Source organism: Myotis daubentonii, chromosome 11 (assembly GCF_963259705.1).
Source record: "Myotis daubentonii chromosome 11, mMyoDau2.1, whole genome shotgun sequence".
NCBI classification, from domain to species: Eukaryota; Metazoa; Chordata; class Mammalia; order Chiroptera; family Vespertilionidae; genus Myotis; species Myotis daubentonii.
In genome coordinates this window covers 64,057,798-64,268,824 of record NC_081850.1, presented here as the reverse complement: position 1 = coordinate 64,268,824, position 211,027 = coordinate 64,057,798, and the positions used below count along the sequence as shown (strand labels likewise).

The following is a 211,027-nucleotide window of genomic DNA, read 5'->3' as shown; positions in this document are numbered from 1 at the left end:
CTTTGGGAAGACAACAAACCTTTCCTGCTAAACTGACAATACTGTATAGCTAGCATTTGATTATAACTTAACCTTATCTTAGAAAACTGAGAAGTTTTGGTTGTTCTTTTGTTTATTTGTTTGTTGTTGTTTTTCTTTCTTGAGTTCTGAATCTTTCACTTAGTGCCTTGTTCATTGAAAGCCCTGGCAAAGAGAAAAAAAGGAATCCTATTCCCAATGACACATGATTGGTTAGGTAACCAAGACCTAAGTTTTTCCATTGTTAATTGGCAAGAGATTGGTTTAGAAACAATCCAATCAATGAGAGGTAGGGGACTTTTGCTAGGAACTTGGGGACATGGGTATTTTTCTCTCTTAGGTTAGTAGAGTGGTTGCAGCCATTCGGTCTCCATGAGGACAGCAAGCCTTAAGATTATGCTGATGTAACCAATGGACATAGGACACTGAGGGATAGGAGAGGCTAGGGGACTGTCTAGGGCGGGGGGATAAAATGGACACATATGTAATACCCTTTGTAATACTTTAAGCAATAAATAAAAAAAGAAAAGAAAAGAAAAAAAAGATTATGCTGATGCCTGGAAAGCAGTGAATCAGGATGGAATATGCCAGGTCATGATTGAGAGCAACCCTGAAGCGCATCTTACCTCTGGGCTTTCCTGTCACATAAGCCGAGAAATCTGCCTTATTTTTTAACCCAGTGTGAGTGTTGTGTAACTTGCAAGAAAAAAAATATCCTAGCCGAAACCGGTTTGGCTCAGTGGATAGAGCGTCGGCCTGCGGACTGAAAGGTCCCAGGTTCGATTCCGGTCAAGGGCATGTACCTGGGTTGCAGGCATATCCCCAGTGGGAGATGTGCAGGAGGCAGCTGATCGATGTTTCTCTCTCATCGATGTTTCTGGCTCTCTGTCTCTCTCCCTTCCTCTCTGTTAAAAATCAATAAAATATATTTTAAAAAAATATCCTAAATGATACAGGTAGGTGCAAGGGTTCAAATGTGAATGTCAGATCTAAGCTCTAGGTCTCAGCAACACTGCCCTGGTAACATGGGTTTTCTTACAGAGAGGGAAATGGAGGAAATGAAGGGGAAGTTCGAAAGTTCTCTGAAGGTTTATCTTCTCCATTGTTTCATTTGCATGACATGGCTGATAAGGATTGGGTCAGTGAAATTGAATGAGACTTGGTGTGGCTGGCCTGGCACTGACTTAGGGTCAGTGGGAGGTCAAAAGATTGCTGCTACTAGGTGCTAGCGTTCATCGAGGGTTACCACTGGCCTGTACTAGACTAAGCATTTTATATTTATTAACACATTTTATTCATTAAAAAGATATTTAATGTTCACTATAAAAAAATAGAAAAATCGGGGGCTTCCCTTTGCGTATCCCCCTCCCCCCCTTAGAACGCATCTGGAGTCTGAGAGAGGTCCTGTCACAGGCTGGGTGCGGTGGGGCCCTCAGTGGCAGGAATGCTCATTGCCACCTGAAAGCGTCTACAAAGGACACACAGAGGAGGGGGCCCTTGAATTGGCTCATCAGAGGTTAGCAAGTGTTCATCAGGCAAACCGGGACTGGCGGGCAGGGCACCTGGACGCGGGCGCCCACGGGGGTGGAAGCGTGGATGCTAGATAAGCTGCAGGGGTGAGGAGGAGCCTGGGGACCAGGCCAGCACTGGTCCAGACCCGGACTGTGGCCGCTCGGGACCCTGTCTTCGCACCTCCTTGCCCGAGGCCACGGCTCTTCCCACTTTCTGCCGCATCATTCTGCCACGTCCCCAGTTAGGGCACTGGTGCGGGTACAGCACGATCCGGGCAGGGCTCCAAAGGGAGGCGTTTACACACACACACACACACACACACACACACACACACACACACACCCTGTCACGATCGCCCCGCCCTGGGGCAGCCCCGCCCTCCCTCGAATGCTCTTTAAACCCAGGCGGGAGTGCTCTGTTGCGCAGTCACAGTCGCTGTCTCCGGGTAGTGGAACGTGCGGACTCTAGTAAGTAAAGACCCCCCCCCCGCGCCCCCATTCCGGCCGCGCTTTTTCCTCCTTTCCCCCCCTTTTTTCCTCCTGCTGAGTTTCTAGACACCCTGGGCGGAGCGTTTGCGCGTGGCTCTCCCCCTCCTTTGGCTGAATAACCTCCGGCCTTGCGCTCGGAGGAAGCGATGCAAGCTGTTCCGACGCCTCTGCGCCCTGCAAGTTCTTGGAGAGGGCGGAAAGGGGTGTTGGCTGGAGAGAGTTTCGGCTGCACCGCGTAGCTGCCTGCGACGGGTGTGGAAGGAGAGGAAAGGCAGGGGTCGGAGTTCCATTCCCGGGCACGGGTCTGAGCGGGGCGGGAGGTGGGAGCCTGGGGCGGGTGGGCCAGGCGCTCCCCTGGCCCCTCGGCTTGGGTCGGTGGGATGCTCGCTGAACTGCGCCGCGCCTCTGCGGCCAGGCCCTTTGCAAGGGAGGGGCTCCTGGACGGCGGCGAATTCAGAATTCTCAGCTGCTGCCGCCTGGGGAAAAGAAACCAGCAGGCACAGCAGGGCTGCGGATGGGGCGGGTCCGACCGCTGCTCTTGCAATGTGTCCCCTCCAGGCCACATGTGTCCCCGACCGGTGCTGGGGACAGCATGAAATCCCCAGCGGCTGCGGGCGGTTAGCGGCTGAGTCACAGATGCGGAAGGCGCGGTTCCCACGTGATGCAGGGCAAGTCCGAGCGGTGAAAACTATCTCTCGGTTTTGGATGGGAGCAAATTTAAATCCCAACAAATCCTTGATTTCCCGCTCGGTTTGCCCAAGAAAACTCGCGCCTGCAAATGGGGCGGAGCAGCAGCGCCGGCCGGTGCCGTTCAAATGTTCCTGAGCCTGTCTGAGAACGTGTTGCTCCATCTCTGAGATTTTCAACTGCTGTGCCGCAGGAATTTTTTTTAAAAAATGCAATACCTGACTATTGAGTCAAGGGCACTCACCTCTTTTCCCTTAGACTGTCAAATTTAAAAATGACAACAGCCAGGCCAGTGTGGTCCAGTGGTTGAGCTTGGACCTATGAGCCAGGAGGTCCTGGTTGGATTCCAGGTCAAAGTGCATGCCCAGTTGGGGGGGTTTGGGGGGGGGTTGTGTAGGAAGCAGCCGATTAATGATCTTCTCTTATTATTGACCTTTTTCTTTCTCTCTCCCTCTCCCTTGCTCTCTGAAGTCAATTTTTAAAAAAATGACAAACGCCATCCAGTGTGAATTGATCAAAATTATACCTCAGATCATCAAAAAATACATTTTTTTTTTGCTGTGTGCCACAGAGTTTGAACAATTAGTTTGTGTGCCAGGAGTTGAAAATCACTGCTCTATCCATTTGAAAGATGTGCATGGGCTTCTAGTCTGTTCTTTGTGTTTGACGATATTTCTTAGAATTCATTTCATGTGGGGCAAGAAACAGAGTATTTGCACACCAGGTAGGTGTTCCGTTCCCTGGCGGTGGCTGGGAAGCATTTCTGTGCCGGATTACATTTTTCCTGGCCTTGACAGTTTCCTGAGGAAGCCTCAGTTTGCTCTTCTGTACACTGTATGCTGTGAATGATAACAATGCCCATTCTCTAGGGAAGTTATGAAGATAAAATGAAATGATGAGTATGAAGTGCTGAGCACAGCAACAAAAACATAGTGAATACTAAAGAAGGGTGGTTGATACTCTATGATAATGATGAGAAGTAAGTGATGGGTAGACCCTGTTGTCTGGCCCCAGTGCAATGACTAGTGAACTACAATAATCCAGTCACTTTGTGACATTTGACTACTATGTTCTAGGAGTTTCAGGATGGTTCGTGCTAAGAGCTGGACCCTGAAGAAGCACTTTGAAGGCAACCCTACAAATAGTAACTTTGAGATGAAGACAGTAGAACTCCCACCCTTAAAAAATGGAGGTAAGTCATAGCGTATGATTTGAATGGAAAGAGACTGTATCAATCAAACTTTGCTGCATAACAAAATACCCCAAAACTTAGTAACTTCATACAACAGTCATTTATTAGCACACAATTCTGTGGCTTCAGTTCTCCCCTGTGTGGCCTTCCTAGCAAGCTAGTTTGAGCTCTTTATTTCCACGGTGGTCTCCTGAATCTAGAGCAGCAAGAATCAGCAAGCTGCAAGTACTTTTCAAACCTCTACTTGTGCCATGTTTGCTAATAAAGCTGTCAAAGCAAGTCACAGCCAAGCCCAGGTCAAGGAGAGGGAACAGACTTCTGATGAGGGGATTGGCAGAGAGGCCCTCACACAGAGATGGGAGGTATTCTCGGCCATTCTCAGTCTGCCACAGAGACTTTTTCAAAGTCCTCTGTGTGAAGCCTCCATCGATGTCATGTCGGAGGATCTCTCCCTCATCTTTCTTGGTAATTGACACGTGAGCTTGGGTGCATTATTCTTCATGACTTTGATCGATGGGAGGATTTCCTCTCTGGCCTGGTGAACCCTATGATGACAGTGGGGTCGACAGTCTGTGTGCAGAGCTCAGACTATCCCTGTGAGGAGACAAGGAGGTGAAAAAATCCTCATCCTTCATTGAGGAGCGTCCTGTCCACTTGGGGGAACTGAATGGTCAAGTCAAACCTAAGGGTATCTATGGGAGAGAAATGGCAACACACTTCATAACATGTTTGGAAATGAGCTTTGTAGAGCAGACTTTAAGGAGGGTCTTAATCGGTGTGTACAGGTAGGTAAGCTATGTGAAAAGGGCATGCAATCAAATAGTATGACAAAGTTATCTGTCCCATATAAATCGGGATAGCCAGGACTCAGCTTCAAAATTCCAGAGAATGTGTACCTAAGAGTCAGGCTAGCAACATACACATTCATATATACTAGTATATTGTTGTTGTTTATTTTTTTATTGATTTCAGAAAGGAAGGGAGAGTGAGAGAGAAATAGAAACATCAATGATGAGAAAGAATCATTGATTGGCTGCCTCCTGCATGCCCTACATTGGGGATCGAGAGTGCAACCCAGTCATGTGCCCTGACCGGGAATTGAACCGTGCCCTCCTAGTTCATAGGTGGACGCTCAACCACCTAGCCATGTTGGCTGGGCACAACATGCATATCTATATGAATAAAAGGGTAGTATGCTAATTAGACTGGGAGACCTTCCGGACAAAGCCATGGTGGTGGGGCCAAGGCAGAGGCAGTTAGGGGCAATCAGGCCAGGAGGGGAGGGCAGTTGGGGGTGATTAGGCCAGTGGGGGGGCAGTTGGAGGCGATCAGGCCGGCAGGGGGGGCAGTTGGGGGCGAGCAGGCTAGCAGGCAGAGTGGTTAGGGGCAATCAAGCAGGCAGGCAGGTGAGTGGTTAGGAGCCAGCAGTCCCAGATTTCAAGAAGGTGGGCTGAGGAACAACCCCCTCCCCCCCCACACACACAAATTTCGTGCACCAGGCCACTAGTTCTTTAATACTAACTGGAACTGGTAATGAAACCTTAGGTGAGTACTGCAACATAGTGGTTACAAATATGGCCCTGGGCAAGTTACTGAATCTAAACTTAAATAAAGTAGAAACAATAATTGTTGAGAATATCCTATGAAATAATACATGAAAAGCATGGAGTGCTGTGCAAATATCATGATGATGATGATGATGGTGATGATGACCACCACCATCGTCATCATCAACAACAACAACAATAGGCTGGGCCAAATGTGAGTCCTTCTTGGCTCTTCAATAGGAAGTACTTTAGAGAGGGCAGCCCTGAAGCTGAAATACGATCTGTGTTTATTTAGAATGTCAGAGACAACAAAGGCACCAAGCCTTTAGTTCTAATTGCCTATGGGATGCTTTCTTTTGTAGAGGTCCTGCTGGAAGCTTTGTTCCTCACTGTGGATCCTTACATGAGGTATTATTTTCCTCTTAAAAATCCTTATATTGTATGTTAGTCTCTATGCTAAAGTAGCTCATCTTGTAAAACAGCCAACTGATTTCAAAATAGTCATTTCCCCCTGATTCTCCTCGCGCAGTAAGAGTGATGGGATTTGTGGCGGGCAAAGGCCAGAGAAGCTTGGTGAGGAATTACCCTGGCCCCTTCATTTTACAGTTGCCTCCTATCTTAGTGTCCACAGTTTGCCTCTCATTGCTCGCCAGAGTTGCTTCCAGAAAAATTAAAAAAACAAAACAAAAACCAATCTCCAATTTGTCCATTTCACTACTGGCAAACAATTTGAGTAGAGGAAGATGCTAAGACTAAAATTGGATTTTCTTGCCTTCTATTTCCCTATGTTCTTGTAATTTGGGTAATCTGCAGCTGACTCAAACTGAGTACTCAGTAAATTCTCTGGGAGGGAAGAGAATAAAAGCCTTCATAGGTCACACCCTCCTCCATAATTTTTTGCCTAGGTAATCCATATAGTCATCTTTCCTTTAAATAATTTTTCTCCTAGTTGATGGATAGAGATGCAAAGCTAAGACACCAGCTGTGTGCTTGCAATTCAACTTGATTCCGACACTACCTACCGGAAGATAGTGTCAGATCCCACAGGTTAAAGGTTCAGTCCCACACGTCTGCCCATCCCCCTTTAGGCACCAATTGCAAGTCCAGGTTTCTGCGCACACTTCCCCAGTGGTTTTCCATTTGCCTTAAACTCGAGACAGTTTTTCCCAGATGCTCTTATGTATTAAGCATGGATTATTTTTTTCCAGATTGGCGGCCAAACAATTAAAGGAGGGTGATACGATGATGGGGCAGCAGGTGGCCAGGTAGATATTTCCATTATCCCAGTGTTTGGAAAATATGTCTCCCCTTTACCTTCTGCTAGGCCCTGTCTCTGTCCATTGCTCTCACAATTTCTTCAACTGTGTACCGGTAGTTCACTCATTGTTTGATCTTCAAAGCAACATGGGAATTGTTCTTTTCCTGACTAATGGGAAAGGAAGACAGGCTGTGAAATTGTCATCATTTCAACTTCACTTTGCTATACTTACTTTTATTTACTAAAAAAAAATTGTATTTGTCCAGTTCATAATTATTTTGTAGAAATTCAAATAAAACAAAAAATTTGTATCTTGGAAACTGACAGTTCCCCCATCATCCTCAGAGACGACTGTTGTGAATGTATTATTATTTCAAAATTTTTTTTGAGTACACATACTAATATCTATACTTTTTAAAAATGGGATTAAATGCCTTTCAGCAAATTGCCTTTCTCAATATGTTATCGATGTCCTTTGTTGGTAGTATATACATATACTACCCATCTTTTAATGGCTGTAATTTATGCCATTGTTATTTGCCAATGAACTAATCCACTACTGACAACCATTCCCAAATACAAGTAGTTCTGCAAGGAATAGGTATATGTGTGTCTGTGTATTCTTTGCCCACTTTGATGAATATTGTTTTACATTAAATTTCCAGAAGTGTAAGTTCTAGGTCAAAGGAGGTACGCATTTTTAATTTGAAGAGATGATGATAAATTGCTCTTCCAAATGATTGTATGAATATCCACTCCTATCAATATCATATTAATCACCCTGTGTCCTACATAACTATATGCCTATTGCTTACCATCAATCGTGGCAATTTGAGAAGAATATGTTGATAGTTCATGCCCAGTTTAATTTGCATTTCTTTCGTTATTAGTGATGTTGACATTCTTTTTGTAAATTAACGTAAATTTCTTCTGTGAATTATCTGTTTATATCCTTTGCCCTTCAGGTCTTTTCATCTCATCTGTTAGGAATATTACTTTTGCAAGTAGTTGGGTCTTTGTTTTTCTTTATCTTTCTTCTATATCCAATCATAGTTTAAACATTTTATGAGATACCATTATTGATATTTGTAATTATGGCTTCTTGGTTTTATTGCATGATGATAAAGGCATTCTTCTCACCAAATGGCTAAAAGATTTATCTTCTAGTATGTTATACTTTAATTTTTCACATTTAAATCTTTGAATTATTTTATTTTTATTTTGGAATAAGGACTGAAGTGTTTGCTTTATGTCCAAATGACTAGCCAGTTATACCATTTATTAAAATTTTATTTGGATTTTTATCGGGACTTCAGTAACTATAGATTTATTTAGTGAGAACTGCTATATTTATAATATTTCTCTCCAAGTACAAGTTATATCTCTTCATTTATCTATTTTTGTGTTATGGCTTATTAACAGTTTTCTTCATGTAGGTCTTACTCATTTCTTTCTAACAATCAAAGGAATGAACATGTACTTGTGTTTGCTGAGTTGCCAAAGTCTTTTCTTTTTTTTTTTACATAATACCCAGTAATGGAAATGTTGTTATAATACTCTCATACATTAAGTGTAAAAGCAAAAGTTGGCATAACCTTCTCAAAAGGAATTTGGCAATATCCAGCAACAGTTAATGTTTTAATACTCTTTACCCTAGTAATTCCATCTAGAGAAATACTGTCTAAGGAAATAACAAATTCTTATTTATGGATAGAAATTGAAATGTAATTTACATTAGGAAAAATACTGGAAATAGTCTAAATGTCTAATAATGGGGAAATAATTAAATTCATTATAGTTTTTGAAGGATTCTGACTAACATGAGAAAAAGTATAAGTTATATAGACTAATATAATGTTGAAAGAGAAAATTAGATTACAAAACACATAAAGTCACTTCAGTTATGTAAACACACATAATATATGCACATTAAAAAATATATCAAGATTGCCATAAAATACACCAAAATATTACAAGTTATCTTTGTTTCATAGGCTTAGAACTGATATTTTTATATGTTTTGAATTTTCTAAAAATAAATGTATGTTATATAACTTTATAATCTTGGGAGAGGGACAATAAAGAATGGTAGGAGTGGGAGATGATGGAAGAAAGGGAATCAACAAATCAGATAAAAAAAGGAGCGGCTTAGAGAGAGAGAGGTAAAAAGCCTGAGGACACCCTGGAAACCAATGGGGAAGAGTTTGAGGTGGCACAGTGTGAATACAGTAGAACGGTCTCATCACATAATGAATGAAGAGTGTCCACTGGATTTTGCCATCAGGGGGTTGCTGTGACCTTAGTGGCATAGTGGGGGTGTTGCATTGGGTTATCAAGTGAAAGGGAAGCAAAGAAGACAGAGGGAGGAGGTAGGGAGAAAATGGGATTGTAAAATAGCAGAGTTGAGCAGGCTTTTACGCGGAGGGCAAGGGACAGTAGGGAGGAAAGTGTTCAGATTCAGGAGAGAGGAAGGGCTCAGAAATGGAGGGTGACCCCTGAAGAACATAAGCAGCTGGTGTCCAGGGCACCGCGAGACAGAGGATGGACACCTCTTGCTTAGATAGAAGAGAAGTGGGTTAGGACAGGGACAGATGCTGGGCCAACTGAGAGCATCCATGTCTGATGGCCCCTATATTTTGTCCAGAAGAAGGAGAGACCAAAGGCTAAGAATTAAGCTGGAGACATGTGGGCGGAGTATTCATTCGTGGAATATCAACCTCCGTGCTCATCGTGTAGAGCCACACGGCATCCCCATCCTCTTCGAAGGCAAGAGGTTTCACATGTCCTGATGTGCTTTATCTTTCAGAGTTGTGGAAAGTAAAAACTCAGCCTTTCCCACAGGAACTGTAGTACTGGCTTCTTCAGGCTGGACGTCACACTCCATTTCTGATGGAAAAGACCTAGAGAAGATGCCGGAAGCGTGGCCAAGCACATTACCTCTGTCTTTGATGCTGGGAACACTCGGCATGACGGGGTGAGCTTTGTGCCTGTATGCCATTTGTCTGAGTGCCTGACACTCCGTATTTCCAAATGTTTTGTCCAGAACTTGGTCAATAAGAAGAGGCAAGGCATTAGAGCACTGGTTCTCAACCTTCTGTCCCTTTAAATACAGTTCCTCATGTTGTGACCCAACCATAAAATTATTTTCGTTGCTACTTCATAACTGTAATGTTGCTACTGTTACGAATCGTAATGGAAATATCTGATATGCAGGATGGTCTTAGGCGACCCCTGTGAAAGGGTCGTTCAACTGCCAAAGGGGTCGCGACCCACAGGTTGAGAACCGCTGCATTATCGGTTCACCTTTCTCCCTTCCTTCCTGCCTTTCTTCCTCTTCATTTCCCCTCATTTGCCCTCCCTCTTTCTTTTGAAAAACACTGGATTAAGGGAATATTAGTTAGATATTTGGGTCCTTGGATAAAGTGCTGCTTATGCCTTTCACTGCCTTCACTTCAGTGCTCAACTCTCATGGACATTAGAGTCAAGGCCGAGGAAGCTTAAGTTATGCCAAAATATAGTTTCTGGTTTGTTTGTTTTTTAAATAAATCACATTTTTAAATATTTTATTGATTTTTTTACAGAGAGGAAGGGAGAGGGATAGAGTTAGAAATTTTGATGAGAGAGAAACATCGATCAGCTGCCTTCTGCACACCCCCTACTGGGGATGTGCCCGCAATCAAGGTACATGCCCTTGACTGGAATTGAACGTGGGACCCTTCAGTCTGCAGGCTGACACTCTATTCACTGAGCCAAACCAGTTAGGGCTGTAGTTTCTGTTTTATATAGAAAAAACTTTACATGAATTTGTCTGAAATTTTGAAAGTGGCTTAACAGTCACCATAATGGGTATGGATTTCCTTGGCTCAGACTCAGGGGTGCAAAACATAACTCAAACTGTTTCTACTATTGCACTTTATTTCTATTTCAAGCCCTTATTTTGGCTGGTGTAGTAAAAGAAAACCTCAGTAAATTCAGTGATTTCTCTGGTCATTTCAGGTTTCAAGCTCAGCATTTCCTTTATCTTCTCCCTAGGGTTGATGCAAAGCTCCAAGGGCGAGTGCAAGTTCAGTGTCAGTAGAAGGGGGACAACAACTTCTTGAGCTTGATCTTTCTTAGTCTGAGGCTAGTCTCCTGCTCAAAGCGTAACTTTTCCCATTGTGTCTTCAACCACGTCTTCTTCCAAGCCAGCAATCCACGGAGGTGTGGTGGTTTCTTCACCTGCTCCCCATCAGTACTGCCTGAGCTGTATCTTTGCAAGCCTGGTGTTCTTTTCCTGCAAGCTAACTTTGACATCCTACTTGGGGTGAGATGAAGAAGTTTCAGAAGTTCTCCCATACTGCTTTGGAGCCATGGGAAACTCCAGGTGTTTCTCTCTGACCCTGTCATGCCTAGACACCTCATACCATTATATCTGCTCTGTGGCTATGGCACCGGGATGCCATGGAGACTTTCCCCATGAAGCTCTCCATCTCCCTAGGACTTAGATGCGAATGAGGCACAAGCTCTCTATACTTGGGTCACCAAAGTTTAAGGGGGACCTATCTTCTTTCACCCCCAAGACTTAACCTGGTGATAGACAGGATGCAGTCCCCCTTCCAGCCAACTCTCCATTCCCACCCTAGTCCCCTCATCTTTATTCCTGTTTGGAGTAAGGGGTAAGGAAAGAGGAGGTGGACCATTAGTGGATGGTAATATTCATTTCCTATTGTTTTATTTTACCTAGACCCCTGGCAGTCTAAGAAAGTCTTTGGGATATATCTGAAAATGAATTATATGGGAAAGCAACAAATTTATCCACATATCCTTAATTTTCTTTCCTCAGCCTAACAGCCTACTTTGGCCTACTCGACATCTGTAGTGCAAAAAGTGGAGAAACAGTCTTGGTTAATGCAGCAGCAGGAGCCGTGGGCTCTGTTGTGGGGCAGATAGCTAAGATCAAGGTAAGTGGCTTCCTCTAGGAGCAAATGCTCAGCACCCACAATGTGCACTGGGAATGCAGCAGTGAACACAACAGACCTTCCCTAGTCTCGGAGATGCAGTGGTTCTCAACCTTCCTAATGCTGCGACCCTTTAATACAGTTTCTCGTGTTGTGGTGACCCCCAACCATAAAATTATTTTCGTTGCTACTTCATAACTGTAATTTTGCTACTGTTATGAATCGTAATGTAAATATCTGATATGTAGGATGTATTTTTCAGGGGTCGCGACCCACAGGTTGAGAACCGCTGGTAGTGGATCTTGTTTAGAAGTTGAAGATTGGGAGTGAATGAGAAATGGGAGAATGAGGAAAAAATGAACATTATTACTTTTTTAAAATATATTTTTATTGATTTCAGAGAAGAGAGAGAGAGAAAAAAAATAAATGATGAAAGAGACCCACTGATTGGCTGCCTCCTGCATGCCCCCTACTGGGGATTGAGCCTGAAACCTGGGCATGTGCCCTGACCGGGAAATCTCCGGTGCAAGGGAAGATGCTCAACCAACTGAGCCACACCAGCCAGGCTTCTTTCATAGTGGCTGCTGAACATTTCTTGTTACAGCCTTACCTTCTCTCCTTATGATTGTCCCCAACAATAAAGGAGGATCGTGAGGTTAGCCAATCAAGATAGCCCACATGGCCCCATGGTGAAAGCTACTGCAGTCAGCCCAGAGCGGTGGGGCCAACTCCTAGGAGGTAGCTAGGGCATGGAAACATTGCTCTGATTTAGGCAGGAGTCTGTGTTCAAGAGATCTGAGGTGATGGTGGGCAGCAGGCAGCTCAGACATGGTCAGGATGTGTCACATGGAGGAATGTTGCAAGCTGATTTGGCTTAGCTGATCCTTTGCCAGAGGCTGGGGTGCAGAATCAGGACCTAGTTCCTGGGGAAAGAGTGAAGTAAAATACAGATGAATACAGGACTCTAACCAATAGCCAAGGATTCAGGGTGGTCCCCAGTGTTAATGGGAGCTTGGGCTACAAATAAGAAATGAAGCTACCTTAGAGGTTACAGGGAGAATTTATTTACAAGTAAGTAAAGACATAGGAATAGATACTGAATTTTATCAAATGTTATTTCAGCATTATCAGGTTAACTTAGCAGTTAATGAATTACATTAGTATTCCAGTATTGAATCATTCTAGCATTCCTGGAATAAGCTTTATTTACCTATGGAAATTATGGATTTGTACCTTGGAATTTTATTTGATCGCATTTTAAACAATTTTTGCATCTATCTTTATAGACGAGTTTGGTTTGAAGTTTTTTTGTTTTGTTCTGAACTTATCAATATTCAGCTTGGGTTATGCTAGACTTACAAAACAAATTAGTAATATTTCCAATAGTCAAATGTTAAATGTTTTCTTTAAACTGTAAGGCATGTTTATTTCAAAAATTTGATAGGACTTATCCCTAAACCTGTTCTTTTAGAAACCTCACTGGACACTGCCGTACTAAAAAGCTTAATCCTTAAAGGTGAGACAGAATTAGTTCTGCATTTTAGAGAAGTTACATTGCCTTGGTTCATAGTTTCCAGGGGCAAAGTACTAGAGACAAGAAGTCTAATTAGGAGGCCCTTACAAGAATTCAGATGGAAACTGTGATGCTATCAAAGGTAGAGATTAGAAGTCAGAGCCAGCTTTTAGGATATTTGGGGAAAAAGAATAAAACCTGGTGATTGGATGTGGATAGAAAGGATGAGAAACATCTGCATGAAAGAGGCATTGAGGTCATAAGTGTTGGTGAGATCATCCTGTGAGTTTAGAAGGCTAGGACAAAAGATAGAGGGTGGAGCTTTTGCAAGAGTTTTTGTCTTGAATCATGAAAAAATGGGAAAAGTATGTAGACAGCAGTCATTGTTTGTACAGATACATGTATGAACCCAAAGGTCTTTCCCTAACTGAAAGTGCATAATGGCTCATCTTCTGGTCTTCACGATCCATTCAGAATGTAAGAGAGCTTTCTGAAGAGCTACTCTCTATGTGCCAATATAGTATCCAGTCTCAGCCCAAATGTGCTTTGCAGATTAAGCAGCATCTAATCCAATGCTTTGGGCCAAATCAAACAATAAGGGGACAGTTACCAGGAGGGATACCTATGAAATGAGCGTCCGAGAACTGAGCCAAAATAATAGTTAAAGGACAACTGCACCAAGAGATAGCATGCAAGTCATTGCAAGGGAAGAGAAGCTTCAAAATAAAGAAACAAGAGAGGGCCTGGCCGGGATATCTCAGTGGTTGGGCATCGACCTATGACCAGGAGGTCATAGTTCAATTCCAAGCCAGGGCACATGCCCGGGTTTTAGGCTAGCTCTCAGTGTGGGGTATGCAGGAGGCAGCCGAATGATGATTCACTCTGATCATTGATGTTTCTATCTCCCTCTTCTTTCCTCTCCCTGGAATCAATAAAAAACATTAATTTTTAAAAAAAACCCACAAGAGAGACAAATGAATCTGTTGTCAAGCCGGCAGGTTGAAATGAACTGCAAACCACATAAACATAGAATCTATTGGGCAATCAGAGGCAAGCTGAAGTTATTCTTGGGTTGTAGGATGGTTCAGGGACTAATTTTACTTATAGGGCCTTTTGGCCCATCGTGGTATTCTCATATACATGGCTCAGCACCTCAGAAGGTGTTCTTGGGGAACCTGACCTTACTGGACTAGGAGGGAGGGTGGAGTTGGTCTGTGCTTGTGACTTATAAGTGATTTCCTTCCCCCGCCCCACCCCTACTTAGGGCTGCAAAGTTGTTGGAGCAGCAGGGTCTGATGATAAGGTTGCCTACATTAAAAAGCTTGGATTTGACGTTGCCTTTAACTACAAGACAATAAAGTCTTTGGAAGAAACGTTGAAAAAAGCTTCTCCTGACGGTTATGATTGTTATTTTGATAATGTAAGTACAAATTAGACTTAAAATCCAATTTACTAACAAAGTAACTATACAGGGAATATACTTCTGGAGTTTCCATCTAAAATTTATGACTAAAGCACGTATGACTTTTTAAACAAACAAACAAAACAAAAATAGCTTTATTGTGATATAATTCACCCACTTAAAATGTAGAATTTAATGGTTTTTAGTATATCCACAGAATTGTACAACTGTCACCACAATCAATTTTAGAACATTTTTATCACACTAAAAAAGAAATGCTGTACTTATTAACACTTCCACTTTCCCTCAAAAGTGGTCTTCTGTGACTGGCTTCTTACACTTAGCATGTTTTCTAGGTTCATCCATGTTGTAGCATGTATCAGTGATTCATTCCTTCTTATGGCCAAATAATATTCTATAGTATTGATATATCACATTTTATTTATCCATTCATCAGTTGATGGACATTTGTTATTTACACTTTTTGGCAGTTATATAAAGCCACTATGACCATTCATGTACAAGTTTTTGTGTGGATATGTTTTCATTTCTCTTGGATATACACCTACGAATGGAATTGCTGGGTCGTATGGTAACTTCATGCTTAACATTTTGAGGTACTGCACAATGGCTGCACTATTTTACATTCTTGCTAGCACCATATGAGGGTTCCAACATCCTCACCAACACTTATGATACATCATTTTGATTAGGGCTAATCTGGTGGGTCTGAAGTGATAATTTCATTGTGGTTTTGATTTGCATTTCTTTCATAGCTAACATTGATCATCTTTTCATGTGCTTATTAGCCATTTGTATATCTTCTTTGGAGAAATGTCTGTTCAAATCCTTTGCCCATTTTTCAATTGGGCTATTCGTTGAGGTGTAAGGCTTCTTTATACATTCTGGATATAAATCCCTGTATCAGATATAGTCAGTTCTTGGTATTTCTGGTAGTTATGGTCTATAAAGTCACCACAAACACTGAACCATTCATTGCTCCTGGAAAAGTATGTACATATATGCGCGTATCTCACATAGATTACAATCTTATTTCCTAAAAACAACTCTTCCAATAGCTTCCATTTTCTTTATTTTACAATAGGGAATAGGAGATTCAGAGAAATGTTAAGTAACTTGCCTGAGGCTGCCCCACTAATCCTCCCAAAGTTGGAGTTCATACCCCATCCAAACGGCTCAGGAGCAGAGCTTCTTGAATTGAACTGCACTGCCCCCTACTGTCTTCACCCGCAGATGATCTCTGTAAGAGAGCTGAGAAAAGAAGGCAGAGAGAGCCATGGCCTTGCTTGACCTTAGCTGGTAACTTTGCATCTCTTTCTCTGCTCTGCACGTGTCTGCAAATGACCAGGGCAAGCCCTGTGACTATTGAGTTGGAGGTTATAAATAAATTTTAGCAAGCAGTCCAGTTCACAAATATGGAATCCAGTTATAACGAGGATCCACTGTATATAGTTTGCAAATATTTTCTCCTATTCTGTTTATAAGTTGTTTTTCACTTTCTTTTTTTTTTTTTTAAATATATTTTATTGATTTTTTACAGAGCGGAAGGGAGAGAGATAGAGAGTTAGAAACATCGATGAGAGAGAAACATCGATCAGCTGCCTCCCGCACATCTCCTACTGGGGATGTGCCCACAACCCAGGTACATGCCCTTGACCGGAATCGAACCTGGGACCCTTCAGTCCGCAAGCTGAAGCTCTATCCACTGAGCCAAACCGGTTTCGGCGTTTTTCACTTTCTTGATGGTGTCTTTTAAAGCACAAAAGCTTTCCATTATTTTTTCTTTTGTCCCTTGGTGTCACGTCTAATGCTTTACCCTACCCAAGATCATGAACATTTACTCTTTTTGTTTGCTTCTAAGAGATGTATCGTTTTAGCTCTTACATTCAGGTCTAGGATGCATTTTAAGTTAATTTTTGAGTATGGTGTAAAGAAGGAGTCCAATTTCATTCTCTTCCATGGGGATATCCAGTTGTTCTACACCATTTGTTGAAAAGACTGTCTTGTCCCTCTGGAGTTGTTTTGGCACTCCTATCACGACCAATGGACCATAAATGTAAGGGTTTATTTTTTGGGCTTCAATTTAGTTCTATTGATCTACATTTCTTTTCTCATATTGTTTTGGTTAATATAGCTCTGTGGTAAGTTTTGAAAGTGAAAAATGTGAGTCTTCCCACATTGTTCTTTATATGGCATTTGAGTACTTTTCCAAACTTTTAGGTAGGGCAATGAGATTATTGAACTGAGCAGAGAACCTCACAATATAGAAGAATGCAATTTATAAGTTATATAATGTATGTTCCTTTAATAAAATGGAAATGCCCAGTTCCTATTGTCTTTTTCCAAATGCAGTTTTCTTCGCTACTGTGCTAATTCAGTCAGTTTCGTTATTGTTAAACAAGTGATGTGAAATGATGATTTTAAATGAATGATTTTCCTGAATCTTCTAGTGTTTAGATTAAGGTTGTTATTTTTTGTTTCTTTGTTTTTGTCCTGTTTAGGTAGGTGGAGAATTTTCAAACATTGTTATCCCCCAAATGAAGAAATTTGGAAGAATTGCTATATGTGGGGCCATCTCTACATACAATAGTACTCGCCCACTTCCCCCAGGTAATGAGCTTATGCACATGGTCAAAGCTGTAGGAAGACTAGACAAGGAGAAGATTCACATATATGGCATCGGATATTAATAAGATGTTAGTGACTATCAAAATATTTAAAAGACTTTGTGGTATTCTTGATGAAATAGTATTTATCAGCTAACATAGAGAAATAACAGGATCTGAACATATGGAACAAACATTATTATTATTATTATTATTATTGTTAAATATATTTTTATTGATTTCAGAGAGGAAGGTAGAAGGAGAGATAGAAGCATCAATGATGAGAGAGAATCATTGATTGGCTGCCTCCTGCACACCCTCTACTGGGGATGGAGCCGGCAACCCGGGCATATGTTCTGACCAGGAATTGACCGTGACCTCCTTGTTCATAGATTGACAGTCACTGAACCACGCCAGCCGGGCCAAACACATGTTATTAAAAGTTTTAGTTTTTACCTACTTCCTGAAAAAATGTAAAAAGACAGCTATGATTTTGGGTGGTAAAATGTCAGGGTTCTTCAGGATCTTCAGGATATTGCTGGAGGTGTGGGTATGGGTAGAAGGTGACTTGAGGTGGGTGAAGGGGAAAACAGGTTGCCATTTCCTTCAGACAGTCGTGGGCAGTGCTTCCTAGAGCAGCCGGCCACCCTGGCCTCACCAAACTGACAATTTCCTCTAAAAGGCAAAGGAGCATGCATGTCCCTCCCTCCATTCCTTGATGGTCCACGTTTAGTTTCTCCTGTGCCCTGCCATGCCTTCCGTCCCCCACTTCCTCACTCTCTTATGCTGAGAGAGCCCCTCCCACCTCCATGCCTATAAAGGTCTACAAATAGTGTCAATTAGAGAACTGGATTCATTAGGTCCCCATCTCTGAGAGACGTTGTACAGGCCTCCCATTTTACGCATGGGGAGATAAATGGCTGAGAGGACCAGAGACTCCTCAAATCCTATTATCAACACACTCAAAACAAAGACAGGTTTTCTGAACAATGCATATACAGCATCCTTTTCTGCTACAACAATTCTGTGTTGTTGGTGAGATTACAGGTTTACTGTGGTCAAAACAAAAGGAGAAAGAACAAGAAAGAATCTTCTAGATTATCATCATGATCTACGCAACCATACATAAACATTCTATGATAGGCTTGACTCCTTCCTGGGAATGAAACCTTACAGCTTTGCTAGTTAACAACATGCAACTTGCCCTGAGACAGGTGGGCGAGAGTGAAAGGGGCCGTGGAAGGACAACCTATATATTCCCTCTTGAGCTGTGAAAAATCAAAGACACTACCTTCTCCAAGAAGGAAACTCCAGGTTCACTTGGCAGTCTTATTGGTAGGGACCTTTCCCCCCCTATATTTTCCTAATTGATGCTTAGCTAGAATCATGAGACATCTGCCCGCCAACTGAGCAAAGCTTCAGGATGTCTTTCTTGACCACAGTCCAGATTGTCCAATTAGGACTCACAGGTGGGGAATGTCCAGCCTGAGAAATCATTTGGTCTGGCCCTGCCAAGGCATTAGGGATGAGTTAATTAAATGTTTGCCCAAAGATAGCAGGCTAATTTTTAAATTGGCAATTGTTTATGGCCCACAGATGATGTTATAAATATCCAAATGGCCCTTGGCAGAAAAGAGTTTCCCCACCTTGATAGGTGTAGCCAAATATTTTGGATAGAGTAACTTGATTTAGTTCTTTTTTGCAATTACTCTTTGGAAGTTCAGCTGTTCAAATAGGTCTTTGAGATGTTAGCTGGCCTTGTCCATTCCATTTTAATCAGATGGGATTCTGCCCTGCTTCTGATTTTCAGAAATTCTAACCTATTTCACTATTAAGATAGCTCAGAGGCAAGTAACTGTTTCCCCTAACTTTAAACTTTTTTTTTTTATCATTACCCAAGGATATTTTTTTCCCATTGATTTTTTAGAAAGTGAGTGGAAGGAAGAGAGGGGAGGGGAGGAGAGAGATAAATATCGATGTGAGAGAAACACATCAATTGGTTGCCTCCTGCTTGCACCCCAACCAGAGCCAGGAATGGAACCTGCAACCAAGGTACATGCCCAGAATCAAACCCAAGACCCTTTGGTCTACGGCTGACATTCTCACCACTGAGCAAACCAGCCAGGGCTATTTTCCGCCAACTTTAATGCCACATTTGTTGCCACATTTATTTTTTGTTCTCAATAAAGAAACCCACATTCCCACCAGAGTGGACAAGCTCAGAAATGGTATTTCATCCTCTTCCAAATGAGGATGCCAATCCATAACCCAAAAAGAATTATAGTTGGTGTGGGTCTTTTGAAGAAGCACCCTTTCTGTGACATCAATCTAGAATTTGGGTGTATCACTCTCTTATGTCACCCTGGTGTCTCGCTCATTTTGCATCTGTTTCTTTTAGTTCAGGATGAAGCCTTATTTTTTCTGACTGCTAATATTACTTTCTTCAAAGTAGTAAGTGGGAACTTTTAAGCTTGAGTAATGGCAGTTATCAAAGATGCTGAAATAGACTGTCGCTTCTAACTGAACCTGACTTCCTGGAACTTGTAAGACTATACTCAGGTGTCATTCCCTCAGTGTCTGGTCACTTAAGATCCTTGGGAAAAGAAACCAGGCAATCATACAACCTTTGCTCTCTCACACAGAACAGTACTATCTTACAGGCAGCAGGGTAGCCTTGTGCTTTTTCTAGACCAGTGGTCGGCAAACTCATTTGTCAACAGAGCCAAATATCAACAGTACAACGATTGAATTTCTTTTGAGAGCCAAATTTTTTTAAACTTAAACTATATAGGTAGGTACATTGTTATTAACTTAATTAGGGTACTCCTAAGGCTTAGGAAGAGCCACACTCAAGGGGCCAAAGAGCCGCATGTGGCTCGCGAGCCGCAGTTTGCCGGCCACAGTTCTAGACTGGTGGTTCTCAAAGTGTGAGCCCAGGACCAGCAGCATCACCGTCTCCTGGGAACGTATTAGAAATACAAATTCTTGGCGCCTACTCCATAGCCACAATCAGAAGTTGGGGGAGGGACCCAGCAATTTGACAAGCCCTGCACCTGATTCTGATACACACCGAAGTGTGAGACCCCACTGTTCAGGCTAACTCTTGGTTCCTGAAATGGCGGGGACAAAGGCAGGCATGGGAGCTGTTGAGCCTCTCTATCTCTTTTGTTGGCTCTTAGTCCAGGGGTGGACACTAGTTGTTTTGCATCTCCTCTGAGTACAGAACAGAAGGAGATGGCTTTATGCCATAGAATGACTGCATTAAGCCACCAAGAAGAACCGCTAAGTACTGGGAATGTGAGGGTATTCATTCTTGAGTGGTGCAGAAATGTGTCCATCTTCAGGACCTCTTTCTATTCTATAGAACTGTTTGGGAAGTTTGAGGTGGGCCTTGCTTCTGGCACGTCCAGAATGACCATTCTCTGGCTTCGTGACCTGTGCGAGGACTCCACGTGTGTTTCCTATTGCTGCTGTAACAAATGACCACAAACTTGGTGGCTTAAACCAACACACATTTATTGTCTTATAGTTCTGGAGGTCAGAAGTCTAACATGAGTCAGCAGGGCTGTGTTCCCTCTGAAGGCTCCAGAAGAGAGTCTGTTTCTTTGCCTTTTCTAGCTCTAGAGGCTGCCTGCATTTCCTGGCTCCTGGCCCCTTCCTCCATCTTCAAAGCCAACAGCCTAAAATCATCACAATCTCTCTTTCTCTCTGATCTCTGCTTCCATCATCACATTTTTTCCAGGACTTTGACTTTTTTTCATCCTCCTTTCCCTTATAAGGACCCTTGTGCTTATTCTGGGCCCACCTATATGCTACCCCAAAATTCCCCCACCTCAAGTTCTTAATCAGATCTGCAAAGTCCCTTTTGCTCTGTAAGGTAACATCTTCACAGGGTTCTGGGAATTAGGATGTGGACATCTCGGGGCCATTATTCTGCCTACCACAGAGTTGACTGGTGGGCAGCCCTGTGGATCAGAAAAGAGTGAAGGCAATGGAAGGGGGATCAGTAAGATAACAGTCAGTACTTGTTTTCACCATGGCCACCTCCCTGGACCCTGTCGCCCCAATGTGCCCTTTTCTTCACAGGTCCCTCCCCAGGGGCCATTATCTATCAGGAACTCCGCATGGAAGGGTTCCTCGTCAGCCGCTGGAAAAATGACCACCAGAAGGCTCTGAACGAATTGATGAAATGGGTCTCAGAGGTAAGGGGCTCCAGAGCCACTCCCTCCAATTGTACACCAGATCCCATTCCCCTGTGATGCTGTGGATACATCTTCACATACATCTCACTGCTCCCTATTTCATAGCAAAATACCCACAAGTGTTGTCTGCAGTTCCTCTCTTTCCGTTCTTTCTTAGATCCACACATCAGGCTTTTGCACTGCTCACTGGGCCTCTTTTCTTCTCTGTCCATCCCTTAGTTAGCTCATCCAGGCTCGTGGTTTTTTGTTTGTTTGTTTTTTGTGGGTTTTTGTTGTTGTTGTTAATCATTACCTGAGGATATTTTCCCATTGATTTTCCCATTGAGGATATTTTCCCGTCTCCCACCATGAGAATATAACCTCTATGCAGAGAGTGGAAGGGAGAGAAAGAGACAGAGAGAGAAACATCAATGTGAGAGAGACACAGGACTGGTTGCCTTTGTCTTCACACATGCCCCAACTAGAGCCAGGGATGGAGCCTGCAACTAAGGTATATGCCCTTGACCAGAATCGACGCTTTCCTCCAAGCCAAACCGGCTAGAGCCAGGCTCACGGTTTTACATGTAGGTAGGCTGACAGTTCCTGAATGTCTGTCTCCTACCTGCACCTCTCCCAAGCTCTAGACTGCTTGACAGCTGCACTTGAATGTGGGATACACACCTTCGACTTAACATGTCGAAAACGAGCTATGTTTTGATCTTTCCTGCCAAACCTGCCCCCTTGATAGACCTCACCATCTCAGTTATGGCAGTTTTACCCTGCCAGTTGCTCAGTCCAAAAACCTTGAAATCATCTTTGATTCCTTTCTTTCTCTCATTCATATCCATGTCTAACCTGTTGGAAAATTCTGGTGGCTCACCAGAATGCATACATACAGAATCTGACCACACCTCCCACCTCCTTTGCTACCGCCCTGGTCCAGGCCACCACTTGTCTAGGATGTTGTGTCAGCTTCCATCTGGTGTCCCACCTTTGTGCCCTTACAGACAATTCCCAACACAGCAGCCAGAGTGATCTTTTAAAGCACAAATCAAGCCATGTCATTCTTATGCTCAAACCTTTGCAGAAGGCCCCATTTCACTTAGAATAAAACTTACAAGGCTATCAGCCATCTAGCCCCCATTACCTCTCTAATTTCATTTCTTAGTGTTTCCTCACTTTGCTCATCTACGCAATCCCTCCCCTTACCTCTCTAACCCTCTGTAACTGCTCAATTCTCGCACCTCCTTTAAGTCTTTGCTAAAAACTGCCTTCTGAATGAACTTTTACAGTGACCCTATTTTAAATTGTAATCCCCCTTCATTCTTGCGCCTCCTTTTCGTTTACCCATACAATTATCATCTTTCAATGTGACTTATATTACAATTCACTTCTTTAATTATTGCCCGTCTCCCACCATGAGAATATAACCTCTATGCAGGCAGCATTGTTCATGCATTTTGTTTGCTGATGTATCCTTAGCACCTAGAGTGTCTGCATCAATGTAGGCATTAGATGAATATTGCCGAATGGACGAGGGGCATATATTTGTGCCATAGCTCTCCAGGTCCTACAGTAGAGCCTTCTGACAGCCATGCCTTTAGACGAGGAAGAAGCCAGCCAATCCTTGTCCTGTGCTGTGATCATTTTCCCGCCATGTAGAATGTTAGTCAATAGAGATCTGAATAAACAAGGTACATTATTTTACTTTTTAGAGGGAGACAGTGCTATCACACTTTCTAATTCCTGGCTTTACGATCATCTCCCAATTCAAAGAAGTAAACTGCTTCTCTGGCAACCATTGGAGGTTGGCATTTTTCCCAGCTAACACTTGTAGTGCTGGGCTGGGCTCATTCCAGGAAGCTGGGAAGTGTGGAATTATTTTTAAGTTCCCCGTGTGTAGCCGCTTTATCCCTGTTGGTGAAATTGAATCTAGCGCTACCTCAGTCACAGCTGACAGCAAGAAACCACCGTGCTGATGCCCCTAATGCAACCCTCTAACAAAGTGAACCTAATTATAGTTTTAAGTAACTAGTGAATTAGCCTAATTTCTCATCTACATTTTTTCCTCATCCCCTTTTTAAAATATTTTATTTTAGAATAATTTTAGATTTACAGAAAAATCAGAGTTCCCATATAACCTATTATTAACATTTAATATTAGTATTCATCCTCTACTTTTAACATTTATTTATTTATTTAAATATATTTCCATCTGTTTCAGAGAGGGAGAGGGAGAGAGAACCATCGATCAGCTGCCTCCTGCACACCCCCTACCGGGGATCGAGCCGCAACCCAGGCATATGTCCCTGACCAGAATCAAACCCGTGACCCCTCAGTCCGCAGGCTGACGCTCTCTCCACCGAGCCAAGCCGGCCAGGGCTACTTTCAACCTTTAAACCAGATTATAGCTTTCAACTCTTTCCAGGTTCTTTGCCTCTTCAAGAGCAGGAATGAGCTTGGACTTTCTAGTCAAGGGTGCAATTCCCAGTTTTCCTACTTAATAGTTGAGTGACCTCAAGCAAATGGTCCCTCCGTAAGTCCATAAAGGGTGCTACACTATCACTGGAATACATTAGGGTAAAAATGGTATCAGTAACTCAGGTCTCTACATAAGACCCCTTAAAAAATCTTAAAAATGTGAATTAATCCCACTCAGTAACCTGTGTCTTGTAGGAGAAAGAATGAAAATCCTTCCTCACTAAATGAACCCTTCCCTCCCAGATTCCTAAATGAATGTTAAGCACACATTAACAGAACCTTGGCTTGAAGAGAAGACAGATCATCAAGGTGCCATGGTACTTACATTTCCTGAACAGGCTCTGCCTCCTCAGGGTTCAAAGAAAAGCATTGAGGCTATGTCCTAGGAAGGATGAGCGCAGATCACACCCTAAAGGGTGCGCCTTTCTCCAGCTACTTTCACCTCTTCTGAGATCATTACATTATAAAACTTTTCATATAACTTACTTAGAGATTGCTTAAGCACTTCCTTGTGACATTTCTCCTATTGCTGGGCTGTGATCTGGTGCCTGTTATGAAGTTCCTATTGTACTTTGCAATCTGTCACATGCACTGTGTGTGTGGATCGTGCCCCAAGGGGACGCAAGTTCACAGAGCGGAGGGGTTTCCAGCTGTCGTTCCCAGGGTCCTGTGATGTACCTGATAAATCTGTTGCTACAATGAGAAGAGTATATCATTTAGAATATGATATTAACCTATTACATTTGTTGTTGTTTTGATGCAGGGTAAAATCCAGTACGAGGAATACGTCACTGAAGGATTTGAGAACATGCCAGCTGCATTTATGGGAATGCTGAAAGGAGATAATTTGGGGAAAACAATAGTGAAAGCATGAAAAAAAATGACACATAGAACCTAGGAATCATTTGATTACATAATTTCTTTTTAACCATTTAGTAAAAATGTATGCTGCCCTCTTTAATAAATAGTGGTTGTTGCCCTAACTGGTTTGGCTTGGTGGATAGAGCGTCGGCCTGCCGACTCAAGGGTCCCAGGTTCGATTCTGGTCAAGGGCATGTACCTTGGTTGCGGGCACATACCCAGTAGGGAGTGTGCAGGAGGCAGCTGATCGATGTTTCTCTCATTGGTGTTTCTAACTCTCTATCCCTCTCCCTTCCTCTCTGTAAAAAAATCAATAAAATATATATATAAAAAAAGTGTTGTGATGAGTTTGATCTACCTAATAAAGTACATGTAAATAGTATGTGATTAGCAATAGAGAATGGACATTTCATAGTGAACAGCAGCCAGTCACCTCACATCAGATAATGCTCCAGTTCTTGCTTTCCCTGCTTCAGGGACCTTGGAGGTGATATGTTCGAGATGGCCTCGCTACAAATATTGGAAAGCAATAAATGTTGGAAGGCTGCCAAGGAAATAAGCTTTTATTGAATTAAGCTACTTTGATTTTGAGGATCTCTGTGGCTAGCATTGCTTACCCGAACTCTGTACTGTCCAATATGGTAGCCATTTAAGACTACTGAGAACTGGAAATACGGATAGCACTACATTTCAAGATTTTAAAAAACAACAACAAAGCACAGTTAATATTTCTCCATTAAACACAACTTTATTGTTTTGGTAGAACTACAATTCATTGTAACTTGTGTAGCATAGGACATGACTGTTGTATTGTAATACTTGTACAGGAATGTGCATTATTTCTAGCATTACAGATAAACACTTCACCATCTAGTCAGTAGTCACAGACAGATTCAGTTCAGATAACTGTTTTCTATGCACTGAAGTAACATCACAATGTCTTTACGTGCGTATTTTACGTACACAGCACAAGTTAAGGTACACCTATGCAGACAGCACAAGTTTTAGCAATACTGATGTAAATCATAATTGTAAACTGAGACACTTACTACTTTAATTATAATTGTTTTCTAGGTTAAAAATACAGAAAAATATTTAATTTTTAAATGAAGGCAGATTACTAGGCAGAATTCAGTGCAATACAGAAGCTAGTACTACAACTAGTACAGTAAAAAAAGAGTGGAAGAGGGCATAGTACACATTCAATGATGAAAGGCAACTGCAATTTACTGCAGGCATAGCAAATGGAAAAGCTATTTGTTGTATACCAAAGTGCTAAAGATACCACACTAGACAATATTTAAGACAATACCTAATATTAGTCACTTTTCAGCAACAATCTAGTGAGTTCGATAAGTACACTCCTAAGTCAAAAAAGAAGCCAAGAAATTAGTCATAGGAGATGAGAACTAAATTTCCAACAAAATATTAAACAAATTTTTAACAGGATTTGAGTTTGTAAATTTAGCCAGCTCTAAAATAATATCAATTTTCACACACAAACAAAAAGAATCTTAGATGGAGAGATGATGAAAAGAAATTATTTTAGGTTGATTTAGTCAGAAGTTTATGAGGAAGAGACTTAAAAAGATATTTATAAATACTGAAAACTTCAATCCTTTAAATAATTTTGCTCATAGAATACAAGAAGTTTCTGATGATATCAAAGACCAATTGATTCAAAATTTGAAAAATTACAAGAATTTATCTTCAGCTTTAAATGAGTTTTGTATCAAAAGACAGCCCCATGAAAACTTTGGGTATATTCCATCTCAAAGAACATCCAAATTTACAAAGAAATGTCAATTCACTACCTAAAAATTCACTCAGGACAGAAATTTTTGACAATTTTCCATCTATCAAAGAAGAATTTCAGCTAGAGATAGAAAAATTTGTTTCCATTGTAAGAGGAACTCTAGCTATATAAAGTCAAAAGACCAGCCATATTGGCATTTTAAAGCAAGAGAATGGTGTTTACCTCTTTGCTTTGTTCCACTGTCTCATACTGACTATATTTGTGCTCAGTTTTTTGAAGCAGACTCCAAAAAAGGAGTTATAATGCTAAGATTCTTCAGTATATTGGTGGAAATGCTATACAATAATAATTGCCCATTTATGGGACTGTACTGAAACTATGGAACTCCGAAAAGAAAACACGGGGGTGGGGGATGGAGATTTCATGACATTGGATTTGAGAATGATTTCTTGGACATGACACCAAAAGCACAGGAGAAAAATAAGCAAAAATAGGCAAATGGGACTACATCAAACTTAAAACCTTCTGTGCAACAAAGGAAATAGCGCCAAGAAAATGCAAAATGTTCCAATGGAACCAATGGAATGGCAGAAGACACTCAAAAATCATAAATAAGGGGATAATATCTAGAATAAATAAAAACAGCTGAAATTCAAAAACAAAAGCTTGATTAAATAATGGGCAAAGGACTTAGACAATTCCCTTAAGATATACACATGGTTAACAAGCATATAAAAAGATTTTCAACATCACTAATCATCAGGGAAGTGCAAATCAAGAACACATCTGTTAGAATGGCCACTATCAAAAATATAGAAAATAATATGGGTTGCTAGGATGCAAAGAAACCCTTCTGCATTGTTGGTAAGAATGTAAAATGGTGCAGCTGCTATGGAAAACAGCATGGAGGTTCCTCAAAAAGTTAAAAATTGAATTACCAAATAATTCAGCAATCCCACTTCTGGGAATATATCCAAAAGACTGATAATAGATTTTGAAGAGATATTTGCACACCCATATTCATAGTAGCATTATTTACAATAGCCAAGAGGTAGATGCAACCTAAATGTGTACTGATGGATGAATGCATAAAAAAAAATGTAGTGTAGCCCTAGTCGGTTTAGCTCAGTGGATAGAGTGTCAACCTGCCGACTGAAGGGTCCCAGGTCCGGGTTGCAGACTCAATCCCTGGTGGGGGGGCCTGCAGGAGGCAGCCGATCAATGATTCTCTCTCATCATTGATATTTCTACCTCTCCCTCCCTCTCCCTTCTTCTCTGAAATCAATAAAAATGTTTTTTTTTAAGTGGTTGAAACATACAATGGAATATTACTCAGCCTTAAAAAAGGAAATGCTATCATACACTACAAGGATTAAACTTGAGGACATCCAGCCAATTCCACTTCAAGAACTGAAAGCAGGGATTCAAATAGGTATTTGTACACCACTGTTCATATCAGTGTTATTAAAAATAGCCAAAATAGTAGAAATAACTAAATGTCTACCAACAGAAGAATGGGTGAACAAAAAGCAGTATATACATACAATGGAATCTTATTCAGCCTTAAAAAGGAATGAAATTCTGATACATATTACATGAACCTTAAAAACATGTGAAGTGCAACAAGCCAGGCACAAAAGAACAAATATTGATGAATCTATTTATATGAGGTACCTAGAAGAGTCAAATTCATAAGAAACAGAAAGCAGGATAGTGGTTACTGGGGGCTTGGGAGAGGGAAGAGTGGGGAGTTACTGGTAAATGAGTAGAGTTTCAGTTTGGGATGATGGAAAATTTCTGGAGATGAATATGACGACTGCACAACAATGTGAATGTATTTAATGCCACTGAATAGTACACCCAGAAAGGATTAAAAAGGTCTTTTTCACATTCTGTATTTTGACCACATTAAAAACAATTCTAAAATAAGTTAAGAAAGGAAACTCGTTGACAGGAGAAGCCTCGTCTTGTGGTGTGACTTTAAAGAAATGTCTTCAATAGAAACCCATTAAAACCTTTTTTAAAGCAAGGTCGTCATTTTAAAGTACTTTACACATTTAATTCTTTCTATACTTTTTTTTTTTTTTTTTTACAGAAAAACAAGCTAGGGTTTAGATAAACTAGGTTTTATATCACCTAAAAGAAAAACTAACAAGGGTTTATATCTTTTCAGAGAAAAACAAACCAGGGTTTTTATCTTTAAAAAAAACACCCAAATAAACAAACAAACAAACAAAAACCCAACCACCCTAAACCAGGTAAATGATGCTCATAAGCCATAGTCCTTTAGGGCTAAATGTCACTGGTTGGTCTCTTTAGCAATAAGTATGCAGATCAATTTATCACACAGCAGTATCTGAACTACAAGCTTTGGGGGAGGGCACAAGGAAGAAACCAAACATTATCCAGAGGTAGCAATGCACACCTAAACCCACTAAATCACAGCAAATACTGCTGCATCTCAGATGATCATGTGGATCTCTTTGCTTTGATAAATTGAAAGTTTTTTGCTTTAGCTCTGTTTTTATACACACTGCCTCCAATTTCAACTTTAGCAGCTCTGCACCACTGTTGAGTCAGTGGGGCTCCTCTAGAACCTTATGACCTGAGACCCAAATCTAACCGACTTAGGGTTTTTATTTCCCGGTTAACCCATTGTACGCCACAAGCATCTGTAGACACAAGTGGTGGACCTTCCCCTACACGCCACCTACGTCTATAAAAAAAAAAAGAAAAAAATGTTTTCCCTAAGTGGCAGCCCTGACCAACTTTAAAATCATTTTTTGTGAGAATTTTCACCTGAAAATATTCAAGAACACCCGAATTGTGAGTAACATATTTATTTTTATAATATTCATTGCAAATTTATTCTTTAAATTAAATTTAAAACATCGTGGCATGTGGGGATGGTTTCCGTTTTGGACACATGGTAGTTAACTGGCTAAGTTAGGAACTATTATTCAGACTCCACCAATGAAATTAGTAAGGAATAATCCACTAATATCTGTATTCTTCATTCCTTTCAGGTCTAATTTCACAACAGAAAACTTAAGTGAAAATTTGTTATAATTTCTACATTCCTTTCCTCAATTTTATTTACTATCAATGGAGTCTCTTTCGATGATAGAATATGTATTCTCCAAATGGTAGGAAATCGGAATATCAAATTCCTACTGTGGGCAAGTCAGGTTGCATGACTGAGAGAACTTGGCAAGTAGAAGAATAGATTCCCTATCTAAAGGTGGAAGCGGCTGCCCCAACCAACCTTTCTTATGAAATAAGGCCTTAGTGTTGTCATCCCTTACATTCTTCAAGACTAGCCTTTTTAAGTATGAAATTTCCTATTTTAAATAATGATGGCAACTAATCACACACACACACACACACACACACACACACACGCGCGCTTACCATGCAGACCAACTATGACATCTCAAGGGCCCAACTTTAGCTTGTGACCTTTGCCATACAGAATATTTATACTCTACTGACAGGAAGCTGTACTCAGTACAGGCAAAAATTAAAAAAATAAAACTATTTTGCAAAAGGCAACCCGTTCAGAATAGCTGTTTCCAGCACCCGTTTCCTCTCACCCTCACCACCCCCAATCTATTTTCCTAAGACTGTAACTCTCATGTCTGAGATGGCTCAGGTGCATGTCCCTAGACCCCAATCCTCTCAGCCAATGCTCAAAGGAAAAACAAGTTAGGTGTTTTGTTCAATTAAAACATTCCCTGAAGGCAACCTTGTTTCAGCTTCACTGACTTGTTCCTGTTTACAGTGTTCTAGCATCAAGTATTCAAGGCATCCCGTATTCAAAAAGGGTACTATATTCTCACTGCCAGAAGTTTAGTATCCTAAATCATTTTCTACGACAGAAACTTGAAAATTCCAATGAATCAAAAACATTTAACTTATGCCCTAGCTGGTATGGCTCAGTGGATAGAGTGTTGGTCTGCGGACCAAAGGGTTCTGGGTTCAATTCCCATCAAGAGCACGTACTTAGGTTGCAGGCTCCTCCACGGCCTGAGCCCTGGTCAGGGCACATGCAGGAGGCAACCAGTTGATGTGTTTCTCTCACATCGATGTTTCTCTCTGTTTTTCCCTCTCTCTTCCACTCTCCCTAAAAATCAATGGAAAAATATCCTCGGGTGAGGATTAACAAAATAAATAAATAAATAATTTTAACTTATGTCTACAGCTTCAGAAAATTTAAGGTACAAAAAACAACAACCCCAACTTAGAAATTATTAGTTCCAACCCTTCATTCCATCAGTTCAAAAACAAATTCAGAAAGGTTATATAGTAGATTGGTTGGAAACTGGGACAGAACCCAGGTTATCTGACTCCAACCAAGTTTTCTATTACACTACATGGGAGTGGAGGGGGAAAGCAGAAGAGAGGGAAATCTTCTGAAATGGTTAAAAAGGTAGGTTCTGGGTACCCCCTCCCCTGCTATTTAAATTCATATTTGACCTTTTACAATAATTTCACATCTCGTACTATTTTCACTTTCCACATGACTTTTCCAGCCCTAACTACTATCTCCCAAAAATTAACATTCTTACAAAGAAGGATGAATGGGGGAAAGTCTATTTTTCCTAGCTGCCAACCCATCAAAGTTGCAGCTACTAATCAATGTGGTGGCAATTTATATCCAGATTTCTAATAAGGAACAGTTTTGATTAACTTTCCTCCCACCTTGCTATAGTTCAAGAATTACTCTCCAGAGTGAAATCCCCGATGTCTGATGAGGCCTGAATTACTTTTGAATGTCTTCTTACATTCCTTACATTCATATTCTTTCCTTCCAGTATGAATTTTTAGGTGCTCTACAAGGATTGAGCTTCTACTAAAGGTTGCTCCACAATAGTCACATTCATAGGGTTTCTCTCCAGTATGAGTGCGATAATGTTCATTAAGTGATGAGCTCTGACTGAAGGATTTTCCACATTCTTTACATTTATAAGGTTTCACACCAGTATGAATTCGCTGATGACGACTAAGGAGAGAATGGGTAGGGAAGGCTTTCTCACACTGACTACATTTGTAGGGTTTTTCTCCTGAATGAAGTCGCTGATGATAAATTACAGATGTAAAATGGCTGAAAGTCATTCCACAATCATTACACAGGTATGGTTTTTCTCCAGTATGAATTCTCTGATGTCGGGTAAGGCAAGAATTCTGTCTAAAGGCTTTTCCACATTCAGTACATTTATAGGGTTTCTCTCCAGTATGAATTCTCTGATGCTTGGAAAGGGATGAGCTATGACTAAAGGATTTGCCACAGTCATTACATGTATAGGGTTTTTCTCCAGTATGAATTCGCTGATGTTGAATAAGAGATGAATTGTCACTAAAGGGTCTCCCACATTCTTTACATTTATAGGGTTTTTCTCCAGTATGAATTCGCTGATGTTTAATGAGGTGGGCAGTTAGGGTGAAACCTTTTCCACAATCATCACATTTGAAGGGTTTCTCTCCACTATGAGCTCTACGACGGGGTGTGAAGGATACACTCTTACTGAAAGCTTTCCCACAATCATAGCACATAGAGGGTTTTCCACCAAGGTAAAGTTTCTGCTGTTTGCTCAATGTGGTACTATAATCAAAGGATTTTCCACATCTGCTACATTTAGGGGATTTTTCTCCAGTCTCTGTTCCCTCATCTTTATTCGAGGTTGTATCCTGATATTTACTTTTCCGACATTTCTCACATATAGGGGTTTTTCGTCTCTTAACAAGGGATAAGCTTTGAGTGAAGTCTATCCCACAGTTACTGCACTTCTGGGGCTTGGTACCCATATAAATTTTCGGATGTTTCTGATGTTTAGTAAGAGATGAAGAGTGACTTAAGACTTTCCTGCCTTCCTTACGTTTCCGTGGCTTCTCTCCAGTGTGCTCTTTGCGGTTCATAACAAGGTCTGAATGAAAACTAAAGCGTTTCTTGCATTCATTATACTTCCGAGATTTCTTCCGTAAGTAGACTCTCAGATGCTTAACTAAATCCGAAGTTTCCTTGGCATTACTTGCAGAGGGGCCCTTTTCTGAGTCAAATTCCTCACCCTTACTGCCTCTCCCATGAGTTTTCTTTTGTGTGCCTGCTACTTTCGAACATTCCTTATTGCTACGGCCCTTCTCTAATCTGCCGCGTTTGGAGGATTCTCCCATCAAGCCATAATCACCACACATGAAGTAGCTATCTATTGTTTTTTCTAAAGTCGATTCGTCCATAAGAACATCTTGATTTTGAACAGATTTCTCCAATTCACCTCTAGGTTCACACTCTAAAAGAAATAACACAGAATATTTCCTGTGTGCAATAAAGGAAGGTGCTGTATTTGGGACTAAAATAGGAATAGGGGCAGTAATGACTATGAGGATTCTGACTTGGACAATTCTCAAGTACACTCTATAAAACAAGGAAGGGGAAGTGATATAAAGAAAATAGGTAAACATAGGGGTTAGGAAAAATATTGAGGAAGATGAAAAGTTTGTGCTTTATCGTTAGAAATGCAAGTTTTAACCTCCATTTCAAATTTTGAAAACAGGCTCAAACTTATTCTTCCTGTACCCAACATTCCTTTTTCAAACAATATTAATATTAGTGCAAACATTTATTGAATACTTACCAAATGCCAGGCCAAATATCAAATACTTTACTTGTATTTCACTTAATCTTCACAACAGCTCTATGAAATAAACCCTATTATTATCTCTGTCTTGTGAATGTGACAAGTAGGTACATAGAATATAAGTAGCTTGCCCAAGGCCACATGTATTATAAGTGGCAGTGTCAGATTTTTAACCTAGTCTGACACTAAAGCCCAGGCTTTTGATCCCTATACTATATTGTTTCTTCTCAAAGCAGTCAAATAGTACTAAGTTTATAGGTATGCTATGCAATAACACCTATGCTAGACTTTCAAAGGTAACCACAATCTGGCCCTATCAACCTATGGATACTTTAATCAGGCATCCATTTACTGTTCCTAATATACTACAGCATTTTCAATCCTATTCTTTTATTTTTTTAAAGAAATTTTACTGATTTTTAAAGAGAGAGGAAAGAAGAAGAAGAGAAAGAGAGAGAGAAACATCGATGTGAGAGGGAAACAATGATCAGCTGCCTCCTGCACACTCCCTACCAGGGATGGAGCCACAACAGAGGCATGTATCCTGATCGGAAATTGAACAGGTAACCTTTTATGCATGGGATGATGCCCAGCCAACTGAACCACACCAGCTAGGGCTCAATTCTATTCTTTTAGTGTTAACACTTCACACTACTTAGAACAGGGGAGTGCAAACTTTTTGACTCGAGGGCCACAATGGGTTCTTAAACTGGACCGGAGGGCTGGAACAAAAGCATGGATGGAGTGTTTGTGTGAACTAATATAAATTCAAAGTAAACATCATTACATAAAAGGGTACGGTCTTTTTTTTTTTTTAGTTTTATTCATTTCAAACGGGTCGGATCTGGCCCGCGGGCTGTAGTTCGCCCACAGCTGACTTAGAATGTAATTCCACAGTACCTTTACTCTCACAAATACATAAATTTGACAGGGTCTAGGGTTCAAGTCGCACAATCTCCACAGGGCCTTTTCTAGTACTATACTCTTTATACCCTTCTCCAAACTTTGAATTCATTTACTAACCATATCATCATCCTGACTCTTTTATATATATATATATATATATATATATATATATATATATATATATATATATTATTGATTTTTTACAGAGAGGAAGGGAGAGAGATAGAGAGTTAGAAACATCGATGAGAGAGAAACATCGATCAGCTGCCTCCTGCACATCTCCTACTGGGGATGTGCCCGCAACCCAGGTACATGCCCTTGACCAGAATAGAACCTGGGACCTTTCAGTCCACAGGCCGACGCTCTATCCACTGAGCCAAACCGGTTTCGGCATCATCCTGACTCTTAATTATGAGATTACACTGTCACTTTTATAAAACTGTAAACAGAAAACTAACTATAAAACACAAAATTCTACTACCCAAAAATTAACAATTATTAATAACTGTGTATTTTCTTCTAGAAATTGCTCTATATTTTAGATAGAAAAATATGCATAATATATAGGCTTACTTTCCTTGTTCAAAATTTTTTCCCATCTCACTGGTCAGTCTTCATAAAAATAATTTTAATCAGTTACATAACAACTAATTCTATATTATTATATTTATGTGTTAATATAACATATATTAGCTTATTAACTTTGAATGTTTATCAGATGATTAATATTTCCTCAAAAGAGGAATCATAAAAATAGAATTATTGAACTAAAGGGTAGAAAAGTTATACTATCACATGAAGTATGACGAGCAGAAGTACCTGAGTACTCATATCCAGTCAAATGATCTTTCTTTAAATCTTTGTGAATATGATTTATAAAAAATAGTATTGCTGCTTTAAATGTGTATTTCATCATTGCTCAGTTGGTTGGGCATTGTACTGTGCAGAGGGGTTAAAGGTTTATTCCGTCAGGTCACATGCCCAGGTTGGTGGCTTGATCTCAGGTAGGGGGTGTGCAGGAGGCAGCCAATTGATGTTTTGCTCTCACATTGATGTTTTTCTCTCTCTCTCTCCCTTCCTCTCTCTCCAAAAATCAATTTTAAAAAATCTTAAAAAGAAAAATATGGAGGAGAACCAAGATGGCGGCATAGGTTAATGCCGGAGTTTGCTGCTTTGAACAACTACTTCAAAAGTGAAACTAAAAGACTGAACAGACATCACCCAGAACCACAGGAACGCTGGCTGAGTGGAAGTCCTACAACTAGGAGGAAAGAGAAACGCATACGGACACTCAGAGGAGGCGCAGTACTGAAGTCAAATTCTGAGGTGTGGAGTGCGCGGAGCGGGCTGGCGGCGGAGGGCGCGGTTGTTGTTTTCAATCGGGAGGGAGTCACAGACTCTGAGCTCCAGATACAGGCGAGTCTTTAGGGACCCAGACTCAAACGGGACTGTCTGGCTTCGGTCAGAGCGAGTGCAGCTATCTCTCTGAGCTTTGCAGCGGGTGCTGGGACTCAGAGAGGCAGAGCCCCTACGGACAGGACTGAGAGCCGCCATAACTGCTCTCTCCGGCCCACCGTGTTGATCCTGTGCGACCCGCCCCGCCCAAGCCCTGCACAGAGGCACTTGCCGGATAGCCTCAGGCAAAGGCTAGATTAGCACCTCCCTAGAGGACAGAAGTTCTCTCACTGCTGACACAGCTGATTCTCATAGCCACTTGGCCTGGAGGTCAAACCCTCCCTGGAATTAGCTACAACAATCAAGATTTAACTATAAGACTGCGAACAAAGACCACTAGGGGGTGCACCAAGGAAGCATAACAAAATGCGGAGACAAAGAAACAGGACAAAATTGTCAAAGGAAGATATAGAGTTCAGAACCACGCTTTTAAGGTCTCTCAAGAACTGTTTAGAAGCTGCCGATAAACTTAATGAGATCTACATGAAAACTAATAAGACCCTCGATCTTATATTGGGGAACCAACTAGAAATTAAGCATACACGGACTGAAATAACGAATATTATACAGACGCCCGACAGCAGACCAGAGGAGCGCAAGAATCAAGTCAATGATTTGAAATGCGAGGAAGCAAAAAACATCCAACCGGAAAAGCAAAATGAAAAAAGAATCCAAAAATGCGAGGATAGTGTAAGGAGCCTCTGGGACAGCTTCAAGCGTACCAACATCAGAATTATAGGGGTGCCAGAAGACGAGAGAGACCAAGATATTGAAAACCTATTTGAAGAAATCATGACAGAAAACTTCCCCCACCTGGTGAAAGAAATGGACTTACAGGTCCAAGAAGCGCGGAGAACCCCAAACAAAAGGAATCCAAAGAGGACCACACCAAGACACATCATAATTAAAATGCCAAGAGCAAAAGATAAAGAGAGAATCTTAAAAACAGCAAGAGAAAGAAACTCAGTTACCTACAAGGGAATACCCATACGACTGTCAGCTGATTTCTCAACAGAAACTTTGCAGGCCAGAAGGGAGTGGCAAGAAATATTCAAAGTGATGAATACCAAGAACCTACAACCAAGATTACTTTATCCAGCAAAGCTATCATTCAGAATTGAAGGTCAGATAAAGAGCTTCACAGATAAGGAAAAGCTAAAGGAGTTCATCACCACCAAACCAGGATTATATGAAATGCTGAAAGGTATCCTTTAAGAAGAGGAAGAGGAAGAAAAAGGTAAAGATACAAATTATGAACAACAAATATGCATCTATCAACAAGTGAATCTAAGAATCAAGTGAATAAATAATCTGATGAACAGAATGAACTGTTGATTATAACAGAATCAGGGACATAGAAAGGGAATGGACTGACTATTCTTGGGGGGGAAAGGGGTGTGGGAGATGTGGGAAGAGACTGGACAAAAATCGTGCACCTATGGATGAGGACAGTGGGTGGGGAGTGAGGGCGGAGGGTGGGGCGGGAACTGGGAGGAGGGGAGTTATGGGGGGAAAAAAAAAGAGGAACAAATGTAATAATCTGAACAATAAAGATTTAATTAAAAAAAATCAAAAAAGAAAAAGAAAAATATGCATATTTCATTCTTGACCAGTGACTTAGAGCATTATTTTCATGTCTATAGCTATTTAAATTTTAATTTTCTCGGTTATTTTTAATTTTATCAGCTATCTGCTCAAATTCTTTGCCTATGTTTCTAATAGACTCAGTGTTTCTTATTGTTTTACATGAGCTTTTAATAAATTATGGCTATTGACTCTGCTTTGCTTGTCAAAAACTTTTTTCCTCCAGTCTGTTATAAAATGACTTTTAGACAAGTTGTACATATAAATGATGCTTCTTTTATATAAGAGGGAATGACATATATTTGTACCAATATAGACTTTTACCTGCTAGATTTTTAGAATACAAAACATTTTTAGAATCCATTTTTGGAATTACTCTCCCAAATGCTACTTAAACATAAGGCAATTGCTGTCCTTATGGAAATAGCCAATAGGTTGTCTAAAATGAATGGTTAAGAAGATGGAATAGTGCAAAGTAAATCTTTTTTTTCTTTAAAATAAACTAAGGTATTGATATATAAGTAATTATTTTTTAAATGTAAAATGGAATTATACTATACATGATGTCCTCTGGATAAATGCACATTGATCCTTCAAGATTCAATTCAGCCCTAACCGGTTTGGCTCAGTGGATAGAGCGTTTGCCTGCGGACTGAAGAGTCCCAGGTTCGATTCCGGTCAGGGGCATGTACCTTGGTTGCGGGCACGTCCCCAGTGGGGAGTGTGCAGGAGGCGGCTGGTCGATGTTTCTCTCTCATCGATGTTTCTAACTCTTTATCTCTCTCCTTTCCTCTCTGTAAAAACTCAATAAAATATATATATTTTTTTAAAAATGCCCTTTTCAGATCTTTTCTGTGGCACTTAACTGGCAGCTAACAACAGCTGCTGCTGCTCTATGAATCCACCATGGCATTCATGCCTCGGCCACTTTCCCACAGCTGGTCACAGTCGATGACAAGTAGAGCAGGGATACTCAGGCCCATTTCTGTGAGACACAGGACTCTGAGAGGAGACTTGCCAAAACCTCCTTAAACTGCATTTCGTCTCAGATTCTTCCTACCCACCCTTCCTTCCCTCTCCTTCCCAGGCGTTATACCTACATCACACTCTGACCTCACTCCCAGCCTCTTCCAGAGCCTGCCCCGTTTTTCACTGCAATTCTTCCTAATAAGTCTCTGGCAAGGCTAATCATGTCTTGGCATCTACTTCTCAGAGAACCCAAACTAACAGTCTGTTAAAATGAACATTCCAGGAAGACAACGTGTATATTCTAAGCGTCATTCTATTTTAATTTAGCAAGATGGCCCACCCAACATTCCAAAAGGTCTTCCCAAATGACTTGGCAAGCAACTGGTTTAATTTCCTCGTCTACTTTTCACCAACTCACCTGGTATGGAGCCTTTTGGGACTTCTTTTTCCAGAAGCCCTGGTTCAACCCACGGTAGCTGGGAAATCACATCTAATTTGGTAACTGGAAAGCCTGCTCATAGAGAAAAAACAAACAAACACGAAAAATGTCTGTTTTCCATAGAACTAAGTCAGTCAGCATCCACACATAGAGTCTGGTTCTCCAGGGAAGAGAAGATACTGTCAAATACAGACAGCAATACTGAAATTTGAAGAGAACATGGGGGAGGTTTGGTCTTGATGAGGGCAAAATGATTCTCAACATTTCCAATTCAATGAAGCAAAGACTCTTTTTTGGAGAAAACTCGGCGGAAAAGTACATTTTCAGGACCCATTTTTAGGATTAATCATATCATTCCTGCATGCCCAGCCAAAACAGTAGCAATTGTCTTTTTTCAAAAATCGTGGCCAAAAAGATACCCAGGTTTGATGCTAAATCATAAAGAGAAGGTGTCTTTACCCAGAAATTCTAGGTGCCTACAGGTCTCCAGTAGCACTTCCTTATAGATCTCCTTTTGAAAAGGTTCCAGCTTCTTCCACTCTCCTCTGGAAAAATTCACAGCTATATCCTTGAATGTCATGGGTTCCTAGAACACCAAACACAGTCTTTTTGCATTGGATTATTCCTAAATAGATCCTAAGATTTCAGAAAAAAAAAACTATAGTTTTGGTAGTATTTAAATTTCTAAGGATTCCAAAGCAAGCTATCAATACTTACCTATTTCTTTCATATCGTACTACACTGGCTAACATATTCAGAAAATACTCATTAATAGCAGTAAGTTTAAAACATCCTTATCTTTTTGTGGGTATTATAAGAGCTGCTTTTGATTTTCCAGCTGGGGAAGTTTTTTATCATGTTAGGAAATGCATTTCTATTTTCACCTGGCTAATTGTATCAGGACTAACTGTTAAATTTTAGCCAATATTTGTTTTTATTAGAGTCAACCTTGTGACAAATTCTCCAGACTAAAAAAAAAAAAAAATAGAATGTGAAGAATAACTTTGAAGAATGACAACAGGAGACTGTCTTACTTACTCTATCTAGTATTTTTATACCACTCAGTAGGAGGTCAGTAAGTATTCACTTAAGAATGAAAACCAGTGAAAGGAAACTTACCCCGGACTCAGTATTTGGAAGGACAGAAACCGTTGTATCTTCTTTAAGGTTCTCCTCTTGGGAAATAACAGAATCTTGAGAAACTGGAAGGGAAGAAAAAAATACAGTCCAGACTTTCAAATGAATTCCTCAGACTAGAAATTCCTATATATGTCTCTGGAGAAAAAGGTCATAAGAAACAGAAAAAGTTTTCTCCTACTCTTTAAAACAGAAAGGAGAGCCATAGATATAGATTCCCATTAAAACCCAAGCTTACCCCCTTAGCCTGTAAGATGTCCTTTCAATTCCTAAGATCACAAAAAACTGATTTCATTCATTCTATACACCCACACTTTAATGTATTCAGTTTGCATAATTTAAAATATTTATAAGATGCATTAAGGCAAAACCACATATTATGTATTAATTTGTTTTCTTCATAGTCCTTCCCTTGCACAAGAGTCACTCATTAAATGAAAGCACCAAGCTGGTCTCAAGAACTGACTCTAGCTCTGAAATCACCATCAGATTCCTGCAGACAGAATCAGGAATTTCTTTTCTTTTTTTTTTTTTTAATTAAATCTTTATTGTTCAGATTATTACATTTGTTCCTCTTTTTCCCCCCCATAACTCCCCTCCTCCCAGTTCCCGCCCCACCCTCCGCCCTCACTCCCCACCCACTGTCCTCATCCATAGGTGCACGATTTTTGTCCAGTCTCTTTCCACATCTCCCACACCCCTCTCCCCGCCAAGAATAGTCAGTCCATTCCCTTTCTAGGACCCTGATTCTATTATGATCACCAGATTATTTATTCACTTGAGAATCAGGAATTTGAACCTATGAACTGAATGTGTTAAATACCCCAAGATGTAGCCCTAGTTTGGCTCTGTAGATAGAGTGTCAGCCTGCGGACTGAAGTGTCCTGGGCTCTATTATGGCCAAGGGAATATGCCCAGCGCTGTGGGCTCGCTTCCCAGTAGGGGGTATGCAGGAGGCAGCTGATCAATGATTCTCACTCATCATTGATGTTTCTAGCTCTCTCCCTCTCCCTTCCTCTCTGAAATCAATAAAAATATTAAATACCCCCAAGATATTAACAGCTTCTAATAAGGGCAAAGTGGCTTTTCTCTTAAATCATATTTTACTTTCTTATGAAAAGTATTTTAGGCAGTTTAATGATTAGATAATCAATGGAAGTTAGGAATCAGAATTATGCAATCGAAGAGAAAAAAGGGATTGTTGTAAGGAAACTGCTCATTTCATGAATTGAATGCTAGAGCAATCAATTCATGAACTTCTTGATTGCAGGGGCTCCACACAGAGGCCCCAGTTTTGTGGAAGCACCGGCTGCAGTGACAGACAAGTCGGAGAGGAGTCAGGAAGCCCAAATTTTGGATACACCAATGAGCTGTGTGACCACAAATTAAGTCTGTGGAGATAAACACCCATCTATCTCAGAACTCCTGGTAGAATACAAACTGTCACCCATATGTACTGAGAGCCTTATGGTAAATAATATACATACATAAATATTTGGAATATTTGTAGCATATAGAGGGATTTTATACAAGTTGAACCACATGCTCTCAAAAGGGCTAGCCACCCTAGAAGTCTTTTCATCAATATTTTACAATGATGTAATCATGTTGTAATTCATAGTGTACATTGTATACACTAGTATATAATGTGTAATAATGTAATTATGAAAATGTCAGCTGTTCCCGAAGGCTATGGAATTGTACTATCCAACAGGGTAGTTGCTGGCCACATATGGCTATTTAAGTTTAAATTTAATTAAAAACTCAATTCCTTATTTGCACCAGCTTGAAGTGCAAAAACAGTATAGAACACACTTCCATCATCACAGATACTGGGCAGCACCATTCTAGGAACATGCTGCTGCACACACTGGAGTTAGAAGTTAAGGCCTGGCTGGCTGATATGGTTGTGGCTCCAAACATTTCCAGGTAAAGTTTTTCTCTCCTGCGTTCTAAAGTCCCCTCTTGCTCAAGGGAAAGAACTTACTGTTTCTTGAGCATCCACCATGTACTATACTTGCCCTATTTATTCCTCACAACACTATAGATAAGATGGGATCCCCTTGTTACAGCTAAAAGAATTTAAAGTTCTGAGAGGTTATGTAGCTTCCCCAAGATCACACAGTAAAAGACAGGGAATTCAAACCCAATCCCACCTCCAAACTTAGTCTTATATTAGCCTCCTCTCTAGCAATATATTGCTATCTTTTGGGGAGTTCACTCTCATACGCTAAGGAGAGCTTTCCCACTTCCTCCCTCCATCTATAAATCTCACCTTCCTTTCCTTCAAGCGTTTGGGTCAAATCCTCTATTAAGGTCACCACTTTCTCACTATTCTCAGGACGTTGTGATTTTACCCAAATCCTGATCTCCCCGGGCAAAATGGACAGGAATTGCTCAAACACCAAAAGCTCTAAAATCTGTTCTTTCGTGTGGATGTCTGGCCTCAGCCACTGAAGGCAGAGCTCCCAGAGCCGATTCAGGGCTTTTCTGGGTCCAGCCTCTTCTGAGTAACAAAACCACCGGAACCTCTGTCTGAGAGACTCCGGGTCAGGAGTGTTTCCTCCCAGGACAGCGTCTTCCTCCCCAGGTGTATCCATTCTCAGGTCCTTGTTTTGTTCATCTGAAGCCAGAGTGTGAGGCTCTGAGGAGACGGCCGTCATCTTGTTCACGGGTATTACTGCTTGCAGTCTGTGTCACCAGCAGAACTCAGTCCCCTTAGACTCCAATTGGATATCAGTACAGTCCACCAACAAGCACTACAAATAGCAAATATCAAGGGTTCAGATTATGGTCTTGTAGGAACTGTCAAGAAATATAAAATATTAAATAAGTGAAACGAATCATTAATCCTAAAAACATTGTTCTTGGTTTGGTTCATAGATATAGATATATAGATATAGTTATACAGACATATAGTCTCAGAGGCCTAAGACAGCCTTGCCCAGCTACTATATGAAAAGCATAATTTTCTTTGTAGGTGAAAAGCCGAGGAGTTACTTAAGGGTAATTAAAGGTCCCCTCGAGAAAAACAGTTTCTTCAGACTCAATACTCCTCATAAGCAAAAGTGATCAGAAAAAGGCTCAGGACTACAGGAAGAAACAGTCGCAAACCTATTCATCAACTCCCGCCCTCTCTCAGGGAATGGCCACACCTTTCCACCAGTTGCTCAACTCAGAAGCCTGATTTCATACTTGCCTAACAAATTTCTCACCTAATCAATATCCCAATTCTGGCAGCTTTAATTCCTAAGAACCTCACCGTTCTATCCTACTGAAACTCCCTAAGGAGAAGCTTCTCCAATCCAGTATCACACTGTAGCCTGAGCAAAATAAGATCCCTCCCCAACTGTCTCCAGATAAAATAGAAACGCAGAGGTCAGGCATGATCTAGAGACCCTGTCCGCATGACCTCGCCTCTTGAGCTCTACCTAGTGCCCTGGATGGACACTGCAAGAAAAAAAAAAAAAAAAAGTATCTCCTCCCACCAAAAAAAAAAAAAAAAGCATCTCCCCATTCCCTTCTATCCTTTGCACTAGCGCCATTCCTTCTCCTTGGAATGCTCTCTTCTTTCCCTCTGCAAGCAAAGGTTTTCTATTCTTTAAAACTGTCACCTTTCTATCCTTTCATCTGTCCCCTCTGGGCGAAGCTTTCTCTAAACCACAGGTGCTTTTCTGCAGAGCCTGTCCTGTGCGGCATGCATTCTTTTCCTTCTACAAAGAACGGATCGTCAATGAGCTGGGAACGGGGCGCCCGGGAGGCAGGCAGGATAGGTCACACAGGGTCCCCACCCCCACAGAGCACCCAGCCTGAGATGCGCTACCGGCGCAGCCAGTGCCAGAACACTCTCCTCCTACTGCAACTATGGTACCAGCAGTTACCCACCTCCGAGCACACAACCCGGCACACGGTACGTATGACGTCACTTATCCCTCGGCCAAATATTAGGTGCCTACTACGAACCCGGCGCCTTGCTGGGCATCTGGGGGCTCTGCGGCGACTAAGACACTCCTCTAGGTCTCCAGGGAGCTTACAACAGAAGCACCGAGAAAATGTGACGCAGGCAGAAATAAGTTCTCCAATGGGGGTGGTGGTGGGAGGGGGAACAGGTGGGGATTTGCCTCATCGGGAGCCTTGGCAACGCTGAAGACATTTTGGTTGGCACGACTGGGAGGAGGGATGCTACAGGTACCTAGCGGGTAGAGCCAGGGATGCTGCTAAACATCCTGCCATACAAGGGACAGCCGTCCTCCCGCCACGCACACATAACAAGGACTCTGCCCGCTGAAAATGCAAAAGTACCTCAATTGCTAGACCCCGGGAGCAGGGAGGGGATGGGGGAGAGCTCGGTCTTTTAGGAGGGTGGCCACCTCCCACCGGAGCTGCGGGATTGGGAGCGCAATATCCCAATATCCCTCGGCACCCACCCCTACCCAAGTGCATCCTCGGAGCCGGCGACCTGGTGGTGGCCCCCAAATGAGGGGCCCTGGGCAAGCACTACCTGCATCAGGACCAGCAGCCAGGACCAGCGCTACCGCAATGAGCTTCCAGAAGCTGGTCCTGCAGTAGCTGCGCGCGCAAGCCGGCGGGGGACCACTGCGCCTGCGCACGGGCGCAGAACTACGACTCCCGGGGTGCGCTCCTCTCGCTGTGCGAAGTCCTGCGCTTTCCATAGGCTCCCACCCGGGCCTGTTGCGCGCGATCATTGGGAAGCGGCCGGTGGGCTCGGCCACAGAATTATTGCTGCGCCAGAGGCCTAAAGGCCTAGAACATTCTGAGGTTTTCAGATCTATGATGTTCTATCTCCTTGGTAACCTCAAACCGTGTCGCCCCCCTCCCCTCCCTATCCATCCCAAATCGAGGCTGGGAAAACCCACCGCAGAAGCGTATTAGTGATGCATTCAATGCAAGCCATGATTCATGCTGCAACTTGAATTAAACAAACATTAATTTTATGACTTTCAACCTGCCGCCATGGTCCAAAACACCATCCTGCTTCGCCTGAATTATTGCAATAGCTTCTTGATTTCACTCTTCTTCACAGCACAGCCAAAGAGATGCTTAAAAAACGCCCCTCTTCTGCCTGAAACCCTGAAAAAGGCTTCCCATTTCACTCAGAGAAAAAAAATCATATTTTTACGGAGGCCTATAAGGCCCATGGAATCCGGCCACCCATGACTTCCCTGACATCTTCCACCACTTCCCTGCTCCAGTCACAATGGCCTCCTCACTCTCCTCTCCCTCCAACCTGCCTGGCACTCCTGGCTCACATGCTCCTCACAGAGGTAGCAGTATGTTTCACACTGCTGATCCTTCCTATCTTCTCTCAGTGACGCTCTCCCATCACTATCCCTATATGGCAACCCCACCCCTTCCCACTCCTGTTTCCCCTTCTAACAGATCATATACTAGTAATTGTCTTATTTGTTTACTACTCATTGTCTGTCTTCTTCACTAGAATATCAGTTCTACAAGATAAGGATTTTTTTATCTGGTTTGTTCCATGGAAGTACAAGCCCCCAAGTCCTAGAACAGTGCCTGACACATAGTAGGTGCTGAATAAATATTTGGTGACTTTCTGGGCACTTGTATGGATTACTAAGGGCACAGCAAAATTACTAAGGGCTGAGGAACTCTAGAGCAGCGGTTCTCAACCTGTGGGTCGCGACCCCTTTGGGGGTCGAACGACCCTTTCACAGGGGTCGCCTAAGATCATTGGAAAACACATATATAATTACATATTGTTTTTGTGATTAATCACTATGCTTTAATGATGTTCAATTTGTAACAATGAAAATACATCCTGCATATCAGATATTTACATTATGATTCATAACAGTAGCAAAATTACAGTTATGAAGTAGCAACGAAAATAATTTTATGGTTGGGGGTCACCACAACATGAGGAACTGTATTAAAGGGTCGAGGCATTAGGAAGGTTGAGAACCACTGCTCTAGAGGATTATTTGGAGGGTCCTAATAACTAGATGGCTTTTGGAGAGGTGGAATGAGGAGAAAAAGATTGAAGGAGCAGGATGGGACAGACCAAGCTCAACTAACTGAAGCCGCTGGGTTTGTCTCAAGCTGCGGAGACAGGGCTGCCTCAGTCAAGAAGCAGCTACACCAGTCCCAGGTCTGAATGCATATTCTTCTCCACCTACCTCTGCTTGGGTGGCTGAAAATGGAGAGACATCAGCGAGTAGCTGGGGAAAGTAGAGGAACATGAAATGAAATCGGCTCATTAGTTTAACTGGGCAGGTCAGAGAAACAGTCGTGGTTCTCAAACTTCAGTGTACCTTACAATTACATGGTATTCTTCATTTGAATACAAATTTTGAGACCCTCCTCCCATACAACCTGTTGCAGGTGATCCTTGACTACACTTTGAGACACACTGCATTAGTAGAAATATTCTGTATTAAATGATGTGCCATATATGAATAAATTACCAGGAAAGAATGAACCCTTCTTGGAACTGGTGGCCAAACTGTACATTTTTATTCAAAGCAACCATCATGGTAAAGAGTGGTGGATAGTGCATCAGTAAGGAACGAGCAAACGACAAACAAATTAATAAGCTGGTGGGATCTCTAACCAGGATAAATAGACTTAGAAATACTTTAAGCAAATAAATGGGCTTCTTGCTTGTTTGTTGTTGGGTTTTTGTTTTTGTTTTTTTTTAGCGGTTTTGGCTGGCTTCAGTACGGAAAATAGATTGGAAAGAGGTAAGGCTGGAGACAAAGTTGATGCACTACGTGGCAAATTATATTTTGTAAAGATAGCTGCACCGGTATATCCATATCCCATCTGGATATATATTCTTACAATGTGATGTTAAAGTCCTTCCACTGAGAGGAGGTGTTGATGTTTCCTCCCCCTTGATCCTGGGCTGACCTCTGTAACTACCTGAGCCAATGGAATGCAATAGAAGTGACACTGCCTGGCTTTTAAGATTGGGGACATCCATGTAACTAGCATCCAGCATCCCAGAAGCCCCACTTGCTCTTTACTCTCTTTCAGTCACCTCCCAAGGGTGGCTGAAACAGAGCAGAATGGTTTTGTTTTCATACCCTAGAATTTAGAGTCTACATAACGCGAATCATATATCTCCTCTTTGTATATAGCTTCTTTCATTCACATTATATCTGTGAGATTTATCAGTATTGTTGCATGTGGTTATAAATCAATGAAAATCATTTTTGTTTTCATTGCTACACAGTATTCCCCTGTGGCCTGTTATTTCTATTAAAATATCTCTTATTCACAATTCCTTGCCCAGTCTCTGTTCCCCTATACACAGGTGGGGAGGAAGTGTGTGTATGTGTTTGTATGTGTGTGTGTCTGTGTGTGTGTGTGTGTGTGTGTGTGTGTGAAGGGGCCAATCTGTCTAGTTTTCCTGCCTTTCTTCAAGAATCACCCACTTTAGCCCTAACTGGTTTGGCTCAGTGGATAGAGCATCAGCCTCCAGACTGAAGGGTCCCAGGTTCGATTCCAGTCAAGGTCATGTACCTTGGTTGCGGGCACATCCCCAGTGGGGGGTGTGCAAGAGGCAGCTGATCGATGTTTCTCTCTCATCGATGTTTCTAACTCTCTATTCCTCTCCCTTCTTCTCTGTAAAAAATCAATAATATATATATATATATTTTTAAAAAGAAGGGTCACCCACTTTAAAACAAACTGAAGAGCCAAGGTCCTGCCTGCTCCTCCTCACCCATGTTGTACAGAAATGACAGGCAGGGCAGGGAAGGGTCCTGCCCAAGGTCACTTGGCAGGTAAATTGGCAGCGAACTAGCTTTGAGGAGAAGCCTTCTAGGAGGGAGAAGCACATCTTCCCCCATAGTCGGAGGGAGGAGGACAGCCTAGGAGTTCAGGAGAGGAGTTTTAAAAGTTGTTGTTTAAATGCCAAACTCTATCCAAAAGAAATATTACAGATGAAAGAGGAGTTTTCCTGACTGAAGCCCTGTGTTTCCCACCAGGCAGCCTTGGAGATGTCTCCTTAGGACCCTGAAGGCTTCTGAACTCCTACAGTTTGAATTGCCTCAAGGACACCAAGTCCCCACCTCCTAGTGCCTCTAGCCCTGGCTCAGCTGAGACCACCAAGTATATAATGAGGGGGTAGGGATGGGCAAAAATGGGTGAAGGTGGTCAAAAGGCACAAACTCCCATTTATGAGATACTAGAGACCTAGTGCATGAAATTTGTGTGGGGGGAGGGGGTGTCCCTCAGCCCAGCCTGCACCCTCTCCAATCCAGGACTCCTTGGAGGATGTCTGACTGCCAGGATAGGGCCTAAACTGGCAGTCGGTCATCCCTCTCACAATCCGGGACCGCTACCTTCTAACCACTCACCTGCCTGCCTGCCTGCCTGATTGCCCCTAACTTCCCCTGCTTGCTGGCCTGGGCGCCCCCTCACCGCCCCCCTGCCTACCTGGTCATCCCCTAACTGCTCCCTGCCGGCCTGATTGCCCCTAACCGCCTCTGTCTTGGCCCCCGCCACCGTGACTTTGTCTGGAAGGAAGTAAGATATCCAGAAGATGTCTGGTAAACCCAGTCTAATTAGCGTATTACCCTTTTATTAGTATAGATTACTATAATCTATAACAGCCGTGGGCAAACTACGGCCCGCGGGCCGAATCCGGCCCATTTGAAATGAATAAAACTAAAAAAAAAAAAAAGACTGTACCCTTTTATGCAATGATGTTTACTTTGAATTTATATTAGTTCACACAAACACTCCATCCATGCTTTTGTTCCGGCCCTCCGGTCCAGTTGAAGAACCCATTGTGGCCCTCGAGTCAAAAAGTTTGCCCACCCCTGATCTATAACCTGGGGATGTAATGGACAGCATGGTGACTATAGTTAGTACTGGATTATATGAAAGTTACTAATGTTACTGGAAAAGAGACCTGGCCCTTAGCGGGTCTGCCTAGGGCCAGCTGGTAGTGTGTGGGTTTTTGACTTCATGCAGGGAATATTTCACAACATAAGTGCAGGTGAATTTTAGAGGATGTTTTTAAAGCTGAGACAGTAAAACAAGAAAGGGCTGGGGAAATGAGCCTGGCTGGTCTGCTTTGGCTCACTGAGCCAGAGAAAAGGGGCCTTGGGGACAGGTTCAGGGGGTTTGTCTGGGGAGAACTGCCACTGCCCATTGCTGCCCTGGCTGCAAGCCTGGTTGGCAAATGGCACTAATTGAATTTCTGCCATCTGTCTCCCTGAGTAGGGCGATTTAAGCTATTACCTGTTGGATGGGGAGAAGTGCAAATTATTTACTCTGAAATGTCCCCGGTTTAGGGAAGATAGGATTCACGAGGTGGCTGCAAACTGCTTGGCATTTAGAATTTCTAGATGGCTGCAAACTGCTGTTTAACTATCTGTCTGAGTTTCTGTATCCTGCTTGTCCTGGCTTACATCACAAGAAAAATCAAATTGTTAACTATGTGGTGATGGATATTAATTAAACTTATTGTAACTATTCTGCAACACACACATATATAGTATACCTAAAACTTATACAATAGTATACATCAATTATGTTTCCATTAAAAAACATATATATATATACTAGAGGCCCGGTGCACAAAAATTTGTGCACTCGGTGGGGAAGGGGGTCCCTTAGCCCGGCCTGTGCCCTCTCGCAGTCTGGGACCCCTTGGGAAATAACGACCTGCTGGCTTAGGCCTGCTCCCGGGTGGCAGAGGGCAGGCCCAATCCCTAGGTGCAGCCCCTGGTCGGGCTCAGAGCAGGGCTGATTGGGGAGTTGGGGCGCCGCCCCCTGTCATGCACAGAGCAGGGCGATCTGGAGGTTGTGATGCCAACCTCAGTCACGCTCAGGGTAGGGCCAATTGGGGGGTTGGGGCACCGTCCCCTGTCTCACTCAAGGCAGGGTCGATGGGGAGGTTGCAGCGCCACCCCCTGTCGCGCACAGAGCAGGGCCAATCAGGGGGTTGGGGCACTGCCCCCCTGTCACGCACAGAGCAGGGCCAATCAGGGGGTTGGGGCGCTGCCCCCCTGTCACGCACAGAGCAGGGCCAATCAGGGGGTTGGGGCACTGCCCCCCTGTCACGCACAGAGCAGGACCGATCAGGGGGTTGAGGAGCTCCCCCCTGTCACGCACAGAGCAGGGCCCATCAGGGGGTTGAGGAGCTCCCCCCTGTCACGCACAGAGCAGGGCCCATCAGGGGGTTGGGACGCTGCCACTGTCACACTCAGGGCAGGGCCGATGGGGAGGTTATGGCTTTACCCTGTCACACACAGAGCAGGGCCCATGGGGGTAGAGGGGTTGGGGCGCCGCCCTCTATCACCCACAGAGCAGGGCCGATCAGGGGGTTAGGGCGTTGCACCCTGTCACACACAGAGCCGCAGGGCAATCAGGGGGTTTGGGAGCTGCCCCCTGTCACGCTGATCCTGGTGCCGGGAGGTCTCTCGGCTCCGCTGAGCCTGGTGCCGGGAGGCATATTACCCTTTTACTATATAGAATAGAGGCCTGGTGCATGGGTGGGGCTGGCTGGTTTGCCCTGAAGGGTGTCCTGGATCAGGGTGGGAGTCCCCACTGGGGTGCCTGGCCAGTCTGGCTGAGGGGCTGAGGGCCGTTTTCAGGCTGGCTGACGGGTGACTGAAGCTCCCAACCGCTCCTTTTTTTCTTTTTTATTCTGGGCCAGCTTTAGCTCTGAGGCCTCAGCTGCTGAAAACAGGTTTCTGGCCTTTGTTTACCATCTGTATTTGATACAATGTTGCAGTCCGGCTGGCTGAAGCCCAGCTGAGTAAAGCAAGTTTCTGGGTTTTTTTTAGCTTCTAAATTTGCAACATAGTTGCTTAGAGTTGCAGCTGAGAGGCCGGCAAGTCAGGCGGGGAACGTTGGAGTCCTCTGTCACTGAAGCAAGCAAGCCTCCCTGTTCGCATCAGCTGCCTGGCTGCCGGCTGCCATCTTGGCTGGCAGTTAATTTGCATATCTCCCTGATTAGCCAATGGGAAGGGTAGCGGTCGTACGCTAATTACCATCTTTCTCTTTTATTAGATAGGATCTCACTGGTAAACTTTGAGAGTAACACTTGAGCTTTATCAGGATAAAGTAAGAAGCCAGAATGCAAAGGATTAAAGACTGTTTACCGTAAGATTCCTTAAAGAAAATAGACTAAGGCAAGGTAAGAGGGGAAGTGACAGAACAGAGCCATTTTAAGGAGAATGAACATTTGCTATTTAGACTAGTGGGATGGGGTTGCGATTGTCTTATTGTTTGTCTTATTGTCCAACTTTCCCTTCCCCCCATTTCTATTAATAGTCCCAACTCCCCACTGCAAGGTGGACAAGTGATCCAAAGTAAATCAATCTACTCTTCAGTCCCGGGATTTGAATCTTGACATTGCCAAAGAAATCCAACCTGGTTTTGTGTTTGGATCAGAGATATCAGAGGTGACTTTAATCTCTACAGCTATGGGAGAGTCATTCCAAATACTTTTGATCTGACAAAAGGAACTGGGGGGTGGGGGGCGGAGAACAAACTTTCCTCTACCTTCAAGGTTCTTCTGGCTGGGCTAATAATCATACAGATGTGAGGCAGATTAGCAAGAGAAAAGAACCAAATTTAATACCCGTACATATGGGAACCTCACATACAAGAGAGACTCAGAGATTCTTCATGCAGAAGAGGCTCAGAGACAGAAAGGGAACACGGGTACATAAGACACCGTGAGCTAGGGAAGACGTGAGGTGCCTTGGGGGTTTTAAAAGGTCATTGTAATGCAGGGTGATAAGAAGAGCAGACCTTTCATCAATAGAAATTTGCCTTGCCCTATACATAGATCAAAGGAAGGTACCTCTGATAATCTCTTGTGGACAAGGCCTCTAATTAAAATTCTTCTAGGTAGTTAAGGGGGTGGGGTGAGATGGACACAGAAGCTTCTCTTGAGCCTGCAGCTAGAGTTGCCTTTAGCGCAAAACAATCTGCATACCACAGAGGCACATCTCAGGGAGACTCATTCTGGCCCCTCACAGAACCCATACACTATATATTGTGAATTCATTTCTTGCATAAATAAGATAATTTAATTACTTAAGACAGGGGTCTCTTATTCCTTATTAAAATTAAATAAGCTATAATTTTAATCACAAGAAATAGAACATGCAAATATTTGAGATTTAATCATGACCTTTGCCCCTTAAGAATTCATTGATTCATTGTGCTCCTCTGGTCATCAGAGGGTAAAATTTTTCTCATCATCTCTTTTCATTGTTATTGAGAATGGTAGACCAACAGAGTACTTTGGATTTCCAGAGAATTTGTGTCAACAAGATGGTTTACCTCTCACCTACCATTTCAACCTATAGTTTCTTTTAATTTTAACCAAGTGTAAATCAAAGTTTGGAGCTTATAATTCTTATTCTACAACATTCAGAAATGAAAGACTCTATTGTTGCGGAATCATCTGTTGCAATTCCCTGGGGAATCTTTAAGTTCCTGGTGCTGAGCTCTTGGAAGCTGCTCGCTTCCTATCCTTCCAGAAACCTACTTGTTTCATTTTTCTTGTTTCTGTGAACTACTCCAGTACTCTTCTATAAATATTTTTGCACTTACATGAGTTGATTTCTGTGCTAGGAACCAGAGAAACCCTAACTGATACAACTTAGTGATGATCTACAATAGTGAGTGAAAGTGAGGGAGAAAGAAGATAGAATTACAGACTACTCCCAGGTCTCTGATTTGGTCAACTGGATGTTGGTTCACATACTCTGAGGGATGCAGGAAGTGGATTTGAGAAGGAAGATAAGTTCAGTTGGGGATACATTGAGCTTGAAGCTCATGTAGGACATCTAGGTGGAGATGTCCAAGAGACTTGACTGGAGAGAGAAATTACAGCCATTTAGTAATTGAAGATGAGGGAGTGGGATTGCAAAGCAAGAACAGGTAGAGTGAGAAGTGGTGTGAGGCTAAAAAACCCAAAGGACTTAAAGGGGTGGCAGAAAAAGACAAGGCAGTGAAGGTAACTGATAAGCAGAAAAGAATTCGGAGAAAGTGGCATAAGGAAAACCAAAGGAAAAGAGAGAGTTTTGAAAGGGAGGATTGAGTTAATTGTTCAAACAAGACTGAGATGAAAAAGTGTTTACCAGAGTTTGCAGTTGGTTGTTCCTCACCTGATTAGTTTCAGGGGAGTCCAGTAGGTTGAGGAAAGAATTAAGGTGCCCCTTAAATATGAGAGTAAAAGAGGACTTGGGTAGGTTTTTGTTTGTTTGTTTGTTTTAATGACAAACTCGGTACAGAATAGGATAAGGAGGAAGAACATGAAGACGAACTGTTCTGGAGCAAGGGTCCTCTGGGACACGTGGAAATTTTTTAGGATACATGGGCATGGATAGTATTATTAAGAGAATCAATCTCTAGATCATTCATATTCTTTCTTCAGATTGCTTTGGCTAAGGACACCTCCTATTTCACAATGTTCCTCTCACTTTACGAAGGCAAGCCTGTCTCTCAGCCATCTCCAGCCCAGCTGTGGTTGATCGCCTCCAGGGGAAGAATGCCAGGACAAGGGGACAATTTGATAGGTTACATTAGGTAACAAGGAAGTGAATTTCAATTGGGTATCTTTTTTATTTTTATGCAAAAAAAAACCCCTGTCCCTTTCATTAAGGAGATACACTGCCAATAAAATTTTACTTTTTATGTTAATACCTCTCAAAAATTGTAACATAAAAATATGCTAATCATTAGTAGTTGAAGCCTTCAAAGAAGTTGTAATATATTTATGTTGTTTTGATAAATTGTGTATTTTTAATTATGATTACTCAATCATAATAATTTTAAAAGAACCATGCAAAAATTTATAAATATTCTAATACGTATACATATATTTTGAAGAAAAGAATAAAGTAAGAGGTAAGACTTTCAAGGTTAAAACTATATTGCATTGGTACAAAATTATTATGGGGGATGGAAAGATTGCCTCATCCTCTGAAATGCAAGGTGGAGTAATATATTGTACCAGGTCAGCTTTTTGCTTTGTTCCAGTGATATTTGGGAGTGAAAAATAAAGTGAATAGTGAGGTTCGCCTAAGGTTGGGAATTGATTGGCACTGTCTGTGAGAACCCAAGGAAAGAAGGTGCCAGTAAGAATTCATTGCTGCCCTGGCCAGTTTGGCTCAGTGGATGGAGCATTGGCCTGCAGACTGAAGGGTCCTGGGTTTGATTCTGGCCAAGGGCACATTTCCGGGTTGTGGGCTCGATCTCCAGTGGGGGTCATGCAGGAGGCAGCCGATCAATGATTCTCTCTCATCATTGATGTTTCTATCTCTCTCTCCCTCTTCTTTGGGATTTTGGCTAAAAATGGAGTAAGTGGCATCAGAAGAGGACACACAGGCCAGGAAGCAGTCAAATGGTTGAGGTGATGATAATGAAATGCACTCTAAATCCACAAGAATGAGGGCACAATGGAAGGATTCTATATATTGTGATCAGAGACTGATGTTTCTGAGTCTGATATTTAGAATGTTTTGAGTCATAATATGATTTTACTAGAGGCCCAGTGCACAGATTGGTGTATTGGTGGGGTCCCTTGGCTTGGCCTGTGGGGAATCAGGATCCCAGATTGTGAGAGGAAGGTTCTCAGGTGATGCACCCCAGAATCGGGCTCCCTCCTTTCTGGTTCCTGGTGCATCACGGAGAACTGCAGCTTCCAAGTCACCGCAGCTGCCAAGTCACCGCAGCTTGGTAGCTCCTGTGTTGAGCGTCTGCCCCCTGGAGGTCATTGTGCATCATAGCTACAGGTTGGATGGTCGCTTAGGCTTATGTATATATAGATGTGCAGTGATATATTCTTTAATCAATAACTGACTGAAAAGAGCAAAGATGAACCATTATTGTTGTGAACTCTGTTGGTAGACTGGACCCAGTCTCTAACTCTTTCAGCAACCAACATAAATACCATACCAGGCTTATTTATATAGAATTTTGGCTTGTTTGGAACTTTTTGGGAATGGATAATTGAATCATTTGGGATAGCTGGATTTTCTAGATAGAATTGTTTATTATAACCATTTTAGATGAAAAGTTTGGTAAAATATACTTCATACTCCTTTGTTTTCTGATGCTGATATACTAAACATAATTTTACTATTTCTTGATGTCACGACTAAAGCCATGAACATCAGTTATTCAAGTGAAATAATTTCAGGGCCTATGGGGTGGACAGTGCTTTTTGTACTTTCTAAATAACCCTAGCATGCTTTGCTTTTTGAATTCGTACAGTTTCTTTTCGTAGTTTTCCTGTTTCTTATTTCTTAGGGTGTCTGTTAGCACTTCTGTCATCCAATGGTATCTGCCCAGAAGAGCACTCTTTGATATTCTGCTTCTAATCTCCTTAGATTATGGAAAGATTATTTACCGTATTAGAACTGTGCATACATTAAGTGTGATGAGGGCCTACAAAAGGGGAAAGGGGGCTTTTAAGGAGTAAAAGGCACATTTTTAGTTCTTTGATTTTGTGATATCTTATTTTGGTTTCTCAATGGTCTCTTCTCTGTCCCCTGTTCTTTCCCTCCCTTCCTCCAATGCCTTCTTGTCTGTTTTTGAAAGTTGAAGTAAATTCTAGATGGGAAGGATCTCAAGGCCACTACTCCAAACAAAAGTGTGTATGTAGTAAGAAGATGAAGCTATGCCCAGCTGGTGTGGCTCAGTGGTTGACTGTCGACCTATGAACCAGGAGGTCATGGTTTGATTCCCAGTCAGGGCATATCCTGGATTGTGGGCTCAATCCCCAGTGTGGGGCGTGTAGGGGGCAGCTGATCAATGATTCTCTCTCATCACTGATGTTTCTATCTCTCTCTCCCTCTCCCGTCTTCTCTAAAATCAATAAAAATAAAGATGAAGCTATGTAATGGGAAAAATAAACTATAGTTTGAAGGGAGAAGCAACCATTAAAAAAAGCTAGAAGTATAGTAAAGCCACTGGAATTTAAACCAACATTGTAAGCTGCTATTAACGATGATATATAGTAAGTTGTTTTTGCCTGACATTTCACGTATACACATAGAAATGTATGACTTCATAAAGATATATGTCTAAGAAAGTTTTACAGTAGCCTTGCTTGCAATAGTAAAAAATTGTAGACAACCTAAATACTCATTTGTAGGGGAACAATTAAGTAAATTAGGTTATGTATTTATTATGCAGCCATTTAAAAGGAGGTAGCTCTGACATTCAGATCATAGTGGTTAAGAGTGGACTCTGGATCCACACTGCCAGGGTTCAAATACTCTCTCCACCACTTTCCAGCTGTGGCACTTTTTTTTTTTTTAACTGATTTCAGAGAGGAAGAGAGAGATAGAAACATTAAAGATGAGAATCATTAATCGGCTGCCTCCTGCAGGCCCCTTACTGAGGACTGAGCAGGCAACCTGGCAACCCAGGCTTGACTGGGAATCTAAATGAACTGTGACCTCCTGGTTCATAGGTTGACACTCAACTATTGAGCCACACCAGCCGGGCATCCAGTTGTGGCGCTTTCGATATGTTCTTCGACCAGCTGTGTCATAAAAATCCCTACTTCATACGATTGTTATGAAGATTAAATGAATTCATCCAAGTAAAACACTTTAAACAGCGCCTGGCACATTAATATTAGCTACTGTTACCATTACTGATAGGAAAGGACAACTGTGATATATCGTTTGGTGAAAAGATAAAGTTTCATAATATGTATAGTATGATTTCATTTTTGTCAAAAGAAAAATCTGTGTACACACATACATAATTTGCACACACATGGTCTCTGGAATTTCTATGTAGGAGGAACTTATGAGTTGCTAGCTGGTTTTGTCTGGAAGTAAACTTGCCTAACTTTTTTTTTTTTTTAAAACATAGTTTCCCTATTTTTTTTAAAATGACTTTAGAAGGATCTATTGGAGGTTATGGAAAGTCAAAGTCTCCCCCAACCAGTCCTTGGTGCAGCCACTTTATATATTCATAGAAATGGTCAGAAAAGGTTGTGTACACTACTTTTAATAGGAATTATTTCTAGGGATGAGGGGATGGTGGGCAGGGAGGTAGGGGACAACCTTTACTTTATACACCTCAATACTGTATTCTTTGAAAATAGTTCATTGTGTATTGACTGTCAACAACAAACGAAAGCGCCAAAATATCCTCAAAAAAAAAAAAAAAGAAGGAACTGGTTAATGTAATGTACTATGAAGTCATGAACAAAAAGTGTGGTGGTGCACAGCTCTTTGAATTAACATGGAAGAATGTGTACGGGGGGAAATAGTGATGCAGAACTTCATAGTGATTGTGAATCCCCTCCCCACCCAAGGCGTATTTGGGGCTGCACATACCTGTGTGCAGAGACAAGCCCTTGCAGGCTGTGCACGCAACTGTACCTGCTGACTATAGTTTCCTCTGCGAAGTGGGGCGAGGGAAAGGGCTTTCACGTTTTTTATGATATTCCAACTTTCTGGACATTCACTAGGGCTGTATCGATGTCCCCCCTTAGGAACAACTGCAATGTTACCCCATTTACAATCTTGATTTCTCACTCTTATTAAAAAAATGTATCTGATCTTGTACCTAATTTGTTACGACAGTACCATCTACTTAAAAGCACTGCAATTATGCAACCCCTTAATTTGAATTCCATTTTGCAAGCGTTTTTTTTTGTTTTTTTTTTCCAAGTACATGACCTCACAGACAAACTGAAGGGATACAGTGAAAATCAGTAGATCAAAAGTAAACCACTCGGGTCACCAAAAGGAACGTAGGTATGACAATAAACACATTTTAGAACACAGCTCATAGAGGCATCTATACACTTGAATTTGAACTTTAACAAATCGGTTCACTGAGCTCTCAGTAGGGCTCAGTGATTTCCCTTCTCTCGGTGGCCCTCGCTCCCAAGAGCACCCGAAACCTACACCCGATCGCGCCCAAGGGGGGAAGGGGCCCGGGGCGCCCGGTCCGGGGCGGCTGGCGGCGCCGGGCTCGCTCGGGACTGAGTCAGCGCCCGGCGCCGGGGCCGAGAAGTTCGGCGGGAGGCGCAGGGCGGGGCTTCCTCCCGCCGACTCCGAGCCCGGCTCCCCTTGCCCGAGTCCGTCCACGTCTCTTGCTCGGACAGGCGTGTTTCTCCGGGTCGGGGCCCGCAACGTGACAGCCGCCGCGCTCTCGGAAGGCAGCTTCGGCCCCGCGGCGAGGAGCTGCCCCCGCCCGAGCCCCGGGCCCGCGCTCGGAGGGGCCCCTCGCGGGTGGGCAGCGAGCGGTCCTCCTCGGGCCGAGCCGGCCGAACGCCTCGCTCCGGGGGCCGAGCGCCGCATCCCCGGCATGGAGACCGGCTCGGACTCAGGTCAGAGGCCCGCGCGTCCGGCCCCGCTGCAGGCTGCGCGGGGCGGCGGGGACAGGCCGCCGCGTGCCGGGTCCGCGCGGGGAGCGCTCCCGGGCCGGCTCCGGCGCGCGGGGCGGGCGGCGGCAGGTGGGCAGGACGAGCCGCGAGCGAGCGAGCGAGGGCGGGCGGCGCGCGGCGGGCCCGGCGGGGGGGCCGCTGGGAGGATGGCTCAGCTCTTTCTAAATATAAAACCGGCGTGAGTTGGGCGAGCGCGGCGCGAGCCTCCGAGCCGCCGCGCGGGCCGGGCGCACCGGACTCGGCCGACGGACGGCGGCGGCTCCGCAGGGGCGCGAGGCGGCGAGAGCGCCCGAGTCGCGACCTCGCGGGGGACGGCGAGAGCGCCGCGCGCGGGCAGGAGGAGGGCGCAGGCGGCGGGCGGGCCTCGTGGGCGCCGCGCGGCCCGCACCGAGCGACCTGAGGCGGCTCCGGGTCGCTGCCGCCCCGCGAGCCGCGAGCCCCCCGCGCCTCCGGGCCGCGCGCTCCCCCTCCGGCCCCTCCCTCCCGCCGCGGCGCAACATGGCTGCGGCCGCCGCCTCCGCCTCCCAGGACGAGCTGAGTAAGTGCCACGGCGAGCCTGCGGCCGCGAGCCGGGGCCGCGCAGGGCCGGAGGCCGGAGGGCGGGCGGGCGGGCGAGGGCTGGGGCTCGGGCCCGTGGGCAGGCGGGCGGATCGGCGGGCAGGGGGCTGGGGTGCCCGGGCCTGGGCGGGCGGGGCGCCGGACGCGGCCGCCGGCGTTTGTAGGCCTCAGGTTTGCACCGTCACGTTGCGAAATTGAAACCGGAGCCCCAGGCGGAGCCACCTCTGCCCGCGATCCGCCCCGGCTCGGGGGTTGGGGGAGCCAGCCCCCTGCCCGCGGTCACCTGGGCCGGCGGACCGGCCCGAGCCCCGGGTTGACGGGTGGCGTCCGCCCGTCCCGTCTGACCCCGCTGTGCCCCGCTCCCCGACCCCAACTGTGGAGCGAGTCTTAGCCATCGCGCTTTCAGATGGGGGAGAAGATGCCTTTCTGTGAAACCCCCGGAACCCGCGGAGAGGCCCGGGGCCGGCGGTGACCCTCAGGCGGAGCAGGAAGGACGGGAGAGCGGCGAGGGCGGCGGCGCCGGCCGCCCGAGAGACGGCGGGGTGACAGCGCCTGCAGAGGGGAGCGCCAGTGCACACGCGACCTTAAACGTTGCCGTTTTCCAGGGGACGGCGGTCGCGGTTCCGGAGAGCGGTGGTCACCCTGAACCCCAGGCCGCCACGCCCGCCGCCCGGGCTCGCCCCGATGCCTTGTGGGAAGTGTAGTCCCGGGCCGTGCAGGCCCACGCGGGGGGCTTACACATGGACGGTGTCTAGGACGTGTCAGATCATTTCTGACGGCATCGGGGGTGGTGAGATGAGTGCTTTCGGTTTGTTTGCCTCCTCAGTGCCGCCCTTCAGTGAATGACAAAAACGAGGTGTTATGTAGGGGGATGCCTGTGAGTGTTACCTGGAATGAAGCCCGGGGGGATGGTGTCCCCAGCTTTGCGAAGTTCCTGCTGTTTTAGCCCCTTCTGGATTTTCCACGTGTTTCTTTGGTGCCTGGCAGGGTAAAGGTACTTTTACGTGCACGATCTCATTTTTGCTCTCGGAACGAGCTGATTGAAGCAGGGAGGTAGGAACTATCCTTATTTTAAAAAGGAGGCAGGTTTAGAGAGGTTACGTTCCTTGGTGTTTTAACACAGAACTGGTGTAGCAAGGAGTAGGGTTTGCTCATTTGGAAGCTGAGATAAACGGTCGGTGTGACCCTGGGCAGGACGGAGAGGCTGCGGGGACAAGGTCTCACGCTTAGAGGTGGACCAGCGGCTGAGAGCCACGGAGTTGCTTGCTTGTCTGTCAGTTCCGAGCTGGAGCACCTCCAGGCCTTCTGGGGAGATTAGTTCCCTGATTTTTTTCTTCCATTTTTTGTTATTGTGGTAAAATACACATAACAGAATTTACCATCATAACCATTAAGTATACAATTCAGTAATAGTAAGTACATTCATGTTGTTCTGCAAACATCACCAGACTCTTCAGAACTCTCTTTATCTTGCAAAACTGAAATTCCATATACATTAGACCCTAACTCGGTGGTTCTCAACCTTGGCTGCACATTAGAATCACCTGGGAATCTTGTTAAAATCCTGATTTCTGGGCCTCATCATTAGTAACAAAGAAATAATTTCCGGAGAATGAGGCCCAGAAATCAGGATTTTAACAAGATTCGCAAGTGATTCTAATGTGCAGCCAAGGTTGAGAACCACTTGGCTGCACATTAGGGCCTAATTCCTCTCAGCCCCTGGCAACCACCATTCTACTTTTTGTCTCTGATTTTGACTACCCTATGTATCTCGTAAGTGGAGTCAGACAGGATTTGCCTTTCTGTGACTTGCTTATTTCACTTAGCATAAAGTCCTCAAGGTTCATCCATGTGATGGCATGTGACAGAATTTTCTTCCCTTTTAAGGCTGAATGATATTCCTCTGTATGTATACGTCACATTTTCTCATCCATTTCATGTCAGTGGAAACTTGGGTTGCTTGTATGTTTAATGAATAATGCTGCTATGGACATAGGTATACAAATAACTCTGAAATCCTGTTTTCAATTCTTTTGGGTATTTACCCCAAAGTGGGGTTGTTGGATCATATGGTAATTCTATTTTAAAAAATACATATATTTTTTATTTCAGAGAGGAATAGAGAGAGAGAGAGAGAGAGAGAGAGAGAGAGAGAGAGAGAGAGAGAAAGAAAGAAACATCTATCGGTTGCCTATCATAAGCACCCTACCCGGGATTGAAACTGCAACCTGGGTATGTGCCCTGACCGGGAAACAAATCGGAGACCTTGCTGTGCATGGGACAGTGCTCAATCAACCACAGAGCAGGCCAGGTCTCTGTATTTTTTATGGGTATGAGGGGTCTGACATTAAAAATTTTGATATTGCATGATATTTATTACTATTGCACCAATAAACACGTTAAAATCTGGAGTACTAGTTGGAATGGGGAACAAAATTAGAAGAAGTGGATATCATTTTAGTCTTTAAAAAATTTTTTGATTTTAAAGGGAGGAAGGGGGAGAAAGAGAGAGAAACATCAATGTGAGAAACATCTGCACATGCCCCGCTCAGGGATGAAACCCGAAACCTGGGTATGTGCCCTGACTGGTAGCAGAAACTTCCACCTTTCCGTGTACCAGATGATGCTCTCCAACCACTGAACCACACTGGCCAGGGCAGAGTGGATATCATTTTAAAGTGGCTGATGTGTTTGTACTTTAGGTACCTGTTAAAGTGCTGATAGTACTTCTAGTTAAGGAATTTTTTGGCTTTAGCAGCAGCTACTGGAAAAGTTAAGAACAAACAGTTCCAATCCTGCTTTTCCAGTGTTTTGTTTGGTTGAATTATCAATCATCGACCACAGATGTCTGTTGACTTGATTTCTGTATTTCTTCAGGAAAGATTAAACACTTGGCAGTTGGCACCTTAGAATAATTTAACTTGAAGTCACACACATATATACTGTCTAAGAAGTTTCAAATAAACTTTCAGTTTCAGAATGGCTATAATAAAAGGATAGATGGCTGGCACAAAGGTGCTTTTTAAAATCCTGCCATAAAAAAGGAGCTAAGTATCTGAATATTTACTGGCTATTGTTTCTGACTAGTAGATGATGATAAAAGCAAACTACAACATGCCAGCATTGTTTTCCCCTAATAGCTTATTGTAAAAATCTTCAAATATACAGAAAAGTTGAAAATGAGCATTCATATACCCCTGCTTAGATTCTGCATTTGATATTATACTAGCCTTATCCCATGTCTGTCTGTCCATCTTTCAATCTGTGTTTTACAATTTTATTTTAATTTTTTTTTTTACTAAAAAAGGTTGTGGTAAGATACACATACCATAAAATTAGTCATCTTAACTATTTTTTTAGTGTACAGTTTCAGTGGCATTATGAATCCATTTTTTGATGCATTTCAATGTAAATTGGAGGCATCAGTACACTTCCTCCTAAATATTTCAGCACTAGCATTGTTGTGCTTTGTATATATTCTTTCAGTTGTCAAAATAATCTTAAGAGGTAGGTAAACATTATCGCTGTTTTATGGAATGGAAAACAGGCTTTAGGTTCCCAAGCTCCCACAGCTAGTTAGCGGTAGAGTTGGATCTCAGGTGTGTCAGACGCCAGTTGCGCTCATAACCAGCCTTCAGGCTGAATTACTTCTGTGCACCACAGTTAGAGTGTTTGTGTTGATGAAAAGATCAAGGCAGATGCTTTGCTAAATTCTCTGCGAAATGTTACTTTAATTCAACTATTTGACTGCTATTTAACATTGCTGTGAGGGTACAAAAGAGTTATAATACTGTTGAGAAGAAAGGAGGAATCCATATAAATGATATAACTAAGCACCCAAATGTATTATAATGCTAAACAGATCTGTAGTTCCCAGGTCTGTTATTTAGAGATGTACAGCTGATAACACAATTTCCATTTTTTATCTTTACATTTGAAGTGATATGCCATAAGTTTAAATTAAATCTACCCCTGCTTTCAAATGTTTTTGCCACCACACTTTTCAGGATCTCCGGGGAAGCAGAATTAGGGTTGTCTTATTTTACTTTATTTTTTGGAGCAGTATCATTGATGTTATGAGGGTTGGCAAAAGATATGATCCTGAGTTGTGATTTGTTAGAATTTGTTTTCACAAATATCATTAATTGTCACTTTGAGTCAGGTATTGTAATAGAATAATAGTAAAGCTGATGTTTGAAGGCTTACCCATGTGTTCTGATCACTTTGTACATGTGAACTGATAGAAGCGTGCAGCAGTGTTCCCTGTGAATTTGGTGCTGTTATTTTCTCAGTGGTGGAGCTTCCCTCATTTTACAGAGTTATGGCTTGAACTCAGATTCTCCGATTCCTACGTTTGTTATTTCTGCTCTACCGCTGTATTTACTCTATCCAAAAGGGAAAATATACAGTTTATAACAAGATCAACATGGCTCTCCCTTCCGTATCTTGCTAGCTTCTGGAATAAATCTGTAGTGTGTAAAATGTGGAAACATTCTGATGTATATTGAATAGAACATAGATTTTGAGGTAAGATGCCAAAATAAAGAGAACAGTTAGTTCTGACAAAGGCAGTTCTGAAATCTAGTTTGTGAATTACTTAAGGTTATTGTCTGTAGTTTTCTTTCTCTATGTAACTATTTTGAATGAAATGAAATTCAGCGCAGGGCATGTGGGCTAGTTGTTCTCGTATATGCCAGTTCATGGAAAAGTTGACAATGTAGTTATGTTTTAGTAGTGGGTATGGAGATTTCTGACAGAGAAGGAAGCACTTGAGACTTTTCACCTGGTCAACTTTCAGTGATTTCATATTCTGGGCTTTATAATTATAAGGCATCCTCAGTATCTTAAGACACACTGATACTACTAGTATTCAATTTGACCATTTGACACAGCCATGGGAAACTTCAGTTGCAAAAGTTGGTCAGATAATCAACATGTCAAATACCTTCTGAGAGAGTCTCTCTGCCAGTGCCAGGAATCCTAGTGCCTTTTAGAGGATGAGCCATGGTAAGCTGTGTAGGTGAATGGGATTCTGTGGGCATACTGAGATGGTACCTTTAATGACGGCCATACATGCAATTGAACTGATCTTTGGCAAAAGCTAAAGCAAGCTTGTATCATTTAAATTTTGGTTACTTAACCAAATAGGAATGTTAAAATGGAAAACAATATTTCTGTGTTTTTTTTTTTTTTTTTTTTACCAACTTCTAATCTTTCAATTTCATCCTATTGTTTTTCTTTATGCTTTCAGTAAAATGTAGTTCTATATAATAAAAAGGCTAATATCCAAATTATCCCCTCAACTGGGAGTTCAACCACCGGGCAGGGCGGCCAGCCAACCACACTTAGCTGCTCCACACCCCCCCCCTTCCCTCCTCCCCCTTTTTACCCCCTCCTCCCCCGAGATAGGGGGCAGGGTCGGCCTGCCAACTGCCCATAGCCCCTCCCCTGGCCAGCTCACCTGATCGCCCTGATTGGGGCAGGCCAGCCGGATCCCACCCATGCAGGAATTCATGCACCAGGTCTCTAGTATTTAATAAAGGCCAATGTCTGTGAGAATTGTTGCCATTAGGGCATTCGACCTTGTTCAGAAGATGTTAAAATTGTAGTCACTGCCAGTAGCTCAGATGGTCTGATCCATTTTGCTACAGATTAGTGATTGCCAACCTTTCAGACCTCACAGACTACCAGTGGTCCATGGACCACAGGTTGGCGACCGCTGCTCCAAAGGTTTTCTTAAACCAGCAGTTGCTAACCTTTTTGGATCTCACTGACCACCAGTGGTCTGCCGATCATCGGTTGGCGACAGCTGTTCCAGATGGTCTGATCCAATCTCTGGTTTCAGGTCTGACCAGTCTCTGCCATGATACTTGCCATCTTATATGGCTTGTTTTCCCTACATGTTTATCAGTTCAGTTAGCAGACTTTAAAACTGAGTGACAAACTTAATGGTCCTTGCCCTAGTCGGCTTGGCTCAGTGGATAGAGCAGGGGTGGGCAGACTTTTTGACTCGAGGGCCACAATGGGTCCTTAGACTGGACTCAGAAGAAGGAGCTGCGGCCGTGTTTCCCGACGTTGCCATGTTAACACTGCTGCTGGTGAAGGAGCGAGGGGAGAGCAAGAGAACCCTCCGCTCTTTCGGCTCCGCGGGCCGGGTAGAACAGCCGAACGGGCCGGATCCTGCCCGCGGGCCGTAGTTTGCCCACGGCTGGGATAGAGTGTCGGCCTGCGGACTGAAGGGTCCCAGGTTCGATTCCGGCCAAAGGCACATGCCTGGGTTTCAGGCTCAATCCCCAGTGGGGGTGTGCAGGAGGCAGCCAATCAATGATTCTCTCTCATCATTGATGTTTCTATCTCTCTCTCCTTCTCCCTTCCTCTCTGAAACCAATAAAGAAAAAACAAACAAAAAATAACCTTAATGGTCCTGTCTTCAGAGGCCTTAGAATTCAATGTAGAGATAGATTTATATGTAAATATAAATAATGTGAAGTATGATATGAAAAATGCCTAACAGTTCTTTGGAAACGGCAAAAAGTGATACTAGTATTCCATCCTAAGGGAACAGTAGTTTGAGCTAAGACAGAGGTTGGAAAATAATGTGTCTTTTCGAGAAAGTTTGAGTAAGTCTGATATGCTGGAATGGGGGCACTGTGGCTGCATGAAGGGGAAGGAAATACGATTTGGAGTTTGAGACTTGGCCCTTTCTGCCTTTTACAATTTGGGATGTTGGGCAAATTATCTTACCTTTGTAAGTCTCAGTTTCTTTAAAATTGGGATAATAAGAAATACTAGTCTCATAGTGCTGTTAGGATTAATGTATGTCAAAATGCACTGTATAAACAATTAAGCTCTGTATAAATTATTGCTATTTTTAGGGGGGGAACAGTAGGAGATGAAGCTGGGAAGATAGGTTGAGGCCAGTTCATATAGGAATGCCGACGCAACTGGTTTGGACTTTGTTCTGTAGACAGTAGAGAACCATCAAAGGCTTTTAAGCAGGGGTTGTAACATGAGTAGATTTGTTTTATAAGGATAACAGGTGGCAGTGGTGTAACATTGATTACAAAGATCCAGAGAACAGGAGCAGCAAAGACTAATTAATTAGGAGGATATCACAGTGGCCAAGGAAAAGAAATTTATGGTTTGAATGGGCAAGGAGGTAATATAATCTAGAATCTCTAAAATAGGCAGAAATTACTGGCTAAGTAGATGAGGGTTATTCAGGAGAGGAAGGAGTTAGAGATAATTCCAAGAATCTACCTGAGAGGTGAGAGAGATGGGGAGAGTGTAGTCTCTAGACCAGGGGTGGGCAAACTTTTTGACTCGAGGGCCACAATGGGTTCTTAAACTGGACCGGAGGGCCGGAACAAAAGCATGGATGGAGTGTTTGTGTGAACTAATATAAATTCAAAGTAAACATCATTACATAAAAGGGTACGGTCTTTTTTTTTTTTTTTTTTTTTTTAGTTTTATTCATTTCAAACGGGCCGGATCCAGCCCGTGGGCCGTAGTTTGCCCACGGCTGCTCTAGACAGATGTAGGGAGGTGGGAGTAGAAAATAGAACAGGTTTGTGTCCAACAAATGAATTATTTGTTAAATTAATGATTGAATAATTGAGGCACCCATGTTGAGTTGTTTAGGGAGACTGTTTTGGATAGAGGCTAATACTGTCGGGCATTGAAGTCAGAGCTGGCTTTGAAACCTGGCTCTGCCACTTTGTAGTTAATATCCTAAATAAGGTACTTAACTTCTGGGTCTTGGTTTCCTCATCTGTAAAATGGGAAAATAACAAAACCTATTTTACAGGATTGTTATAAGAATGGTAAGAGAACTTGGCACAGTGCTAGGCAAGTGGATTGTAAATGTGTAAGAACTTTAGTTTTGAAGCTTGGGGAAGAGTAGGGATGATGGTGGAGTCATGGGAAAGGACAGATTGTCCAAAGGACAGCTAGCTGTCTGGGGGCTATGTATATGTAGGGGTGAGAAAAAGACAAAGAAGAACCAGGGAAGGGGATTAGGAGTGCTGAGAGAGGGCAAAGGTTCCCATAGTTATGACTGTTACATTCTCAGTTAAAATGTGCTACTAACATGTGTGCCTACATACTAATATTTTTCTTACAAAATTATTGTATATTTCAGATACTTTTAATTTTAATGCAAGGTTTTGTATGTTTATAATATACACATATGCACATATATGATAAAATATATGTTGCATTGATATTAGAGTTTTTAGTCTTCAGTGAATAATTACCAGTGTATTTTTAAATTATTAGCATATCCTACATAGTAAATTTTATTTATAGAGTATATTTCTTATTCTTTCTCCAATTTGGTAATCACCGTGGGGCATCAGTTAGGGGATCTTAGCATAGAAATGAAAAGTACTTTTAAAAAAAGAATGGTATCTATGTCCTGGTTGGGTAGCTCAGTTGGTTAGAGCATCATCCTGATATGCCAAGGTTGCCGGTTCTATCCCAGGTTAGGGCACATACAAGAATCAACCAATGAATGCATAAATAAGTGGAACAACAAATCCATGTTTCTCTTTCCCTCCCTCCCTCCCTCTCTCCTTTCTTCTCTCTTTAAAATCAATAAATAAAAATCAAAATAAAAAAAAATGGTAGCTGTGAGTATAAATCTTTTAATTGTTTTTTTTTCTGGTGTTCTAAATAATAGATTCTTTATACAATTGCATATGTACGAGTGGATGAACATACCCTTGGTGATCCAGAGGATTTTTGTCAAGACTGGATAAACCATGTATCACATTGATTGTAGAGGTTAGTAGATTTAGTTCTTTAGGATGTATGCATTTTTTTTGTAGCAGAATTTAAAAATGCATTGGTTATCAAGCAACAGTTACCCTTCTAGGTCTTCATGGGCTTTTCTCCTTTTCTAGCTATCCTGAGAGAATCAATTTAGTTCATGTTAGTTTCTGAGGACCTGAAATTCTATTCTCTGCTTTCACGTAAACATAAATTCGAAAAGTTAGCAAGAAAGAGAAAAAGATAAAACTTCAAGATGTTACTTAGGAGCGTGCACAAGGAAAAGACTGAGTGTTAAGTTTACAAGTAGCATTGTCTGCCACAACCACAAAAAATGATTTTACTTGCTCCAGGAATGTCATCATGGAATTAATTGTTTTGTTTGTGAAAAGAGGTATTGACTGAGGTATTGACAGAGGTATTATTCTGGTAATTGGATAGTGCTAATTCTGCCATTTTGACATGCACTGTGATGGAAAAACCACTTGATTCTACTTCATCCTGAGACTGAACAAGAGTATGGTATTAGTTTCACTCTTGGATGATATTGGATGGTCCTTTGATTGAAACTCTGTAAGTTCAGATTGTAATTCTCAGATGTCATGGGCTGAATATACTATGAGTGTCTGGGATTTTGTAGCTTCAATCCAAAGGTGCATTTTGTTGCTATCTTTTAATTTAACTATTGGGTTCCTCCTCCTCCAGTACATTCTGTTTTTCAGTATGTATATTGCTGATGGTGATGTATGATGCCTTAATTCATTTAGGTAGAATTTTGAGGGATGCAATGAATGGAATATTTTATAAACCAAAGTTCAGCATTGAAACAACTTTTGTTATTTTACATATCTTCATTCCATCACAGAAAAATGGAAAATTGGGCTGTTGAAGGAATTGTTTAGAATTGAATTGTTTAGAAGATAAATGAGGAGGACATTGTTTATTCGCTCTTAGATTCTTTCTTTCTTAAAAGAACATTCTAGAGTTTACACATCAAAATGAGCATTGTCCTAAGTAATTAGCTGGATCTTAACTATCATATTTGACTTTTATGCAGGCTGAACTCTTGCATAGTATATATTACCTCCTCTGAGCCAGCTTTCATAGCTAATCTCTCTGCTCATCAGTTTACTAACACTGATTTCTAACTGGGTATCTGCCAGCTACTGTCTCTGAGGGAAAGGGCCTCCTTGGGAGGTGGGAATGTTTGTGGACCTCAGTGCATCTGGGGTCTGGCACTTACTCATTAAACTTAGGATACAGATGTGGGCTGCTGTCTCCTCACTTGGCCCAACCCTGCCTCGCTAGCCCTATGACTTCTTCCCTTCCTCTGTGTGTGTGTGTTAGGGGAGGAGGGGCCAGTACAGGATGGGGTGTGTGAGCAGGGAGGAGTGGCCTTGCTGTGGGCTATGCTGGGTTGGTTGGGAGGAGGCTTAAAGTAGCCTGACGTCATATGTAGATGGTTAGGATTTCTGAAGTGGCAGGAGAAGCAAGGCTCCCCTTCCTTGCTTAGAATAGTCACTAGTGTATCCTGATGCAGGGGTTCATATTGGAGTATCTGCCTGGGCACAGGAGGATGGCCTGTCGATTGCCATATTTCTGGATGATGGGTGCCAGCAGGGACTGTGTTAGGAATCTCTTGCTCAGGACTTCATTGCCTGCAAGGGTTATTTGCCACCCCCTTGGACTGCCCTGGCTAGAAGGAGGCAACTCCCTCAGAAACTGTGATTGGTTGTCTCTTTCTTGGAATGGATCCTCTCCCGACCTCTGACTGAATATATTTGTTAGTGCTAGACTTCCTGACATTCCCCTTTATAAGTTCATTTGCTTTTACGGAGTTCCTTTTAAAAAGGTGGGGGAGGGAGCAATCCTGTATTTAAGAAGGAAGGAGTAGCCCTGGCTGGTAGGGCTCAGTTGCATGTCTACTGTATACCACCAAAAGGGGTAGTGGTTTCAGGGCACATACCCAGATTGTGGGTTTAATTTCTGGTTGGGGTGTGTAAAGGAGGCAACCGATTGATGTTTCTCACATTGATGTTTCTCTCTCTAAAATCAATAAAAATATATTCCTGGTGAGGATTAAAAACAACAACAACAACAAAAATCTTAAAAAACAACAACAAAACTAAGGAGTAGAGATTACAATTCTAAGCATTAATTCCTCAAGAAGTATCTGTTGACCTCATTTGGATTTTTCTAAGTATTAGAGTGGCATTTAGTAAATTGAAATGGTAGAGGAATCAATAGATATGTGGATTTTAACTTTTTCAGTTAGTACCTAGTTAGGTTTATAATTCACAGGATTTATTTACCAGTAAAGTTTGAGTATTACATACAAAACCTAGATGCCAGCTAGAACTTCCTTATTCTTCATAGTTTCAGCCTCAAACTCATAATTGCAGAATATTGTCAAAATTCAGAGGTATTTATCCTTCTTCCATCACATCTAATTTTTATGAATTTCCTATAATTTACTTTACTTTATGCTTTTCTTACCTTCTGGGCTTCCTTCTAAAATTGGTGTTTTGGATCCACCCAGGTCAGCTTGGACAGGAAACTCCCTGTCTCACTAGTATGCACACACGATCACCTTTTCCAAGCATTTCAGGAATTTAGTTAACTCTCAGAGATGTGGTGAGTCATGGGGCAAGGCCTTGCTGTGGAGCCTTGATTTTTCCTCCCGTTCACTGATCCTCTTCCCTCCATCTCTTTTTCTTTTCTTATCTCCGCTGTGCAGTAACTATCGCACCTTTCCTGATTTGGAGCAGAACAGTTCTGCCACACAATTGGACCTTCTGGAATTTTTCTCATTATCCTGTTTCTCCTTCCCTTCATCTTCTTTCTATAAAAAGAATCCTAAGCACTTGTCATAGGAATAAAAAACATACAATCCCTTTTCTAAGAGGTTCTGATGTCAGGTATTATAAATTATGTCAATGTAAGAAATATTCAAACCAGTGGAGAATTTTTGTGAGTTTGAGCTAAACTGACGACACTTGCCAGGAAGAAAATCTCAACAGATTGAGAAAATGCTCCAGAAAATGGCAGTTTTGCATCTTATTTTATATATTACAATTAGAAGATGTTAATGGGTTACATGAAATTCATTGGTGATTCGCCCAGTCCTGCTCTACCGGCCACCTTCTAATTAATTACTTTCAATGTGCACTAATCGGTGCACCGGCCTCTAGTGTTGTGGGCAAAAAGACAATAAACAGGCTTAATTAAGGTGAAAGTTGACATTTGCCAGGGAAGATTCTAGCCTAGGACATTAAATACCCACCATAAATTGCTTTAAGTTAAGTTTTAATTTTAGACCATGCTACGTTATTTTAGGTCTCTGAGTTTGTAAGTCCGCCATACAGCCTTCCCTGAGCTTGTCAGGTTTAGTATGTGGCCCCTTTTCGTCCAGTTGCCTTGCTGTAGATGTTAACTGTATAAACTTCTTTTTTTTTTTTCTTTATGCCTGTATAAACTTCTAAGTAGCTTTTCTAATGCAGAGGAAGTAAGATTTCATGTATTCAACAGGTGTTTGAGCAACTACTCTCTGCAAGACACTGAGTTAAATGCTGGGATACCAAGAAATTTATGTCACTGTTTCTCAACCCGGCAACTCTAGAGATGGATGGAGGGAGTCAGGTGGAGTCAGATTCAAGTCACACCTCAAAGAGTTGTTATGGCTAGTGAAGGGCAAATTGGGCAGTTACATGATGTACACATAAGTGGCAGGAGAGATGTAGAAAGGTCTGGGGGAGTATATAGTGCCAGAATGGAATGTGTAAGTGTGGAACATTTTGGATTTGAGCTGGACTTTGAATAGGGAGGATTTGGATGTGTGGAGATGAAGAGATGGTTGGGAGAGTATTCCCAGTTGAGGGACTGGTTAACAAAAAGAATTGGGCTGGGAGAACATACAGTGCTCTTAATAAGCTGTTGCAATTTGGATGACAGTTGGGGAATGAAAGGGATGAGTGGTTGAGAAAGTCCCTTGAGGCTAGAATCTTAGAACGGACTTCCTTTCTGATCCTAGGCATGTGTTGACTGCTTAATTTTTAATGTATTTTTATGGAAGTACATTTCTTGCCCAGCTGATGTGGCTTAGTGGTTGAGCATCTACCCATGAACCAGGAGGTCATGGTTTGATTCCTAGACAGGGCACATGCCCAGGTTGCAGGCTCCATCCCCAGTAGGGTGTGTGCAGGAGGCTGGTGATTGACGATTCTCTCTCATTGATGTTTCTATCTCTCTGTCCCTCTCCCTTCCTCTCTCTGGAATCAATTTTTTAAAAATTTTATTTTTCCCCCCGGTCAAGTCCTCCCATTTGTACTTGGACCCAGTTGTGAGCTGGCTTAAGCAAAAATGGGGCATTTACTACAAAGGAATCAAGGAGTCTATGGAAACAGAGGAGCCTTTTCCAAACAAGAGAGGTTTGGAATGAAGGACTGAAAGTCATCCAGTTCTGCCAACTTCTCTCTGCACCTCCATGCCATTATTTCTGCAGACCAGCTTCTCCGATTTTGTGCTCCATCGGGTAGGCTGAGGATGCCCATGTCGTTTCTTTCCTGGCATACTCTTATTAAGTACAGGCACTCAGGGAGGCTTGACTCTTTGGTCCCAATTCTGAACCTGAGGAATGGATGAATTGAGTGAGGGACCCGTTCTGGCAACATTGGCTGTGGCCAGGGTACAAAGTCATGCGGTACATAGTTGTCTAGTAAAGCTTAGAATCTCTCCCATATTCTCTATCCCAACCTTACTATAATCAGAATCCTAGAAAGAACATTGGGTTTGGAGTTGGACTGCTTGAAGTTTGAATCCTAGCCCTGCCACTTACTAACCTTGTAATCTTGGTCAACATTCTTAATGAATCCTAAGCTCTCTTTCCTCATCTGTTAAGTTGGAGCTAGTATTACCTACTTCAAAAATAGTACTTTAGAGGTAGATAGGTGCTGTGTATTTGGAGGGTAAAGACCTCTTTTTAAGTTTAACTTACAAGTCTGTGTCTTGTTAGCTTGGACACCTTTGGCAAGTCAGATCCGGAGCCCCAGTTTTTCATGCATAAATTCAGACAATAGCTGCCCACTTCACGTTTTTTTTTTTTGTTTTTTTTTTTGAGACTTAAAAGGCCATGTGAAACTGCCTTGTGAGGGTAAATACATTATACATTATGTGTGAGTCAGAGGAAAATAAATACCATTGGGGAGAATATTTCTTTGTGGAATTGTTCTATTATAGTCTAGTGTAATTCTGTGGTAACTTGACAGATCTTCCTCAAAATAATCCTGTAGGTTTAGGCTATTAATTGCTTTATGATGCAGTAGGCAGTGGTCTAGGCATTTTCAGCTTTCCCTTTTAATCTCAGCTTACAATTAAGGCTTCTAACTTGATTTGTAATTTAAAATTTATTTTCATAATTCAGAAAAAATGTTCTTTGTAGAAGATTTAAAAAAAATCTGAAACCTGTTGTTATCAGTGGAAGTGGAGTTCTTGGGGTGCTGTGAGGATAAGAATTTCCTGAGGCCCCCACGAGAGAATGGGGTTTCATGGAAAGCTTTATTGATGATGTAAAATTAAAGGGGTTCTCCTAAGGTCCTATCTCTGTCCATCTTGCCATGGAAGAAATCCCATCCTATCTTCAGCAGGGCCAGAATTAAGGCCACTGCTATAGTTTCTGCTCCAAGTTCAAGTCCAATTCAGTTCAGCATCCTGTGTATGAAGTCTCCATGTCCCATGTCCCATGTCCCATGGCCATGTGACTATTTAAGGCCACATGGCTATACGCCCATGTGCTTGCCTGTTCTCTCTCCATAGCCATGTGGCCTTAAGCAGCAAGAGAGAGCAAGAACAAGAGTGCGGACAAGAACAAGAGAGAGCACAAGAAAGATGTAACTCTTGGGGGTTCTTAACCAGGAGCTTAGATTTTGTGCCCTTCTGATGGGTCCACTCTCTAGCCAGTCCATTGTTTCTGAGACTAGACTGACAGGCAAGCACCTTCCCTACATCACCTTGACTTCACTGCACATGCATCCACCTCCCCTTTTGTTCAGTCCCTTCTTTCAGTGGTTTGCAGGGAATGGACCAGTGGTTGGTTCCCTGAGGAGTGTGAAGCTGTAGCTTCCTGATGAAGCTTCTGAGATGACCATCTATATATATAAAAGCATAAGCGACCATTGTGATCGGAACAACCGGTCCACCAGTCACTACGATGCACACTGACCACCAGGGGGCAGATGCTCAATGCAGGAGCTGCCCCCTGGTGGTCAGTGCGCTCCCACAGCCAACCTCCTGTGGCCCCTCCCCCAGGGCCCCGATCGGGGCAGCAGTAGGCCAACCTCCTGCAGTCCCTCTCTCTGGCCGGCTAGACCCCTCTCTCCCCGCTGATGGCCCCGATCACCGGCCAGGCTGAGGGATCCCACCCATGCACAAATTCATGCACCGGGCCTTTAGTGCTTAATAATGTTGGGCCCCCTCTTTGCTCTCTTTCTATTATTAATATTAACTGGCTAATTAGGATGATAACACTGTCACCCTGAAATATAACTGCTTTCTCTTTTTAAATCACACAAGTTATTAATGTTCATGAAGTAAATTAGTGATGACATAGAATAAAACAAATAAGCAAAAAAAAACAACAAAAAGAATCCTGAAATTCCACCATATGGGGATATTCAATACCTTATAGTCCTTTTCCTATTCTTTTTGACAGTGTATGCTTTTCTTGCATACTTCCCAAGGAGTGTTTTGATGTTCAGGTTGTCATGAAAAGGTGACATCTCTAAAAAAACTGATTTATTGCTTTTACTTTATGTTGTTTTTTTCCCCCCTTAAGTGATGATGTGAATGAAATACTAGTATTTGCCTTTTATAATCCTGTGAGAAAATAGCCTTTCCTCCTTAACTTGGAAGTCAAAGTTATATATTTTTTGGAGAGATCTGGAGAGTGAGCGATTTCTGTGGATAGTTTTAATTCTCAGGAATAATTTTCAGAAAAATCAGTGGCTAATCCTTAACCTTGGTTGGTTGGTTGTTTCTTCTTTGGGAGGGTAGAAGAAGAAGGTTTCTTTTTTTTTTTTTTTAAATATATTTTATTGATTTTTTACAGAGAGGAAGGGAGAGAGATAGAGAGTTAGAAACATTTATGAGAGAGAAACATCCATCAGCTGCCGCCTGCACACTCCCTACTGGGGATGTGCCCGCAACCAAGGTACATGCCCTTGACCGGAATCGAACCCGGGACCCTTGAGTCCGCAGGCCGATGCTCTATCCACTGAGCCAAATCGGCTAGGGCATTCTTCTTTCACTTTAGATAGGGAAACTAAAGAGGTGAACAATATGAGTTAGAGAATTATGTAATGAAATTAAATGAGTATACTTATTTTTAGTAGTTTTTTTGCTACATGAATGTAGTAGTTGACATAATCTAATCTGGATTTTGTTGTTGTTTTGGAATTTAAGAATCTCAGTGGTTTAAAAAAAATTTTTTTTTTTTATTGACTTCGGAAAGGAAGGGAGAGGGAGAGAGAGAAACAAATGATGAAAGAGAATCATTGATCAGCTGCCTCCTGCATGCCCTCTCTAGGGGATCGAGCCCACAACCCCAGGCATGTGCCTTGACTGAGAATAGAACTGTGACCTCCTGGTTCATGGGTCGATGTTCAGCATAAACCATATTGTTTGTATAAACAGTTTAGACACAGTGAGTCACTCTTATCAGTTCTGGAAATGGTGGGAACTGTCCTGAAATCCAAGTTTCCAGATGCCAGCTGAGGGCCAGCCTTGGCAAGTGAAGACTTCATAGCAGTCTCATGCTTGCTATGTTAATTCCTTTCTGCAGAATATAGCATTTTTTTATAATCCTGGAGTGAAAGGGCATTAAAATTTTTTGAAGTATGTTTTTATTGATTTTTAGAGGGAGGGGGGATAGGGAGATAGAAACATTGATAAGAGAGAAACACAAGGATCAGCTGACTCCTGCATGTCCCACACTGGGAATCAAGCCCAAAACCTGGGCATGTGCCCTCAATGGGAATCAAACTGGTGACCTCCTGGTTCACGGGTTGACACTTAATCACTGAGCCACACCATCCAGGCGAAAAAGGCATTTTTAAGCATGATTAGAAACTCAGAAGCCATAAAAGGAAGGAATGGTAAATTTATATTTTAAGAACTTAGAAATGAAAAGAAAGAGCTATGGAGTCAAAAGGCATTGTAGGAGGAAATAATTTGTAATGTATGGGATAAAAGGGGGAGATTTTCCAATATACAGTGTAGTGGGAGCTGGGAGGCCTGACCAATGTAGTCAGCTCTCTGCTGGGGGTGCTGAGGCCAGCCAGACATGGCAGGAAGAAGAAAAAAAAGTCTCAAAAGCAGATGAAGGAAGCTTTTGTCAGTAGCCACAATGGAACCAGCGTGCTGGAAGCTACCCTGGGCTTGTGCTTGCCTATGCTCTGTATCCTGTGCAGAGGGCTCCTGCTCTTTCTCTCACAGCACTTGTGGTCTTCGCTTACCTAGAGAACTGGTTTCTTCAGTGACTTTGTCTGCCTAATGGTTTCCCAGTGACCACTTTGACCATTTGTCTTCATTTATCTTCCTTGAGCACCTTGCTGTAATTATCTCTGGGGTAGGGCTATTCTATCAAATATACTGCTGGAGAACTTGCTATGCCAGAATGCCTCCCCAGAAAATCCTTAAAAAATTCTTAAAAATTAGTCTAGAATCAGAATACATTTCAGCCACCTCTTATTTCTGTGTAACTAACAGTGCATTTACTGCTGTTGCCATTTTGGTTGTGGACTTTCCACTTTTTCCCAGAAGATTTGTCAAAACTGAGCTCTCTGGGAAGGAACAATGGATTTTAGAGTAGGAGGCTTTGTTTTCGGGACTACAATGGATTTTCCAGAGATTAGGAGAAAATGTATGGAAGGATCCAGATTTTCTTTATTTACAAAGTGATTGTACTCTAGTCACTAGTCTTCCTAGGAATAGGACTATTAATCATTATAAAATCTACTAGAGGCCTGGTGCATGATCTTTGTGCACTTGGGTGGGGGAAGTCCCTCAGCCTGGCTTGTGCCCTCTTACAGTCTGGCACCCCTTGCTCCTTAGCGCCAGGTTCGCTGCTCCTTAGCACCAGGTTTGCCTGGTTCTCTGCTCCTTAGCAATGCTGCGGAGGTGGGAGAGGCTCCCGCCAGCCGTGAGCCTGGCTTCTGGCTGAGCGGCGCTCCCCCTGTGGGAGCACACTGACTACCAGGAGGCAGCTCCTGCATTGAGCATCTACCCCCTGGTGGTCAGTGCGTGTCATAGTGACTGGTCATTCTGGTCGTTCTGCCATAACGGTCACTTAGGCTTTTATTATTTAGAAGAAGATAGGCTACCAGGAATATTTAACTGAGTATGAAGTTCACTGGAACTTTTTCTTTACCTTATTAGTTGTGAAATTGATAACATCACTGCTTTTGATTCTGCCCCCCCCAAAAATAAATCCTGGATTGTGGCCATCAACATTACTGTATTATATCAGCTAGCCCTTGAGTGTACCCCATTGAAAAGGTTAATTAAAAAAAAAATCTTTATTGTTGAAAATATTACATATGTCCCCCCTTTTTTCCCAGTGACCTCTTCTAACCTGCCTCCACCTCCCACCCCAGGCCTTCACCACCTTATTGTCTGTGTCCATGGGTTATGCATATATGCATACAAGTTCAAAAGGTTAATTTTGTATGACACTGATGGCAGTGGTACAAGGGTTGGTTTATTAAATGCCAACCGAGAGTGAATAATATCTACCTTGGGATGTGACAGTACACATGGCTGGTGTGCAAACAGGGTCATGTGTGCTTAAAAAAGATCACATGTCAAAGACTGGATAAAAGTAGCATATTGTATTCTACTAACAGCTGTTGACCTTTTTGTATCTCTAAAAAATTCAGGTATACATGTAAAAGTAGCATCTCGAAGAATGGCTTTTTGTATTTGGATAGTTGCTTCTAGCCTGGTCCTTCTTAGTAGTTTATTACTGGGTGATACAATTTTGAGTTTTGTCAAATTTTAATTCAAGGGGCTCTAGTACTGTGTGATTAGAAACATATCTAGTCTTTTGCAACAAATAAAAAGTTTTTAGAATCTCTAGTCTCTGAAGCTGAAAGAAAGAAACCCAGTCTTCGTTTAATCACAATTATAAACAGAAACCAGTTGATTTTTTTTTTTTTTGCTATCAAATATAACAACTGGCCTAATTAACCTGTTGGTACATACATTGCATGGCAGTACCTCTGGGCCTTATTTGTGCTCAATCTCTGTGTGTTTACCAACTATTTAATTATATATATGTGCTACATTTGCAAGATAAGACTAAAATGTTGGTGATCAGTAGGGGTTGGATGTGTGTATTTGAACTATTAATGAGGAAGAATAAACATTAAATGTGAAGAAAATGGGCTTTTGGCAATCCAGTGTTAATTCTATTTTATTATGAAATTAAGAGTTTCAACTTTTCTATAACTGTAGTGGGGCTTCATATTTTAATGTATCTTTGCACTTTGTAAAACAAAGCAATGGAAAAGAAACAAAGCCTTGTGTCTTGTTAGAATATTAAATTTCAGTATTTTAAAGAAACGTGTTTATAGTTATGACCCTGGAAGATTGGAGGGTGGGGAGGAGGGTTTTTACTTTCTATTTTATATCACCTTATACCATTCTCTTTTTTTATGTATATGTTTTATAATATTACATTAAAAAATAATGTGAGTTGTGGGGAAAAAAATGTTATTACCCAATATACTTGGTATATTGTGCTGGTATCTGATTAAAGTTCTGCCTTGCTCTGCTAGGTAGGACTAGAAGATTTCTTTAAAAAATTTCAAAATTTTGATTAGGCCAGCTGTTATACCCTATTTGATGGCAAAAAAATTCTTTCTATATCAAAATTCTTTAGGAAAATGGAATAACTTTGTATGTAGGAGATAATTTTGTTATTCCTGGCTTTGTTTTCCTTTCTTCTAGATGTTAAATGACTGGGAAAGTTGTAAGAGTATAACTAGCTAGTAGCCCTTTTCAGTGTCATTCCATAGCTGTGTCAAAATCATCTACATATAAGGCTAGCTGTGTTAAAGTTCTGACTGAAGGTTCTGTAGTACAATAAAGGATTAAGCCATAAGAACAATTACTCTTGGTTGTGTTTGACTTGCTAAATTCTCCTTTTTTTACTTTTTATATTATAGATCAGCTTGAACGGGTCTTTTTACGACTTGGCCATGCTGAAACAGATGAACAGTTACAGAATATTATATCTAAATTCCTTCCTCCTGTTTTGCTCAAGCTGTCTAGCACGCAAGAAGGAGTACGCAAAAAGGTAAGCATGTTGGGACAGTTGGGGGAATTAAATGGTGAATAAATAGATATATATTATGAAGTATATTTTCCTTTCCCATTATTGAAATCTAGGTTCATGATTCTAATTATGGTCTTTCAAAATGGAGACCACCTTACAAGATTTAAAAATAGCTTTTGTATGCTTAGCACAGCTGCATTTAGCACCAACTATATACAGTTGGCATCAGTGCCAGATGAGATAATTATTCTGAAATGTATGGAGGCTTGATCTAAAATTCATGCCTTTGGGTTTTTTTTGTTTTTTGTTTTTTAATCCTCACCCGAGGATATTTTTTCCATTGATTTTTAGAGAGAGTGGAGGAGAGAGGGAAAGACAGAGAGAAATATTGATGTGAGAGAAACACATCGATTGGTTGCCTCCTGCTTGAGCTCCACCCAGGGCCCAGCTGGAAGGAGCCTGCAACTGAGGTACGAGGTATATGCCCTTGACCAGAATCAAACCTGGGACCCTTCCGTCTGCAGGCCAATGCTCTATCCACTAAGCCAAACTGGCTAGGGCTCATGCCTTTGATTCCAGTATGAAAGTTGATGGTTGCAGGGCAAAAATATTCTTTAATCATTGGCTGAGTGTGAATATAATCTTAATTAAAAATTAGCAAAATAAAAATTTTGAAAGCGTGATGTTGTATAGCTTGTTTTAAGATTCTGTAAAGTCCTGTTACCAAAAGTTGGATAACTGTCACATAAAGATTTTCTTTTTTTTTACATCTTTGCCTGAGGATATGTTTATTTGTTTTGAGGGAGAGAGAAAACATCAACGTGTACATGCCCTGACCAGGAATTGAATCTTCAACTTTTTGGTGTAGGACATTTCAATCAACTGAGCCACTTGGCCAGGGCCAGAATTTTCTTTTTTAACCTGAAGGGGGGGAACATTTACCCCCTTCATTTTTAAATATTTCATTCGTCTTCTGGTTGTACTAGACCTTCGAGCCTTTGATCTGGTTTCATCTCTTGGGCTACTCTGATTGATTGGCAATGGCAATTGGCAATGCCTGCCCTAAGAGGGAATCTGAGCTCTGTCCTGACTTGGGTTCATTGGAGAAAGAGTATCTTTAAGAATGTCTGTTATGTTTGCAGGAAGGAGTAGGGCATTCTTGTTATATATTTGACATGCCTGTTGTTAATAGGGTCTTGCTGAGATAAATATGTATTTGATAATGTCACTATTCTATTTAAAACTCTTCTATGGCATTCTATTACACTCAGGATAGCAAAGTATAAAAAGACCTACATGAATTGGTTTGTGCTTACTTATTTAGCCTCATTAGTTTTGTCATTCATTTGGCAGATATTTACTGAATGCCTTCTGTATGGCAGGTGGTAAGGATATGTTAGTGAATGAAAGAAACATCTAGTTGGGGATACCGGTATTAAATAATCAGGCATAGAGTCTCTAGTTGTAAACTGTAGTAAATGTTAAGATGGAATAGGATTCTATGCAAGAATATATTTGGGGCATAAGGCACACCTCCGTAGGTGTGTGTGTGGGCAGTAGCCAGGCAGAGAGATGAGGGAGGCCAGTAAGACAGAGACGGCCTGTGCAGGGGCTCTGAGCTAAAGCAGAGTGGGAAGCCTTCAGGGGGCTGAGGAAAGCCACACCGATGCACACAGTGCACATGAAGGCAGGCGCCCGGGAAAGGAAACAGGTGCCAGTGGCAGCGATTGGAAAGGTCATGGATAAGTAGTTTTAATGTGTGAAATTTTGAAATCAGTGAAACTAACAATTAATTTGTATTGCCTCTCAATTATGTAATTTTGGGGTTTTTAATCAATTGCATAATGCATATTAGATTTAACCAGGATATCCTGTAAGGTAGCTGGGAATTTGTGGATAAATTGAGTGAAAGAGAAATTGAAGTGTTTTTTTGTTTGTTTGTTTTGTTTTTAAATATATTTTATTGATTTTTCACAGAGAGGAAGGGAGAGAGATAGAGAGTTGGAAACATCGACGAGAGAGAAACATCAATCAGCTGCCTCCTGCACACCCGCCACTGGGGATGTGTCTGCAACCAAGGCACATGCCCTTAGTTGGAATCAAACCTGGGACCTTTCAGTCCGCAGGCTGATGCTCTATCCACTGAGCCAGACCGGTCAGGGCAAAAGAGAAATTGAAGTTTTAGATTTCTACTGACCTATCATTAGAGTACATTTCCTATTTTAAGGAAAATGAAGTTTGTTATGTAGAATTCTACTTTACACCTAACTTTGTATATTCAGACTCATTGGGATAGCTAAAAATTAAAGACTGACTGTAGCAAGTGTTGACAAGAATGTGAGCAACTGGAAATCTTAGACTGTTGGTAGGAGTGTAAATTAATATTATTATCACTTTGGAAAATTGTTTGGAGTGTTCTAAAGTTTATCATATGCGTATTCCATGACTAAGCATTTTCAAGCCTGAATTAATATACAACGTGTGTGTACATAGGTGTACCAAAAGGCATATGTAACAATGTTCATAGCAGCATTATTCATGATAGCCCAAACTGGAAAATAACCTAATGTCAATCAATAGGAAAATAGATAAATTGTGCTATTTTTCCACTAGAGCAATGTAAGTGAACTAAAGATATGAGCAACATCATGGATGAATCTCAAATACAGTGTAGAATGAAAAATGTTCAGACACATGAGTTCATTTTATATGTTTCATTTATATGTAGTAAATTAAGAAATGGTGGTAGAGTGGTGTTGTGGTTCTGGTAGTTACATAGGTGTGTTTATTTTGTGAAAATTTATTGAGCCTTATATTGGCAGTTGTGTACTTTAGCTGTATGTTATACTTCAATTAAAAAGTTGGCCCCTGGCCCTGGTTGGGTGGCTCAGTTGGTGGGAGCATTGTCCCGTACACCAAGTGTTGCAGGTTCAATTCCTAGTCAGGGCACATACCTATGCTGAGGGTTTGATCACTGGTCGGGGAGCGTGCCGAAGGCAACTGATTGACATTTCTCTCTCTCCTTTCCTCTCTCTAAAAAAAAATAAAATAAAAAATCAATAAAAATAAGTTGGCCCTGGCAGGGTAGTTCAGTGGGTGGCTAGAGCTTCGTCCCGATATGCCAAAGTTGTGGGTTCGATCCCCCAGTCAGGGCATTTACAGAAACCAACCAATGAATGCATAAATCAGTGTAACAACAAATCGATGTCTCTCCCTCCTCTCCCTTTTCCCCCTCCCCTCCCTCCTTCCCTCCATCCTTCCCCTCTCCCCCCTTCCTCAAAAAAAGCAAGTTTGTTAATAAATAAATAAATAAAAATTAATGTGTCGTGAGGAGAACTGATATGGCCAAAATAATATATACCTGAGGTTTGTAATTCTATAGACTTACTGCAGAAGTTAATTATCGATTTAGCCCAAACTGATTCAGCTGATTTCTTGATTTTTTAAAATCTATTTATTGATTTTTTTTTACAGAGAGGAAGGGAGAGGGCTAGAGAGTTAGAAACATCGATGAGAGAGAAACATCGATCAGCTGCCTCCTGCACATCCCCCACAGGGGTTGTGCCTGCAACCAAGGCACATGCTCTTGGCTGGAATTGAACCCGGGACCATTCAGTCTGCAGGCCGACGCTCTATCCACTGAGCCAAACCGGTCAGGGCTGATTTCTTGATTTTTTTTTATGGGTTTATAGAGAACTCTAGACTGTAGACAACCAAATTATGAAATTAATATTTAAGGAGATAAAATTGGTTGAAGAAAAATAAGTAGTTAATTCATTTAAAACAAAAAGTCCTGCCCTATCCGGTTTGGCTCAGTGGATAGAGTGTCGGCTTGCAAACTGAAAGGTCCCAGGTTCGATTCCAGTCAAGGGCACATGCCCGGGTTGTGGGCTTGATGCCTGGGTTGTGGGTTTGATCCCCTGTGGGGGACTTGCAGGAGGCAGCCACTCCATGATTCTCTCTCATCATGGATGTTTCTCTCTCTCTCTCCCTCTTCCTTCCTCTCTGAAATCAATAAAAAATATATTTAAAAAAAAGTCCTTAAAAATAAAGCATGTAACTGTGCACACAATTGTTTATCACTATCAACAATAATTTTCCAAACATTTTTCTAAGAATCAACTTAGATTCATCAGATTGTCAGAAGAGGGCTATTTCCTTTGTATCCTTATGATTCTTTTCCCCGTCATCAGCTGTATCCATAGATCTGGACCAGGTAAGAAGTTTGGAGGGAGTGTGCATGGTAATGCACACTTCTAGGTTTCTTTAGGGTATCAGCAGTCCTAAGGATGTCTCATCCTGACAGGCTCATTAGTTTAGATGAATTGAACTCAATTATCAGCATTTGAAGAAGTTAAATATATGGACCTTGGAGTCAAATCTTGACTATGTCACTTGCTGGTTCATATCCTTGGATAAGTTACTTCTTCCCTGAGCCTCAGTTTCCTCACCTGTAAAATGGGAATGACAGTATCACATCTCTGGTTATTGTAAGAATCAGATGAGATAAGGAATGCAAAATGCTTTGCACAAGTTTTTCTGTGCTCCTCTCTTAGTAAGATAGTCTCACTTTTATGGTAAGGTTGGGGCCATTTGGCATGAGCCTCTGTTATCTTTTTTTCTGTCATTGGAAATTGACGAACTCTTTTTCTCCTGTCTTTCCCACTTAAGGGAGAGGAAGCTGGTCATTATTTAAAACTCTTCAGTAGAATCAGATGATCTTCAGAATAAAGTAAAAATTCCTCAGAATTTTACCCAATACCTTATATAATTCGGGCCCTTATCTTACCACTCTGTGTTTCAGTCAGATGCAGCGTGTAATGTCATTTTCAACCTGTGTGCCTCCTAATAACTGATTCTGTGCTTGGAAATTTATCTAATCTTAGGAGTGGTGTTCTTGTCCTTTTTCTCTGAGGTGCTTGACCTGGCAGGTACTTTCTCTTCTGGAAACCCAATGTGTATTTCTCGTGTACATTTCTCTTTTTTTGTAGTATTCGTGGTGTGTCTTAGTCAGCTTGGGTAACAATACCATAGGCTAGGTGACTTACACAACAAACATTTGTTCCTCACAATTCTGGAGGATAGAAGTCTGAGATCAGGATGCCAGCATGTCAGTTTCTTCGTGCATGAACTCTCCATGATTTATAGAAGGTGGCCTTCTTGCTGTATCCTCATGTGGCAAAGAGAGAGAGGACTCTAATTTCTTTATCCGTTTATTACGATATCAACCCCAACATGGAGGCCCAAGCCCATGATTCCATCCAAACCTAATCACCTCCCCAGATCATCACACTGGGGTTTAGGCCTCAACATGTGAATTTTGGGGAGACAGACATTCAGTCCATGGCATTGTGTGTCTCACTCATTTGTTCACAGGTGTTCTGGGGCACTGTGCCTCAGTAGAGGCCCATCTCAACTTTGATTAACCAAAGCGCAGTGTAAAAATAAATTCATTAGTAAAATTCTGGTGCATGGAGCCCTGGCTTGTGTGGCTCAGTTGGTTGGAGCATCATTCTGTACACTAAAAGGTTATGGGTTTGGTTCTTGGTCAGAGCACATACCCAGGTTTCAGGTTTGCTCTCCAGTCAGGACAGATGTGAGAGGTGGCCAATCGATGTTTCTCTCGCACATAGATGTTTTTCTCTCTCTCTTTCTCTCTCTCTCTCAATCTCTCTCTCTCTCTCTCTCTCTCATTCTCTCTTGCTCTCTCGCTCTCTGTCTCTATCCCCCTTCCTCTCTCTAAAATCAATAAAAAGGAAAAAAAAATAAAGCTAATGAAACTACTATTGTAAAAAATTCTGATGCATGGATTCTTGGGGGCATATTTTATACTCCCTTTCTGGGATGTAAAATTTAATTTTAAAGACAACAAAGTAGCCACTATTTATCAAATAAGTACTATCTGAGAAATTAATTTGTTTTGTATTTCTCAGATAAGTCTGAGAAATGAATTATGATCAGTAATTTCAATTTATATCTCTCTGTATTTTAGGTAATGGAACTGTTGGTCCATTTGAATAAGCGTATTAAAAGCCGCCCCAAAATACAACTCCCCATAGAGACACTGTTGGTTCAATACCAGGACCCTGCTGCAGTTTCCTTTGTCACAGTGAGTGTTATCTTGGAATATTTTCTGACTTACTGTAATTTTCTTTCATAAAATTTATTAGATGTCATCAATATATTGGCAACTTAGAATTTTACTGTAGACTATTTCTAAATGAAGCATGGGATGTTTCCTTGAAATGACACAGTCTTACCACTGAGTATTGATCTAGAGGAACCATTACCAGGATCGTGCATGGGCTTTTACATTGGGCAAAGGAATGTTGGTGAAATGACTTGTCAGATATTTTGATCTATAAAATAATGATTTGATTCATAGTAAAAGATTATATGAGGCCAATCTGAATAGAGAGAAGGGTTATGTAGCATAGGCATGAATAAAGAAGAAGAAAAAAGGATAAAATGGTAAGAAGAGATACAAAGGCTGAGTTTTAAAAACATCTATGTTTCTGATATCTATAATAAAAGCATAATATGTTAATTAGACTGGATGTCTTTTGGACGATCTTCCGGACGAAGCCAGGGCTGAAGCCCTAGGATCCAGGCAGCCGCTGTGCTTTCGAGGGAGGGATGGAGGCGGCTGTGAAGGCCTACTCTTGCACGAATTTTGTGCATCTGGCCTCTAGTCTATATATATAAAGAGGTAATATGCTTGTTGGTCCTAATGGTGTCCCAGTCGTGACTGTTCAACAGGCAGCGCGTGCATAGGAGTTGGTGGGCGGGGACAGGGACAGGGACTTGCGCCACTGGGACATGAGGCTGTTGCTGGGGGCGCCCCCCGCCCCCCCCCCCCCCCAGGGTGGAGGTGTGCGCAGGCCTGCTGTGCCACCTGGCCTGGAGGGGGGGATCAGGACGGGGGCTGCCCCCCGGTTTGAGGTGTGTTCAGGCCTGCTGCACCGTCTGGCCAGCAGGGGGCGGTGTCAGGACGGGGGCGGGGCCTCGGCGGAGAGCTCTCAGCACTCCTATGCTGGGGTCTGAAGGCGTGGAGAGGAAGGGAGAGCAGATAGGCAGTTAGGGGGATCAGGCCAGGAGGGGAAAGCAGATAGGCAGTTAGTTGGATCAGGCCGGGAGGGGAGAGCATATAGGCAGTTAGGGGGATCAGACAAAGAGGGGAGAGCAGTTAGGGGGATCAGCCACGGGGAGAGCAGTTTGGCAGTTAGGGGGATTAGGCCAGGAGGGGAGAGCAGTTAGGGCCATCAGGCCGGCAGGGGAGTAGTTAGGGGCATCAGGCAGGCAGGCAGGTGAGCACTTAGGAGCCAGTGGTTCTGGATTGCAAGAGGGATCCCAGATTGGAGAGCGTGCAGGCCAGGCTGAGGGACAGCCCCCTCACCCCCCCATGCACGAATTTTGTGCATCAGTCTTCTAGTCTAATCTAATAATAGACAAACATGGTAATTGACCATACCTCTGCTACGCTTCCCATTGGCTAATCAGCAGGATATGCAAATTAACCCAACCAAGATGGCGGCCGGCAGCCACGCAGCTAAGTGAGCAGGAGGCTTGCTTGCTCCAGTGATGGAGGAAGCCAAGGTTCCCCGCCTGCCGTGGCCCGGTTCTGAGCTCCACTCTAAGCAACAAAGTTGCAATTATAGAAGCTAAACAAACCCAAGATGCCTGCTTTCAGTAGGCCGTGGCTTGGGAGCTGGAGTGGCAACAAAGTTTCAATTATAGAAGGTAGGTAAATCCCATAATAAAAAAAAAAAAAAAAGGAGAGGTTGGGAGCTTTAGTCGCCAGCTTGGCCAGCCTGAAAACATCCCTCAGTCCCTCATCCAGACTGGCCAGGCACCCCAGTGGGGACCCCCACCCTGAAGGGGGTGCGGGCAGCCTGAAAATAGCCATCAGCCCCTCATCCAGGCTGGCCAGGCACCCCAGTGGGGACCCCCACCCTGAAGGGGCTGTGACCAGCTGCAAACAGCCATCAGCCCCTCATCCAGGCTGGCCAGGCACCCAAGCAGGATCCCCACCCTGATACGGGACACCCTTCAGGGCAAACCAGCCGGCCCCCACCTGTGCACCAGGCCTCTATCCTATATAGTAAAAGGGTAATATGCAAACTGACCCTAACAGCAGAATGACTGGGAATGACTGGTCACTATGACACACACTGACCACCAGGGGGCAGATGCTCAATGCAGGAGCTGCCCTCTGGTGGTCAGGGCACTCTCACACGGGAGGAGCTCTGCTCAGCCACAAGCCAGGCTGATGGCTGCCAGTACAGCGGTGGTGGCGGGAGCCTCTCCTTCCTCCTCAGCAGCGCTAAGGATGTCCGACTGCAGTTTAGGCCTGCTCCCCGCTGGCATGTGGACATCCCCCGAGGGCTGCCGGGCTGCCAGAGGGATGTCTGATTGCCATCTTAGGCCCAATCCCCTGGGGAGCCTAGTCATCCCCTGAGGGGTCCCAGACTGCTAGAGGGCACAGGCCTGGCTGAGGGACCCCCCCCCCACCCGAGTACACAAATTTTTGTGCACTGGGCCTCTAGTATATATATATAAAAGCCTAAGCAACCGTTACAACCGAATGACCAGAACAACCGGTTGACCCAAGCGCACTGACCACCAGGGGGCAGATGCTCAACGCAGAAGTTGCCCCCTGGTGGTCAGTGTGCTCCCACAGCGGGAATACTGTTTAGCCAGAAGCCAGGCTCATGGATGGCGAGCGTACCTGTGGCAGTGGGAGTCTCTCCCACGTCTGTGGCAGTGCTACCGAGCAGCAGCAGCAGTGGCAGCAGGTGCAGCAGGACTGGGATGAGCGGCAGTGGAGCTGTGTCTGGCCCCGGCTGGGGCTCCTTCCTGGCCGCCTGCCACTACGGCACTGCTGCATCTCTCGGGAGGATGTCAGACTGCCGGTTTTGGCCCGAAACCAGAAGTACGACATTCCCCTGAGGGGTCCTGGATTGTGAGAGGGTGCAGGCCAGGCTGAGGGACCCCACCTGTGCACGAATCTGTGCACTGGGCCTCTAGTATAATATATTCAGAAAGGTATCCTTTTAAAATGATTAAACTGAGGTTGGTAAGAAATACTCCTCTTGAATTGTTGTCTTCATGAAAATTAAATATAAAACAATATTGTGTGATGAAAGGTGATGTTTTTTCATAGGCCCTTGTAGTTTCTAGCATTGAGGCAGAATCTAACATCTGGATTTCAGACCTTTGGAGCCACTTACTGGTCTAGACCTCTTGTCTGTGCCTGCTCTGGACATACAGCTCCATTACAGATGTTCCTGTTTTTAAGCACAAAGGAACATTTTGAGCCAATAAAATTGCCAAATAGGAATGGCTTTAAGGGAAAGGGATAACCTTATTGAAGGGATTAAGAACTAGAAGTTGGCAATTATAAAATAGTCACGGGAATATAGTCAATAATATTGTAATTATTGTGTATGTTGCCAAGTGGGTACTTGAAATATTAGGGGGACCACTTTGTAAAGTATATGATTGTCTAGCCACTATGCTACACCTGAAACTAATACAAAAATCTTGAATGTAAACTAAAATTGAAAAAAAAAGGGATAACCTTAAGAAGTCAGTTTTAAAGTGAAGAATCCTTCAAAAAAGCAGATCTTTATATTATGTGTAAATCCAGATATGCATTTATGGGTTTGCTTAAAATGAGGCATTCACACGGATTCTAGTGATGAGGCATACTGACAGCACTAGCTTCCCTTGGTTCATCACCATTGGTTAGTTGTGAATGAGGAACTAGAGTACTGCAATATACTAACGTTGGTTTAGTAATAGAGCAGTTGAGAAAGGGCAGCCTAGTTTAACACGTGGCCTCTTCTTAGCCTGAAGGGAGATCTGATGCTAATGTGTAGGATGTAGGTTTAGATAGGTCAAATGTTACTTTATTCTTTTCAGTGGAAGTAATTGCTTATATGAGTACTCCCCCCACCCCCAGCTTTATTTAGGCATACTTAACAAATAAAATTGTATATATTTATAATATACAAGGTGATAATTTGATATATATATTTCATTGGTTAGGTGTTGCTCTCTCACATGAGGCCCATCTTAAAGCAAGCATTTTGAATATGTGGGGCTGCCATCATCCTGAAATACAATAGTTGGTTAAGCTGAAATAAACATGTGATAACATATGGAAGGAGGATGCAATTTCTTTGTTATAACTCCCTAAGTTATCAATATGTTTATGTTGAAATCCTAGATTATTTCCTTTGCACTCACTTGCTTTTCTCACGTTGCTTTAGAATTTTACTATAATTTATGTTAAGATGGGCTATCCTCGCCTACCAGTGGAAAAACAATGTGAACTGGCCCCTACGCTTCTTACTGCAATGGAAGGGAAGCCTCAGCCACAGCAGGATAGGTATGCTTTCCTCAATTATGTTACCTCAACTCACCATTATTGTTCTGTTGATACTATTATAAAACTTCTTAATGTGAGCATATTGAAAAATGTGCAGAGCAAACAACATTTTTCCCAATCTAAATTTTTCCCAATTTTTTTGGTCAGTGATTTTGAAGCAACTAATTTTCTGTGATTGAAAAAATTAGTTATAAAATACTTTTCATCAAAACATATCTATCTTGGAGGATATAAAGTTTGAGAGCAGTTTTCTTAAGGGACAGATCACTTGTTTGTATTAATATAGGAATTGGAGATGTGAAAAGGTTTAGACAACATCCTTCATTTCTAGGCTTAGCCCAGAGTTCTGTATTGTAGTCGTGTAGTGGTGAGACTCATCATGAAATTGTGGAGGGAAGAGGGAGTTAAATAATGCTTTCAGCTCATTTTTCATGTGTTTTAAGAATAGCAATAGGTGTTGTGAAAGAAGGAATTATTGAAGTTGTGTTACTTAAATTCACACTGGAAATTTTATTATATTTCAAATATTGACATGATGGATTTTTAATTTCTTTAGCTTTAGAATAACTTTATTTTAATTAACTGTGGAAAGGAAAAAAATTTATCAAAAGGACATGTCATAAGTTAAACTTTACCTAAGGTTTAATATAAAATCTCTTGTGCTGACAGATACTAGCACTGAGCCCATATTGTGTACATTTTTTTCAGAGACCACGTGCTTCTGGTGATGAGCCAGATGGGCTGGCTAAATGCCAATTAACACTCAATATACTGAACTTTCAGTAAGAAGGAAATCTAGGCCAGTCCCTAGATTAGGACTTTGTACGCTAGTGGTATTGAAATGAGTGGCCCTTGCTACAATTGCCACTTTTTGTTATGGGATATTTGTTTTGTCTATTATTTCATGTATAAAAACCATGTTTTTTAAGTAGTTGCATTAAATGTGATTGTTTTTTCAGCTTAATGCATCTTTTAATACCAACCCTTTTTCACATGAAATACCCTGTTGAATCATCAAAATCAGCTTCTCCGTTTAATCTTGCTGAGAAACCAAAGACTGTGCAGCTGCTTTTGGACTTCATGCTAGATGTCCTTCTGATGCCTTATGGGTAAGTTAAAGAAATGAAAACAAAACACAGCAACCTTGCTCATGACTGCTTTTACCTGTGTGGAGGTAACTATTCGCCTTCACTTGAAAATGGATAAATCTCAGTGTTTTGCTGTAGCCCTGACCTCTCTGAATTCCAGCCCCACTGCTTATTGACCTTAGAGGTGTGGAATTGCTGTTGTGATTTCAGATTCAGCCTGTTCAAGCTGAAATCAGTCTTTCCCCATAAAATAGTTCCTCTTCTTTACTGCCTGTGATGACTATGTGATACGCTGTGATGGTTCTCTTAGCCATGTAGGCATACAATTAGGAATTGCCTCCAGCTTTTCTCTTCCTGGTTGCTACAATGTCAGTACCTCCTCCCTCTCCTTGATGTACCCTGGGACCATTCCCCCTAGCAGCCATCTAGTATTGGCTCTTTCCAACTCTTGTCATCACTTTCTCACCAGCTACTCTTCAAAACTTTCTATACTGCCATAGTTTCCTGATGTTTAAAACACACCTTAAATTCCTTGGGCTGTGTTTTCCAGTCATACATGCACTCATGTATTCATACACTCTTTTCTCTTTTTAATTCTCACCTGAGGACATGTTTTTATTTATGAGAGAGAGAGAGAGAGAGAGAGAGAGAGAGAGAGAGAGAGAGAGAGAGAGAAAAAGAAACATCGATGTGAGAGAGAAACATTGATTGCCTCCCTTACACGCCTGACCAGGGATTGAACTCCCATCCTTTTGGTGTACGGGGTGACACTGTAATCAACTAAGCCACCCAGCCAAGGCTTCATGCACTCTTATGTGTCCAGGCCTTTCTATGATTTAAGAGAATACGGTTCTTTGCTTAGAATGCTTCCCCATGAACAAAGGAAGAAAAGAAGAAGGAAATGCTGAAAGAAACAGCAGCCAAAAATCTACTTTGAAAAAGCATCTCAAAGTAGCTGAGATGTCAACTATGTTTATCAGTAATCAACCGTCTATACGCATTGCCATTTTGTGTTCTTATTGCATAGTTGACATGTCCATTTTCTCTAATAGATTGGGAGCTCCTCAAAGTCAAGAGCTGGTCCCTCGCCTGGTCTGGTCCCTGGCTTAGTGCCCTAGTTATGATCTGCTTCAGCTTATTTTCTAGGTTGTCCTGCTGCCAGATAATTTTCTCAAATACTGGTTTCATTATGTTTCTTTCCTGATTAAAACTACAATATACACTCTAAGCTTGACATGTGGGTCTAGACATAAGAGTGCATGCTGTATGGCTTCTTTCCTCTCCAGTTTGCTCTCCTCCTACCCCTCTAGTTTAGTGGCTTTATTTTCTGGACCTTCAGACACTTATACTAACCTCTACCTGTCACTTCCATTACCTCTGTCATATCATTTCCTATGTCATCTGACAACATGTCAGATTGTGACATTTGTTGTCTTATTGTCTCAACTTGCTACAGATGGCAGAGATTCAATCTTACCCCTCCTGTTATTCCTCTCTCTTGTATTTAGGATGATGTTTTGTACAACGTTAGCTGTTCTGTAATTATTCATTGATTTACTTGCTGCCACCAGTCTTGCTATAATTTAGAAATAAATGAAAATTTCCTTTTATATTTGTTATATCAGGAGGCAGTCAGATTTGGCAGGTGATGATGGCTTTGGTAAATAAACTGTGAAATCCAAATTTAACTTAGTTACATAATGTACCAAGCCAGTGATTCCTCACATTTTTCTTACCATTGAGAGTTTGCCTAGTTTGTGTAAAAATAGTGATTCCTTAACAGTTTTTTTTTTTAATTTAAAAAGATGAATTTAGGAATTGAATGAATATGGCATGTAAGTAATATAGTATAATTTACTATGCCATCAAGCTCTGAATGTTTTCTTTAGTTTTTATTGTAATAGGTATTTTATTTAGTATTCGGTCTGATGATTTGTCAGCATATATTTTTAGAGTCAGATGGAACTTGAATTAATTTTCACATAGAAATTTTGTAGATGAGGTATACCAATTCAATTGGATCAAAAGGAATTTACCAGAAATCTCATTTTTAATCTATAGAAGCTAAAAATGAAATAGGATGATAAATTAAATAAATAATAGCCGTGACGGGCTTTGAATATACAGTGGAAAAGCTGATTCTCTTTTCCTCTTTGAGCTTTTTGATCTTTTTTATTTTGGGAACATTATGTGCTTGTGAGCTAAGTGGTTTTTGTAATGCAGGGACATAAGGAGTTCAAGGAGAATTGAAGGTGAATTGCAACTTAACAGCAATAGAAATGACTGTTAAAATATTCTCTGCTTTGAGTATAGAGCAATATTATCACCCCCCCCCCCCCTCCAAAGTCAACAAACATTTCTCTGTATTTGTCAACTAAAAACTCAAAATGCAGTGGGTCCACAGTGGCTCTTAGAATAATAGTTTATAGATTGAGAATGAACAAAATATATTTATTGTTGGTAACTACTATAGTTTATTTGTAACTAAGTTGAACAGATGTACTCTTCTGGTCAATTTGCTGAAGATGTAGTACCTTTTTTAGATACCTTTAACATTTTTCTTAATGATGAAATTTTACTTTTAAGTGTTTATTCTTCTAGCAGAATTCTGTGAGAGGAAGGTATATAAGTGAGTGTATTATATATGCATTGTTTGTATGTGTTTTAATAGAGAGGGGTAAAATTTCTATTTCCTTTCCAGATATGTGTTAAATGAATCCCAGAGCCGCCAAAATTCATCTTCAGCACAGGGTTCTTCTTCAAATAGTGGGGGAAGTTCTGGCATACCACAGCCTCCCCCAGGAATGAGCTTTTATGCAGCTAAACGAGTTATTGGTGATAACCCATGGACACCTGAACAGTTGGAACAGGTATCACTTACTGTTTATTCATAAAGCAGCTTACCCCTGAACATGCGCCCCTGTGAAGTCCATGAAGGCATGTGCCACACAGTGTGTTCAGGCTCTCTATTGAAACGTGTTTGAAGGAGTAGTTGATGTGATTTGTTCTCTTCATCATGTTAGTTACTTGTTAAAGCCCCAGGGAAAGGGAGGAGTGGGATTTCTTCAGCGTTTCTAATATTGCTTACATATTTCAAGTATGAAATACAGCCCACTTATGAATTGAGTATATTTAACTTCTTTTACTGTAGTTTTAAATTATGAGTTTAATAATTATTTAGCTGCTTTGCTGCAGTTAAAATACAAATTATCCTACATTATTTAGTGTTTTTAGGGCTGTACATTTTGTGTAAAGTGAGGAACCTGTACTCAGAAGTAACAATATGGGAGAAAGCATGACTCGCTTTTATATTTCTTCTGGGAATTTAAAAAAATGGCATTAAGAATTTTATTCTGGATTTAAACAGGACACAGATGTTCTCTGAGCAGCTTTTTAAAAAGATGGTGCTCTACAGAGAAGGTGCCTCACTGTGTCTGTGTCATCAGGCACCTCAGGGAAGAACAGATGAGATCAGTATGTAATTATTTTGGAATTCAAGCAATCTGGGTTCGTCTTCCAAGCCTTTCTCTATCTCCATGGCAGTCTAAGTGATTTGATCCTTTTCTTTTTGGGGGATGTGAGTGACCACTGGTCAAAACAGTGTTCCAATGAGAAGGGAAAAGGCAAGTGGGACATTCTTGCCACTCAAATTTATAGAATGATTTGTTCAGTGAGGGCTATGCTAAATTAGACTTACTTCCTCATGTTTTATGGATTTTTTTTGTTCTCCTTAAGCCATGATGTAAGTAAGAAATAAAGGTAAATACTAACAGAAGCTACTCTTTATTGAGTGTGAACTATGTGACAGGCACTATACTGATGAGTACTTTGAATTTATTATTTCATTTAATCCTCACAGCAACCCAACGAGGTATAAAATTTATTACTTCCATTGGTAAAAGGTTTTGAGATTCACCACAGTTTCACTTCTAGGACTAGGCTTTGAATCTAGGTCTGTGTGAGGGCTAAAGCTGTAAGTGGTGGAGAACAATTGTTAATGTTAAGTTGCAGTCTGATGTTAGTCATTCTTTGCTCATTTCTAAGGTTTTCTGTATGCCTTTTGTCAACTTCATAATCTAGGGTTGAAAGGAACAGTTTAGATGCAAGGATGAAAGCTGTTTTCCTCTAATTTTTAAATCTCTTTTGTTTTACATATTTTCTTCCAGATAAACAGCTTTTATTTTGATAAAAATAATGATAATCTAAAGATTCAGTTAGTCCAGAACATAATAAAGAGAAATTAAAAATTACCTGGAATCCTGCCACCGACTTTGTCATGCTCTGTGTGTATGTGTGTGTACACACAAATACAGTTTTACACTATACATTGTTACATACCATATAATACAGTATTTGTAGTTCATATTTTTTATTTAAAACTATATCAAGTTGTTTAAAAATGCCATCCCTTTTATTCTCTGTATACAATTTAATTACATGTAAGCCATGTGGTCTTCTATTGATGGACATTAGTATTGTTTCTAGTTTCCTTTAAACATTTTTTGTGTGCTTGACTCTCATACCTGTCCTTTTTATGGCTTAAGTAAATGTTTGACTCTTCTGTTGTAGCTCTTATTACAAGTAAGTTATATTGAACAGGAGGCGGGAAGGCAGGCATTTTTATGATGTTTATATACCTTTTTAAATTGCATCCTTTGTCATTTAATACTTTTAAATTGTATCAATCCTATTTAATATGCATAAGAACTATTATGTAACTGATTTCTTCAGGTAAAGATAAAGTTTTACTTACCAGGTATATTTATTTTTAATGAGACTCATAGCTATTTTACATTACATGAAGTTCTAAGCAGAATCTCTTTAGTCTGGGTTTCATTTTAGCCAGTTATTTACATTGAATACTGTTTGAATAGAAATTCACTTGCATTGACTAGAGTACATTTCAAATCAGATTGTTTTCAGGATGTCAGTATATTGAGGACATGAATTAATATTTTTAACAATACAGTGGAACTCAAGGAATGTGAGTTTAGTTCCTTTTGAAATGTCATATCCATGAAGAACTGTATTTCTAATAAACCACCATACTTACCTGGAGGCTCAGAATTTGGACTTCAGTTCAAGGTTTTGTCATTTTAGAGAGGCTGTGTATCCTAGTAGGAAGGCTTTGTATCATAATTGTCTTGGAATCTGAGAGACTTGGGTTTGAATCCTGCCTTCATCACTCCCTAACTGTGTGTCTTAATCTCTTAAGCCTTGCCTCACTTTCCTCATCTGAAATATGGGTTTAATAATGCCTCATAGATTGTGAGGATTAAATGAAATCATGACTATATATGGTTTAGTACTGTCCCTGGCTAAATAGGAGCTGCTACTGTTGTTACTATTAATCCTTGGTTTATGACCATACTGATAATGTTAAACAGTATTTTTGGTTGGTGTTTTTTGTTTCTCTGATCACTGTTTCTCCTTCCCTCCATTTATCCACAGTGCAAATTGGGTATAGTGAAATTCATAGAAGCTGAGCAGGTGCCTGAACTCGAGGCTGTTCTCCACCTGGTGATTGCTTCTAGTGACACTCGCCACAGTGTGGCAACGGCAGCAGACCTAGAATTGAAAAGCAAGCAAAGGTAAACTACATCTCTTTTATTTTTTAATTTAATTTTTATTTTTTAAAATATATTTTTACTGATTTCAGAGAGAAAGGGAGAGGGAAAGAGAGAAACATCAATGATGAGAAAGAATCATTGATTGGCTGCCTCCTGCATGCCCTTTACTGGGGACTAAGCCCGCAACCCAGGCATATGCCCTTGATTAGAATCGAACCCGGGATCCTTCATTCTGCAGGCTGATGCTCTGTCCACTGAGCAAAACAAGCCAGGGCTAAACTACATCTCTTTTAAACTCTCAGAATTGGGAAGAGGCTAGATTTCTAAATTGCTCAGCATGTATTTGTTCTTTTAGGACTTTATGTAATGAAACATTCAGTTTATGAGATTGTGAAATACAACTAATTTGTAATAAGGACAGCTTGCTTATGAGCAGAATTCTGTACCAGACAAAGAAAAAAAGCTGTTTGGAGAAGCAGTTTAAAACCGGAAGGGGTTAGGAATATTATGATAAGAAGGGAGATCTTTGGCTAGGTAATGAATTTAAAGAACTGGTGTGTATCTATATGGAATATTATATATCTGCCAGGTAATTATCTATAACTAGAGGCCCGGTGCACAAACTTTGTGCATGGGGTGGGGGTGTCCCTCAGCCTGGCCTTCACCCTCTCGCAATCCGGGATGCCCTTCCGGACACAGCTGTGGCGGCTGTGAGGGCCGAGGGCAGGCAGCTGCGGTGGCCAGCAGCGGCAGCAGTGGTGGGGTGATGGGAGCAGTGCCTTCTCCTGATTGGCTGGGTCGCCTCCTGCAGAGGGAGGCCAGACTGCGGCTTAGGCCCACTCCCAGGAGCTGGCCTAAACTGTCAGTCGGACATTCCCTGAGGGCTCACCGACTGTGAGAGGGGGCAGGCCAGGCTGATGGACACCCCCCCTTCCTCCCGCCCAGTGCATGAATTTTCATGCACCAGGCCTCTATAAAAATAATAAAGCAGCATGGAAATTGCCTCCAAGTACTGGCAAATTAATAAAGCAGAATACAAAATGTTATATGCACTGATTTTAAAAATGACATGTGCAAAGAAAAAAAATTGAAGATGGTTGAAAAAAATCAAATTATGAAATAGTTCTTTTCTAAATTTATTTTTGTGCTTAGTATAATAACATGCTAAAAAGACAGTTGAATGTGGATAAGGGAATAAAGCTTTATAAAGGTTCCATGCATTGTAGTTTTCTCTTTCCTAAGAAACCAGACAAGTAGGTGTAACAGGATAAGGAAATTAACTTCATTGTGTCTATAGTTTGTTGAAATATAAGCTAACTATGTCTGTGTGGTGGTGGTGGTTGGGAATGGCTTACCACTAAGGGGCATGTGAAGTAGGATACAGGAGGAGTGCCTCTTGGTTGATTCTCTGAATTTGGAAGGCTCACTTAACCTTGCCAGGCCTTGGACTCTGTGAAATAAGAAAGTTGGACTAGAATGTTCTTCACATTCTCCCCAAGTCTAAAATTCCTTCATGCTGCTTATAACTATATCTTCCTGATATCTCTTTGAAGAAATTTATTTGATTTCGAATTATCAAAATACTTTCCTTTAAAACTTTCCATTGTGTTTGAACTGGCTCCATTCTTTACACCATATGGTAGATTGGATTGTTGGAAATACAGATGTATTAAATATTAGTTTTGGTTTTATCTATTAAGTGTATGCATTTTTCCATAAAATAATATAACATTGTTAAGAAGTAACAAGTAAGATGAGAACATTATGTAGATATTATTTCATTTTGTTTAACAAATATTCCAAAGTATCTCTTCAAGTGATGCATCTATTGACCTATTTTTTAAAATCTACCTATGTGCCATACCCACCCACCTATTTTACATGCATAGTAAAGAAGTCTAGAAAAAGATACGTAGCAAAGTTAGTGGTTACTGAAAAGGAGTAGAGGAGGGATGTGGTGCAGATTGTAAGGAATTTTATTTTCTATGTTTCTGAATTTTTACAACAAACATTTACTCAGGAAACTAAAGCTAGAAAGATGCCAAGAGGAAAAGTAAAAGAAATAGTGAAAATTATCCCTAATAGTTAACCATTGTTAAGTTTTTACTTTCTTTTTTTTAGTATTTTGTCAAAAATCTCTAAACCTACAGTATTATAAAAGGGAAACAACAGTGGAGCTTGAGGATTAGTTAGTAGTCATCAGCTGAGGAAAGATGTAGATAAACAATAATTAAGTTATAATTACAGAATGAGTTTGAAGAAGTGGAATTGTGGCTATCCAAAGAAGAGGCAGACTGACAAATTATGACAGAAGAGATGGATTAGAAAAACGTTCAAAGCAGCTGGATAATTTGTGTTTGCACAAATAGAGCATATCTTGAAAGCAGAACCAATAACCAAAGGCGGAAGATAGTGTAGTTAAATCTTGCTAATCAAGTGGAATGCAAGATTGCATTATTAATTAGGTTTATAAAATGAGTGGGAGCTGCTGCAGAGGGTGGGTGCCAATCACTAATCACATGATACTCTAATGCACCTTATTGTGGGGCCCAAGTAGGAATTTGTCTTTGTGCCTAAAGGATTAGATGCTAAACCTGCAAGTGTGTGCTGGTAAATAAAGAAGAGGATGCTGGAAATTACAGTGGCACAATATTTGAGAAATGCAATGGGCTGCAAGCTTCCTAGGATTGTGTCTTGGAATGGGTAAAAATTTTTTGGTCACCTCTCCATTACTTTTGAATTTCCTTGTGAGGAATTTCCAAGTGGTTAAAAGAAATGCATGCCCCGGGGCTCTGTGAACAAGGATAGTATAGCTCTGCTGTGTTGGAACTGCTCCACGGCACGGTCCCTGAGCGTGAACACAGCTTAGTGTTTTGTGCTGCAGTACCAGATCGGACCATTGGAACTGATCTGCTGATCAAAGTGGAAAAAGTGAATTTTTTTCTTCTGTTTAAAAACTTCGATGAAATTAATCCCCTTCCTTTTCTTCTTTTATAATGTCAGTTGCCCATTTCATTTGAGTGTTTTTAACTTTTTGTTTTTGGTAATAAATATTGGGGCTATCATTTTTTGAAATCATTGAAGTAGGAGAAAAATAATAATTTTAACAAGTTGTGTTGAAACTTTCTGTAGCTTGATTGACTGGAATAATCCTGCCATCATTAATAAGATGTACAAGGTATACCTTGGCGATATACCACTGAAGACAAAAGAGGTGAGTTGTTTTTATGTTTCCTCACATCCTCATAAAAAGTACTTTGTTACATGAGCTCTATGTAGTTGAACATTTTTTCCTATTTTTATTTAAGCTGAACCTGTGCTGTAGGAAATAATAGTTTTAAGCCATGCTACTCTAGGTAGAGTAAAATCTCCTGGAGACTTAGTTTACCTGATCTGGTGTTTTCAATTCAAGTGCTTAAATAATGTCTGGATTAGGAGTCAATAAACTTTTCTTTGTCAGTATTTTAGGCTTTGCTGGCCATGTGGTTGTGAGGCTGCCACTACTCATCTCGGACATAGGTGAAAGCAGTCGTAGGCCACACACAACTTAAGGAGCATGACTGTGTGCCAATAAAACTTTAGGGACACTGAAATTGGATTTCATGTAATTCTTACATATTATGAAATATTATTTTGATTTTAAAACATCACTTGAAAATGTAAAAACTACTCTGAGCTCACAGGCCTTATTAAGACAGATGGTGGCCGATTTGGCCAAGGGCTGTACTTTGTTGAACCCTGGTCTAGAATCTAGAGCAATAGGCAGGTTCTTTTGAACCTTTGAAGTAAAATGTTTGCTTAATAACATAAGTTATGTCTGAAAGTTTTCCAAGTCCAAACCCAGACAGGGATTATTTGTTTGCTTATTTTTAAACTATAAAGAGTTGTTTTAAAAATTAGCTCTAGTTAGATTCAGTTGAGTATGATGTCGCAAAAAGAACAATTAATTAGGAGTTGGGATGGGCCCCTCTACCCCCAGTGGCTGCCATAATAAATGTACTGTAGAGGAGAGATTTGACTAATTACAGAACTTCTCTGGGCCTCATGTTCTTTGTGTAAAAATGAAGGGGTTGGATTAGATCAGTGATTCTCAGAGTTTGGTCCATGTACCCTTATTGGGTTACAGAGAGATTTTTAGGGGCCCACGAAGGCAAGCATTTACTGCTTTTTAAAAATTTTACTGTGTTGATATTTGAACTGATGCTGCAAAAGCAATGGTAGGTGCAATTGCTGGCGTCCTAGCATGAATCAAACTATGTCACTAAATAATATTAGCAGACATTCTATTCTTCACTGTCAGTATGCATATAAAAAAATAAAAAGAGAATAAATCTCAGCTATACTTAAGAATATCTTGATGAAGCAGTAAATATTATTTTACCTGAAGAGTAGATGAGAAAAGTGTGGGTGTTGAAACACATGCTTGTCAGATATTTCTCTAAAATGAAAAAAAAAAAAAAAAAAAGAGACTTCAAGAAAAACAACATGATTTATTGGCACTGATAAAAATTGAGCTTTTAAGCAAAAACTGAATTTTGGAAAATGTGTATCCATTAGAATGAGCTTGACAGTTTGTCAGAACTTCCTGACTTTTCTGATGAGATTGGTGGTGGTGTTTTCCTTTCTGGATGTCTTATAATGCAACATACGCTTACAGTAAGTGAGCCAGTATTTTCCAGATGACCTCTGATGTTACAGAAGCATACAAGGGTGCTTAGATAGACCACAGAGGCTTAGTATAACAGTATGCAAAAGTTCAAGGATTTCAAGTCCAAATGGCAGCTCACCTTTAACAAGTGATTACTTATCAGGTTTTGGTGTTGGATCAGAGTATCCACAATTACCTGAAAAGTCTAAAATTATCCCCACTTTTCCATCCACATTTGTGTGAAGCTGTTTTTTAAAATATTATTTAAAACAACATATCACAACAGATTTAATGAAGAAGATCAAAGAATCCAGCCCTCTTCTGTTAAGGTAGACAGTGAAGAAATTTATAAAAAATGTTAAATAATGCCACTCTCAGTATAGTCTTTTGTTTTGGAAAATACATTTTTCTTAAAAATGTTATTTATGAAAATATATACTAGTAATAGATTTATTAATACTATTTTTAAGTGAATAAGTATTTAAAATATCTCAATTTTAACATTAATATATTAAATATTGATAGGCATTCCAATATAAACAAAGGCTCTTTGATGACTTCAGTAATTTTTTGAGTGTAAAAGGCATTTTGAAACAAGATTGAGATCACTGATTTAGATGCTCTCTCATGATTTTTTTTCAGTACAGTAATTTTGAAATGGTGATTTATAATCCAACATATTTTTGACAGGGAGCAGTTCTGAAGCCAGAGCTGAAAAGGGACCCTGTCAGTACGAGAGTCAAGTTAAAGATTGTCCCCCATCTTCTTCGTTCCAGACAAGCTGCAGAAACGTTCCCAGCTAACATTCAGGTAATTTGTTCTTTCCAGAGAAAACAGCCTGTTTACAACTTTTATGTCTCTTTACTTAGAGAAAGAAGCGCATTAATGAATCTTCAGGAGGTAGGTTGATGTAGACTTCTTAGAGTCTCTCCTTCGGAAGGCTTATTTGTTTAAGTGGCTACTACTTCCTTCTAGATGATAAAACTTTTGTTCCCAGTATCCCTAATATTTGACTAATTTCAAGTACCTGTTGTATGTCTCCAGAGAAACATAAAATTACCAGAGCTGCTTCCATTTCACTTTCCAAGTACTGTTTCCCAGACAGTGTCTTGATAATTTTGGTTTCAGAAAATTTGGTTATGGTAACACTACATTGTATAATAAGCAGCAAGAATTTTGTGCCAAAATATTCATAGCCATCCTGTAGGTATACACTTTATTTGTAGTTTTTTTATGTCTTTAAAATAAAATAGGTCCTAAATTTTTGTACATTCAAAGACAAACTCATTGTCCATCACCTGTAAACAGTCTTCCTTTTTTCAATATTCCCATTCCTAATGATGGGTTACTATTCTCCTGCATAGTTGGCCCTACCCCTTTCTTCTCCATCTGTCAATCACAGAATCCTTTAAAGGTAGCTTCCTCTTACCAGACACCAATAGTTTTAACTAGACACGTTACCTTATCTTGATTTTGAACATATGAAAGAAACTTGCACAATTCTTTGCATATGTGTGCAGCATGAATTTTCTTTTTCTTTTTTTTTTAAAATATATTTTATTGATTTTTTACAGAGAGGAAGGGAGAGGCATAGAGAGTTACAAACATCAATGAGAGAGAAACATTGATCAGCTGCCTCCTGCACATCCCCCACTGGGGATATGCTGGCAACCAAGGTACATGCCCTTTACCGGAATCAAACCTGGGACCCTTTAGTCCCTAGGCCGACGCTCTATCCACTGAGCCAAACCAGTCAGGGCATGAATTTTATTTTTCCCCACAAAACCTTAGTGTTCTAATTAATCCGTGTGGAGTGGCAGGGTGCTGGCCCACGGCAGCGTGAACTCTGTGTGACTTCCTAGTGGTAGACCCCAAAGTTTTTCAGACTTGTCAGATCAGCCATCATGTTTGTCACTCCACAGACTATTGATTGGAATTACCGATTAGCTTCCTAATAAGTCTATCAGCTAAAACGTGTGCATATATTAAAAAAAACTGCATTCATTTTGGAAGAGCAAGGTGTAGTGCAAAAGATGTGCTGTTGGATCCTAATAGTTGAGAATAGTCAATTACTATTCTTATTAATTGTTCTTGACCACTAGTTTCTTTCTCATAGGTGGTGTATGATGGACTCTTTGGTACAAATACAAATTCAAAATTAAGAACGTTATCTCTGCAATTTGTGCATCACATTTGTATAACGTAAGTTTTTCAAACTATTTGACTATAAAGTTTTTAAACTGTTGGAGTGATCAAATGATTAAAGTATATCTTATCTAGAAAGAAATCATGTTTGCTAATCTTTTAAAAATTTCAGATTTTATTAGATTATTTTAATTTATTTCAGTTGTTTCTAATTATTTTAAGTATCTGAAAAGATATGTAATTATGAGAGTCTTATCTTGCTTTGTGTATGTGTGCTATTTTTTTTTAAAGTTGCCCAGAAATCAAGATTAAGCCATTAGGCCCAATGCTTTTGAATGGCCTCACCAAGCTAATCAATGAGTATAAAGAAGTAAGTAACTTATCTCAAATTTTGTTAACATTTTATATTTTAAAATATTTTCTATTATAAACTTTCCTGGTCTTCTACATGTTGGTTTAGTTAGTTATAGGCTGATATTATTCCATCGTTTCTTAACATTTTTACTTGAAGTGGTGCAAATTTTAGAAATTACTGGAATCTTTTTATTTTTATTTTGGAAATAAGTGTTAAAAACTGATATGAATCAGTTTTTATGAAAAAAGTCATCACTTTTATAAATAACATTTAAACAAATAAAGACATTTTATTCTGTTTTTAGGCACTGTAAAAATGGAGTGAAAAGAATTAAATTTTATTATTTATTTATTTTAAAAATATATATTTATTGACTTTTTACAGAGAGGAAGGGAGAGGGATAGAGAGTTAGAAACATCAATGAGAGAGAAACATTGATCAGCTACCTCCTGCACACTCCCTACTGGGGATGTGCCCGCAACCAAGGTACATGCCCTTGACCTGAATCAAACCCGGGACCCTTGAGTCCACAGGCCGACGCTCTATCCACTGAGCCAAACCAGTTAGGGCTAAACTTTATTTTATGATTAATTTCTATATGGTTGTTTTGGATTTGCTTATATATTGAGAAACAGTGTTAATTCTTAGGGTCTGAGATATTACTGATTCAGAATTCTGTTAAAACATGCATTCAGTAAATTTTTGATTCCTTAAGCTAAGTCAGATGAGGACTCTTTGGATTGTAGCATTTTGAATCCCATTATTATTAGTCCATGCAATATCACTCTTATCATCTCCAGTATTTCAGGGGAATTTACTTAAAAAATAAAGTCTCAAGAACTCCGGTTAGCATTATCTTTCTAAGGCTTAGTTAAACATGAATGCATGTTTGCAATAGTATAGTGATTGAGATTTTGCCACTTGGAGTCAGAATTGAGTTCAAATCCTACTTTTGTTTTTTGGTGAGTTACTTGCTTTTGGACCTTTGATTTTTATTAGAAAAATGAAAATAATACCATTTAGTTGGGTTATTGTGAACATTAAATGAAATATGCACATAAATTATTCAGCACAATGAAGGCACCTTAGTAGATGTTATTATTAGCTAAAAGCTGTTAGTTGTGCAGTTATATCGCAGTTGAGCTTTGGGGACAGTGTTGGGCCTGGCTGTCCTGTCTGCTATTGAAAGTGCTTGTGTGTATTTTAAGGCCTAGGAACCAGATTATTTTTATGGCATACATAGTCAGATGCTTTGGATGGTTGGTAGATATAAAAATGCTTTGGGGCTTTTTAGGAGAATTTGTATATTTAAAAATAGATTAGAGAGGCCAGATAAACCACAGGGCCCTAATCTCCTTACTTGCAGGTGACACCTGCATGTCTTCCCAATGATGAATCCATAAAGTTGAATCCATGAGAGTGGTCGTGTAGGTGTAGGAGAGTGAATCTTATGTTAAATGTACAAACTTCAGCTCACACAAATGTTATTTTTTCTTAGTAATCAGACAGACAATTGGTTTCCATTAAACCATGTAAAATATTTTTGAGGAGGCAACCTCACTAACTTACTTGATGACTATGATTCCTTTAATTTTTTTATAGTAGAAGACATGAAAAGTGCAGATTTTAAAGGAATCGCTCACTGCAATTTTGGGTGAAAAAGGGAGGATCTTAGCTTGTTTGATCAGTGGTGAATTTTCTAATAAGTTAATAAACTTTTTCTAACGTGTTAAAGATGAATTTTGGTGTTTGCAGGTTACATAGTGTTGAAAAGATCCTAAACTTAGCACTAGCTAAGAAACCTTTTTATATATGACCACTGCATTTTCTTTTGGGAGTGAGTTGGGGATAAAAGGTTTTATTTGTTTTTCCCTTTAATTAGTGTGATGAATTCTGGGTTTAGACTTGTTCTGTTTGTTTTGTTTGGATGCTAATATCATGCAGTTAGGCAGAGTGAGACCAGGTTTACCAAGGAATAAAGTAATGCATGTAATTGCAGCAAAAGGTTTTGCCGTTTACTGTGTTGTTGTTTTTTTTTGTGTCTGTTTTTGTTCTTTTTTTCTTCTTAATTTCAAGGACCCTAAGCTACTGTCAATGGCATATTCAGCTGTTGGAAAACTCTCCAGGTGAGTAAACTCTTTTTCAGTGAGAGATATCCTGTTGTATACTAAGAAAAGTTATGTGGCATTTAATAATGGATGGAGAGTAAGTTTGTGTGATTCTGAAAGGAAATGCATTTAATGGCCATAGGTTGTTTAGAAATGTCTTCCTTGTAGCAGGAAAATTATATGAGAAATTTTAATTTGCACTTAAAGATATGTTACCATGTTAAATAGTAGTCTTGAAATGAATTTTGAACTGGATTGTGTCATGATGGGTTACATTTTCTTGTATGCTAGAAACATTCGACCTCAGGTGTTCTTGTTGCTATGTACTATTAGTCTTTATAATCCCCATAAACAAGGTTTGCTAGTGATTTTCTTTTCTGATAGTGTTATATTAGGATTCCGAGTGGCCTGGTTTCCAAAGATGGATTTTTTTCTTCTGCTTAGTATGCTTTCCTCCTCCTAATTCCTCCTGGTTTCCTTTCCTTCACTATATTTCAAAGCAGGGAGGTAGAGGTCAGCATCCTCAGTGGCACCAGGTGCTACTTTTAGTCCTAATGCATGTTCTGCTTTGGCCTGTGTAGACTAGGTCTTGCTTTTCTTTCTATGCAGGGAAGGGAACTTCAGGGCTCAGAAAACCACCTGAGATCAGCTGATACAGCGCAGGCTTGTCAGCACACCTTGTCCATTGTCTGTTGGCATGAAGTAACAAAGCCCCTTATCACACTAGCCTTTAGTTTAAATAGCAATTTAGTCTTAATTATCTATTTTCTTTATATTAAAATCAGAAATATTAACTGAATGCATGGAATATAATGAAGAAAATATCTGGATAATGTGTCTATTCATCAAGGGTTACTTGGATTAGACAGCTGAAGTATTAAATTTTTATTTAAAAAAATATTTGGCTCTGTGGGTAGGTAACCTAATGATGCTGACATGATGTCCAGAGATGAAATTGCAGGCTCAGGAAAATTTGTATTTAATTTTGTTTTCTTCCATGTCATGGAAATTTATGGTAGTGAAGGTAGTCTTGTATTCTCTTACAGTCGAATGCCCCATTTGTTCACTAAGGATATAGCTCTCGTGCAGCAGCTCTTTGAGGCCTTGTGCAAGGTAGGGAAACACCTGGTCAGTAATGCTTCCTGCTTAGATGCTCACCTGGAAACCCAATAAGGAGGGGAACACTTTTCATTATCGTTTAGGAAGAGCCCGAGACTCGACTTGCTATTCAAGAAGCATTATCTATGATGGTTGGAGCTTACAGTACTTTGGAAGGAGCACAGAGAACTCTCATGGAGGCACTTGTGGCTTCATACTTGATAAAGGTAGGTCCAACTATGTGAACTCTAATGGCTGGTAGTATATGCATCTTACTTTTAAAAAAAGAAATATGTTTATTGATTTCAGAGAGTAAGGGAGAGGGAGAGATAGAAACATCAATAGATGAGAGAGACAAAATTGGTTGGCTGGGGGTTGAGCCAGCGTCCTGGGCATGTGCCCTGACCAGGAATCGAACCATGACCTCCCGTTTCATAGGTCGATGTTCAACTACTGAGCCACACCAGCTGAGTTAGATTCTGCTTTTCTGGTTGAACTTTGTATTCATAGATTATTAGTCTATTTAAGTTAACTTAATATACTTATGTAATTGAAACTTTGCTTTGGAGCCAGTTTTAACTTTAGAACTAATCTGAAAAAGCATGAGATATTTTGCTTCAAATTTGTAGGGATTCCAAGTAAACTCTATATTCCCTGCAAAATATCTAAATTTGACTCATGTGACTTTGAGTTTGAGAGTTGGGGAAACAGGTTGTGGCCAGAAACTCACGGTGACCTTGGTCCCAAGGTTGGGCTGAGAACGTGCATCTATAGAGAGAAAGTCTCTGGCTGTGGTCTTTGTAGGTTTTCCTGTTTTATTTGGAAGGTCCTCTTAGATCATAGAAGTACTTTTTAAGTAATATCACTGTCTAAAGGCTTTTAAGCAACATGGTCAAAGATTTTGCACAATTGCTTTGTCTTGATTTTATTTATTTAGACATTTATTGAAATAGCAAATCAACTTTTGATTATATATAATTAATATGACTTATCTTGACTAGAATGAGTTGTTGGTAATTATTTTTAATCTGTGGGTGTTTTTGCGTGTGTTTGTATGTCATATAGCCTGAAGTTCAAGTTCGACAGGTGGCTGTGAAATTTGCCAGCACAGTGTTTCCCTCAGATCATATACCCTCCAGATATTTGCTCTTACTAGCTGCAGGAGATCCGTAAGTTTTTAAAGGTGTTAATTTTGAATTTGGGTTCATTTTAAATTTATTTAAGCATTACTAAAATTATGTTTAAAATGTTGGTCTATGGAATTTAGAAGCAATTTATTAAAGAGTTAAAAGTATGTCCCTTGGTATGATATAAATCTGTAGTCATAGCCTGTCTCTTTTTTTTATTTTTGTGTGGGTAAAATTCAAAGATGCAAGCCACATGACTCTTCAAATCTCAAGAAATTGCCCTAAAGAAGTAATTTCTTATAATGTATCTTATGACCCTGCTTAGATAGCCAAGAATATATTTAAGGCATTTTCTCAAAACCTCAGCTGCCACATATAATTGCTGTTCTTTGTCTTCAAATTATTATTCTGCAATTGGTAAGATTGATTTTTTATTCTTATTTGTCTGAAAGACGGGAAGAAGTTCATGGAGAAGCACAACGAGTATTAAGGTGTCTTCCTGGTAAAAACAGAAAAGAAAGTGCTTCTAAGCAGATGCCTTCTTTCCCAGAAATGGTATATTATATCCAAGAAAAGGTAAGGCATTGGACTTCAGATAATTAGTTTGAGTTATATAATGGATGATGAAATTAAACATACATATTTTAGTGACACCTTTAAAATGTTATCACTAAGTGTTGAATAGTAGTAACAGTTCTAACAGTGTCAATATTTACAATAAGAGGAAGGTACAAAATGAAGAGAAAAAAATTTATTTTCAAATGTAATTGATCTCTTTTGACCAAATCTACATTGGTTGCAATTTCTTTTATCTTCTTCAACACTTTGGCTGTATTTGAAATTTGTTCCCTTGGTATGATATGCTTCAAAATACATCTCCTTTTTATTTTTAATGACATTACTTGAGGCATCATAAGTTTAAGAATGATGCAGGGAGCAGTTCAGATTTTTTCCACTGTGATCATAAGAGAACATCACATCTACTTTTGCAAGTCACCTGTTTTGGCAGTGTTCTCTGTTGATAGATCAGAGAGTGTTGGCAGTCCTGACCCCCAGCCCTTATCCTATTCCACTGTTTATATCAGTGTTTCTTTGAGTATGATGAGGAGGGGTGGGGGAGGGGGTGTACTCCAGCATACTCTGCCTCTACTGGTGGTCCTAGCTTTGTGCTCAGATAGTCATCTGAAGGGAATTGGAGGGTCAGTACTAAGCATCCATGATTTGTTTCTCCATCGCACAGTCCTATTTGGGGTCAGAAGATGCTCTTGTGTGCATATTTTCTTCCTGCTTCAATTGTTAACAAAGAGCTGGCATGCAGTGGCCTGGGGTGGCTGTGTCAGTAGATGCCTGGAGTAGGTTTATTCTTTTTATTATTTATTTATTTATTTTTTAAAAAATATGTTTTATTGATTTTTTTTACAGAGAGGAAGGGAGAGGGATAGAAAGTTAGAAACATCAATGAGAGAGAAACATCTATCAGCTGCCTCCTGCACACTCCCTACTGGGGATGTGCCCGCAACCAAGGTACATGCCCTTGACTGGAATCGAACCTGGGACCCTTGAGTCCGCAGGCTGACGCTCTAGCCACTGAACCAAACCGGTTAGGGCAGGTTTATTCTTTTTAAAACAAACCAGTAAAAACATGAAGAAAATGCAACACACCTGTTACTTAGAGTGAGGGACATGAATAGTCAGCATGATTAATGGAAAAATGTTTTGACTAGAAAGAACCAGTTTCAAACAGTAATGCAGCTTGAAGTACAGTTATTTTCAAACTGAGGAAGGACATGTGCTCCATTTTTCAGTAATTTTTCAGTGTTTGTTTTGGACTTATTTTGTTAGGCTTCCCATCGAATGAAAACTCCAGCCAAGTACATGACTGGGACCACTGTCCTTCCATTTAATCCAGCAGCCTTTGGAGAGGTAGGATTGGCATATATTTCTATTTTGTGTTCTCTGAATATTCTAAAAGATAACGTCACGCCCAAAGAGATATCTGCAAATATTTTGTGTTCTAGATAAATTCATATTGTGGTGTCATTGTTCTTAATAGTTGTTTATTAGAAAAACAGTAATGGTAATTGGAATTATTTTAATTCATAGTGGAGTTGATAAATATATTTATCTCAGCTGAGATTCTCTTTGTGAAAGAACTGGATGCTCCACATTGATTACTCTTAAGATTTTACAGCAAATAGATTTGAATTTTAAAGCCAACAATATGTTGAAGTTGTTTGGATTATCTAGTTTTGAAGATTGGAGAGTGAGATTCACTTGTCATATTTACTAAGGGAAATCCTGTTGTTTAGGTCACTGACTTGCATTAATTAAATGACGAGAATAAGATTCCTCACAATGAAATTGCTGCCTGTCCTATCTTAGCTGTCAAGGAACGAGCTTCCAGAGGACTCCCGAGCAGCCAGTTTATATCAGAGGTTTTTATGGTGTCGTATTTGCTCTTCTGGAGATGATTGGAACCCGTTTTCTCAAATTCTTGTGTTAGTGGAGATTAAACACAACTTGACTTCCACAGGATTAGGTTATTTACCCCAGGTTTCTGCTCATTCTCTCTCTCTGTCTCTCTCTCTGTCTCTCTTTCCCCCTCTCCCCCCTCTCTCTTGTTCCTCCTCCCTCCCTGTCCCTCCCTCTCTCCCTCCCTCCCGCACGTACACACAAACACATACACAGAGTATTGTAATTTTTTTAGACTTTAGGAGTTGAGTTTGCATTTCAACTATGTTAAATGCCACTAAAGAACACTCTTTGGATTTATAAAAGCTTATTAGGTAAATTTTACTCCATTATGGTAATTTCAGTTAACATATTGGGTCATGTTTTTCAGTTTCTGTGGGCATTTTTGAATGGCTTTATGAAGAAGGTAGAGGAGTCCAATCTGTCACTTGAAGAATATCCTCCCACGTTGATTTTTGGAGAAACTTACCTGGTATTCTTCTTTCTTCTGTTTTAGATAGTTCTGTACTTACGAATGTGCCTAGCTCACAGTGCGGGAGTGGTGCCCACCTCTCAGAGTTTGGCAGATATGCAAGATCATGCCCCAGCCATTGGACGCTATATAAGAACTTTAATGTCAGGCAACCAGGCAACATCCTCATCGTCTTCTTCCAAGAGCGGAGAAACCAACCCTGTTCAAATCTACATCGGCCTGCTTCAGCAGCTGCTAGCGGGTGTTGGAGGTAGGAGGTTGTGGTGCTGAGGACAGAGATTATAGCACTTGAGAAAAAAAATCGAATTTTAAGCTCAGCTAAGAATTTATAGCAAAATTACTTTTTCTCTTCACTACTGTGACTGAACATTAGTCTTTGTTTCTTTTTCTAAACTTATCTGATTCATCCTTGATGCATTGTTTCTCTTTTCAGAAGTAAATGGTGATAATAGATAATATTTTTACTTTGGAAGTGGGTGTGAAAAACAGGCCAGCTTAGTATAGATAACCAGTCTGTGAATATGCTGTATTGTCACACGCTATTTAGGTTAATTTTTCTTTTGTAGAACTAGGGACTGCCTCCTAAAGGAATTTAGTGATTCCTGATGTTTATCACTTCTCTTGAAATTAAAATGGCTCTGAATTCTTACTTAGGTTTGCCAGTCATGTACTGTCTCCTGGAAGCTGTCTCAGTGTATCCAGAAAAGCTGGCTACCAAGTTTGTAGACAAAACAGAATGGATAAAGGTATACCCTGTGCATGTATCTTTCTCTTTGAGTCTGCATATTTTAAGACCCATGATTTTATCTTCATGTCTGTGTTCCTATGACCAGTTCTGTCTTTAGGTCATTTTGAAAACTCTCTCATCGTCAGACACTTACTGAGAAACATGTAGGTTGTTGTATCTCAATGATCCATCTGGTGAGAGTGATAGATGAATTGAGAGTCATATCAGTACAAAATAATGATTTTTCTGCCTTTTAAAGTTTAACAGATTTATCTAGTTTAAGAAAAAATATGTAAAATGTCTCCCACCTACCCAAATCCTCCAACTTCCTGTCCCTTCCTCTCTCACTGACAAATATACATGGTCATCACTTATTTATAGGTGGTGTACCTTCTAGAGTTTACTTAGGCATATATACACCAATAAAAATAAGCATTTTTAATTTTTATTCCTTCTTTTACACAAGGTAGCGCAGTTGTCACTTGGTTTTATACCTTACTTGTTTTACCTTCCACTGAAACATGGAGGTTTTCCTACGTAACTACAGAGAAAGCATCCTCTTTAACAGCTCATTGTTTTCCCCTGTATGAATGTACCATAATTCATATTAAATCCTTACTGATGGCCATTTAAGGTACTTCCAGTCTGCTGCAATGAACAGTTGCCATTTTGAAAATGAGGAAGTATGTTTTTTAATGGGTCCTGCAGAAGTGGAGTTGTGTACATGCATTTTAACAATTTTGACAGTGCACATCCATATGAGTGGTACCAATTTACACTCTCACCAGCTGTGTTGGAGAATGTTTTCATCCCATCATTACAATAAAAGAATTGCCAGGTTTAGAAATAAATACAAGATGCTCAGGTAAATTTGAATTTCAGTTAAACAATGAATAATTTTCTTAGTATGGGTATGACCCATAGAGTTTTTGTGCTACATAATTTCAACTTGAGTTATGGTTAAATGTACAGATTATCTTTTTCTGTGTGAAAGCATGAATGGAATTGACCAAGAGGTATGAGTTTTATACTTCTGGAAAATCTGCTCTCATGAAATTTCTTCTCGTTTAAAAGGTTTTTATTCTTTGTGAATATTTGCTGATTTTAAAATGATGTTAGTGTTTTTGACATTTGATCTTGTAGATCAGGGGTCATCAAGCTCTAGTCCATGTGCCAAATCTGGTGTGTTTTTATATGGCCTACAGGCTAAGAATGGTTTTTACATTTTTAAATGGTTAAAAAACAGACACACAGAAACAAATAACACTTCCTGACATGAGACTTGGCATGTCCATAAAGCTGATTTGAAACACAGATACCCCTGTTGATTGTCTGTGGCTGCTTTTGCACTGCACTGGCAGGATGGGGTTATGACAGAGACCACATGGCCCACAAAGCCTGTTTGGCCCTTTACAGAAAACATTTATTGACCTCTGTTTTAGATCATATGTGTATTAGTTCCACCTGTTTATACTGTCTATCTTTGATGAAAATGCATAGATTTTGGTATATAATTCAACTTTCATTTCACTTTGAAATACCTTGTGTTTTTATGTCCAATAGATTGAACAATTTAATGTAGCACTTATTTTAATCTTAAATGTTAGATGTTGTCAGCAGGAAGATAAATATAAAAATATTTATTTTTCTATACCACTTAGAGTCTGATGAACAGCAGTAAAGAAGAGATGCGTGAACTGGCAGCGTTGTTTTATTCTGTGGTGGTATCCACAGTGTCGGGAAACGAGTTGAAGTTGATGATAGAACAGCTTATAAAGACTACAAAAAATAATCATGTATGTTACCAGTATGGTCTTCATTCTTTTTTGGTGGGAGATAGTGGAATTTTACAAAACATATCTAGTATATTTTTAGTTCTTGCATTCTCATTTGTAAAATGAACTTTTATGATTGTAAAGTTTAAATGAGATAATTGAATCAGTTCATTCAACAAACGAGTGCTTTGTGTCTGATTGGCACTGTTTTAGGTGCTAGGAATGTAATGGGGAGTAAATACATATGCTGCTGCCTATCATTGTGCCTCTTCTATCAGTAAATACCACATGCTTTCAAATATTATATTGCTTACTTTGTGTTTGGAGGTTTGAGCAATTAGAAGTAGGATCTGTTTATTGTATTTGGTTGGCAATAGGAAGAAATTATGCTTGAAAATTATGATAGTGTAGTTGCATAAGTTACCTAAGTGCTGTAAGCTAGAAGAAAGTTTGGGAGCTATAGGAACATGCAAGAGAGTCATCTCACCCAGAGTTGGAGTGGGAGTGGGATTAGGGAATCTAAATCTTGAAGTTAATCAAGACTTCGCTTAACTTCTTGGAATTTATCTGTGTTAGAAACTCAAGGTTTCTCTTGTTCCTAAACCTGATTCTTTAGCATCCAGTAGAACCTCAAAGATCACTTTATTCTTTGGCCTTATGTTTTGTTGGGGAGATGACTAATAAACACACAGTTATTTCAATGTATTCTTGCACATGTAGAGAGAGACAGAGACATATGCTATTGTGTTGTTAAACTCAGAGCCCAGAGATACAGCACGGATCCGTGCTCGCATTGGGATTCACCATAGGAAGATATTTGGCTAAAAAGAAAATGAGAATGGCAGAGCAACAAGACCTGGAGACAAATGCTGATTTCCTGCCTGAACAAGAGGAACTCATTCAGAGCGCCACAGAGACAATAGGTAGTTAATGTGTTTATGCTGATTGGGATGTCACAATTTTTGCATTAGGTTAAAATTAAATATAGCATTTTAATTTCTTTTTTTAAAAATATATTTTTATTGATTTCAGAGAGAGGAAGGGAGAGGGAGAGAGAGAGATTGAAACATCAATGATGAGAGAGAATCATTGATTGGCTACCTCCTGCACACCCCCTACTGGGGATCGAGCCCACAACCCAGGCATGTGCCCCCTGACCCGAATCAGACCCGAGACCCTTCAATCCACAGGTGGACGTTCTATCCATTGAGTCAAACTGGATAGGACCATTTTTATTTCTTTTTACAGTAGTGAACTGTAAAGGCACAAGCCTTTGTATAAACCTTACTCGATGCTAAATAAACTCTGTGTTTTAATAACAAAACTACCTTCTTTTGTCTTTACTGTATGTTTTACAACATGATTCTATTATGGGAAAAACTTCAAACATTAAAAAAAGACACTGCTTTATGCCCTGTTCCTACTGTTTTTTATCTGTTTATATACTTATATGTACAGCCCCTTTCTGTGTTTTCTAAGTAAACATTAATGAATTAAATAGAAGATACTACAGACTTTGATTTTGTTTTACTGTCTTTAAAAAAATCTTGAATACATTTCTTTGGTTTACAAGGATAATAGTATTTTCTTCTCAGTTTTGTCTAAATGTGTTTACAGGATCATTTTTGGACAGTACATCGCCCCTCCTGGCAATTGCTGCTTGTACAGCCCTGGGTGAAATTGGCAGAAATGGTCCTCTCCCAATCCCCAGTGAGGGATCTGGCTTTACCAAGCAACATCTTGTGGAAAGCTTACTAAATAGAATACCCTCCAGTAAAGAAACAAATAAGGTAAGTCTCTTCCTTTATTCCTTCCTTTCTGAAATTTACATATGAATTGTAATTAGGATGGCATTGCAGCTGGAAGAGGATTTAATATGAAAAGGAATGAGAGGAAAGTCTAGGTGAGTTAGGGATGATTTGTGCGTAACCTTCGTGTGTGCACCATCTGACCCAGTTATTCCAATGTAGGCAATAACTATTAAGATTTAGATACAGTGTTAAGTGCATCAGTTCTTTTGTCAGACAAAAGGTGGATAATAAAGTATTAAATAATTTGATGATTTTTGTTATTTCAGACCAAATCTAAGTCTTAACCACTTGTAGTGAGTTTGGTTTAACACTAGAAAGACTGAAACTTAGTATATACCTATATTGCCCAAAAGCAGTCAAAATGACTGCATTGTGAAAGAATAATATCGGAGTACTCTTCACTTATGTTCCTTAGCTTTTCCAATAACGCACTTCTATTGGGACATTTCTTTCATGAATTTAGGGCGCAAAAGAAATAAAATAAACAACTTATTAGAACAAGTATCACTGCATAAAAGATTCGAATAACAAGTACTAGTTTAGCCTCTTGAGCAACTGCAACTTATCAAGTATCGACAATTTATCATGTACTTGTATGTTATCATGTGACTGTAATCGAAAAAAAATGAAAATTGTTATTTCAATACAGAGCTGAACTGGTCATATAAGAAATTTACTCAATTCAATAATAAGAGTCATTTGATTATTTAAAATTTCCCAAGCAGTCAAAATGACTGCTTTTGGGCAATATAGGTATAATATATATATATACCGGAAATGAAGGAGGGGGGAGGTAACTATAAACGCATTTATATGTTGTACAAAAAGTCACAACATTCTAAGAAATTGTGTCATTATATACATCATTGTTTTTCTAATTGAAATTAAAAAGCAGTCAAAATGACTTCCTTGGGCAATCTAGTGTTAAAGAAGACTGGGCATTAGTAAGCAGTGCGAGTAATCTGTGAGGGAAAGGACATTTATAGTTTCTTAGTTTTAGGTAAAAATTTTCATGGACTTTAAGACATTTCCTTTGTGGTCAAAGCACCTCAGTGTTGAAGTATGAGATGATTTAACGGGCAGAAGAATCAGTTTACTATAAGTTTAATAAATATGTAATCTTATTCTTGGTGTAGCTACTGGTTAAATCTTTGGGAAGATTACACAGTGTAGTTTTTTAAAATATATTTTTATTGATTTCAGAGAGGAAGGGAGAGGGAGAGAGAGATAGAAACATCAATGATGAGAAAAAATCATTGATCGGCTGCCTCCTGCACCTACTAGAGATTGAGCCTGCAACCCAGGCATGTGCCCTTGACCGGAATTGAACCTGGGACTCTTCAGTCCTCAGGCCGATGCTCTATCCACTGAGCCAACCAGCTAGGGCCACAATGTAGTTTTTACTTGTCATTATTAACTAGAGGCCTGGTGCACAAAATTTGTGCACTTTGGGGGGGGGGTGTCCCTGAGCCCAGCCTGCGTGTTCTTGCAGTCCAGGAGCTCTCAGGCAATGTCCGACTGAAGGCTTAGGCCTGGCAGTCAGACATCCTTAGTGCTGCGGTGGAGGCAGGAGAGGGTCCCGCCACCGCTGCTGCGCTCGCCCTCCATGAGCCTGGCTTCTGGCTGAGTGGTGCTCCCCCTGTGGGAGCACATTGACCACCAGGGGGCAGCTCCTGTGTTGAGCGTCTGCCCCCTGGTGGTCAGTGCACGTAATAGTGACCGGTCATTCTGTTGTTTGGTTGATTTGCATATTCAGCTTTTATTATATAGGATTACCAACCACTGTTGAGCACTTGTAATGTGCCAGGTATTTGCTAAGTGCTTTGCATACATTAATTAATTGAATCCTCCAAAAGGTCTAGTGAAGTAGGTACAGTTGTCATCTGTGTTTTCCAGATGAAGAAACAGAGTCATAGAGAGATGAAGTGACTTGCCTAAGGTCACATACCTGTAAAGGCTAAAGAAATATTCAGGATGTATGATTTGGTCTTAGGTCCTTTTTAAAAAAAAAACAAAAACAAAAAAAACTTTTTTTATTTTTGAAACTATTACAGATATCTCCCCCTCCCCTTTACCCCACTCCTCCCAGTCCCTACTCACTCCCCCATGTCTTCACTGCCGTATTGCTTGTGTCCATGGGCTATGTATATAAGTATATATAAGTTCTTTGGTTTATCTCTTTGGGCCCAGAACCTACATTTATAACTGTTATGGTTTGAAGGATGATAATCCTAGTTAAAGGCTTTCTTTTTTCTTCTTTTGCACCTATGGACCCTTAATGGACTCAGTTTGGTGTTTTTTTCCCCTCCAATGTCTTACAGATATAATTCTGTAAAATTGGAGACTATAAAAACACCCAAATATGCACTGTTGCATTATTATTTAGACAGACTGCCCCCTTCCTGCCATCTCATTTTGGAAACATTCTTCTGGGATAAAGCTGTTAAATGCTTTAAAAAATAATTCTCTTTTATTCTAGATGAAAGAACGAGCAATCCAAACACTGGGATATTTTCCAGTTGGGGATGGAGATTTTCCTCATCAGAAACTCCTCTTGCAAGGTCTGATGGATTCTGTGGAGGTATTTATATTGCTTTCTGATTATTAGTCATTCAAGCACAAGGCATGCTGTGAGATTTTAAATTAAACTTGTATTTATTTATTCACCAAGTACTTATTGAGTGCCAGTCTTGGGCTCATCACGATGATTGGCATAGCATTGACTAAATCACTTATGTGGGAAAGTCCTTTTCTCATAATTTTTGAGTAAAGCATGGTGCAGTGTGGGTAGGAGGGAAATCTACCCAGTTGCTTAGATGTGGGGAGTGGGTGCTGCTATTCCAGTTGCTCTTGCGTCTGATGACTTAGCTCTGTCCTCCAGTGTAGTGAGGACCTGCCATTTGACAGCTGCTGGCCCAGTGTGATGAGGGTCTAAGTGCAGCCCTATCTGGCCCCTGATCCAGCCTCAATTCTTGTCACTCACTCACATTTGTATACACTAGCCTCTGCTTCCTTTGCCCTTAGCTTTTGAAAGGCCCATACTTCTTTCTTGGGTTGTTGCTGTGCCCCTTGAAAAGCCTGACCTGACCCTTCAAGCTAGAGTACATAGGTTCTTCAGTTATCTATGCTGTCATGACCCTCCATTCTTCTTCACAGCATTTATCACTGTCTCTAATTGCTCACTAGACTGAAGGCAAAGTCTGTTTTGCTCCTCATTATAAAACAACACAAAAGTAAAGAGATAATATAATGAGTCCCCATGTGCCTATTTTTACTTCTTTTATTTATTTCTTTATTTCTGGACTACTTAAGGCATAATAGATAGCGTATCATTCATAAATGGAGTTAAGGGTTTTGTTTTTGTTTGTAATGCCAACTTTGTTGTTACTAACAATCGGAAACATGTAGAAAATAGGCACATTAAACGAACCCCTAATATAGGATTCTCTGTGTTGAAATACCTTTTTCTCAGGGATGGAAGCCCTTAAATCCTTTTTTCTCAGAATAGGAATCATGTGATACCAGCATTTGACACCTCATTTGGTTGATTGAGCTTAGGAATGGCTAAACTGTTGTCGTAGGTATGCCTTGTAAAGCTCTCCACAAAGGTTAATATTCCCATATCACTCCTACTTTCTGTTCTTTATTATCTTATTTCTTCATTTTTCCATTTCTTTCAATTCATGGTATACAATGCCAAAAGGAACTGAGATCCAGTTTTGTGCTAAGTCAGTGCTCGTAATTGTGCCAAAATTTCAAAATCAAATTAAAAAATTCCTGAAAAGAATTTTTCTAACATTTGATTTTTGAAATAATTTCAAACTAACAGGATAGGTATAGTATGAAGAACTTCTTTATACCCTTTATCCAGGGTTACCAATTTTAACATTTTACCACATATATTTTATTATTCTATATTTTTTTAAGAAACCATTTAGAATAACTTGTAGATATCATATAACTTATGATTGAAAAGAGTTGTTAGTAAATTATAGTGGTTGCTATTTTAGTGCAGTTATTACAAATCAGGTATCCACCAGAAGTTTTCTGTACATTCACCTCATGTAATCCTTCCAGCCTGATGAGGTGGGTGTTGTGCTCATCTATATATATAAAAGCCTAAGCGACTGAATGACCGGTCGACCAGTCGCTATGACGCACACTGACCACCAGGGGGCAGACACTCAATGCAGGAGCTGCCCCCTGGTGGTCAGTGCACTCCAACAGTGGGAGTGCTGCTCAGCTGACCCACCCATCCTGGCAGCCCACCTGGCGGCAGCCACTCCCTCCCTCAGTAGTCCTGCAGGTCCAATCTCTGGAGAATGGGCCAGGCACCAATGGACTGGCGCCACCAGCATGATCCTGACAGCTCTGCTGGCTTCCTGGAAGTCGGCCTTGGGCACCAAGGTCGCTTCCCCTCCCTAGACTCAGCAAGGAAAAAACGATGTAAAAGTGGCCGCCAGGTGGTTCCCAACAACTGGTGCAAGTGTCAGCAGGACAGATTTGGATCCCGTGCTGGCAAGGGTATCCCGTCGCCCACTCGGAGGGCTGAGCGTGTCCCAGCCCATCCCCCCCCCTGCCAACCCTGTGATGGGTGCCAGATGCAGGGCTCATGGCTGGCGAGTGCTGCCTCTCCCAATCAGGACTAATGGCGTGACCCCGAGGCAGATGGAGGGGGGCCAGGATGAACAGGAGCTGCAGGCAGGAGTGGCAGGCGGTGTTGGACTGCCAGTTTTGGCCCAATCCCTGCAGGCCATGCCGAGGGACCCCACCCATGCACGAATTTGTGCATCGGGCCTCTAGTATTACATATAACCAGTTGAGGCTCAATTTAAATAAGAGTAGGAAGCTGGTGAGAGACAGAGCTAGAATTTGCACTGAGGTCTGTGTGGCTTCTAAGTCCATGCCCTTCCCCCCAGGTTAATGGTATCGTGCTTCCAAAGATTAAAAATCATTGTCGCCCTGGCCAGTTTGGCTCGGTGGATAGAGCGTCGGCCTGCGGACTGAAGGGTCTCAGGTTCGATTCCAGTTAAGGTCATGTACCTTGGTTGCCAGCACATCCCCAGTGGGGAGTGTGCAAGAGGCAGCTGATCGATGTTTCTCTCTCATCGATGTTTCTAACTCTCTATTCCTCTCCCTTCCTCTCTGTAAAACATCAATAAAATATATTTTTAAAAAAATTGTGTCATGGTTCCCTACGGAGGGTGAGGAGAGGAGTGCAACATGGACTTGGAAAAAGATCTCTAAGTCATCTTACCTTCTCCATTCCTTCGCTTTACCTCACTTTTGAACCACCTGTGTTAGCTGAAAGCAGTCCAGGCTAAAGAGAGAAATGGTATTCCGTAGCCTTTCCATAAAATGAATGCTACTGGGAAATGTTCTCTCTGCTTCATGGCATTTGTTTCCTTCATTGCAGGCCAAGCAGATTGAACTTCAGTTCACTATCGGTGAGGCCATTACCAGTGCTGCAGTAGGAACCAGCTCCGTGGCTGCCCGGGATGCCTGGCTGGTGACTGAGGAAGAGTACTCCCCTCCTGCTGGTACCAAATATTCAGCAAATTGATCTGTAATCCCCAAGTAACCCTTTTCTATTCTCTTTATCCACATTTGAAGCTAAAGAAAAATGTATACATTCTATTTTAACTCTTCTTTACATACTTATATCTGTCTTAGTTTGGTTTAGTAAAGAGATATAGTTGGTTAAAGGAGAGTGAGCATGTCATGAATGAGAACTCCTTTTTTAGCCTTTCGGCAAGCAAGCAGGGAGTTAGGTGTGGGTACCTTGTGCTCTTTTCATGAGGATTGGTGTATTTTGCCAATTTTATAAGTGTAGGCATAGCAGTTTCCCAATGATGTATCCCCTAACCCTTTATCACATAACTAGAGGCCCGGTGCATGAATTTTTGTGCATGGGTAGGGTCCCTAGGCCTGGACAGTGATCAGGGCCGATCAGGGGGGCTGGGCGGCCCAGGGGAAGGGACCATGGGAGGTTGGCTGGCCACGGGGAGGGAACATAGGAGGTTGGTCAGCTGGAGGGAGGGACTGCAAGAGGTTGGCCGGCAGGGGGAGGGACTGTGGGAGGTTGGCTTTTGGAGTGCACTGACCACCAGGGGGCAGCTCCTGTGTTGAGTGTCTTCCCCCTGGTGGTCAGTGCACATCATAGCAACCGGTTGGCTGGTTGTTTGGTCGTTTGGTCATTTGGTCGTTAGGTCGTTAGGTCGTTGGGTCGCTTAGGTTTTTATATATATAGATGAGGCTTCAGTGTCTTCTGCTCACCCTCCAGCTGCCTCTGTGCTAGAAGAAGGGAGTTATTACTTACGCTGGGGAAGGCTGTGGGAGATACATTTTTGTAGAGTGATGGTGGGAGGGAGCAGGGAAAATTGCCTCACTGGCTCTTGTTCCTCCACACTCCTCCTGGTCTGTGTTGGAATGCCCCAAGTCACTTGCAGGTGAGCTGGGGCTAATGACTTCATGGACAGACCTAGAAGACAATTGTATGTATGAGTGTGGAATGTTGAAGAGTTCCAGGTTGGAAATCTGGGAGGGTCGTGTAGAGATAGTAGTTGAGGCCATGAACTTCGACATGATCACCAAGGGAGTGAGTAGAAAAGAGTTCAACAAAAGAGCTCTGGGTTCCCCAGAGTTTCAGGTTTTGGTAGTTTAGAATAAGCCAGGGAAGGACAGGTGAAAAGGAGCACTCTGAAAAGGCGTCCTGGAAGTGAAGTGAAGAAAATCTATGAACAGGCGTGTGGTGGGGTGGGGTGGGGTGGGGATCAACTGGGGCATATATACTGCTGGTAGATCAGTTAAGCTGAGAAGCAAAAAGTCATCATTGAAGTTAGCAACAGGACGGTTATTGTTGACTTTTACGAGTAATTTCTGTGGAGTGGAGAAGGTAAAAGCCTCATTTTTGAGTGGGTTCAGAAAAAAAACTAAGAGGAGAGAAATATAGAGCATGAGTACAGATAACTATTTTGAAATGTTTTGATGGAAAGCAGTGGTTCTCGACTAGGAGAGGGAGCTTTTGCCCCACAAGGGACATTTGGAAATGTCCGGGCACTGGAGAGCGTCAGTGCGCTGGTCTCCAGTAGGTGGAGGCCCCGGATGCTGCTAAACGTTACAGTGCACAGGACCGCGCCCGCAACAAACTGTCCCGCCCCCAGTGGCAGTGGTGTTGAGGGTGAGGGACCCTGAGGAAGTAAGGAAAGGAGAAAAGTAGTAGAACAGCTGGAGAGGAAAGTGAAGTCAAAAGAGGTTGGTTTGTGTGTTAGTTTCTAGATGGGGGATGGGAACGATATAATAGAGAAAGAAAAAGGGCTGAGACAGGAGAGTGGGGATAATTTTTTTCTAAATATTTTTTTTTAAAGAGAAGTTTTAGGTTCACAACAAAATTAATAGGAAGGTAAGGATGTTTCCTGTATACCCACTGCCTCTACACATGCAGAATTTCCTCCATTATGGGGATACTTTCTCATTCTAAGGGACTAAACCTGAGTACCTTTGAAAAGTTATTTAGCTTATGCTAGGTTTTGACATGAATGATTATCAGTTCCTTCAGCAATTTATTTAAACACCTTAGTCATGTAAATTTTAATATTACAGGATTATTATATTGAGTAAATTGATTAAAATCTAACTTTTTCAGGGAACTCTTTGGTTATTTTAATTTCTTTTCATCATTCTTTGTTTCCCCCACAGGAGCCAAAGTGAATGATGTGGTTCCCTGGGTGTTGGATGTGATTTTAAATAAACATATCACCAGCCCTAATCCACACGTGAGGCAGGCAGCCTGCATCTGGCTCCTTTCCCTTGTGAGGAAGCTGAGTACCCATAGAGAAGTGAAGGTAAGCCATGCTGTAAATGCGATCAGCTCTACTGGGGAAGCCGCTATGAAATCTTAATAATTGAAGGGTGGTAGGAAGGAAAGTGTAAGAAGGTGAGGCAATCTGAGGTAAGGGCCATTAACCGATAACAGATATTTTGACATAAACTGTACGTGAAGGAATGAAGGATGGCAGCTGATACCTGTTGGCTGGAAGATGATTCTAAACGGGAAGGCACACAACCAGAATGGTGAGGATGCGGAGGCTCAGACTGTGTGCATTAGACTACCTGTAGGCGGTCCCACCTTCAGTAGTTTGGCCACCCTCCTAGAGGACAGCATTGCAGGGCTCGCGACTGCCGTGGGTCCTCAGATCTTACAGGTGTTGTGTATCCTGAGAGGAAGATTCTTATTCTCCTGTAGAGGAGGAGTTTCACTTTTCTCAGTGCCTCTTTTCTTCTTTCAGTCTCATCTTAAAGAAATTCAGAGCGCATTTGTGTCCGTTTTGTCAGAAAATGATGGTAGGTTATTGGTAAATATTTGATTTCCAAACATCATTAAACTTATATTTCAAATTTTGAAAAAAAATCTATTAGTGAAATAGGGGTACAGGAAACTTGATTCTTATTTACTTATTTTCTAATTAAATCATGTTCTTCAGTTTTGCATTTAAAAATGGAGCTGATGCCGTCTTTAACATTAGCCCTTCTACTAAATAATAGCGTTCTTCTACTTCTGATTCCTTTCCTCTTTATGATCTAGGCCAGGAGAGAGCGAATGTATATGTGATAGGCATTTAAATAGTAGCTTCACTTTATAACTTGTTTTAAACATATGGTCTTGCGTTGACTTTTCATTAAAAACAATTGGATGTGGGAATACTGGAATTCCGCGAGGTGTCAGCCTCTCACGTGTGTGACTTGGGTCCATTGATCCTCTGAGGCCCAGCAGTCTTGACTTGGTTTGTGGGTTGGACTTACTGTGAATGTAGTCCTCAGTTACAGGGACTTTTTGGGGCCATGTCCACTGAGGTGGTTTAGTACATGTTTAATAAAATAGGCAGATTGATTCTAGTCTCATATCTTTACTTTGATATCCCTTTGGATTAATGCTACAAGTTTTTAAAAATTTCAACTTCATGGCCAGTAGACAAATTTTTCTTAAAGTAATATTATTTTGTCTGATTTTTGTGTAGAACTTAGTCAAGATGTTGCTTCAAAAGGCCTTGGGTTGGTGTATGAACTGGGCAATGAACAAGATCAACAGGAATTGGTTTCTACACTCGTAGAAACACTTATGACTGGCAAAAGGTACAGTGAACTTGAAAATTTCAGGTTTGAACGCATAAGACAAGTTTTGCACATACTAAGAACATGCTTGGAAAAAGGAAAATTCAACTTTTTATATTCCTGTTTGTTAAGTCTTTTCTAAATGGAAAGTCAATGATTGCTATGCTGTGGATAGCAGCTTAATTACTGTCTAGAAAGTTAACTAAACTACTATTTGGAAGCATGCCAGTAGGTCAGATTTTGAAAACTGAATGATCTCAGGATAGTTAAAGCATTGGGTTACAAAAACACTATAATTACTGTTGGCTAAATGAAAACGATGACATGGCAAGGATGCTTGCACATCACTCAGAGTCTGATCTGTGAAGAGTATGAGAGAGGATATCCTTCTTGTAATTTAATTGGTTGCTGCTTTATATTTTTTCCTTGTAGGAAGGATAGTTTTTAATATAAGACAGCATTTAATTCAGTGTATTTATATGGGATGCTCTTTTATATTGGAGTCTATTTATTTATTCTAGACTTCATTTTATAAAACTCTCAGGCTGATGGAAAGGAATAGTCAACTGTTACATCTTGTACTTGGTAGCTATTTGACAGAATTTTATCAGTTTGGGAATAAAATGTATCACTTAGTTGAATGCTGGTATGAAAAATTTGAGTCTGATATAAATTTTTAATGTTGTTTTGGTTTAGAATTAAACATGAAGTTTCTGGAGAGACAGTGGTATTTCAAGGGGGAGGTCTTGGCAAAACACCTGATGGGTAAGTGTGTCCAATCCATGGATCAGTCCTGTAGACATCTTCAGTTTGGTAAATAGAGCACTCATGAAATTTATTTCCACCCTCTTAGACAATGTGTGTTAGTGGAAGGAGAAAACTTCTATGGAGAAAAACCTAATGTTGTAGGTTGGGTTTCCTGGGAAACCGCCTCTGAGATGGAGATTTGTATGCTGGAGGTTTATTGAAGAACATCTGGGGTCATCACCCGGGGAGCCGGGGGTGGGGGCGGAGCGTGAGGAAGCAGGATAGGGCCAGCACTGAAGCAGATACTGACCTCGCCAGGAGCTCTGGAGCTGGCCTTGGGTGGCCCTTTAGACTTTTCCCGCTTTGAGGATCCAGGCTTTACAACCCTTCATTCAGCCTGACCTTGAATTGAAGGAAGTTCTGTCAGCTCCCAGCCAGTGAATCCTGCAGGGGGAGGAAAATCTGGCTGCATAGTTGGGGATCCACTGCACTTGGTTTGGGGGGTTGGGGGGTGGGACTGGGAGGACTCGACTTGGTCGGTGTCTTAAAGCTCACCAATTTAGCATTTCAAATAATTCCTAGAGCCCTCCCTCTTTTATCTTGTATTATTCCATTGTGGCTACACTGTTGCTTTTCCTCTAAAAATGCTCAGGGAAAATGGCAGATTTGGCTGTGTGCTGCCTGCAGCATTAGAAAGCAGCATTGGCTCTTGCTGAGGTGCTCCCTTACCTCATTGCTTTCAGTGGAGAGTTGTTTCCATTTACTTACTCTCCCTGGTTATTAAAAAGTACTTGCTTTTCACAAAGCAACTAACCCAAGTGATCAGGTATTTGAGCAAATATTATTTGTTCAGAGGAAAATTAACAGGATTCAAGGTGTTATTACCAAGCTGTGTGCTCTAGCTGGAAAAGTCTTCGGGAAGACGGAAGTTATCTTCCAGTCAGTCTCATGATGGTGAGAGAGATTCATGCACAATATAATGAAGGGTCACCGACCTGCCTCCCAAACTGGTGAGAGCTCTAACTCCGTGAGAATTGCAGGGGTGTTGAGGTCATTTACCAGGCATTGGTGATATTGGATTATGTGACTCTTTATATTCTTTTCCGTCTGGTTCTCTGCCCTCTGCAGTGATGAGGTAATGCAATATTGGAAATTTAGTAAAAACATAATTTTAAGATGTCCTAGTAATATTGGTAATGTAATTTTCATTAGGTCAGAGATAGAGCAATACATTATTATATACTTTCTGTTTGTTTTCAAGACAGGGCCTTTCTACTTATAAGGAGCTTTGTTCTCTGGCCAGTGATCTTAGTCAGCCAGACCTGGTATATAAATTTATGAATTTGGCAAACCATCATGCAATGTGGAACTCAAGGAAGGTAAGTTACTATCACTGGACAGTTTATTTTTTCCCCCCTGCAATGCGAAATCTGTTAAATTGGTGGGCAGTGACAATTGATATGCAGTATGTTTTATAAAAGTCTATGATTAGAAAGAGCCAGACCACCACATGGCTGCTGTTATTGATTGGTAAAGCTGGGACACCCAATAAAATCAGGCTCAATTCAGGGGCAAGTTTGGGAGGGAGAATTTTGTGATCTTCATATATTGAATATGTTAATATTTTACTGCAGCAGATGTATCTGATCCACTTCATCGTATCTTTTCAGGGTGCTGCTTTTGGTTTTAATGTAATTGCTACCAAAGCTGGAGAACAGCTGGCTCCTTTTCTGCCTCAGCTCGTTCCTCGTCTCTATCGTTACCAGTTTGATCCCAACCTTGGCATCAGACAGGCCATGACAAGTATTTGGAACGCATTGGTCACTGACAAAACAACGGCAAGTATCTCTGACTTCTTGTCTAAGATTATGTACAGGATTTGAACCCAGTGCCCATCTTCCTTTCTTACTTTTTATACTTATTTATTTAAACAAATACAAATTCTTTTATTTCTTGTTTGCTTTCTTCTTTCAAAGTATCGAATATACTCATGACAACATTTATTTAAGTTGCAAAAATGGAAATAATCTAAATGTCCACTGGGTGGCCGGGTAAAAAAAGGACGGTATATTCATACAAGTGGAATACTACATATCCATAGGTTCTGTTGATGCAATGGAGAACAGGCCATGGTTCCCACATTCAGGGAGTTGACTTAGTTGAGGAGATAGACAAGGAAGCAGGCAATTACTGTGTGTGGTCTTTCTCTCTCAGTTTTCTGTCATCTGGCTGCTTCTCATATTCTGTTCCACTCCTAGATATTAGGACTTCTCCACTCCAGGCTTGCCTCTGAGTACCTTTTACTCTCTCAGCTTTATCATTCTAGATGAGCTCATCACTTCAAGGGCATTTATTGTGATGATTCCCAATCTTATATTTTTGGCCCAGACAAGACTTGTGCTCCTGACTTGCATATCTTATTGCTGCTTGACATCTTAAGTTGGGTGTTATTTCACAATACCTTAGACATAGCATGTCTAGAATAGGGCTTGGAGAAAAACAGTGTTCCGCCCTGGCTGGTGTGGCTCAGTTGGGAAAGGTTGCCGGTTCGATTTCCTGTCAGGGCACATACCCAGGTTTCAGGTTTGATCCCTGGTCAGGGTGCTAATGGGAGGCAACCAGTCGATTTTTTTCTTTCTCCCTCTCCCTTCCTCTCTTTATAAAAATCAATAAAAACATATTTTAAAACAACCTTCCCTATCTGTTCTCAATGTTCATCCATTTACCCAAGCCAGGAAACTTGCTGTCATCCTTAATTTTGTCTGTCTTACCCCCATCCCCATTTGAATCCAGTGGCACATTCTGTTGATTCTGCTTCTAGAGTGTTCCTTGAATCCATTCTCTTCCTTTCTTTATTATTTCCTTGTGAACAGGTTGTCATCTTTCTCTTTGCCTTCCTTCATTTAATTATCATTAGTAAAAGTGATTTTTAAAAAAATGCAAACTGGTTTGTGCCGTTTTGGGTTAAAATCCTTTCGTGACTTCATAGTTCACTTTAAATAAATTCCATGATCCTTATTACAGTCCCTGCACATGATGTGGCCCTTTCCTCTCCCTTCAGTCTGATAATAGGTTGAGTGTGTTCCTTTCATGGTGGTAGGTACTTAGGGGTCAGCTCGAAGGATTGATGAGTTTCCTTTGCTCTATGAGATTATTTGGTACCATTGGGCAGTCAAGATCTAATAGGCCAGCTGGCTTTATAGATCTGAGTTCAGGGCATGAGGCCTAAGCTCTGAGTGAGTATCATCTTTGTATGAGTGAAAGTGAAGCCACAAGTGTGGGTGAGATCCTTGTGGAGAATGTTTAGAGAAGTGGACATTGAAAGACATCCTTTTGTTAAATCTTAGGTGAACTATTTACTTCTCTTGGTTTTCTTACATATAAGCGAGGTTAAAAAACCTCTACAAGAGTGGAGGTGGAGAAGCTGTAAGTTTTGAGGTTCTCTGGATCAGCACAGGATCAGTCTGGCATCAGTTTGTATTACCAAATTGATGTGTATATCAAAACAAAACAGGCTTAAGAGATTAAATGCATCTTTGATTCTGAGTATTTATAGCACTTCTTTCTGTGCTAGACTCTGTGCAAAGTACCAGGGACGCAAAGACAACTGAGACACTGTCCCTGCCCTCAAGGTCTCAGTGTGATGGAGCAGTACAGCTAGGAGGACTGATAGGTGCTTGAGAAGGTACTGTGGGAACAGAGGTAGAGTAGGCCAGTCTTTTCTGTGAAGGTGTTGCCTGATTTGAATCTTGAAGGACAAGTGTGAGTTAGTTAAGCAAGTAGCGGATGGAAGGTAGAGTAGTATGTGCCAAGAACTGGAGGTGAGATGGAATATGAGACGTTTGGCATTAGATGGATCACAGAGGGTTTTATATTTATGTCCAGGTGATTGGACTTTATTCTCATGCACTAAGGAAATAAGAGGATCAAGTTTGCATTTTAAAATGCTCAGTCCAGCAGCTTTTAGTAACTGAAGTGGGGAAAGAATTGTAGGCTAAGAGGCCTAGAGACATACTTACTAGGCTGGTACATACAGAAACATGGTCAGGCCTGAAAGGTCTGGTTCAGTAGTTGAGCATCGACCTATGAATCTGGAGGTCATGGTTCCATTTCTAGTCAGCGTACATACCTGGGTTGCGGGCTTAATCTCCAGTAGGGGGGTGCAGGAGGCAGCTGATCCATTATTCTCTCTCATCATTGATGTTTCTCTCCCTCTCTCCCTCTCTCCCTCTCTCCCTCTCTCCCTCTCTCCCTCTCTCCCTCTCTCCCTCTCTCCCTCTCTCCCTCTCTCCCTCTCTCCCTCTCTCCCTCTCCCTCTCCCTCTCCCTCTCCCTCTCCCTCTCCCTCTCCCCCTCCCCCTCCCCCTCTCCTCCCCCTCCCCCTCCCCCTCCCCTCCCCTCCCCCTCCCCCTCCCTCTCTGAAATAAAAAATATATATTTAAAAAAAAAACCATGGTCAGGTGGTTAGAGATGAATAATTTGATTATTGATAGAATTCACATTTTTTATTTTATCCTTTTGCTTTCCCTAGGTGGATAAGTACTTGAAGGAAATTCTTCAAGATTTGATAAAGAACCTTACCAGCAGTATGTGGCGAGTTCGAGAATCCAGGTACAATTTTTGGAAATAACAAGACTAGTTAAATGCAACTGAATTTTTCTCTTGACGTTTTTAAGTTTTATACTTTGGGCCAAAGGAGTAAATTAAAGCTTCTTTAAAAATGTATTTCTGATTGGGTTAGGCAGTTATTGATATTTAACTATTTAACTCTGGTCAGTGGTTTTCTTAAGATGTCTTAGTTTTTATAAGTATGAAATTAAAGAAGTAGTAGATCATTTGTTAAATTGGTAGACATCAAGATATATTTATATACTCTCATGACTTTGTTAGGGGAGGATTTATGTACACATGTTAATTTATATTTATTAAGTGCCTGCTATATGCTTGGCAGAGTGCTAAGTACACTGGTAAGTAAAAAATGATGTATCATCTCGAAGAGATTGTATTGTTTTGTGGGAAACAGACATTGGATGACTGTAAATGCCATATGTCTGTGGTATATTTGAGTCACCAAAGAGAAACTGGTCATTGCTGTCTTGAGGTGGGGTAGAGTAAGGACTAGAAATACAGGCAGAATGCATATTCTTTTTTGATACGAATGTTTCAGAGTAAAATTTTGAGCATTCTTGATCATGTATTTGAAACCAAATTGTTTATTTTCAGCTGTTTAGCTCTGAATGACTTACTGAGAGGAAGACCCCTAGATGACATCATTGATAAACTTCCAGAAATTTGGGAAACTCTTTTTAGAGTACAAGATGACATAAAGGTAAAATCTGCCTTTATTTATAGAATAGCTTAAACTGAAATTGTTAAAATATGTATAATTATATATTTAAAAATTCAATATCCAGACTATTTTTAAAGACTGCAAGTTCTTCCCATATTTCCTGGGAAATCTAAATTTTAGATATTTTGATATTTTACCATTAAAATTAGGCATTTCAGCCTGGCTTGTGTGGCTCAGTAGTGGAGCATCGACCCATGACCCAGATATAAACTGAATTGACTTTTTAAAAAAGATGGCCATTGCTTGAGCTTCTTTTAATAGAGATCTCATGATGCTATTGATTAGGGACAAATAAGAGTTTAGAAGTGATCCAGAATAACTCTACTTTGATAAGTTTCATAAATTGGATCAGCCATTCCCAAATGGCATGACCAGTTCCTCTGCATTTTTCCTGGGAAATCTAAATTTTAGATATTTTGATATTTTACCATTAAAATTAGGCATTTCAGCCTGGCTTGTGTGGCTCAGTAGTGGAGCATCGACACATGACCCAGGAGGTCACTGTTCAACTCCTGGTCACATGCCTGGGTTATGGGCTCAATCCCCAGTAGAGGGCATGCAGGAGATAGCCAATCAGTGATCCTCTTTCATCATTGATGTTTAATTCTTCTCCTCCTCTCCCTTTCTTTCTTTTAAATCAATAAAAACATGTTTACTTTTAAAAAAGGCATTTCAGTTTTGCCTTTCTTTCTGTCTATTCATTAGAGATATTTTAAAAGTTTTTTAGAATCCTCATAGAGATCTTTATGTTTGTTTTTATAATATATTTAGTTTCTAAACTGTTTTATTTAATAGCCATATTGTTATAAGGTTAAAATAGATCATACCTAATTTTTTAAAAAAGTATATATGGCATGGAAATATGTTTCTTGATGGGCAAAGAGCCTAAAGAGGCACTGTTCTTTGCCTAGAATTGAAGTAGGACTTTTCACACTAACCTGTGTAGACCTAGAGGCAGTTATTATGCATTGTGGAAGGAAACTAACTTTTATGATGCTAAACTTTTCTCTTTTTTAGGAATCTGTACGAAAAGCAGCAGAGCTAGCTCTGAAAACCCTGAGCAAGGTAAGAATTCTTATCTTATATGGGGGGGGGGGGCGTGAAATGGGGCAGGGTTCTAGTGACTTAGCAGAACCATAATAATGACTTATTTTTTATCAGATAAAATGACATTTAATTGCAGTGTAATTGGTATCATGTTATAGTTCACTGTTCTTACAATGAATGTGAAGCTGGGTGCTATTACACTAGAACACCTATTAGTATATCTCGCTGGTCTTTTTAAATGGTGAGCTTTTTTTGGTCTTTATATAAAGTCTGACTTTTATTTGACCGTGAAGAGCATGTTACTCATTTAGATTAAGCAACATCTGTCTTTTCTCTTTACTATTGCTGTGTTTATATGTTAATCTGCCTTTCATTTTTATGAGGTTGGCAAGCTCTTTGAAACTAGTTTCCCACTTGAACTTGATTTTATGGTATATCAGAGATTAATACATTCTGGGTCATGTTGTTAAATATTTTCTTAGAAATTTTCTCATTTTATCTTTAGTGGTTTCCTATTTCACAAATTGGAAGGCCAAAGCTTAGAAAATAAAGTACATTACCAAATTTTCCATTTAGTTATTGCAGACATAGCACTCAATCCCAGTTCTCCTTCTTCTGTTTCTTTCTGTAGTGTCATAGACAGTGGATTCACTCATCCTTTTCTATGGATGTGGGAAGTAGGAAGTGTTGGGTGAGAGGTCAGTTTCACTAATTTCCATACTCTTTGTGTGTGAGGTTTGTGTGAAAATGTGTGACCCTGCCAAAGGAGCAGCTGGCCAGAGAACCATCGCTGCCCTTCTGCCTTGCCTTCTGGACAAAGGAATGATGAGTCCTGTGACAGAAGTTCGAGCCCTCAGGTGTGACTCAGTTGATGAAATGAATATACTGGATTTACTTAGTTCTGTGAATGTTTCAATTTGAAAGTGTGGAAAATGAGATGAGGAAAACCCAAGGTAACCCAAGAAAGGGCATTTATTAAAAAGCCTAGAATATATTTGCAAAAACATTCTCTTGGGAACCTTGCTTTTGACCAGCATTTTGCCATTTGGCCTCACCCTTGAGAAGAGTGTTTTTTAAAAAATTTCCATTGGCCTCTGTGCCCAGCAAGCACATTTTCCTGTTAGGCCATGAGTCCTTGGGAGCTTGCTTGCTGGTTGTACCATCTAGTAATATTGCAGAGCTTATTAGTTTTAAAATAAACTTTACCACTTACAGTAATTAAATATTAAAAGAATACACTCACATTTAGATACATATGGCCATTTTAAGTTGAAATTAACAGAATGATTCTAGTTTGTATTTTTTGGTTTATTTTTAAACTAGAATACTATTTAGGAACTTTATTCCATTTTTATTTCACTCTTAAAATTGGACCAAATTGATAGTACCGGCACTATTTCATACTTGATAAGGCAAAGTTCTTTTAGGAGTGATAAAATTAGGATGTCATCATTTTGCTGTCCTCGGTGAAATAATCTAGGTATTGATTTTTTGTGGCTTCCAAATCCACTGGTAAAAGGCTGATGGGGAACTTTATAATGGATGGTTCAGTCTAACCAAACTGGAATTCACCATCACTCTTAACAGCACAAACAAGGAGCAGACATGTGCCTGTGATGTGCTGGGACAGGACACATAAACAACACCTATGAAAGATTCTGCTTTTAAAAAATTGAACCTGAACTTGATTGAGCCTGCAGATCTATGTAAGAGACAGAGGAACATGTTAAGTGACACCACCAGGATATAGTCAATGCGGACAAATAAATTATTTAGAAACAGAGAAGGGAAGTCACTATTAAAAAGATTCAAGAACTGTAGCAAATTGCCACGTGTGAGTGGGCCCTGGGTTCGATTTCAACAAACTTAAACACAGTTGTGAAACAGGGGAGTTTGGATATTAGGTGATATGAAAAAAATTATTAATATTTTTGAGTGTGAATTGCTGTTTTGATTAAGATTAAAGTATCCTTGCCTGTTTGTGATACATACTGAAGTTTAGTTAGAGAATATGCTTCAAAATAATACAGTGGCAGGGGAAAGAGTATGTCTGTGTGTATTATGGTAGAGATGTAAATGAAGTAAAGTTGGCCAGATTGCCAATTGTTGATCTGGGTGGAGAATACATAGAATTTAACTTACAATTTTCTCTACTTTCATATATGTGTGAAAATATGTATAATACAAAGTAAAAGCAAAAAATAGTGTAAGACCAGGATCTATAACCAACTGAGTGTATTCTTAAATGCAATACACTGCAAGACATCCCCATGATTAGATTTGTAGGGCTTATTATTAGTATTGTTAACAGGACTGTGTTTTCTGTGTGTCTGTAGCATTAACACTCTTGTGAAGATCAGCAAAAGTGCAGGAGCCATGTTGAAACCACATGCACCAAAACTCATCCCAGCTCTGCTAGAATCCTTAAGTGTATTGGAACCCCAGGTTCTCAATTATTTGAGTCTCCGGGCTACAGACCAAGAAAAGGTGAGTTGACAACACAGGTGTTTAGGTAAGTGTCGTGAAAGAGGAGCCCTGTGAAGGTCTGGGGCCCATCTGAACAGTCCTTCCATTGTCCTTAGACAAACTGCATGCCTTGAATGGTACTTTCACCACTCTTGATACAGCTCAGTCACTGTAACCACAGGGATGCCCTTTTTCAGGGTGGGTAGGGAAAGGGCTCATATGCTGTTCTGTGAGTCAGATGAAAATGACACTTCCATCCAAAAAATGCATTAACATTTATTTAACACAGTTTTTGTCCATTTTTTTTTAGGGGTTGGGCCTATACTCTCAGAATCCTTTTATGGGTCACTCACTCCTATCCTACAAGTAAAGAGAATTTGTATCTAGACTTTAGCATAGTCTAAAATTACTCTGCTTTTTAGATATACTGAGCTTTTAAAAAATTAGAGTTTCTAAATATTACAGATGAAACATTTATTATGAAAAATGAAAACTATACAAAGTATAAAGTAATTCCCTGGGAGTCTTCTTTCCCCTACGAGCACAGTATTATTTCCTGAGGAGTACCCACTGTTGACAGTTTCCTGTGTCTTAAAATTCTTTTGTAGTCATAGGCTATAAAACCAAACATACTAATCTTAAAATAGAATCAGACTATGAATGTTGTTCTGCAGCTTGCTTTTTGTAATTAACAAGATACCATGTTTGTAGATATCGATCTATTACATTCTTTTTAATTCATGCCTAGTATTCCACAATGAGACGATTTTGAATTTTTGTAGGAGAGATTTTGTGGCATCAAACATTATGAATGTTCTATTTCCTCCATATCTTAAAGCCAACATTGAATGATATCAATCTGATAAGCAAGAATCATTGTTCTAATTTACACTTTCTGATTATTAGTGTTGTCCATTTTCTTTTCATACTATATTAGCTATTTTTATTTTTTCTATGAATTGTGTGTTTCTATTCCTTGCCTGTTTTTGTACTTGACTTACTTATGTTTTTCCATTTGTCTTTATTTATTAGGACAGAGTGCCATGTAGATTGTAAATGTTTTTTCTCAGTTGACTATTTGATTTTTAACTTGCCTATGCTATGTAATAACTTACTGTCTTTTCCCTGGATCTCTAATATTGTTGTTTCTTCTCCATTCTTTTAGCAGTAGTCTTGCCCCTTCCCAACCTTCTAGGTGTTGTGTTGAGAATTAGAAAATATAAATTCTATTCCAGACTTTTCAGCTTTGGACAAGTCACTGCCTTATTTTTCTTATTTATTATGTCCAGATAGTGTTAACCTCTCCTACAGCATAGCTATTAGACTAAAATGCCACTGTAAATGAGAAGGCCCTTTACAAAGTTCAAGCAATAAATATATGAATTTTCTTGTTGCTTAGACACATTTTTAAAAAACCTTAGGTGGAAATTTACTTAGTCTATTCCTTTACTTAGGGGATGGAGAACCTGAGGCTCAAGTAGGCTGGATGACTTGTTCAGAGCCTTACATGTTAATTTCTGAGGGCCGTTAATTTCTAAATATTGTCTGAGTTTCTCACCTGTAGTGAGATGCTGCCTCTACAGGTAAATGGTTGAATGTAGGTCAAAAGGAATTAGAATTGGACTTATGTTTGACTTTGTTATATATATTATCTTTCAAAAGAGTCTTCAGTTTGGCATAAAGCCCTTTTATGCGAGTGTGTGGAGGTTCTTCTTTGTTAATTGAATGTGCTGAGTGACTTCAGTTTCTGTTCTCAGGCTGCAATGGATAGTGCTCGACTCAGTGCTGCCAAATCCTCTCCCATGATGGAAACAATCAACATGGTCAGTGCCTAATGTAATGAGAGAGTTTAAGTGTGTTTGCTTACCTTAGAGTGTAATTGTTCAAAGTTTCTAGGTTACATTAAATGAAATAGGAATTTAAGGGAGAGTCAAACAGCTATTGTGACTTCAGTTTTTTCTTAGTATAGTTCTTTCTTCTTTTGTATTACTAAATGGAATAAATGATTTTTCAAATACTAGAATCCATTAGTCCAGAGTTGTATTATAGGAGAACAATATTATTAAAATATTTCTGTATAGATCTAGGTATCCTTTGGCCTACTTAGCAAGATTCAGATTTTTGTTGCTGCCAGAGCATTGTCTTTGGGAAGACCTGGGGCGGTGTAGGCGGGACATATTCAGTGAAGCAGGCAGCATAAAGGCAGGGGAAGAGACCTGAGCAGTATTGATAGGTTTTTTTTTTAGTCATAGGAAGGGATTTGCAAAAAAGAACTGCTTAGCACCGAAGTTCTAAGTTCCTGGATTCTTAGATTAGGAGTCGCTAAAGTCACTAAAGTTGTCTCTGTTGTGCATACCCTGGAGTGGTTAATCCAGAGCTCATGAGCGACTGGAAATAATTTTGCTAAGCAGATCACAAGCCTGGACAGAAGGAGATATTTTTTACGGTTTACTGAGAGACGGGCCAAAGTTTGGTCTAAGGATGTTACTTCTTAATTGGATTATTGGGAGGAAAAGAAAACTTAAATAGGAATAGTTAGCAAACACCTTATAGATGTGCTCTTTAGTAACAGAATATACTTAATTGCATTGTAAAAAATATAGTGAAGCAAATCTGCTAAGACATCAACTTTAATAAGATGGATTGGTAGGGCAGACCCACTGAAGACCAGTTTTAATGTAGGTCCTTATACTAAACATGGACTGACAGAGGAAGTAGGTCCAGCAAAATCCTTTTTTGTTGGATAATCATTATTAATTTTCTCCTTTAGAAAGTCAGTGTTTTTCATTATTTCTGTTTTGTTTATAATGCTGAACCACCGATGAATGGTTTTTGTTTACAGTACAATGATGGTTTTTACATTGAAATTGGAGCAAAATCATACTAGTGATTTTTCAACTTCATGTCAAATTTAGTGGGTACATATTTGATTGACATGGGCAGTTTTTAATTGAAGGTATGGTATGGGCTTTATTGTCTAAGGTTAACTTTATATTTATTCTTTTCCAAAAGTGCCTGCAGTATCTTGATGTGTCGGTGCTGGGTGAGCTAGTTCCTAGATTATGTGAACTGATCAGAAGTGGTGTAGGTCTTGGAACTAAGGTAAGTGTATTTTTCACAAGAGTAATTCTCATTTGTTTAGGCCACAAAAATATAATAGCCACATGTTTGAAATTCATTTATTTTTTTAAAAAACCCAATATTCTAGGTTAACCAGTTTGTTTTTATGGTTGCATTAATAAATTAAGACATGTAACTAATTTAGGAAATGACATGTGACTTAATATTGTCCTTTTTAGTGGAGTCATTTCTGTCCCCTAGGTGCTGTGTATATGCCCTCTGGGTTCTCATTCATTATCACTTATTAATGGGAATGCTCATCCATTAATAAGTTATCAGGTGTGGTTGTTTTTAGGTGGGGATTAGCATTTTCACAGCACTCAGCAGGTGTTTGGATAGGAAAACGTCTTTCCAAGATTTTTCAAAGATCAGACCCTACCCGCACACTCTAAAAACAAGCAAGTCACATTTTTTTTTCCTCCTGACAAAATTAACACTTGTTTGCCTTTTAAAACTTTAGCATTTATATATAGATCATGGGGGCAAGTTAAAATTTGTCCTAAGCTTACCACCCAGAGATCATTGCTGTTAATATTTCCAAGTGTTTCCTTCCAGCTGCTTATTCTTGCATGTGTCTTCCACAGCGTCCTCTTTAATGGTCATCTGATATTCTGCTGTGTGGCTGTCACATCATTTCTTTCTTTCTTTATTTGTACATCATTTCTTTTAATCCTTCAAGGAACATCTGATTTGTTTTCAGCTTTTTTGATATTAAACAAAGCATGTTATGAATGTCTTGGGACGACACATGTGAAGCTATTTCTTATGGTTAAATTTCTAGAACTGGAAATGTTAGAACAAGGATGGATAAGATGACATATGTTGCCCTCCCAAAATATTGAATCAGTTTTCTTTCTTTTTTGGAAAAAACAATTTTTTTGTTATTGATTTTTAGAGAGAGAGGAAGGGAAAGGGGAAGAGAGATAGAAACATCGATGAGAGAGAAACATCGATCGGCTACCTCCTGCACACCTCCTACGGGGATTGAGCTCGCAACCTGGGCATATGCCTTGACCGGGAATCGAACTGGCGACCTCCTGGTAGATGATGTTCAAACAACTGAGCCACACTGGCCAGGGCCAGTTGCAGTGTATGAGAGCACCCATTTTCCTCCTGGAGGTTTTGAAAAAAAATCTCTGCATGGCTAATTTAAAATAAGAGTTTTCCTCTTTCCAGATTGATTCATGGAGGGGCTGTTAGACTTTGTATATTTTATTTTTAAATCTTCGAAACCCACCTAAAACAAAGGGTTTCAGAGCGCTGTGACCATCAAATTTAGACCTTTGCCTTTGTAACCCTGTAGGGAGGCTGTGCCAGTGTCATTGTGTCATTAACTACTCAGTGTCCCCAGGACCTAACACCCTACTCAGGTGAGTTTGTCAAAACTGTGCGTAGTGATATTTTTCTATGGTCATGTCTTGTGTGACAAGATTTAAAAAAAATAATTATTATTATCATTCTGACATGCTTGTGATCCTGTGTACTTTTTCTCCCTCTTCCTTTATCTCTTTGTTTGCAGGAGTAAAGGATGATCAATTTTAGCAAGTTTTATAAGTGTTTGATTATTTCTCAGTGGTATAAGAAGGTGAAAGTATCTGTCATCCTGTAGGGTTTGTTTACTATATAGCTCATTATACATCAGCAATTTTCTCATCTTACATTGGCCCCTAGGGGGGCCTAATGAACTTTGTGTACCTAGCTTTCATTTTTTCAACTTCCTTCACAATATTTTAGACACAGATGAATTTTAAATTTTATATCAGGCAAATGGACATTACAAATATAATATACAAGGGCTCTAAACTACCCTGGAATAAATCAGGTATTAATTCCAGGGTTAGGTTTGTTTTGGTTCTGGGGACAGAGCAAACCATTTGGTCAACCAAGTGCCAGATTTTTCTCCTTTATTTCTGATAGGTAAACTTATGAGTGCTTTACTTAGTGGCCTGACAGATCGAAACAGTGTAATTCAGAAATCCTGTGCATTTGCTATGGGCCATTTAGTTCGGGTGAGTTGAATTTCTTACCTAGTTAAGTAATTATACTTAGATAATTATACAGAAATGACAGTATTGTTTCTTTTTCAGACCTCACGGGATAGCAGCACCGAGAAACTCCTGCAGAAGCTCAATAGCTGGTATATGGAGAAAGATGGTACCTTTTAAATATTTATATTATTTTAAATTCAGATGTTAACAACCTAATCTGATTTTATGTGCTTTGCTAAGAACATTTCTAATTGATTTTACTGTGGTCCAGATTGAGCAATAGTCTATTTAGTTACCCTTAAAAACAGTATCATAAGGATTGTGTTTTTTTCTGCTTCTCTTCAGAACCCATCTACAAGACCGCTTGTGCTTTGACTATTCATGCTATTGGACGCTACAGCCCTGACGTATTGAAGAACCATGCCAAAGAAGTTCTGCCTTTGGCATTTCTAGGCATGCATGAGATTTCTGACGAGGAGAAATCAGAAAAGGAAGAATGTAACTTATGGACTGAAGTGTGGCAGGAGAATGTACCTGGTTAGTAAACAGTACCTATGAGTTAAACCTATTTCTTAAGAATCACAGCTGGAGTTTTTACTCATATTTTTCATTCATAAACTCCTGTAGCTCCTTTCCCAGGACCTTAATAGCATGTGTCTTGTTTGCTTTTGAGCCTCTATCCCAGTTGCTGAGTTCTCAAGGTTGGCACTCAGAGCTCTTCTCTTTCCTCTCTCATTGCTGCCCCCATGCAGTAGGAACGCTGCCCCAGAAGAGTAGAGTTTTACTTTGAGAGTGAAGAGTGATTTTATGTTGCCTTAGAGCAGTATTTAGAGTAGTGCTTCTCAAACCACCCTCCCTTTTTTTTTTTACCTGGACACACGCACATCAGTGGAGTGAGGACTATTGGCATGATGCCCTCATGTACATACCCAAGTACATGAAGTCCTGCGGTTGTAGAGATAGAACACAACACCACCTGCTTTCTCTCCCTATTACGGAGTGGCATAATGTAACCATTAAGAATCACTGCTTTAGACTGTGGTTACTGACTTTTTCAGACTTAGGAAAGAAAAAGCAGTAATTTATTTTAATTTTAATTTTTTTGTCACTTAAAAGTTGCTTTAATTTTACCGTTTGTAACCTAGGTTCCTTTGGTGGCATTCGGTTATACCTGCAGGAGTTGATTGCTATTACCCAGAAGGCTTTACAGTCTCAGTCCTGGAAAATGAAAGCCCAGGGTGCAATTGCCATGGCATCAATTGCAAAACAAACCAGCTCCCTAGTACCTCCATATCTGGGAATGATACTGACCGCATTACTGCAAGGCCTCGCTGGAAGAACATGGGCAGGAAAGGTAAAGGAACCACTCACGCCCCGTTAAATCTAACGTATCCTTAAAGGGTGATGACTTTGTCTTTCATTTCTTACAAAAATTAGAATCTGGTTTTGTGAGATATCAGATGGATTGTTTTTGTGAACCAGATTTTCAAAGTGCAACCCATGTGTCCTGAATACTGCATAGTAATGCTGGAGATTGATTTTTTACTTATCATGTTTAGCTTTTTAAGATAAGTCTTAAACCAGTGACCTCATGCACAGATCAGGATTGGGCATATGTGAAATTGAATAGCAAGGCAGGCTGTCCAAACCTGGACCTGAGGATGCTCATCTCTGGGCCTATGAATGAGTAACAGTCATTTTTTATACTAGGGCAGTAGTAGTATACTTACAGTGAGCACCCAGCAGGGAAAATGAGATTGTGGCAGCATGAAACAGTCTATTTGATGCTGTAAACGTCAGTGTTGGCCAGTGCAGTACCAGAGAAGAAGAGCTGGGCTAGAAGCAGATTAGTTCTAACTCCATTGTCCACACTTCTGCCTGTGTGACCTTGGGCAAGTCAGCTCTCTAGGCTTTATGAAATGGAGAGAAAGGCAGTTGTTCTGCATCTATGGGTGTACTTATTAAACAGTAAGAGCCTAAAGATAAGATGACTCTGGTTGATTTTTATTGTTGTAGTTATGAAATTGTAGTCATAGTGCAAAGAATGTAAATGATAAATATGTGTGTAATAGCATTCTCTCATTTTTCAACCCTTTAGGAAGAACTGCTGAAAGCCATTGCCTGTGTGGTGACAGCTTGCAGGTAAATGTTCTGTTTGTGAAGATGCCATTTCTTAAACTGAACCCGAGAGTGGCGGCCTTTATTAACTGTTGTGACGCTTTTGTATGGGTCCTGTAGTGAAGAGCTGGAAAAGCCTGTGCCAAATCAACCCAGCACAAATGAAATTCTCCAAGCTGTTCTCAAGGAGTGCTGCAAAGAGAACCCCAAATACAAAATTGTAGCAATCAGCTGTGCAGGAGATGTCTTGAAGGCCACCAAAGAAGACAGATTCCAGGAGTTTTCTGACATTGTCATACCTCTCATCAAGAAGGTAATGACCACCTGTATCCTCTCAGGTCTGGTTTCTACTTCAAAAATGAAAAAGAAAAGATTTTTCTGTGTTCTGTTTGCATATCTTATTATAGGATTAGTGTAGCTGCAAATAGTAAAAAATCATTGTCCTCATGGTCCACAGTGTAGCTACATTCCAGACAGGTGATGGCAAAGCTGAAGAAAGAATGAAGGATCAAAGTAGGCATGTCAGTGCTTTCTTAAGGAGAGTTCCTGGAAATGCTGCCTGGCATTTTCACTTCTATCCCGTTGGCCAGTACTTAGCTGAAATCTGGCTGCAGATGCATTCTTGGTGTCCATTAGTCCTTCATGGTAGAAGGGGACAGTGGTTAGCTTTATTTTATTTATTTACTAGAGGCCCGGTGCACAAAAATTTGTGCACTTGCAGGGGGAGGGGGTTCCCCTCAGCGTGGCCTGTGCCCTCTCGCAGTCTGGGACCCCTCAGGGGATGACCACCTGCTGGCTTAGGCCCACTCCCCGGGGGGGATTGAGCCTAAGCTGGCAATCAGACATCCCTCTGGCAGCCCGGCAGCCCTCGGAGGATGTCCACTTACCAGCAGGGAGCAGACCTAAGCTGCAGTCGGACATCCTTAGCGCTGCTGAGGAGGCAGGAGAGGCTCCCACCACCACCGCTGTACTGGCAGCCATCAGCCTGGCTTGTGGCTGAGCAGAGCTCCTCCCATGTGAGAGTGCCCTGACCACCAGAGGGCAGCTCCTGCATTGAGCGTCTGCCCCCTGGTGGTCAGTGTGTGTCATAGTGACCAGTCATTCCCAGTCTTTCTACTGTTAGGGTCAGTTTGCATATTACCCTTTTACTATATAGGATAGAGGTCTGGTGCACTGGTGGGGGCCAGCTGGTTTGCCCTGAAGGGTGATCCGGATCAGGGTGGGGGTCTCGCTTGGATGCCTGGCCAGCCTGGATGAGGGGCTGATGGCTGTTTTCAGGCTGGCCACACCCCCTTTAGGGTGGGGGTCCCCACTGGGGTGCCTGGCCAGTCTGGGTGAGGGGCTGAGGGCCGTTTTCAGGCTGGCCTGCAACTGAAGCTCCCAGCCTCTCCTTTTTTTCCTTTTTGTTTTTTATTCTGGGATTTATTTACCTTCTGTAATTGAAACTCTGTTGCCTTCACTGACGCTCCCAGCTCTGAGGCCGCAGCTGGCTGAAAGCAGGTATCTGGGGTTTGTTTCACTTCTATAATTGAAACTTTGTTGCTTTTGGAGCTGTTGCTTTCGGAGCTCAGAGCCAGGCTGCGGCAGGAGGGGAACCTTGGCTTCCTCCATCACTGGAGCAAGCAAACCTCCTGCTCGCTTTAGCTACGTGGCTGCCGGCCGCCATCTTTGTTGGCAGTTAATTTGCATATCTCACTGATTAGCCAATGGGAAGTGTAGCGGAGGTACGGTTAATTACCCTTTTTGTCTTTTATTAGATAGGACTTTAAATATATTTTTATTTATTTCAGAGAGAAGGGAGAGGGAGAGGGAGAGATAGAAACATCAATGATGAGAGAGAATCATTGATTGGCTGCCTCCTGACTGCCCCCACTGGAGATTGAGCCAGCAACCTAGGCATATGCCCTGGCCTGGAATTGAACCTGTGACCTTTCAGTCCACAGGCCGACACTCTGTCCACTGAGCCAAACCAGCCAGGGCTGGTTAGCTTTATTTTTAAAACAAAGCAGAAGGATGAGTTTATTACACGGGTTTCGACCTGCAAGCCAAGAAACTCTAGGCTACAGGAGTGGACATTAGAATGAATGGTCTCTGTCATACAGGGTGGGGCAAGACTGGGTTTACAGTTGTTCATATGGGAAGTAATACAATAATTAATAGGTGCTAATATAAGAATAACCTCTATGTTTTGCATACTCACAATTGTAAACACACTTTTGCCCCACCCTGTAGTTACAATAAGCTTTGCCTTTGAGCTTGTGCAGAAGTCACCCCAGCCTCCTAGTGTGAAGACAGGAAGCTCAGTATGTCACCATTAATGGCCTCTGCCATTTAATGGGGGGCACAGGGTTTGATCCAAAACAGACTTCAGTTTCATTTGGAAAATGAAATACTTGTTTTTAAAGAAATAAGGGTATAGTTTCACTATTTTTTGTGACACATGAAATTGTTTAAATAGCATTCTTATTTCTTGTGTGGCTGCTAATTTATAGTTGTTTTCTTTGAGTAAAAAGGCTATTTAAATAATATTACCTACATAATAGATTTGGAAGACTTATATTTCAAGTTGACGATATTTCGAGCTAGCTGGATGAGTCACTTCCAACCTGTTTCCTTCTTATAGGAGTTTGGATTTAGGTCATTACCAAGTTCTTTCATCTTTAATTCCATGATTCTAATGCAAGTATTTTTATGTGGTGCTCAAAATACTACATATACAGTGTTTATTTTCCACTTTGCCTCAGATTTCCTTGAAACGATTTCCCATATTTATTAGAAGATGTAGTATCCTGTTACAAATTCTTTTTAGAAATAGGAAAACTCAGGCTAGAGAATTTAGCATTTAATTCTTGGTTAACATCTCCTACTTTGGCACCCTGATTGTTTTAATAGTAAACCTGTAACTTCGAAAAAAATTACATTTTGCTTTCCTTTTTTCTTGTTTTTTGGGGGCATGTTCTAGAACTCGCCTGAAAGCATTGGAGTCCGGACAACCAAAAATGAAGACGAGAATGAGAAGGAAAAGGAGCTGCAGCTGGAATCTCTGCTAGGAGCCTTTGAGAGCCTGGGCAAAGCCTGGCCCCGAAATATGGAGACTCAGCGTAAGCACCAGAACCTGCACTTGAAGAAGTGCTGTAACCAGAGGTTACTTATTGAGAGCAGAGATGTTCTGAGTGATAAGTTATTGTTTCTTGTACCTTCTGACTGATTAATAGAATTATCCAACACAAATTTTACTCCTACATTAGCACATAATCCTATTGTATCAGTTTGTTAGGGTTGCTATAACAAAGTTCCACAGACTAGGTGGCTTAACCAACAGAAATTCATTTTCTCACAATTCTATTTGAGATCAGGGAGTCAACAGTGTTGCTTTCTTCTGAAACCTCTCTTGGCTTGTAAATAACGATCTACAATGCTTCCTAATCTCTTCTTATGAGAACACCAGCAATACTGGATTAAGGTCCACCCCCATGACCTCTTTAAAGATGCTGTCTCTCAGTACAGTCGTTCTGAGGTTCTTAGGATTAGGACTTAGTTATGAATTTGGGGGAACGCAATTCAGCCCTTAACACCCATGATTTACTATATATATAGTTTGACTGTAAAAAGAATTCTCTTACTCTTCTTTGTGATACTATTTGCTGAGCAATCCACAGAATATATTAGTGGGGTCTCTTCATCTTGAAAATTAATGGCCTTGTAAGTAAACAAATCTTTAATTAGCAAGTGAAATCTCTGTTTCACTGAGAACCTTGAGACTTTTTGAGAGATTTTTAGAATTGGACGTGTATTTCCAAAGGGTTAAGTAGATGAGCAAACAGTAAACCTTTTTTTGTTGGATTAGGTTGCAGTTAGGAGTCTTTTGACTGGGCCTTGAACTTGGGAATCAGGCTCCTCTGAAGTTTGCCTTCTGTTAGTTTCTGCAGTGTTTCCCCCCCAGACATCTTAATATGCTTGAATGTTATTTAAAAAGTATGTTGATTATTTGTAATTGGATATGTCTGAAATCAGATTTAAGATTGTCTCTGAGCCTTGTCATTCTTTTGTGAACTTTAAAAAGTAGATTTTCCATGTATAGGAAGGATTTTCCAAAAGATAAGTATTTATAAATGGTCTTATGTCTTGGCATTATGTTATGGACTGCAGTGGAAGTCTACTTTTTTTTGACGCCATCAGGGCTACTGATTTTTTCTTGAATAGGGTAGGAAAAGTAGGGAATTTATATAAAAACTAGTGGCCCAGTGCACAGATTCGTGCACATTGAAAGGAAATTAATTAGAAGAAAGATTCGTGCGGTAATTACGTTACTGCAAAAAATTACATGTCAAAATAGTATATATAATATAGTATAAAATTAAAACGTGTGTGATAGGCAGCAGCGAGAGCTTTACATGTATCGCGCATGCACGAGACGTTTATTTTTAAATGGCCGGTGCACATCGGTCAGACAGACGGATGGTTGGTCTCTTGGCCTTTTATATATATAGAAGATGATACCTACCCAAAGCAGTTTATTTAAGTGTAAGGCATAGAAATGTATATTCATTTGCCAGTTATTGAGGAGAAGGCCAAGCCTTTGATAATTGAACTGTTACACATTGACTTCTTGTACATCTTACTCACAAGGTATCATCTACAATTTCTGAGTTCTGTTTCTTTATTGTAGAAAAAGAGGCTAAAATCTCTTATGCAGCAATTCCAGTGCAGAATTCTTGTAGATTTTTACTGTTATCTATCTTTACATATGTGAATCAAACTAAAAATAATGACTTTATTGCGTTTTATACACCTATTTCATCAGTTAGTGTACTATCCTATATAATAATAGACAAACATGGTAATTAACCGTACCTCCGACATGCTTCCCATTGGCTAATCAGGGCAATATGCAAATTAACTGCCAACCAAGATGGCGGCCGGCAGCCAGGCAGCTGAAGGGAACAGGAGGCTTGGTTGCCCCGGCGATGGAGGAAGCCAAGGTTCCCCACCTGCCGCTACAGGCTTCTGAGCTGCACTCTAAGAAACAATGTTGCAATTATAGAAGCTAACAAACCCCAGAAACCTGCTTTCAGCCAGCCGGGCCTCAGAGCTGGAGCTGCAACAGTGTTTCAATTATAGAAGCCAAACAAACCCAGATACCTGCTTTCAGCAGCCAAGGTCTCAGAGCTGGAGCCAAGCTTCAGAGCTAAAGCCGGCTCTCAGTTCCAGTGACAGCCATAGAAGGTAAATAAATCCCAGAATAAAAAAAAGAAAAGAAAAAAAGGAGAGGTTGGGAGTTTCAGTCACCTGCCAGCCTGAAAACGGCCCTCAGCCCCTCACCCAGACTGGCCAGGCACCCCAGTGGGGACCCCCACCCTGAAGGGGGTGTGACCAGCTGCAAACAGCCATCAGCCCCTCATCCAGGCTGGCCAGGCACCCAAGCAGGACCCCCACCCTGATCCAGGACACCCTACAGGGCAAACCAGCCGGCCCCCACCCATGCACCAGACCTCTATCCTATATAGTAAAAGGGTAATATGCAAACTGACCCTAACAGCAGAAGGACTGGGAATGACTGGTCACTATGACACACACTGACCACCAGGGGGCAGACGCTCAATGCAGGAGCTGCCTTCTGGTGGTCAGGGTGCTCTCACATGGAAGGAGCTCTGCTCAGCCACAAGCCAGACTGATGGCCGCCAGTACAGAGGTGGTGGTGGGAGCCTCTCCTGCCTCCTCAGCAGCACTAAGGATGTCCGACTGCAGTTTAGGTCTGCTCCCTGCTGGCAAGTGGACATCCCCCGAGGGCTGCCGGGCTGCCAGAGGGATGTCTGACTGCCATCTTAGGCCCAATCCCCCTGGGGAGCGGGCCTAAGCCAGCAGGTGGTCATCCCCTGAGGGGTCCCAGACTCAGAGAGGGCTTAGGCCGCGCTGAGGGGATTCACCCCCACCCCCCCAAGTGCACAAATTTTTGTGCACCGGGCTTCTAATAATTATATAATTGTAATTGCCAAGTGCAGTTGGCATGACTGGTTTGGGATAGAGCTGCTGTCTGTTGGTAAGCCCACAGGAGCTCCCGCCTGCAGAGTTCTGCTTTCTTATCATTCAGGATGTTCTACAGGGAAATGGAGTGTGGTTAAGATTCAGTGTCAGTTCCTTGGAGAAGGATACTGCTTTGAAAATGAACATTTATAAACAGACATACAGGACCTTCATGGGGGAAGTTCTGATCAGGATAGTTTGTTTGGGAATTGGACACAAAGTCAGCCTGAAGTTCTGTTTGGTTTTTTTGAAATTTCATGGCTTTAACTTAAGGCATTTGTTGTTTTATTTTTTCTTCCTTTTCCCTCTTTTTTTCTGTCTCCCTATCTCCCACCCATCTCTGCCCCTCTGTCCCTCTCCATTTTTGTCTCTGTCCCTCACTTGCTTTGTTTTTTGCTCCTTCACACTCCCTGTACTGCTCTGTCCCATTCTGTCTTTCTTCCCAGGTTGTTATCGGCAGGAGCTATGCAAATTGATGTGTGACCGGCTAAAACTCAGCACATGGAAAGTGCAGCTAGGAGTCCTACAGTCAATGAATGCCTTTTTTCAGGGGTAATTTGCTTCATAGTTTATTTATTTCGTCCTTTTCCCCTTAGCATTTTATATGTAATCAATGAAATTCTTTTAAGTTTTAAAACTAAATGACATCATAAAGTGATAATGCAGATAGAAATTATTTGTGCCAGAAAGGTTTTGGAATATTTCTTAAAACTGGCATCTGTATCTTGTTTTCTGATTTTTATAGATTAATGCTTTTGGAAGAAGAACATGCAGATCCTGAGGCTTTGACTGAAATTCTCCTTGAAACTTGTAAATCAATCACATATTCTTTAGGTGAGTGTGATAAACTGACATTGATAAGGGGTCCTGATTTTAAAGGTCAGGGAGCTGAGCTTCAAATATTTTCCAGCTTGTGCTAGGAACTAAGTTTATGGAAGTATTAAACTATCCTATTTAATATACTCTGTATGCCCAGACTGAAATATATTAACCTGGAACTATAATTTAGGACTTTCACTCCTAGATTAGAAAAACCTTTGTGATAAGTATTTTTAAAAAAACTTCTACTTGGAAATAATTTTAAACTTACAGAAAAGTTGCAATAATAGTACATATATCCCACATATGAAATCATATGGTTCTCGACTTTTGCTGTAGGACTTATTTTGCTAGGCATTCTCAAGATTCATCCATGTTGTCTCAATGGCAGTATTTCATCTTTTTTTATGGCTGAGTAGTATTCCATTATAATATGTACTACATCTTTATCGAGTCATCTGTCGAGGGATATTTCAATTATTTCCATGTGTTCACCACTATGAATAATGTTGCAGTGAACATAAGGATACACATGTCTTTGCGAATAAATGTTCTCAAATTTTTCAAGTACATACCCAGAAGAGGGGTTGCTAGGTCATATGGTAACTCTATTCTTATTTTTTTGAGGAATCTCCATAGTAGCTGTACCAGTTTACATTCCCATCAGCAGTGAATGAGGGTTTCTTTTTCTCCACAACCTTTCCAACACTTATTTTACTTGTCTTGTTGATAACAGCCATTCTAACAGGTGTGACATGTAATTAATGAAGCTAAGCATATTTCCATATATCGGTAGGCCATTTGTATGTCTTCTTGGGAGAAGTGTCTTTGGATTGTTTGTTTTGTTGTTGTTGAGTTCTATGATATAAAACTGAAAGCACCAAATGAACAAACAAGACAAGTAAAAACTCATAGCTCCGGCCAGGTGGGTCATTTCGTTAGAGCATCGTTTCCATATGCCAAGGTTGTGGGTTTGATCCCTAATCAGGGCACATGCAAGAATCAGCCAATGAATATATATGTGAAACAACAAATTGATGTTCCCCCACCCCCTCTAAATCAATGCAAGAAAAAATAACCACGCGAAAAAACCCTTATAGATACAGACAACAGGATGGTGGTTACCAGAGGGAAAGGAATGTGGGGGAGAGATAGTAGAGGGTAAAGGGAGTCCAATATATGGTGACTGAAGGAGATTTTACTTTGGGCGGTAAATACAATACAATATAGAGATGATGTATTATAGAATTGTATACTTGAAAGCCTATATAATTTTGTTAACCAAAGTCACCCCAATAAATTTAATTTTAAAAAGCTAGCAAAAACAAACAGAAACCTGAGCTCAATGACTTGCCAGGCTTAGCTCTCAGACATGGATGACACTGCCCCTGGGGTGGGAAGGTTGGGCTGCCATGAAGAGGGGTGACTTTTCCATCAGCCTGTGCCTCGGTTTCCCTCCTGTCCCATGCTGAGGGGCCCAGTCAAGATATTAAATAAAAATAGTTCATATAATACCTATATATCTTTTAACCAAAGTTGCCTGTTAACATTTTGCCCCATTTACTTAATCATTACTTCTATGTACATATTTTTCTTGAACCATTTGAAAGTATATTGTTTATGTCACACCCCTCTTACCTCTAAATTTTTCAGTGCCTGTTCTCTTACATCACCTCAGTACAATTACCAACTTTAGGCAGTATAATGATGCAGTTTTAAAAATCAAATTCTTTATTGTTCATGTTCTAGGTTTTCCGTTGACTCAGAATGTTTTTTATAGAATTTCCCCCCTCCCCTCCATTAAGGAATTTCAGTCCAGGATCATTTATTGAATTTAGTTGTTATATCTTTTTATTCTTCTTTAATTTGGAACACTTTCTCAGCCTTTCTCTGGCCTATATGACATTGACAATTTTGAAGAAAAGTCTCCCCCTATCTTTTTTAACTGGAAGGTTTCTCATGGTGTTTGTCTCATGTTTCCTCCTGATTAGATGCAGGTCATGACTTCCCAGTTGGGATACTCCCTCCGTAAGTGACGTGCCTCACATCAAGAGGCACACAGTGTCCATCTGCCCTCACTGGCGATGTTAATTTTGATTACATGGTCAAGGTATATTCAGTTTTCTCTACCTTCTAGTTAATATTCCACCTCACCCCCCTCGTGTCTAATAAGCAGCCTGTGGGAAATACTTTAAGACCATTTAGACAACCTGCTCTTCTTCACAACTGTTTGAGGAAGCAGTGTGGGGAGGACACTTCAGGCCATGCAGGCATGCTGCTCCTCTCCAGAAGGCCTAGACCTAGCACGCCTCAAGGTTTCTTCCTGAACCCGTTCTCACTGAGACGGCTTTCTAACTCCAGCCTCCCTCACATTTACCTATTGACAGTTGGCATCCTCATAAGCAAGACCCCACCCTCTCCCTATCTCTATTATCGATACTGATTCATGGATTCCTTTTCCCCCAGTTGGTTTATAATTAATTATTTTTCTTAATTTGTTGCTCATATGGTCGCAGATTTGGCCAGTGGAGGCTCCTTCAAGCTGACTCCTGTGTCCTGTTGACAGGTCACCGTCATTCTTATAGGCCCTCTTGTACTTTGTAACGAACAGGATGTTATAAACTCATCTTGTGCTTTCCTTGCTGTGAGTTTGGTTGGGTTAATTTTTTCGGTAGACAATTTCACTGTGAACTAGATGCTGATCGAGAGCAGTGGTCGCCAACTGGTGGTCCATGAGGTCTGAAAGGTTGGCAACAGCTGATCTAGAGTAGACACTAAGGAAGTATGTTTTAGCTGTATAGCGTGCTTTCGGATAAAGAACTGGCAGTTAAGAAACTGGTCTCTACAGGGTCCCAGGCAGGTGTCTCTGATTTTGCCCTCACCCTGGGTTGTGTAATGTTCTTTGTTAATTTGAGGTCATGCAAACCTAAAGACCCTTCTTAGGTATTATGAGGAGATGCATATGTGCTTAAGTAGTGTCTTTTGAATTCCCACTGCTAAATTGGGTCCTTTAAATATTGCCATTTAGTGTGGTGATTGATATATTTGGCTGACATTTTTTTTTTAAGCAAGGAATGTGGGCACATAGCACATTTCAAGTATTTAATGATAGATAACCCGGAAAGGGAAGCTTACTTCAGAAAAGGTGTGTCTTTCCCTGAATTTGTCATTTCTTAACATCTTTCAGTAACATTAACTTAATCTTGGAGCTTTTGTTTCGAAGGCATATAAAACAAGTAATGTGCATTATGTGATTTTTTTTTCCTTAGAAAATAAGACGTACTCGTCTGTGAGAACAGAAGCTTTATCTGTGATAGAATTACTGCTTAAAAGGCTTGAAGGTGAGTTCCTGATAGTTCTGATTGAAAAACCGGAAAGCCAGGATATTTTATGGCATATGTTTTAGAAATTATTTTCTGTTTTTAATAAGCATATGCTCTAAATTACAAATTTATGGACATCCAAGTGGGACAGACAAAGATAAAACCCTTAAATTTTATTAAAGTGTTTAAATTTTATGAAGTTGTAGTTATCTTAGAATAACAGTTTTTGTTTCCAGTGTGAATCCTGACTTAATCTTGTTTATTATGGCATGTGGTTGACAGTGCATAGTATAGCTCACTGTCCACATGTAAATAAACAGAATGACACACTGAAAAGTGGAATTGGGAAAGCATTTTAACAATTATCCACCCGAGTCATCTAATGTGATAGCATTTTCTTAATCCTATTTTTTCCTGTTTTTCTTTTTTTAACCTTCTTATAAAGAAGATTTCTTCTAGTGGCTGTGGTAAAAGAAAACATTTTCTCCAGTGGTGTATCTGTTACTAATTTTAAAAGGAGGCCCCTTTTTTCCTTTTCTCTTCTTTTTTTTCCCATTATTTTAACCCCAGGGAATAGGGAAGAAGAAGCAGTTTTCTCCAGATCCTGTATATTTGAAATTTTTGCTTATTTATTTTTGCTTAACATTTAAAGGACCTCTCGTAGGTCTCCATAAAACAGGCTTTTTAGACTTAGTAACACTACACACCTTGTAATCCTTTTTTTCTTTGTTGAAATGCAAGAGCAAGGCCCCTTATCAGATCACTGAATTTGCACTGTTTGCCAAATATGCATGAATGTATTCTAGGTGAGTAAAATGAGGCTAAATGGTGAGGTAACATGCCAAAACCACATCACTAGAAAGTGGCAGAACCTCACAAATAAGACTTAGGATCTTTACTTTGAGTTTCTCTGATGCTCCCCTTAAAGAAAGGAATAATAAATTATCATCTGTTGAAACTGACTGTGCAATTTTGAAATTTGTTCAATATTTTTTTAACTGAACAAACATCTATACTAATAAAAGGGTAATATGCTAATTAGACCGGACATCCTTCCAGACAAAGCCACAGTGGCGGGGGCTGAGGGGCGATCAGGCCAGCAGGGGAAGGCAGTTAGGGGCGATCAGGCCAGCAGGGGAAGGCAGTTAGGGGCGATCAGGCTGGCAGGGGAGGGCAGTTAGGGGGCGATCAGCCGGCAGGGGAGCAGTTAGGGGCATCAGGCTGGCAGGCAGAGGTGCTTAGGGGCGATCAGGCAGGCAGGCAGGTGAGCAGTTAGGAGCCAGCAGTCCCAGATTGAGCCTACACCAGCAGTCGGACATACCCCGAGGGGTCCTGGATTTGAGAGGGTGCAGGCTGACTGAGGGACCCCCTCCCCCCCCTTGCACGAATTTCGTGTACTGGGGCTCTAATCTACACTAATAAAAGAGAAAAATGGTAATTGGCGTACAGCGCTACCCTTTTCATTGGCTAATCAGGGCTATATGCAAATTAACTGCCAACTAAGATGGCAGTTAACTGCCAACAAAGATGGCGGCTAATTTGCATATGTAGGCACAATGCAGGGCGGCGAAAGGGAAAGCAGGAAGAAGACCCCTGCCACTGACAGTGATCAGAAACCCAGGGGGGAGCTAAGAGCCGGGGGGCAGGGCAAAGGCGGCCCTGGGGCCGCCTTTGCCCTGCCCCCCAGCCATGATCAGAGAATCAGGCGCCTTTGCTGCCCTGGCCAATGATAGCAGGAAGTAGGGGTGGAGCCAGCGATGGGAGCTGGGCACGGTCGAAGCTGGCAGTGCCAGGAGCTAGGGGTCCCTTGCCTGGGCCTAAAGCGGAGCCCACGATCATGGGGCCGCTGCAGCTGCGGGTCCCCACTGCCCGAGCCGGACGCCTCAGTCAGAGGCGTCCTGCAGGGGCGTAGCCCGCGCGATTGCGGCGCACCCTGCTGCCACTGCGGGTCCCCGCTGCCCGGGCCGGACGCCTAGGCCAGAGGCGTTAGGCCTGGGCAGGGGCAGAGCCTGCAACTGCGGGGAGCTGGGGGTCCCCTGCCCAGGCCTAATGCTTCGGCCAGAGGTGTTAGGCCTGGGCAGGGGCAGAGCGGGAGATTGCGGCGCTGCTGCCGCTGTGGGTCCCCGCTGCCCGGGCCGGACGCCTCGGCCAGAGGCGTTAGGCCTGGGCAGGGGCGGAGCCTGCAACCGCGGGGAGCTGGGGGTCCCCTGCCCAGGCCTAACACCTCGGCCAGAGGCGTTAGGCCTGGGCAGGGGCAGAGTGGGAGATCGCGGGGAGCTGGGAGTCCCCTGCCCAGGCCTGACACCTCTTGCCGGAGGCCTCAGGCCTGGTCAAGGGGCCGATCCGGTGATTGGTGATCGGAGGGTGATAAGGGTCAACTCCTCTGGCCAAGGCATCAGGCCTGGGTGGGGGGCGGAGCCGGGGATTGGAGGGATATGATGGTCCCCTTGCCCAGGCCTGAAGCCTGGGTCAGAGGCGTCAGGCTTGGGCGGGGGGTGGAGCAAGCGATCAGAGGGAGATGGGGGTCCCCTGCCCAGGCATGATTCCTGGGCCAGAGGCCTCAGGCCTGGGCGGGGGTCAGAGCCAGTGATCGGGGGGAGATGGGGGTCCCCTGTCCAAGCCTGACACCTCTGGCAGAGGCGTCAGGCCTGGGCAAGGGGCCGATCAAGCGATCGGAGGGTGATGGGGGTCTACGCCTCTGGCCGAGGCATCAGGCCTGGGCAAAGGGCAGAGCCAGCAATCGGAGGGGTCTGGGGGTCCCCTGCCCAGGCCTGATGCCTGGGCCAGAGGCATCAGGCCTGGGCTGGGGGCAGAACCAGTGATGGGGGGAAATGAGGGTCCCCTGCCTAGGCCTGACACCTCTGTCAGAGGCATCAGGCCCGGGCAAGGGGCCGATCCTGTGATTGGAGGGTGATGGGGGTCAACGCCTGAGGGCTCCCAGTATGTGAGAGGGGGCAGGCTGGGCTGAGGGACACCCCCCCCCACACACACACACACCCAGTGCACGAATTTCGTGCACCGGGCCCCTAGTATCTTATAAAGAGGCTTTTTGTGTTGTTGATGATGGCCTTTTGGTCACTTTGTACTTTGCCTTGATACTTCCTACTTATCACTTTGTTTCAGCATCCCTAGATGCTTTTCATCCCACTAATACTGGGGGCAAAGGATGGGACTCCCTGATATTGTCTCAGGTTATTGTCAATAATTAGGGTTTGAGACAACTATTGAACCCGTGATCATTATATCCCAAGTTGTTATCAAGTGGTTGCTTTGCATTTATTTTGGGGATATGATATATGGAGGAAAAGCAGAACGACTAGTTTGGTTTTTTATGCTTGCTTGTTCTATGAGGAATCTTTTTTTTCTTCTTTCTCTTTCCATTCAGAGTCTAAACAGTGGGAAAGTTTGACATCTGAGTGCAGAACGCTCCTGATTGAATCTTTAGCAACTATGGAGACAGATAACCGACCTGAGCTAAAGGAGAAAGCATCATTGCTGAAGAAAACACTTGAAAATTTGGAATAATTTAGAAGTGGAAGAAACAAACAAGTGCCATGTTCATTGTGATGAATTGGTGGTATTCTTTGAAAAACCAAGTGGGAAAAGTAAAGATTAAACTGTAGCATGCATCATTCCTTGGCTGAAATAAAAACAAAAAAAATGCCTTAAATTTTGTTCCTTATTAGCTTTATTTTATTTGATGTTTAAAAGTATCTGGGCTGAGTGAGCTTAATGAAACATGGATGTTTGAGGGGTGGTTGTTGGTAAAACTGATGGAAATAGTTATTAGAAGATTAAAGCTGTTACTAAAGGGATAAACAGCGTTGTAGAGAACCTGGATAACAGTCCTAGAACCGCATGTACATTGAGTGAAGTTACTTCAGGAAGGGGCTCTGTCATCACATAGGTGAACCCCCTTGCTTCACACCCAGAGACATAGGCTCTGTGCTCACGGCTTCCTTTCTGCGGCCTGTGCTAAGGCCAGGACCCCGGTGTTGGGTGACCTGCCCGGGAAATTTTCTTTTTTTTTAAAAAAAAAAATATATTTTATTGATATTTTACAGAGAGGAAGGGAGAGAGATAGTTAGAAACATCGATGGGAGAGAAACATCGATCAGCCGCCTCCTGCACATCTCCTACTAGGGATGTGCCCGCAACCCAGGTACATGCCCTTGACCGGAATCGAACCTGGGACCCTTCAGTCCGCAGGCCGACGCTCTATCCACTGAGCCAAACCGGTTTCGGCGGGAAATTTTCCTTTACAACCTTCTGCCAATCAGTGCTAACCCTGACCTAACAGAGAAACAAGAACTAAACTGACATCACTGGGTTCTTGACATTCATAAGCTGAATGTTGTCATTTGTTAGATTATTGGTTTTTAGAAAGTAATTGTTTAGCATCTTTCATTATGGGCTGAGAGGGAGAATTTGGTCCCCATGTGATTTCTGATTGTCCTTTAAAAAAAAAAAGAATCCTTACCTGAGGACATGTTTTTTATTGATTTTTTTAAAGAGAGGAAGGAAGAGAGAGAGAGAGAAACATCGATTGGTTGCCTCCTGTACACACCCCGACTGAGTATTGAACCCCAAACCTCAGTATGCGGCCTGACTGGGGATTGAACCCAGGACCTTTCAGTGTACAGGACGATGCTCCTACCGGGCCACACTGGCCAGGGCTGATTGTCCTCCTTTCATGGGCAGGTGCAGGTAGGTTAGGGCAAGACTGATCATTCTGTCCGTCTATGGTTGCGTAATTTGCAAAACCCAAACCAATAATGATATCATGACTGTTGACTTAGACCATTTATAATCTCAAAACCATAAAAGCACTGTAAAATTTTATACTCACTTTTATGCTATGAGTATGACTTTAGGATAGAAAGGCAAGCATTTTAATTTGCCACCTGGGAATAACTTGGTACTGTTCAAAGCAAATAATTACAGCTAGAGTTTCTCCCTTTCCTTCTGCTGCTCATGCCCCTGCCTAAGGATGTAGGGTAAGGGGAAAAACAAGTGTGACGAAGGTGTTTAAGGTAAACTGAGAACACTAGCTCACCTTGGATTCCAAGCACAAAATTGGCTTATACTCAGTATTGCCCTTTACTGACATTAACACCAGGGTTAAAATTTCAGGTTTATTTTTTTTGTGGTTCCTATTGAGCAATGTATTTCAAACTTTATTGACTGTGACCAAGAATAAAAATAACTTTTTACATTTGACCCAGAACTGTGTGTGTGTGTGTGTGTGTGTGTGTGTGTGTGTGTGTGAGAGAGAGAGAATATAAAATCGTTAACTGAAATATTTTGTGAAATAATTCAGACTCTTACTATGTGTGATATACTTTGATCCCTCCTCCACTTCTACTGTTTTAAATGCTCACTAAATTTATTTCCTGACACATAAATGGGTTGCTATTCACAGTTTGAAAAACAGTGCATAGGTAGTACCTAACCTTGGCTGTATATGCTGTGTTCTGGGGTTGCTTCTGATTGGGAAAAGGGTTTACAAAGAAAACTTAAAAGTGTTTATTTCTGAAACATGTTCTTGGCTGACACTGACTATAATTGTGAGCTTTAGTAGCATCATGAGTTTTAAGGACCCTTTCGTGGACTTCCACTTGAGAAGACTTTTGCTTTAGGGAAAATCAACTTTGGATGTTTTTCAGAGAGCTTATGCCGCCCAGTGTTTTCCTGATCAGCACTCCTCCTCCACCAAGTGCCCTCTGACTTGCATGTTCAGTCCCTGGGACGTGTTCCTAGGCAAGAATGCAGGGGAGGCCAGGTGTTACCAGAAACTAAGAGTGTAAGGGCAAGAACTGTGCTCTAGGCCCATATGAAATGTTAAGGCCTCATCAAATTTTATGCTTTTAAACATTTTGTTATTTAATATTGGGAATTTCCCATGGTGCTGAGAGAGGTGCTAAGATACTTGAACCTTAGTGCTAGTGAATTAATTTCTTTTAGCTTTCTAAGCACATTTCTAATTTACCAGCCAAGTCATCTGCACAAGGAGTAATGCTGAGTCATGGTCTCCCGGTGCAGCTCGTGTGTATGTGTGTGTACATATTTATGTAAAAGGGTGAAGAACAGAGTGTGTGATTGTGGAGTGTTGATACTGGTGAACAAATGGAAGAAGGACCCGTGTGTGTTTGTCTTCTGCCTTCATTTTCCAAAGCTATCTGGAACAGGTTTTTATAATCTAACCTCCCCCCCAACCCCCCCCCCCCCGAAATATTGTGCCACTAGTCATACAAGTGACTGATTGAGAGTCTAATGACTAAATTCCTTATTCCTGGAATAAGTACACTAGATACATCTTCATAAATCTATCGATAGATGGAAAGGAGGTACCTGAAGTTTGGCGGTTGGTCAAAACAATGAAAGTAGTATAACATTGTCTTTTTGGTGACAAAGAGCAGCAGTTTCTTTAATGTTTGTGTCCAGTTTCTAATTGCCGGTGTGTCTGCCTGTGATCCAGTTTACCTGCACAATAAAGCGGACTGCCACCAACCCCCATGGCTTTCCCCTGCCATCTTTTCCTTGTGTATTTACTAAGAAGAAAAAGAGAAGAAAAAAGGTGTGCCCATGTTGATCTAGAAGCAATTGCACTGTGTGAACACTGTCTGCCCCTGGCGGGAGTTTCTGCCGGCCGCCGCCACAATGTCTCCATGCTGCTTGTGAAGTACAGGGACTTACTTTGACCTTGGCGCTCATTGTAATGTACAAACTGTTGTTAATGGATGTATATGTAACAGATTTTTGTATTTTATATGCAAAGTCTTCATAGAATCCTCTGCAACATGTACTGGGCTAGCTAAGCATGTGATAGTCTTATTTGAGAGGAAAATCCTACCCATGCCCAGAAGGTATGAAGTAAATAAAGCTGCATGACCAGTTCTTCTGAAGTAGTGCATTGATTTTTACTGGGTCTCTAGGAAAAGAGTTTAGCTTCCGAGGTATTTGGCTAGTTATACTGGAAAAAACAAAAAAGGCCCAGCAGCCTGCCTCTGCTTAGCTACCTCTGCTGATGCACCATTAATTCCAGAGTGTGCTTGGAGTCTTTTTTGAGTCATCTTGGGAGAAGCCTTTATGGGCCCCTCTATATGTTTGTACTCAATTCCATCATAAAATGTATAAAATCAGGGCTTTTAAAAAAAAAATTAAAATTTACATTTTTATAGATTTCAGAGAGGAAGAAGAGAGAAACATCAACAATGAGAGAGAATCACTGATCGGCAGCCTCCTGCACACCCCACACTGGGGATTGAGCTAACAACCCAGGCATGTGCCCTGACTGGGAATCGAACCGTGACTTCCTGGTTCATAGGTCCATGCTCAGCCATCTGAGGCACACCAACGGGTGACCCTTCTATCATTAAATATGGGCCATACTTTACTGTTTAATATGTGACAAATCTAGAAATCCTATTCCCCTCCCATTCCAGAATTGCTGTTATCTTTTTTTACTTCCTGAACTGATTGTGTAAAGTCTCAATTCTTTATTGTATGTGCCCCTGAAGCCTCTGCTCAGCTTAGTGATCAGGTAATGATTCGACAGATTTCCTTAAGTTTCCTGTACCCATAAGTTCTCCATTCTGATAACTACTGTTCCTCTAAAATCCAAAGCTCCATTGTCCAAGATTGTTGTGTTTATATGATTTTAATTGCATTTTGGGGAGTAATAGTGGGAGTAGAGAATAGCTAAGGCCAGCCAACAACCTCAAATTCCATGAGATATCACTATTTTTATAGATCCTTAGCCTTTCCTGCTATTAGGTATTTCTCATTGGCTAGTTTCTCTATTCTTTTTAGTCCTCAAGATTTCTGGGCCTTCTCCTGTCTTTCTTATACCCTCTTCACGCTCCTCTCTCCCAGTGTTCCAAGCCCTTCTAAAGGAGCCAGCAGTGAACTTTAAAATTTTATAACTTCATTAGTAAATAGAATAATTGAGTTATCTCTGTTAAAATCTTTTCCCATTTGAATGAGCCCAGGCCCTGCTTTCACAATAGAACAAACCTCTTGAGGTGTTTTTCTAAATAAAAGCCACATAACCAGGAGATGAGATGCCACTCTTTTGAAAGGTGAAGTGGCTGAGGTTAGGTGATTTTGTTTGGTTTGGGGAGAAATGATTCTGAAAACCTTCATCTCTACCATCTTTACAAGAATTAAAATTTTTTGTGTATTGATCAAAATAATACATGTTTAGAGGTGCACTTGTTACAGAAGACCGAAGAAATACAAGCACGCTTCCTCGAGAAAGGGAGGGACCCAGTTTATTAACACCAGTGGACTCCTGGAATAATTTCCAAATCAGAGTGAAGAAACACACGGAGAGCCTGTCTATATATATCCCGCTGGGGTCTTTGTCTTGCAGGTATGCCCCCTGCCCACTTCGTGGCCCTGCAGGAAGGCCCCCAGGTGTCAGGCCACATGGATGGTCTGTCCTGGCACCAGCATAACCGCCCCCCACCCCGCCCCCGCCCCAGGGCAGTGCACTGTTCACAGTTCCATGGCCTCTGCATTTAGATAATAAGTTCTGCAAGACCAGTGGCCTCCTCCTCACACTGTAAGTTTTACATTTGGATTCATTTCATTAATTGGTTATTACATTGCTGCTATAAAATTATTGTTCCCTTCATATCTGCACTATTCTTGTTAGAATCATTCTATTACCTCCAAATTTTCATGTAACTGATAATGGAATCTTTTTCGGGTCACCTAGCTGTTAGAAAATTATTGAATTTTGTTCATCTTTTTATTAGGCAACTTTACTAAACTCTTGCTGTGAAACAGTTTTAATTTATTCCCTTGGGATGTAAAATCATCTAGTTTGCAAGTGATAATTTTATTTCCTTTTCTCCCATATCACTGCCTGTAGTTTCTATTTAATGTCTTAGTGTCAATCTTCTAGCAAAATTCTTGTTGCCTAGGGATGGGAGAGATTTATTGTGAGCACTGAGCTTTAGGACGAGAATGGCGAGAAGAGAGCGGTGCGGGCTGGTCTGGACCAGGCGCCTGGGGGTCTGTCTGCCACACTTTGCCGAGCAGCTTCACCACCTCATCATAGATGAGGAACATGATGGCCACGTCCCAGGGGACCGGCCGGGCTGGGGAAGTGCCCGTGCAGACCCGTGAGGCCCTCATTCCCCAGGGTCTGCCAGACAGCCCACGTGCTCCGCCTTCGAGCACCCCCAGGCCCCGCAGCCGGTCCAGACCACGCGTGGAGTTGATTCCTGCAGCTGCGCCCTCGATAGTTCCCAGCACCGTGATGAGCGGCATCGGCGGCCGGTCCCCGCGGCACCAGCTCTACAGGGAGGTCACGACAAAGAAGCGTGAGGCCCTGGTACGTCCCCTTCACCCCTGTCCCCGCACAATCGCCCCGACTCGGTAGAAGAGACCTCACTCAGTCCTTTGCGCTGGGGGAGGTGCGGTGGTGGGTGAGTGTCACCCTGATGGTCTCCTCAGGGCGCATGACCACCGCGGCCTCGGGCCATGCAGGCGCCCGCGCGGCCCAGCAGCTTTTGGACGTGTTGCTGCTGGAAACCCGATGATCACCTGCGGGACGGAGCGGAGCGGCGGGAAGCCGAGGCCTCGCATGGCCCTGGACGCCCGGGTACCGCGGCGGGTGCGGGTTCGCGTGCTGGGGCGGAGGGGAAGGTGGCGCACATGGCACAGCCGCCCCAGGACGCCTGGGGGCCGGTCTGGGTCCCCAGGCCTCACTCCCCGTGTCCCGGAGAGGCGCGGAGGGGCGACGCACAGGGCGAGCCCCCACGTGCAAGTCGGCTGCCCTCTCCCCTCCGTGAAGTTTTAGAAAATGTATTTCTTATGAACGATTGGAGGGTAAGTTGGAGACATTCTGCCCCGTTAGCACTAAACACTTGGATATTCAAGAACAGGGACTTTGTCTTACATAGCATGGCCGGACAAGTATGAAGCTCAGGAAACGCCATGGTCCAGTATTATCGCCCAACCCACAGCCCGTATTCAGGTTTGGTCTGTTTTCCTAAAGTATTTGCTTTTTGTCTTTTGTCCTCATGTCCTCTCTAGAGCTGTTTTCCTGGCTTAATAATACTCAGTGCTGGGTCATTGCTTGTAGCTGTGTCTTCAATCTCCTGGAACATTTCCTTACTTTGTTTGTCTTGTTGGTTTGTTTCCTGATTTTGACTTTTGGGGGGAGGGGGCAAGGAGAGCTATAGGTTGGTTATTTTGCACAAAATTCCTCAATTAATTTTGTCTGGTTTTCCCAGACAAAAGATCAGATTCAGGTAATGTGGTTTTGTTGCTGTTGTTTCTTTTCTTTTTTGTTTGTTTGGTTTTTATTAATCCTCACCCAGAGGATTTTTTTCCCCATTGATTTTTTTTTTTACAGACAGTGGTAGGAAGGGAAGGGGGAGAGGGAAACATCATTTGAGAGAGAGACATGGATTGGTTGCCTCCCACACCGCCCCCCCCCCCCCACTGGAATCAGGGATGGAACCGACCCTTGGGTGTGGGGGCGGAGCTCTAACCACTGAGCAGCGGGCCAGGGCAGGAAATGTCCTTTTGATAGGAACACCGCAGAAGTGATGTTGTGTCCTCAGGGCATCTTATCAGAAGGCAGCTGGAGTCCATATGTATTATTGGTAAAGTTGAAGTGGTTGTCCTCTAGGTTTCCCCGCTTAAAGCTATTACCCTGTTTTGGAAATTAGTAAGTAGTTTGGGGTGAGATACTTTGACATCATGGAATATCCTGTTTCTCAGTCAGCTTTTACCTGTGATAACTATGATACTTATATTTACCTACTATAACATTTTACCTTTGATAAGCTAGTACTACAACAACTTTTAACCTCGACTGATGCTTTTCTATACCAATTTCTATATTTTTTGGCATCCTGCTGTAAGGAAGACTTTCCTTCTCCCTTCCCTCCTTCCATGAACTCATGCATTCTTATTTTATTTAATGGATTATAATCCACTTTTACCGTTATTGATTTTGATACTCCAAGTAATCAGTCCCAGATTTGGCCAATGGGAGCCTCACCCAGGGGGCATCTATGGCTTCTGAAGTATCCCTGTCATTCTTTGAATACTTCTTACGTTCTAGTGTGGCAAGGTGCTCCAAGCCTTGGTAATGGCCATTTCTCGAAGGAACTGGGTTTCCTTTTTTAAAATTTTTTAAATTATTATTTTTCTTTATTGATTAAGGTATTACATATGTGTCCTTATCCCCTATTGCCACCCCCCCCCCACACTCATGCCCTCAATCCCCTGGTGTTGTGTCCATTGATTAGGCTTATGTGGATGCATATAAGCCCTTTGGTTGATCTCTCCCCTTACCCCCACCCTCCCCTACCTTCCCTCTGAGGTTTGACGGTCTGATCGATGCTTCTCTGACTCTGTCTCTGTTTTTGTTCATCAGTTTATGTTGTTCATTATATTCCATAAATAAGTGGGATCATGTGATATTTTTCTTTCTCTGTCTTATTTCGCTTAGCATAATGATCTCCAGTTCCATTCATGCTGTTGCAAATGGTAAGAATTCCTTTTTTACAGCAGCATAGTATTCCATTGTGTAGATATACCACAGTTTTTTTAATCCACTCATCTGCTGATGGGCACTTAGGCTGTTTCCAAATCTTAGCTATGGTATATTGTGCTGCTGTGAACCTAGGGGTGCATATATCCTTTCTAATTGGTGTTTCTAGTTTCTTAGGATATATTCCTTGAAGTGGGATCACGGGGTCAAATGGGAGTTCCATTTTTAGTTTTTTGAGGAAACGCCATACTGTTCTCCACAGTGGCTGCACCAATCTGCATACCCACCAGCAGTGCACAAGTGTTCCTTTTTCTCCACATCCTCTCCAGCACTTGTCGTTTGTTGATTTGTTGATGATAGCCATTCTGACAGGTGTAAGATGGTACCTCATTGTCATTTTGATTTGCATCTCTCAGATGATTAGTGACTTTGAGCATGTTTGCATCTGTCTCTTGGCCTTCCTTATGTCCTCTTTCGAAAAGTGTCTATTTAGGTCCATTGCTCATTTTTTTATTGGGTTGTTGATCTCTGGGTTTTCTTTGACTTGAGAATTATATTAGAACCAGTATGTGGCCCTAGCTGATTAGCTCAGTGGATAGAACCTTGGCCTGTGGACTGAAGAGTCCCAGGTTTGATTCCTGTCAAGGGCACATGCCCAGATTGCGGGCTTGATCCCCAGTAGGGGGTGTGCAGGAGGCAGCTATCAATGATTCTCTGTCATCATTGATGTTTCTTTCTCTCTCTCCCTCTCACTTCCTCTCTGAAATCAATAAAAATATATTTAAAGAAAGAAAAAAGAACCCAGTATCTGGATATTAGGTGTCCGTTGCTACTGAGGGTTCATTGCTTTAAGGCCGTCTCCATAGGTGCATATTGGATAAAATTTCTGGTTACTTGTTGGGGCAAGTAGTTTAAAGAGTAAATTTTCTTCCTGTAATCTCTGAAAACTAAGGAGTCAGTATCAAAAATGAAACAGTATATATGTTAGAATTCTAGGGATATCTATTCTCTATATACTGTTAAATATTCTATAGTGCAATCATTGAAGGAGAAAAATCTTGATATAGCTGGGGTGGATAGGAAGGAAAGAACACTTTATTTTTATGGGTTCTTTATTTTGACATAAATCTTTTGGGATAACTCGTTCCCTCTCTGTCTCAACTTTTTTTTTTTTTCTGTCTCAACTTTAAAAAGTTTGATATAATTGGATCTTTGGGACATTATCCCTGAAGGACCTGAAGTTTCAAACTGCCGCAATATAGCTGCTGAACTTTAAATTGTTTAGGGACAGTAGGTATTCCCCCAAACAACAGAGGATTTAAATTTATACAGTATTTCAGTTGCTCTCCTTTGACATTTTTAGTTAGGGAGGCAACGGTCAATACTTTAGAAAGAAATGAATTGCCCTGATGACTTTTACATAATACGTTTAACATTTTTAACGAGGGTGCACTTATTTATTCTCTCTTGCACTTAGCTAACTTTATGAAGTGCATCTTAAAACAAGATTTGGAGTTGGTGACAGGGAATTCAGGTCAGAGGACCCATTTTTCTTGGCTACTATTTTTAAACAATAGAAAAGATCAAGTCCCAGACAACTGGGCTGATTTTTCATTCTAAAATAAATAAATAAATTGTGTTTTCTTTTTTTTAATCCTCACCCAAGGATATGTTTTTATTGATTTTTAGAGAGAGAGAAAGGAAGAAGGAGAGAGTATGTTGCCTCCTATACACACCCAACCAGGAATCGAACCTACAACCTTTTGGTGTATGGGGCAGTGCTCCCACTAACTGAGCCACCTGGCCAGGGCAAATTACGTTTTCTTTGCTAGTTTTAAGAGCAGCACAAAACATTTTTAAAGTTTCTTTAATAAAATAATCTCTTACAGTAATATAATAAGACTTTTATAGAGAATTTGTTAAATATAAAATTTGGCAGAGAAATCCTTAAAAATAATCTAACAAATGAATAAGAAGTAACTACTCTGATGTAGAAAAATGAAGCTTTTAGGAAGAAAAGCAAAAACTCTGCTGCCCAAGTACCACAGAAGGCGCTAACACGGACAAGTATTCCCTGGACGCTAAACAAGGTATCAGTGTTACTGATATAGTGTGTGGACCTGCAGTGTAAGCTGCTTAGGGACTGATGACTACAACAAACACACCAACTAAGATGAAAGGACTGGCTAATAGGCTAGATGAGATTCCATGGAACAGAAGTCAAAGATAATAATGGAATGTAAGTCAAAAGAATTCTGTAATATATGAACTGTTTGAAAAATATTGTGCCCCATCTACGGTACTTTTAAAATTTGGAGAACTGGGAGACAAATGATAACATTGATTGAAATTGAGAAACGGGGGGAAAATGTCAGTGATGAGAAAGTGGAGCCTGAAGTATTAAGATAAACCATGTAATGGAGGAGTTTGTCTATGAAAGGGAGAGCAAAAATAGGGTGGCAGTTAACACATGTAGCATGACAATGAAGGGAACTTTTAAGAACAAGTGTATTTGAAACTAGCCAGGAAAGAACTAGTGGGGAAAGGAAAAAGGTCGAAGGTGATAAAGGGCAACGCCATTGCAAAAGCAAGGGAAGTTTTAGCAATTATTTTTGTTAATAATGTGAAATGTCAAAATAAATAAAACCTCAAGTGTCGTGTTTATAATCAGGTCATCTATAACCTTTTCAAAGAGATTTTAAGATAATTTGAGCAGGGAGTTTAATTTCTGCATTCCCTGAATCTTCGTGAGTGTTAATACGAGCATTGCCTGGGTGTAATTTTTAGATCTGTTTACATGCTCACAAAGGTATAGGTCTCAATAATGAATGAACCTATACAGGGGCTGTATCAGTTTTTAAATGAGGTGGGTTATTTTGTGGGACTTGTGAACTGGCTCTTAATATAATCAAGACAGATATCTGCAATGCTTCAAACAGGATCATTATTTTTGGAACAAGTATATAGACCTCCAAACTGTTAGTTGGAAAGGACAGAGGTAACTTAGACCTGGAACTTCATAGGTGTTAGTTTGAAATTCATTGATTTGTTTCTTTCAACATTCCTCCTCGTCCAGTGAAGATCATTACTGGTTTTTATTGTGCAAATGTGCTTTATTTGCCTCATTTTCTGGCTTACTTTTCTAATTTGTGCTCAATAACTTACTCAGTGCCGATTCATATTTCCACCAAAACTTTACTGAAAACCTCCTGTGGGTCAAGCATAGGATTATGAGTTGAGGTTAAGTAGTAAATATGTTGATTCCTGTTTTCAAACTCACTCTTTTCTAAATTTTGTTGTGGAAGCATCAACCGTTTATGTAGATCATCTTGTTCTTCCTTTAGAACAGCGGTTCTCAACCTGTGGGTCGCGACCCCTTTGGCAGTCGAACGACCCTTTCACAGGGGTCGCCTAAGACCATCCTGCATATCACATATTTTACATTACGATTCATAACAGTAGCAACATTACAGTTATGAAGTAGCAACGAAAATAATTTTATCGTTGGCTCACAACATGAGGAGCTGTATTAAAGGGCCAGAAGATTGAGAACCACTGCTTTGGAACAATAGATCCACTCTCCTTTGATTTCTTTGCAGTAAAATTGTGTTTATTATAGTGAAGATAAGTTTGAAAGTGTTTTCCTAACTAAAAGAACATTCTACTTGATCCACCTCTTTATGTTCCCAGATGAAATGAAGAGAATAATCCTAGAGTAACTACAGGTGCAAAAAAGGAGATGCCAGGAGAAAACCTCACCACTTGGAGCTTTTTCTTCCTGGAGGGTTTGTCTAAATATCCAAAGTTGGAGATCGTTCTCTTCGTCTTCAGCCTTGTGATGTATCTGGTCACCCTCTTGGGAAACAGCACTCTTATTTTAATCACCATCCTGGATTCCCGCCTTCAAACCCCCATGTACTTTTTCCTTGGGAACCTCTCTTTCATGGATATCTGTTACACATCTGCTTCTATTCCCACTTTGCTGGTGAACCTGCTGTCCTCCCAGAAAACCATTGTCTTTTCTGGGTGTGCTGTACAGATGTATCTGTCCCTTGCCATGGGCTCCACGGAGTGCGTGCTCCTGGCCGTGATGGCGTATGACCGTTATGTGGCCATTTGCAGCCCACTGAGATACCCCCTCCTCATGAACAGGCAGGTCTGTGTGCAGTTGGCCACCGTGTCCTGGATGACCGGCTGCCTGACCGCCCTGCTGGAAACCAGTTTTGCTCTGCGGATGCCCCTGTGCGGGAATCTCATCGACCACTTCACCTGCGAGATCCTGGCGGTGCTGAAGTTGGCCTGCGCCAGTTCCCTGCTCATGGACATGACCATGCTGGCGGTCAGTGTACTTCTCCTGCCCATCCCAATGCTCTTAATTTGCATCTCTTATGTCTTCATCCTGTCCACGATTCTGAGAATCAGCTCCGCAGAGGGGAGAAACAAGGCGTTTTCTACCTGTGGGGCCCACTTGACTGTGGTGGTCATGTTTTACGGGGCCGCCCTCTCCATGTACCTAAACCCTTCTTCATCCGGCTCCCGACAGATAGACAAAATCATCTCTTTGCTGTATGGCGTGCTCACCCCTATGTTGAACCCCATAATTTACAGTTTAAGAAACAAGGAAGTCAAAGATGCTATGAAAAAGCTGCAGGACAAAATATCGCATCAAACACATGAAAGGATCTGACTGGGGTCCTTCCATTTGTACCAGGAGCTCACCCCTGGCAGGGCTCCCAGGGAAGTTCTAGACCAAACACTCACCCTCAGAACACTGACTTGTCGCTCGCTCCATAATCTTGCAGCTGCGAGATATGTGTGCGCAGAGTCATGGCCTGTGGGCCACAGTAGATTCCAGCTTGCATTTAGTACTATTTTCTGTATTTGTGTTTCATGGCTGCGAGAGGTTTTGGGCTGCAGGCATCACACATTCGTTCCAGAAGGAAACTTGAATAAACTCAGAATCAGTGAATGTTGGAGCCAGAAGAAAGTTGGACGTCTTCTCTGCCCTCAATCCTTTCTCAGATGAGGTGGGAGCCTAAGGAAACAAAGAAATAACAGGTGATGCGAAGGAGAAAACACAGTCAAAGACAGATTAAGAGACTTGCTCTGTGTCACGCAGGTGCCGAACTGGAAGCGCAGCCCTCCTCCTCCTGTCCTCCTCCCTAGAGCTTGTCCTGCCAAACAGTGGTGGCTCCCTCATTCGCCCTTCTTTCCCCAAACTCCTGGTTAACACTCCCTGACTTCCTGAGTAAGGCATCCGACGCCTGCTGGATTTACCCACCCCCAACCTTGCTTTTCTAAGCACACAGATACTATGCCAGTGTACCACCCATAGGCCAGTTGAGACTTTATGTGTTGGTGTGCTTTTCTTCATTGGATGATTGACTTCACAAGGGCAAGGATTCCTATAATTTGGGGGTTTATAGTAGGGATTCAGTGACCTAATAAATCTATCAGCTTCACACTAGTCATTTATTTGAGAAGCACCACTTGTGAAGATTATGAAGAAGAAACAACATGAGCATTGAGGTATATTGCTTTATAAATACCTAACAATCGCAGAGACATTTTATACTAGTTGTTTTAAGTCTTTAACTTGTATAAAAACACTGCTTGTTTAAAAGGCAGAGTGGGGCCTCCATTCCCAGGGCCAGTAGCTCTGGGTGGGATCCTGACAGTGCATTTATAATAGATCCCCAAGAAGTCCTGAAAAAGGCTGTAGGATGACCATACTTTGGGAGACATTGTTTTCAGGGAAAATCAAATCCCAAAAGAAAAGTAGGATTAGTTCTTATTTTTCCTTTTAATTTATTTTTTCTTCCTTTCCTCCTGCCTCTGTTTACACCTTCTCACTTGCCTATCTCCACTTCTAGAGCAGGGAAGAGGAGAGGGTTTTGAATAGAGAAGGTTAACTCATTTGACAAATTTCAAAATATGAAAGACCTGCTCAGCCGGTGTGACTTAGTGGTTGAACATCAACCTATGCACCAGGAGGTGATGGTTGGATTCCCAGTCAGGGCACATGCCCGGGTTGCAGGCTTGATCCCCAGTGTGGGGCATGCAGGAGGCAGCCATCAGTGGTTCTCTTTCATCACTGATGTTTCTTTCTCTCCCTCTTCCTTTATCTTTGAAATAAATAAAAATACATTTAAAAACAACCACAAAATCAAAAACAAAATACGTAAGTTCTAAGAAGGTTTAGTATTGGATGTTGAATTCTAGGTGCTTTAACTCAAACTATTCCCTTAGATCAGTGATGGCGAACCTTTTGAGCTCAGCGTGTCAGCGTTTTGAAAAACCCTAACTTAACTCTGGTGCCGTGTCACATATAGAAATTTTCTGATATTTGCAACCATAGTAAAACAAAGACTTATATTTTTGATATTTATTTTATATATTTAAATGCCATTTAACAAAGAAAAATCAACCAAAAAAACGAGTTCGCGTGTCACCTCTGACACGTGTGTCATAGGTTCGCCATCACTGCCTTAGATCTTGGGCTCCTATCTGTGCTCCTGGATGTGTAACCTACATTTAAAGAGACTAACAGTAATCACACACCAAAATTCTGGTGATGGAGCAAGGGGACAACTTGATGCCAGGTGTTACTGCCAAGAGGTGTTTGATAGTGGGGGGTGGAGACAAGCCCTGAGTTTTGGGGGAGCAGGGGAGAGCTGACCAGGAAGCTTTCTTAGCAGCTAGAAGTAATTATTTTTCTACTTAGATACCTCAACCTTCCCAACCCAAATACCACATTCATTTCCTGGTGATTTCAGAGTCATTTTGAAGTGACATTTTATAGTAGGCTTTTATTAGAGTAGAGCTGGATTTTTTGTGAGAGTAGAACTATTTATCTGCCTCCTTGACTTAGCTATGATATGTGTGGTACCAAATATAAACAGGAATAACCAGAGTTATGGAAATAGCTGAGATCTTTACTTCAAAGAGTGAACTGGGAGGACTTGCAGGGTCTGAACACACTCTGTAATTAGCATATCAGCTTTGACACAAGGAACTGAGCCAATGGTTTCAGGATGAGACATGGACCAGACTGGGGCACTGAAAAAGATTAGAAATGACCCAGATGTCAGGAAAAGGCCCAAGATGGGACCTGGGCAGAAATCTCCCTCGCAGCAGAATAAGAGTTACAGTAGTTACGGCGATATCTAAAATAATAAAAGCATAACATACTAATTAGACTGAACTACCTTCTGGACGTCCTTCTGGACAACCTTCCGGACAAAGCTGGGGCTGCGAGGGCTGAGCCCCTTGCACGAATTTTGTGCATCGGGCCGCTAGCGTTATATAAAGTTTCTGTGAAAAACAATGAGCAAATGTACATATAAATGTGTTTTGTTTTTTTAAAAAATATATTTTATTGATTTTTTACAGAGAGGAGGGGAAAGGGATAGAGAGTTAGAAACATCGATGAGAGAGAAACATCAATCAGCTGCCTCCTGCACGCCCCCCACTGGGGATGTGCCCGCAACCAAGGTACATGCCCTTGACCGGAATCGAACCTGGGACCCTTGAGTCCACAGGCTGACGCTTTATCCACTCAGCCAAACCGGTTAGGGCAATATAAATGTGTTTTATATAAAATAGGCAATACTAAAGTTAGTTATTTGTGAATGGAATATTCTTCCATGTGAATTAGCTTCTATCTCAGCCAGTTCTAATTACAATCATTACTTTGATAGAGTCTCGGGCAAGGGATCCTTTTCTGGTATTGTTAAAAAGAGGAATATATTAGCCCTGCCAGCGTGGCTCAGTGGTTGAACATCGACCTATGAACCAGGAAGTCATGGTTTGATTCACGGTCAGGGCACATGTCTAGGTTGCAGGCTCAATCCCCAGTGTGGGGTGTGCAGGAGGCAGCTGATCAATGATTCTTTCTCATCATTGATGTTTTTCTCTCTCTCCCTTCCTCTCTGAAATCAATAAAAAAATATTTTTTAAAAAAGAGGAATATATTTGACAGAGAAGGTAAAACCACCTCTGACACAGCCAATTCCTGAATGAATGATTACATGACCAGATTTATGCTTTAGGAAAATCTGATCATGTTAAAATCCTTTAGTGGCTTTTTATTACCCTGAAGTACAAGTCTTTACAGTAACATGCAAGGACTTTTATAATCTTATTGCTCACCATTTATATTTTTTTTACTCTAGGAACACAAGATTTCTTTTAGTTCTATAAAGATGTTGTGCTCTGTCTTGCTGGTTCTTTTATTAAGAGCATATATCACAATTTGTAATCATAGTAATTTGTGGCTTTACTTGTTTAATGTCGCTCACTAGTCTGTGGGCTCATTGAGGCCAGGACTGTATCAGTTTCATTTACCACTGTCTCCCCACGGCTTAGCTCAAGGTCTGGCACAGAAAGGACATTTGACGCATACTGTTGTGAAGGACCAAGTGCTCATCCATCATCTGCTGAATAAAAATACTCATGTAATAAACTTGATGGCTATTCAATTAGTACTTGACCATTCCTATGGTGAGAGAGTTGAAGATGTCAAAGGTGACTTTTAAATGCCAAAGAAGGCTGCTAGTGTCATTAATTGACACAGGTATTACCTGAAAAGGACCAAGTTTGGGGGTTGAAGGGTAAATCATGAGTTGTGTTGTGCCGGGGTCCAACCCCAGCGGGTCCAGGGGTCCCCAAAGGCGTGGACGGAGTCGGCGAAGAAGGAAGGACACGGAGACAGTGTTCAGTTGATCAGCACCCTAGCCAGGATCTCCAGCCCGGATCTCCAGCCAAGTTTTGGTCTCGATCTCCAGAGAGGTTCTGCTTCGGATCTCCAGCGAGGTTCTGTAGCCATGTTCCCTCGCTAGGTTCTCCAGCCAGGTTCTGTCCAGGCTCTCCAGTCAGGTTCAGTGTCCAGGTTCCAGTCAGGTTCTCCTGCCAATCTCTGTAGTCAGGTTCAGTCCAGGATCCCTTGCCATGTTCTCCCGCTAGGCTCTGTCTCTAGGCTCCGAGGCCAGTCCCTCTCCAGGATCCTCCGGCATGCTCTCTCCAGCGAAGTTCTTCTGTCTCTAGGCTCCGTGTAGGTTCTGTCTTCTTGATTCTGTTCTAAGTTCTGAGTGTTTCTGTCTTGTTACAACTGTATTTATACCAGTTGATTCAATCCTATCAATCTCTATTACAAAGGTTAGGGCGTTTCTTATCTCCATTCCAGGGAGAAAAGATTATGTAGTTTAAGCATGATTGTTCATAGTTAAAGGGATTAATTACCCGCCTGGCACTTAGTTGAGGGGTTTTATTCCCTCCCTAACTTCAGGGGAAAATCCCTACCTGGGGATTCAACCTTTCTCGGAGAGGTGACTTTGGTTAAAACACAGCGCCAAGAAGGTGAGCAAACATATTAAGAACCGTATGCCATATATGCCAGGTCCCTTGAAACAGCAAGGATGGACCGGCTCCCGGCAGTGTTGTAGACAAGTTGAACTTATCATGCCTTTGAGATATATAAGTAGAAATACCAAGGAGTCAGTTGGATTTGCTAGTTTGGAATTAATGAGAAAGATCAGGCTGGAGATAGAAACTTGTGACATATTTGCATATGTTGAATCATTTAAGTAATGAACATGGTTGGCATTAAGTAGAGAGTGAGAATAGAGTGAGGGAATTACCCAGGATGAAACCAGAGGAACGCTAATATTTAAAGTCCATCAATCAGGAAAAGCCAATAAAGGGGTATCGAAAAGGAGCAACCTCTAAAGAAGGGAGAGAGCGAAAGTCAGGAGACAGATTCCTGTCGAGGTCAAGATGAAGTAAACACACACCTTCCTGTTTCGCCCACTGAATGCAATGAAAAACTCTAGCTAGAAGGCAAGGAGCAGCTCTCTGAGGATCCTGAAAGCTAAGTGGTAGCAGGTAGCAGGGGGAAGGAAACTAGAATGCAAAGTACCAACAAACTCTTGATGAATTTTCTGTTTCTTCCCCCTCTCTCCAATATCTCTTGGCCTGGACTTGAGGACCCTGAAACCCAAACCTATACACTAGGTTCAGACAGAAAGACAGACACAAAGAGCTCCCAGGGAAGTGCTCTGGTCGTCTAAAAAGAGAGAAAGGCATCATCAAGAGTGAGGTGAATTCCCTGATTTTTTTTTCCTATTATCACCTGCCGAACCTCCTACACAATCCTGTGGGGACATTGGCAGCACGCAGTGGTGGCTGGGCAGGCACCTACAATTTTTAGGCAAGAGGGCCCTTCTTCCTGACCAGAGGAGCTGTGGTTCCCAGAGCACTGGAGGAGTATCTACTGCCTTTTCTTTATCCTCTTAGCATGGGGTACCTGAGGCAGAGACTATCACCCTCCAGAACCGTGAGAAATAAGTTCCTGTTGTTTTAGCCACCCAGTCTGTGGATTCTTTGATAGCAGCAGGAGCAGACCAATCCCTGGCCCCTTCCTTCTTCCATCTCCCAAGCCAGCAAAGATGAGTCAAGTCTTTCTCACATCACATCACTCTGACCCTGCTTCTGTCCCATCTCTTTCTCTAACTCTCTCTTCTCTCTCCTCTTCCACTTTTAATGACCCTTGTGATTACACTGGCCAAGACAGATAATCTCTCTATTTTAAGGTCAGCTGATTAGCTACCTTAATTTCATCTGTAACCTTAATCCCTTTGCTATATAATCCTATATAATAAAAGCGTAATATGCTAAGTGTCTGGTCATCTGGTAGTTCGTTCAACCAATCAAAGCATAATATGCTAATGATATGCCAAGGCCGCTCAACCACTTGCTATGATGTGCACTGGCCACCAGGGGGCAGACAGTCGACTGGTCGATCAGTTGCTATGACGTGCACTTACCACAGGGGGCAGATGCTCTGATAAGTAGGTTAGCTTGCTGCTGGGGTCCAGCCGATTGGGACTGAATGAGATGGGCCGGACATGCCCTGGAGCCCTCCCGCGGTCTCTCCCCGGCTGGCCAACCTCCTGTATCCCTCCCCGGCCCTGATGGTGCACCAGTTGGGTCCCTCGGCCTGGCCTGCACCCTCTTGCAATCTGGGACCCCTCAAGGGATGTCGGAGAGCCAGTTTCAGCCCTATCCTGCAGGCCAGGCCGAGGGACCCCACTGGTGCATGAATTCATGCACCAAGCCTCTAGTTTAACATAATCATGGCTCTGTGGAATAGGATGTGAACATATTTTGGGCCAAATGCTGGCTTCAGAAATACTTAGGAAGTGTTTCCTCCTCTTCTATTTTTTTGGAGTATATGAGAGGACTGGTGTTAATTCTTCTTTAAATATTTAGCAGAATTTAGTAAAGTTATCTGGTCCTAGGCTCTTCTTTGATGTGAGATTACAGATTCAATATTCTTAGTAGTTATAAACTGGTTCAATTTTCTATTTCTTCTGAGTAAGATTTGGTAGTTTGTGTGTTTCCAAATTGGAAAGGAGGAAGTAAATGACCATTGCTTGTGGATAACATGATCTTGCATATAGAAAATCCTAAACAAATGACAAAAATGGCCCACTGTTACAGCTAATAAACAAACTCAGCAGTTTCAGGATACAAGAAACTAAGGAAACAATTCCATGAAAATCGCATCAAAAAGAATAAAACACTTAGGAATAAATTTGACTTAAGAATTTCAAGACTAAAAACTACAAAATTGTTGAAAGAAAATAAAGAAGATCTAAATAAATGGGAAGATACCCATGTTCATGGATTGGAAGACTTAATGTTATTATTCATTTTTAATTAAATTAAAAATTTATTGTAGTTGAAAACACATAACATGAAATTTACTGCTTTAACCATTTTTAAAAAAAATATATTTTATTGATTTTTTACAGAGAGGAAGGGAGAGAGATAGAGAGCTAGAAACATTGATGAGAGAGAAACATTGATCAGCTGCCTCCTGCACACCCCCAACTGGGGATGTGCTCGCAACCAAGGTACATGCCCTTGACCGGAATCGAACCTGGGACCCTTGAGTCCGCAGGCCTACGCTCTATCCACTGAGCCAAAACGATTAGGGCTGCTTTAACCATTTTTAAGTGCACCATACCATAGTGTTAAGTATATTCACATTGTTGTGCAACACATCTCCAGGACTGTTTTATCTTGCAAAACCGAAACTCTACACACATTGAACAACATCTCCCCATTTCTCCTCCCCCCTAGCTCCTGGCAACCAACATTCTGCTTTCTGTTTGTATGAGTTTTGACTACTTTTGATGCCTCATAAATGTGGAATCAGACAGTGTTTGTCTATTTGTGACTGGCTTATTTCACATAGCAGAATGATCTCAAGGATCATCCATGTTATAGCATGTGATAGAATTTCTTTTCTTATAAAGCAGAATAATATTTCATTGTATGTATAGACCACGTTTTCTCTAACCATTCATCCATTAATGGGCATTTGGATTGCTTCCACCTCTTGGCTATAGTGAATAATGTTGCAATGAACATGAGTGTGCAGATAGCTCTTGGGGATCCTGCTTTCAGTTCTTTTGCATATATATATATATATATATATATATATATATATATACACACACACACACACACACACACACACATATATATATATATATATATATATATATATACACACACAAAAGTAAGATTTATTGGATCATATTGTAATTTTATTTTTAATATTTTGAGGTCTCTTCTAGTAATGAGACCATAACTAGAAAAGTTCTGCAATTGGAAAGTTCTCCAATATTAATAAACTGTTTTCCATAGTGGCTGTACCATATTACATTCCCACCAACAGTGAATGACGGTTCCAATTTCTCTACACCCTCACCAACACTTTAAAACCAGCCCTAGCTGGTTTGGCTCAGTGGATAGAGCGTCGGCCTGCAGACCAAAGGGTCCTGGGTTCAATTTCAGTCAAGGGCACATGTCTTGGTTTCAGGCTCCTCCCTGGCCTGGGCCCTGGTCAGAGCTCGTGCAGGAGGCAACCAATTGATATGTTTCTCTCACATTGATGTTTCTCTCTGTCTTTCCCTCTCTCTTCTGCTCTCCCTAAAAATCAATAGAAAAATATTCTCAGGTCAGGATGAACAAGAAAACAGAAACAAAACAATTTTAACCATTCTAATGGATGTGAGGTGATCTCATTGTGGTTTTGACTTGTGTTTCTCTAATGATTAGGGAAGTTGAGCTCTTCTTTCAAATGCTTTTTGGACATTTGCATATCTTCTTTATAGAAATGTCTAAGTTTTTTGCCCATTTTATTTTATGGTCTCTATTAAGTCCTTGATTAAATGGTAAATTCTTTATATGTGTATTGTGGCTCTCTTTTAATTTTTTTTTTATTGACTTTTTTAAGAGCAGTTTTAGGTTCACAGCCAAATTGAGGGGAAGATACAGAGATTTCCCATAAAATTCCCTGCTCCTGTCCCCACTGCTTCCACCATTATCAACACCCCCACCAGAGTGGTATGTTTCTTACAATTGATGAACCTGTAATGACACATCACAATTGGCCCAAATCCATAGTTTACATTATGGGTCACTCTAGTTGTTGTATATTCTATGAGTTTGGACAAAATTATAATAGCCTGTATCTGTCATTATGGCATCATACAGAATGTGAAACTTCACTGTATTCATAGTATATAAAGTAGAGTAATATTTAAACAAATATTTTTATTGATTTCAGACAGGAATAGAGAGAGGGAGAGAGAGAGAGAAACATCAATAATGAAAGAGAATCATTGATCGGCTGTCTCCTGCATGCCTCCTACTGTGGACTGAGCCTGCAACCCAGGCATGTGCCCTGACAGGAATCAAACCATGACCCCAGGTTCATAGGTCAATGCTCAACTACTGAGCCATGCCATCTGGGCTAGAGTAAATTTCTTAAACTTGTGAGTGATACTACTCCTTGGTCCCTTTATGACTACTTTGAACCACCCCTATCTCTCAATATTTCACTGTTACTCATAAATAGAGATCATTTTACTTTGAATGCACTTTGAATTCCCCTTAGAAAACTTCTGAGAAGAAAAGTTCTAGCCTGGCTGGTGTGGCTCAGTGGTTGAGCATTGACCTATGAACCAGGACGTCACAGTTCGATTCTGGTCAGGTCACATGCTGGTGCTGCATGCTCAATCCCCAGTGGGGGGTGTGCAGGAGGCAGCTGATCAATGAATCTCATCATTAATGTTTCTATCTCTCTCTTCCTCTCTGAAATAAAATATTTTTAAAAAAAGAAAGAAAAGGAAAGTTCTTTTCCTAATAAGTCTCAGTTGGATTTTCCCAAGCTTGTTTCTACCCTATTGCTTACCACAGGACTGAGTCCCACGGTGTCTTATTTAACCTGTGTGCACTCCAGGGCAGCAGCGCCCCTGGGGTTCTAGACTATAATGAAGCCCAGTGGAGCCAGCTCCCTCCAGGACAGTGAGAACTAGTCTGTGACTTGTCCTTGTGCGGTGCGGATGGTGTCATAATGAAGAGCCCAGGTGCTGTGGAGCAAGAAAAGCGTGACTGTCTTGGTGAGGTCTGTTTTGTCAACAAAGGCATGCTCTTGTGCTCTTTGGAGAGGACAAAAGTAGCTGCTCCTCTCAAAGGACCATGGGTGGGTCTTCCCAGAGGGCTGGTGGAGCATCTGGAACGAGGGACTAGGTGGCTGTGCATGATTTTACTGCTCCCTGAGCGAAGAAGCACCTTCCCACCGTGACTCTTGCCTCATCTTCCCCTTTTCCTGTCCCATGGGCCTGCAGATGAACCGGTCCATTTCCCTACATCTTTATCCTCTTGAACTATCTTAAGGGCAGAACGTTTCCTGAGCATCATGTTAATAGCAGCACAGTGCTCAGAACAAATGGAGGGCTAGTCCCATTTTACTCCTCAAGGGTCAGAGCTGTGTCTGCAATGTCTGATTTCAGATGGAATGTCCCACTTACGTCAGCAATTATTCTGAGCATTCCTGGTCCATAGGAGGCCGCTTCCTTTATCAGATCGCCTCCCAGCTAGCTGTGCTTCAAGAAAACTTAAGTAGCTCATTAAAATTCTTTTGAATTTCTGTTTAGCATTTGTTGTCTTTCAGCAATAGGCGAAAGTTAGCACTGGATAGAATCTACATCTGGAGAAAGCATTCTTGTTTAAGAGAGACATTGATGAATAGTGGCTGTGTCAGATTTTATGCAAGTATCTCCTAACTACATTATTCTTGAAAAAGTTATTTTACCTTCTGTTTTATTATTTTAAATTGCACAATGGATAAATATATACTTTTGTTTTGTTAATCCTCACTGGAGGATATTTTTTCTATTGATTCTTAGAGAGGGTGGAAGGGAGGGAGGAAGAGAGAGAGAGAGAGAGAGAGAGAGAGAGAGAGAGAGAGAGAAACATCTATGTATTTATTTCTGAAAGAGAAGTGAGAAAGTCTCCTATGATTGCATATTTAATAGTTTCTCTCTTAGTTCTATTAGATTTTGATTTATATATTTCAAAGCTACTCAGTTAAGTTTATAAAAATTGATGACTATTGTGTTTTCAGTATTGATACCAAGTATATACTTAAAAATAAGAATGAATTCTGTTATGACAGATCGATCTGATTACCTGCTCCCCTCCCCCATTTTGTAAAATGGAATGTTGAATGTAACAATAAAATGTGACTGACCTCATCAAAATATATTTCCAAAGCAGTATAGGGAGAGCATCTTTATTTTGAACCCTCTGAAAACACCAAAATGGGAAAAGGAGTATACATAATCTTCCAACTAGTCAATTTTGGGAGAATTATATACAATCAACATATACATATAGAGTGGGGCTCTGGTATTAATTTATAACTGATTTGTAACTATGAGAGTTTTCCTTATTTTGCCAGGCCTAGATTTCTCAAGTAATTTCAGTTCTGTTGATGTCCCATAGAGTAGTCATTATGCAATTAATTTGCATCACCTTTCAAAGATCTTGAGATCAAGTACCAGGCAAAACACTGTTCACTCCCCAAGTGAAGAGAATGCTGAGGACAGTAGGATTCAGACAAATAGGGGACAAGACCTGTACATAAATTCTTGGTGAAATAAGAAGAGAATGAAGATAGAGTAGAAATGCCTGAGGGATGCTCCATCTTGGGACATCAGTTGGGCCCCGCAAAGGGGAAGTCTTCTGAGCATGACATTCTAGGGTTGTTAGCCAAATACCTTTGACTCAGCTAAGTACCTTCTTGCTGGATTCCATAGCATTACTTTTTTTTTTTTTTAATGATCAAAAACTGTTGTAAACCCTCAGAGAGCAGAGACTTCTGAAAAGAGCTGTGTTTATTTAAACAGAGAAAACAAATTTCCAACTTCAGGGGCATTGGTAGAAAACAGCACCAATAATGGCTTGGAAGTGTGAAGAGGACAGGTGGCCAGTGGTCACCAATGCTAGCAGGTGGGCAAGAAGGACCTTGGTAATTTGAGTTCTCTTAGGAGGAAACTAACAAAACTGGGTGTTGGCTCAGAGCAAAATGCCTTATTATCCTTACCCAAGTTTTTGATATTCCTTCTAGCTGGTTTGCTCTGTGGGCAGTAAAAGTCTATTTGTGCTTCTATTATTCCTCCTCTTTCTCCACACTTTCCCCCCTTCGTACCTCTCTTTCTTTCAAGTGGCTTATTTCTATTTCTGTTCTCTTTCCACATTTCCTCCCACTTGAATCTGATTTCTTAATGTCCTATTATTAGTTGAAAGTGATATATGTATATTGTTAAAGTAAAAAGGTTCACCAATAAAAACAAGTTCCTTGATAGTTTTAAAGGAGCGGTTCTCAACCTGTGGGTCGCGACCCCTTTGGGGTTCGAAAGACCCTTTCACAGGGGCTGCCTAAGACCATCGGAAAACACATATATAATTACATATTGTTTTTGTGATTAATCACTATGCTTTAATTATGTTCAATTTGTAACAATGAAAATACATCCTGCATATCAGGTATTTACATTACGATTCATAACAGTAGCAACATTACAGTTATGAAGGAGCAACGAAAATAATTTTATGGTTGGGGGGTCACCACAACATGAGGAACTGTATTAAAGGTTCACGGCATTAGGAAGGTTGAGAACCACTGTTTTAAAGGATACATTCATTAATGTTTTCTCATTTCCTTTTTCAACTTGATTTATTTAGGCTCTTGGGCTCATGCTAATTTTTATAGTAGCACCAGGGGGCACTGTTGAGTTATAAACATCCCAATAGTGTGGGCCTGGTTTATATTAGTGCTGAACTTGCAACTCCTTTCACTTAAGTCAGTATTTCACCTTCAGTGCTAACAGTAGGATATGAAAAATACTTGTGGATTTGCTTCCAGCGCAGAAAAAAATAATGTTACTTAAAACAGTGTCTGTTGAAAGCTGGGGGGGGATGCATATTTGTAAAGGAGTACTGATTTTTTTCTTTGGGTTATAAATTCACATTAGTGATACAGCCAATATACAAACCACAGTTGTAGCAACCAGAGAAAGAAACAGGATATGGCCCCCTTGGTAAGATGCTCATAATATTCCCAAGGAGGCCGGAGAAAAGTCCATTCATTTGCAGTTTATTCAGAATGTTCTTTTCTTTTGCTTGTCATTTTGGAATGGATTTAACTGTTGCTAAAAAGTTACAGGAACAACAGCCTCATAACTAGAAATCGTCTGTTTCTTCACAAAACAAGTTTGCCCCAGATCAGCCATTGTGACCTGCCCAGCACTCCGACCCGAGTCTTGCGGGAACAGCCTCTCTTTGGGGCCCCGGAAAGAATTCACGTGCTAAGTCCTTCCTTCTAGGCCTGCCGTAATGCCGAGTCCTTTTTCCTTTTAAACCAGATACTGAAAAGTAAACCTAAAAACCCAACTCCACGCAGCAGAGAATGCAATGTGCAGATTTGGGATAAAATAAGCCACAAATATTTGACCAGTACCATGATATTCCATTACACAATTTAAAACATTTTTGTTCAGTTGATTTGGGTTTTCTCATTGGTAAAGCTAGGATAGCTGTGTGAGCATTTAAACCGTTTTCAATATTGTTCAAGCCGAACCTCAAAAGATTCTTTTAAATTTTTTTTTTATTTTAGTTTTTTCATCACCATTTGTCTCTCTCTGCCCTCTTCCACTTTCACCCACCCCGTCCACCTGCAATCACCAACAAAAGAGTCTTAAATTGTTTGATTTTTTGTGTCAATAGACTCAGATCTAAGTCTGTTTTATTGCCATCTATACTTAATACAAGTTACAAGTCAGTTATACTTAACTACAGGCAAACTATCACTTTATAAATATTTTAGGGATGATATGCCATCATTAATTTCCATTAAAGGCATTTATTAAAACACACACACCTGTTTCTGTAGTTACTATGCACAACTAGTTATTTGTGGTTCTTGTTCACCGCATGTCCGCCCTCCACGGAGGAACCGGATATACCTGGGTTTGCCTCTCAGCGCAGCAGGCTGCTAGGCCTTAGGCCCTCTTGGGCACCTTATTTGATTCTCTGAGTCTCGGACTGATGAATACTTTCACCAGAATGACTTTGTAAGGATTAAAGGGCACACTAATGTGAAGTTGTTAAGGGCAAAGTATTCAGTAGAGTCTAGTGTGCTTCCCTCAGTATCCACTTGAGTCCAGAAATGATGTAATGGAAACGGCAAAAGTCCAAGACCGAGAAAATTCTGCAAAGGGGGATGAAGATTTCATTCAGAATGTGTCACAGGACAAGCATATCTACTGCCCAACGCCTAGAAAAGATGTGTGATTTATGTTATCTGCTGCACTCCAGAGTATTTGATTCAGTCTTGAGAATGATTTTGCATCAACGAAATGAATCTAATAATCTATAATCAATAATCAATAGAAATCCAGTCTATTTCCTCAGTGTCTCATGTTCTTGTTTAGAATGTTTTAAGACATTATATTAAAAAAGGATTAAAGTCCAATCAGTGCAAATGAGTATAAATGGATAGAAATGAAATAGTCTTCCTTATGATCCACTATCCATTGCACTTCCTGAAGGCAGCCTCTGCTGCATTTTTGAGTATCTTTTTATTGAGAGTAGATAGATGGATGGATGGATATGTGTCTAGATACAGATGTAGGTATGTTTTTTCACACATGTGGGATGTGTTTTTAGGATTACAAAAAGGATTGATGAATCAAATCCTTTATCCTTGTTATTCTGCCAAATTGCCCTCCATAGTGTGTGTGTGTGTGTGTGTGTGTGTGTGTGTGTGTGTGTGTGTGTACTAGAGGCCCAATGCACGAAATTCGTGCAAGAGTAGGCCTTTTCTTCCCCTGGCTGCCGGCACCGGCTTCCCTCTGGCCATCGCAGGCACCTGGGACCTGGGCTTCCCTCGCAGGCCCAGCTTTGATCCCTGCAGGCCAGGCTGAGGGATCCCACCGGTTCATGAATCCATGTCCCGGGCCTCTAGTATATAATACTATCTCTAAATCATTATATATATTCTCCAGCAGCACGATTAATTGCTTTTTATCATGACTTAATACATAAAAATATTTCAGCGTACTTTCAATGAGTACTTTTATTCTGAGTGATATTAGTCACTTTTTTGGAACCATTTAATTTTTTTTCTGTGAAATATCTTTTCATATTTTTTACCCATTTTTAATTGTACTCAGTTTTTTTATTAAGATATTTAAACATTAGGAAAATAAGAACTTTGTAATCTGAGCTGTGAATTTTCTTTTCTTTTTTTTTTTTAATATATTTTATTGATTTTTTACAGAGAGGAAGGGAGAGAGATAGCGAGTTAGAAACATCGATGAGAGAGAAACATCCATCAGCTGCCTCCTGCACATCTACTGGGGATGCGCCCACAACCCAGGTACATGCCCTTGACCAGAATCGAACCTGGGACCTTTCAGTCCGCAGGCTGATGCTCTATCCACTGAGCCAAACCGGTTTCGGCTGAGCTGTGAATTTTCTTCCAGTTTTCTATTTATCTTTTGGCTTTTCTTATGTGAGTTTTAAATTGTAGACCTTTTTTTTTTTTTTTTTGAACCAAATCACTCCAAGATTGTAAAAGCATAGAATTTGCTGTATGTTGAATTTCTATGTACATTTGATGTGTTTAGTGTTTATACCATTACATTTCAAGAGAATTTTTCTTTTTCCTCTAAAGAAATATAATAGCCCCAGCTGGTTTGGCTCAGTGGATAGAGCGTCAGCCTGTGGACTGAAAGGTCCCAGGTTCAATTCTGGTCAAGGGCATGTACCTTGGTTGCGGGCACATCCCTAGTAGTGGGTGTGCAGGAGGCAGCTGATTGATATTTCTCTCTCATCGATGTTTCTAACTTTCTATCCCTCTCCTTTTCTCTCTGTAAAAAATCAATAAAATATATTCAAAAAAGAAATATAATAAAATATTTCTGAAAGAGTCGGAGGGGACCAACGTGGGCTGTAGAAATGGATTGCATTAAAGACCACTCAGTATCTTAGACTAGAATAAGGCATCCTAACTCATTTGATACCCTCAGAGACCTTGCTTGGTGAACAGAGATGAATGATTTTAGTTAACACATTAATTGTATGACTATAAATGGAGGCTTCTGAATAGCCTGAAACTAGTCCCTTTCTTAATTGGTTCTTTTAAGATTTTATTTTTTAAAGGTTTTTTAAAATATATTTCTAATTGACGTTAGAGAGGAAGGGAGAGGGAGAGAGAGATAGAAACATCAATGATGAGAGAGAATCATTGATGGGCTGCCTCCTGCATGCCCGCTACTGGGGATAAGCCCACAACCCTGGGCATGTGCCCTGACAGGGAATTGAGCCATGACCTTCTGGCTCATAGGTCGACGCTCAATCACTGAGCCACAGGGGCTGGGCTAAGACTACTTTAGTTTAGAGGGAACTTCTGTGAGGTACTCTGGCAACTGGCTTTAGGAATCTCCCTTTGCAAGGCCAATTACTTTTTAACATTACTGGGCATGTCTGTCATATATGACAGGCCTATTTTGCCCTGTCCAATAGCACAAAATTACCCTTTTAATATAAGGTTAGAGAAATGTTTATTAAATATTTTGTTTATATTATTGATATATATGTGGGTGTGTATATGTGTTTTTATCCCCTTATAAAGGACAATGATGAACCTCAGCATAATATTTCTAAAATATTTCTCATAAACCAGTAGAGCCCAATATGGGTGAGGGCTCTATATTTCTTGCCGAACTTCAGACCAGTATGCAGTTGTAAATATTTAAACAATGTCAATGACAGAAATTTTTGTTTATAAAAAGTTATTATACAAAGGTGCTTGAAAACCATTTATAGAACTATAAAAAATGTCTCAATGATTAAAAATGGCTCAAGAAAGTCCTGGCTTCTGTTAACTGGTTTCTTTTCAGCCCCTCTCAGAAGTCTCTGGCTGGTATTACTAATGGCTACCTATGGCTTTGTCCAACAGTTGTAACTTAAGACTGTCAGGGCTGGTTTCTTTGAGTGAAGGCTGCTGGATTGCTCTTTTCCCAACAAATATAGAATCTTTTTTTTTTCATGTTGGGCAGACAAAGATTCCCTTTGAAACATGTAGTCTGAGGGCCAAACACTGGACCCATTGTCTCTGAAACAATAAGCGCCACATTCAGTCTTTGGAAATGGTGAGTGATTTGCTTGTCTTCTAGAACCAAAGACATTTTGCACATCTAGAAGAGCGATGCACAGCTGAGTTGTGAATAATGCTAATAGTGTATGTATGATGTGACTGACCACTGTGACATGTACAGTGTCGTACCCTGGTGAGTGCCACGAATGGATCAGCTCTGGACGGCTCATGACGGATTATTTACTGTGGATACCGTTAGAACCCAATCACATTACGTGAATGTGGAGAGGATTCCTGTGCATGTTTTGTTTTGCATGTAGAGGATTAGACTACTGTTTGTCATACACATTCTGGACGTATTATGGAATTCAAAATTAGGCATTGCCTTATGTTAGGTTCTTCAGAAGCCAACCCTGAGTAAAGGGTTTATGTGCAAATAAGTTATTAGGGAATTGCTCCCAGGAGAAACAGGTGAGGGAGTAGGGGAAATAGATCCGTGAAATCCAAGCTAGAGTTTCTTCTGTTGCTTTTGTTTGAGAAAGAAAAGTTGACTAATTTTAGGATTTTGGTTTACTATGTCCTCCCCACCCCCTTAAAATCTTACAGACACACCTCCATTTTCTTCTGGAATTTATACATGTGGTGAAGATGGAGGCAAGCTTGAAGTTTTTCCTTTCTAGGTAAACTTCTCTCATTTTTTACATTTTGTAGTATTTTTAAAATTTTATATTTTATAGTATTTTTCTTTATCCACATAATTAAAATGATTTCTCCCTTTGTGTCTAGGAATGGTTCTTATTTCAGTAATTTTTCCTGGAACACGATGAACCCTGTTTTTTTTAGGCTAAGGACTCATTTTATTAATCCAGAAGAATTTCTTCCTCTCTTCCTTTTTGTTTGTTTGTTTTGGGGTCCTAGAACTTCCGATTTCTTTCTTCAAAACATTAGAATTCTAATTCTTAGGATGAATATCTATTTCCTGTTCTTAAAATGAATTATTTTTCTTTTTAGCCTAGCTACCATGACTCAGTGGTTGAGCATCAACCAGGAGGTCACAGTTCAATTCCCAGTCAGGGCATATGCCTGGGTTGTTGGATAGATCCCCATTGTAGGGCATGCAGGAGGCAGCCGATCAATGATTCTCTCTCATTATTGATGTTTCTACCTTTTTCTCCCTCTCCCTTCCTCTCTTATATCAATAAAATATATATATAAATAGTTGGCTCCCTTCTTAATTGCAGTATTTTTTATTCATTCTATGCTGATTTATTTGTTAATTTAATTTTAATATATTGATCTTTCTAAGCATGGCATAGTCTATAGATCAGGAAAGAATATATATATATATATATATATATATATATATATATATATATATATACTATATATATATATTCTATATATGTATATACTAGAGGCCCGGTGCACAAAAATTTGTGCACTCGGGGGGGAGGGGGGGGGGTCCCTCAGCCTGGCCTGTGCCCTCTCGCAGTCTGGGACCCCTCGGGAGATAACGACCTGCTGGCTTAGGCCTGCTCCCAGGTGGCAGAGGGCAGGCCCAATCCCTAGGTGCAGCCCCTGGTTGGGCTCAGAGCAGGGCCAATTGGGGAGCTGGGGCGCCGCCCCGTCATGCACAGAGCAGGGCAGATTGGGAGGTTGTGATGCCACCCTCAGTCACGCTCAGGATAGGGCCAATTGGGTGGTTGGGGCTCCGTCCCCTGTCACACTCAAGGCAGGGTCGATGGGGAGGTTGTGGCGCCACCCCCTGTCATGCACAGAGCAGGGCCAATCAGGGGGTTGGGGTGCTGCCCCCATCACACACAGAGCAGGACCCATCAGGGGGTTGGGGCACCGCCCTCTATCACCCACAGAGCAGGGCCGATCAGGGGGTTGGGGCGCTGCCACTCTCACACTCAGGGCAGGGCCGATGGGGAGGTTATGGCTCTACCCCGTCACACACAGAGCAGGGCCCATGGGGGGGGGGGTTGGGGAGCTCCCCCCTATCAGGCACAGAGCAGGGCTGCTCAGGGGGTTGGGGCCCCGCCCCCTGTCACACACAGAGCCGCAGGGCAATCAGGGAGTTTGGGCGCTGCCCCCTGTCACGCTGATCGCGGTGCCGGGAGGCATATTACCCTTTTACTATATAGGGTAGAGGCCTGGTGCATGGGTGGGGCTGGCTGTTTTGCCCTAAAGGGTGTCCTGGATCAGGGTGGGGGTCCCCACTGGGGTGCCTGGCCAGTCTGGGTGAGGGGCTGAGGGCTGTTTTCAGGCTGGGGGTGACTGAAGTTCTCAACCGCTCCTTTTTTTCTTTTTTCTTTTTTTTTTATTCTGGGCCAGCTTTACCTTGAGGCTTGGCTCCAGCTCTTAGGCCTCCGCGGCTAAAAGTAGGTTTCTGGCCTTTGCTTACAATGTTGCGAATCTGCTGGCTGAAGTCCGGCGGTATTTGTTACAATGTTTCTTAAACTGCCCGCTCAGAGGCCTGCAGCCGCAGGAGGGGAACGTTGGTTTCCTCCAACGATCCTCCATCACTGAGGCAAGCAAGCCTCATGTTAGTTTCAAGCTGCCTGGCTGCCGGCCACCATCTTGGCTGATAGTTAATTTGCATATCTCGCTGATTAGCCAATGAAAAGTGTAGCGGTTGTACACCAATTACCATGTTTCTCTTTTATTAGTATGTATATATATATATATATATATAATTTAAAGAATTCAGATCCTTTAGCACATGTGTTTTTGAAATGTGGTCTACAGATTCCTAGATTTTGGGGAAGGTCCTCTGGGCAGCCTCAGGGGTCAGCATTGAGCTTAAGCCCATCTATCGGGGTTCTCTCACCCATGCTCCACCTTTCCTGACTTATACACCAAGTATCTGCACTGGAATTCATTGAAGGAAGACCCTAGTTGTTTAAGACATTTCTGAAAACTACCTTTTTGATGTATGAGTAATCTCCTAGGTTAAGTTAGTTGCTTTAGGAAGCTTTACCATTTCAGGATATTAGGATACTCAAGAGTATGAAAGCTAAAGAAATTAGGTCCTAAGAGGAAACAATGGATTGATAACTTCCTCAAAGGACTTATGGGAAGGGCAAATGACCTAATAAGAGGAAATGTATGTAAATTACTTTAACAAAAATTAGCCAGCTACCCTGAAGAAATGCTTTACTAAAATGAAATATGGCTTGCATATAAACTTTGAGATCATAAATGAGTCAGTTTAGGGGCTGATAAAATGTCAGTTCCTTTTTTTTTTTAATACATTTTTATTGATTTCAGAGAGGAAGGGAGAGGGAGAGAGAGACTGAAACATCAATGATGAGAGAGAATCATTGATTGGCTGCCTTCTGCATGCACCCTACTGGAGATCGAGCTCGAAACCTGGGCATGTACCCTGACCAGAACTGAACCTGGGACCCTTCAGTCTGCAGGCCGAGGCTCTATACACTGAACCAAACTGGATAGGGCATCAGTTTCTTTCTTTCTTTCTTTCTTTTTTTTTTGACGGTGTCTAAACTATAACTGCTTTCTACTGCATGCACAAGGATGCTGATAATTTATAAAAACAAGGGCACTGATTGGCTGTGGGGAGTGCCAATGATTTGAGAATGTCCATGGTAGGGACATCAGCAGACATCACAGGGATTGATGTCTCAAGATGGAAGACTAAAAACTTAAGAAACATCTAGACACTAAGAAAGTAAGTTTTCATATCAGAGTACTTAGTATGTAATGGCAATTGAGTAAAGTGAAAATACAAGATTCAAACTTTGAGGAAGGGCCTGGAATGAACATTAGTATAAAGTTTGGAAACAAGGTTGAAGATGTAGACGGGAGTGTAGTTCTGGAAGCTTGATCATTTCCTGTTTGGCTTTCATAATTAGCTTCTGCTGGGATCAGTTTTATATGTGGGAGTAAAAAGTTCATATTGCTTCTCCTTCCCCTTCTGTTTTATTCTAACTTCCCATATTTTATCTGGTAGGAATAATCACATGCTTTTGTTTAAAAGCCTTCTCTTTCTATGCAAAGGGCTGATTTTTTAAATAAAAGGAATGAATAATTTATCACAAGACTTATTTTTAAAAATTTATCTTTATTGTTGAAAGTACTACAGATGTCCTCTTTTCCCTCCCTCATTGGCCCCTCTGCTCTGCTCCTGTCCCCTCCGCAGGCCTTTCCCTCACTATTGTCTGTCCATGACATAAGACTTTTATTTTATTTATTTATTTTTTTTTAATATATTTTATTGATTTTTTACAGAGAGGAAGGGAGAGAGATAGAGAGAGTTAGAAACATCGATGAGAGAGAAACATCGATCAGCTGCCTCCTGCACATCTCCTACTGGGGATATGCCCGCAACCCAGGTACGTGCCCTTGACCGGAATCGAACCCGGGACCCTTCAGTCCGCAGGCCGACGCTCTATCCACCGAGCCAAACCGGTTTCGGCAAGACTTTTAGACTATATACTATATACTAGAAGCCCAATGCACAAAAATTCGTGTAAGAGCAGGCCTTCCTCCCCCCACCCGGCTGCTGGCACCAGCTTCCCTCCGGCACCCAGGCCCCGGGCTGGCTTCCCTCCGGCCCCAGCTTCATCAGAAAGGACGTTTGGAATGACGTCAGGAAGACGTCCAGTCTAATGAACATATTACCCTTTTATTATTATAGATATATGTCAACATAAGATATATCCAAACCTATAGACAATTTTTATGAGTTTATTTGAGCCAAACTGATGACAATTGCTGGGAAGCAAAATCTCAACAGATGAGAATATGCCCCAGAAAATGCAGCTTATTATATACATTACAATCAAAGGAGATGTAAAGGGGAGGGGTTACATGAAATTCATTGGTGGTAGATTAGTCCCATCTTCCCCATTTTAAAATGGGGCAAGTAATACTTTACCTACTGCATAGGCTTTATGAAGATCAAATTCAATGATGCATGTAGTGAAAGTACTTTAAGATTGGAAACCACGTTGATGCTGCTATGATTTCTAGAATGAGAACATGATAGTTGCAGAAGGTCTTAGAGTTATGTAGTCCAATCCTTCGCTTTAACAATGAGGAAATCAAACCCCCAAAATGTCACTCAAGGCCATAAAGACAGGTGGAAGCCCAATTGGGTTAGAGTCAGGGTTCCCAAGAGTAGAGGCTAGAGTTAGAATGCGTTTTTCAGTGGTTCAAAAATGAGACAACCACAAATTGATCCGTTGGCTGTCAGTGTTGGAAGCAATGCTAGCAGATCAAGGATGTAAGGGAAGGACAGAGTCAGAGGCGTTACTGATGGTGGACAACAGGGAAAACAATGTCAAACAGGGTGTAGGACAGAGTGATGAGTTGTCACAAGAGGGTGGCTGTGGACTTGAAGGGAGTTAGTACCAGTTTTTATTTTACCTCTCCTAAAATGCTCCATTAAGATATGCAGGGTTATTTTTTAGTATCTATTTTTTTAATGATTAATGATAAATTATTCACTCAAATGGAACGGCATAACTCCCAACCTTAATTATTGCTATACAGCTGTGGATATATGTCAGAAGTTCATTTACTGGAATGAGAAAATTTCCCTTACCCGTGAGAATGAGCGTCTTGAGAATCTTTTTGCCCTTGGAGTTTTATTTTGATGGATCCAGTGATTAAGCAATGGTTATTTGGTTCATGATGTCCAGATTCTCACACTCTGCCTCCAAGTGTTGTTTCTCTTTTAGCCTTGGGTTCTCTGTCACTGGGGGAATAAACCTCAGATGAGGCAGATGGTCAGATGTGCTTTCCGTGTAACGAGCAACGTCGTGCGAGGCCTGATGACCAGATAGTTGCTAGGTAAGGAGCTGGCAGTCTCTAGACAGAAGTGTTGGGAATAAAGTTAGCTGGTTTACTCCTCTGTCCTTTATTTGGTGTTTGTTTTTGTAATTTAAATGTCACATGGCGTGTATTCCAAAAGCTTATTCTATTATCATGTCACCATTTTTCTTAAGCAGTTTCTTCAAGGGAAGTTTCATTACCTCTTTCTTTGGAACGATGCTGTCCACATGTTTTTGTTGGCAACACGAGGAACGGTTTCCAGTACCCAAGCAAAGCTGTGCAGGCTGACTTTCATTAATATGTCACTAAACATTTCTAACTATTGTGTATTATTTACTTAGAGAATAAAAAATTCAAGGTCCCTTGGTAGTCGCTTTCTGAACTTTCCAGAATTTACATGTGTTCTGAGGGCCCTGCTTTTTTCCTGTTATGGAGAGAACAGTGTTCAATGTGAGAGACCAATCCTGGATGAGCTCCGTGTTTAACAGGTGAGAGTAATAAGTTCCTTCAGGTTCTTGCCTGAATGAATATAAGTAGATGGCTATGGTTACCGGGTGTAACTTTATTGATTTTTTTTTTAAGAGAGAGAGAGAAATGGAGAGGGATAGAGAGATAGAAATATCGATGAGAGGGAAACATTGATCCATTGATTGGCTGCCTCCTGAACATCCCCCACTGAGGACTGAACCGAAAACCAGGCATGTGGCCTAATGGGGAAATCAAACCAGTGACCTCTTGGTTCCTGGGTTGATGCTCAACTGCTGAGCCCACCACCGGGCAAAGTGTGTAACTTTAATATACATTCATGGTTTAGACTCTCTTCTTGTACAAGTTTGAAATCCTCATGTTTCAAAGAATATTTTCTCATCACATCTCAAACTCTTGGCCCTATGCTCAGGATGGACTGAAGCACAGGATGAATTTATCTGCTCATTACTGGATTCACAGCCCAGCACAATTTAATTAGAAACAAAACAGACTCTGAAAGGGACCTTGTAAATGATAACATGGTTGGATTTTTCCTGGAAAATTGCCCCTCACGAACGAGTTCTGTAGAAAAAGGGACAGATTTTGGAATGATGTGTTCTGCTCTCAGGCAAGAGGGATTTGGGGAAGAAAGAGAGAGAGAGAGAGAGAGAGAGAGAGAGAGAGAGAGAGAGAGAGAGGGAGAGTTAGAGGTAGAGGTGGAGGAGTGAAAGCAGGGAGAGGGAGAAAGGGAGAGAAAATATAAATCTTAGGCAGCAGGTGCTAAGATCAGAAATCTCCTTGGATTCATCATCCTGGTACTGGCTGTGTCTCGGGGAAAGGGACTGATTGTAGGTATGGATAAGGCCAGAATAACTAAGAAGCAGAGTTGAATTTGGGCTATTGGTTGAAGCATGTGAGTCCAGGAGGCAGGGACCAAGACAGTATAGATGTGGCTGTTTCCCTTTTGATATTTTTGCCCCTGGAGTTTTATTTTAATGAAGCCAGTGATTGAGCAACTGGTGAGTGGTTCATGATGTCTAGTTTCTCACAGTCTCCCTACATGTGTTGCTCATCTTTAAGTCTTGGATCCTCTACTAGTTGGTTGAGGATCCCCTACTAGTTGGGGGGGGGGGGTGGTGGTGGTGTGGGAGGCAACCAATTGATGTTTCTCTCTCTGTGTCCCCCTTCCTTCCACTCTCTCTAAAAATCAATGGAAAATATCCTCAGGTGAGGATTAACAGCAACAACAAAAACAATTTGTTTTTCAGTGTGACTTTTAGGCTCAATTTCCTTATCTCTAAAATCTACTTTGTCATAAGGATAGGCCTCTTAAATAAAATTCCTGGTACCTAGTACTTGCTCATTTAATGATAACTATTATTAATGTGTATATTTTTTGTTCATGAATTGTACTATTATGTGTGTACATTCAGGTTATAATTAAAAAAAGATTCTTACATATTTTGCCATCTTTTCCAGATATAGTATGCATTATATTAGAAGCATTGGCAATTGGTTATATCAGGAACAAAAACCTTTCTGTCCACTTAAAGAGTATAAGGTTATAAAAACTATAACTTATGCATTGTTTATATAGGTATCATTTTACATTCACTTACAACCTGCATATGATTTCTAGTTAGGTACAGGGTCTAAATATTAAAATCAGAGTTATCTAAAACCTATGAAAAATTATTAGACTTTTAATTGGCAAAGGAAATGAAAAATAATTTAGAAAGATAATGAAGTTAAATAAATGTGGAAAAAATCTCCACTGGAAATGAAAGAAAAGGAAATAAGATACCAATTCCTATTTAATGAAATAGCAAAGGAAAGAAGGAAAATAGTCAACAAGAATTAAAAAGTTTTCAAGTGACAGAGAGAGTAATGAGAATTTTTTTTGTGTTTGGTGAGAGTAGATTTTTCAGGAAAAAAGTCAAATTGAACAGCTAATTTAATTATATATAAATCTATTAAAAATCAAAATTGTTTTTTCACTTTGACCCAATATGCAACTCCTGAGAATTAGAATTCTTTGAGTCAGGAAAAGGCTATTGACTGAATATGTCCCATACAATATTAGAGACAGCTTAAATGTTTAAATCTTAGGGACAGTTCATTACATTTTGTGTTCAACAAATATTCTGAAGCCAGTAAAAAAATCATGAAGACTATGAGGCATATGAAAAACTGCTAATGATAAACTTCTTTTTTAATCCTCACCCAGTGGCATACTGAGAGAGGAACATCAATGTGAGAGAGAGACACCATTGATCCGTTGCCTTCTGTATGTGCCCCAACTGAGGATGAAACCCACAACCCAGATAGGTGTTGCCATGTGACAAAGGGGTGGGCTTTTAAATGAAAATCTTTTTGTTGTTGTTTCTTGAGACCCTAACTGAAACAGAACAGGAAGAGAGAGCCCGAGTCAACATGCTGGACAACAGGAGGGAGGAGGGAATGTTGGCAACGCAAGGCCCTGTACAGTTTGGCCTGATGCCGCCAACTTTCACATTTAAATTACTTTTATTCAACGTTCTTAGTTCTTTTTCCAACCACCAGGTTGGGAGGGTCTTACATTTATAGGGTTCCATAATTCCTATTTAATCAAGAGCAGTGCCCTTTTGTATGAAACATTTTTTTTTAATGTAACTGTCATTTACATTGAGCTATTTTAGGGAAAGAATTCTAGCCTTCGTGTGTTTCTGCAGTTAGGGAGGGGACCGTTTCCACCACTACACTGTGAGTCTTCAGATCCGTATCGAATTTATTCATCTTGGTACCTTACATCTGTCATGTGGTGGGTTCTGTATAAATGTATCTCGAAATGCAGCACTTTCACCTGGTCGGACTGGCAACTCTCCTGTCTTATCTTTTTCCTCTTTCCACCTCAGTTGCTATCACATGTCCATTTGTGCGGCACAAGGCAAAATGGAGATATTTAAAAGACCGAGAGAGAGAGCAGAAAGCTGCTTAAGAATTGCTTTGAGTCCGCAGGAGGGAAGCATAACAGGAGGTGAGATAATGGATTTTAAACACTGCATAGTAAGTGTAATAAACTCCAAGCTGGGAGGACAGCAAGGGTGCTCCATGTGGGTTAATTGGTGCCCTGCCTACACTTGAGAGGAAAATAAAATCTCAACCACATCAAAGTCTCCTCCAGAAGGAAAAATGCTCATTAAAAATGCCATTTCCAGGAACCCTGGCAGCCAGACAATAAGAAGGCTGAAAAATCACCTCTGTTTGGCCTGCTGTTCCCTCAAACTTTAAACTGTTTGCTTTGAGAAGAACAAAGAAAGTATGTAGGTAATATATTTAAATCCAACTTCTTAGAAGGTGGAGTGATTAAGCTAGAGTCGGCTTCTATCAATTCAAGGTCTCCCAAAGCGTCAAAATTTATTACCAGGAATGTGTAAAAATTCCCTCTTGGATATGCCTCCGTTCCACGCTCATAAAATGCTACAGCGTGGTGCATGGATGCATCCAAATCATACTACCCGGGATGGGGAAAATGTGAGAAAAGCAGATTGGTTTCTCTATTGAATCTTTTTTTTTTTTTTTTTTTTTTGCTGCAAAAAGCTTTATCGTGTCATTTGGTGCCATGCATGGGAGAGGGCTTCAGGGTGGTTAAAGAATGGCTAGCAGTTTGGGGAGAGGCTCAGGAAACAGCCAGGCACCAGGGGGTCCAGAGGGGCCCCTCAAAGGCCTCGGGCTCCAGAGGCTCCTCGTCGTGCTGGAGGGGGAGCCTTGGAAGAGATACTCGCCCAGCCCAGCCTGGGGCCCGCAGCCTGCGGAGGTGCCAGGTGTCGCCCATCTTCTTGATGACTTTCACCTCCTCACCCGGAGGTGGTTCTCCAGGAAGTCACAGGGATGGGGTAGAACCAGGGCCGGCAGCTCCGACAGGGCCTGGCTCAGGCTCCTCTCCAAGGCCAGGGCGGCCCCCATGGCCCTGAGTTTTGCCCGCTCATCTGGGGCTTCAGCACGCCCTGGAAGAGGATGCGGCCACCGCGCTGGTTTTGCAACTTTAAGAGCCGCTCAGCGCCCTCAGCTTCTTCTCCACCAACTCGCAGAAGCGGCCCAGCCCCCAAGACCACATCCTCACAGAGGAAATAGCAGCCCCGAGAGAGGTAGGTGTGCGAGGCCAGCAGAGGCGGCTGGCCAGGCGGTGACTGCAGTCTCCATCTCGGTGGAGTCATTCTGACGAATTTGGGAGCTGGTGGCTGTTGGGCAATAAGGAGTGAAGGTAGAAAAAACCGGTGTGTTGGCTGGTCCCGGAGGTGGTTCTGAAGGTGGTGACTGGATGAGACGCAGGAGAGGCCGGAGGCTGGAAGAAGGGGTGTCCCTGGGTCTGTTCTGTCCAAACACTGTTGAAGCAAGAGACAGATCGGGGACCGCCGAGGGCACTCTCTCTTTTGAATCTTGATGGAAGATTCTGTGGTTCATAGATTTTTCTATAATATACCTCCTTCATCCTAGGACTGTGGATCATTTTAAGAATGCCGAGGGCAGGGAACATTATAGTATTCCCTTTAAAAAGGTTTTTATTTTGGAATAGTTTTAGATTTATAGAAAAGTTGCAAAGATATTATAGAAAATTCCCATAAATCCTTTACTTGGCTTCCACTAACATTCTAATTTTACATAACTGTGGTTCTTTTATTTTTAAAAATCTAGAAAATAACATTATTCAATACTATGAACTAAACTACAGACTTTATTCAGATTTTATCAGGTTTTCCACTAATGTCCTCTCACTAGTCCCTAATTTACTAGTAGTCAAGGATGCCACACTGCACTAAGATCGTCTTCACATTTATTTGCTGGTACCCAGGATTGTGCTCAATATCTGTTTGCTGCGAGAACAAACTGGAGAAAACGAGAATCGAGCAGGCAGATACTTAGGAGGAATCGAGAGTGGGCACCAGGGAGGTGGCCGCTGCACAAAATTCAAGTTGGAAAATGATTGAGCTGGGAGCCCTGGGCCCGGCAGCTGGCCAGGCATCGCAGACTTCTGTCTCCGTAGCTGCAATAGACCGGTGGGGGCTGAAGAGCCAGTGGGAAGGGGAGAGGGTGAGTGCAGAGGACTGCTTAAGCAGTTTGCCAGTGAAAGGAAAGGCAGACAAAGTTCAGTGATTGAAGGAGCTAAGGGTCATGAGAACAGTTTTAAGAAGAGGAACAGGGAGCTGGTTTGTAGTCAGAGAAAAGGGAAACTTAAGAAGGTGAGGAGGAATTAAGACCCAAGAAAGAAAGGATGATTACCCAGGCCAAAGCAGGGGGAGTAGGATTTGGCATCTAGGTGGAAAAGCTAGCCTTAGGAAAGGAAGAGAAAAACTACTTTTTGCTGAAACAGGAAGAAAGGGGGAAGTGGAAGCAGGAATGGATGGTGACAGAGGTGCTCAGAGACTGATAAACATGGCCAGAGTATCTGCCCTGGGGTCCAGAGAATGAAATCAGCTGAGAATGTGAGGAGAGAATGAGAGAGATCATCAGGCTGCTTTCCATTTGGGTCTGGAACTAATGACACATTGGTGCCACTCATAGGCTGCCAGCTCCCCTGAGGACATGCTAAATTTTTAAAATTCACTTTTCCCTTTCATAATTTTATTACATCGTTGGTCAAATTATTCACTTTGTTCTGGAATTCAGTAACAGACTTTGTTGAATGAATAATGAATAAGTATTGTGGTGTTTGTTTTTTTAATCCTCACTGGAGGATATATATATTTTTTAATTTAGAGAGAGAGAGAGAGAGACAGAGAGAAACACAAACATCAATGTGAGAAACATCGACTAGTTGCCTCCCATACATACCCCATCTGGGGATCAAACTTACAATCGGGGCATGAGCCCGGACTGGGAATCGAACCCAAAACCTTTTGGTGTATGGGAAAATGCCCCAACCAACCGAGCCACCTGGTCAGGGCAGGAATAACCATTATTTTGTGTAGTCGTTTGACAGCAGAACCTGCCATTTCTACTTTGTTTATAGCAAATAACTGTAGCAATATTTATCCTAATAAAAACAATACTATAATCAGAATTTACTATAGCACTGTAGCAGACATTTCACATACATCTATAAGACATCTCAGTTTCAAATTTGGAAACTGAATCTTGAGATTTATTCTTTCAACAAATATTTATTAAGCATCTTCCATCTGTCAGGTTTCATTTGAGGCAGTTGAGATATATCAGTGAGTAAACTAAAGATCCCTGACCTGTGAAGTCACATTTTAGCAGAAACTCCAATGGGTAAGTGTCTTAGACAGTTCAGGCCGCTGTTAACAGAATACCAGAGCCTGGGTGGCTTATATACAACAGAAATTTATATCTCACAGTTCATGATGAAGGCACTGGCAGATTTGACATCTGGTGCAGGGCTGCTTCCTGGTTTATAGACAGCTGTCCTCACATGGCTGAAAGGGAGAGGGGCTTCTTTGGGTAAGCTTTCTGGGGTCTCTTTTAAAAAGTCACGAATTCCATTCAGGAAGGCTCTACCCTTATGACCTAATCACCTCCCCAAAACCCCACCTCCAAATACCACCATATTGGGCATTAGGTTAGAACATATAAATTTTGGAGACACAAATATTCAGTGTACAGCAGTAAGTGATTTACTTAAATTCACACAGATAGTAAGTAGTTGCAGTAACCTTGGCTTATTTTTGGCTGCCTTGTGTCCATTGCATCTTCCTTTGGTCATCTTTTGGGGAGATTTTTTTCTATCTGATAGAGTTTTTTTAGGACTGTTTTACACAACAGCTAAAGACTCTTCACTACTCTTTACCCTTGCCTCCCTGCCTCCTGGGCCTGCCTCTCCTAGCTTGCGCTGTCGAGAGCGCCACTAAAGACCTGGCTCCTTAACAGCTCTCTGTAGTGTGAGGGCAAGCCCAGTGCTCAAACTGACTGAGCTCAGTGCAGAGATACAAATGAGTGCCCACATATTATCTAGTTTAAATATTTACAATTTACACTTCAAGGCAACGCACTGTTACAGATCTTCTGTCCACCTACCTTGACTAATATGCCATCAGAATGACTTACAAGGTCAACTTTCACTCCTGAACATGGCAAAATGGGGGAACCTGCACCCCGGTCCATACGTTGGCTCCTTCTTCTCTCATTCTGGCTCTGTCCAGGACAGCATGGGACTGATGTGCATGTGTCTGGCTACCCCAGCCTGTATGTTGTATAAGCACCACCCTTATCCCCACAAATAGGCCTCTCTTGGCTACTACTTGGACCTAGGGATGCTCTCTTCATTGGTGTGGTCTACTCTTGGGAGGGAGGGCCAGGAAAGAGGTCTGCTCTGGGAGAGGAAGTGACTCAGGGTAATTTTGGCAGGGAATTTGAGGGTTCAGGTACAAGATATGTGGTCTTGTAGGAGAAATGCTGGCTGTGGGGTAAGATGTACCCTTGACTCCAGGAAAGCCTTGCTCCAGGAGAAGGGACATGGTCAGAGAAGGTCAGGGATCCACCCCCTGAGTTTTAGGATGTGATGGTAAATGATTGAGACAGTCTCATTCTCCTGTAATGCTGGCGATGTATTTCAGTGTAGCAATAGTTTTCATCTTTATAGGAAATATTTAGAGCAACATGGTGGTAATGGTCATCTATGTATTCAAGATGGGGAAAGAGTACGAAATATGATGTTTCTAATCTATTTCTCGGGAGATGATGAACATGAAGGGAATCCCATTGTCTCTGGCTCTTGAGATACTTCTATAAGTGATTTGACAAACTGATTACAAATAGCAGTATGGACTAAAGTGGCAAGCACAAATGGAAAACCATTCAACCAGCAAATACATGGGAGAAAGCTCCATGCAGCCCAAAACATCTGGATTTTTCACGCTTAATTCCATGCAAGAATTAATGACAAGTTGCCTTCTAGCTACTCCATCTTTATTTCATTCAGCAAACATTTGTCATATATCCATTATGTTTTGAATTCTGAGTGGATGTCCAGAGAGCAAGGAGGTAAAATGTGAGCTGCACCTTGACGAGGGATAAGTAAGTTATTACTGTATGAGCGCATTGGAATGCTGTTCTATAAAAGGCAAGTTTTCTTGACTGTAACATGGGGATAATGGTAGTGTTTACCTCACGGGGATTGTATGAAGAGTAACAAAGGCCAGGCACATAGATCATAGCTCAATAAATGTTAGCTATTCCTATTATTTTTTTCCGGGTAGAACAACAAGACAAAGATGAACATGATAACTTTGAAGAACTGGGAACAGGTTTTTACACAAGAACAGTGTGCACAAGAGGAGTGGCTGGAGATTAGTTTAAAGAGCTAATTGAGACCATATTGTGTTTTAAGGGGTTTACATATTGTGCCATAGGCAAGGGCGTCTTGATGAGAGGATCAACTATTGAAGAAAGTTTACTCTTACGGTGTCATAGAGCAGCGGTTCTCAACCTGTGGGTCGCGACCCTTTGGGGGTCGAACGACCCTTTCACATGGGTCGCCTAAGACCATCGGAAAACACATATATAATTACATATTGTTTTTGTGATTAATCACTATGCTTTAATTATGTTCAATTTGTAACAATGAAATTGGGGGTCACCACAACATGAGGAACTGTATTAAAGGGTCGTGGCATTAGGAAGGTTGAGAACCACTGTATAGAGGATTATTTGGAGATGCAAGAGACGAAGCAGGATGATCTACAGTAATTCAGATAATGCATGAAAAGGACTCAAAGGAGGTTTTGGATCGTGGAATGCATAAGAGAGGACAAAGGTTAAAGTCAGTGGTAGTTGATATGAATGAAGTGTTAGGAAAATTAAGTGACAAAAATACTTGAAGGTATCCAGCTGGCGTGGCTCAGTGGTTGAGCGTTGACCTATGAACTAGGAGATCACGGTTTGATTTCCCAGTAAAGGCACATGCCCGGGCTGTGGGCTCAACCCCAAGTGTTTGAGGCAGCTGATCAATGATTCCGTCTCATCTTAGATGTTTCTATCTCTCTCTTCCTCTCTGAAATCAATAAAGATATGTTTAAAAAAATACTTGCAGGTTTCTGGTTATCGCACTAGCATGGTTGGAGAGACTGTCAGTTGAGATAGGGCATGACAGACTAGAGAAATATTTGTGGGAAAAACCTAGAGTTTGAGACTCTGAGCCATCCAGCAGAGATACCCCATTGGCCGCTGATAACAGAGGGATCAAGGTGGAAATACTAATTTGGTGTTGGATATGTCAGTGAGATTATAGAGTGAGGGAGAAGAGGCCTTAAACATGCAATAGAAAGGAAGAGGAGAAACGAAGGAAAAAGTGAAGGAATCATGAGAATAGAAGAGATGATGCAGAAAGAGTTAAAAGAGCTACAAGAAGGAGGGGTTAAGGTCAGAAAGTGCCAAAGATGAGATGCTAAAAGGAGATAAATATTGAATAATGGCTAGTGGGCTTGCCAAGTTGGGAGGTCATTGGTGATCTTAGTGAGGTTGAGAATTGAATAAGTAGCAACAAGAGGAAACAGCTCATTAGATCTTTTTAATTGTGATTTTTTTGGCATCTATTTTTTAAGATATACTTTTATTGTTTTCAGAGAAGAAGGGAGAGAAGAGAGAGATAGAAATATCAGTGATGAGAGGATCATTGATTGGCTGCCTCCTGCACGCCCCCTACTAGGGATCGAACCTGCAACCCGGGCATGTGCCCTTGACTGGAATCGAACCCGGGACCTTTCAGTCTACAGGCCAATGCTCCATCCTCTGAGCCAAACCAGCTAGGGCTTTTTTTTTTTTTTTTTTTTTTACCAGATTTGGGTATATATGATACTGGTTTTACAAAAACAAAATAAAAATCATATGTGTGAATATATTTGTATGTCTATTTCTCATGGAGATATATAAAGTAGTACTTTGTGGTTAATAGTGTTCACCTCAAGGTTATGAGAATGAAAGCGTGGAGGAGAGATATTAGTAATATTTTCTTCATAAACTTTGTATGGTTTCTTATGAGTATTTCTTTTGTAACAAAAATTTTTAAAATATGAACATACTAATAGTTGGTAACTTGAAAAATTAGGCTTGTGCCTCCCCAAAATAAGATGCAAATTAGTAGTAGTAATAATAAATGAAACCACTGAGCATAGATAAACCACACAAGAAAATGGAGCGACGGTGTATCAAAACTCTGAAGTGAAGACGACTTTCGAAGCCCAGAAAAAGGTAAACAGATCTCAAAGGAACATATTTTTTTAACTTGGTAAATATCACAAAACTTTAGGAACTGATTATAAAAAACCTCGTAACTAAACCTAGACGAGGCAGACTGCAGCAAATACGGCAGAAAGTCTAGTATTTTTCTTACACAGACTCAGGAACACACACGCTGTTATCAGATGGGTACGGGCTTCCAGCAAGTTTTGGTCCGATTTTCTGCAGCCTCGCGGTTTTCTCTCCCCTTTGAAAGCTGATCGGGCAGGCGAGTGTGAGAAGTGACCCCTGCGTAAGCTTCCTGTGCGGCAGCTTTTAGCACAAGAGAGCGATTGTCTTTTCTTACTGGACTCACCCTCCTTCAGAACCAAGAGGGTTTTTTGGTTTTTTTTTGCCTCGCAGAGTGCCAGGTTGGTCTCGCTTCCTCTCTGGACCTCGCAGCATTTCAAAATAAAATGACTGTGCTCAGAATCATCTCGACTCCCCCAACCCTCTTGACTGCAAAACATTGAAACAAAAGCCTCGTTTCACCGAACCACCTCAGATCACCCTGGAGGAGAGCTTGACAGAGAGGCTCTGCTGTCCTCTGGCTTAGGATGCACCTTTTTAGCTAAGTACTAGATAAAAGTAGTATTTTATCCTGGTCTCCGAAATCATGCTCAGGAAGTTCTGAAACATTTTAAAAAGCAGAAAAACCACAGACAATGATTTCAAGGCTCAATGTCTAAAGCATTCCTGGGCGGAGCAAGATTCACTCACTTAAAGTGTCTAATAGATAAGATTTGCCTATTTTGGAAATTTGCCTTTTCTGGACATTTCCTAGAAATGGAATCACACAATGAGTGGCCTTTTGCGGCTGCTTTCTTTCACCGCCATCGTGTTCCCCAGGCTCACGAACGTGGGAGCACGTGTCACTGCTTCATTTCCTTTTTGTGCCAAATGCTGTTCGGTTTTCTGGATGTGTCACATGTCACCTATCTGTTCGTTAGTTGGTGGGCATTTGGATGGTTTCCACTTGTTGGCTGTTATGAATAATGCTGCTATGAGCATTCCCATGCAAGTTTCTCTTGGGTACATGTATACCTAGGGGTGGCTGGCTCATATGGTAACCCTATGTTTAACTTGATGTTGAGAAACTACCAAACTGTTATCCAAAGTGGCTGCGTCACCTGACTTTCCCACCGGCGATGGATGAAGTTTCTAATTTCTCTGTCTCCTTGCCAGAATGTGTTATTATCTGTCTTTTTGATTCTAGACACCCTAGATCAGGGGTGGGCAACCTTTTTGTGAGTGCCTGCCCAAACCAGCAAAATCTCTGACTCAAAATTCTTCTGCGTGCCAACCCTAATTTTTTGAGAACATGTTACGCCTACTTGATATCTCTTAAGGTGAAGAACCTTGAAGAAATAATAAAATTCATTCGAGCGACAAAAACACAGTATATGATGATGAAAAATACATTTATTTTTTAATGTATACATGTACACTGATAGTCTGACAGAAAACTATGACTCCATTTGATATTATCAGTGGGACTTTTGCTGCTGCATCACTGATGACAGAGATTTTGCATCAGGTTTATATTTCGTGACCTTCAGAGATATGCACGAGCTACTACTTTCATCCGTCAGGCTATTCCTGTTGTGAGACTTAACAAAATTCATCACTGAGAACAAAGATTCACAAGTGTATGTGGTTGAAACCAAAACACTGGTCAGATCTAGGAAGGCAGGGAGAGTTAAGGCAGAGGCATAGAAATTGCTCTTCCCCTCTCTCGTCAATCCATGTCTATGGTCTTTAAGACAACTTGTTATGTAAAATTATTTATTTACACTGAATTTATCTGAAAAATAAAAAAGTCTATATTAAGAAAAAAATTGTAAATGGAAGATTATAAGAGAGGGTTTCGAGTCCCAGCAAAAGTTACTGGCGTGCCATGTTTGGCATGCGTGCCAGGGGTTGCCCACCCCTACCCTAGATTGTGCTACTTTTAATGGCCAGTGTAAGGTGTTTACAACCCTTTGGGTTTTTATAATTGGGCTTGACTAGTAATGGCATGGAAAATTGTCTACTTTGGAATGAGGCTGTTTCCATGGAAGTTTTACCTTATGATGTTTTAGTTTCTACAAAAATAAAATGCCATATGAGAATCTTTGCAGCAAAACAAAGCCGACTGTGTCAGATGTATCAACTCTGAATGAACTCCATGAATGAAAATGAATGCGGACACGAACGAGAAACCTCTGGCACGGCGAACTCTCTGCATTCCGAGACCCGGGGCTGTGGGTGAAGCATGAGCCAGATCCTTGAGGTTGTTTGCCTGATCCCCCTGGGAGATGACAAGAAGTCAGCACAACCTCTCTCAAGCCTTCCTCTTGAAAAGTGAAAAAGATGAGTGTCAGGAGCGAGGAGGAGAAGCGCCAAGACAGAGAGCAATTCGGCTCCTGGTTCTGAGACCGAATCCCGACCTTTGCATTCGGACACGAGAACAGGAGAGCTCTGTGTGGCCAGGGTTGGATGTAACGGGCATGTTCTGTCCTAGGCTGACAGTCTTGCGCTGCAGGTAACATCTGGAGGAAGGAGCGGGAGACACACCTGCTGACCTCAACAGCTGCTTCTTGTCAGCTTGCCCAGAGTCACTGACAACGGAGTTCTAATCCGACCAGGACTCACAGCCTTACCAACGTGGCCACCCCTCAAAATAATAAGTCTTTTTGGCCTAGCCAGCATGGCTCAGTGATTGAGCGTCGACCTATCAAACCAGAAGGTCGTCGTTTAATTCCTGGTCAAGGCACATGCCTGGGTTGCAAGCTAGATCCCCAGTGGGGGACGTGCAGGAGGCAGCCGATCAATGATTCTCTCTCATCATTGACTTTCCTCTCTCTCTCTTTCCCACTCCCTCTCCCTTCCTCTCTGAAATCAATAAAAACATATTAAAAAATATATGTAAGCCTTTCTTGTCACTTTATTGTTCCCATACTTTTCTGCATTCTGATAATGTTGTATAGCCCTCTTGCTTGACCCAAGTCCACACTACTCCTCTCCCTTCCCTAACCTTTCCTGTGCGCGCTCCGGAACGTTTATTCCTTACTAAACAAACGCTGTTACCTTCCGTCTTTTTTCTGAATGATCCTTCCACCTCTGGCCTTAACTGGAACGGGGTTCTCTCTTGAGGACCCACCCCTTTCCCTTGTCGCTCTCTCAGGGGGAGGCTGCTCATTCACGCAGTCTCAGGGGCCACACAGATCAACATCCTCCCGATCCTGTGCACTTAGACCCCATTCCGGAGGAGGGGTCCCACCGGACACTTTCCCTCGTGTGAAGTCATCCTAGCCAGCGAAGCCATCCTCCAACTCCAGCTCCGTCATGTCATCCCTGACTGCTGTTCCTGCGACCATCCGTCGACTGGTCCTTGGCTCAGTCCTTCTAAATACTTAGACATTTTAAACTTGAATGACTCTCTGCCACCCACTTCCAGGGCTACACCTTGGCCTCATCCTCACACCAAACCTACCCATCTCAAATCGTATATTCCAGTAACTCACTGTTTGCCACAATCTCCTATTCAGCCTGCCCTCCCTCTTATTTGTTCTTTGGCCTCATTGTTGGACCTACTTCCTCACAACCAAAATGTGTAATTGTGGGGAAAAGTGAGGGTTTGGTTAAATTTCCCTGGGCTTCAACCTATGCTTATTATCCATTAGCTGTCTTTATTTTTCTCATCCCTTAGTTGTTTCGAATTCTTCTTTGAGTAATTTATTTCAGGAGAGATCCGTTTTTGGGCTCTTGCATACATGAGAATGTATTCTGTTACTTTCACACGTCATGATTCCTATACGCAGATTTTTAAAAAAATGGTGTGTGTGCTTTCCCCAAAGTCAGAAAATCATCGCCGCATGGCACTTACTGTGGAGAAGTGTCTGGGGCCAGACTGAGTTTTCTCTCTTTGTATGGAGTGGACTGTGGTAGTCAGTGTTTCCCCTCCCAGTTCTTATGGTTCCGTTGGGCAAGTCCACATGGTTCTGTTGAGCCTGTGAATCCCCACTCTCTGCACAATGCAGGCTGATCAGTCAGAGTCACAATCACTGGAGACAGTGATTGCTTCTCAGATGGGATCCTGACTCAACCAGGGCCAATCTGAACTCCTCTGGGGTTGATCTAAGGAGCTGGAGAAATTATTGTTTCTGCTAGGGTTGGTAACTAAGTAATGTGAGTCTGGGGTTACTGGGGTTACTAGTAGCTCTTATCTATCTATCTATCTATCTATCTATCTATCTATCTATCTATCTATCTATCTATCATCTTTTCAATCTACCTACCTTCCTGGATAGATATGTAGATAGATAGATATAGGTAAATAGATAGATATAGATAGGTGCAGGTATTGGTAGAGGTACAGATAGATAGAATTAAATACGAAGACAAGCAGGGGCACACAGAACTGAGAATTAGAAAGAGAGAGAGCCCTGAAGATATCATCTGGAGCCCAGAATCAGCTGATGCTGAAACCAAATTCATCCTGGACTTCCCCAAATCTCCCAGATTCTGTGGATCAAAATAAATGTTTTTTCTTAAGCTGTTATTATTATTATTATTATTATTATTTTTTAAGATAACTTAACTTTCTTTCTCTGGCAGTGGAGGGAGTTGTGGCCAGTAATAATGAAACCATGTTTCCCCTTTGAATATTTGTAGGATTCTTTTTCTTATCCACGAAGTTAAAAAATGAATGGTTAAGTGGAGGTATCTTCTCAGTGGACTTGCCTGAATCTGTAAAGTCAGAGTCAGAAAAGCTTTTTTAAATTATATTTCTGAATACTGCTTTTGTTCTGTTTGTTCTTTTATCCATACCATATGTTGAATATATAAGGCCGATGATCTATACTTGTTACCTTTCTTGACATTTCGTCTTCGTGATATTTTTCTCTGGAGTCTTGAGAGAACTTCCAATGTTTGTTCTCCATATCGCTAATGTGGTAGTCCATATTGTATATTTTGGTCTTGACCTCTTCCAATGAAATTTTTGCCTCCTATTGTATTGGTTTTTTCCTCTCACATTATTTCTGTATCAAATTCTGTTAAAATTTAAAATTTCTGCCTATTTCTCAGCCTCTGCATTGAGTCTCTAACTTTAATGCAACCATATCTTCTCAAATTTGTAGAAAGCACCAAGAAATTTACCTAAAGTTTTTCTTTCTGTTACGAATCTTTTTCAAATGCATATGACTCCTCTGCAGAGTATTTTCATAGATTCCTCCCCCACCCCTGTTTATATCTTGTTGAATAAAGAGAGCTCTGTTTGCCTTTGGTGTTTACCTGTTTAGCCATAGGGAGGGTGGCTGAATTATCCTTGGATCTCCTCCCTATATACCTGATTACTTTTAGAAAAATCATGAGCTGGAGGACTTATGGCAGGTATTTACATTTCCAGCCCATTAAAGTGAGGGGAGAAGGAACTCCTGGAGCCTGGGCTATCACATGGGCAAGAACTTACTGTTTATTTATCTTCTTTCTGTGACGCTGTTGTGCTGGATGCTAACTATTAGTGCACAGCTCTCTGTGTGGCATGGCTATGTCTGTCCTCCAGTCTTGTTCTGCTGCCCAGTGTCTCAAAAAGAAGGCTCGCCTCCCCGGGAAGTCTCACCACACCGCTGCGCCCTGCTTGGTGGAAAACAGCAGGATCCTGGGATCACTGGACAGAGCTGCTTTTGAATGGTGCTGGCTCACAGCTATAAACACAGTTCTAAGGAGTGCTTTTCTTCCCTTCCCTTCCCTTCCCTTCCCTTCCCTTCCCTTCCCTTCCCTTCCCTTCCCTTCCCTTCCCTTCCCTTCCCTTCCCTTCCCTTCCCTTCCCTTCCCTTCCCTTCCCTTCCCTTCCCTTCCCTTCCCTTCCCTTCCCTTCCCTTCCCTTCCCTTCCCTTCCCTTCTCCCCTCCCCTTCCCTTCTCCCCTCCCCTCCTCTCCTCTCCTCCCTCCCTCCCTCCCTCCCTCCCTCCCTCCCTCCCTCCCTCCCTTCCTTCCTTCCTTTTCAATCCTCACCCAAGAGGCTTTTCCATTGATTTTTAGATAGAGTGGACGGGAGGGGAGGAGGGAGAGAGAAAAACATCGATGTGATAGATTGGTTGTCTCCTATACACTCCCTGACTGAGGCTGGGGATCGACCTGCAACCAAGGTATGTGCCCCTGATTGGAAATCAAGCCCACAACCCTTTGGTGCCTGGGCTGACGCTCTCACCACTAAGCCACACTGGCCAGGGCAGGAATGCTTCTCTTTTATTTACCGCTACCCTCCCAGCCCTTGCTCCTCTGGATTAATGAATATTAATTAATAATTAATTAGTTAATTATTACACATAATCACTTAAGTTCACTGATGAAGATGCTGAAGGAAGTGACTCCTGACCAGTCCAACACAGAAAACTGATCTAGAACCAGAGCTTGAGTATCAGGGTCAGGCCTTACTGCCATCTTCAAAGACAGGTGCTGTTTGATCATTTCTTGAGAAAGATCAACTTCAAGAATGGACAGGAAATGTGGTTTATTATGTTTACATCTAGGCTGATTTTCCAAATGATTTGTGAAGCTGTTTATAGAAGATGAGAAATTAAGGAGCTCTGTGGCCAAGATTCATATCTATTTGACTTCAGAAATTATTTTAGCTCTCTTATCAGTTTCCTAGTCATTTCTGAAAACACCTTTAACTGCATATTTAGGGACTAAGGGGCAATGTGCCATGAATGATCTTATCTTAAGAAATATATGGTAATAAAGTTTCCATAATAAAATATATGGAAATATGTGGTAATAAAGTTGTACTTAATGTTGACTATTGTGATTCCTACATGGAGCAGTTATATGAATAGTTGTAACCAAGAATTAACATTTCAGTTAAGCAATAAAGGTTTTATATTCTGCATTTTCTCAAGAAAAAAACAAAAACAAAAACAAACCAAAATGTAAATAGGGGTGGGGGGGAGGAATCTATGAAAATACTCTGCAGAGGAGTCATATGCATTTGAAAAAGATTCGTAACAGAAAGAAAAACTTTGGGTAAATTTCTTGGTGCTTTCTACAAGTTTGAGAAGATATAGATGCATTAAAGTTAGAGACTCAATGCAGAGGCTGAGAAATAGGGTTCTGCCAGGATGTTGTAAATGTTTTTCTCATTAGAGGATCATAAGTGTTGCCTCTAGGTTTTGTTTCCATCTGATTTTATCAGAATCACTCAGAAGCCATACAGAAGCATCCTTTTTTAATTTTTAGCAGGTTTTCTCCTAGTTTTATGTTCCGTTTCCCTTTTTGATGAGGTTTGCCACAAAAAAGAGAAAGTACCTCTTAAATCTCTCTACTTTATTCCATCCTCCCTGTCATTGCCTTATCTACTGTCTGAGCATATCTAAGTATTCAGTGCAAGTGCCCCCTACTGATCATCCTGCCCTTTTGGTGCACCCCCCCCCCCCCGCTCCGCCCCCCCCTCCCCGCCCCCGTGTTGGTGCTCAGTTGAATAGTGGCTCAGCTCCTAGGAGGTATTTTGTTGTGTTGCAATTGTGTTCAATTTCAAGCAACCAAAAGCCCCTCCACTATCGCTTACACAGAAAACAGTAAGTACTGGGTGGTCAGCCCAGTACTGGTGGGGTGAGTCAGTGATGCCAAAAGGCGCCAGTTCCTTCTGCCTTCCCACCCTACCGTGGTCAGTGATGTCTGCGGCACCCACAGGCTGTCATGTATTCCAGGGGGGAGATGGTGGGGAAAGGAAGAGGCCCCACAAAGAAACTTCTGCCTGCATTTCTTTGGCCGTGAGTGTATTCATGGCCACCCCTACTGATGGGAGCAGGGACATTGAGTCTTCAACTATTATGGTCTCTATGGCAGAGGCAGGTGTTAGGTCTGATCAGATAATTGAGTGGGTACCCCCTCCCCTGGGAATGACCTTTAGGCCACTTCACAACCTTTTCTTTAGACCACATTCCACTAGCTAACAGCCGTGGGCAAACTACGGCCAGCAGGTGGATCCGGCCTGTTTGAAATGAATAAAACTAAAAAAAAAAAAAGACCGTACCCTTTTATGTAATGTTGTTTACTTTGAATTTATATTAGTTCACACAAACACTCCATCCGGCCCTCTGGTCCAGTTTAAGAACCCATTGTGGCCCTCGAGTCAAAAAGTTTGCCCACCCCTGAGCTAAGATCACGTTCTACTAGCTAAGGCCATTATCCTTCCCGTCTGGACCTTCCTAGGATCCAGACCGCCCAGACAATGCTCTGCCCAGAAAAAGCCCTCCTAGAGTCCTTTAAAACCTCCAATTCTCCATCCCTGGGTGCTGGTGCCATTTTGGGGCTCAGCCCATCTGGTCTCCAGATGACCTAATAAATGTATAATCCCACACCCTTTGGCCTTGTGCGTTCCTCCTTCCTCGAACTTCACAGCAGGCATGGAAGAAAGGGGTTGGAAAAGGAGGTGAATCTGCTAAATTCTGTTGTCTTTGGACATTAGGTGCTTTTCTGGAATATGGTCTAACACGCTGGTGTCTGCTTGCTACCTTCTTTGTTCCCAACAACTGTTGGCCAGAGGAACCTCTCCTTACTCATCCACACTCATGGCCTCGGGATGGAGGAGGGGGTGGGGGTGGAGCTAGCTCTAAGTGGGTGTTTATTTCTTTCTGCTCTACCAGCTCCAAACTTCAGTGTAAGTTCGTTCCACGTTATCCTACCTCCCTGTACAATTCTTTCAAGAATAGTGGGATGTGGAGTCAATAGTTGTTGAGGTTTGCACTGTGAGGTTGCAACGTTTGCTTGGATTTTACATGGATTATCTTTGCTCAGTAATTGAGCTTTTTTTTTTTTTAAATTATAGTGCACTTAGTGGAGGAGAGATTTGTAAATATGTATTTGTGTTACCGGCTTTCCCAGAAGTGCCCCTGGTTTTCAGAAGAAGATGAGTCTGTGGCCCAGATCTTCGGGATCTTTCTTCCCTAGGGCAGTCCCACAGGGCCGTATTCTTCCGGGAGCGCTCTGGCTGCTCTCTGCCTTTTCCAGACGTTACAAATGGCGTTTCCCCATTTCTTTGTGTGTCTCAATGGCCACAGCAGGTTCGCAGTTGCAACCCAACCATGGAGAAGGTCAGAGAATGCTAGGAGGACATTTAGCAGCGAGTGTTTCTGCTTGACTGTCTGTGGAATTGAATTGACGGAAGGAGAAAATGCAATTCTAACTTAATGTAGAAATAGTTCCAAGTTAGGACTGCCTGTTATATTAGTCATTGATGGATATAATTAAAGATAGTATTTTACAAGAAATAATGAAGGAGTCGTGGGTCATAATGGTGTGTTACCACCAGACACATTCCCTACCAAGTACTTCTTTTGGAACATAAATGGTAGGTTTGGAAAATGTTTAATAAATATGCATAAAATGTGTTTGCTCGAATTATGTTGGGGATTTGGATTTTGAGAACAAATTTATAATTTTGGGATCTATGCTGTTACAATTATAACTCAAAAGATTTTTAATATGCGTAACTATGGACATATCAATCCCTGTAAATAATATTATGTATTCTTGCTCCTGCCACCCCTACCCCCAGGCAGTGTGATAAAGTGTTTAGAGAAATTCCTTGGTTCCTGACTCAGTTTTATCATCTACAGAATGGAGATAGTGACATATTTCAGAGTTGTTGGAAGTATCGCATGGCAGGATGCTGTTTGTAAATCACCAAGCATTGTATATATGTAAGTATATATTATTTTGCAAACTGCTTTTTCATGTAACAAAGCTACAACACACTTTTTAAAATTGATGCATGATATTCCATTACATGAATGAACTAAACATTTAGGTTGATATATATAACATATATATTAGGTTGATATGTATACGTATATCTTTATCTACCTACACTCTTTTAGCAAATTGCAAATATACACCACTTAACAATGGGGACACATTGTGAGAACTGTGTCTTTAGGCTGTTTCATCATCGTGTGCACATCATAGAGAGTGCACCTGCACACACCTAGATGATCTAACCTACTACACACCTGGGCTGTATGGTGTAACTTATTGCTCCAGGTTACAAACGTGTACAGCATGTTACTGTGCAAAACAGCATGAGATTAGATCAAGCATAAGAAAAAAGGTTCAATCGAGAAATGTGGTAAACACGAAATATCTGAGGCTGCTGCCAGTGTAACATGGCAAACTGTTTTATAACAAACCTTTTTTATTTAATGAGTAGAAAGAGTACACTTTAATGGTAAAAAGTATACTAGTATAAATACATAGACCAGTCACATAGTCGTTTATGATCATTATCAAGTATTATGTACCGTACATATTGCATGTGCTATTCTTTCACATGACTGGCAGTGCAGTGGGTTTGTTTATACCAGCACCACCATGAACATGTAAGTAGTGTGTTGCACTACGACCTGACTAGGGCTATGTTGTCACTAGGCGGTAGGAATTTTTCAGCTCCATTATAATCTATGGGACTATTGTGGTATATGCAGTCGGTTGTTGACCGAGACCTTGTTCTGTGGCACATGACTGTATTGTTAACTGTAGTCACCATTCCGTACATTGCCTCCCCAGAACTTACACTTACTTACCTCATAACTGGAAGTTTGTACCTTTTGACCGCCTTCAGCCAGCTGTGCTTCCCATACCAAACAACAATCTGTTCTCTGTATCTTTGAGTTTGTTTGTTTTGCTTTGTTTGTTTTTAGGTTCCACACATAAGGGAGATCATACCGTTTTCTGTATTGTTACAGCTCATTGTAATGATCACTTATTGTTTGTTTAATCATTCTTGTTTGTAGAATCATGAAAAGCTGTTTTTATGGTAAAACCTTACTCCCAACTTCTGCAATGCAAAAGATACTACAAATAAGATGAGGCGCAAGATCTATTGGCTACATATCATTTTACAGGAGCCCGATTCTGGGGTGCGTCACCCTAGCACTGCCCTCTTGTAATCTGGGACCCCTTGGGGGATGTCGAAGAGACAGTTTCGGCCTGCCGATCCCCC

General features: G+C 41.4%; 4 protein-coding genes and 1 pseudogene across 13 annotated transcripts; 4 read left to right on the top strand and 1 right to left on the bottom strand.

The window, feature by feature from the left end:
• The first annotated feature begins 1,885 nt into the window (after positions 1-1,885).
• Positions 1,886-24,826, top strand: PTGR1 (prostaglandin reductase 1). Of its 2 annotated transcripts, none has more exons than XM_059657638.1 (10): positions 1,886-1,997; positions 3,782-3,897; positions 5,807-5,852; positions 6,653-6,709; positions 9,509-9,676; positions 11,525-11,642; positions 14,417-14,572; positions 17,077-17,185; positions 21,268-21,383; positions 24,607-24,826. In XM_059657638.1, exons 2-10 carry the CDS (start codon positions 3,792-3,794, stop codon positions 24,715-24,717), a joined length of 987 nt encoding a protein of 328 aa, XP_059513621.1. In that variant the 5' UTR covers positions 1,886-1,997; positions 3,782-3,791; the 3' UTR covers positions 24,718-24,826. The 2 variants fall into 2 exon arrangements, with proteins under 2 accessions (XP_059513621.1, XP_059513622.1); XM_059657639.1 differs by lacking the exon at positions 1,886-1,997 and adding an exon at positions 3,282-3,429.
• A 3,853-nt stretch (positions 24,827-28,679) lies between these two features.
• Positions 28,680-57,887, bottom strand: ZNF483 (zinc finger protein 483). Its single transcript, XM_059656218.1, has 7 exons — positions 57,483-57,887; positions 54,959-54,996; positions 41,861-42,276; positions 39,568-39,650; positions 38,908-39,034; positions 38,428-38,520; positions 28,680-32,747 (listed from the first exon to the last, which is right to left on the bottom strand). Exons 1-7 carry the CDS (start codon positions 57,885-57,887, stop codon positions 31,180-31,182), a joined length of 2,730 nt encoding a protein of 909 aa, XP_059512201.1. The 3' UTR covers positions 28,680-31,179.
• Positions 57,490-154,191, top strand: ECPAS (Ecm29 proteasome adaptor and scaffold). Of its 9 annotated transcripts, none has more exons than XM_059657631.1 (50): positions 57,623-57,907; positions 67,203-67,306; positions 78,511-78,641; positions 84,613-84,729; positions 88,895-89,013; positions 89,973-90,122; positions 92,803-92,971; positions 95,553-95,692; positions 98,804-98,885; positions 101,010-101,129; positions 102,436-102,521; positions 102,756-102,834; positions 104,896-104,945; positions 105,974-106,040; positions 106,130-106,252; positions 107,091-107,194; positions 107,605-107,728; positions 108,995-109,075; positions 110,121-110,346; positions 110,751-110,842; positions 112,485-112,619; positions 113,359-113,521; positions 114,216-114,388; positions 116,889-116,990; positions 119,826-119,949; positions 122,108-122,253; positions 122,698-122,752; positions 123,427-123,541; positions 124,217-124,285; positions 125,529-125,646; positions 125,938-126,105; positions 128,798-128,877; positions 129,490-129,595; positions 130,634-130,681; positions 131,399-131,520; positions 133,000-133,150; positions 134,887-134,952; positions 136,142-136,231; positions 137,553-137,619; positions 138,167-138,258; positions 138,337-138,403; positions 138,583-138,774; positions 139,383-139,591; positions 140,336-140,379; positions 140,476-140,668; positions 143,318-143,456; positions 146,826-146,931; positions 147,125-147,213; positions 150,468-150,539; positions 153,907-154,191. In XM_059657631.1, exons 2-50 carry the CDS (start codon positions 67,285-67,287, stop codon positions 154,044-154,046), a joined length of 5,523 nt encoding a protein of 1,840 aa, XP_059513614.1. In that variant the 5' UTR covers positions 57,623-57,907; positions 67,203-67,284; the 3' UTR covers positions 154,047-154,191. The 9 variants fall into 9 exon arrangements, with proteins under 9 accessions (XP_059513615.1, XP_059513614.1, XP_059513613.1 ...); XM_059657630.1 differs by lacking the exon at positions 57,623-57,907 and adding an exon at positions 58,094-58,502; XM_059657632.1 differs by lacking the exon at positions 67,203-67,306 and having other exon boundaries at positions 57,490-57,907.
• LOC132212664 (phosphatidylinositol-glycan biosynthesis class W protein-like) lies at positions 71,775-77,985 on the top strand (annotated as a pseudogene).
• Positions 154,192-165,710: 11,519 nt separating the features above from the next.
• LOC132212803 (olfactory receptor 2K2) lies at positions 165,711-166,726 on the top strand. Its single transcript, XM_059658790.1, has one exon. It carries the CDS (start codon positions 165,779-165,781, stop codon positions 166,724-166,726), a length of 948 nt encoding a protein of 315 aa, XP_059514773.1. The 5' UTR covers positions 165,711-165,778.
• Positions 166,727-211,027: the final 44,301 nt, after the last annotated feature.

What these genes read in the sequence shown, in the direction of transcription:
- PTGR1 (XM_059657638.1), top strand. Translation starts at nt 3,792, where the DNA reads ATGGTTCGTGCTAAGAGCTGGACCCTGAAGAAGCACTTTGAAGGCAAC. An exon ending in GGCAGATAGCTAAGATCAAG is followed by an intron (nt 11,643 to 14,416) that starts GTAAGTGGCTTC and finishes ACCCCTACTTAG; the next exon opens with GGCTGCAAAGTTGTTGGAGC. An exon ending in TACTCGCCCACTTCCCCCAG is followed by an intron (nt 17,186 to 21,267) that starts GTAATGAGCTTA and finishes TTTTCTTCACAG; the next exon opens with GTCCCTCCCCAGGGGCCATT.
- ZNF483 (XM_059656218.1), bottom strand. Translation starts at nt 57,887, where the DNA reads ATGCCGGGGATGCGGCGCTCGGCCCCCGGAGCGAGGCGTTCGGCCGGC. An exon ending in TTCCAAATACTGAGTCCGGG is followed by an intron (nt 39,035 to 39,567) that starts GTAAGTTTCCTT and finishes TTGGTGTTCTAG; the next exon opens with GAACCCATGACATTCAAGGA. An exon ending in CCCAAAAGGCTCCATACCAG is followed by an intron (nt 32,748 to 38,427) that starts GTGAGTTGGTGA and finishes TATTTCTTTTAG; the next exon opens with AGTGTGAACCTAGAGGTGAA.
- ECPAS (XM_059657629.1), top strand. Translation starts at nt 58,463, where the DNA reads ATGGCTGCGGCCGCCGCCTCCGCCTCCCAGGACGAGCTGA. An exon ending in ATCCAGCAGCCTTTGGAGAG is followed by an intron (nt 109,076 to 110,120) that starts GTAGGATTGGCA and finishes CTTCTGTTTTAG; the next exon opens with ATAGTTCTGTACTTACGAAT. An exon ending in CCGAAATATGGAGACTCAGC is followed by an intron (nt 143,457 to 146,825) that starts GTAAGCACCAGA and finishes CTTTCTTCCCAG; the next exon opens with GTTGTTATCGGCAGGAGCTA.
- LOC132212803 (XM_059658790.1), top strand. Translation starts at nt 165,779, where the DNA reads ATGCCAGGAGAAAACCTCACCACTTGGAGCTTTTTCTTCCTGGAGGGT.